Source organism: Chamaea fasciata, unplaced genomic scaffold (assembly GCF_029207755.1).
Source record: "Chamaea fasciata isolate MVZ Bird 193981 ecotype frontalis unplaced genomic scaffold, bChaFas1.0.hap1 SCAF_1, whole genome shotgun sequence".
NCBI classification, from domain to species: domain Eukaryota; kingdom Metazoa; phylum Chordata; class Aves; order Passeriformes; family Sylviidae; genus Chamaea; species Chamaea fasciata.
This window is the reverse complement of record NW_027094086.1, coordinates 20,514,149-20,801,034: the sequence shown is the minus strand read 5'-3', so window position 1 is coordinate 20,801,034 and position 286,886 is coordinate 20,514,149. Positions and strand designations below refer to the sequence as shown.

Here is a 286,886-nt window from a genome sequence, read left to right as displayed (position 1 = left end):
ATTACAGTGGAGACAGTGGTCAATAGGAGATGCAGCACATGAAGACTGTGCTGGGAGCTGCTTTGGCAGTTAACATTTAGCTTCAGTGAAACTAATGGTGGAAAGAAAATATGAATAAATAGTCTGGAAGGTTTTTCTTCTATTTCAGTTAGGAGGAAAGGGACACAGTTAACTGGTGGCTGAACATTTTATTGTGAATAACAGCAATTGCAACACTTGCATATGCCTACATATGTGTTGGTGAGCATATTTCTACAGACAGGGAGGCAGTTGACATGAAACAGCAGGCAGATTTGCAAATTCAGAATTACTTGCTGCTAACTGAATATACAGGTAGTTTCACTTGCCTTTTGCTGTCAACTGAGACTAATTATTGGGGCTTAAATGTTTAATGCTGCGTATCTACTTTTTCTATTTTTTAACAAAAGTGTCAAGCAAAAGGTTTAGGTATTGCAAAATGGGAAAGGAGAAGAAATATGGCCCTAAGTCATCTTTGAAACATTTTAATGAAAACTGTAATGCCACTAGACTCTGCAGGAGGGCAGTCAGTATATCATCACTTGCAGGAAACTTCAAAGTTTGAATTTGGGTTATGAGCACTGGGCAAAAGATAAACTGAACTAAATAAGCCAGGTAGAAACCTGCTAGCATTTGGCAGACCTCTTCACTCGTGATTACGTACTTATACTTGACCTTTTCCTGCCGTACAGTTTGTACAACCTACCTAGACCAGCTAAATTTGCCTGAAGTTTTCCCTGTCACCGTGCCTTCCAGCTGGCAGGAGAGCCCCTTGGCTACTCCTCTGGGCAGAATGCCTGCTGGGCACACTGCTGGGGCGGAGCCGGTGTCCATTGGGAAACGCCTTCTTGTGTCACCTGGCTTTTGGGACTACAGAGGCAGAGCACAAATTCATTGGTTCAGGATGTCCCATTTAGAAATGCTGTTCATGTTTAATGCACGAGTTACAGGCTTTTGCCTGAGGAATGTACAGAAGTTTATAGTATGTAAGGCGCTAGGGCAAGACTTCAGATAGGCTTCAGTCATAATGACAGGCGATTTATCCTGCTGTTCTGATAAGCTATGAGTTAAAACACACTGAAGTGCCAGTGCAGGCTAATAGCCCCTTCTCCTACATTGAAACACGTCACTGAGGGTAGAAGACGCTGTGCTTTGCATCTGTTTCCCAAGAGGAGGGAGAGAATAGCTGAGAGGTGTGGGGCTCTACCCACAAAGACCACCTCACAGGCTGTCAGCTGAATTTGGAGTGAGAATCAGATCCAGAAAACAGACACCTGGATTTAGGTGTCTAATCTCCCACACTAGGCAGTGGAGACTTAGTTATGGCAGTCAATGGAGATGGGAGTGTGATTCGTCTGGGGAAATGTAGGTATCCATCCTCTGTTAAGCTGAATCCCTCCTGGCAGTGGGAGGTGGGACGCTGAGCTGACACCTCTGAGTACACAGCTACAGCCTGGAAACCCATCCCTGGTAAGGATGCGCTGATGACAGGGATTCAATCTCTAGTTGCTGCATTGTTTCTGCAGTTTAATGAGAGGGGCGGGCTGGAGCCCCCGGCAAAGGCTGGAGCTGCAGAGCCCTCTGGAGAGTCGGAGCGTGTGTAGGCAAGCTTCATCCCCCCTCTGAGGGGTGGGTGAGCACATTAGACCTTATTTAGGTAGTCAAAATGGCACTCAAGGCTGTGCAATAAAGAAACAACATCTCTCTGCTAAAATTATTTTTACAACCTCTATTGTCGAGTTCAGACAAGTAGACTTAACCAAGCCTTCTTAGGATAAGAAACAGTATCTACCACTTATGTCTGAAGCTATGTTTTAGATTTTATTTTCCAGACAAAAGAGTAATTTTAAATTATGCAAATGAGCTGCCAAAGCAAGGCATTATGCAGATTTGTGAGGCAGGCAGCAGTGTGTTAACCCTTGGTGCTGCAGCTTGCTGCGGAGGGAGCGCTGCTGCAGCAGCTCTGCATTAATTCCTTCCAGCCCTTGTGCTCTTTAATTACAACACTCCTGTGGCGGGGCCTGAGGTGTGAGGCTCACCCCCTGCACACCCCCATTGCCAAGTGGATTTAGGTGGATGGAGGAGCTGTGCTTGCTGCATTGTTCACCTCACAGTCCTGCCCAGCACAAGCTGTACCCAAATCCAGCCTGGGCGTCTCAGAAAAGACAAGTGTTGTGACTGTCATCCGTGGTTTTATATGGGTTGTTTCCAGAATATTTGAAGTGACTGTCATGGGAGAAATATTAAATTGCTTTTCAAATGTCAGCACTGCAGTAACACTTTACAAACAATTGACACTGCCAGCTATAAGTCCTCTGGTTTGCTGGCCTGGCTGATGTACACAAGATGCACTAGCAGCCTTGATTTTCTGTAGAGGGAAGCTATTAAAAGAAGTCCGTGTTGTGCTAATTTGTGGATTCAATAGCTCATTATCCCAACCAACTATAACGGTGGTGGGCATAACTCTCAGTCAGGAACAGATGGGTTTTGATGGAAATCCAAGGTCTGATCTGCTCTGGAAGTTTGCCCTGATCACTGCAACTGATGCCAACAGCTGACATAGCCACATTGGTGCAAGCACTAGTGCTGAGCAAGAAATCCAATGTTTTATAGCAGTAAAGTGTGGCAAATGGCAAGAGCAGGCAAATCCCCAACATGCACAAGGATGTAAGTGCAACTGATCTCTAGTGGAGATGCCTGATGATGGGTTAAAATAGTGGGAGCCAAGCCTGGAGAAAGAAGGAGGGAGTTCACATCGGGCAGTTTTGGTAGGCCTGGGTTGGTGCCTCAGTCATGCCCATGTGGGATGCCAAGCCCTATGAATATTGGATTTATTCAGCATCAGGCAGGGATGGATCCTGGTGAGGGCAGGAAGGAGTCTGGCTGCAGTATGGGGGCACTTGAATCCACATTTCCTCCTGCACTCCAGTTCACAGAATTATTCAGTAGAATCTCACAATCGTAGCTGTTCATGGCTCTCTCTGAGAGAGCTTACAGAGCAGTGCAGGTTCCAAGGAAAACACCAAGAATATGTATTTCTGTAGTGAATTACTTCAGGAACAATGTCTCAGTGCTGTTGCAGGACAAGAGGTAATCTGGGTTTCTCTCTTGCACCCTCTTACACCCAGGCCCTTTAAGGTTTTCTCCACTCACCAAATTACTCCCTCACTTTCTTTCTAGTTAAAGGTGTAATTTCAAGGTGCCTGTCAGGAGCTGCCTGTCTCAGCCAGTACACGATACTGAATAAACACTTCAATAAGTTCAAACCTGGATGCTGTCAGCGAATTTACAAGCTTAAGACCTACAGCTGTTTTTAAACTGGATACACATGCGTGCACACAAAGGTTAGCTCAGTTTAGCTACTTTGGCTTTGCTTGTTCTTAAGAGCATTTTTGGCTCAAAAATGTGATGTCTCTCACGTATTTGGAAGGAGTTGTCCAAAGCACATGATCAACATCTGCTGGTTTTGATATGCCAGAGGAGCTATGTAAGAGATGCAGAGATCAGAGAATACACTGTTGCTGTGTATATTTGTTTTTAAATTTGGATTTTCTATTTTAAAATTAGAGTTTTTCTATTGCTTAGCAATTTAAGCAACGGGCTGATGGTCTGGTTAGTAAAAAAAAAAAAAAAGCATGAAACCCACCTACATTGGTTCGGGTTTTGTTAGTTTTGGAGGAAAAAATATAAGTATAAAAAGCTGAAAACTATATAAATCAGGCACTGCTGCTGTACTGCCAATGCCTGGTCAGCTTAAAATAGCTAAACTAGTTTAAATAGGCAGAAACATTGTTTTATGATGGCAAGCAACAAAATTGAGCACAAAGACCACGGAAGGAAGTTGCTAGGAAATCTCTACGGTGCTCTGGAAAAGTTTTGCAGCACAGGCAAAAGAGTTGAAAAAAAAAGAGTTGCCACCACCTGCTAGCCCAGGCATTTCTTAAAAACAGGTATGTAAAATTGTAGCACACATTGATTTCTATAAATGCAGCACCAGGAAATGCCTTACAGCTCATTTTAAGTCAGTGCAGCTTCAGAGGATTGTAAGCTGTTCCCAGAACCACCGCTGAAGACTCAACACTAAGGTCTTGCCCACAGTAACACCGAAGTCCTGACTTCTGCTTCCAGGCAAGGTCTGTCCAGACTGCACTCATCTTAATTAGGTTCTTAGCAAAGATCTTTGCTTCTGTGAGCTCTAACCTTGCCCATGCTGAGATTTTAATAAGGTAAACTGTAAGCTAGACTAGCCCTCTGCAGGCATGGCCAGATCTCTTCTCTTTTGCACTGACCCACAGGGTGGCTTTGCCAGCAGATTTCCTGCAGGCATGCTGCCACCTCAGCTGGGTTCTCTGCATGAGGATGCTCCAGAAAGTTGAGATGCATCAATCAAAAATGTTACAACTGCAGGTCCAGGGTGTCAGCATGCACATGTTAAAACCCCAATTTCTGTACCAAGTAGTTGTAATTATGATGATACCTTAATGATGGTATCTTAATCCTTTTAACACTTGATTTCTTTTGTATGGCTACTTCATAATTTAACCATTTAAGCCCATTTCTATGAGGTAATTGGTAGATAAAAGACTGGGGAATCAACAGGGACCACGTTTTTTTTTCATCATGAAGTCATCTGTCAGTGCAGCTCATGACTGGAATTAAGACAGGCAATGTCTATAAGGGGTTGTTAAGGATTGCTTGTCCACACACTCCCTTGGTAGCATTCTGCAAAAATGGGCAATGTGAGGTACAGTGGTGGAGGAATGGCTGCTGAGCACAATGAACAGAGCTGTGGAATTTCTAGTCTGTGAAATTTCCTTCGTGTGGAAAACCCCTGAAGGTGTGTCACCAGCAAACTCCTGCCTGCCACCACCTGTCCTTGTTATATCATTCATTCTGCACTCCTCCCTGCCCACCTGGCAAAATGGCCCATCATGCTACAAGCCATTAGCACTTAAAAGGTGGACAAGGGGATTTCCTGTTCCTTCAAAGATAAGCAGTAAATTAAGAGAAATAAGAAGTACATGTTAAACCTGAGGATACTCCTTTAAAGAAAGATTCCTTTTATAACAACAGGGTTCATTCCACAACAAAGAAGGCACTCCAGAGAAGATGTCATGCTGATATGCAATACTGATACGTGAAGTATGGCTCTTACAGGATTTTCCATTCTGGTCCATCTAGTCTGTTGACAAATAAAAAAGATCAAGATCTTCAGTTTAACTTAAAAAAACCAAACCTCTTGGGAAACACTTTTTTACACAGCATATAATTAATATATGGAATCAGCACTGGATATTCCAGACAGGTTTAGACTAGTTCTGCACTTGATGGTCCAACAGCCTTTTGATCTGCATCCTTGTGAGATGCTGTGGGTGGGAGGGCTCAAAACAGTGTGTAAAGGCAGAAACTCAGCTGTTAATTTAAAGAAAAGCCTTTAGTTTCTGGAGCAAGAAAACTATGTGAGAGCTATAGTAACATCTGGAGCTTTCTTGGTTCAAAGAAGGTGTTTCTGCATTTCAGAAAGCATTATGTGCATTGCACAGAAATCAATTCCAGTGATGTTACTGGAGCAAGGTCACATGCAAAGACTCAGATTCCACACTTGGTGACTCAGAAAGTAGCAGCCACATCACATGCTTTTACAGCAGTGATGTCCACACCTGAATGAGTTCCCTGCACCTTCCTTTATGGCAAGTGAGGAGAAAGGAGGACCCAACGGACTCAACTGGATAGCTGCTGATAGGAATAGCCATATCCTAGCATCACCCCTCTCCTTTGTCAGCTGCAGAGAAAATTTAGAGGGGAGTGGATGTGTTTGCTGTAGGTTTGGAGATGTTTGAAGAGGATGAAGCTCATCAAGGTGCCTGCTGACTGCAACTGGGGAGACATCTGCTCTCCCTGTACTGGAGGGAAAGGTGGAGCCACTCCAGATGTGGTGCTGGGAGATGCAGGTTCCACTTGGTGCTGGATGACTGAAGCAGGCACCTCTTGGAGCTGTCCATCCTGCCCCTTTGGCAGACACCTCTTGCAGCTGTCCATCCTGCCCCTTTGGCAGGCACAGTTGCCTTGAAGCAAGGATGTGCTCCTCCCATGAATCATCTCAGCTGCACAAGTCAGTGTGTCACTACATCTCTTGGTCTCTGTGCTCACCACAGCCATGGCCTACAAACTGGTGCAGAGCAGACAGGACCTGGGCAGGTCTTGCTCAGATGCAGGGCAGCTGAGCAGTGAGGAGGAACAGGAAAGGCAAGTTCAAAGGCAGGTGTGACACAAAGGAAAAAGGTGGCGTAGTAACACCAAGCCAGCAGGCAAAGCCCCGTGCTGGTGTCCACTGCACTCTTCCCATCAGGATATACTATGACAGGACCATGTCTCCCGCTGGATGAGAAAGGGTGTTCCCCAAAGTATCCACCACAGGCAGGACTGTTAGAGGCAGGATTCTGAAGCAAACCTAGGCCTTGCTCATCACCACAACATCCTTGTGCGCAGGTAATTGCCTCTTCCAAAGCAGCAGCCCTCACAGACCTAAGCCTGGGAGGTGCAAAGCATCTGGGCCATTTCAGAGATCAGTGCTTCTGAAATACAGTGTGATTGTTACGGTTCATCAAAGCACAGGCTTAACTTTAAACTCCTCAGTCATACAAGTAGTTACTGTCTGACCCTGTCTCACACCCTAACAGTGTTGCCAAAGGAGGAGGGAAAGAATTGAAATTTTACACCGTGGCATATGGAGTGATTCAGAATTCTTCTAAAATGCAGATGGTGAGAATGTTTTTGTCAGATCTTTGATCCCTTTCAAAAATAGAGCCCCCTGGATGTGGTTAGAGAGGGCTCATGCTGTGAGCTGGAGTTTTTGTAATCACTGCTGACTGGAACTGCCTGTCAGTCTGATTTGTGCATTTTTCCAGTCTGTTTTATAATACAATCAAATTGCTGTTCCCACATTGTAAGAGACACATCACAAATTTCTTGGGAGAGGACACCAAACTCCAAGGCTAATTCATTTTTCCTCTCAAAAAAGAATTTTTCCGTTTTTTCTTCTTACGCCATTTAATTTTATAATTACTCACAGAGGCTGAAAATCAATTCAACAAATCTTGGGTAATCTCCAGGTGTTCCCTAGGCTGGTTCCCCAGCAACCGGAAAAGAGGTAAAATATAGAATTTTTAAAAAATCACAAATTGAGGATCTTTTTATTTTATGATACTTAAGTGGTTAAACATCTCATAGATTGGCACATCAGGATATATTTCCAGGTAGATGTTCACATCCCTGTGAGTGGCCCTAAACCACTGCAGAAATAAGATAACAGAAGCCCTTCAATTTTAGCAACCAGCCTTATTTACCTCTGCTCTGAGGATACTGTAGATAAAACCTCTGAGACCCTAGGACAGACTTCCTGAAGAAAGTAAGGCTGGCACACCTCCTGTTTCACCATGCTTAGTGGCATCAGGTAGGAGGACCTGTAAGCTCACACCTCATTCTTCTGTGCCACTGCTGTTGCTGCACCTTGCCAAGGAGTTCCTCAGTGCAAACAAGAGCTGCTCATCCTCCTCTAAACAGGGAAGAATGAAAAGGAAGGCAAAATTAGGATTGGGGTTTTCTTGTCTCCACAAGAGCCCGTGCCTTGTTCCATCTGCATGGAGAAAAGCTGTTGCAGAAATGATGGGAAGCTGGTGATGAGACCTGGCTGCCAAAGGCAGACACTGCTCATAGCCTGGAGTGTACAGCTGGTGTTGATGGTAACTCATTTCTTATTAAAACTGACATTTTTTTTTCCTCTGAGCAGAACAGACAGGAGTGGAAATGTTTCACATAATCATTGATTTCACTGAAACTTTGACGGCATTATCAGGCACTTTTGATCCTTTTTGATTTTATATGAATCCCATAAAACATCCAGACACCAGGATGTAAATAAAATACTTCAATAAGCTTAGTTTTGATATTTCTATTATGTTCCAAATTTGGAATGAAAGGAGCTGTGAAATAATCAGCTCAGCCAAGAAAATGTGACATCTGACACAGCTCTAACCATTCTTGCTTAAGTCTCAAGGAGCCCTGTGATCACTGCTGATGGACAGGTCTCCTGCTGCACTCTGTGATGCTGCAAAACATCCAGCCGCCTGCCACAAAGGGAATTCTCATTCACATCCTCTTGGATGCTCAGGGTCACCTTCCAGGGCAGCAGCACCAATTGCCAGTACCATCTTTTGGGAGAGTACTTCCTGAAGCACACTGATGGTAATGTAGAAGTCTTCTCTTACTGCTCAAGTAACCTGGACACATCTCTGACAAGTGGGTAGGCCTTACCTTCATCCTTTAGAAGAGAAAACTAGAGGCACATGCAAATTGTTTTCTGTTGAAGAGAACATGGATGTTGAAGAAATTAGAGAGTTCTTGTTAAAAGTGAGCTCTCTCGGATTGCACTTGCACATTGATTTCTACCCCTGCAGCAAAACTGAGTTTCATTTATAGAGGACTCCTGGACAGAAGCAGATACCAGACTGTTGGAACTCTGGATGCCAAAAATATCAGGCTTTCTGCTTTGACAGGTGGTAACCCTCAGAGAGGTATTGCCTTTGAACTTGAGGCCGTTGGAACAGTTTCCAAAACTGAGTGATAGCACTGAAAGTATGTGTGTGTAATTGTATAGAAGTGTGTAATGTCACAGGGTGAAATATTTAAGGTTGAGGGTTTTAGGATATAGAATAGTAATATATACATATATATGGGACAATATGGAGGGATTCGGGTGTTGCCTGGATTATTCTTCTTTGCTTTTCCCTTCCTCCTTCTTCTCAGATTTGGGTGATCTTTTCTAATTGGTTAGTGAAAACTGCAGTGTGAACATTGTGTGATCTTTAATTGAGTTATAAATAAAAAAAACTTAGGTGTCGAGTTTTAATTGGTTTTGCTTATTGTTTAAAAGTCCTTAGAACAAAGCAGAAGTAGACATTTTCTTTTCTTGTTAGACAGAGCTCACACTGCCTGAGGCTGTACCATAGATGAGATGTAATGAACAACCAAGTCCAAACGAGATACCGCTGTGCCCAGCGTCTTCTGTCCAGACCTTGCTAGAGCTAACACCAGACTATTGACTAACAACACAGAATGCACTTTTTTTAGTAGCAAATAACATTTCTTTGTACTTGGATGGACAAGATACCTACAATGGAAGAACAAGACACAGTAGATACATCACACACTGAACTACAGAGGCATCAGTGGCTCTTGGTGCTTGTTCTCAGATGCGGGTTTGTACCCGAGGTGTTGTCCACAGCTGGCTAATAAAACCTCTCTTGTTCATCCACCTGAAAACTAGAAAACACAAATAATGACCATTTTCAGCTACTCCACAATTTACATTTCTTCTGGAAGCTCAGTTAGCTGAGCTATTTGTACTAAATGGGAACAGTAGGAATACATTAATGTTGTCTGAAAACAAAAGCTGAAGCAAGGGGATTTTCAGAGCAGCTTTAGGGTCTGAAAACTGCTGCAGTCCTTGTGGTTTTGCTACAGAAAAGTGGTTTGGAGTCCTAGAAATTACTCTGGTTGTGACAGAGAGAAAAAATTTCAATTTATCAGCAAGCTGCTCTCTTTATGCATTGCAGCAGATTTCAGATACTACCTTTGGGAAGGGGGACTGTCTTGATGGAGGGAGTGAGGAGCTCTCCCATAGCATAACCCTTCCAAATGTGCAGGATGACAAGCAGCTGCTGCAAGTCCAGGCAGTCTGCACTGCCCCACCAGCACAGGAGCAGTGGCAGGGGTGGCCCAGCCAGGCCAGGCCCTCATGTGAATTTGCACCACTGACATTCCACTGTTGGGCTCTTGCTCTCCACAGCATGGTGCTGCAGGATGTTTTGGTCAAGATCCTGTGCAGACATGAGACAATGCATCTTTAGCAATGATGCTGGGTAGCATGATGCCCTGAAGTATGCTGGGGAAAGATTTGTCACTGCTTTAATTACATTCAAACATGCGAGCTAGAGTGAACAATGCCATGGGCAGGTCAGGAATTGATTAACCAGTTTGCTGTGAATGGGAAGGGTAGCCCCTTCCTTTTCTTCCACCTGGCCTGTTTAGACCGGACATTGTTAGGAAGAAGGACGTTTATTCACTGAGGTGTAACAAAATATGGTCCTGCCTCTCAGATCCCCTCCAGTTTGTACCAGTGGGAGAGCAGGAGTGGGAGAGAGCCCAGGATAATGCAGGAACATTATTGAGTAGGAAGACATGTTAGGACATCACTGGGAGAACAAGGAAAAGACAACTCTTTTTAAAAAAGTTGACTAAGCATCAGTGTGTTTGAGCAGCAGCTTAAGTGCAAAATATTTGATGAATCATTTAAATATGAATTTAAGGAATTCAACTGCTCCATTATGAGTTTCAAGTGGAGAAAGAATTCCTTGAGGAAAGATAAAAAAGCAGCTATCGATATAACATGAATATTTTTTTCCTATAAAGGTTAAAGGGTGTGAAATCTGTTGGTAAAACCAAGAAAATGTCAAAGGATGTCTCATTTACATAAACAGTGTGTTGGCAATCCAGAAATCCCATCCCCAGGAATTAATTCCGCAGGTTTATGTGCTACTCCAAGGAGCAGGAGGCTGAGCTGGAGCCTGACGCCCTGGGTCTGCTCCAAGCCTGTCAGCAATACTTGGCTGGACACACAGGGGCACAGTTACATGGCTAATTACTTCCCTTCCATACGGAAATTAGAAGAGGAGAAAATTATCATTATTATCCATTTGAGCACACAGTTACCTGGGTGCAGTGTGTGGCTACAGTGCTCTGAATGCAATTGCACTCTCAGTTAAACAACACCTGGATTTCTGTGTGAGGGTTGGTCCAGACTCAGCTTCAAGTGATATTCTTACACACCACTTAAGAAGGTGACTAGGGTGTTAAGATATTCTGGCTGATACCTGTAAATTGGTGCTTCAGACACTGTCAAAACCTAGTAGGTCTGAAAATATGTTGACCATACTCTCAATTGATTTGTACTTGCTGAATTTGATGTGTTCTTGCTCAAAATAGGCCAAGAGAAACCTTGAAGGAATGGTTAACTCAGGCATTGTGTTTAGAAGGGCAAAGAAGACAGCAGTGAGTTCAGCTCTGGGAGTTAGATTTTTGGGGGTTTGGAGGTTTAGGGTTGGGGATTTTGTTTGGTGGGGCTTTGGGGGGTGTGTTTGGGGGGGTTTTTTAGGGGCTTTTTTGAGTTTCAGGTCATATGGAATATCTTCAAGTCCATCTCTGTGGACTGCCCAGGCAATTCAGTGGACTCTGTGGACTCAGTGGACTCTGGAGAGGTCCCTGGCTCTGCACTGTGAACAAGGGGAGGCAGTTACACCTGACAGTAAGCAATGAAGGACATCTTCCTGTTCCCGTTGCTCCGTTCCGCTTTTACATTTGAGGAGCTTCTTCTTAGCTTCATGGGTATCAGAAAGACCTTGATAGCCAGGGATGCTTAAGGAGCCAAAGAACCTGTACTGTGTTTGACTTGTCTATGTTGAGATGTTGTCTTTGAGGTCACTGTGGGAGTGGGCTCAAGATTATCTGTGAGACTGACAAGGGCTGGATCAGACATGGATGCTGTAGCACATGCACTCCTTCATCCTCCTCCTCCTCATACCAGGTCAGAGCTGACAGTGCAGACTCCCTAGGACTGCAGCAGATGTGAAACAGGAGGATTTCCTATTCCACTGATAAGAAAAGACCATTTCAAAACAGCACTTGAAAGTTAGGCTTATTAGTGGACTCAGTTCCTTAACAGCCCCAAATGTAGTCTTAGCCTGGTCTTAGCAGATGTCAAAATTCACCTTGGCTTCACTGGGCAGGGACCTGCTTAAGCTGCAGCTTTCATCATACCATAGTGGTGTTACCCTGCTGATTCTCCATGTCCCAGTAACACGCAGCATCCATGTGTCAGCAGGCCACCAGCAATTCCACATTGCATTTACAGCTCCAGCTGATTTGCAACGAAAGAGAAACACTAAGAGATCCTCTCTACCAGAGGGACTACTGGAACTACCCCACCAGCAGCTGCAGTAACACACTGTGTGGCAGAAGTCCCTCCATCCTGTAGGAAAAAAGAGCTGAGCTGATTCTTGAAATGATAGACAGCACATCTTCAAGGTGGAGTTGATCTGTACTATAAACAATTCTTATTCACCCATCTACCTTCTAGGAAGTGTTTGGTGCTCCTTTCAAGTGAGGTCAACTAGGCAGACCCACAGAAATGTGAGTGCCACTTCCCTGTGCCTGAGAATCACCTGCTCCACAGTGGTGACATTGGCCAAGTCACATGCACGAGGTTGGTTATTCCTCCAGCGTGGGCCCATAATTACCCATCCGTGCCCAGAAGGGCAGGCAAGCTCTCCCGCAGTTCACAGGAAATAATTACAGAGCAGCCAACCTTCCTGCTGTACAAAACTCTTCCTGATACATCCCAGAGGCACCAGCAGCATTACTCATAGTGGCTGACATTTCCCAGCCTGATTCTCATGCCCTGGCTCAGCCATCCATCCCACTCCCAGCAGAGGCTGGTCCAGCCCAGGACAGCACGTCAATGCATAGGAGCTCGGGAGGAAGTGGAGGACATGGCTCTGTCTGTGGGAAGCAGCCTATCAAGAAATGCTTGTTTAACACAAGGCAGATCTGCCTGCCTCAGGTCTGAGCTGTTTCTGTAAATCAAATAGCTTCTCATGAGTCAGGAGCCCAACTCTTTATTCCCAAGTCGCATATTTTCAGAAATTGCTGTAATTCAGGGATTTTTACTGTTAACGTTTCTTGGCTTTCATGTACCAGCCTGGGGTGGGATTTGACTCCTTAGAACTGTTAGGAGCATGGGTTTCTTTTTACTGCCAGCACCCAAAGGGAGTGAAAGCCTGGAAAGGGATATTGGGCAACTCATCCTCATTTGCCAAGAGAGGCAGATGAGTCTTTCTTCTCTGAATGCTTTTGAGGACCCCTTTCCTAAAAATGGCATCCACAAACTGTAAGCTCTCTGGAGGCACTACTAGAAATGATCATGTGTGGCTGAGAATGCTGAAATTAAATTTGTAATACTCAGCTGCTGTAATCTGCAAACAGATCTAAGTGGTAGAAAGAGGCAGCAACCACCTTCCAAAGCTCTTTCCAAGTACATACCATCAAGAGAGTCACTTGTCAGCCATAGCAGGTGCCCACTTCTGCTCAGCCCCCAGGAAGTCACACTGAGGATGATTGTCATGCAGATCTTTATAGAAATTTTGTAAAATATAAGATGAAAAATTATTATTGAGTTGTCTGATCTAGCTACCCATCCATCTCTTATAAGTGCAAAATGAACAATTTGCAGCAGAAGACCAAAAGTTTAGTGTGTGGGAGTAATGAAAAACAGCGATAGAAACATGAAAAAAGCCCTTTACCAACATTGCTTAGCTGCTGCAGTAATGAAAAACAAGGTTACAAATTACTTTCAGAGCTCTCTATTTCCACTGTTTTAAAAACTACAGCCCATTTTTCAGAGCATTACAAAAACATCCTGCCTGCAGATTGGCTTTTATGTTTTTTAAACACTGATTGCAAACATAAGTGCAGGTATGTGGTTAGTGTGAGGGAGCCCTCGGGGATGAGGAGCTCCACACAGGGGTGTTTTGGGAAGTCTCTGTAAACCAGTGTTGCCACCCCTGGAATAATTAATTCCACAGTGGGCACTCACTAGCACAGTGTTTCATCCTACTGCAGGATTTCCTGGGAGGTTTTGGGACACAGTGAGACAAGGCAAAGCACACATTGTTCCCAAGGCATGGCAATGAACTCCAAGAGCGCTGCTGGATGCTGTGCTTCTGCCTGTGATGGTGGCTGGGAAAGGGGACAATGGAGGAGAGCAGAGCTTGGCAAGGACGTGCTTGGTTGATTTGTGTCCATGCACACCTGCTTATCCTACACACAGTATGTGGTGATGCCCTCCAAGGTTATTTTGCCTGAGAGTCCCTCTGTTCAGTGTCCTGCTTGCAGACCATGCTGATGCTCTCCTAGTCTGGAGACAGTGTCCCTGGAGGACCATGCCTATGGGGAAAAGTTCACATCCCTTGGCATAAAAATGCATCCCAAAGGAGTCAGCAACGTACAGGCACCGCTGCCTGTAGACCCTCCTCACTCTCCTGTGGGGCACATAGCAAATCCTCACTCCCCCAGTTTCATGTGCCAGGAAGGTTTCACTTTAAAATATTTTTGAGCTGTTGCTTTCCCTGCAGAGGTTTTGTTTTGATACACACCCTTCTGTTCAGCATCTTTACTTTGTAATGGCGTTTGCAGTTCCTACTTGTGTATGAGAAGGAAGATTGGGCTCAATGCTCAGTTCAAGTGATCTGCTCCAGACATCTCTTCAGATTGGGCTTGGCAAACAAAATTCCCTCTGGAGAATAAAAGGCTCAGACTCACCAGGCAAGAGAGACCTCCGGAAGGACTCTTTCATGTAGAGAATAGGATAGAGAATAGAAGTGTGTCAGAGTTTTAAAGACAAAGTAGTGCCATCAGAGGGGTGTACAGGCTCCATACAGGAGGGACTTTTCACATGTTGTCAGCCTTTGAATTCAGCTTTTAAATAAAAGATTGGTCTTCAAACCAAAAAAAAAAGTGATGCCTTTTATGAGTAATAAAGCACAAAGCAATTTTTTTATGGATGAAGCTATCATTCAATATAAAATAAGCTGGCTGATTTGATTTATCGATAAGTCAAACTCATATTTCACTTTGGGAAAATAACACATCATCTGGCTTGCCACTGGGCAGATGCCTGAGAGACAAGGGTGTTGGTGCTGCTGAGGCTGGGATTAGTTTTTGTGTCACAGGCCAGTCTGAGGGAATATTTTTCATATCTTGGGCTCCAGCACTTGTCAGAGGTGATGGGATGGAAGCTGATGGGCAATATCATTGTTGGGAATTGTGGACAGCCACACTGAAGCAACATTGTGTATGAAACTGCATGTAAGTTGTGCTCCCCACGGCCCATGGCTCTGCTGCCCGGCCCCTGTGCCCGTATCCCTGCCATGTCCAGCCCCTGGCCTGTCCTGCTGCCATGGGCTCCCCTGGGCCATGGCTGGAGGCTTCAGCAGGGGCTGCCGTTGTGCATGGAACTATTTGTGGCTCCCATGGTGACAGAACCAGAACCCCGGTGTGCTGGGTCCGTGATGTCACAAGGGGGCTGCTGCAAGGCTTCAGTTACAGCTGCAGCCTTGCTTCACATGCACCATCGGATGAAGCTCTCCGGGCATTCAACACCCTTGCCCTGACACACTTACACCGTAACCATGTCAGCCCACTGCCACCTTTGGAAATGCACCATGCAGACCCTGAGGCACTTACAGAAGCAGATAAGGGTGTTGGACATGCACCTGCAGCTGCTCCGTGACAAGCTGTGCATAGCCCGCATGCAGCGGTGCAGCCCTCCCTGCTGCTGCCTGCGCCACACCCGGCACCTGGCAAGAAAGGCCCTCTGTGCAAGGCTGGATCTGGAGCGAAGGATGGACAGGCAAGAGAGAACTGCCTTCTTCCTGCAGACATTGGCAACTTCTAGGGTAGGATAAAGAGGATAAAGATAGCATTGACAATGCTATCAGGAGCAAAGGTTGAAACAGATAAGTAGGATGGGAGTGAAAAATCCATTTTGGAGAAACAAATTGAAAGGAATACGGAAGGCAAAGATTGTTCTCTTGTTTTAATTCCAGACTGAGAAGACTTGCCATGATGTTGAGCTCATCCTGTTGTCCAAGTCCTTTGGCTCTGATCGACATGAAGGGTTTTGACCCCAAGGATGTCACTGTAACGATGAAAGATGGGAGGGTGACCGTGTCAGGGGAGCGCAAGGAGGAGTACAACACCTGCAGGGGAAAGGCATGTAGCTACAGAAAATACACCAAGCAATTCAGCCTGCCACCATGCTGTAAGGATGAGGTGACCTACTCGGTGAAATCCGACAGCCTCACAAAGGTGAAACAACCCAACTGCTGCTCTTACATCTGCAAGTGCTGAGCTGCAGCGGGCCAGAGCCCAGCTGCAGCCATTCCTCTGCCTCACCCCTTCTCCCCACTGGGCTTAGATCTGTCCCAATAATTGTGTGTCAGCAGCTTCTTCCATTAAAGAACACAGCACTCTAAGCAAGTTTTGTGAGCCTCATTTTTAAGGGGTTTGGTGGGCAGAAAGGGGAGTGCCATCAGGAAAACACAAAGATACTTTTGGGCATACATGATTGTGGTCACTTGCTGGGTACTGAAGGCAGGGCCAGAGGTGGTGGATTCAGGGTACACAATCTCATGGATGTTAAAGGCTGGGAGGCACCACTTTTGATCAGTCACATTTCCCTAAGGATGCTTCTCTCAATCCAACCTCTTCTATTTGAGTTCTAGGGTATTTCTAGGAAGAAAATCTTGATGATAAACACCTTGGGGGGAGGAGCCTTCTCCTTAAAAAAAAAAATCAAGCTGTAGTCTTTGTTCCATTGGTTTGGTTCTTGCAGAGACTGCCTGCTGGGAAAAGCTGTGGATGAAGGACAGAGAGCTTTTCCTTAGAAGGGTTGGGATTAGGGTAGAACACTTGCCAGCTGAGAAGGGGATGACAGCACTTCCTGCTGAATCAATGGCTCCAAAATAATAAGAATATTTTTCATGTTGGGAGAGGGGGACAATTGTCAGTATAATTACTTGAAGGCAATTCTAACTTTGCTGCCCTGGTGTCAGCACTTGGGTATGCACTCCTATGGGAAGTAGCATTACCTCCCACTGCAGAAAGGTGTGTAACAGGACATACCTGGTGCCTGCATTCACTGGGGTCAGCATTTCCCCAGTGAGCACCACCTGGTTCAATGCTTCATGAGCCCCTGGGGCTGGAGGGAGGAAGGTTGCCAGCTCTTCATGTGGTGGACTCCCCTGCAGCTAACAGGGAACTCAATGTTTTAGGTTGTGCTGGCACAGAATCTGATGTTCCCTAACCTGCCAGGGAAGAAGGTGAGCACCTGTGGGCCGGTGTCACAGCTCAGCTGGCCTGTAGCTGGACAAATAAATCTGGCCATAACAGAAAATCCAACTCAGCTAAGCCTAGTTCATTTTAGAACAAGTCCCTGGGTAAGCAATGATAGGATATATTTGAAGTTACACAGGGGACCTTAGCCAACCCTGTTCAATCCTGAATGCAGACATATCACTGGCTAAGGAGCTGGGCAGTGTCAATACCCAGGCCAATGAACTGTCCCAGCCTGGAAAATTTGAACCCCCTGTATGAGAGGGTTCTGAACAATAAAACATGCTATTTGTTGATGACCCTTGGTGAATCTTGTTCCTGTCTTTGACCAATGACCCCATGTAACAGGCCAGTTCTGTGCAGGTGTTCTGCACACTTGAAACTCTTCAGAGTGCAGTGTTGTCCCTGCCATTAGCCTGACTGAGAAATGCAGTGGGTTGCTGTCACACATGGGGACCCTGGCCCCTAAAGGACCCTCACACCAACTCGGTCAACCTGTCCCAGTGCAGCCAAGGGGTCCCCAGTGCCAGAAGCACCCATTCACTGCTGCAGCAGGGAATATTACCCTGGAAACACTCATGCCTAAAGAAAAAAAGCCAGTTCTTTATGTACAGCCTGCAAACAGACGGCTTCACTTTCACAGTTTACTTTCATCTTATGAAGGTGGTGAATCACAGGGGATGGGTTACAGAGCAGTGAGTCCATGGCTGGGAGCACCACAGCTGGGGGAGGCCCTTGGCTCTACTGCCACCTGCTCCTGTCCTCTGGGTGGGAACTCCTTCAGTCAAACAAAAATATTACAAACAGATCAGGAGAGGGTCAGTTTAGCTTGGCTATTAACAGCTTGGTAATTTAACTTTGGTGCAAGAAATCAACTACTTCTGGGATATTTTCAACATCCAGCTACCACTTAAAATAATGCTTGTTAATAAATATTAAACTTTATGGGCTTAGTGTGTAGCTGGGTCAATACAGAACCATACAACCATGGAATAGTTTTGGTCTTAAGGGACTTTTTGAAGGTCACCTTGTCTAATGCCCCTACCATGACCAGGAACATCTTCCACAAGACCAGGTTGCTCAAACGCCCATCCAACCTGGCCTCTGGGCAACCTGTTACAATGTCTCACCACTGTCATTTAAAAAAAAAAATATTCCTTATGTCACATTTAAATCTAACCTTTTTCACTTTCAAACTGCTTCTCCAATCACTACAGGCCTCGGTATGAAGTGTCTCTCCATCTTTCTTGTAGATGTCCCTAATATACTGAAGGGGTGCCCATGCACAGGTAGTCTGATTCTGCTGGTGTTGGCCAAGGTTGTTTAGACCTAAGCCACACCTCACCTGTGAAGCTACAAGGGATCCTCCAGTGAGACCAGGAAGCAGGGATGGGGACTGTGCATGGACTGGGAAAGACCATCTTCCTACAAAGCAACCCACCAAATAATAAACCAAAACCCCTCCGTGATATGAATCTTGCACTTTGTAATGATTTCTACAGAAGCTGTCTAAGCGTGCAGAAGGGAAACATATTTCAACACCTCCCCTCTACCCATGACTTGCAGAATATATCAAGTCCCACAGCAATCACAGAGCTGGCTATGACTGCTCTTATCCTTATTGTTCATCCTTCAATACATGCTCTTCACACTCTGTTCCTAAATTAGGCTCCTAATGCTCCTAAAACCAAATTACACTCTTGAGCCCTTATTGACAGATATGACTTTCTGAGGAAAATTGTGAATTCATATTACATCCTGTGAATTGCTAGTCTAGCCTGGTAGGAGCATCTTTGAGACCTTCTCCCTCATAGAAGCAAATCACTGAAATAGTCACTTAATTAGTTACTGAAATAGACACTTAATAGTCACTTTTGTTAATACCTACATGCTGTTAACAATTTGGAAATTATCCCAAAATCCACAATAAACAAATACTCAGAGTTTTCAAGGAGAAAATACCTTTGGAAAGCCACCACTAACCCAGCAAGCCATAACATCATCTCACATAAAACAAATTCATTTACCACTAGGTGGCAGATACTATTTTTTAGAATTTACCACTGGGCAGCTCCTGTATTCAGAGCAAACACGCTGAGGGTGTTGTCACAGCTGAGGGTGGTGTCACAAAGCAATGAAGTTGGCACACATATAAAAATACCAGAGCTGGTATTTTTTTTCTTTTATGCTAATAGCAAGTGAAGAGGAGGGCAAGAGACAGAACTGTTTTGTGATCCTGGTGTGCAGGAGGTCTAGGACAGACCATCATCACATTAGGTTCCTTCACTGGATTATAATGACCTTTGATCCTGCAGCTCTCCCCCATGGAGTACAGGTCCTGGATAAGGCCACTTTCATTTGCTTCAGCAGGCTGTCTCTGCCACAGTTATCAGCCCAACAGAGGCTTCCAGTGGTTCATGTAGTCTTCAGTATGTTGTTGCAACAAATTATTTTTGGGGGGCCAGTTTTGACCCTCCTCATGCAGCAGATACTCTCTCTGAATTCCCTAGCATGAGGAAGATATCAGAGAGGGTGAATTGGCTCGGTAGTTCTAAATGTTAGTGCATTCTTGAACTCTCGTCTTATGGGGGCATTTATAAATAGCCAAGGAATTTGTAACAAGAGGTCATCTGGGGACACTAAATCCAGATCTCTCCTCGGTCATCAATTTCTAGGGGTTTTCCTGCAGCCAGGCAGTGCTCTGCTGTGCTCTACACAGGCTTAGGCTGTGTTGAACTGTTGTTTCTCTCCCTGTTATTGAAAACCTGGGGAGAGCAGTGCCTTCATTAGAAGGTGCAAAACGATCCCAGCTTTCCTGTCCCCTGTTGCCTCGGTGCCCCGCAGCCCCCGAGGGCACAGCCGTGCTCGGGCAGGGGCTGCTGCTCCCAGTGGGCAGTGCCTGCATTCCGGGGCTCTTCCTGCTAAGAACTAAGTTAAATGCCTGTCACAGGGGCCAGCTCCACTCCTCACACCTCCTGTACTCGTCCTCGGAGCAGCAGCATGGTGGAGCTTTTGGCATCACCCCAGCCATGTGGGGCTGGTGCAGCTGCCCTCCATTGCACTTCCACATGAGGTGAGAAGCTTCATCCATCCATTGTGTTTGTGCTTAAAGTTAAATTTAACCACTGTCCTTGCTAAGCTGTTTGGCACCTTAGTCTCTTAGGTAAACTTTCCGAGCCTGTTTTCCATCATCTCCCCTGGAGAAAGCCCTCAGAGTTTAGAAGAGAGAGCAAGAACCATGTCTTCAACTCTGCCTTTGTACCAAAGACTCCATAGATTTGTTGTCATTCTGATCTCTGCATTTGTCACCTCATCAATCCTGCACTGAATTTAGGTTGGGAGTAAGCTGATCCTTCCAGCGCACTCGGCATGACTATCATGAAGCTGCCACCTCCATGAGCATGGGACACTGGCCCTTGCTTCTCCTCTTTTACCCTGCCGGTCCTTTTCCTGGTCTCCGGAATGAAAAGTAACTTTTCCATCTCTATCTATCTTCTAATTCCCTTTGCCATCCCATTTGTGTCCCGCCAATTTCTGTAGGTTAAGCCTTTCTTTTGACAAGTGATGTCGGAATGATGATGTTTGCTTCTTCTCTTGAAACCCCACTCGATGTGAAAAAAGCTTTGCTCTCCTGGAGGTTATCCTTTCGATGGCCCTGATATGTGGTGTGAAGTCATCCCCATGCAATTGTCTTTCTCAATTTCCACATTAATTACAAATAATAGCAGGTCTCTCAGCTCTCTCGTTGCTTGCACTGGTCCCTATCTTGGGGTGTTACACAGAGTCTTTAAAGGTCTGCAAGTGACAATAATGCTATAATTAAAAATCTGAAAACTAAAAATCATTAGTTCCCACACCTCACTAGAACAGATTTTAACTTGTCAGAAAAATAAAATGAAGCCTCCTCTGTTTTGTTTCTTTGGGGTTTTTTGGGGGTTTTTTTTGTTGGTTTGTTTGTTGTTTGTTTGTTTGTTTGTTTTTTGCCATAGTTTCTTGCATCTCCACACGTGTGTGCAGAAAAGCCTGCAAAAGGGAGAGCTGCCAGGGCTCTGCCTCACAGTCACACAGGGACATGTGGCATTTTACAACATGTCAAAAGAGAAAACAAAATCCCCTCTTTGCTGCGGTCTGGCCCCCAAAGCCCTGGAGAGTCCTGGGTCTCAACAGAGAGAGCAGGGCCTGCAACAGGCACAGCACAGGACCCTGTCCCCTCACACCTCCCCGGGGCTGCCACCCAGGGGTCACCAGCCTGTGTCTGTGGGATGTAGGGTTGTGCTCCTGCAAGCACAGAACCAGGAACACCACCCAGAGCATCTGGCTGTGGCCCAGTAAGGATTTCAAGGAGAATGTGAGCAAAAGTCACATCAGTGGGAAGGGAGAAGGACCCAGGAGAGTTTGTCAGTGTGCTCCACAGCCCAGGGACAAGCGGCCTCACACCAGCCACAGCAAGGACACAGTGTTTTGGGCAGCCACTGGGACAGACTCCTCCAGAGCCCAGCAGGGAGGGAAGGCTCCATCCTCTGGCAGAGCAGAAGGGGGATGGGGGAGAGGAGAGGCTGAGGCCAGGCAAGGTGCACTGAATGTGGGAAAGAGATTTGTAGAGAATTTTCAAAGCTTGACAGAAGGTTCACACAGTATGCATCTGTATGTAAATTCTGAGATAAAATATGTTGATTTAGAAAGACTATGGAATAGGACATTCTTGAGAGAGAAATTGAACTAGAAACAAGTTTCAAAATGATGATTTTGTAAATAGACTACATATTTTGGAGAAATAAAAATATGAAAGATGTACTGTAGTAGGACCCACAAAGGGTATTTTTAGATGATTGGCTTAGAAGCACTAGTAATATTGTGTGGCAAAAGCTGATAGGCCAAAAAATGTTTATAATGTATTGTAATTAGGAAATAGTTTGGTTACTGAAGACACTCAAACCTGAGCACAGTCCACTGGAGCAACTCCAAGATGCTTCAGAGCCCATTGCCTCCTGCTCAGGCCAGTTGCAACAGTAATGCTAAGCTGTGACTACCACTGCTTTGTGTCTTGGCTTTTCCCTCTCTTCTGGTAATTGTTTAAATATGAGCAGAAGCTGCAGGACGCAGAAGAGATGACTGGGGTAGGAGATCTGAAGTTGAGAACAAATTGGGCATAAAGACCTCGTGCAGATGAATAATTAAAATCAATGAGCATCTTTTGGTAGAGAGGCAACAGAAGAAAAGGACTGAAACCAGCACTGCAGCAGACAGTAACAGCTGAATGTAGCAGTTAAAAGTCATGCAGCCTTGCTCAGGTTTTACTGACTGCAAATTCAGTAAGGCTCCGGGACATTGAAAAGAGATTAATAAATTTAAATTCCAGGCCCACTCATGCCATGTCTTGAGCCCTTTCTATTCCCACTAAATTCTCTGGACAACAACAGCACACAGCAGAACCCCACACACCAATACTGTGAACACTTACACAGTTAATGCCCTTGGAGAAACACAGAGATATTTACATGACCAGGAGGGAGTGCCACCACACAGAGCTAAGAGGAAAATCACCTTGGAGAAAATGTCAAAATCCCACCTTCTCTGACCAGGTACCCACCCATTCTTGGCTGCTTGGTGTGCCTGGAGAGCCAGGCACTTGGTTTGAAATCCCGGGCTGGCACCTGGAGAGATTTATGGATGGTAGTGCACCACTGTAATGTAATCCTCACCCCAATATTTAAAAATAGCCCAAGGGACTGACCTACATAAACTCCAAGCCATCCAGTCTGGACTGGGTGCCCAGTTAGCATGACATTTCAAATGTGGTGCAGCTGACTCCATGACAATATGGTAGGTTTCATCTAGGAGAGGTATGCAAAGTGTGCACAGGGAATGACACTTCATATTGGATTAAAGCACCAAAACGACCTGGAGGAAGGAAGCACTCACTGTTTACTCTTTAGAGCAGCTACTAAAGGAGCAGGAGCAGTTCTTGTACTTCAGTACTATTCAGCCATTTATATGTGCTTGCTTCTTCTGGAAAACAGAGGAAAAGCAAGCCCTGACATGGCAGAGGATTACTGCACACACGGAGGGAGAAGCAGTAAATAGGTCAGTAAACACCGGCCAGACAGTGGCCCTGGGGGCTGGGCATCCTGCTGGCTCCCAGCAGTGCCCTGCACAGCCTGCCTGGGCTCCCTGGAGGCAGGAGTCCTGTGCCTGCAGCTTGAGCCCTGTCTTCATGGGAGCTCCTGAAAACTGGCTCTTGTCCTCCTGGCTCCCAGGCAGGCACAGTGCAGGGATGCAAGTTTTATACCCTCAGTGCTGAGCTCCTTCAGCACTGGCCCACCCAAGGACGTTAGTGAGTAGAACAAGTTTCCTGCTCCTGGGTACCCACTTTGTGTGGCTGCAGGGTTGAACACCACACCAGGACCCCATTGCTCTCCCGGGGTGCCTGCAGGCTGCTGTGGAAGTGGGATCAACCAGCTCAATCCCACCACATGCACCCAGAGCCCTTGCAGAGAGGATCCAGTGAGGGTAAATGTGCTGGTTGTGTTTGGAGGGAATTTTCTAAAGCACAGGCAAGCTCTTAGAGAGGTGCTCCATCACCCTGGCAGCAAATGGAGAGGACTGAGCCAGAAGCCAATGCAGGTCTTGATGACAGCATGTGCTTCGAGGAACCACACCCCATGGGGTACCCTGGATGGGATGCAGTAAATGTTTTCCACACTTGTTTCATTTTACACAAACCCTTGAGCTGTATGAGAGAAAACACACACAGCTCACCAGGGCTGCATGCCCACTGCTGAGCCCCAGCTCTGTGCCCTCAGGGGCCATGTGCTGCCAGGGAGCAGGAAAGCTAATGCAGCAGAGCTTGGCTTCAGCCAGGAGATGGTAAGATCAAGATACAAGGTAAAATCTCTAAAAGAGACAATTTAAAAATAAACTCATGGAGGACTGTGCAGCTGGGGAGTGGAGGGATGCCTTGCCTGTTTGTGTCAGCTCTGCAGGCAGCACAACCAAAACTTGCCTACTAATAGCCTCTGTGACAGAAATCCATCAGACACAGCCTGTCCCCTGGGTGCTGGTGACCCCGAAGCAAAAGCTGCACCTTGTTTGCAGCCAGATCATTGTGGCCCCTGCTCCGTGCCAGGAGCACGCTGGGCCTCTGCTGTGCCATGTCCACAGCTACTGGAGACAGGAGTCACTCAGGATGAGGAGCAGTGATGCCTGTGGACAGTGCTGGGGCCTTTCTGGTTTTCTGCCCAATGTTTTACTGACAGAACAAGGATAAGGTTGGCCAATGGTGTCAGAATAAAAAATTCAGATAAGAATTCCTACAGACAAGATAAGCACAGGCTTGAGGATGTTGGAGTCATTGTGTGGGGAGATGCTGCACCCTTAGACTGTCTGAGAACCCCGTTCAGCACCTAATTGTTTTGGCAGAAAGCTTATATGTCTGAGATTCAGCACAGTATGGTACAGAGAGTGCTCAAGTCTGTACTTCATCTGAGCAAAAAAAAACATGGACAAAATATTAAAAGAGCAAAGAGTAGAGGGTCCAAACAACATCAGAAGGGATCAGAGTGAGGGACAAATTTAAAGTAAGAGCATTAAACTGCAAGTGAGGAGGAAAGCTGACTTTGGAGCAATGCAAACAGGAAAAGAGTGGTCATGGCTACACAAATAGCCTGCCCCCAGGATGGGGAGAGGCACAGGCTTTGGAATACAGCTGACACGCCAAAAGCTTTGGTGGCATTTCCCCCTCCTGATAGTGTGTCATGGCAGTACTGGATTCCCCTCAACACAAACTGGGGTAGAGCCCAAGATTTTGCTCAGCTCAGGGACAGTCAGCTGAGATGTAATGGTCTGAAGCACAGTGTGCTGTACAGATGGCCTGATGTGCCTGCTAGTCTGAAAGGCTCATTAGCTTCTACACAGCATCCTGGGGAAGTCTCAGCACAGGGTGTAGGAAGGAGCTCCCATACCTCCCCTGCCAATGACAGCAGTAGCTTGAATCCTAACACATTTTGTATTCTGTAAGGGAAATTTTGCCTTTCAAATCAGAAATAAATGCAATTAGCAGTTAAACACTCACATTCTTGCACAACAGGTATCTCCATACAAGAAAGCTTAATTGGTTCTTTGTAAATCACCTCAATACATCTTATAGTGCTCCAAGAAAGCCTCAGGTTTCTCCAGAACTTGAATTTTGGACCTTAAGCTCTTTTCTTCCAGCAATATTGGATCAGTCTTGGCCCATCCATGTTTTGGAGAGATGTAAATCTGAGGCTTGGGATGTGTGCAGGAGTATTTCCAAGAGAAACATTCTGCAGCACCTCCCCTTCTCATCCACTTTGTTTCACCTCAGGGAGACCCAGACTTTCCACTTAAATGCAGGTGTCTTTCTAGGCCTCAGCTTATTCCTTCTGACCTATTAACAGTTTTTTACCCATTGGCATCTTTGAATTCCAATTAGAGATGAAATTCAGTTTGCTTCCGGTGATTCATGTGGGAAGGCCCATGAGATCTAGCAGAAACAGCAGCTCATCACTTACGTTTATTATGCCGAAGCAGAGCATCACAAATCACAAGTAGGGAGATGAGCCGACCTCTAATAATCTGACATTTTTAGAATATTCCTTTTATTTTTTTACAGAAGGAAAGGTAGCTGAATGTGTTTGAAGAGCCAGAGGCTCTGTCCCTTGCTTAGCATTAGCATCAATCTCTCTGACATTATTTGTGCTAGTTTTCTCCCGGGTATAGAGGTTTAACATTTCAAATGGATGGATTTCATCCATGGATTTCAAACATTATCAAGGAGACTCAAAAGGTAAAGGCCAGATATTTCTATGTTTGCTTGCTGGAACAGTTTTTATTCCATCTCCTTGACTGTGATTATAGATGCACTTCTTGCTCCTTGAAAACAGTGTTAAATTCACAACTGCTCACAAAGCCATATAAAAGCAATTTATTGCACATCACCGAACACCCTCAAGAGGCCTGAGACAGCATTAACATTTTAAAGGAAGTGCTGCTATATCCTTTTGCACATACCCCACCTGTTCTTTTGTTCCTACATGATGTCCATGGAAAGTACATAAATGCTTGCCAAGATGTGTCCAGCCCCACACAAAGGAGCCCAAGCCAGCCAGAAGAGCCCGTGGGGATGCAGTGGGCCACTCCAACCTTCCCAGACATTTTAACTCCACGAAGTGCTGAGGATGGAGGGCACATGATCACAAATCCATCCATGCTGACCACATAAGCCTGGTTTCTTCTGACCAGATAACCTTTGACTCGTGCCACCTCCAGGTGGAATAGGGACACCAGGCTGGGGCAGGTGGCAATCAGAGGACCCAAGAGAACAAGTGACTCAGGCTGCCAAACAGACTCTCCAGCAGGTTTTAAGACGCATTTCAGCTGAAATAACAGTGATCATCACCAGTGTCACTGACTGGGCAAAGAAATAAAATTTCAAAATAAAGAAAAATAAAGAACAAAAGCAAACCACACAGGCTTGTGTTTCCCACCAGCCACAGTAATTCACTGTGTTTTCCACCTGCAAATGCCACAGTAATTCAAATTTAAAACACCAGGATAGTTGGGTTTTAAAATCAACAAAGCAGCAAACCAGTAGCAAAAGATTTTCATATGAGCTAGTATAGATAGTGCAGATTCAAAGTCACTTGGCACCAGAGAGAAGTAAGGGAATTGCTCAATTTTTGGCCACAGTTCTAAGGGGTTGTAAAGGTTACATAAGCAAATGGATTTGTTACTTTATCAACTGACATTCCTTTTGATCAAACTTTTTCTTTTTCTCTTCCTCTCTTTCTTGCTTGTTTATTTTAGGACATTCACCCCTGGTACAGAAGGGCAGCAGGTGCTGTTTGTGGACTACTCTTGGCACAGAGAAGCTGCAGTTTGGATCTTGGATGCAGGTACATTTACAGAAAAGAAGCATTCAAAAACATTTGCAGCACAAAATTATTTTCTGTTTAGTTTACAGGCCTAAAAGGGGAAAAAAAAAAAAAAAAAAAGTCTTTTTCCTGGGTCACCTCTGCACCTGGCTCCAATTCCTGCACTGCAGAGAGGCAGAGTGTGCAGCAGGCTGAAGGCAGCTGCCCATGTGGCAGCGACGTGCTCGCTTCACACTGAGGGCATCCAGGTGTCAGGGGGCACCAGGTTCACCACAGCTTCATCACCAACCCCACTGTTTGCTTAGAAGCACCACAGTTTGTGACACTCTGCTCCCAGCTCAGCTCTCCCAAGATTTGAAGATGTCTTGGACAGGGCTGAAATTCTTAGAGAAGGCTGTTTCAGCCTCTGCTGAGCACTGACCCCAGCCAGATAAAGTCATTTTCTCTCCAAAGCTCTGCTGCAGGTGCTGGCAGGGCTCTTTCTGCAGCAACATCTCAATATCACACACAGAGGAGGCTGCAGATTTGATCCTAGGCTACCTCCTGCCCCAAAAGGGCCACTTCTCTCAAGGAAGCCCACCAGGCAATCTCTGACAGTGGGCAAGCCTAGATCAATTCTTCTCCACAGCAGGAAAGGCAGAGCTGGGCAAGAAAAGCCCACGGCAGGGAATGGGCAAAGTCTTTCTGACTGCAGCCATGGGTAAGCATCTCTCCTGTGTTTGCCATTCAGGAGCATCTACACCGGATGCTCAGGAGGGTGTTGTGGCTGAGGAGCTGGGTTCACTCCCACCATCCAAAGCTGACCTTCCCAGGGATACAGCGTCAGGAGAGAGCAAGCTTGTCCTCCTCACTGCTGCTCCAGCAGCTCTGTCATTTACCTGGGCAATGCAATGCATGGGCTGGGGTTCAGGCAGGCACAGAGGAATGTCTCAGACTCTCTCCCTGGGCAGGATGTGACTGTTCCCCATGCTGTTCACTACTGACCTAGCCCAGCCAGCTCAGATCCCAAGTGCCTGACACTGGGGCCAGCGTGTCTCCACACCAGTTCCTGCTGAAAAATCATAGAGTGGTTTGGAGAAGAGGGACCTTTAAGTTCCTCTGGTCCCAGCCCTACTTCCAGGGGCAGTAATGCCACCCTAGATCAGGCTGCTCAGGGCCCCATCCTACAGGGCCTTGAGCACTTCCAGTAGTGGAGCATCCACAATGTCTCTGGGCAACCTGTGCTACTGCCTCACCATCTTCAGGCTCAGCATCAGGAGCTGCAAACAGCGGGTGGAATGACCTGGGCTGTACACTGGGAGAGGGGCAGCCCTTGCTCTGGGGTTGCTCCGGAGGTACCCACATCCCCACAGGTGGCACCACTTGCTGAACACCCTCCTGCTGTATTTGTGCTGGCTTAAATTTGTTCCAACAATGCAATGCCAGGGAAAACAGTGTCATTGCGTGAAGTTCTATGTTTCCGTCTTTTACTAGCGCAGACTTTACTAGAGAACTAACTTCCTGAAATCAGGTTTCCATATAGTTACCAGTGCTCTTTATACCTCTGGGGGTCAACCATAACTTAGAAACTTCCTTTGTTACAAACTTTCCTAAGGGCTGTTATTGTATTTATGATCCCCCTAAATGCCCTTGGAAACACCAGGAGAATGATAAGAATCAGGCTGGAGGCTTTTTGTCAGCTTTGACTAATGAAAAACCCATTTCATGAAACGTAGTGACCTTCTTTGCACAATGCTGTGTCCATGTCCCAGACACCAAGGTCTTGGGATGAGGGACTTCATAGTTTATGGCTTCATTTCCGAATCAGTATATTTAGATTATGAAAAGGGGGGTGGGGTTTTTATTTCTTTGGTTTGGTTGGTTGGCTAGTTTGTTTGTTTAAAAAAAAAATTCTTAGTGCAGCTACAGGGACTGAAAAATAAACCTCCCATATTTCTCAGTAAAGTAGTATTTTTTTGGCTTGCTACCGAGTTACCGAAGTGCTGCCATCAGCGTAGGAACCAGCTAGAATTTAATCAGATCAGTCCAATCTGCTGAGAACTGCAATTTGCCTTTCTAATGCCAAAATAAAAATTAATAGAAGCAGGTTTTCTCTGTTTTTCTCCTGAATTGCAAAACGGGCTGCCACATGGCAAGCAGAAGGGGAGGGCAGCCACCTCCATCCCGACTCAGTCTCTGGCGGGAGGAGCTCTGAGCTCCGGGGAGGCCCCTTCTGAGCAGGATGTGCCAAACGCTGCTCTGTCTCACCACAGCGGCTCCTGGGGGCTAACACAAGGCAGAGGCAGCTCCAGCAAGGATGGGGAGCAAAGCCTTGGCAGCACAGACTATCACCTGCTTTGCATGGATGTTGCGTGTTACAAAACCCCTCTCAACCCCTTTTTGCTTAACTTTAGGACGACCTGGAAGAAGGGAAAATAAATTACCTCAGGATGGGAATTAAGAAAAAATAATATAGAAGACATTGCCAAGATGAAACTCCCAGCTGCAGGTTCTGCAGGTCCTGTGGGTCTCAGCTCAAGGGAGGTTGCAGGTGATGTTACAGGAGCCACAGGCAACAGCTTTCCCAGCTCACTGACGGCAGAAAAGAAGCTTCGTCTGCTTTTGCTGGTCTCCACTTCCTTCTTGATAGGCATATTTGGCCCTTCTTCCCCATCATTCCCTGTGCCAAGGACATGCAATGTTCCTGTCAAAGGGTCTTAGATCCCTGCTGGAAGAGTTCATGCCCTTGATTTCATAACTCTGAAAGGGGAAAAAGGCAGAACAGCTACAATAAAAACAGCCACCAAACAACTTTTGCTCCCTACATGTCATTCCAGAGAGTGTGACAGGCAGGAGCAGGGATGGGATGGCACTGAACTGCTGCCCGGCACCGTGGTGCTGGCCTTGGCCTCTGCTGGACATGGACACAGCAGCTGAACCTTGGTGCTGCCAAGTTGGAGACACTGCAGCCCTCGCCCTGGCCTGGCCCTTGCGTGCTCTCTCTCCCCGGGGTCTGACTCAACAACAGGAATGTGTGGGGAATGCCAACACACTGCACTTGAGAATGGGAAGAAAACAGCCAAAGGAAAACATTACTTGGTCTTATTTTTTTGTGGGAAGCTCAAAAAAATGCCCTAATTAGAGACGGAAACTGAGCTACAACTCAATTTTTCATTTCTACTGTTTTTATGCTTTGCACAGTCCTAGGGTAGCATATTTTTGAACCCTGTGAGCCATACCTCCGAACTATCAGCATGCCTAGAGACACCCTACCCTACCCATACCCGGTGCTCCCTCAGGGACCCATTGCAATTCCCACCGCAGCCTCTCACTCTTCAGTCTTCCTCCAGTCCCTCTCTCTGGGGCAGCAAACCTCCCACACCACAAGCAGACCCCTGGCACCCCCAGCAGCTCCCTGTGACCTCCTCCTCCTGTAACTCCATTTGCTGCACTACAGTGGCCAGAACAGCTGTGGAGCTGGGGCTGGGGGCTGCTGTGTCCAGCCACCACCACCAGCACCCACCCCTCACAGCAGAGGTGTTGCTCAATGGAACACATTGTCACAGTGGTCCTTCTGCAACAGCCTTTCCCTGACTGCTGCCTCCTTCTAGGAGGCCTCCCCTGTTGCTCAATCCTTGGCAGTCCCTGTGACGTGCTCCCCCTGCTCAGGTAGGTTTATGAGGCCTCAGAAGACACATGATGTGTCCTACGCTGTCACGTAGGAAAGCTGTACCTTTCAGGAACCTCTCAGCAAGCAGTGGTGCAAGTGCTGGTTCAGAATAAAATATCAGGGATAAACAATTTTGGACACTCTTAGAAAAAAGAAGTGGGTACACATGCACACTGCTGTATGTTTTTCTCTGAAACACTGAAACACAAGGTAGTTCAGTCCTGGCTCTGGTACGCTGGGAGTACAAAAAGGGAGATCTTAAAGAAACTCCACCACTGATTAAATTTTCTTCTTTTGGCCTCAGGATCATGAGGGTTTTCCTAGATGTCCTTAGAAATTTGATGCAAAGGAAATAGTGTGGCATAGCTGAGTTTCCAAGCCTGGCCAGCCAGGAGGCAAACCAAAGCCAGAGAGCCAGGCAGCAGCTGGGTGAGCCCAGCTAGCTCCATGGTGGCACATCCTGGGCTGTCTTGGAGATATTTTGTCAGATGAGTGTTCAGTTTAATATGTCGACATGTGAGGCAGCAACGGCCCGGATCTGGACCACACTGGCACATGCTTTGGGGGCAGAGGTGCTGCTGTCTGAGGGACCCAGAAGGGTGCCAGAGCAAGGGGGACTTTCTGGAAGAGAAAGTCTTTTTGCACCAACTACCGCCCTAGCAAAAGCCACAGACTCTTCATCTTGCAGAGTTTCAGGTCACATCCAGGAAATTTGTGTGGTTAATTTTGTTGTATCCAACATACCCCTGGGACTCCCCCCATTCTACCTGAGCCCCAGAACCCCATTTCATATCTCATCTGGAAGTAAACAGAAAGCAGTTGATGCTGCAGAACTGCATTTTTTTCTGCAAGAGCAAGGTTTGTGCTGAGTATCGTATGGAGCTTGTTGCCATGGGAAATATCAGTGTTTGTCGAAACTTTAAAACCCAACCCGGCATATCAAAGCATCCCACTTCCACTTGTGCACCCACAAAGCTGGGGACAAATTATAATGGTGGCAAATTAACTGGAGAGGATAGGAAATTAAATTTTCCTAATACACATTAGAGAGAGAAAAAAGTAGGCAGCAGCGAGGTAAAAAGAAAGAACATCAGTGTGTAAATAAAATGTACCAGGAAAAAAACAGGCCAAAAGGCAAAAGGGTTAATTAACAGCAACAATTGATCTGACTTCGGTGACACTTAGAGCCTTGTGATGTCAAACCCAGCCCTGAAATTACACTGCAATCAGCACTCAGGGTTGCAAAGTGTTCCTGTTACACGGGCGTTAATTCCCCTCACCAGTGGCAAGGCCTCAGCTGCGGTTCCTGGTGCAGGTGGGTGCGGGGGCGGCCCCAAACCTCTGCTCTTCCTGCCCGGCGTTCCCCTCCTCCCCAAGCCCCACATCTGGGGTACCAACACCGTGTGTGTGCGGAGACTCAGAGGGGAGGGCATAGTGCAGAGGCTCACAATGGCGAGGGCAAACTGCAGCTCCCTTTTCCCAGTCAATCAACACCCAGCAGAGGCAAAAAGAAGGGAAATGAAAACCACCCTTTGGCCTTGAGCCCAAGTGAAGCTTGGCCCTCCTGACTCCCCTCCAACACAGCACAAGCAATCACAATCACCTCTGCCAAGTATATCCAGTATATTGCAAATAAGACAAGAACCAAACTTTCCAGAGAGTGACTACCAAAGCCTCAGAGCTCCAGACAGGAAGGTAAGAGTCCAGGAGAAAGACACCCAGAACCAGATAGAGTCATCCAAATACTAACACTGAGAGGTGTCTCCAGCCTGCAGACACAACAACTGCAGCCTGTCCCACCTGGCATGGAACTGAAGCAGCAGATATTGTAACATCTAAAACCTGCTTTGTAGCTGCCAGACCCTGCAAACCCTGCTGAGCCTCTGTGGAGTAAGGCAGTGCCTTCCTAAGAGCTCGAAGCCAACACAGATTGCATGCTGCAACTATGCAAGCAAAAGAAATGGTTTATTTACAGCCCCTGTGAGCCAATCAACATTAGCGACATGGAGAAATAAAGCAGATCAGTTCCTTACTGTGGGAGTAAGTAATAAAAAATAATTTTTATATAAGTGATTTAAGAAAACAACACCTTTCAGGTCAATTAAAAGTTTGCTTCAGTGCTGAAATGGCCTTCAGCACAGGCTGAAGTTCTTTCAGGAGGCAGGATCTGTGTTTTTTGGATGATGTGATGAACCCAAAACAGCACTGTCATACTGCTGAGGAATTCTCCTCCTCCCCAACAGCAGCACTGAAAAATTAAACCTGTTAATCCTTTGTTGCAAATCTTCTATTGATGGTGGTGGTAAAAGTCACTGAAATAGCCTCACAGGAACACATTTGTTTTTTCTTGCTACCTACTAACACCAAAAACAGTGTAAGTACATCAAATTGGGCTCCTCTTTTTGTTCCTTAAAGGCTGAGGCTAACAAAGGCAGCCAACTTTCTTAATTACAGCAAACAAAACTAACTTTCCCCAGTAAGGCATCACCTTGATTTCCCCTTAGAAATATGCTGATTTGGGTGGTTTCTTTAAAGATGCACTAGGTGAGCTGCTGCCTCTGAGCTCACATTACTCACTCACTGGACTGCTGCTGCCCATTCAAAGCCTGAAGTGGTGTGCAAATAGTACTGACCATATTTTCACCTTGTGTACACTCAGTGAAAAGACATTGTCACCTAAGCACTCAAGATCTGCCCTCCTTCTTCCCCAGATCCAGTGCTTTATGAAACTACAGCCTAAATAACCTCCTAAAGATGTTAATCTCATTAGGTGTGCAGGTGTCCCACAAACTGGGACGTGCTGAACATCAGCACCAAGCCATGTCTTGGATCAGAACTGTGAATACTGGATCAAGCCACCAGCACATAATCCATGTCTAAAGCGATAAAGAAAGCTCATCACCTTCTAGTGCCCCTGTCCTGTTTAAGCACCTGTTTGACCGTGCCGTGACATGGTTTTGTGACAGGCTTTTGGATTTTGACACAGTGCCAGAAGTAGGGATGATGTGAGCATTGGGCAGGGATTTGAGGACAAAGCTGTGTCAGCCACCTGGCTGACCCATGCTGAGGACTCCTCTGCACCAAAGCATGAGGTATTCGTGCAGTCCAACCCCTTTTCACAGGTACTGATCTTATTCTGCAAGACAGACTTTCAAGCCCTCAGATGCTCTTTGCCCCCCAGCAATGGGTCCTTCCCTCCGACCCGGCCCAGCTGTATTCCAGAGCACCTACAATTATCCAGAATTTAAATGTCAAAACGCTGGGGAATTTGTATATTATACACAAATATCTGCTCTGTGAGGAGGCCACGCCACGTTGCTTGCATGTGCCCTTGTGAATTATTAAAAAAATATGAATATTGCTTTAATGCTGATATCCAACTATGACAGACAAAAGATTCTCTAACAGTTTAAAGTCAGAAAGTGTATGTTTAATTACGACGCTGGGCAGCGTGCAGGATAGCTCTTAAACACACGCGCACCTACAGAAGATCACAGGGTCTTTTTATGTACAGAAGTATTGAATACTCAAAACACAAATGTATATTTATGATTTTAGTACATTCTATTCTTCGCTTCATACGGTAATTAGCTAAAAGCTATTAAGCATGCGTGGTTTGTTCTTTGAAATGGGTCGGTGGTCTTTTTTATGGGGCAGGGTCTCAAAATGATGAAGTAAGTGAGTTTTCTTCGCTTTGACTTTTTAATCTTTTAGTGTTGTGTGACAACTGAATCCTGTTTTCTCAGGAGTATTTGATTTATGAATTCATTGTCTTTCTTGAAGCCTATTGATTAGTCAGAATACACAAACATAAGTTGACAGGCTTCATGATTTATCAGTTCTTTAAATCCGGCTTTTGCTTATCAAAAGGGAAGTCTATCTGTCTTACTTCAGCAATATCTGGTTTAACTAAAATCTTTAATTCTTCAAAATTAATGTTTCACTTGGTGACAGCTCGGGCAGTGCTTGGCGGAGGTGAAGCTCTCGCTGCTTTCCGCTGCGGCAGCCGCCTGTCGGGCACGGGTACCTCCCGTCTGTGGGATCACCTAGGCGGGTTTGCTCACGCAGGAATGCCCTTGTCAGCCGTGCCAACACTGCACAATTATTGCCAAAGAGCTCTTTCCTTTGGTTTTTCTTCCCGTGACACCGCCGCATCCCTCCCTGTGGTACCGTGGCGTGAGTTGAGGAGCCGAGCTGGAGGGGCCGAACTGCAGGGAGGTTTCCGCCTCAGCGCCCGGTGCCTCCCGGCAGAGGAGGCGGAGGAAGAGGGAGGAGGAAGAGGGAGGAGGAAGAATCCCCTCCCGCCTCCTCCGCCACCGCTCCAGCGGAGAGCGGCGGCTGCGCGGCCGCGGCGGTGACTCACACGGACTCACAGGGACTCACAGGGACTCACTCACAGGGACTCACTCGGACTCACGCGGGGGCACCGGGCCGTGCTCGCCAGGAGCCCCTCGGCACACGCAGCCCACGCTTGTGCCGTGGCGGGGGAGAGCCGGGCTGCCCGAGCTCCCCTCCGATGGATGAGGGACAACCTGGCTGCCTGGCCGTCCCCTCGGAGGAGACTACGGAGCTGTCCCGCCTCGTTCCCTGCAGCGCCAATGAAACTCTCTGAAAATTCGGGTACGCCCTGCCAGCGCTTCCCCTCCCTCCTGGGAGGTTTGCCGCCTGGCGTCTGGGAATACGCTATGCCGCAAGAGAAGTTGGAGTCACCGTCCAGATCTAACTGCATCCAGAATATATTTCCTTTCTTTCTTTTACATTTTATAAATAGTCCAGCCTTCTTACAGCTTTTTTCCTGACCTGGTGACTCATCATCGAGTCATCATACTTGGTGCTTCACTTAAATAGGGCACTGAACACTGAAAAGTCCCTTGCTTAAATGGGGAAAAAAACCCCAAACCAAACCAACCAACCAAACAAAACTCAACAAACAAACACACCCCCCCCCAAAAAAAAAAAAAAAAAACACACAAAAAAATTAAAAGAAAAAAACCCAACCCAAAAAGATCCCCCCTAGCTACAGATTAACAACTGACCACTTTATACAGAAACACCTGAAATAATTCCTGTGGTCCCATGGCTGGGAGTTTCATGTGAAGATCAGTCAGTGCAAGGCAGAGCGATGTTATCTGGACTAGCCAGTCTGTGAGGGCTCCTCTCTGCCCGCCCTGCTGCCCTCTGGGCACTTCCAGAAGGTAACAATTTCTTTCTCTTCCTTAGGTCAATGGTTGGCATTTTTGACTCATGTACTGCATTGAGAATCTCACAAGGATGCTACAGATTTCCCTTTATTTCAAAAAATTGCATTACTCTTTTGCCAGCATGGTTTCCTAGCAAAAGGCCATGGAGGTGATCACAGCACCGTCCTGAGCAGCCGCCAGCTTTGCTGGCAACATGGGAAGCTCCATGGTCACCTCAGCTGCAGCCAGGTGAGAACCCAAAGACCCTAACACCTCCCAGGCTTCAGGAGGAGAAAAGCCCCCAGTTTTGGACTGCTGCCAATCCGGGCTGGGGGTTTGGTGAGTGCCAGTGCTGGAAGAGAAGGTGAGGCCGTGAGTCAGGGCCAGTGAGGGCTGCAGGCAGCAGCATCAATGCAAGGCTCAAGCTGCTCCAGTGCCCCCAGCAAAGGCTGCCGCGCAACAGGGCTGCTTCTGGCTTCCCATTCCCCAAGCTCTGGTCTGGGTGGAAGAAGCTGGTGAAGAACCAGGAGCAGAGTGGGGTGACAGGGTGAGTGTCACCTGCAGGCAGAAGGGATGTGGTACCAGTGGGAAATCTAATTCCCTGTGGTGGGATTTCCTGGTAAGGTGCCACACAGCCCAGGGTGGGGAGGAGCCCCTCTTCCTAGGACAGTATGCAGCCGCTTGCACATAGGAACAGGTTCTCTCATCTCCAGGAAGGCAGGAAGCCTGACATCTCAGAGCACGTGTGTGGCACTGTGAGGGCAGGTAATGGTGGGGATAAGAAAAGGAAATAAAACCACTTATGCTCAACCAAGAGCATTAGAGGCAATTACTCCCTCAACCTGCATAGCAACCAGACACCAGCAGCAGCACAACACACTAAGCTGCAAACAGTGGGATCCCTTTGGTTTTCCTAGTCCTCATTTCTGCATTTGCAGTCCCTACTGCCTCAGTCAGGGTTACCAGAGGAGTACTGATTACAGCTGATCAAGAGTTCTGTCTTCATTGAGCTGATTGCATAGCTTGTTTGAAGATGGCTGCTGTGCCCTCTTGTTATGCTGTGGCTCCTAAATGCTTTTTTATTTAGCAGCTGCTCCTCCGGTGTGCAGAAACTGGCAGTGTTACATGATGGCTGATGGGTGGTCAGGGGACTTGCTTTATTGTCTGCTGGATGGGAGTTTCATTAATGTTTTGATAACCCTTCATTTTGGGCCATTAAGGTACTCTCTGTATCCTGTATTCTCTTTAATTCCATTCAGGTTGCATGCAATACTCTCTCTTTTCGTTTAGGGGAGGTGAGAGTTGCTCTTTCCAAGTGGCTGCCATGCATTAAACATTAAAGGCTCTGTTTCCCAAGCAGTAGGGTTTAAACTGCCTGAGGTTGTTGCTCACAATAAGTACCTCATGCCAGTTTCCCGGTTCTCCCTAAGAAGATCCCAGCCTTCACCATTAAACAGTGACAACTGTGTGGAATTCAGCCCAGATGACAATAAAGATAATGTTGCGAAGGGTCTGGGTTTTTGGGTTTTTTGGGTTTTTTGTGTTTTGTTTTTTTTTTTTAAAGGTAGGCTTAACAAATGTCAGATCCTCTTGCATGTGTTGGAAGCAATCAGGAGGTGAGCTGGGCAGAGAGGAGACCATATGTCCTAGCTATTCAAAGCCATATAAGTTATGCTGAGGCTCTGGGGAATATTTAGCTGAGCAGGGTGTGCTTGTGACTCTCCACAGTTGTTAGTCCATGGGCAGTCCCCGCCATGGCTGTGACCATTTTTTGGAAAGTTGTTGCCATGCAAGTACCTTGACATCTACCAAAACCTTCTGAGTAGTTGAAATGAAGTCATGGTAACAACAGAATTATTTTTCCTCAAACAATTACAACTACTTTGACTTTCAGAGTATGCTAACAACAGAATTATTTTTCCTCAGACAACTACAACTACTTTGACTTTCAGAGTATACTACACAATCAAGTATGAAGTTTTGTGAAAACTGTGTTATGCTGAAAAAGCTTCTGAATTATTTAATGCATTTTATACGATGATTACCTGATTTTATATCACAGCACAGGAAGTGAGTTAGCAAGTTTATCTCCTGTCTTCTCATGAATATAACAAGACAGCTAAAGATGTATTTTGCTCTTGTTCTCTTACTGCCAAAGTATCACTTTTTCTTTTGGGCACAACAGAAAGCATTCCAGAACCCCATATTCCTACACATGGAAGCTCTGTGGGACGTGTTAAATTACATTGTAAGACCTAAACCCAATTGTTCTAGCTGAATATTACCCTCCCTGACCACATGTTCCAGGAGAAGCAAAGTTTCCTGCAGAAAATTTGTGATACAGAACTAGAAGCTTGAGCCCATAGTGCATTTATTCATTCATCATTTCTCGACCTGATTTTGTGCTCCAGCTTTTCTGACAGATTGTTTCCTTGGTTATCCAAGTTTGTTGCCAAAGCAGACAAATGAATCATCCATTTACAGTAAAAGTGGGGAACTGCCAAGGGAATACCTGATGTCGCTGCATGTGGCGTGCAAGTCTCAGGCCAGCTGATGATAAAGTCCTTCCTCTCAGCTCTTTGGGCACAGGCCACATCTGCACTGTGGCACCCAACCTGGCACAGAGGCTGAAGACACCCTGTGGCAGGATGACAGGACTGCTTTGTTAAGGGTGTCTTGAAATAGCACTGCTGAATGGTAAAGCTCAGGAAGAAAACCTCAGAAAGCTGCACTCACCAAGCAGGGTGGGTAGACAGGCTGCCCTGGTTCTTGTCTCAGCTGCGTCTGGGGGTCCAGATAAGCTGACCCAGCTCAGGACCCTTCTTCTTTTAAAATACATATTAGTTCACTCTTAGAGCATCTAAGCCTCCCACAAATACTCCTGCTGTAATGGAAATTATTCTTTTCCAAACCACAAGGAAAAATGCTTGCTTTTTCCAGCCTTCTCTACATCCTCTCTGGAGATTAAAATCCCTGAACACTTGCAGAGTGCTCAGGACATATGCAGGGTGCCCTGGCACCACAGTTCCCTACTGCTGATCCGTTTGGGTGGGATAACCCGACCTTAAGCCCCCTAATCTATCCTGTTGATGCCGGTTTTGTGGCCAGAATGAGCTGCCTGTGCTACACCCAGGGCAGGCAGGCACCCTCAACCTCCTTCTCCTTCTCTCCCCCAGTGCCAAGGGAGGCACACCCAACGTGGGGTTGTATTGCTTTGCTCTGGACACAGAGGCGAGCTCCCTCCTTTCCCAGGACAATTTGTTGTGACACACCTGCTGCTCTTTCCTGCTGCAAGCCGAGACATGGAATTTGCCTCACTCCAGCTCCTGTAATCGATGTCAGCACTGCAGCATCAACTTTTATGTGTGTGCATCACTTCAGAGTGCAGTGCTAAGCAGCAAGCTGGAGGGTTTATAGACACTTCCAAAATCTTCTACCTAGAATGTATGTTATCTCTTGGATCCCTTTGGATTAACTCCGCAGAGCCAGGTGTCTGCACAGCAAATGACAGCCGTGGCCACCCTGGCAAGCCCTGCCACAGCCAGCGCCAGCTGGTGTTGGCCACCAAGTACTAATTGTGGGGGTTGCTGAGAGTGTCTTGGTTTGCATTTCTGTTTGGCTTCATCATGGAAGCCAAAGCGGAGGAAAAAAATGAGGTGTGCCTTTGTTTTACATACAGGAAAAAGGAGGTTCTAATTATTTACAGCAATCTGTAGAAAACTCATAGAAATAATGCTTCCTACTTTGCAGCCAGATTTGATTGCACAATAAAGTTAGCATTGAAAAGGTGTCTAATAATGCCATTTCAACTACATTTTTCAGGTTAGCCTTGGATTAAACCCCAAAATAGCTGATGTAATTTCCAGCTGGCTTTCACAGTTGAGCTTTAGAAATGGCATGAGGTAAATTCACAACTATGACTCTGCCTTCAGCTGGAACCAGCCAGAAGTGCACTTCTTGCTGTTAAGTTCTGTATTTAGAGGGAAAATCTGTATTTTATTTAGCTCACAGCATGCCAGAAACAAGCTTCCCTCAGCAGCCTCCCAGCAGTGCAGCCAGCGGGTGGTCCCAGGGCATAGCCCGTGCATACCTCCAGAGTGGGTTGCTACGCAAAAAGCACCAGCAGCTGCTTTTACTTCGGAAAACACAGGCAGCAGAGATGGTCACAGCATGGAAAACCACTTTATTCCTCTGTTATTGCATGGCAGCATGAGAGTGTTTGCCTGGAAAGTCAGATTTAAGTTCAGCTCCATGCTGAGGTAGAGGGGTTTCAAAGCCCACCGTATGCACTGCAGAGAGGGACAGGGCCATCGCATGGGCAGGATGCAGGATGGGGAGATGGCACATTCTTTATGCTCTTCCTCTGCAGGGCTGCAGCACATTCAAGCACAGCTGCATTCAAGGATCAGCGTGCCAGGCAGAGCTAGTGAGGGTACCTCATTCCTAGCCCAGTGGCTATTTGCAGATGCGGAAAGGTCTCAGAGCTGTTACAGTATTTTATCTCATAGCCATGAAATGAGAAATACCTAGAAGCAAGATGGTGGAATGGAACTCACATCTTGCATTGCTGGGGAAGAAGCATCTCTTTTGCATCGGGCTATGATGGCATTTCCCACCTGGAACAAGAAGGGCAGTGACTCAGGTGCTCCCTACGTAGGGCCCTGTGTCACACAGGACAAGGTAAGGTGTGCCTCTGCCCCAAGCCCACAGCAGGGAAGGGCAGTGAGTCAGCATCCGTGTGATTGTGAAATCTGGGGATCCCTGAGGCAGGGGAGTTGGAGCAGGAGGCAGAAAAGCCCACAAGAGCAGCACCCATGGCCACCACTGGCACACAGGGGCAGTGGACAGTAGCCAGGCTGCCCAGCCACTGCCCTAAGATGGGAGAACTGCAATTCCCTGCTCTCCTCCTGGCAGGGGATTCCTGCAGCGACAGCTTTAATAGGGCAGGCAAACCCCCAGCTTGGACCCCACCTCCAGTCCACCTTGGTGCCAGCACCACATGCCCGCAGGCCCTGGGGAGGGCCACAGGGGACCTGGATCCCACACTTGGGGGTAGCAGCCACCACCTCTGCCCCACAGCCAGGCCATCAGGAACACGGCCGGGTTCCTTCCTGGGGAAGGCAGTGCAATCACCAACAAAAAGGAAATGCTTTTCATCAGCATCATAATGGCTCACATAGGCATGATTAGCTTTGGGTGCTGAAGAAAAGCGGAGGATGAAGAGCTGGGACAAAAAACCCAAAACCAAACCAAGACGGAGATGCAGAGTAGTAAGCACAGACTTGAAATTCCACTCCTGTGGGCTTAATAAATATTAAAAAATTAAGAGATAGTGTTCCATTGGTCAAGATAATTTTATTTTGAGGTTGTTTTCCTTGCAAAGGGATAAGTTCCACTATGAATTAAAAAAAAAAAAGAGGTCGATATTAAAGAAAATTGGTTTATTGTAAACAAAGTATAAAGTACAACATAAGAAATGTGCAAATCTTTAAAGTAGTCACAAAAAGCAGGTCTAATACACTATTTTCAAACCATTCACTTTCTGATATGTGTCCTCAACGTAATATGATAAAATACAAATAGTGAAAATTGATGCATTGTCACAAAAGCTGGTTTAAATTCTAGGCCGGTGTCTTTGCTGCCTTGTTTTCCTCTTTGAATCACAACTTTCTAATTTAATACAATACATAATATATCCATTTCAATTTTAGCATTAACCGCCTTTCAAAGAATAACACAATCAAGAAGCCTAAGATTCTTGGTTTTCTTCTTTAATTAACCAGAGTAGTCTACAGTTACCAAGTTTGTCTTCAAGGTGCCCCATTATCTGCTCATGACAAGTGCAGTGAAGTGGAAAGGAAACCATAAGCAACACAAAAGCAGAAGCATCATGCGATGCCCAGGTATAACCAGGTGTAACAATCACAAAGCTTGCCAAAGCAGCTGGGAAAACATTACAAAGCGAATAAGGATTCAGAAATGTTCCTGCCCTTTGACTGCCCATGCAGCACCCCTGCATGCCCATCCCAAGCCCCTCTGGACACAGCAGTGTAAAGCTGGGTGTGTTAACCACCCCATGCAGGAGGAGATGCCTAAAATCTCCAGGAGTCTGGCACCAAATCGTCGATTATGATGGGGCTGGAGAACGGTTAGGAGGAAAAGATTCCTACCAAGCAAAGGTGGCAGAAGTAGCAAAATTGATTCAGATTATCTTACGCAGGTGGGTTCTGGGCTTTCAAGCCTGTCCCTGTACATTGCTGCTGTCCTTGTCTGCGCCTACTGAAGACGGATAACTGACAGCTAGAATTAGAGTTGGTGTCAGGCATAAGCAACAAACCTTCAGAAACACTTGCATGGGACTGGATCTAGAGCATACACAAGTGATTTGCAAAATTCAAAACTGGCACAATGTGGCTGCTCTGCTCTAGAGCCTTCCCTTTCTTTCTCTCCTCACCAGTGCAAAAGACACCCGCTACTCCAGTCAGCCACTGGTTCGCCCAGCAACACCTGCAGTGACTGAGCGCAGGCTGCCTTTGCCTCTCTGTACTGCTGTCAGCAGCCAGTGTGGGAGAACCACAGACCAGGAGAAAAAGCCTTTTTTTCAGCCGGCCTCTCCCTGCAACAACAGTTAATTCCACTGTCTTCGGAGCAAGTCCTTTCACTGGGCGGTGGTGGATGCTGGCGGCACGGCAGCATCATTGAGCTTGCTCACCTCCATCTGCCAGTTGGGTAACTTCTTGGCCGACAAGTGGCGCCGCGCGTGCTTCGTGAGGTGGTCGCTGCGCATGAACCGCCGCTCGCACATCGGGCAGGCAAACTTCTTCTCCCCAGTGTGCGTCCTGCGGTGCCGAGACAGTTCATCAGACCGTGCAAACCTCCTCTCACAGCCCTTCCAACTGCAGCTGAACGGCTTTTCTCCTGGAAGGGAAGAAATTACAAAGGGAAAAAAAACCCCAGTGAGTACTGAGCAATAAACACCACTGCCTTAACTGGCAGGATTTGACTTAATTGGCAGGAAAGTTTCTATTAGGGCAGCTGAGTCAAAAATCTACGTAAGCATTATACACACAAAATGTGGAAAACTGTTTATTTATTAATATTTCAACATGCAGACTCATTATCCCCAAGCATAAGTAGTATGGGAAAGGGTTAAAAGTTAAAAATTCCCTGGAACCCAATTGTTTGAAATGCTCTTCACATCTCAAGACAGCTGATTTTAACACTCAGCTCCGTGTAAACTGCGGATAATGATGACTCAGCAGGCCCAAAACTCCCCTCTAAAGCGCAGCCTGCAATGATGTTTTATGTAACCGAGCTCTAGCAGTGCACTGTGGGCCTGTGTGAAAATACACGGAACTTTTTCTGCTACTGCAGTTAAGGGCTGAGGCTGGAGAAGTTACTTCAGAATAACCAAAGCAGGAATAGTTTGGAGTGGATTCTCACATCCTCTCATAAAACAATCTCCCAAGTTTTACCCACTTCGGGAAAAGGCTTTCCTGAGGAGAAGCCTAATAATGCATCTTTAACCCTGGAAAGCATGACTCCATGTTGGGCAAGGCCTTGCTTCCAGAGATGCATTACTGAACCCCTTCTGACACGAAACGAGTCCAGCACAAACAAACTGCTGAGTCAACTTCCCCTCAGGGAGACTTCCCGTCAGAGATTAGGCAGCATTATAATGCATGCTGGCAAAAAAAAGTATTTCATTGCTGGCCCACAATTTGTTCCATTAACAGATCCGGTAATCGCTACAGCTATAACAAGCTGTATATACAACCACAGTTTTCTGCATTAGATTTTAACATGCAGCAGCAGTAACCAACCTGTGTGTGTTCTGACATGAGCCTTCAAATGGGAGCTCTTGAAGTACGTTTTCCCACATCCTGGGTAGCCGCAAATGTGACTTCTTATTCTTGAAGAATCAGCCTGAGGAGTGGTTTTTGCTGTAGAAGGTACAAAGCCAGGAGCGGGGGCAATAGGAGAGAGTCTCGTGCCATTTGGACTAACAATGGGAGCCTTTGTGCCCTGCACAACTGGCTGGGGCACAACAAACATGAGAGCACCTTTGGGAACCTGGGTCCCCATGAAGACCATGGGCGGACAGAGAGCTGGCTGCTGGCTTGGCGCGGTGTTGGGCACCACAGCCGTCACAACGTTGTTGTTTGTGGGCAGTGGGACCATCTGGCAAATCACTGGCACAGGGGGGGCTCCGCTACCTTGGGCAGGAGACAGTGGCGCTGCCACCGCTGGCTGCTCTGCTGGTTCAGGGACAGGCTCCTCCTTGCTCACCAAGGGCTTTGTCAAGGGCACGGGACCAACAGCTGGTTCTGCAGTTCTTCCTTCTGCCACCGACAGTTCACTGGTCTCAGCACTGGCTCCACTCGGTGCCACGGCAGAGCACACAGGGCGCTCTTCTTTGGCGTTTTGTTTCCTATTTGCTTCCCTTGAAGCACTGTCCTGGTATTTGAGCACGCTGGCTGTTCTCACGGGGCAGGTTTTGTGATCACAGAGCTGGGCATCGGCCGTGTGGCGGATAACACTTGTCACTCGAGCTTTCAGAGGCCTGGCTGCCGCAGACCTCTCTGCTTCTCTCCGAGGTGTGGCCAGAGGAGGCTTGGCAGCCTCGGACAGCGCTTTGCCGAGCGGATGGATCACCTGTGACATCTCAAAGTCAGAAGGGCTGTAGGGAGGGGTCAGGCACTGTGCAGGAGAGAGAGAAACAGTAAGTGAGGGACGTTACCGGGACATTACCACACTGATTGTTGAAAACAAGTGAGCGCACACACAAATTGGAAAACTTACAAATGCTGGTATGGCATTAAAGTCTGCTGCTCCAGGTAGCAAAGCCTCGTCACTTTCTTCTGACATGTCAGAGGCAGGAGTTATGGGTCTCATTTCTCCATGTTTCTTGAAGTCTGATTTCCAGTTGCAACTCATAGAAATAAGGGCTTCTACAGCCTCATAATCACTTTTTTCAGGCGTATTGTTCCAGAAATACCTCGTATCTCTCTGTTTTTCAGTCATTGTCTCCATGTCTTACTTCTGTTTTGGTTCGAGAAAAAAAAAAGAAACTTTAAACCTGATGCTAAGCTTGAGTATTTTGCAGCTGCTTGTAAGAAGGCATTGCTAAAAGCAAACAGGGCAACCTGTGCAAGATAAAGACACTTGATGTACCTCTATTTTCCTGCCTTCCTTCTTATTTATGTAGTATTTTAATGAATTTGTTAGTGAGGAAATCTGGCCATCAGATGAAAATAATATAATTACTTGAGACAAAAGAACTACTCTGAATCTTAAGTATGTTAAAGTTATTCCACACTGCAAGAGCTGTGTCTGAGAACTTAAGAAAAATCTTCACACACCCCCCCCCCAAAAAAAAAGTAAATCAAAACTTCCTCCACCATCCCACCCTCCTATTTTTGCTTTGGACACTCTCAGCCCTCAGCACTGTGCTTATTTTGGCACTTGAGAAAGAACCGCATTGGGGCTGATTCATATTTTCTTCGAAAGGTATTAGCAACAAAAAACGTTCTAGAAAATACTCAAAGGGTCTCTCTCACACACACGTACATGCAAGAGGAATCACCTGCTTGGAGAACTGAGCTACACACACACATCCCTCTGTAGCCCGCCACACCTCCCTCTCTCTGTGCATTCCCTGCCCGGCCCTCACTCAGGGCTGTGGGCGGGGCTCAGGCGCGGGCCCCGCTCCCGGCTGTTGGGCGCGCGCCACCCTCACCTCAGCGCACCCCGCCGGCCGCCTCCGCGCGCGCCGCCCCCGCCCTCCCCTATTGGCTCCCCCGGAGCCGCGCCGGGCTCCCATTGGCCCGCTGCGAGCAGGGCGCGGCCCGGGGCGGGGCATCTGAACAAAGCGTGATCGGGCGCCGCCGCGCGCCGACCTTTCCCCCAGTTCCCCGCGCAGCGCCCCCGCCTCCGGCGCGCGGCGGCGGCCGGCTGTGAGGGCGGGCGGGGGGGAAGGAGCCCGGGCGGGAGGGAAGGAGCCCGGGCGGGAGGAGCCGTCACAGCGGGCGGGGGCCGGGCTGGGGTCAGCGCCGCCACACCCGACGCCTCCCGTCGCGGGGGAAGGGAAGCGAAGCGGCGATCCTGCGGGAAGCGGGTTACGGGGGCGGCGGCCGGCTCTTCCCGCGGCGCCGCTCCGCTTCCCTGCCGCCGCGCCGCCCACCCCGCGCGGCGCCGGGATCCCCCCGGCTTTCTCCTCCTCCCTCACCGCTGCCACCTGGTACATGCAGCTGCCGAGGCCAGTGCCCGCACCCGGTCGGGTACTCAGGCAAAGGAGGCTGCACGGCGCCGGACCGGCGCTGCCAACAGGTTCTCGGCGGCTTCTCTCCCTTCTTCCCTCCCTCCCGCGGCTTTCCTCGCCGGCTTGCCCCGCGGAGGGCTCTCCACGCGGGAGGCTCTCCTACAGCCCACTACAGCAACTCCAGTCCCCCACCGCGACTCAGCCCCTCAAGCCGCCGCCCCAGCCCGATCTCCTGTCCGCGGTCCCTTCTATCCTGGGTCGCCCCCGCACGTGCCCTGGGGTGCCCTGGGGATCCCCGTGCCGCACCACCCCCGGGGACTCCCTCGGTCCCAGCCGTCCCGACCCCCCGGGATGCCCGGGTCGCTCACCGGAGGAGCCGAGCCTGCCCCGAGGTGCCGCCGCCGCTCTCCCGGTTTTCCTCTTTTTGTTCGCCGCTCCCCACTCGGGCGGCGGCGCCCCCGGGCCCGCGCGCGGGGGGGTGGGCGGGGCCCCCGGCCGCCCGCCGGCCAATCGCCGGCAAAGGTGTGTGGGGCGGCGGCCAATGGGCGCCGGGCCGCCGCGCGTGATCGGCGGCCGCGCGGCGGCGTGGCCGGAGTGTCAGCGCGGCGTGTCCCCGCCGGCGGCTGAGTCAGGGCGGCCGCCCCCGCCCCCCCTGCCGTGCCCTTCCCTTCCCTCCCCGGCATCCGTGTGGGAGCGGCGGGGGCGGCCCGGCGCTTCCTCCTGCATGAGGTCACACGGCGGCGGGGGAGGGAGCAGCCTCCCCGGCGCGGCCCCCGCTCCCCGCCTGGCTGAGGTGAAGCGGGCCCGCGGGCGGGGGGGAGAGATAGAGAGCGGCGCGGTCGTTCCGATTTCCTCGGGCCTTTCTGGCCCATCCCCGTGGCTGGGCGCGCCCGGGGACCCGCTGCTGTGTCCTGGCAGCACCCTTGGGGTGGGGGAGGACGCTGCCACCCCAGTCTGTACCGGGGCGCCCGGTGCTGTCCGTGTCAGCCCAGGGCGCTGCTGTTGGCGGGAGATCGGAGGAGACCGCAGTCTGAGGAGACCGCAGACAGGTCGGCCCCGCGGGGCTCGGCCGTGTCTGCCCGCGGCTGCCTCGCCCGCCCCCCGGCTGCTGCCGCCCGGCCGGCTCGGGGACAGCTGCGGCTTAGCTGGGTCACTGCTGACCGCGCTACCCCGCCGGCTGCGCCGCGCCGGGAGGGCGAGAGCCGTGTGGTCCGTTCTGCTCCGTGGAGGGTTGAAGGCGGGCTCTTTTTCTCGTCAGAAAGTTATAATGAAAGCAGAAAGAGCGGCTGTGTGTGTCAGGACCTGAGGAGCCCGATTCAGGCCAGGCTGCAGCTGTGACTGGTGTTGGGCTCTAGAAATGCTATTGAGGCTTCGTTATAGTTCAGTCTCTTTCCTCCTACTTATTCAGCCTCACATAAGAGATTATCTCCCCTGCTCCTTCTCCTCATAAGTGGTCTAGTGTCATTTGGTCAGAGCATTTTCCTTTTTTTTTTTCCCCCCCACACCCTCTTTGCCTCAGTCTTCAACAGTAAGATCAGTTATCCTCAGGACTCCTGAGCTGGTAGACAGGGACACGGAGCAGAATGGATGCCCTGTAATTCAGGAGGAAACAGTCACCTGCTGTGCTGCTTAGATGCTTACAAGTCTATGGGACTGGATTGGACTCATCCTAAGGTGATGAGGGAGTGGGTGGAAGAGCTCACCAAGCCCCTCTTCATCATTTATCAGGCAGGTCCCACATGACTGGAAGCTGGCTAGTGTGACACCCATCCACAAGAAGGGCCAGAAGGTGGATCCAGAGAACTACAGGCCTGTCAGCCTGTCACCTCAGTGCCCAGCAAGGCTGTGAAACAGATCATCTTGAGTGCAATCATGTGATACATACAAGACAACCAAGGGATGAGTCCCAGCCAGGATGGTTTAGGAAAGCCAGGTCCTGCTTGACCAACCTGATCTCATTTTATGACCAGGTGATCTGCCTGGTAGATGACAGGAAGGTTGTAGATGTCATCTACCTGGACTTCAGGAAAGCTTTCGACTCCATCGTACTCCTGGAAAAGCTGGCAGCCCATGGCTTGGAGAGGCAAACTCTCCACTGAGTTGAAAACTGACTGGATGGCCAGGCCAGAGAGTGGTGGTGAATGGTGCTACATCCAATTTTATTCACCGATGATCTGGATGAGGGACCCAGTAAATTTGTAGACAACACCAAGCTGGGTGTGTCAGTCTGCTGTGAGGTAGGAATACTCTGCAGAGGGATCTGGACAGGCTGAATCAATGGCCCAAAGGCAGTGGTATGAGGTTCAGTAAGGAGAATTGCTGGGTCCTACATTTTGTCCACAAAACCCCAAGCAGCATTCCTTGCTGTGGGTAGAGTGTTTGGAAAGCTGCTCAGAAGAAAAGGACCTGGGGGTGCTAGTCAACAGCCACTGAACATGAGGCAGTGTGTGCCCAGGTGGCCAAGAAGGCCAATGGCATCCTGGCCTGGATCAACAATAGTGTGGCCAGCAGGACCAGGACAGCCACCCTCCTCAGGTACTCAGCACTGGTGAGGCCACACCTTGAGTGCTGTGCCCAGTTCAAGGCCCATCAATCCAAGAAGGATGGGCAGGTGCTGGACAGAGTCCAGAGGACAGCTGAGCTAAGGTAGGGTCTAGAGCACCAGTCTCGTGAGGAGCAGCTGAGGAAGCTTGTGGTGTTTAGCCCGGAGTGAAGGAATCTCGGGGGTGACCTTATTGCTCTCTATAACTTCCTTGGGAAAGGTTGTAGCTGGGTGGGGGTTAAGCTCTTTTCCCAGGCAACAAGCAACAGGATGAGAAGACAGCCTCAAGCAGTGACAGAGGATGTTCAAGGTTGAGTTAGGAGGAATTTCTTCACTTAAAGGGTGATTAGGCACTGAAATGGGCTGCCCGGGGAGGTGGTAGAGTCATCATCCCTGGGGGTGTTTAAGGAAGGACTGGAAGTGACACTCAGTACCATGGTCCAGTTGGCATTGTGGTGTTCAGTCAAAGGTTTCAGATGCCTTTTCAAACCTAATTGTTTTGTGATTATGTCATTCTTCTTGTCCTTCCCCTTTTCAATGGTGTAATGGTCCTATTCTTTCATTCTGCTTAATTCTTCCCCATGTCAGCCAATCCCAAGTTGCAGAAGGGTCTGGCAGCAGGTGATGTGTTCCTGTAACTAGTTGGAAAGCAAGGAAACAAGAAACACCTGTCCCAGAGAGTTTAGTTGTGCCTGAGAAAAAAAATCAAAACAAAACAACAATACAAAAACCAACGTGCAAGAAATGAGCAGTTTCTTCAGCCTGAAGATAGAAAAAGAATATAAATATAAATATTGCAAAGCGTGACCATAGATGTATGTAATTTAAAGTAATACTTAATCATTTCAAATACATGTATTGACAAAAGAGTGATAATTTTATTCCCAGGAAGACACTTTTTAAAAAATATTGCTTTAATTCCAGTATCTCAACTGATAGATTGTACAGGTGGAAACTCTGTTATTTATTTGGCTTCACAGTGGTACCCCAGACACATCTCATGGGATATGTTCTCCTACTCTGTCCGTTGCAGCAGGCTGCCAAGGTGGGATCCCTTTCTCTTTGCTCCTACAGCTGCCACAATTGGCACCTGTAGGAAAACATGCCACTAGAGAGAAATCTGCATCTCTCATCTGTTTCTGTTGTGCAGCCTGGGTATCTGCCTTAATTTCTGACAGATTTTATAAGATCCCTGCCGTGCCTGGAGGGAAATGGGTTGGCTTGACTGTCTTATCTAGAAGGAATTCCCAAAAGAGAATTCAATTCAGGATGATCCAAACTCCTTTCACTACTAGCAGCAAACAGTTGTTTAGAAATTACTCCATTGGATCCCACATCTCTGGGTGGAGAAACAGGAGAAAGTGTGTTTACTGTCTGTTTCACACTGAAATCAACAGGGAAAGAAATGTTGATAAAATGGTTGCTTGGCTCCCAGAACAGGCTGTCCTTTGCCAGAAGGTGCTACTGTCACACCAGGCGCAGCTGGGGAAAGAGCTCCTTGCTCACAAATGCATCTGCCCTGGCTGAAATAAAGGTTGTGGAACAAAACCTCAATAGTTCTTGGTGAAATTCTGTGTTTTCTGTTTATGGCAAGTTTTCTCATAGTTTTTGTGATTGTAAGTACTTTTATTTAAAACATTCTGAAATCTCATCTGAAACATACTGCCACTAAAACTAAATCTGTAAAAGTTGCACCAGCCTACATGATAAGTTCACTTACAAAACTAATAGTTTCTCTACATTCAGCAGAAAGTTGTCACTGTTTCACCCTTACTTGTATGTAATGCATATACAAATGTTTTACTGATACAGTAAGAACTTCAGTGTTAAAAATCCACCGTCTAACATGAACAGAAGATTTGTAACATGAAATACCGTCACCATTTTTAGTTTGCTTGCTATGGCAACATGCTGAAGATGTGTGCTGTTGGAAGAAGTTATGGTTGGAAGAAGTTATGGTGATTCTGCAGTAATTTTCTATAAGTGAAGTGCTCTTTAATGGGAATACAATTATTTTCATATAAAATGGAAAGGGGAAATTATCATAGTGATGTTTAAGCTTGCTCATGTGCCTTTTAGACTTGTCATAAGGGTGACTTTCAGGGGACACTGAGCAAAGCTGTTAATACTTTGGAGTTTTGGCCATCTCTCTTTTCATTTATATGATGTGAAGCAAGTTATGATCCAACACTGACAGGTACTTCTCGACTCTGCTGTGGCGTGACTATGAGAAAATAAAGGGCTGACTTGCAATGGCAGCTCATGCTTCAGGTGGCCTGTTGTGTTTTGTTCTCTTCCCACTCTTCTCTCTCCCGTCCTTGCTTTATGTCCTTGCCCATCCTCCTCTTGGCTTCCCTATAAGCCATTTCAGCTCTTTGTTGCTGTGTGTGCTGCAGGATCATCCTTGCTGCTCTTGGCATCCCTTCCAGCAGTGATTCTCCACAGGCCCTCTTGGCTTGCCTGTTCCAGCTGCCAATCTCATGTGCCCCGGCACACGCAGTGTGTCTTAATACCTCTTAATGCACCTTCCTTCCCATGATGTCTGTACTGCTTTTGCTCCATGAAAGCCTCTCCCTGTGGCCATTCCCAATAACCTGCACTCTCCAGAGCCTGCTCTACATCGCATAGGGCCATTCAGATCCTGCTGCCTACTCCACCATTTCTGGATCCTCCCTATTGTATTCCTCCTCCTCTGACACCTTCAGCCACTGTTGTTTCCAGCCCTGCCTCCCCAACTGTCCTCTTTCTTTGCTTCTTTAAACCAGCTTATTTCAACTTTAATTTCCAGAGCAGCCCTCTGCAGCCACACCTCTCTTCTGTCTGCTTGTCTGGTTACTCAGGAAGCCTTCTGCTCATTCTGCTGAGTGAGAGTCTCCTCTCACCCTTGGGCTTTGTTCCCACTATGTCAATGCTTGTCTGCTGCTGCCGCCATCCAGGTGCAGGGCCCTGCAGGTTTTGCCTTGTGCACTGACCAGATGCAGTCGAAATACACAGAAAGACTGAGGTTGGGCTGGTAGGTCAAAAATCTGTTACATTTCCCCTCGTGTAGGCCAGGTCTTCAGATGGCTTCCGGGTTTGGCAGGGAGTATGGGCTCTGTAAGAGACTGCCTGGTGGTGGGGGGGATTGGGATGCAGATGGGGTGAAGGACTTTGTGAGAGGGTGGAGAGGGGGTTTGCTGTGCCTGTCCTCCATGAGCAGCCTTGACTGTCATCTCAGTGGCATGTCCTGTAGCTGTGTTGGTAGCAGCTGGCCTTGGCTCAGGAAAGAGCAGTCCTCAGATGTGAGGAGACATATCTGTTCCTTGACTCCACAGTCCACAGGAGCTTTCTGTCCCCCCAGAGACCTCTGGTCCTTTCTAATTGCACAGCCAGGAGCCCTGCATGTGTGCTCAGCTGCTGTATCTTCTCTTCTCCCCCTGCCCTGTGCTCTGCCTTTGAGTTAGAGAGCAGAACTGTCAAAACCACCTCTCCCAAAAATAATCTCTTGCTTCAGAGGCTGGAAAATGTGACAGCTCATTTTCATATGCAGAGCGATGCAGTGGGTGTCGAAAGCAGCTGAGGCTGAGGGGGTGGCCAGGGAAAGGCAGCTCTGAAATGGCAGCTGGGGAACATGAGAGGAAGGACGGAAGGAAGGGAGCAAATAAAGAATGGGGAGGGGGTGGAAGGAGGGCCGGGGGCAGCAAGTCCAGGGCATGAGAGGGCTGTACTGTGTGGGGCTGTTCTTTTTTTCCCTGTCCTTCTACTGCTCCCATTCAGTTATTGAATTAGAAAAGTATCTCTGCTGCTACTGACAGCAATTTCCGAGCTTGATATATCAGATAACTGGGGAGAGGGAGCATACAGTCAGCAACAAGGCAGCTTGGTGCTTTTTTCATCTCCTTTTTCCTTCTTCTTCATGCCTCATTTTCCTCACGTATCCTTAAGAAAAATCTGCTTCATCCTGGTTCTGCAATTGCTTATTGGAGTACTGAATGAAAAATAGAACTTACTTGTCATTAAGATTTCAGTTTATGGGTTTTACTTTGCTTTACCAGTCTGACTGCCAGATGGAGCAAATCCTGCTTGCCTGACAGTACCATGTTCCACCCTGGCCCTATATGATACTCACCCTGGTTTCTGTGTACGTGCATTTTACAGAATATTGCTCGTGGCCCTTTGTCTCTGGAGCATTTGTGGCTGTGCCTGAGTCACTGAAGTTCCAGTCCTGCTGTGCCTGCTCAGTGGAAGGCTTCAGAGGCTGTTGGCAGTGTTGATGTTTGCACTGCTGCCATAGGAGACAGCCTCGTGGGGTCAGGGGAAACCTCAAACATCCTTAGTGAAGCCAAAGGGTAGGTGAGAGAAACTTCTTTTTGGCAAGTGAACTGTTTCCAGTGAAGCTGATCTTTTCTGGCAGCACTGGAAGCAACTAAAGGATCACTGTCAATTCACAAGTATTTTCCATTCAGTTTCCAAGAGAAGCTGGGGATGTGGTTTTTTGCCAACCAGGAGGAAATGGTTGTTGCTTTAGGAAGATGTTTAGGATTTTTACTGTTAAGCACATGTTGGTTATTTTATGTATTCCTATTACACTATATCTTAAGTTTAAATTTTTAAAAAAAACCCCATAAAAACAAACACACACACACAAAAAAAACCCACCCCACTTGTCCATCCTGCAGGTCATAGAATGATTTGAGTTGAAAGAGACCTTAAAGATCATCTGATTCCAACTTCCCCGCCATGGGCAGAGATACCTTCCACTAGACCAGGTTGCACAAAGCCCCATCCAGCCTGGCTGTGAACACTTTCAGGGATAGAGTACCTTATTTTTCTGATTGAAAAGCAAAATTGTCATGGGTTTGGGACAATAAGTTACAGAAGAGAATTGGGAACACAGCTGGTAATTTACTGGCCAGCTTCATAACTGGTGTAGGGGCTGAGGCTGTCAGGTGAAACTATAGTCTCCTGAATTTCACTCCTCTCTTAAGAAAAAAGCTTTATTATCTGTGGCTTATCTCGGCTTTGGCATGCAGGATTAAGAAGGTGTTTTAAGTTGTTCTTTTATCCTAAACTCTTTGATTTCTACCTACAAATAAGCAAGAGACATTTTCCACTTCTCATGACAGGATATCAAGGGGTATTTTTTACTTCTGATGAATACATGTTTCACATAAGATTAAAGGATAGATGGCTATTTTAGTCAGCACAGAAAGAACCCAGGTAAGTAAATGATCGTTTCAATACATACTAAAAATTGTGAGAGGTTTTGTACTCAGCTGTTTCAGTGGAGGATTAGGTTGTATGCCAACTAGAACTTTCCTTGGCTCCTGTGACTGTTTCTTCTGAGGACACTGTACAGGACAGTTGGTCCTGTACAGCTACAGCTCTGCTTCCATCTGTCTTTTTGGAAGGTCAACCAAAACAGGTGTCTGGTCAGCTCAAACCAGCCAAGTCACATACTCACTGAGTGTCTTGACCCAAGAAATCCTGGGAATCCAGAGGCAATCAGGAATTAATATTGGAATGATTTGTTGATTCCTTCAGTGCTTCCTGTTTCACTTCCCATGCTGTGACCATGTGTTTATTTTTGTTTAGTATCCTGTGTGGTCTTTCTTCACTTGTGCAATGCTGGTGGATTTATTGATACCTCCAGTAAAGTGCAACATTCCTGTGTCACATGGAGTTTGTCATTTCACAACAACATGGATACCTTTGGAGAGGTGTGGAAGAGTGTGGCAAAGTGACATTGCTTTTTTTGCAGACAGAGCTTGGAAAATCTCAGAAAACACAACAGAGAATGTTTTCTGCTTGAGATGATAACATACATGTCTGTGCATTCCACCACTTGGAAAGGTGTATTTAATATATTTCGAGTTTGCTCAGTGTCATGATTGCTTTAACTATTCAGTATAAAACTTAACTGATCAATTTGAATTTCTGCTAACAAAATCAGATACTTAGAAGCTGAACTGTCAGCCAATAAAATGAGAAGCAGCCAGCCTGTAAACATTGTAGAATGAGCTTGTGTAGCTAACAAAGCCACCTGTTCCTGCTATGATCAAATAAATGTTTTTTCCCAGTGGAAGTATTAGAAACCCATTTGTGTCCTTTTCCTGCCAAAACAGAATTTGCTTGTTACACTGTGACCTAAAGGCTGCTGCATTTTAAAAATTCCTCTGATGGGCTAAATCCTGGAGGTATGAAGGAGATGAGGTGGTGGTGATATGGGACATAGCAATATAGTATAAAAGTCAGCAGGGACACTTTGCCTTTCCTGCTGATACAGGTAACAGCATTTCCATACCTCCCACTGTAAGTATTTCCTGGTTTTGGCTGGTATAGAGTTAATTTTTTTCCAAGTAGCTAGTACAGTGCTGTGTTATGGATTCAGTTTGAAAATAACGTTGATAACATGCTGATGTTTTAGTTGTTGCTAAGTAGTGCTTCCCTTAAGTCCAGGGCTTTTCAGTTTCCCATGCTCTGCCTGTGCGGAGCTGCACGGCAGCCTGGAGGGAGCACAGCCAGGACAGCTGACCCAGACTGGCCAAGGGGATATTCCAGACCTGAGCATGACATAAATGGTATGGAATAAGGGGTGGAGAAGGTGCTGGCATTGGCTGCAATAGAGTTAATTTTCTTCACAGTGGCAGGTTTGGGCCTATGTTTGGGGTTTGTCCTGAAAACAGTCTTGATAACAGAGGAACGTTTTCATTGTCACTGAGCAGCACTAATACAGAGTCAAAACCTTTTCTGCTCCTCATCCTCCCAGTGAAGAGGCTGGAGGAGCACAAGGAGCTGGGATAGCTGACCCCAGTTGACCAGAGGGATATCCCACACCATATGGCATCATGCTCAGTGTATTAACCTGTGTGAAGAAGAAAGGGGAGGATGTTTGGAGTGATGGCGTTTGTCTTCTCAAGTCACCATTACATTTGATAGAGCCCTGTTTTCCTGAGGATGACTGAACAGCTGGCTGTCTTCGGGGAGGGGTGAATGAATTCCAAATTCCTTGGTTTGCTTTGCTTGTGTTCCTATTAGACTGTCTCTATCTCAGTCCTTGAGCTTTCTTACTTTTCTGATTTTTTTCCCATCCCACTGCCAGGGAATAAGCAAGTGGCTATGTGGTGCTTAACTGCTGGCAGGGTTTTAGCCATGACATGTATTTTGATAGAAGTCATAAGATCTAAGGTTCTTCTTTCCTTTAAATCTACCTTTATTTATTTTTGAACTATTGACTAATTTAATCTCCACGTGACAAATGAGATAGAGATGTCAATAGCTCCCACGGTGTTAATTTATTACTGTGATACCTGAACCCACCGCGTACCTCTTAGTTTATATTCAAACAAAGAATCTCTAGATAGGAAAATTGAAGTGAAAAAGGGCAGGTAGCATGTCCTTCATCTGATACAGACTAAACTGCATCCAGTTTGGCCCCCTGCAGCCAATACACTCCTGTATGTGTCAGCAGGCCTTGAGCTCTCCCATATCCTGCTGCTGTCTCTTGCCTAATTCCTGGCTCACATACCACACCCTTGGCATCATGGTGCAAAACACATCATTGACAAGCTGTTAAGCCACCCACTTGCTATTCGTAATTGATTTCCTTATTTTTCCTAAGATTTCACAGGAATTAAGGGCAAGGGGCACACTTGTGAGACCTGTGGAGATCAAGGCCTTGTGTTTCGTTTAAAGAGACATCATAAGAGCTACAGCTTTGCTGCTCACATAGTCTTTAAGCAGCAATGTAAGGATTAAGCAATTCTACTTTAAATCTTTAAAACAAGAGCCTTTGTGAAAGCCAGCTTTGGTGTTCTTCAGTGCAAGTATCTCCACCGTGAGCTCAGACTGGCATGTGGGGCTGCAAAGAGATAGATCTCTCTATTCTCCAAATGCACAGTGTGCAGGGATGTGTTGGTTTTGTCAGACTACAGGGAAGGAACCCCTGTCAGTGTGGGGTTGTCCTCATGACCAGAAAAACTTGCCCAAAGATTTTCATCAGTCTTTGCAAGATCCCAGGTGTACCTGGAGATTGTGCAGGTTATGCATTGTGCCTGCCTACCAAACCTTGTGTGGCAGCAGGCTGCCAGCATCCACCCGCTTCCTGAATTCTCCTCTCTGTGTCTCACTTTGCTCTTGCAGCTCAGTTTTGGGGACACACATTTAATTCTTGCAGCTCTGCATGGGACATACACACTTTGGTCTTGCAGCTCACTGTTGGAGAATCACCTCTGTCCCACAGCTCATCCTTGGTCCTACGGACATTCACTCTGTGGGAGCCACAGTATCCCAGTTTGGGCTGGTATAGAATTTATTTTCTTCCCAGGAGCCAGTACATTCCTATGTTTTCAATTTAGAATAAGAATAATGTTGATAACACACTGATGGTTTAGTTGTTGCTAGTGGAGCTTGCCAAAAATCAAGGGTTTTTCAGCTTTCTGTGTTCTGGTAGTGAGGAGCTGCACAAGAAGCAGTAGGGAGCACAGCCAGGAGAGCTGACCCGAACTGGCCAAAGGGATATTCCATACCATAGAACATCATGTTTGTACATAAACTGTGGGAAATTGTCTGGAAGTTGCCAGTCACTGCCTGGGTATGGGATGGGTATTGGACAGGCATGGCAAGCAGTTGCACGATGCATCACTTGTCTTTCTTGGGTTTATTTATAGCTCTTTGTGTTCCCTCCTTTTTCATTATATTAATATATATTTATTAATTACTATTATATTTTATTTTATTTCAATTATTAAACTGTTGTTGTATCAAATAATGGGTTTTACCTTTTTTTTCCTGTTATCTCTTCCTCATCCCAGGGGGTGGGGGTAGCAGTGAGCAAACAGCTACATGGTCTTTAGTTGCCAGCTGAGGTTAAACCTCAACAAACAGTAAGAAGAAGAGGGACAGTATAAGCCTTGTTTAAGGTGACGTGGAAAGTAGCATCCTGACCTAATGGAAGCTTTTCTAGAAGAGGGCACTGTCTTGTCTATGGTAGAGAGGATACATTTTTCTAGTTGGATCTGTGGTGCAGACTGAACCCATGTAGCTGGTTATGGTACCCACAACTCTGCAGGGCCTGTGAGTGATGTGTTGGCATTAAAGGGCTGCCAAGCAGCCTTCTAAAGACCTCATCAATCTGAGCCTGCCTATGACTGCTGTTGCCCTGGTCCAAAGTCTCCTCTCCACGAGGGGAAGAAGGGATGGTAGACAAGGTCAGTGTCTGAAAGGGTGTAGATATGTAGGCACGTGTCTGTTGCAAAACAGCCATGGAAGGCTCCTGAGCATGGGGAGAACAAAGGCATGGGAAGCCAAGGGCAGGTGGGCCCTGTGCTGACATGCTCCCCTTCATCTTCTCTGTAGGTGCAAATCATCTACTCCAAAGGATCCTCGTTGTCAGCAGGGAACTGCGCCAGTTTGCAGTGTTTGACCCTGGGCCCAAGGTTCTTTTTGGGTTTCAGCAGCAAAGAGTATATAGATGTACCCAGAGTCACTATGGGTGGAGTTCATTTAAGATTAGGTGCTTATAACACAAGCATCTGGTTTTATAGCTCTTTTTATGGTCAGTGAAGTGCTAATAAATATAAACCACCAGGTTCAAGCATGTTATATTTTTTCCTGCTGTGGAATGAATTACATTCTGGGCTCTGTTGACTCCTTTTCCCTGATGATAATGGAAGCCTGGGCAGCAACCAGTGGTTGACTCTACAAAGCAGGTGGGGTGAGGTGGATCCCACCACAAGTTCCCACAAGAACCATCATCTGGGCAGAGCAGAGGCTCATGGAGGTACAGTGAGAGAGGGTTCAGGCTGTTTGGTGGGTGTTGGTTTGCGGGTGTTCACACACGTCTGCAATTCCAACGTAGCACACACTACCTATTGCTGCCAAGAGACCTGGGAAAAAATTGAGGGGAGAGAAGAGACACTGTGATGAGGACTCAAATTTAGAGAAGGTGAAAAGGCTGAGACCCTTTGTGCAAGGGCACAAAGGAAGTGAAGAAGAAGGTATGGTGTAGCTATTGAGATGGGACACATAGATGGGGCACAGTTTCAGCCCCGATAGTGAACCAGGATCTCAGACAGTAGCTGCCTCAGGGAACAGCTTGGTTACCTTTATCCTGCACCAGAAGCCTGAAATTTCCCCCATTCCCCCTGGATGTGGTGCACAGCGTGGCAGCTGACTGTCACTGCCTCTCTGAGGGTTGCTCTGCTGAGGGGCAGAGGCTCTGTTCCTTCAGGTTTTTCAGGAACGTGCTTGTCCATAATGAATCTCTTCTTTGGCTACTGGCTCTGTATCTTTGGGTGAAGCTGAAGGACTGATGTCAAAGGCTTTGTGATCCCTTTGGTTTTCAGTTTCATTTTCACAAGTATGGAAAAATAATTTTAAAAGTCAGGAGACAGCCGGTGCGTAACTAGTTCCATTCTCCTGGGAGAGAATTGACATTAATTTCTCACTACTTCCAGGAATGTTTGGTTTTGTGAAATGTTTTTTCTTTTTTCTTTCAACATTTTTCTAGTATCTTCCTGTTTCAGAGTTAGCTTAAGGTGGATTTTGCAGGTAAGTTCTATTTCTACACGAAGAGGAATGGCTGAAAATGGACTGATGTGTTCATTTTCATCATGAACTTTCAGGAAGCCATTTCACAGGTGCTGTTGAAAAGTTACTGGTTTGCAGTAGTGGAAGGACAAAATGGTTCTTGCAAAATACCGTTTCATCTCCCTTTGTTTAGGGACTGAAAATGCAGATACTGGGCAGGAATGAAGAGGGTGTGATTCTACAGCTCTTGAAGCCAGTGCAGTGAACTGTTCAGAGCAAGGACTAAAGGGCAATGGGAAAGAGATGTCTACCAGAAGAAAGCTTGCATCTAGTTGTTAGTTTCAAGAAGCTAACAAGATGTTTTGTTAGTTTAAAGATGCCTTAGTTAGTTTTGGGAAGTTTCCAAGATGGTCCTGAAGACCATCTTCATATATTTGGTGGCACCAGATGTAAAAAACCCCACGGATGTCATAATGTCTGTGTGTGTATATGTGTTTGTTTTGCAGCTAGAACAGTTTTATCTATCAGAAAACTGTTACATCACACTCTGCACAGTCAGGGTCATGCACTTACCAGTAACCATCTTAAGACCCCCCCTCCAAAAAAAAAAGGGCATTTTCAGCATTAATGTAGGTGTGGGTGGAAGAGAAAGCAGCAAGCGAGGGTCAGGGGTTTCTTGTGTCTGCAAAAGGCTTTGTCAGATAAAGTGGGCCTCATTTTCCACGCTTATTCTGCTTGTGTGATCAGCCTTCAGCTGCACAAACCTGGATACACCAGTGGTGGATGCCATTCTCAGGGGTCCTGCTCACAATCAGTGAGCACTGTCTGGACCAGTGCTGGAACATGAGTACAGAAAAAAGGAGGAAGGTGGAAGACCTTTGGGTTCCTTTGTCCTCTGAAAGCTTTGATGTTAACCTCAAAACCAGGTCAGTCTCATGAGACGGTGAATGATCTAAATGTAATTTATCTGGAACATAATATCCATAACAATTCTCCAGGAAGCTTTTCCTGCTGTTTGGACTTCAGGATCCCAAGACCTCCTGCTTCTAGTGAAGTCCTGGGAACTCCTAAAGCTGGTGTGACACCTCCTTCTCCTCCACCCCAGTGTTTTGTGTCCTGTGTGAGCTGCATTGTCACATATTGTCAGCTTGTCACAGTTTGGGTCTGTTTCCTTAAGCTCAGTGAATTAAAGGCTCCATTTCATTTAAGAGCCACTGGAGGAGTTGCTGTCATAGAGAAATCAGTGCTGTACCATCCTGGTCAGCACACCTGTGGGTGACGCTGATGATACAGCAAAGATGTTTTTAGGTGCAGATCTACGAGTGACTCTGCATGCACAGATCCCTCTCCTCTCTTTGGGATGACTGTTATTAGCACAGTATATGACCAGCCTAAATGCAAGTGGTGTGTGGGTCTGTTTGGTTACCGAAGAGCTATTTGGCAGCTCTGGGTGAATGCCCTCGAATAATCCTGCCGGCACTGGGTGTTGGAGAGCTTGAGGCTTTAGAAACTTTTGGATCAAATTTACTCTTGTTAAATAAACAATGAATATTGATTAGATCATATGACAACCCAAAAGAGCACTCTTTCAAATACCGCAGTTCTCCAGAGTTCGTGTTTATGTATTTATATTCTCAGAATACCTTGAAATGGTTGCTTTGGTGCAAGACATGCTAGATCTTTTACTCATGAAGCTCTATATCCTTTTATATGCATGGACCTATGCACACAGATAGGAGGATTTTCAAGGCTGCTTAAAGGATTTGGATACCCACTTTGTTTGTTTTAATTGGAGACTTGAATCCCATAGGCAGATTTGAAAATCTTAGCCATAATTCTTTGCTTCTCTTAGTATATTGGGGTAAGACTTTTTCCATGTTAAAATAATTTCTAAGTGCTCTTTTCTTGCTGTCATGAAATAAAAATATATATAATATAAATGGAATTTTAAGAAGCAGTTGTTTTTCTAGGCATATTCGTTTATTTCACTCATTTGCTGTTTTGTTTACTGAGGAAGCTCTTAAATCACAGTCGGTTTATATTTTGTACTGAGCAGAGTAGCAAAGGGTTTGTCTGGACTAAGCCTACACGTCTATAAAGGCCTTTCATTATCCTTATTTGTACAGTTTAAACGTCCTGGAAAGGTTTTCTCATCTTAAATCTCCCAGCAGTGCAGTTAGGTATCCGGCCTCGAATGTAAGTCAGGAGAGCACCGTATGGCCCTGCCAAGTGCAACAGCCGCGCACGCAGGAGCGGGTCTGCAGCGGTGGGAACGGAGCGCGGGGTGAAATCTGTAAACACAGCGGAGTAGGTGAAAGGCTGCGGGTGCTCTGTTTACAGGCGTGCCGAGCGGGAAGCTCTCATGTTGCACAGGCAGTTCTGTCCGGGCAGGAAGAGGAAAGCACAGCCTGTCTCGGTGCTGCTTCCCAAGGCGGCTTGTTGCGCCACTCTCCATGTCTGGCAAGGTGCTGCCTGAAGCCCGGAGGAGCCGCAGCCGCGGGGTGCTCTATCCACGCCAGTGCCCTCACAGCTGCTCTGCTGCAGGTAAAGCCCCGGCCCGCACCTCGGGAGAGCCAGTGCCAGCGGTGGCAGCGGCCGTGGGCAGCGGACACCAGGCTCCCCGCACTGTCAGCGGGGCTACCCGGCGCGGTTCCAGGCTGCGCAGGGTGAGTGTTGCCTTCTGAGCTGCCTGGATGATGGAGATGAGCTGTGCACTGCAGGGTGCTGGAGCAAGCCCAAGTGTGGCGAAAACCAGCCCATCCCCAGACCTGACCTGGATCTCGTTGCCAGTCTTTTGGGTGGCACTCTGTTGGGTTTGACTTCTAGTTTAGGGCAACATTTTCCTGTTTCACTCCCACCAAGGAGAGGATTTCCTTGGGAGTAAAATGAAGAAATAAACAGAACTTGGGAATTTGCTTATTCTCAGAGTGAGCAAGGGACTGGCTGTCCTTTAGGAGCACACAAAAGAAGATGCAACTCAATAATTTTAGACCGATTTTTAAACATTACTTTGCCTTACCTGTACACCTTGAAATCCACGGACCTCAGATTTTGGGTTGCTTGTAAGTATGCTGCACCTGCTTGTTGCAGGTGTTTTGTTTAAAAAAATACTCACTTGTCCCCAGCAGTTTATCAAAGGTGCTTTTCCCCCATTTCCTCTCCAGCTCCAAGAATGAGAGCTGATGGTTAAGACACGGAGCCCTGGAAGGACCACACGCCTGGCAGCTGTCCCTGTGACCAAAAGAACTGAGAACTGCCATGGAGCACCAGCATCTTCTCCTGCACTCCTTTTTGTTTTTTTAATCGTAGCCTGGCACATGGCCCTGGAGACACTCAGGAGGGGCGCCTGTGGCTATCCCTGGTGTCTGTGGTCCCTGCCATGTGTGTAATCCCCTCTTCAGGGCTTGCTCTGTCAGGTTCAGGGTGTGCCCCCTTTGCACACTTGCAGACACATTCTGGTTTGACTCTGGTTGAACAGGAGTGGCCACAGAGCAGGTTGGAGGCGTCAGCCCCATCCCCAGGGCCCTGCTCCCTCGGTGCCTGCAGCAGGAGCAGCCCCATGTTCTGCCAGGGGCATGAGGATGGCCAGCAGCTCCTCTCTGCTCCGGGTGAGAGGGCTGAAAGCACCTACAGCACATGCAGGGAGTGACGGCTCGTGGCTGCGTCCATCATCCTTCGGTTACTCATCTACAACTCATGCCAGCTTGGGAGAGGCCTGAGAGATGTTGAGAAGCACACTGAGTGCCAGTAGCTGGGTGTGCAAGCTGCTCATCATGCCCTGGGTGGGGATAAGTTGCCTGCAGACAAGGAGCCATGAATGGACGCTGACCTTTGCCTGCACAGGGACCCAGCCGGGCAGTGGACGGTCACCCGGGGACTGCACAGGGCCTGATGAACAGCACAACCCAAGACCAAATATCATCACTGGACCAAGAGATATGTGCAAGGCATGTGAAGAGCAGGTGCATAGACTGCGAAAGTATAAAACCTTGGGGAATTCTTTCTTGGGGGTCCCTTCCCAGAGGCACCTGCTCAAGCTGTCCTTGCTGTACCACAATTAAAATACTTAAAGGAACCAGATGTTTGAAATTCTGCTATGGGAAAGCCAGGGTGGGGATGGCGACTGAATGAGTGGTGTGTGCATGGAGCAAAGTGGAGCACGTGTCAGTTCACTGGAGCTGCCCAGTTTGGGATGATGTGAGTGAGACTCCTAGAGTGGCTCCCAAATGGACAGAGAAGCTTCCTTAGGAGCGAGACAGGCATCCTACCAGGTCATCCTCCTCCTTTGCTGTTTTTCCATGGGCACAGGACAGCCTGAGAGCCATCCAAAAGGACCTTTTGGAGATCTATCGTGAAATCAAATGATCATTGGTTTTAAAACACCCAACAGAAGCTACAATCATTTAATGATAAGCTGTCTCTGCTGATCCAATCCTGCCGTTTATAGGCAGTATAGATACTCCGTGTGAATTACAGCCCAGATACCAAGCCAAACACTCTGTGTCCATCTGGAGCATTACAGTTCTCCTAGTGCTTTTTTTTCTGCACTAGTTTGCTCAACTGGGCAAGGGAACCGTGTGCAGAAACCATTTTTCTTTGGAAAAAAAATAGCAATCTACTCAATGCTGAAATAATGCCTTCTGACTAGCTCTCAGGGCCTTCAGCTGTTTTGAGTGTAGCTTATTCCACACCATGGTGCTTTATATGTCATGGTGCATGTCCTCAGCTTCACCTTTACATTGTGCACCTTTTCTGAAACCCTGCTTCTGAGACTTGCAATCATTCATTTGCAATTAAAAATGAAACAAATCACCTTAGATATCATTTATGTGTGAAGCTGGGAACTGTCTGGGTAAAGGAACAACTTTTGGTTTATTGAATATCCTGGGGACATGCTGCAGAAAGCCCAGCATGATGTGTGTGTAAAACATGCACAGTGTGTAAATAGAAGCTTACAAGACAACGTTTTAAAGTGAAATTGCTGCAGTATGAGACAAACCCCAGAAGCTTGAAGAGACTATGTCAGTCTAAGTTTGGGGGATTGTTGGCAGTCTCTGGAGAGGCAAAAGAAGGTCACAGAAAGAAAATGTGATCATATGGAAACAGGCAGGTGGAGCAAGCCCAGCTGCACCCTCTTCAAGCCCAGAGCAGCACATTGGGCAGACGGGCTCAGTCTGTGGCTCAGGGAGGCTGCACCAGCTCCTAGGAAACCCAGTGCTGCTGGGGGACAGGGGGCTGTAATGAACTGCAGAGAGCTGTGCTGTGACAGGGTATGACAGTGGCACGATATCCCTTCTCTCCCTGCTAGCCGTGTCACATCCAGAGTGGTCTCCTGCCCTGTCCCAGCAGGTGGAAGGCTCTGGCTGGCAGATGTGGAGGATGCCAGTGCGTTGGCAGCCAGGCACACTGCTTGGCTGCGGCTGCAGTGCTGGCCCTGGCATGGTATGCAGGCTGTCTGCATTCCTGCACCAGGGGCTTGCGGCCACCATCTCATCCCGAGTGCTTTAGTCCTGCGTGAGTGCCTGATAGGGCACTTGGCACGTGAGACAGAGGTCTCTCATCCGAAACTTCTCTAATTCCGGTGTACTCCAGGGTTTTGCACTGCAGCAGGACTCATCCTGCTCAAGATATATCCAACATAACCAGTCTGCTGGTTTAAAAGGTTTGATGCCAAAGAAACTCCCTGCTCTGAGCTAGAGGGGCTACCTCGTGGTTGCCAGAGACTGCTCGGGCCAGGAGCAGCTCTGTGTGCTGTGCCAAGCTAGTGCCTGGAGCCACAGCTCAATGTGCGTGCAGCCAGGTGAGAGACACCCTGAGAAAGTCATCCAGAGCACCAAGATGTGGAGCCAGATCTATGTGTGAGCTGTGGGCTGCAAGGCTGCTGTGTGCCTGCCATTTCATTGCCAGGGTGCAGGTGATTCCCCTTGTCTTGACTTACCAGCTTTAGGGTATGAGATGGCTGGACCCCACAGAAATCCCCAAGTAGGTGCTGTTCTCCAAGGCCTTAGGCTCAGGGGACAGCAGCTGCACGCCAGCCATGCAGGTAGAGCAGCAGTGGCCCATGGAGGTGGCTGTGGGTGGGTGCATGCCATAGGTGCAGTGGGGCTGGGGCTGTGGGCTGCCTGCTGCTGCTGGAGCAGGGCTCCAGCCCTTTGGCAGCACCAGTGATGGGAGAGCCCCTGCTCCAGGGAGATTGCAAAATGGATTTGGCAGAAGCAGGAGCACAGCATGCTAAATGTGCTAAGCTAAACCAGCTTTGCTTTGTGGATTGTTTTTCTTTTCTCATGAGCCACCAAACAAACACCACTTTGGGGCCTGAGCAGAAGCTGGGAATCCCTCTTCTTGTTTCTGCCTTTCCCCCACTTGTCCAGCCCCTTGCAGGATCTCACAGGGCCCTCACAGCCCCGCAGAAAAATGCATTGTGGCTCCGTGGGATTCGGCTCGATGGTCCCAAGGGATGAAGGGCTGGGACTGCCAGGGGAACAGCGGCTGAGCCGGTGGCTGCAGCCTGGCACGCAGGAGAATGAGTCCCTGTGGGGCTGCCCATGCAGTAGAGACTTCCTAAAGCCATCTAGAGGGTGTTTTAAGAGCAAATATTGCAAAGCACTGCCGGGCCTTCATCTAGCTAGCAGGGGAAAAAAAATTACTCTGGAAAGCTATTCTGGTCTCTCATGAGTCTCAAGTGGAAAATTTCAGCTGAACTGATTTCAGCTGGCGGGGTTAAGGGAGGCGAGGCCCAGCTGCTGCTGGCTCTGCAGCCCGGACAGACGGACGGACGGACGGCTCCGCAGGAGCCCGTGCCTACCACGCGGTCAGGGCTGGGTCTGGCAACGGCTCCAGTGGGGAGAAAGGCAACATGAGCCCAGAGCAGCGCAGGGGCTGGAATGCAGCCCTCGAACAGCGTAGCCGCAGCCGCCGCTGTCATCCCTCCCCGCCTGGGAATAAACAGTCCCAACTCCGCCGGGGCTGAGGGCTGCCTCCCCGCCCTGTCCCCGTCTCCCGGCAGCAGTCACTCCCCTGGGTGCCGCCCATGGAGGGGGCGCAGCGGCAGGGACGCTGGGTGCGCCGGCTGGCGGGGCCAATCCCGGTCCTGCCGGAATAACACGGGGCATCTCACCAGCCCTCCTGAGGGCACGGTCCTTGAGCACCGGCCTTGAATCCGTGCCAGGAGAGCTCGCCTCGGGCCAGGGATCGCGGCCTGGAGCCGGCGGGGGCGAGCGCCTCGCGGTCAAGCACAGCCGGAGAAGGCGGTGTCCTCGTCCTTCCCCTCAGCGCTGATATCCCAGCACCACGTACTCTAGGACCTACGGCGGGCTGGGAACGTGCTCTTCAGGTGTTCGTTGTTGGAAAATAGTAGTAACTTGTTGAAATCACAACTTTTAATGGAAACGTTCGTATATGTGTGGTAGACGGAGTCTCCAGGTCCTGGAGTGTCTCGCACCTTTCCCCTCTATCTGGTGCTAGCGTGAATACGTCAGTCCCCATCCTCACACGGAACAAGAAGGGTTTGGATCATCAGACAGCTCAAACGAATGGATTTTTCAGTCATCCCTACCCACAGCACCTGCCAGCACAGCACCAGCCGTGTGGGCCAGCAGCGCTCAGCCAGGGCGGTGGACCAGCTCAGACTGGAAAGGGGGTTTGTGATCCCGTGTCACCGGGTAATTCTGTGGGGAAGTGGGCCCGGGAGGTCTTAGGTTCAGCCATTAGGTCAGACCAGGCTACCCAGGGCTTCGTCCCGTTGGGGCCGGGAAAGCCTGCGGGAAAGGATCCCGACAGCCTGTCTGGGCAGCCCTTGGCACTGCCTTACGCATCCCGGCGGCTTCCCCCGTCCGCAGTTCCGGCGGCATTTAAGGAGCGCGTCGGAGCGTGACGTGGCGGCTCGGAGCGCGCGGCTGTGACTCCCCGGCGCGCCCAGCCCGGCGCCGCCGGGACACGGGACCGGCCGGGCACGGCCCCGGCTGGAGCGGGGCAGGGCTTCTCCCCGGCCGCCGCAGCGGCTCCGGGAGGGCGCTGGAGCTCCCTGCTGGCCGCAGCTCCGCGCCGCCGGGACCGGCCCCGCTGCCACAGCCCCAGCGGGGAGCGTTTCTTCTCCCTGAGAGAGGGGCTGGGACACTCCACCCCGGTGCCCCAAGGGCGCTGCTTCCGAACGGCGGTACTCGCACTGGGGCTCGCTGGGTATTGCTGGTACCAAAGGGGAGGTACTGGGAGGAGGGTGTCCACCGTGGAGCCCATCACTGCTGCCCAGAACATCCCTCGGCCACCCCCGGCTGCAGCATTCGACTGACAAGTGACCTGTAGCGCACAGCTCCGCTCTGCTTCATCACATTCACCCCGGGGATTTCCGTTGGAAAGGTGTAATAAACTTCCAGCACAGAGAGCTGAGTGGCTTAAAGGTACGAAGAAGGGAATTCAGAGACCGGGTAGCTGAGCAAAATATACAGTCAGGATCTAAATGCAAATTCTTGGGCCCGAATTCTCTCCCCTGTTTGACTGATTTGAAGGAGTTGCTTCGTATTGACATGGTACAGTAGGACAGGTGCTGTTACACGATGCACATCTGACAGACTGGGCTCTGCATTACTGCCCACTGCACCATTCAAGCATTTCAAGAAAACATTAAAATAAAGGATTATATTTAACAGAACTTATGGGAAGCAGCCAGTGGAAGACGGGGGGACTAGTCCGTGCTATCACATCCAAACTTAGCCTGACAAACACAATTAGCTTTGTCCTGTGAGCCAGGAGGGTAATCCTGTTAATGCTCCTAACTCAGCTCAAAGACTGTGCAGTTGCAAAAAGATGTAAACATAAAGGCAGAAATGCTTGCAAATAACACAAAGCTTGTTACTTTCAGCATAAGGACTGTAAGAGGAAGGGTCCCCACCCATCCCATTTCTGTGAAAGGATCTTAGAGAATAGGTCTGGAGTCCTGGCTTAGAGAGATCTTCACCTGCCTTCCCTTGGCAGCCCCTCTGCCAGTGCCACAGACACCCCCACTCCCCCTCAGCAGTGGGTCCAACAGATCATGCTTTTCCCTAAAACTCAGGGCAAGTACTTGGTGCACCTGACACTCATGTAGTAAAGCAGTAACTAGCATAAATTGGTGTAGTGAGTTACTTGCTATTACTTCAAATTCTAATAAATAAAGGGATGAAATAAGAGCTCAGAGAGCCAGCAAGTCTGCAGTCAGTGCAGTACTTCCAGCAAAAGGAAAAATTAGGTGTGTAACATCTGACACCCTCCTGCAGTACAGAGAGCAGTCACAGATATTTTCTCCTTCATTTACGATCAGGCCAGTTAAACCATCTTTGGTACATACCCTGTTCCTTCTCCTGGCAGCAGTCAGCTGGCACTGCCAGCACCCACTGAGCCCCTCCTAGGGGCAGCCACTGCCACCCTTCCTGGCATCCTGGCTGTTTCTTAGGGCTGCATTTGCCTTCCAGCTGTTGCCCAACACCTTGACAAAGCCATTAAGATCATTCCCCCTCCTCTCCTCAGAGAAGAGGAGACTCACAAGGTACAGTCCTGGTTCATCATGAAGAGCAATCTGAACCAAAACAAGGGCAGTTGCCTGGATGTCAAGGATTAAAAGCTGTTTTCTAGCTCAACTGGTTTGGTTTTTTTTTTGGAGGGGGATGGTTTTTTAAGTTGGGTGGATTTGGTTTTGTTAGTTTGGTTTTAGGTGTTTGGGGATATTTTTTTAATTAAAAAAAAGCCTAAGGGTTCAAACCTGAGACGTAGAAAACGCCACACACCCCTCCCCCCATCACCACCCTTCCCCCTCTAAAAAAGCAGAAACGAGTACATAGGAAGCAGCAAAATATCCAGTGGTGGATCCAGGGCACCCACTTTTATTCTGATCCAGTGTAAGCCAGTTGTGCAGCTGCTTGGGCACACAATGAAAAGTTGGAACCATTTTCTCCTCTTCCTAAGAAGTAACTGGCAACTCCAGTAGCACAGCCTTGTCTGGGCCCACAGCCCTGGATCTTCCTCAGGAAATGGAATGCAGGCTGCAGGGCTGTACCAGGGAAGCGTTCACGCCAAAGCAGGCAGGGCCGTTTGCCATGCACGACCATCACATCACACAGTGCAGCACCGTCCTGCTCCTGCCACAGCCTCAGCAAGCAAGAGGGGCTGCAGTTGTCTTAGTGAGCACACCAGGGCTACATCACTTCCAAGTACTCTAAAGAAATCATCCAGCTTTCAGATTTTGTAAAAATTCTGAACTGCAGTTACAACATAAACAGTAGCACATAGCAAATCAAACTGAAATACATACTGTGTTCAGAATCCAGGTTGGCTTTAATGGCACACTGTCTTCAAGTACAGCGAGTATTTCTGCTCTGACCACTGCTGCACTTATAGAGAAATTGTTTTCTACTTATCTGTAAGTTAACATAAAACAACTTTTGAAGACTGTATGACAGAATGCTGTTGGATTGTCTAACCTTAGGCAACCATAGCTGCATTTAGTCAAAAACCACACAGCAGCCTCTATCTTGTCTACAAAGACCTCAACAGGTAAACTGAAGAGCTTATCACTGCTCGACATGGGTCAGCTAGTAACTTCAGGTTAAAAAAAAAAAAAACAAAACAAACAGAAAACCAAAACCAAAACACAGGTTTTCCCCTATCATTTACTCCCTTTCCACATCCACATTTAATTACAGTAGTAAGTTTTTCTTAGACTGCCTCTCCAAAGCATAAGTCATTTTGTATCTCCTAACTGGCTTGTAAAACTGTTCTGACAAATCCAAACTGAGAATTTACTTTCAAGTAGAAGTTCATTAAGTTTCATAAAATCTTTGCTTTACAGAGTCAGAAAATAAAATTTCCTACCAGCTGGCACTCATGTAAAATACACTTGCAGCCAAAGGGTATACATTTTACCTCCAACTAAAGGGTTTTAAAAGTCCCTTTGTCTGCAGGATCCAGACCTCAGTGCATCATTCAAAACCCTAAAACCTCCTTTCTCCTCCTTCCCCCAGTTTTCAAGGAGGGAAAGTTAAACTGAGAAAGTAATAAGCAAAGGACGTTGAAGAAAGTGAGAGGCTGCAGTAACACAATAAAGAAATGCTCTGACCAGGTCAGGCAGTTCATTACTCAATGTACAAGTACTTGCAGCAGTCTGATTTACCTTTACGTTATGGATACAGCTAAATGAAGTCCAGTGCAAGAGAGCATTTGAGGTTTCTGTAGTCTTGTGCTGCCCTACCCTAGAGTCAGCACTATACAGAACTAACTGAAGTTGAAAGTTAAGACTTTTCAAATAAACACTATTAAAAAAAGAGCCAAAGGTTCTGTGACAACATGCAGATTTGGACTAACTCATGCTGCCTCAGGGCACTGCATGCACATGAGCTGGGACAACCTCTCCGTGCACACCCATGCCTAGTGCAGGTTAGCTGGTTGGTGTGAAGAACTGAATCTAAGGTCATGCTCTAAAAACACACCACAAATTGCCTTTTAGCCTTCCAGGAACTTACATGACTTTCACTTCATACAGATTGATCAATCTTAAAATTTTTACTGTTTAACACAAAGCTGAACCAATGGGCTTGAGAAAAGAAAGCTTCTCAAATCATCACATATACATCTATTTTCTAGCTACCTGCCTCCCAAAGTTAGCCTGAAAAACAGTAAAATCTACACAAAGTTTTATTGCAATCATACAAGGGATACATCACGGGTCAAATACAACAAATACTATGATGCAATTTTACATTTATTAAACTACAGTTCAAAGCACAAATTTACACATTCTAAATACACTAAAACATCTAATGAAGTCACACTGGTCTCCCACTGACATTTGATATATCTGGGCGAAAGACAATAACTTTACAAGACTTTTCTAACAGGAATCCTTAGTATAAAAACTGTGTACTTGTATGTAAACTGTTGAAGAACCCAAGTGATGGGTTTCCATCTCCACTAAGTCATCCATTTTGTTGCATATTTAACGCTCAGGGGTTGAATGAACTTGATTTTAAATTTGGACACCATTATCTAACCCTCCCACCCCCCAATGAATTGTAGCTGTAGCTTGTTTTGCCTGGTCCCCATTACTATTACTATTTTTTCAAGTTTTGAAGAGAATGAACTGAATTCAAGATTGTTCCATTTCTTCCACATTGGAATGTTGACCAGACAAACTACAGACTTGCAACTGCAGGTCTAAATGAAGCGTTAATGCCTGTTTAAGCTGCAGTGGAAAAGCGTTCTTCCGGGCTCAGCTGAATGCACGAAGGCACAAAGAAGAAGTTCTTCATCAATGTGTCTGAAGCAATTCCAGCATCTTGCATCTCATCCCTGCAGCAGAAAAGGTCAAGAGATGTAACAGCATGTTCTCAGGTTCAAAAACCAGCCTCCACACAGCATCTGAAGCCCATTGCCCCTGCATGGCTTGGCCCCTGGCTTAGCAGAAGGGAGCCCAGCTGTGCTAGTGCCTGGCACACACAGAAACCTGCCACTCTACAGGGGTGGGAGCACAAGGACCTGCCTGTCTCAGCACAGGAATGGGTTACCACACTCTCCATCACCACAAGAGCCTCACTGCCCTTCCTTCCTATGATGGTGCCAACACTGTACACAAGCTGCAGTTACTTGTGTGAGGAAAGCTCAACGGTTGATATTAAACAGCTTTTGTTAAGTCAGTAAAAGACTACAACTGCCACTGAACTCACAGGTGAGGTCAGTTAGGTATTCTGCTTTCTTTTGTCACCCCTAAAGCAAAGTAGGGATTTTATCATAGATCTCAGTTTAGTCTCAGCAGTCAGACAACAGACAAAAAAAAAATCCACAAACTAAAAAGGCACATTCTTGCACTCAGCATTTTCCTACATTTGCCATTGAATGTAATTTATAAGTGTACACTCCTGAAGGAAGCAAAAGCAACCTTGCCACTATCAAGATAGTTTTCTTACCAGTCACTGAAAGACATCATGTAGTAAATCAGTGGCCTCTGATAGTCGTTAAAGGTAGACTGTTCACCCAAGGTACCAGAACCCATATTGTCAAAGATCAGCCAATCTCCAACGCTCAACTCAGGAAGAAGACAGTTTTCCACAATTTGATCAAGCTCATCACAGGATGGACCCCAAAGGCTGCTTGCAAACAGAGGCTCATCTTCCTTGTATTTCTATATGGAAATGATTGAGGCAATTCAGACTTCAGTTTATTGAACCAGAAAATTTTCTAATATACAGAAGATTAATTTAACAAATAATATGCAATTATATATGTATGAAGTGTCCAATATATATTCATTAGACAAGGATAGTAAGGACTACCTCTGAAGACTATAGAAGGACTCACCTTGTGAACCTCTGGGATAGTATTCAGTTTCTCAGACAATTTACTTGCAAAAGAACCATAAACACCATCATTTATGTAATATGTAAATACTGGTTCATCATCATTCCTGGTTTGCTCCACTGGAAGTAAAAAAAGAAGTTGTCTTGCATGCATGTTTTGTCACAAGTAGTCCTTTTGCAATCTAACTTATCAGCTGCTTTCTCCTGACAAGGGGGCTCCATATATACCGGAATGGGAGAATTACAAGCAGAGTAATCTGTATGAGACCAGATTATAAATTCAGTTATAACATTAAGTGTGAGGCTTAATAAAATGAATACTTTAAGTAATAACCACTGCTAAGAATATGAATCCAGAGAAGCAGAGAAGTAGCTTGCTCTGTGATGTGATTTTTTAATGTTCTAATACAGAACCTTCTAACACACCATCTGTGATGCACGCAATATAGGTTTAACCTAGTAAGGATACAAGAAGTGCCACATAAAAGTAACAGTGAGATAGACAGGTAACATATGGTCAGAACCCAAAAGGCATATTAGAGTACAAGAATTAGGGGATGTATTAAATATATAAACAAACTAGTCTATCCCAACTAATAGTGGGCAGTTACCTGTACTGATTTGTAACACAGAACACAAATCCAACCCTTACCTCCAGAAGGAAGAAGTTTATCATACTCAACAGTCTTCTTTGCAATGACATTCACTGCCAGTGTAAATGCAGATGAAACATAATAGCATCCAGGCTCTGCAATCACATTAACACCAGATTCCTTAGGAAAGTAGACATCCAGCAATGGCCTGATGACATGATTAACCTAGGAAATTGAAGCCAGAGGTAAGACCAAAACTCAGCTCATGGATGTATCAGACACACACACTTCCAGTCTAGTCAGCACACCAAATGCTTATTCTGATCCTCCGTTCTCTGAGAAATGCCATTACCAGAAGTCCGCAATTTATAAAAAAAAACACGTAAGAAAACTGGTCATTCTGCTAAATACTGAAGATTGAGAACCATGAGTCTGAGTACTACACAGTCTCTCTTCACAGCTGAAATTCAAGCTGTGGTTCACTCAAGACTACACCAGTAATTTCAAAGCCTATCAGTGCAACAGATAATGTAGAATTACATTTGAACCCACAAGAACAGACAAAGGGCATTTCTGTGATCAGTCCTGAATAGTATCATATTAGAAACAGAGTTATTTAATATTAATGTTCATATCTTAAGACAGATATTTGAAGATTAACAGATATTTTAGACAAGTAACAGAACCATTAGAATTGAGACGAAAGCCCTGACTGCTGTTAGTAACTGCTCACTATATCACTTTCACTGTCCTGAATTCCTGGAGTCTGTGTTTAAGACAACGTAACAGTGTAAACTGAGTATCCTGTTTACATGCCACTTCATACTAAAGATGGCATTTAGGCCACATCAGAGGCCAACCAAATCAAGACTGCTAGCTTTCAATTCTAAAGCAAAATAGCAGAAGTTTTCATCCAGTAGCAACATGGTTTATGATCCAAAGCATGCTAAGACACCCTAGCCCTAACCATGCAAGAGTCACCAGCTGAACAACAGTCAAAAAAACCTTGAATTACTACTGGGTTCTATCTGAAGCTAGGGTTGCTTCAGATAATAGTTTAATCTCTAACACACTTAAATCAGCATTCACCCAGGATGAACAGGATTAAAAAGAACTAATGTTCACCTCCATGAACTGGTTACACTATCCATGATCAAGAATACAAACCCAACTAGTTGGATTTCGAGTTACAGTCTAACATGGAACTTAAGCTAGGTTTCAGCTATGAATTCAAGCTGCAGCATGAAGGTTAAACATTTCAATTTCTTCAGAAGTAAGAGTTTCAACTTCCAACACAGGGCATACCTCTTCCAGCTGAAGTTCTGATCCTGTGAAGCCTCCACCAATATCCAGCATGTTCATCTTAAAGCCAAATTCTTCCTAAAATGCATAGGCAGAAAGTAAGTACATGACTAACTGTAAATGCAAAAATATTTTGTTGCTCCTTACTATGGCTGTTCTCTCTGTATTTAGGCTTTTGAAATTATTTAGCTGAGTACATCTAATGATGGGGTGAGGGCATAGTATACTACAGCTCCATTCAATCTAGTAGCAAAGCACTGGGATGTCAATAGAGGTTACACAATTCTCTGCAAGTCCCACAGCAGTATCAACTCCCATCTTGTGGCTTTTGTTATATTCAGACAGTATTTGCTGAACAGGTGGTGCATTCTGACAAAAGAGTTTTAGGATTTCACAAATTTTGTGACAAGATCACTACAAAGAATTTGCACAAAGATCAGCAAGATCCTCAATTTTATTGCCCCCATGTGTTACCAGCCACAACTAAGACACTGCAGTGATAAGAGTAAAACATTTGCAGTCTCCTCTGTTTAGTTTACAAACTTCTCAGACCACAATAGATGTCAGCACACAATTGTTCAATTTCAATGTAACCTAAAAGCATCAGTTGTGTATTTACAGGACTGAGGTTTGAATATCAAAAATTCTTGCCCCAAAGTGGGAAACTAATTTAAACAGCATGCAAGCCTATTTAAATAGCCTGTCAGCGGGACAGCATTCATTACCATAATTAGGACAAAATTAGTTTTACCTCTACCACACATCACAAAGGAGTATTTAGTCCCTCACTAGAAGTGCCATCTCCAATGATTTATTGTGGAAATAATGTAGTTGTTGTGTTAGTTTGGAATAGAATGGATGCTCTACTGTAGCAATTCCATGTGTGTATAGATCTACTTACAGCCATGTCAAACACACACCGAGCATCAGATATAGCATGAATGTACGTTTGCAGATCCTTGCAAGAGCCTGAAACATGAAATCTGAAAGAAATAAAAACACAGTAAATACACTGAACCATGCAGCTTTCAGACCAAGCAAATTGTTTTACCATATTAAGCAGCAACAGAAGCAATTAATTCCCAAGCGTTTCAAAACAAGCTGAAATGATAATACAGCAACTGTGCAAAGAATAAGCTCAGACCACCACTGCCTTCCATTTCATTGGATTTGTACTTGAGAATGGTCTTCCTCTTAGTCCTAAGAATGTCCCACAATATTCTCATCTTTGAGGAAAAAAAGAAATTTACTGAATTTTTCAGTCCTCACTATCAAAGTGGCTATAAGTTGTTTTTCAGTAGGTGCCAAAGCTGGAGAGTACTGATGTATACCACAAGCTCCTGAATCCCCTCTTGCTCCTTGTTCAAAAGATTCAAGTACTGCCATATGCAGTTAGTCACTGAGTTGCTAAAACAAGTGCCAGCATTCCCATGGGATTCCTCAAGAGGAGTATGGTCTGCTGGCTCTAGACAAACCATACACACACGCCAGCCACAGTGTTCTCTACTCCAAGTCTACTCCTTAAAGGAATGCCATTTTAAGGCAAAGGTCACTTTTCAAACTTGCATGAATCCACGAGTGGATTTTAAAATTATTTAAATAAAAATAATGCACAAGAGCCATGTGATTTTTATAAGAGTTGGTCAAGACATTATAAGAAGAGGAATGTTTTTACAGTAGTATCTAATTTTTAAGACATTTGTAGTTTATGCTTTAATTTCCATGTCAAACAGATATACATCAAAACATTTGTGGTTTAAATCATCAAAATCTGACTTAGTATTTCTTTGTCTTGATGACCCATTTGTTTGGTTGCTTTCCTAAAACAATCATGAGCATGGGATAGATTTGTAGCTGAAGGCAGACAGAGCAGACTTGTGCATGCATTTTTCTCCCATATAGTAAAATATCCATCAAAGTTCCAATTAAAATACCACAGATAATTTGTATGAACTTGGAACTCTAGGATTCATTCCTGCCTCCTGCAAATCAAAAACTTATCTGAGTATTTTGTCTTGGTATGATCAAAGAGTGACATACAACCATAACTCTTACAAAATCTGACCCCATGTTCATCTAGTTCAAACTATCCAACCTATCCCATGCTGTACTAGCACTTCTGTTATTATGTCTATTGCTGGAAAAAACCAAATTGAGTTATCACAGAAGTTCAAGACTACAGTCAGAGAATAGGAGAGGCTTCCAAACTTAGTTTTCATGCCTATAGAAGGATTTATGATAGTTCATTTCATATTGTTTTGATGTCTGTAATAGTTACTTTGTTTCATACTAGTTTGTGCTTGCAAGCAAAAGCTCATGATTCTAAATTGAGGTGATTTTTTTTTAACCCTGTAAAATAGTGTCACCGGGGAAAAATTCTTTTCTATTTTACATCTGAAGTACATCAGCCAGCAGAGGACAATGAAGTTACTCACTTGACACCAACTATTTGGACTCCCAGCTCCTTAGCACATTCCATGAGGTGCCTACAGTTCTTCAGGGTGGTGCCAAACTTCATGTTCATCTCCTCACCAGCAGTAATGTCTTCTGTGGCAATGTGCAGTAAGAGCCTAAGAGAAGGGGAAGATGATTGGGGCAGTTGGTTTACATCATCAGCACATGTGAAGCCTGAAGACTGTCAGAAGTGTGTTGATTATGTTGTCAGTACTCCAGCTCCATCGATGGATGAATCAAGGCAACCTAATAATAACAATCCTGTACAGAGAAAAAACTAGCCATTAGGGGCTAAAACATGGAGCCAACAAGGACAAGGGATTTCGAAATGCAGCAATTAAGACTCTTGTAGCAGCAAGAGTCTGTTGAGTGCTGTAATAAAAAATAACGTTACCTTCTAATAAAGCGTAGTTCTTCATAAAATCAGTAAGACTAATATGATTTTTTCCCATCTCTGTCCTCCTCCTCAGCCCAGAGGTTCCCCTTTACTCAGACATGTATCAGATTTAGTTAAACTCAGCATCTGGAGGACACCAGGCTGAAAGCACACCCTGGCCATGTCACATAACCTCCCCTTTTGGCTGAGCACATGGACTCAGGCTGAGGGGGTAGAGTGGTCAGTCCATTCTCTGCCCCTCCTTCCAGGACACTGGAGAGCAGAAAGACAGCAAGTACCATCTCTTATGCAGTGGGACATCTTCCTCTCTGGTCAAAGCCTCATTTTGGGTAGGTCTGGCAAACTGCAGTGCCAATGCTGACCTTTTTCCCTGTTAAAGTAACACTTGAGGGGCAAAGGCATGGTCACATCCAAGCCTCTAGAGACATATCCCCAAACCTTCCAAATTCAAACTGCTGTCCACTGAGAAAGTCACACCTCTACAAGATCAATTAATTAGTCATGCAGTAAACTAAACAAGAGGTGGTGTCATGACATACAGGCAGACTGGACAGAGCACATTGCAGTTAACCAGGATGGGGAGTGTAAATGAGTGAAGAAACTCTGCACCCATAGTGAAACAGCTCTTTACAAGACAGGCAACAAACAGAACTCAGCCTAGCCACTACAGTTGGCTTAACATCTGCCATGATTTCTACAAGTACTTTCCAAATGTTTTACGGTGTGTTTAAAATGCATTTTGTGAAGAGCAAGATGTCCTAAGTTCTCTCACAGGCTGTCCTGCAATCCTTGTTAATTTATATCATTTAGTCTTAAGAAACTGACCAGCATCTCAATTTCCTGCTTCTCCACTAGCCCAGAAAATTCTGTTCAAAAAAATCTGTAGTCACACAGTATTTTGTGAAGCATTTTTATGTGCTTGCTGTAGCAAAAAAATTGATACAAGTCAAACTCTAAAATGTAACAGTAAAATTCAAATCCATACTATGATTTGTAACCTCATCTTAAAATTAGTCAAAACCCCTCCTTAAAGGCATCCAACATTAAATTTATTATTATTATTGTTATAGCAGCATTTTAAGTGAATCAAGATATTTTTTGAGCAAAACCCACTAAATCTGACTTCTAGAAATCTACCAGGGTTATTCCTCCTGGGTCTCAGCCAGTCAGAGCAGGGCTAGAGGGTGATGTGTATGTTTAGAGTTTGGTTTTACTTTTTTATTGTTAAGGAAGCATTGATATTTACAACACTTTTGCATCTACCCAAGTTCTAAGGACACCAAGAAGCTCAGCAGTTAAAACTTAACCTGGAAAAATCTTAAAGATATAATAAAGAAAAGCAATACCTAAGCACTCCTTCCTGACATTTCTCATCTTAAAAAAAAAACCCAAAAAAAACCCCAAAAAACCAAACAAAACAAACCCCAAACTAAAATCTGCAATAATCTGAGTTGGTAAGTCTTCCAAAGGCAGAAACATTAGTCATAAAAAGAGCCACTTCCCCCATTACTGATTTTAGTGTAAAGTTACACAAATTATGCTGAGAAAAGAAAAAAAATCTGACATCAATAAAAAATTGAGCATCGACACTGAGATGACCTGAGTAATTCTAATATGATGAGGAAAACAATTCTATCAGGTGAGAGAGTGATAATATATCTAAAAAATTTAGACATCAAATTGTGGTTCTTTTGTAGAAATTGAGTTTATTTCCCTTGATAAACAGGAACTTTTGCAAATATTAGACAACTGGATCCTTGAAAAGAAGTGATGAGTTTATATTGTTTTTCCCTAGCTCATGATACTCCTGCCTTCATCCTGCCTCCCTGATTTACAATTTCTCTGATCCAAGAAAAATCTGCATCCTGCTGTGGATGTTATCACAGACAAGATCCTCTTAAAGAGGTTGTTAGAATCATGGAAACAAATCAACAAAAACTAACAACTCTAAAGCCGCTAGTGAATAACTTGTAAAACACTTATGATTTAACAGTCAGCTTTAGCATTGTCATGGCATTCAAATCCACTAAGTATACCAGGGCCAGAAGTTTCAGAAAAGTTTATTTATTATACACCACATTTTTGCAGATTTCTCTCCAGTATGCAAGGCACAGACAGACTTCCATGAGGATGAAGTGTAATCACCAGCAACAGCAATATTAAATCTTGTAGTTGTGAACAAACAAAAAAACTCTCTCAAATAAGTATCACCCCCCCCCAAAAAAAAAAAATACTCAAACCAAAACGGAGCCACAGTTTTGGGGGAAGGCACAAAACTTTAATAATGACTGTTCAGAACCAAAGAATTTGTAAAGGATCTCAGGAATTCTGTTTCTCCAGTGACATTTATGGAAAGCTATACCATTAATCACTGCAAAGCACTGCAACATTCACTTAGGCTCTGACTTTGTATTTCTTAAAGGCATGGCCCAAAGATGAAGCATTCATATGTGAGGGATTTGATGTTAAATGACACGAGTGCCTATCGGTTCAAGAGACCATTATACAATGGCAGCAATAAAACTGCCATATTTAACAGCCATATTATCAACTTTGATCACTTTTCTACAGAAAGCAGCTGGGCTAACAGTGACTGAAAAGAGAACTGGAGTCAAATTTCTTACTCTTTTAATCATGTGGAAATACCTGTAGGTGTATTTAATAGACCTGCAGTGTGCCCAAACCCCAGATGGGATCCAATGCACGCAGGTAGTCACTGGTAGCTCAGCCCTGACTTCAGCCAGAGCCACTAATATCCAAACAGAACTTCCTGAAAGATAACACTGAAGCCAAAACAGAGCAGGAGGAAGATGCATTTGCAGATAATGAAATGCCAGACTACTGAACTTTAATCACTGAAACCTTTACATGAAGATTGCCCTAAAATAATCAATTTCTCCCAAACCAAGGGCCACTGTAGTAGGAAGCCAAGACTCAGTAGGAAAATATGTAAAAAAGCTACTTTCAAAGGAGACAGAAGAACAGATACAAGTGATTTGTACTAAAGAAGACATGTACTTCGATTGCAACTCAAACCACCCAAAATACAGGCAAATTAAGCTTCCCCCACATTAAAAGCAAAACCAGAACTTTGACACTTACTTGGCATTTGGATGGTTACGTGAAATTTTCTTCAGCTCAGTATCATTGTCACAAGTCATGATGTTTATCCCAGCTTTCGCTGCATACTTGATCTGAGAGGCTTGCTTGCAAGGATTTGTGTATATGATGTTTTCAGGAGAAATGCCCAGCTCTTGTACCAATGCCATTTCAGACTGAAAAACAGGAGCATACCAGAGTTTGACAAAGTGCATTGCACCATCTTTCTCAAATTTTTATTAGATATGCTCTACTACAACACTAAAGAGAAAACTATCTACTGCTTCTAGGGAAGAAGTACAGATTTTCAACAGCCAGTTATAAATGAGTTCACAGTTCAAATTTTATTTTAATCATGGCACTTAACACCAAAGAGATTAATTTAAACCAGCAGACATATGAAAGAAAATAAGGCATACAGGCAAGAAAAACTTACTTTACTGGAACATGCAAAACCAACACCAAGGGTCCCCAGAATTTCGAGTACACCTGGAGTAGAATTGCATTTTACAGGATAAAATGGCTTTATGGGTGCCATCACATTCTGCCATTGTATGTTATTCCTTACAAGCTTTCCAAGATCACCAACATAAAATGCCTTTTTTCCAGTCTGCAAAAAGGAAGAATAGGAAAATAAAGTGTCTGAAATTGTAGGTTTGCTGTCAAATCAAACAACCCAAAGTCTTAACGAATGATACACCTTTTTTTTTTTTACCCTGCTCTTAACTTTTAGATTTGACCTTGAACAATGTTTTTCTGTTCACCTAGCAATTTGAACTAGTTTAAAAAAAAAAAAATCAAAGGGAATACCTACCACTTCAGAGATATTATGAATGCTATTGACAATATTCTGAGATTCCTGAATAAAAGATTCTACTTAAATGCCAAATGCTGATTTTATCAAAAAAATACAGATTAAGTTACACATTTCTTTCAAGTTTTTATTTTCAGAAGTCCGCAGCTATTTATAGACAGAAAATCCACAGGGATGGAAGCTTCCACAGTCTCAATGTAATTTATGTCGTATTACACAAGGAATAAAATCTGATGCACTAACATTATTTTAACATCCAGCTAAGAGCTTGTTTTAGTGAAAATTTGTCTGATGGTATTTTAGTTCAGGAAGTCAAGTTTGAGACTGTTCTCCACAGCTTGTGAAGAATGAAGTTCAAAAGGAATTTTAAGAACAAGACTCCATATTAAAGGTGACAGATCAAGTACATAATCTTTAAGAAAATGCACAGACTTTTCTGGAACTGTTAAGTTCCCTCTGCACAGCTGTCACAACATAGTCTTTCTCAATATCAGGTCATGATGTGGGTGTAGTGGATTGAAATGCAAACAGATCATTTCAGATTTGTTTGTAATGTGCACTCAGCAAAACTACTGTAAGTGAATGACTGTAAATCAATTAAAGATCACCACAAAATAGATTATGGATCTGAATCGAGACTGTACATCAAATATTAATTCTAGTACTTGACTTCTGCAGATATGAAACTCTATATGTTGTGGCTTATTTTATACAAAGTCTTTATTTCTGTTTAAAAAACACAAATAGAAATTCCATCGGGTGGAAGCATACTGACCCCCTGTACGGGTCACCAGCAGGAATGGGATCTGGAGCTTTAGATCCATGGCACAGGCCTCTACCCCTTGAGCTAAAGGAGTAAATGAAAGCAGCAGGAGGCAGCTATCCTCTGTGAGCCAGCCAGTGGTTGGAGACATGACATGTTGCCAGTAGTTTACCTATTTATTTGCTAGACAGAAAAAGAATATTAGGAATCAGGATTTGGGAATCCTATACCTGAGTTCAGAAGGCCATGGAATTTAGCTATTTGCTGTACTACAGTTGACCACTTGCATATGAATATTAGTTCTGATAAACCAAGGGAAAAGTGAGCAACTCACAAGTATGGCATATGAAGAATACAGGATTTGCATAATAAAACTTTTTTTAAAGCTTGCTCTTTCTACAACTTTGTCTACAGAACAACAGTTACATCTTCCTGCCTCCTCCTAAGAAATTAGTGAAGCCTAATTTAAAAGATGACTATTGTACACACAGAATTATTTAAGTTTCTTTCCAGTTGGCTGCTAAACTTCAGTAGCTTTTACACCAGTTTGTCTTGAAAGATAGCACCTCCCAATGTGCTTGTACCAGAGTTTCCAATGGGGAGAAGGGTAACAGGAAGATGTATAAATATAAACCACGATGGCCCACAGAAAATTTAAACATGGCTTTAAACTGGCTCAGCATACACATTTGTCAGAACTCTGCCATATTTTCAGGGAAAGAACAACAACAAAAAGGCTCTAACTGAATGTATCCACTTGCACAATTTTAGGTGCTTGATCTAAACCCCACTGCTAATAAAAATCTCTTGAAACAGTGAGATGGGACTCAGGAAAGTAAGAGCTGATGCCCAAATTTCCCCTAGAGAATTCTGCCCAAAGCAAGAAAACAGCAAAGAAGCAGAATTAGAAGAGGAAATTACTTTATAGAGTGAGTGAGTCTTAGCTGACTGTTCCTCTGTTGCGGTTAGCTCATCAGTTCTAAAATACTTTGATCTAGTTTGAAGACTTAGGGAACTAAATCAGAAGATCTGCAAAGCAAACTTACGTGAGTATGTTCATAAATACAGTTGTCAATGACATCTGCAAGAGTTGCTCCTTCATCCAACAGACCAATGGAGTAATTTGCATCCTCGAGAAATCCTTTCATCTCAGCCGTATTCCACAAAGCCGACAGTCATAAACCAAGAAACACAAGGGATGGGCTTCCAAGCCTTATATCCGGGTCCTTAAATTATGCAACAAACTGTACAAAGATAACATGTGTCAATGGAAAAAGAGGCACAAAGCATACTATGGTACTATTTGAAAAACCAGCTTGCTACACCTGATGTCCTACAAACAGTAACACATCCTCTACAAAAACCAAAGATGTTTTTACTCTGCTCACCCTACACTTGCCAGAGATACGGATAGAACAATTCTACTGAAGCCAAGAATAAAACAGAAGCTGGGTACTTTAAATCTGATAGTAACTTCCAGAAACAACTGATGCAAGGCTCTTCTTGCAAATTCCAGACTGTATGCACACTGATCTCCACTGAGTTTATGCAAACTATGAAAATACTGCAAGTGCAGCGTAATTGTGCAAATGCCTCATCTCAGTTCTTATCAAGTACAGCATCTTAAGCAATGCTAGCATTCAAGTGTGGAACTGGAAGACTGCCTGTAATAGAACACCTCTGAATTTGTTACAGAAAACTTGTAGCTTATTGATTAAATGTTAGCATTGACATTTGTGTTAACATTCTAGTTTTTTGATGCTAATTTATAACCACTGCACTTACACATTGTATCTATTAGACATTTATTTTGTTGTTCTGTTCATAGCATTACCTACAACACTTAAAAACATTAATTTCAATAGAGATTAATAGAAAGCCACTAGGCTAGAAGTAATTTTAAAAGTGATTATCTTAGTATGTAGCATTGTAATTAAAATAAAGTTATAGTCTAACTTTATTTGCATCTTGCTTATCCTCAGATCTTCACTGCGAATTAGCTTAGTAGTTAGTAGTTTATACACAGTGTTTTCCAAAAGACAACCTGAATCAACACAGTCCAAACACTGACAACAGTTAAATATACAGTCTTAGAATGCAGATTGACTATTTAATCACAAGTAAAAATCAGCAGACAGCAGAAAATTACCAACAGCTGACTATATATCTTCATTTGCTTTACTTGACGGATAGAACAATGTGCAGTTTACATTCCATTAGAGTTGTGGGTCTTGTTTAAAAGCAGCCTATCAGCTTACATCAACCCACTGACCACATTTTTGTTTCAACTGTCACCTTTATGACTAACACAAGATTGATCAAAACCAGCTAGCTAACTCGATTCCTTCTCTAAATGAAGACCTAAGACTTTTTCTTATCTCCCAGAAGAAGTTGCATAGTACTTGTAAAATAAGTCATGGTTGTTTTCTAAAGCCACCTGCACTTAAATTTACAATAGCAGAATTATTTTTCTAATAAAAGTGTTTATAGAAACCACAAACATAACAAGTGAAAGCCAAAAATACTTCATTAGGACTATAAAAGTTAAGATAATTTTGGCCTCAAATCAAATCAGGCCCATGGTATTAACTCTGTCTCATGTTCCATCCAGCACCTCCTCCATACAGTAAAAAAATAATAAAAATACACAATTTGCAACACAGGTTTGGTTAATGTTGTCAACAACATGAACAAAGCTACTTTGCTGTAGTTTAATATTACCACAACTAAGCAGCAATTTCTCCTGCTTGTCATTATGCCAAATAATGGGAAAGGAGCCAGCAGGGTTTTTTATATGCTTTCTGCACAACTCAAACATGCCCCCTATGCTTGTTACAAGAGGAATTTACTGCCAGGTGAACTAACTCAGTAGCAGCTGGAATATTCAGTTCTGTTCAGAAGTTGAATGATAAAGACAAGCACACTGGGTAAGAAACACTTGTCTCACACATATATTAGTGAGTCCTATGATTATTTAAGGGAATCCTGAAGATCCAAAACAATCACAGAAGAGCAAGATGATTATCACACTGATGTAAAGATTTAATTAGTTATAAAAACAATGACTAGGTGGTAGACTGTAATAATCAGAAGTCTTTAGTCAGCCCATATCTCAGTATGAGACTAACAGCTAAACTCCTTAAAAAAATACCACCGCTGAACAAAAGAAGCTTGTGAACTACGTTTGCCTTAGAATCAGTCCAACAAACATGAACATCACAGTCATCTTCATAAAATATCCATTTTTTTGGATTGGTTTTCAGAGGCAGAGGATCAAAAAGGCTGAGTTATCTTCCCCTCCCCACAAACCCCCTCCCCCCAAAAGAAATGCTGGCATCAGTATTTCACTGAAATTCTTTTTAAGGAATTACTGTATATAAAAGGGTACTACTTAGCTAGATTTTAAAATTTTGGTTGAGATTTTTTTTTCATGCTACAAGCCACTTACTACACTCTAAAGCACGCAGACAGTCAAGAGTCCCTTCCACCCCAGATCTACCTTACTGGAAGGTCTCAGCACACCCACTGGAACCAGTCATAGCCCTGAACAGATTTTTAGACTCACCAGACACACAGAGCTAATGGCTTGTACTTTGTATTTCAAATGAAGCAGCTCAGTCTAACCAACTGCACACTTCTCTTTGAGTGTGAGTGTTCACCAGAGTTACCGTGGAGTAGATTTAAGCTAGCTGTTTAGAACTCTTAAAGGAAAAGCTTTTTTTCATAGTTAATGACTGTGGTGTCTATAGCTTTCAGACAGATGGCATAGAAGAATACTTTCCTCCAAAAGCTGCCCCTTTAATTTTGGAGAGACTCAGTTTAAGTAAAGCATGCGGGGAGGACTCCTTACCACAAACTCCCCAAAGAACACAGCAAAAAGAACAATTATCTAGTAAGTTAGTTTTGATGAAGATTATTTCCTAAACAAGACTTGTCTCCTGGTCATTCATCAAAAAGCACCTTATGGTCAAGAGGGAAGGACTAAAAGGAACATATGCTAGTACAGATTCAATGAAAAATTGCAACAAATCATAAACAACCTGATATAACCTCTCCCAGGCTGCTGAACAGTGATTGCTTTTTCTAAGCACACCCAGAACATGGAAGCTTTTCCATTTAACATGACCAATCTAGTAGGAAAAAAAGTGCTAACATTTGTTGAACTACTGTCTAATTTCCCCTTTTTTGAATAAATAACATCTCTTTAGTCTTGATAGGAGGAGTATTCTACAAAGAAAAAACAAATTCCTAGAAGCACTGCTACAGCACCACTACAAGACAGTGGCTAGAGAAACATTTCTTTAAGGGGTTAATACCTTACAGTAGGATTTGGGACTCTGCTGTCACTTTATTCTGTCCTGACTGGTTCCCTCCTGAGGGGGGAGGAGAATCAGTGATAAAATTTGCAGAAGGAAATCTAAAGGACAGTTTAGGACTTTTTTTTATGTCTGTAAGATGAGTCAGAAATCATTTGAGTACAGAGTTCACTCCTTGCTGTAAATGCTGGCTTGCTGCAAGTCATTATTTGACAGACTTGGTGTGGTAACACCACCCATTTTCGCACCTGAAATGTTAGTCTGCACAATGCTCCAGGACATATATTTTAAGTCAAACAAAAGCTGTCAAGTGGTATGAGACTTCTACATAGGCATGTAATTGCTTTCTTTGAAGTAAGCATTACATCCTCAGGCTCTTTAACACAATGACTTCCCAGATGAAGAACTCTTAGATACAAGTGTACATATTTAAACGCTGCAATTACTGCAGACATCTGGAATGAAAGAAAATGAAAATTCTCTGAACAGAGTCTAAACACTTGCTTGTCACATGTAAGCATCCATAACACGCACAATTTTCATTTTTTTCTTTACATTATTCAAATTATGTATTGTTTGGCCTAAGAAAAGAACTTCAAAACCTCCAAATGCCTATAGGTTTGGTTCTTTCATTAAAAACTTCCTCTGCAAAAAAAGTCTCTTCAAACCAAAGAGGCTCCAAATAATGTCTTTAGACCGCATCTTATCAAACAAAAGTATTCATGACTTAATAATTATGCTAATGCAAAAATCATAAAAGGCTAAAAACACATTTTCTCATCCCTTGCAATGCTAGTTCTTCAGGGGTAACAAATTAAAAAAAAAAAAAAAAAAACTAAAACATTTTGTCACTGACACTGGCAATTCAGTACAGAACAGGTATACTAGGAAAGTAGAAACATGAGTCCTCTGTTTCCAGTGCAGGAAATACCTATTTATAAAGGGAGTATCTTTTAAAAAAATATTCCAATACACCATTTCACCAACTTGCATCACTGTAATTCAGTTACCTCAATGCACCCACTAACCAGCTGATGGAAATGCTGAAACAGGTGTCTTTTTTTGTATTACTCAAGTAACCTCTCAGTACAAACCACTGAGGGTCATAAGTAGGGTACTTGTTCAGCTTAGGTCAGTTGCATCCTACTCTATTCTCACCAGCATTCCACAGTTAAGTGAGCAAGGCATGAAGAACTACTCTGAAGCAAGCAAAGGGGGTAGATACTGAAAAAACAATGCCCCATCCAACATCTTCTACAGGAACAAGAACCTCCTTCTGTGTTCTTGAAGTTTGAATACATGATTCAGACCCAATAAGCTCACAAAGCTTACAAAAGACTGATTATTCTAAGTGCACATACACTTCATGGTACCAGACCTGCACTTCTTTTACAACAGCACAAACTGTCACCTCCCTATCCTATGCTCTTACTTGCTCAGTCAGTGTTAGTATTTGGCTTCCCCACTGCTCCCTAAGATTCCCAACTCCCAGCCCTCCTGCTCTCCCCAGTTGGCACCAGTTCCATGTACACAAAGTCAAGAGAGCTTTCAAAGTTAGCCAGTCTAGACAACTACTGCCTCCATTTGGCATAGACCGGGCTTGTTAATTCATCAGACTTCCATTGCTAACTCCCATCATTTCTGATCAACCAGATATGGCAATGAATAGAAGAGATTTTAAAGGAGCAAGACTTCAGGCCACAGTTGCCAGACTGCTCAAGGAGTGAGAGCATGAAAAGCAGACAGAACTAAACCCCAAGTCTTCCCCTGGCCAGTGTAACACAAGGAAAAAGTGACATGGAGAAAACTGGGAAAAGGAAGCGAGTCTAATGGAAATATAAGTACATCTTCAGACAGAAGATTTTCATTTTAGTTCCACTGGAACATTAACACCTAACATTACAGCTCTATTTAAAAGCTCACTTGACCTTTTTCCCATTAAATCACTTTGCAAGTTGAACAAGACTCCAAGTACCAATTAGCTCTCTAAGTGACGTCTTAGCTTCATTTGAGGCAATGACCTGTGCTTCAGCACACCAAAACAGGTACAGATTTCCTGGCAAACACCACTGCTACCTACATCACCACTGCATTCAATACTGAATTACTTCTATTGTGTACAGGACATTATTGCTGCACACGTAATAGATCCAACCACAAAATAAACACACATTACCTGAACATTCAGCTGCAAATAAAGGAAGTCCAGTGGCATTTCCATTCTAGGGCAATCTATACCTTTAACTGTTTGTCACAGCACAGGAGTCTACCAGTTAGAGAAGGAATATCTCAAGGAAGGTGCCAGAACAGTCTTCACCTCAGGAGTAAGACCTTCTGTCACAGCCAAGATTCTCTTCAGAACAGTTTTAGAAATTAAGATACATGTATAGTACCTTAAGACTGTATACTTTACTCACTCCTTTCTAACAATTCTTATGCCTTTCCTATCTTTTTACTACTTACTTTATTCCTGTTCAAGTGCAAAATGTCATGAAAGAGTTCTAGTGACATACAAGAGTGAACCAAAACTTAAACTGAACAGGAGAAGCAATTTTGTCAGCTATTTTGCTTATAAAAACCACATCTATAACATAACAGTGATATTCAGAAAAGTCTCAGTGTTAACTGAATTCATTTGAATAGGGTATTCAACTACAAAGAACCAGATATATGCAGTTAATTCAGTAAGTTTCAAATGAAACAAAAAGAACATAACCTCTGGAGATAAAGCCAGAAGTCATGATAAACCAAGCTCATCCTGTGCCTCAGCAACTGTGGTATTTTCAAAGACCAAGTTTATCTACATTAAGTACCTTATTAGGAGGCATACAAACACAATTGGCATTTAGAATCTTTGTGGTCTTTAAGAAGTACCTGGCTCAGTAAGATGTACTTTACCATTTGCAAGTTCTACATTAAAAAGCATTCCATAATTTATAGGTACTAAGCCAAATAAAAATGCCTTCAGCAAAACAGGAAAAAAGTAATACTGTACAAATACTGTATAAAGTCAGCTTAAATGCATTTGTAATATCTGACTTAGGACTACTGTTAAAAACCACATAAAACCATTTTAAGTTAACAGAACATGATAGCCATACACATTTCAGAGTTTTCTTAAGATCAGCTAAGTGCATTCATTTGTTTTCCATTATCATGGTCTTGTTTTCCTTTAATAACTATTTCCCACTTCAAAATATAAAGGCATTTATAATTGGTACGTATTTTCCATGCAGCATTAAATTCCACATTCTACTGTAACCTCACTACAACTATTTGTGGAAGTGGATAGTAATTAGCAAATAATGGAGACAGGCATTTGGGAAGGCACACCCTTCATGATCAGCCTTAGTTACTGTTAACAGTAGCAAATTTTAACTATTTCAGTATAAACTACTCTAAGAAACTATACAGTACTCAGCAAGTCATGAGTTAATGTTAACAGTCATGCAGTCCAATTCATTACTCCAGAATTATCACTGAGAGACTGAAGGTACAGCATTTTATTTCAGGATTTCTGCAGCCAACAGCCCTAATTCAGAAAAGTAGCTTTATTTACCAAGTTTACAGCAGAACTTCATCAGATAACTGTATTGAGAAAGGCGTTAGGTAGGTGAGTGAAAATTTTTAGTGCCTCCCTACCATCCTGAAAGAAAGTCCTATGTAATTTTGATAATCTATATCCAGACAGTTATCTTGCTTATCAAAAACCCAATACAAGCTGTATTTTTGCAAGTGCTTATCCTCCTCCATACAGATGAAGAGAGACTTACATGGACAAGTTAGGAGATGGAACCCTACTATCATCAGCTAGGTTCCCAAGGTGGCTCAGCGTTGAAGTCGAACTGCTCTCTATAAAGCACTTCTCCTAAGCCCTCTGGATAGTTGTAAACTTGATCAGAGATTTTGCCCTGTAGGGAGAAAAACGCACACAAAAATAAATTTCATAGCCAGAACAGAATAAAAGCCCTATCATAAAACATGTAACAAATGCCTTTTTAGTAGTGCTTTTAAGGAGGCTTGCATCACCCCACCACGAAAGTTCATAATCACATCAAACACCCAGTTTTCAAGAGTTTATATAAACTCTGAGCCAGAACAAGTCAGATGTACAAAGAACTGCTGAAACACATGAAACTGCTTGTTTGTACTTATCTTTCACAGTCTGAATGGGAAGATTTTCAAAACTAATGGCAAAGAGCTCTACATTATCCTGCTGTAGGGTAGCATGCCTTAATACTGGACTACTCTCCCAGAAGTGTTTTTAACCCTGTAACCACTGCATTCTTCCCCTCCCCACTTCCCTTCTATTTTAGAATTCCCTTGCCACGTTCCTTCTCCCTGTGCTGTGAATGAATACAGCATGTGGGTGAAAAAGCTATGTGGGTGAAAAATAGTGCTTTATATAGTGAAACTGAACACCACACAGACAAATCCAGAAATGAGCAAGACAGTAAAAACAAAGAAACTTATGCTTGCCTTCAGGAATGAGGAAACATTTCAGCTGGCCCTTAAAGGCTATTATACACATCACCAAAGCAGCATTTTAAAATGTAAGGCTAGCTTACTCAAGGTAAAGCAATTGCACAAACCGGTACATAAAAGCAGTCAAGAAAGCATTTATTAGCCTGTTGAGAAGTTATTCCTCCTAAAAGCAACAGTAATTTTCATGGAATTAAATACACTACCAAATTGTTCACGTGTAAATCCAAAATACAACAAAGTTTCTACATGAAACATAGAACGTACCAATCTATTGTAAAAAAAAAACCTTTGCTACTTTCATTATTTAAGTAATACTATGTGGGCTGACTACAAAAGCCTGACTGTTGAGAATCACCCAACACAAAGGATCATCTTCACAGCCATGTTAGTTAAACTCCTGGAATGTACTTTCCCACTTATTATTGCTATTCGAAAACTAAACTAGTACACTCTATGAAGTACTGCATAACATACAGAGGTAGTGCAACTTGAGGGTAACTGTTTCACAGCAACTCTCACAGAGCAATGCTGCAGCTTTTCCACGTGAAGTAGCATTTACTAGCATGCAACATTAAAAACAAACCTCAGTGCTTCAAATTTGAGATATTACAGAATTTTGCCAGTTAGAATTAATGTGTATGTATTATATTTAACCTTATCCTTTTCTTTCACTAAAGCAAGAAGTCAGTAACATTTAGTTCTGCACACAACAGTTTTACAAAAGGAAGGTGTTGCCAACTTTTAAAATTAACTAGTAGTTACACTATTTCCTACTGCTGTTCTGATTATACTCAATAATTCATACAAATTTTCCAGTGACAGGAATCACGTTTACCTTCCTAGCCAAACCAGTCATTAAACACAAGTGCTTCTAGGGAAAGCACATGACCTTCAGTGCAAAACTTAAAATGCAATGCTTCAGCCAAATACCACCTGCAGTATCATGCCAATAAATATTCTCACATGTCCCAAGAAGGAAAGTTTACAGTGAAAGTTCCTGTGGAGCAGGAATGAAACCCAACAATTTTTTGCAGCAACAGTCAACATTGAGCTGTGCTGAGTTCTAACTGTCTTTAAGAACTTATTTTAAATGAGAATTATTTATCCAAAGGATCTACACAAACATACACAAAATAGTCTGACTGCTCTCTTTTGTGCAGCTTCGCTACTTCTAAACATTCAGAGGAAAATGGTACAATTTGAGTTTTTCCAATCACAGTCCTTTTACTCTACTTTAATCAGAAGAAAGAGGGATTTTGCTGTAGAGTGGCAGAGCTGGGCTACCAATTTAAGTAGAAGTGTATTAGATGTCCATAACCCATATGGGCAAACCCAGTTTTCAAAAAATTGTGTATGTTATCAACCACAATGAAGCATTCCTTGTTTACGGGTTTTAAAGTAGGTATTCTTTGCTAGGCAGCGAGCTTTGAGTTGTGGGAATAGTCAGCAAGGTAGCTCTGCCTTCTAATATTCAAGTGACATTTGTATGCATGGGGTTTTGTCTATCATCTGTTGGTATACTCTACTAGCAGGTTCCTGAAGTTTGACTACAGCTCAAGCAACAAGTCACAACTCACCTGAGGACCCAAATCACCCCACAGTTGTCCACAGCACATACTTTTGTCACCTGCATCCCTGCAGCAAGCCCTGTAAGTGCCCAGCAGGGCTGGGCTTTTTCCAGTTCACTGCCCCCCCCCCCCCCCCCACCTCCCCATGTATGATGCCAACAGGCCTACAAAACCAGGCATCAATTCATTTCCTTAAAAAAAAAATTCCACTGCATCTGTTTCTGAGAAGAGACCCTTTAGTGGCCTGAGCTAAAACATCCATTAACCAAACCCTAAAAATCTAGAATTACAATGACCTTGCATATTTACACCAAGTGACAGACTCAGAGGCACCAAAGTTACTCTGGTTCACAGAAAAACGTAGGTATTTTTGAGTTACAGTAAGCCTCTTCCAGATGAGGGAGAAGACACTGTGGCAAGGGGATCCCCGTGGGGGTGCAGGTCCTGAAGGAAGCACAGGTCCCTAAGGAGTCTTCCCATGAACCACACTCCTGCTCCTGTGCTACATCAACAGTATTTAGAGCTGAAATTTACCATTATACCCAAATTAGCACACTACATGATTAAGCCTTGCTTTCAGGAAGGGACAGTCTTAATTCTCTTCTAAAGCACTCTGTCTCCCCTTTAATTTGGAGAGATGGAATCATTTCCAGCAGCACTGCTGCAACCACACACCTGCACCAGCCTTCCAGGGAGCAGTGAGAGGCATAAGCTGCGGGTCCAGGGGCAGGCTGCAGCGCTGAAAGGCAGTAATCCTGCCTCCAGTAAAACTGCCCACAGGAGAAACATTCCCACAGCTGTTCACCACCAAACAACACCCTCCCCCTCCCAAAGACCCTCATTTTTCTGGGGTTTAACAGCCTTCCCCAGGAGCTGAATGCCCAGCGGGAGGGATGGGGGAGAGCAGGCCGGCTTGCTGCCTGCCGGGGGTCTTGGCCTGCAGGAGGCAAGAGAAGGGATCTCACCACAGCCAGAGGCACACGGGGAAGGGGCTGCCTTGTCACAGGCATCAGCCACAGCAGCATTGTTCACACGGTGACAGGAAGGAAAGAACTAGACTGGACCAGTCCAGACTGGAACAAACCCCTCCTACCATCACCATTATTCACAACCCCCACCTCCCCCCCCCCCAGCACCACTGCCTCCCACGTTTATCCAAGGAAGAACAGTGGGCAAGTGCAGTGTCTTCAGAGACAAAAATCTGGCAGCCAGAGAGGGCAGAAGAACTGGGGCAGGACTACCCCCCAACCCACTCGCACACAAGAGACCCAGTCATGTATCTGACTAGATGGTAGGCAGATCTACGGTGTTTTATCAGACTTCACACCACGTTTTCTTTCAGTATGGCTATAACCGACTGGGACTACACAATTGTATCCTGGTTAGTCACCGGAGACTGCTGCAGAGGTCTGAAACACAGTGCTTCTCCTGCCTACAGGCACAAGGGAGCTGTGCAGGATTTTGTACTGCAGAAGATGCACTTCAGAAAGGCTCAAAAGCTTTAAGCTCACTTTCTTCCCTCTTCACCACGACCAGGTAACCCCCAGCACACAGAGGCATCCTCATGACCTGCAGTGCTGTCTAGTACCCAGCCATAATAGCATCCTCTTCAGCCTCACGATTCTGCACTTGCACCCATACATTGGCCCACTTGCTCACCCATGCTTTCAGCTCTCATACCAGCAGGAACAGACACCTATACTGATCTCTCATCGCTGTAACTCTGCTGACCTCCTACCAAACAGGGAACGGCACTGCAGCCAACACACACTCCCGACATCCCAACATTCAGCTGCATGCATTTTACACACACGAATTCAGCTGGCAGCTAAGCAGGACTCAGACTCTCTTCTCCATACCTTCCAAAAGCCACTAGTACACCGGTGGCCAAATGGACCACAATACGTTGGCAAAGGCAGCCAAGCCAAGAAGGCTGAGCTCAACCAAGAGACCTCCAAAAGGTGCCTCCGGCGGCACCAAACCTGCTACGGCTACACTAAGGGTCTGACCAAGGGAGGGGTAAAGGGTGCGCTGCGAGATGACCAGGGAACTATTCCCGGGCAAAGGGAGGGTTCTGCTAACGGGAGGGAAGAGCTCCCTTCCACATTCCGGGTGACCCCACGGCCCTTCTGCGTGAAGGCAGTCCCGGAAGGCGTCACTTGTGCAATGCCCTTACAACTCCTGCGTTGCTCTGACAGCCGGCGCTGCCACCCTGCTCGTCGGCGTGGCCCTTGCTCACCATGCCGAGGGGGACAGGTGAGGAGGCCTCGTGCAGGCGCAGCTCAGGTGAGGGGAAAAGTGGAGCATGGCAGCGGGAGCCCGGATGGATAATCACGCTCACAGAAGCACAACATGGCCCCTGAGAAGCAGGCAAGGAGACGCCGCGGCCATGCCACCAGCACTTCTCCAGCCTCTGCCCCCGTCAGGCTGCCCAGCGCCGAAGCCTGTCGCACACGGTTGCCCCCGGGGGCTCGGGGAGCTTACAGCGTGTAGGTCACACGCGGAAAGTGACCCCGCAGCACCCGCACCGCAGCCTGTGCTCCCAGCCCAGGCAGCTGCCACAGGGCACTGAGCAGCCCCTCTCCCTGCGGGACCCAGGCGAGGACGCCCCTCGGCCCCCGCTCGCAGGCAGGGGCGCCCTGCGAGAGGCAGCAGCGCCCGGTGGGCGCCGGTCTCCAGCCGCGGGCACTGCCCCGGCTCTGAGGGGGAAGACACCGTACAGCCCCCCTCCGTAGGAATCCGCCATGTTAGGGCGGCCGCCGAGCCCCCGCTGCCCGCGGAGCCGGCATCCCCGCCGCCCTTCCGCGTCCCGGGGACTGCGGGAGAAGGGGACCGGCGGCACCGCCGCAGCGTTCACCCCCGTGCCCGGCCTCTGCTCCCGCCCCGTCACCGCTCGCACGCAGCCCCGTCCGCCATGTTAGCGCGGCGGCCGTTGACCCTCCGCCCGCCGCCGCCGACACCCTCCCGGGTGCGGGGGTCTCGCTGCCCGCCCGCTGTACCCCGCACTGCGGCCCCGCACCGCCCGGCGCGCCGGGAGACAGGGGGAGCTCCGGCCTTGACTCATTCCGCCGTTCTCCATCTGCCGCCGCCGGTGGCAGCCGGTCTCGCCCCACGCCGCCGGGCAGAGAAAGGGCAGAGAGAGGAATGGGCCCCATCCTCAAATCTCCCCGGCAGTCACCGCCACGGTACTGCCCGCCGGGTGCCCCTCCGCCCTTCCCGGCACCACGACCACCGCTCCCCGTCCCTCCCTGAACTGCTCCGAGCAGGGGGAAACCCCTATCGCTTCCGCCCGCCGCCGGTGACTACGGACGCTCCGGCCCGGTTCGGAGCTCGGGGTGGGCGTCGCCACTGCTTCCCTCTCGCCACTTCCCCCCCGGGCGGCCAGAGCCCCAGGACCCCCGCTCCGGTACTCACGTGAGATAACGGCCCGAAAGATTTGGTAAATCGTCTTCTCTTTTTAGGCGGAATTTTTAAAGAGGGATGTGGGAACCTACAGCAGAAATACAGGCGGCGGCAGCGGCGCCTTCCAGGGCCATAGGCTGCGGGGGCGGCCGGCGGGGAAAGCGCAGCGCAGCGCTGGGACCAGAGGGCACAGGCGGAGAGAGACAGAGCAGGAGAGGGCCGGGGGCTGCGGCAGCGGCGGGCGGAGGCGGGAGAGTGGCCGGTAAGCTGCGAGCGAGCGGAGACACGGGGCGAGAAGAAGTGGCTGTCGCCGGCTGCGCTTTTATATAGCGGGCGGGCGGGGCGGGACCAGAGCCAGCGTCACCGCACCGGGGGCGGGACCCGCCGCCTTCCCCCGCCGCGGCGGCCGGGGCGCGCTGAGCCCGGGCAGTGAGGCGGGTGTCCCCGGCGCGGCTGGGGTGTGTCCCCGGCGGGGCTGGGGTGTGTCCCCGGCGGGCCGCCCGCCCTGGCTCTCGCTGAGGGTGCTGCAGGAGCGATCAAGTCTTTGGTTAGTTCCTGACACAAGCCAGACCAGGGATACCGTCAGCATCCCTCCGGGATCCCGGGCAGGTGGTTACCATACGTGTCTTCACACGGTATCTGGGATCTGTGCTTCTGTCATTGCTTCCACTAACCCGGGATCTATTCTGTGTCACTACGGCTTTGAGCAGGTGGAAAAAGAACCCAGGGTTTAATGGTCAGCCAGAGGCCTTCTTCACCGAGTTAATAACAGCCTGACAGCTCGCCCTGATCCCCTGGGCATTGATAAGCTGCTCATAATGCTCACCAGAGGAAACTAATCACACTGCATAACTGGCAGCCTCAGTCTCCCAGCAATTTCGGGCCTTCAAGAATCCTGTGAGTAAATATATGACTGGAAGGCTTTAGCTGACCCATACAATTCACACAGAGTTTCACTGAAGCTCTGGGACATCTTCAGCACACCTCAAAGCCTTTTGTTCTTTCTTAACACCCTTATGAGGGAGCATTGCTCAGCTGCAAGTGGAAAAGAACCACTCGGAGATGAGATGCCTCAGTTAAAACTCACAGAACTGTTTCATGGTGGAGCTGCGGCTGTACCCTGATCTACCAGCCTGCCTCTGCCATGTCAATTTTACTAAACCACACAGTCCTGCTTTTTAAAAAATTCATTCCAGCAATCACAATTCTTTCCAGATACTAAAATATGTAATCATGCAGTTCACTGAAACCCACCAAAGGATATACTTGTTCTGGAAAGTACTTCTTCCTCTCAGGGCATGTTTATTTTCTTTTTAAAAGATATGTTAGTACAGTTTGCATTGTTTTTTCCAAAGCAAATTTAGGTTTGTTTAATTTTATAGCAGAGAGAATTTAGAAAAGGAGTGAATAGATACACACCTGTCATCTTTCCAGAAAAAGAATGGGACTGAGGTTCCACAGCACACAGAGATGGAGTTTGTTTACTCTTTTCATCTGTTAGCTCGTTCTCTTTTGCAAATAATTTTAGATGAGGAGGAAGTGAACTGAGAAATATATGCAGTCTCAGTGTCATGTCTCCTTTTTCGTGATATCAGCACGAGTAGGTTATGGATGAAGTTAGTAAAAGCAGATACATTGATTAGGAAGTCAGAAAACCTCTTACATACACTTGCAACAAACCCTGTATTGAAAACTAAAAATTCAAGTTTACAGTTTTTTCAGGTGTGTTCTGTGTTACACCCTTCATCAGTGACTTACCTGTATTTTGAGTCCCCATTCCAGAATCTAAGTGCAGGAGGAGGGATCAGATTATATTAAAAACAAAACAAAATCAAACCCAAAACAAACAAACAAAACCCAAACTAACAAAAAACAAACTAGCAAAAACAAACTAACAAACCAAACCAGAAAAAGCTATTGAGAGATCGGAAGAGAAATTTGGGCAGAGCTTGGTTATGGCACAGTAATTGTGAATCATTAACAGGCAAAGAAAGGAGGAAGGGATACAGAGGAGGACAAAGGTTATAGTGGTATATACAGAAGAGCAATCCAGAAAGCTGTATTCATTAGGAAAGTAGATTTTTCAAAACACATCTTTGGAAGGGATATAACCCAGGAAAAGGACTTGACTACTTTGGAGATTTTACCATGTATTTTATATATGTTCTTAGAGGTCTCCCGTTCGTAATACTTAAAGATTTCCCAGTGATACATGAGTGATCTCACTGGCACATGTTACTGCCAGATTCATCTTCCCAGGAGAACTTTTGTTTTGGTAGGTAGGGGATGTTTTTAATATTCTTATTGGGAGTGAGAAAACAGATGGACTGGTTAAGAGGAGTGCATAGTCACGTAGGACAGGAAAAAGAACTTCAGTTTGATATGCAATTAATTGGGAGATCTGTCAACTATTTTAAAAATGCATGGAGGGAGGGAGGATTTCCTGCTCATGAAGGAAGCAATGCTTGAAAACAGAAACATAAACTTCATCCTCTCACATCTACTGGAAAAAGAAGAGTGGCACACTATTAGAGAGAGTACAAGACCGAACTGCGTAGTCACTTTATACAAAATGAGAAAAAATGATGGATGAACGCTTTATACAGTGTTTCTGCTACCACAGGTGATATTAATGCAGAACTAGAAAACTGATGCCACAGCTCAATGTCTCTCTCTCTATATATGTATGTATATATATATAAATATTAGCAGTCCTGTTATATCTGGAGAGGAAAAATATAAAAAAAAGTTTACATAAAATTTCTTTCTGCCTCATTTCTCTGTACTCAGTTTTAATACTTGGATTCCTAACACTGTATGGCTCTATATCCACACTTCATAGATCAGTAGAGTAAAAATTTACATTTTTATATTTTCTGCTCCCAAGATAGAAAGTCAGCAAAGCACAAAATGCATCTCCAGCTCTGAGTTCCCTTTACTTCCAACTGTGAGGCACTTCTACCACATTTTGGGTTGGTGGGTTTTTTTGTTTGTTTGTTTGCCTCCACGCTTTCTTTTCAGTATAGTTCACAGTTGGATGTAGACAAAATCAGGTGTTATCCCTATGACGCAGAAAAACCGGAGCAGGAAAGACATCCTTCCTCACCTCATCTTTTGGAGTGCAAAAAATACTCACTAATGAGGCAACCCAGTGGCCAGGAGCTCCCGATTGGTTTGGACAGATGTCTGAGGGCTGCACAGTCAGACGACCTTCCCTTCTAATCCCAAGTATTTCCTTCTCTTGAGGATGTCGTCCTAAGGGCTCTCTTCTCCTCTGGTTCTCCCATTTCCTCTCCCTCTTGGATGCACCCTATATCGCCACTCATCAGCAGCAGGGTTGGATTCCACTCCTGCAGTGAGAGAATGAGATTATTTCCTCCTCCATCTCCTCTTCCTCTTCCCCCACTGCTGCCAACTTCTGCAGCAGTCAGTGTTTTTTCTTAAAGCCTCAGGTGCAGGAATTATGTGATTATGCAGGAATTTCATCTTCCATTGAGAATAAAATGTTCCTAGCTACTGCAAACTCAGTGCAACAGAAGACAAATATAAATAATGATCCACCTTCCACTGTAGGAAAAAGGTTGCTTCAATTTCCGAATACTTGGACTTGAGAGTATGTTCTTTGTTCTGTCTCCTTTTACATGTAGTGGCATTCAGTATAGTTGACACTGGGTATAGCTAAAAATCTTTAGCCATCCAGATGGAGCACTCAGCCCTTGGGGTGGGAGGAAAGAATCAGTCCAAAGGACATTTTTGAGCTGCTCAGAGCAGGAGGGCCTGTACAAAGGGAAGAGGCACGAGAAAAGAAAACAAAAGCTGTGCTAGCTCTGGATCCCTCATACCCAAAATGACATCGAAATACTAGGACTTCAGTAGTCCCTCTTTTTAGTAAAATAGCCTGCAGAAATAGGACCTTGTAGTAGTAGTATCAATTGATACTCTGATCTTCAGACCTTTTTTATTGCTGCATACTTTGGAGCTATCACTGTTGCAGTCAGTTGACAGAAATGCTGATAACCAGCTGGAGGATGATTCATAATTATTAAAAGCTCGGAGGTGATGGGAGGAAAGACATCTCTGCCTTAACTCACAGGGACAGTCACCTTTCACCTATATTTACTGACCATTCTTCTGGATCGAAACAACCGGGGGCAAAAATAAAGTTCTGCCTTTCTATCGGTTTCAGAAGAGTGTAATTTCTATGGGGAGTAGTTACAGAATAGATCTCATATTCACACCAAGTAGTTTACACAAAGTTAATGAAAACGTCAGCTCAAAGCACTACGCAAAGTATTCACAAGTAAGTAAAATTAAATTTGGGTTGTTTTACAAAGTCAAGGAAAAAGAGGGAAAGAGCAAGAGAAAAGTCAGTCTTGGTTTAGGAGTATTCAGTTATTTACCATAAACTGGTTGCAGTTCAATGCTAGAATGATGTCAGCTCCAAAATATTTAGACTGTACGGGCAGAAACTAAGAGAAAAGAACCAGCCAGCAACCAAGTGTCATACCACTGCTCAAGCACTCCCTCACCAGTGGGACTGGGAGAGAATCAGAAGGGTAAAAGCTGGAGAACTCCTGTGTTGAGATAAAGGCAGTTTACTAGGTAAAGCAAAAGCCACTCACACAAGCAAACCAAAACAAGAAAAGAATGAGTTACTGCTTCCCAGGGGCAGGTAGGTGTTCAGCCATGTCCAGGACAGCAAAGGCTCCATCAGACGTAATGGTTACTTGGGAAGACAAATGCAGTCACTCCAAATGTGCTCCCCTCCCTCTTTCTTCCCCCCACTTTTTTTACTGAGCATGATGTCATGTGGTCTGGTCTTTGGTCAGTTTGGATCACCTGTCCTGGCTGTGTCTGCTCTCAATCTCCCATGCACCCCCAGCCTCCCTGCCAGTGTGGCAGCATGAAAAGCAGAAAAGCCCTTGGCTCTATGTAAGCACAGCTCAGCAATAACAAAAATATCACTATATTTGCAGCCCTGTGTTCAGCAGAAATCCAAATCATAGCCCCATACCAGCCACAGTGAAGAAAACTAACTCTACCCTAGCCAAAACCAGCACAATCTAAGCTACTAAACAAGGACTAAACAAAGAGAATATTCAACTGTGAGCATTACTTGAGAGTCTAGCCACCTGCATGTCTACTCCACATTAACTGCTAAAGAAAACTCAACAGTTTTAAGTATTTGCAACATGATACGGACTTTCTACTGTAGGAAATATGCCCAAGTTGAGATCAGGTTAGAAATTACTTGGGTTCATTGTGTTATAGACATTGAGCTGTGTATTAATCACACCTGTTCCAGTTTCTGTTATCCAGGTGCAATGGACCATCACTAATACCTGAAAGGTCAGGGGGGACACCAAAGGTTATGCTTCTGTGGAATTTGTCATTTCTCATTGCAAATGTCTCTGGATTGGATAAGTGGCATGGAGTCTCCCTGTGTGGATAAACAGGCGGTGCTGGTTCCCAGAACAGTGAACCGGTCAGCAGCGATAAATCAACTTTAAAACACAACAGTCCAAAGACTAAAGCAGGATGAAGTGGTCTGTGTACCATGCAAGGAGGTTAAAAGTATGCATATCATGTGCTGTGACTGATGGTTACTGAATGGGGAGATTCTTTCTTATTAAGTTTTTTTTGAATGAATACTCTCTCTGTTGTCATTGGTTGCATTTGCAAGAAGCTTTTGTTCCCAGATACTTATTCTCAGCCATGTACTTCTTGTGTAAGTAGTCTTCCTCAAATGTGATCCTAGCTTTATGCAATGATTAAGAGTTTTTTCAGGCTGCTCGGCTTGCTAGTTGTTTTTGACAGTCACGTTTCAGCTTTCTGAATATGCACATGTTCATCTCATGACTTCTACTAACAGCATCCCCTGACAGCCTCCGGTTTTGCTGAGCTTCCCCAGGCTGCTAGAGCATTTTGTCAAGAGTGAAGACTCACAGTCTTCAAAAGAAAGATTTCCAGCTAACCCCTGGAGAAACACTTTCTACTTGTCAATGTCTTTCATCACCCTCCCAGCTCTGAGAGATGGCAATGATCTCCCCCTTGTTATCCAAGAGCAGCAAGAAGGGAAGTGGTCTCTTGAGATTGCACTCCAGCACCATCGGAGATGCCTCCAAACATGTGCCTGCATTTTCTCTCTCACTGTCAATGTTGTCTTACACATTTTGGAGTTGAGAGAACCACAAGTCAAGGCAGAAGCCTTTCCCACTAGCATGAAAGGAGCAGGACTCTTACACAAAACTCTAGCAAACTCCTTTGCTACTTTAAAAGCAAGTAACAACACATCTGAAAATCAACCCATTTAATATAAATCCCGTAAATGTTGTTTACTTTGCTTGTATGATTAGAGTTGTTATGTTAGCAGGAGGAAGATGCATCTGCATTTGAATTTTCTGTAACATATACATTTTTTCCTGAGAAATTGAAGGCTTTTTTAAAAAAAAGAATCCCTTTTTCTTCCACATAAAAACCCCAGAAAAACCACAGATGATCAGTTGGCAGTCGTGACCAGCATACAATAGTTACCCCTTTAACACAGTTCAGAGATACAGAAGGATCTGTCACATCTGTGTCACCTGCATACAGGAAGGAACAGGCTGTGGACATGTGCATTCGGTAGTCAGACCACTGCAGGAGTGATGCTGCTGGTACTCAGAGCTTTCAAACCAGTTGTTTGTCAACATGCTTTTGAGTCCCTTATTGTACCTAACTAAATTTGATCTCCATTTTGAGAAATTGTGTCCATGTACCTTCTACTCTTTCTCTTTAGGGCCTGGGCCTTGACGTTAAGATCTGTAGCTTGCAACTTGTCCCAGCCTCAGTCTTTCTGTGGTCCTCAAAAGGGGAAGGAAACCCCTTTTTTAATTTTGTTGCCGTTAAGATCCCTGATCTTGTTCAGGACTGGAGACATGGTTGGCTTAAGGATGTGAAATTATGTCTGGCTCAGACACATTGTTGGAGGTGAAACAGTAGCTACAGATATCATCTGCTCAGGGTACTGTGTCAGTGCTATCCCCGGCTTCGCTATTTCCAGCCAGATTTGCAGAAGCAACAGGAAAGTTAGCAAAGCAAGGCAAACAGGGCTGGGTTATTTTTGTTACACTCCGTTTCCTTGCAGCTGGTCAAAGTACTCAGTACCTTCCAAACCTAACCAGATAGAAATGCAAGTGAAAACTGAACTTAAAGTGAGCGCTGGACAAGCCTGGAGAAGTGTCTTGTGTTTGATGCCCTTTGTCCTGCCCTGTTTCATCAGCAAGAGTGAACAGCCTTTTGTGCACACTCAAACCATAAGATGCAAGTGTAAAGCCAGAAGATCTCACCTATTTTTCAACATCTCCCAAATCCTAGGGCAAGACCCCAAGGAGGATGTTATGCAGGACAATGGGGTCATGTCAGCCAGGAAGCCCCAGGACAGCAGCAGCTGTAGCCAGGGTCCCACTGAGTGGCTGCAAAGCAGGAAGACCAAAGGGCAAAAAGCTACTGAGCTGAGCCGAGCTGAGCTGAGCTGAGCTGGACCTTCAGCCCCGGGCAGTCCTCAGGGGTCCTGACTCTCTCCCTGCCATGGTGTTCTGCCATGTCTGTACCTGTGCTGTTTACCTCCCTGCAGAGGGCCCCCAGACCAGGGAACAGCAAACTGCCCAGCCCTGCAAGCTCAACCTCTGGAAGGAGCTGGGAGATGGTCTGATTTAAGGAGCTATTACTGGTACCAGTAAGCACACTGCAGTGGCCACTTCTTGCATACTTACTCTGCATCTGCTCATGAAAAATACCACCTAAACTAGACTCGGGCCATTACCTTTGCCTGGTGCTCTTGGACTCGGATTTGTTTCTTTTTATTAGATACAGTTTTCCAAAGGGGCACATATTTGCTGTTCCATCTTGAAATTAAAACAAACAAAAAAGACACAATTAACTTTCTTGTCACATATAATTTCCTTGCATGATTTAGAATTTGTTTCCTCTCTTGTCTCCTGATGGGAAATGTGGGGCAGGGACCCTACACAGCATCTTGGAAGCTGCTGTAGTTCCATGGCTGGTGCCATCAGCTCAGGTGCCACAGGAGCTGAAAGGAGAGATGGCTGCCCCCATGTCATCCATCATGGGGAAAAAATGCCCAGAGCAGTGTGTATTTAAGGCTACCATCTCCCAGATGGCCCTTTACTCAGAACATCCCAATATGTTGTTAGCTATAAAGCAGGGCTTTGGGCTTGGGTTTATTGTGAGAAACCAAAGGCATGCTTACCATTTTCTGTAATAGCCGCTGAGTTTAAATGAATGATTATAATAATAACTACTGAGTGTGTTTCTGAGGTTGTACTACACATAAACACAATCATAAGTGTAATCAATGTCAATGACTTCCATTTAATTCTCAGACAAAGTTTGCTTTTAAATACCACACCAGATTTGACACGGTCAATGATAAATGGAATGCAATTAGTTCTACTATTTGCTTTGATGATATGCTAAATTATTTCTTACAACAGACCATTTATTATCCAAAGCTAATGGTTACACTCTTGCATTTAACAAGTCTAATGTATCTTAAACTGTGGCAAACTGATAAGTTTCAAAATTAGATACCAAAGGCTAGAAATAAGTGATTCCATGAATGAGTTTCCTCTAATAAATCCTTGTCAATGTTCTAGTCATAAAATCCTAAATTGGAAGAGTTTTGTATATATTTCTCATAATTGCACAAATAAAAAAATAATTATGCTGCCTTTTAGTAATTTGCAGTTAGTTAATGGATATTTAATCTTAAGGAAAATGTTCAAGTTTAAATGTTCTTATGGCATTTTTAACATAATGCATCTTCTAATTGTTAACAAGACAATTATTATGTTTTTTTCCCTCCAGAAATTTATTATGACTTTACCACGATAATTGAAAAATTAACGAAGAGAGTGTAGTACTTCAGAAGACAAAAGCAATTTCCTAATTTTTCACTTTGTGTTGGTTTTGCATAGCCTGTTTTTGGTAGCAGGGGGACCACAGAGGCGGCTTCTGTGAGAAGCTGCTGGAAGCTTCCATCACCATGTCTGGCAGAGCCCACCCCTGATGGCTCTGAGGATGGACATACTGCTGGCCAAGGCTGGGCCATGATGGTAGTGCCTCTGTGATAACAGATTTAAGAAGAAATCAAAACAAATGAGTGGGGTGTAGTTCTAATTCCAGCCAGAGAGGAGGAGGAGATGAGAACATATGAGGAAAAACACATGGAGACACCAAGGTCAGTGGAGAAGGAGGGGCAGGAGGTGCTCCAGGCACTGGAGCTGAGATTCCTCTGTGTTGAGACCATGGTGAAGCAGTTGAGCCCCTGCAGCCCATGGATCCATGAGGGATGCAGAGATCCACCCACAGCCCATGGGGGAGGTGCCCATGCTGGAGCTGTGGATGCCTGGAGGAGGCTGTGGGAGACCCAAACAGAGACAGAGGGCCCTGCTTCCAGGCAGGAGCAGCCTATCCTTGGAGGACTGCACCCCGTGGAAGAGTGACCGAGGCTGTAGAAATTCTGGGAGGATTGTGTGCCTGTGAGAGAGACTCACGTTGCAGCAGTTTTGGGAGAGCTGCTGCTCATGAGAGTGTATCCATGTTGGAGAGGTTAATGGAGAACTGTCTCCTGTGGGAAGGCACCCCATGGACTCACAGGGGAACAACTTCTCTCCCTAAGGAGTGGAAGAAAGCCTCAGGTGATGAACTGACCAAAACCCCCATGCCCTGTCTCCCTGGACTGTCAGTGGGAAGAAGGGAGATGTTGAGGGAAGAAAAGGTGGTTTTAAGGGCAAGGATTTTACTTGTCATTATCCTCCTCTGATTCGGTTAGTAATAAACTCACTCTGTATCTCTATGCTGAGTCTGTTTTGCTCTTGGAGTGTTTTCTCCTGGTCTTTATCTCAACTCATGAACGCTCTGTTAAATTTTCCTCTCCTCTGCCCAGCTGCAATAGGTGAGGGTGAGTGAGCAGCTTTCTTGGGTGCCTGGCATTTGGCCAGTGTCAAACCATGACACACTTATATTCAAATTTCCTCCTATCATCAAAAGGCAGGTCTTGATTTATTTTATTCAAAGTTTCAAAATAATGTGGGCAGCAAATTCTGGTTGTTGTTGGAGAAAATTCTGTCATAACATGAGAGGTTACAGAAATAGGCAATTAATTCTTCCTTCTGTGGTTACCTTAATAACAGCAAGCCAGACCTACACCAGGTTGATCTGCCCCAGTCACCCTGCACATACTTGTCCGCCCCCTCCTAAACACCTCCTGCTCTCACCATTTTTCCTTCCTTCCACCCACACCTGGCTGCAGCCCCTCTGGGCACAAGCCTAAATCTTACACTCTTCTGCCATTTCCCTAATGTTCTTCTATTTATCTGATTTCTCAGAGATTTTTTTCTCACTCTAGTACCTTCTCCCATTTTCTGAGCTCCATGGCTTCTTGCTCCTTGTGTGCAGGGATTATTCTTCTCAACAGTTCAATCCCCCTGAAGATGATAGGAAGAGCTGACACTAGGGATGAAGTGAAACCTATAAAATATACCAGTGTTTCATGATGAACACTTAAAAACATCACAAAATCATACTGGTTTCAGTAAAACCTTAAAAATTAGCAACAATGGATTGCCTGCCTCTTCTGCCAAGGACTATGTAGAAATGAAAAGGGCATCTTAGCATTTTTCCTTAGGAGAAAAAGAATTCAAATAATCCTTCCAATTTTGCTGTCCATACAATATCTTCATAAATCTGTTCATTTTGAATAAAAACAGCTGTAACAGGGAGATTTGACTTGTGAAATTCCAGTTGCAGGACCACAGCTAATACACTGCTGTGTTTGGTAGCCTTTATTTTAAAGCATTGCCTTATTATTTTCTTTGTTAACTGTCTGGTCTCTAAATTCTGATCAGAAGTGTATTCCCATCATCCAGATGACATTCTGTCTTCTGCCAACATTTTTGCTAGAATAACATTTCCCTTGAGGATATCTGTCTAGATAAAAGAGACCTCCACAAATTCTGCGTGACTGGCCTAGGGAGGCCTGAAGCTGCAAGCTCTGCTTATCTCTGCCCCTACACTCCATAGTATGTATTCATCACTCCTGCACTTATCTTAGCAAGATTCATAAAGATTTTTGACAGATGATACATACCTTCTAAACTTTGGTTTTCCAACAGAAATATTAGAAAGTGGCAGAGAACTGCTTCTTTTTCAGTTTGAAGAAAGCTGCAGACACCAATAGCAGCAATCTATCATTGCAGCAAAGGCAGTCCATCATACTTGCTATACCTTCCACTCAGCTCTGGATACGGCTCGGTGATTTTAGCACTACAAAGTCTCTGCATTTCTCCAGGGTACCACTCATCTTTTTCTAGGGAGTCATGTTAAAATGACCCACCTGCAGAAGGTTTTGTTTTCAGCTTTTTCTTCCAAGTAAAAAAGAACTTATTTAGCAAACAGAGTCCTCTTCTTTTGGGGGACGGGCACTGGGTAAAACCCATTCTGCTCATCATTTTTTTCTGCAGCTGAGGGGCTGCCTTCACCATGATGAAGTATCAGCAGGAGCTCAGTGATCATCTGCTCTGTTTTGCTGAACAGCACTGGCTTGGACCAGCCTCAGCATACACTGTCTTCTCCCTGGCCAGTCCTTGGCAGGCTACTGCGGGCAAGGGGTGTTAGGAGATAAGGTGGGAACCTGGGGCTGTGGAGGAGGAGGGAGACAAGGATGGGATGAGGTGAGGGAGGATTTCTGCACAAATCATGGGAAGCAGACACGGTTACTGCTGCTGTCCATGGGGAAAACTGTCTCCTCCTACCACACCATAGATGAGCTTCTATGGGACAATGACACCACAAAGCCATGCAGTTTCTGTACCATTATCATTCACCAGAGCCCCATAGGAGAGATTTAAATCATGCGTTCACATGGCCATGCCTAATGACCCCATGAGTGAAATATAAAATAAAGGTAATAATAAATAGCTGCAGTGAAATCCCTCAGGACACTGATAAGAAAGGAGGCAGCTCTGCTTCCTGCAAGACAGGCGCTGATTTCCTCCGATGGCAGTACCAAGCTGTCACTGCGGCTGCTTGCTCTAGCACGAGATGCCAGCTGCATGATACCATTAGCATTCCTCATCAGCCACGGCTTATGTCTCTCTGTGCACAGTGCTGGAAAACCAGGTCATTCTCTTGGCTCATCCTCCTCTGATAACTCCTCTTTTCTTTCACTGCTGGGAAGCTGAGGATGGTGTAATTAGTTTTCACTAATGTTCAACTCTATGTGGAACTGCTTTTGTGCCAAGCCAAAAATGAAGTTTTCACATAGTTTGCATGCCCTAAGAGGAGGAAAACTGGAGACAAATTTGGGAGGCACCTATTTTCCTTGTGTTATAATGATTCAGCTGATATTTTTCAAAATACCACAGAGAATACAAATGACATGTTAAACTTCCAGTACTCACTGAACAGAGAATAAATGAGTGTGATTCCAATGAAAATACAAAGTTAAATACTTATCCATGCCAGATAACAACTGGTACTGCAAGGCTGTTATAACAAGCAGCCTGAAATCCTGCCCTTAAGTGGAAAAGCTGCCCAAAGTAGTATTTAACTGCTTGGGGTTTGCAGGCAGATCAGAGGCCTGATATTCCAAAGAAGCTGCAGGGGAAGATTAAAAATGAAAAATTCAACCCAAACCCCAGATAAGAAGTTCAGGTCCTCTTAATAATAATACGGTGGAAGTGATGACTTCTAAACCTGTGAGGAATAAATTTTGAAAGGCTTGTATAGGGCATGGTACAGAGAGATAAAGCAAAAAACTTTATTAAAGGGTAAGTGATTTTGGGCTGTGGGCATAAACACAAATGCCCATAAAGAATTATCTGGTTGGTACAGTGCAGCTTGTATATTGGTAGAGTAACTATATCATTAACTAAAGTTGCATTAATGTGCTTGACTGATGCTCTGAAACTGTCACTGTAATGGCAGTCACAGCACCAACTGAAGCAACTAAGCTGTGAGATGAGGAGCTACTAGTTACAGAGGCTCCTTGTCAGGAATATGCTTGAAATTTGATTTGTTGGCACACTATTTAAAATAACATTGTTTAAATAATAATACACCCCCATCCCCCAGTGTATAGTATCCACTGCAGTAATGACAAAATCAACCAAATTATAAACAGTATTTTAGGAGATAAAATATGAAGCAGAAAATGCATTAGCAGTCATTCATATCCTCTCATCACCAGGGGGGCTCTTTGGAAAGAAGCACACCAAGTTTCAAGCTACTACATTGTATTTTGGGAGGCTGGGAAAGATGAAAGTCACCCTTAAATTACAGTTGGATGTGATGACACTAGAAACATTAAAGTTTTAAATCTTAAATTTTAAATCTTTTGTTTTAAATCTTTTGCAATGATTTAAGAAGTCGTAAACATGGCATATAAGCTGTCCAGACCTCTGAAAACACAGATCTGTTCCTTCAGTTAGGTGAGAGTTACAGCTCACTGGGAGAAAAATATCAGCCAGGAAAATTTGCAAATAGATTTAGTGGAAATACTTGTGCTCCTAAAACAAGAGAAATATTTTTTTAAAAAATCATATTCAAGCATAGGTGATCCTAGTTGCCCAAATTCAGCAGAGTAATTTTACAGAAGCTTAAGATACATCAGCATTATTAAAACAGGATTTGGCCCAGAAGGCCACACATCCCTTAAACTTGTCATAACAACTCAAGATATAATAGAAGCCCAAGGTCAAACTATATTTCAGATATGTGGTGTTAGTTACAGATATATTTGTCTGATTTGTCAGCATCATCTCTTGCAAGCCATCAGGTTTCAAACAAATCCTGAAAAAATAGTTCATTTTGGTAAGTTCAGTGACCTATTACCTGTTTCCTGAAATGGTTAATTTCATAAAAGCTACTTCAACATTACCCACAATCAGTACCAATGTGATAATGATTATCATCTCAATCCTCTGTGTTGTGTGAAAACAGTACTTTGGTTCACAATAGGGTAATCACAATTTCATGCATATACAAGACCAATACTAAGGACTTAATGGCAACAATGAGGCACAAAGAATTGATTCAAAGAAACCCTGGACAGGAATCCTTCCCTGAATTTTTTTTTCAGATTTGAGCCTGGAATGCCAATTGTGCTTAAAACGTAATTTGCAGCAATGAGCATTTTACCATGACTGGTCTTTCCTTATGCATTGCAAAAATTGAGATAAAGGACCTTCTCTGACAGTGTTAGGCCCAGATTCTTGCAGTCTACACAGTTTGGTGATATTTAGACTATGGAAACATGGACAGTGTAAGTGATGGTCTTTTGTAACGCAGCTACTGAGCTGTTAGGAAGAAACCTAAACCTTGCAGTTGCCTCCTCCCATAAATCAAACAGTGCCTGTTTCATCACTAGAGATGCAGAGTTAAGTACCCTCCAGTTAGATCTTTCAGTAAAGAGAAACACTCTGCTTTAGAAATTAACTCTGCAAATGAAAAAGTACAAGCAGCCACCATTTTTTTCTGTTTTAATACATATATTCAGGGGAGTGGGAGGAGAGAAAAAGAGATTTCCAGGTTCACAATATATTAGAATAAATGCCCTTCTAAAAACATTGCATAAGATAGTGTAATAGTTCTGGTTTGATTCATTTATGACTTAGGATTTTCTTTACAGAGGGAGGGACGTCTCTTCCTACTGTCAGCCCTCGGCCAGCTGCTATGCCTGATACCTTGTGCTCATCCAGCAAACAGCAGCCCACATCCAGGCTCTAGCAGGCCATTGATCAGTTACTAACACTTTCAGCTGAGTAGACTTCCATGGCAGGATAAAGTGACAATAGCAGGGGAGGCACATTGTAAAAATCCTACCACCCGTAGTAACACGCACTGAAGGACAGCTTGAGTTTGCATATTAGCTTCTTTGTTTGTCCTTCTCCAACAGATGATACTTCTATTGCACAGTAGGTGAGCAACATTATTTGCTTTTTTGTGTTTAATTAAAAGCTAAGAAAAAAAGGCTAAGTCCTCTTCTATTCTTATTTCTTGCAGCCAGTGATCTCAAAATTTTCACCAAACAGTTGTGCTAATATTCTTGTAGTCACATACCAAGAAGTGGGAAAAGTAGAAAACACTAGAAACTTAGAATCACATAGCATTCTGAGCTGGGAGGGACTCAAGAAAATCATTAAATCCAACTCCTGCCAAAGGGCAGACTAAAAGGTAAACCATATATCTAAAAGCATTGTACAAAGTCTTCTTGCCCACTGGCAGGCCTGGGGCCATGACCACATCCCCAAGGACCTTGCTGCAGTACAGATCTCTGAGCATCCAGCCCAAAAACCGTGCAGAGACCTTTTGTTGACAGCACTGTCATGGAGAGCACAAACCTTAGCTGTGGTTGTGCAATTGTGTTGCAAAGGTAGAAGAGGAAAATAATTAGCTGTGCAGGAAAAGAAGGTCTGTGGGACTGAGTTTAGGCCTCAGGCGCTGAACAAGAGCCAACATGGTGGAGCTGCTCAAGAAGACTGCGTAGAAGCTGGTGGAGACACTACCATGGTAACGCCTGCGCTTGTTGGAACTGGTTCAGAAGGTTTGGCTCCAGCACCCGTGGCCCATTAATGTTTATGCAGTGTAATATATTATAAATGAAAATCAGTTCTGGGGGGGTCCTTTGTGCTTCTGGTGATGAGAAGATTCTTTTCACAGTTTCATCCCTCCTATCATGTTCAATAGGAAGAATGGTTTCTAGACCATTCAAGTCTCACAAAAATGTTGCTGAAAGAGTCTGCGATTGTCTTTAGGATCCTAAAAATGTAGTTGTAACAGCAAGATCTGTCTACCTTTGTGTGCTTTTTCATTAAAATAATATTTTATATGCAGATCAGCCTCTGACTTATTGCAGTTACACATCTAAAGCATCACAGCCCTGAATGTTATCCATGAGTTAGCCTTCTACCCAGTACCACAGTGCATACACATCACTAACCTCATAGATGTAGTCAAGCTGAGAAGGAAAATTCATGGTCCTTATTTTTAATAAAACAAAATTATGAGGTCACTTCTCCCTGCCTGAAGATGTATGAAAAATAAGAAAAACACCTGCTGAAAATATTCTGGAAAAGGTCAAAGCAACAAATGACCCAGTAAAGTGCCTGGCTCTTTGAGCAGCAACACCACTGAGCGAAGAATTTTCTTCTCTCTGTGCATCATAAATCCTGTCTTCAGTTCTTAAAGTGTTCACAAATAATCTTTCAAAGTGGAACATAAAAACAATTCTTGCATATCTGTGTTACAGGGATAAGGACTTCCTGCAGGAGCAAGCCTCACTTCTCCACCATCATTATATATTACTGAAAAAGAATTCTAAAATTACTGAAATTATTTTTAAATGCTACCCCAAAACACTTACATGGCATTTAAATACAGTCCTAAAACACACGTGGCTAGCACAAACTGTATTTGCATTTCTGTATTTGTGTGCTTTTAGGAGTGAAAAGGATTTAGACCAGCAGTTAAATGATCCTTTAAGGATGATGTAGTCCTTACCAGCCAACTGTTCACAAACTGCTACACACTTCTCCAGTGCAATTCAGGCCCCTTCATAGTTTCTCAAAGTCTCTTCAATGTTCAGTGATATGATAATCACGGGTAAGCAGGCATGGAAACGTCACTGACGCTGCTCGTCTTGCAGAAACCCTGTGCCACCTTTGACTAGGGTGTGTTATAGCACAGATGGTTTCAACCTTTCCTTTTATCTCTTCGACACCAGCATGACAGAGCAAACACTTCCAGGGCGTTGGGGAACGTGACATACAGAGCAGGACTGATGCTGTGTATGCTCTTGCAAGCCCCAAATGGCCAGGGAGCTGGAGCCACCTCTGCCCTCCTCTGGCCTCCTGTGCTGCACTAAAGCTTACTACAGCTTTCCATCTTAGCTGGGTTCAAAGAAAGGCCAAACTGAATCCCAAACCAAACAAATAAGCCCTAAGTGCCTCTACAAGCTTATCAGCATTGCTGAAGCTTTTCTTTAATTTCTTGTTTGCTTGTTTGTGTGAAGAAACCCGCAGTCATTTAACAGGCTTGGCATTGTGTGTAACTCCCTGCATCAGCAACTAGGTCAACCAGCAGGGTAAAGCACGGTACAAGTGAGAGGCTCCCTCAGCTCAGCCGATGCCTGCTGATTATATTTTGGGAATTAGCTAGGTAGAAGAGAATGTCCTCCCAGGCATGTGCTACCCTGAAATTTTAGTCCATTTGCACCAGTCATTTGAAACCTCTTCTTGGCCCTAGCTGAAAGGAAGGGCTAAACCCAGGGCAGCTAAAGCAAGACTAAAAACAGTGGAAAGTTCAGGGGGGTTGTCTTCTTCTTTGCTCTTTTCAGCACTTGTAACTACCCAGTAATTAGCCGCAGCACTCAACACTATATAGGGCTTGTGCTGTGTTCAGAGAGTATCAGCTTTCCCAAGTGATGCAGATAACTCTTGGGTAAGATAAAAGTGAGAGGATAAAGACACAGGATATTTTTACCTGGACTATTTTTATTTACCATATGAACATAATTCCTTGCAGTGCCTTAGGCAAAGACAAATAAAACTTAAAAGATGACAGCTACCCTTACGTCTAGGCAGGCAGAACTCCCCATCCTGCCAAAGCGTGGGTTTGCTTGCTTCATCTCTAGTGGAGCTGCCTCTGTTGTAGTGCCATCAGTTTGGAAACACTGCTGCAAGAACATATTTTTGGCCTTCACTCAGAAACTCCTGCCAGCCCTCCACAGAGCCTGGAAGACCTCTTACACTGTGAGCTTGCCTTTAAGGGAAAAGTCCTCACAGAACAAATGATTTCTACATCGCTCCTGTAGCTCAAATGTTCAGATAATCTGTAAATTAAAAAAAAAAAAAAAACAAACCCAAAACCAACCCCCCCCCCAAAAAAAAAACAAAACAACAAAAACCCACAAAAAAAACAACAAATAAATAAAATTGACAGAGTTTCACCTGGGACATACTATTGCTCTAAAAGCTAAAGAACTATACCAAGATTATCTCCAAACTCACCCACAGGACAAAATTTTCCTTGATTCAGAACACCAAAGCATTTGTAACTGCACAGCAAATGCAGACATGAAAAATGGAGGGACATTTCTGTCCTACCTTCTCCTTTTTTTATCACTTTAATCTTCCATATTATGCAGAATTTATGAAATTGCAGCCAAGTTATTTACCTACAACCTTCTCTGCCCAGCCATGTCTATGCACACAATGATAGCACCTCACTCTATTTCAGGAACAATAGAGTCAGAGGGGCTTAAAGGAGGCTTTGGGGGAGGTCAACAACAACCTTCTGGAGAGGCTGCTTGCACAAGGGTAGCAGTGGAGATGGCCAGGGGACATGGTTGTCCTGCCCAGATGGTATTGCTGTGCATTGCACCTGGCTCAGCACATCTGCCCTGCTTGTGGAGGTATAGTGGGAAAGGATCTGAGCTGTGGGGGAGTAAGCTGGCACCTTCACAACATGCTCTCTGTGTGCAGCAGAAGCAACCTGGAACATATTTTAAAAAGCCCTCCAAGTGCAGAGAAAGGGTAGGCACACAAAAAGTATGTGCAAAATAATACTGACCTTCAATTTCACATTCCAACTTCCTTAACAACAGCTTATTCCCAGAGTGGATCAGCCTGAAGATGGAAAAGTCTGCTTAAGCACAGAAACATGAGCAAGAGAAATGCATCAGGTAATGACAATACAGAAAATTTGTGGTGTGGATTTCTATTCTCTCTCCTGATGCAAGGAGGAATAGAGAGTTGAAGAAATCAAAATGTAACCCATTTAGGAGTGACGTGAAGTTAGGTTCTTCCTCATGAAGGACAGCTCAACTGTGGGACTCCCAACTGATATATATTACCAATGGCAAGAACTCTGTAGGAGTCGGTTGAGGGCATGAACACTAACACTGATGTTCAGAGTTGCAACACATTGAAATTTTGAAATCAGTCATGGTGTACCCCCATCCTCAGCTAAACATGATTAGGACATTTCTTGCCCCTTCCTCTGCTGAATGCTGTTAGGGAAAGGATATAATACAATGTGAGTCATGTGGCTAATCCAGCAAAACAGCTGGTGTGACATACACATGAATGTTGCATTAAAAACAGCATGACTTTGTAATAGTTAGAGGCCTTGGTGGCAGTGACTTTCTTTTTAAGGAGTATCTCACCCATTTGTGTATTCTCTGTCTTGTATAAATTCATTAACAACTTGAAAATGAAAATGACAAAAATGTAAAATCTAGCAAAATTAACAACCTAGTGACTGGATGGGAGGTGGAAGCTCCCAGGAGTCTATGTTTGCTGCCCTTAAAAACTCAGATACATGTGGTAGATTACAAGTATGTTATGGCCTTGGATATATGCTAGTGCTCAACCATAATTAGCCCTGCACACTTCCTTTCCACAAAGGAGCACTTTAAAGAAACCTATTTAAATATATGTAACTCTGTAAAAATAGCCTACTTTGAGTACTTAGAAGTAAAATTTAAAATATAATCACACTAGCAGAAATACCCAGCAGTCTGTGCACATCTCCAACTTGGCAAAGGACAAATCAAGTATTAGATCTCAAATACCCTGGGTTCCCTGCAAGCACCAGCACTTATCAGTTGTCACAGTCTGGGACTAATCCATCCGACTGGCTGTGTGCCATTAAGACCAATGGGATGTGCAAGCTACCAAGGCAAAAGGTCTCTCTGCAATTGTAGTGAGACAGAGGTGGTGTCGCAATGCTTGCACCAGAGAGTGGAAGAGTCTACAACATTACATTTCTGCCCAATTGCTGCATGCTCATTAAAAAAAAAAAATCATGGGCTGTGTAGAAAAACTCAAAGGTGGGGATTGTTAGTTGCGTCAGAAAGGAGCAAATATAAACAAAATGTAATCATAAGGGGTTTTTAAAAAATACTTATTTTATAGTTTTTGTAGCTGACATGCTGCAGATTGTACATTATTATCACTATTTTGGTGCAGAGCAATGAAGAACAGAAATGGCACCTACTCTTTCTGCTGGCCAGCCCTTGCTCAGCTGTGTATCCTTCACCCAGACAGGAGATCTACTTCACCACAGAGATATAAATGGAATCAGAAAATCACAGGATAATTTAGGTTAGAAGGGGTTTTAATGATCATCTAGTTCTAACCCTGTGCCATAGGCAGAGGCCTTTCACTCAACCAGGTTATTCAAAGCCCCATCCAGACTGGCCTTGAACAGTTTCAGGAAGAGGGCATTGACAACTTCTCTGGGCAACCTGCTCCTTCCTGCAGTGCTGCACTGCTGTGTGTGGGTCCCACAACTGCAGCATCTTATCTGGGCATGCATTATAGGCACATCTAGGCTTTCCCAATGCACTCTGTCCTCATGACCAGAGCATACAGTAGCTCCTACCAAGCTGCTGTACAAATATAATTCCAGGTATTAGCAGGTAATGACTTCTCAAAACCCAGTGATGCAACTAGAAGATCAGATCAGAATAAACTCCTGCTCATGGTAGCTTGGGGCAAAAGTTCCCAGGAGCTATTGTTATTAGAGAAGAGGGGTGACAGAAACTAAAGAGCTACCACCAAATCAGGGCTACCACATCACAGCAATCATAGTGGTCCCTCACTTGAAGGACAGCATTTCCCTGGAGGACTCATGGGAGGGTAGGAGCAGATCCGTGTGCAACTGTAATGGTTTCATCCTAAACCAACACAGCAATACGTGAGGAAGAATGGGCATATAGGGAAAACACACCGAGAAGAAGAAAAGTACATGAGAATGAAGAAGTCAAGACCAATTAACTTGCTCAAAGAACAAATGAAACAAGCAAAACACCCTTAAGGAAAGAAAAAAAGTAGTTATTATATCAATAATAGTTTTAAACCAAAGCAGTTGCTGAAGTTAGCATAGAGATCTTATCCAATTGCACAGGAAGGGAAGTGATCCACCAAGCACTTCTGTGAGCAGCGTGTGCTCTGCATTGCCAGAAGCACTGTCTGCCAAAATGTCTCTTTATATACGTATAATGTGAAGAAATAAGGTTTTCCACGAATTTTTGTCCTGCTAGATGACCTTCCCCTCTGTCATAGCCAGAGAAGGCCATTTCTTTCCCATTGGCAAATATGCCCTTCTTAAGTACATTTTTACCTGAAACACAGGTAAAATACAGCATTTAGACAGTTAATTTCAAATATAATGATCCCAAGTTGAAATGCACCATCTCTGTCTTTTTTGAAGCTCTCCTGTGCTCATTTTCATTACTGCAAAGTGCAGCCTTTCAGCCAGCCTTTGCATGGTAAGAACCAGCAGTTCTACTAGTAGAGGTGCATTCTCAAATACAAATCTAGATTTCTGCTATTGATGAGAAAAGACAGCTTGGAGAAGGCAGCAATTCCCACAGTGGGGCCATTCTAGGGGCCGGAAGCCTGGGTTAAATCATCACTCAAACACTGCTTGAATAGGAGCAAGTCAGACCCCTTCCCAATGCTTCATTCTCCTCATTCATAAAATTAACATATATGAGTGACATATATTTGAGATTCAAGAGTGAAAGTAGTGTTAAGGATATATCGTTGCAGTTGTTAAAATATACTATTATTCACCCTTCTACATGTCCTTTCTCACCTGCAATGTGTTCGGTATTATCCTACATGAAACTTGGAACTGCATCTACCAAATTTGGTTGTGTGCCATCCGAGTTATGCTTTAGGCAAGAAAAGGTGCCTCTGTATCTCACTGCTGTCTCAAATACCTGTATCAAGTGCCAACAGTTCTTCCAGCTATCCCTTTTGTTCTCAATGGATGCCTTATCTTAAGAAGGTGCTGTTTCATATTGTATTTGCCAAGTCTAGGGAATTCAGTGCAAGTTCATGTCTATCTTCATTATTTAATTGAAGCACTGTTGATCTCATTACTAATCCACCCAAGCAGAACAAATGTGATTCAAAGGAATTTGACATGGAAGAATCTAGTATGTCATTTAGCTCAAGTCCAGAAGAGCCTGTAAAAGAGAGAGAACTTAAACGTTTTTAGCTCCAGAATAAACAAAAGGCAAAAAGATGCAAGGGATGTGATGGAATTAACTGAAAAATGTTTATTGTGTTTCTGCATTCCAGGCGTCAGACAGAATAAAATGTCCTCCTTGTCTGAACTTTGGAATACAGTTGTAAAATAGACTCAAAAATACAATATCCAAAATGCCACTGCTGGTGATCACTTATCGTCATAAATAAGGGGTAAGTGCTACCGTAAACTTCAGTGCCTCCTGTGAGATCATTTCATTCTGGTAAAGAAATGGGGAATATACTCAAAGATCTAAATCTACCAGCAGGTAAATCACTGCCCTTCTAGCAAATTAAAAATAAACTGCCAGTGATAAGTGTCACAAGGTCCACGTGGTTGCCTTGGAGGTATGTGTGACAAAATGAGACTTCAGCTCCCAGGAACCTTGAGTGAGTTATTAGCTCTGCTGCACGTCTGTGAAGAGCCAGACATACCATAGTTTATAGACTGTGAAAAACAAGGACAGAAGATAAGCTGTTCTAACATTGCCCTCTATCAGAAATTTGAAGTAAAGACAAAATTTACATGATTTATTAATTCTGTATGTAGCAGATGTTATTGTTGTGGTTAGCAAAAGAAACATATAACATCATATAAACCATAAACATATACATAATTTTATTTATGTGATGACAAGATTCAGAGGAAGAGCTGCACGGATCAGCTGTGCAGCTCAGTGCTCCTGTACCTTCTGGGCCTCTTGCTCTCCCATCAGCTCTGTCCTTCAGGCGCTGGCACACTTACAACTACCAAGCAGATTAGGTTAAAGAACTGATTCAACTGCAAAATAACTGAGGGGATGGAAAAAGGTTGTTTTCCAGCCACATGAGTCCATTATGTGGTTGTAGATTGCTCATGCTGGGCAAAAGAGGAGGTAATGTGGGGCAGGATCAGCAGACTAGAACAGAGAAGGGAGATGATGACATTATAAGCTTTAAGATTGCCTTTGCAATCTGATATCAAGTAGTTAATTATCAAAATAAGCCCTAAATTATTTTCTAATACAATGCTGTGATGAGGAAAATATTTGGTCAGGATTATAACCAAAGGATTAAAATGATAGGAAACAGAGAACTTATGAGAATACTCAAATTGGTTTTTAAAAAATAAATTAAAAGGAAAATTATCTAAGACAGTTATACAGTAGTGATACAGGGATTTTGCTTTTCTTGTCAAAACTACTGTGGTGCTATAGTCTGTATTATTTCTTCTTTAGTCAGCAACTTCTGTGTTCCAATGTGTCACCTACAAAAGCACAAGGAACATACATCCTGCTAGGCTGAATGAGTGCTTCTAGAGTTAGGTGCCAAGTTATAACAGTTGGTACTTTATTGTCACTCATATCTTCTTAATCTGTCATAAAACTTAAGTTGCCAACCCATTATTGCTATTACTGATGTGATTATATATGGTTTCCATTTTTCAGAATAGCCATATAACTCATTTAAATACTACTCTATGATAATGAAATTACCTAAATGGAATTCTAATTCAGTATAGGTTTACAGTGGGGTTAAGGCATTTTACTCCAGTGAAGTGACACCTGGCATCACTCGTATCCCAAGATCTTACTCATGGCTTCTCCCACAGCTCCTAAAGCATCCAACTATTCTGCTGACAGATCCCTCTGGACTTTGAGATTTCTTCCACTGTACAGACTAGTAACTGTGCACGGCTTTTCTGTGCACCCTGTGAAGTGCTGCAGCCTGAGCCTGGCCAGCTGGGCTCTGCTGTAGACACAGGTGTACTGGACAAAGAGGGCACTGCCTGATTTTGGATTATTTGAGAATGGGACTAACACGAGATCTAGATGCAGCAGGATGTGGATGGAAGTGCTGTGCAGCCACAGGGTTGAACATGACCCCAGGTGTTGCACACTATACAGGGCTACAGCCTTCCCAGCCTCTTCTGATCAATGCAAACTTGGAGTTAGGAGTCACACAAGAAGCCCCCATCAACTTGTCCCTAAACCAGAGCTCTAAATGAGGGGCTCTGAAACACAGATCCATTACAATACTGGGCTTCCCAGTTTCCCCTTCCATAAATCAGGTGCTCTCCCAAGTAACAGTAGAGTATTTGAGAACTCCATCCTGTTTGGATTGAGGGAGGCAGTGGTCAATGCTGCCCATGTGGAGTGTGCAAGTGGGATCACAAGTGCTGTTCATAACTTCTCTCAGCTTGATTTGGAACAAGGCTGTGGACATGGATTTCAATTCTGTCGGAGTACAGCCTGCCCCACAGCTTTTCAGGCATCATGGTTTAAATACTTCTGCACCTGTCCTGAACATTGTACAGAATAATTAAATGCCTACATTGTATAGAATAATTAAACGCTCATATGCATAAATACATATAAATGGGGACTTGAATGTCAATTGTAGTAATTTCGGAATTTAAAAAACTTTGTAAAATTCAGATTTATTACCTGCCTCAAGTCCTTCAAATGAAGCTGAAAGTCAGAGATGAAGTTTGAAAACAGAGAAGCAGGTAAGGAAGTGACATTCTGTCTCCAGCACAAAGCTTACCTGAAGGAAAAAAAAAATTGTTACAGTTTGCAAACATCTTTTTTCAAAGATTTACATTTCAATCTTAAGGCTCGTGTCTCCCAGGCAACATCAGGAAAGATTAAACTGCAGTGTGGTTTGATGGGTATTTTTTATTAAAATACTTTCAAAAAGCACCTCCAGGAAAAATAAAGGTAAATAACAATAAAATATAATTTTTTCCCTCCACTTTCTTTGAATAATTTTGGGAAATCAATCGTACTTTTTATTTCATTCTCATATCCAAACTAATGAAAGCTGCAGGATGGGGTCTTATACTGCAGTTTACTCATGTTACACAGAACATTATGACCTTACCTAATTGCATTTATTTTTCAGATATTTGAATACTGCACAACATGATATTGGGAAATAATAAATAATACTGGAAAATAAGTACAGCAATATTATTTTTCCCTATCTTTTGATCTACAAATATTTTTCAGCTTTAAAATTCTAGCTTTCCATTTTTCGGGCTTTAGTCCTGCAAATTGTATAGAAACCTTTTTTTACCACCTTTAGTACCAGAATAAAAAAAATTAACCCACTGACATATTAATAATACTGTGAGCAAAATTATGATCATATTAAAAACTGATGATAATATTCCCATTGTCTTCAGCAAGTCAGTTTGTCAGCTTTCCTTGGTAAAATATTGGAGAAGCATGGTCTCAGAGGACACCAAAAAGCAAGGGAAATCTGTATCATCTCTGATCTCTGTTGTAGATGTCATCCACACGTCAAAGAACACACAGCTCTGCAATAATAATTGGAGAAAAACTAGCTACAAATCAAATAAATATGGAATGGGTGAATAATCAGAATTCAAATAAAATCTGTATTTCCCTCAAAAATGACCAGAGGTGTCAAGAGCCACCACATTAGAATGAACAGCTAAAATCTTTTCACCATGTTCATTCTGTTGCTGTGAGGGAATGTGGAATGTCAGTCTCGACTCACAGCTGAGAGGGCTTCTACAGGACAGAGTCCTTGGACGGCTTCTGGCAGCAGCCTGCAATTGGCTTTTTGGCTGAGGCTCCTGCACAGCTGCTGTGGATTCCCTCACTGGGGACTCCCTGTCGCTGCACACATGCTTGGGGTCAGATAAACCCTCTGGGACCCTCCTAACCCTGGGTAGGGTTACTTTCCTTACCAGGATTTTTAAACAGCAGCAGCTACTTTCATAACATGTCTCACGTGTTCTAATTTTCACTCTAGAGATCTAAAAGAGCAACCACTTCATACAGCTGGAAAAAGATCATGTCTAAAGGCAGCCCTGCTCCCATCACTTCTTACTAACTCCCGGGTAAACTTTCTCAATCCTTAGTAGTTTTATCTCAAATAACTCTGTGCAGCCCAGTGCACGATCAAGTCAATCTGTGTTTAGCCTGTGCATAATAAGAGCATTTAATAAAAATGAGTCATTGTGATATTCAAAGCTGAAAACAGGCCTACACAGAGACTTGACCCAAAGTACATTTTGACATTTATTTTTATTATAGAACGAAACTTCTATGCAATGATTTAAAGAGATAATTATTTTTCAAAAATTACAACAGAAAATAATTGAGGTCAAAAAGTTCCCTCTTCCCTGAATGAAATTTCAACAAATAGATTTCTCAAGAAATAAATTAAAAAAAAAAAAAAAAAAGAAGAAGAAGAAGAGTGTACTAGTTTTTTCCAGGCTTCAGCGTCTTCATAAAAATATCCCTATCTGGGCAGATGGAGTAATGGTACAGGGAAGTATTATTATAAAAATATTAGTGAACGTATCTGTTTAATCTACCATATATCCACTCCTATTGTAGCAGCTGTGGTTTTAAGTGCTACTATCTACAGATTTCTCCCTAACAGCACATATAATGATTGCACATCTGGCTTGGTTTCTCACCAATAGCTCACTTAATGACCATGTTGCAGCTCACTGTTACTGTGCATTTATTTCACGGGTGCTAATATCCTCGTTGTTTGATTTGTACTAATCACTTTTTCCTTTCTTTTGGTTTTCTAGTGAAGAGTTATAGATTGCCTACAGGCTTGCTTTGTACCTCATTGATATCAGTTAACCAAATGGCAAATAACATTATAAAACCAACCACATTAGGCAGTGGACTTTAAGTAGCAGATCATAGGCCCTTGTTCTCAGAATGCCCTCCTGCAGTTTTACAAGCTTGTCATTTTGCAGGTTAGAAATGCTTGCTGTTCTTCTCTTAAGTACTGCTTTTAGAGTATCATTTACTAACCACTCTGTTTATTTATAGAGGTTGATGCCAAGTTTCCGTCTGATAGCTTGGAGCTATGGATCACTCAAAAAAATCTTATCTTGTTTCAAAAATAACACAGATAATGTCTTGCATTTGCTGGTTAGTGTTTGCATATGGCATATATTGCCACATTTTGAGGAAATGGCTTGCAATAATAATGAGAAAATGTACCTATTGTGAGATTTTATAGAATTTTTCATTGAAAACTTAATAATCCACCCATTAAGAAATTGTTCTTGCTGCAATTGTTAATTTGGGATTTAAAAATAAGTTTGCCCACTTTTAAGGTAGGCAAGTTTCTGTTTTACCCATGTTAGTTTAGGGTAAGTCTTTTTATACTGATACGAGAAAAGCCTCTCTAACAAAACTGTACCAGTAGGAGCATGTTAGAGCATTTTAAATGCCTGTGAGCAGTTCGGCAATGGGAACATTTTCAGTAGCCTCTAGCGGTTGAAGGACAACATAAATGGCAGAAGGAAGACTGTCGCATCAGGGATTGTTTAAAAACATTCACACTTGGAACTTGACTAAGCAGAATTTGGAGCATCTACATCCATAAATACTTAATGGGGAGAAGAGCACAGGACTACAGGCCTGAAGCTGCTCCCAGAATCACAAAACTGTATCCTTTGCTGGGTTGGAACTCTGTGAAGTCACCTTTCTGAAATCTCTGGTCACATTTGTGCCTTCTCTCTGCTACAGCTCCCCACAAGCCACTCACAGCCATATAATGGCTCCAACTCTTGTCTATCTGGAAAAAAACCCAAAAACCCCAAACCAAAAATCCTGAAGAAAAATAGGAACAAACTATTTGGTTCCCTAAAACCAGCAAACCAAAATAGTTTGCCTTTTGTGTACAGTTTCTGCTTTCTTCAAATAATGCTGTGAATTACAATGACAAGCAGTTTCACATAGCTCAGCTAGCAATAGAGCAATTTACAATCTCCTCTTTTTCTCTGAGCATTTCTACTCTGAGCTAAAAAAAAAATGGGGTTAGGTACCAAAATGAAACAGCAAGAGTTTCTTCTCAAGTGCATATTTTTCCACTGTCACCTGCATGCAAGCCTCTTTTCTCAAACCCTCCACTGCAGACTGACAGCAGTAAAGCATTTCAGCACACGTTCCCGTAGCTGTGATCCCTGAAGCACACTGTTTTCCAACACCGTGTTTTCCAAGACCTGATCTTTTCCCCTGCAGTCGGCTCTGGTGACGCCACCCCTCGAGTATTGGGCTCGGTTGTGGGCCCCTCAGTTCAGAAGGACATTGAGGAGCTGGTGAAGGGCCCAGAGAAGGGCCCTGGAACTGTGAGGGGTCCGGAGCACAAGTGCTGCGCGGAGCAGCTGATGGAGCCGGGCGTGTTTAGCCCGGAGCGAAGGAGGCTGGACTGTGACCTGAGCGCTCTCTGCAACTCCCTGAGTGAGAGGGGGCTGTAGCCAGGAGGGGTCGGGCTCTTCTCCCAGGTAAACAAACAGTAGAATATGAGGACATGGCCTCAAACTGTGCCAAGGGAGGTTTAAGTTGGACAGCAGGAGGAATTTCTTCACTAGAGGAGTGATTAAACACTGGAGTGGATTGCCCATGCCCAGGGCGGCGGTGGAGTCACCATCCTCAGAGGTGCTTGAAGATTATCACAGAATCATTAGGCTGGAAGAGACCTCCAAGATAATCAAGTGCAACCCAACCCTAACCTCAACTCAACCATGGCGCCAAGTGCCACATCTAGTCTTTTCTTCAACACATCCAGAGATGGTGAATCCACCACCTGCCCGCTGGATGTGGCAGAGACAATCTGATTGACGTGCTGGTGTTCAACGTGGTGGACTCCATGATCCTAGAGGTCTTTTCCAGTCTAAATGTTTCCTTGATCCCGCGCTTCTTCAATCTGAGGAAAATCTACCGGCCGCAGCAAGAACAAACACATGCTTTCAAACCCGACCATCCTTCTCTGCCCTAAGGGCAGAATCGTACAAAGCCTTCTTGACACGGGGCCGCCCTGAGCCACATGTGGTTTTTCACACCAATTCCCTAATCAAGCCCAGATCAATCAGGAACGACCCGAGCCCTGAAGCAGCCGGTGCCCGCGGCAGCGGCCGCCCCGCCAGGGAGCGGGCGGGGCGGGCCTCGAACCCGCGGCCCCCGCGCACCCGGCAGTCACCGCGCCGCCGCGTCACAGCGCCGCCCCCCGCCCCTCGCACCGGGCGCTGCGGCGGCGTCAGCTGACCGCGGGTCACGTGACCCAGCGGCGGGTGAGCGGGCGGCGGCGCCGGGGATGGAGCAGTGACGGTAACGGCGGGGCCGGGCCCGAGAGCGGGCAGGGGAAGGGAAGGAGGGAAGGAAGGAAGGAAGGAACGAGGGACGAGTGTCTGGGCTACCCCGAGCGGCTGCCGCAGCGCCCCGGCCTCCCCGGGCGCCGGGCCGCGCAGGGCCTGGCATGAAGGGCAGCGCCGGCCGGGCCCGGCGGCACCGCGGCTCCCGGGGGCTGTGCCGGGCCTCGGGGCGCCGGGCCACCGCTCTGCCGCTGCGGGCGGTGTTTACCGCGGGGAGCGCGAATGGACGGCGCGGCCCGGGGAGCCCGGGCAGGCGGCTGCCGGGCTGTGGGCGCTGATATCTAATCCCTGTGATCCAGGTCAGCGGCTCCGTGGGGAGCGAGGGCAGCGCCCCCCGCTCCCGCTGCCGGCCCCAGGTCGCCTCCGCACAAGCGTGGGGATGCCCCGTGGCGCAATCTCCCCGGCTTCCTCGCTGTGGCCGCTTGTGTTTATGAAACGCGGGGGCCGAGCGCCAGAAGTGATTTCTGAAAGCGAGCCTGAAGAAGTGACACGCTGGGGACTTAGTGCTAAGTCGCATCAGTAAATTGAGGTTTCCTGTTGGGCTAAATAGAAGCAATTGTCCCCTGCTCCTTGCTCTCTTTTTTTTTTTTTTTTTGAAAAATGCAATGCCGTAGCTGAGATTCTGTTTTGACATCACTGTACGTTTTTCCGAGTACAACGCTGAGAACACCTGTTCATAAGTTTTATTTTAGATTGTAGTGTACTGCATGGAAGATTTTTCTTTGGAAATCCACCTTCCTAATAACATACGGATGAAGCAGTGTACATTATAAAAAGAGCCCTGGTCATAGAGGTACATGTGAACAAGCTAGCCATTTTTATTGCCTATTCTAGGCTTTATTTTGAACACTTGGTATTTCCTGCTGTATCCTATGGTTCTTTTCTTTAATTTGTTTGACTTATATTTTACAGTCAGTCTGTATGTAATTTTTGTCTTATCAGCATTTGTTTTTCAAACCATTCTGTAGCACTTCTCCTTTCTTCACTTCGTGTTTGGTATTCTGCGTTGTTCTGATTTCAAGCCCCCTCATAGAAAACACTTAAAAGTCTTCGACCAAGCTTTTTGTTCCCTTGTGTATTCGACAATACCTCCATTTTGCCTGAAATGGGAAATCGTCTTCCTTCCCATGATTATTGGAAATGGACCAGAGCTTCAGGAAAACCAACCACACAGACAAAAAATGGTGCAGGAGGAAGGGGTGTCCAGTGACTTAATAATTCCTGGGAGCTATTGCATTTAAATATATTAGGCATTTACTTACTTTAAAACACTGTCCTAGTCTGAAAAGTGATTGGAAGACAGATGTCAGAGTTGAAATTTGTTTGGTTTTTCTTATTTTTTCTCCGATGTTTTCAGAAAAAGTTGCCTGTTTTACAGACACTGGAAAATGTATATAGCTGTGAAAATGCAATTTGGGCCCTGTTTTGTTTGATTTATTTTCAGTTAGATTGTTTGCTTGTTACCTTTTTGTGAAATTACAGTCGAAAGTTGCTAATGTTGTAAACTTGGCCCACTTTAACATATAGGATGGTCAGTTTAAAAAGATTTTCCAATGGTGTAAATGCAATTTGAAAGATAGGAAAAAATGAATTTGGAGCCACCTGATACTCCTGGAACTGCAGTTTAGTAATATGGAAGGAGATGTTTTTCTTCAGGCGAAGCTTTGACTGTTGTAGTAATGGCAGATACTTTTTCTTCTTTCCTTTGCTTCCCTTCTGCTAGCGTCTTGCCTTTATCCTCCAGAATAAAGAAACATCAAGATAAAGGCACAAAAATGACAGAGTTTTGGCTGATTTCTGCTCCTGGGGAAAAAACCTGTCAACAGACATGGGAGAAGCTACATGCAGCAACTACAAAACATAACAATCTTTCCACTAATTCAAAGTTCAACATTCCGGACTTGAAGGTATGTAAACCCCATGTTGTGTCCTAAGAAGTGTGTTTGTTTTGCATCATCTTTGTTTCTCTTGGTTAAAACTTGCGAATGTGTTAGAGAGAACAGCTGACTTCTCTTCATGTTTGTGTGAATCTAAGAAATAATTCAGACAACGGTTATCTTTTTTCTGAACTTCTAAATTAGTTGTTCACTGTGTAAGTTTTCAAGATTCAGCAACCTATGTTCTTTCAGCAAATAAAGCAGTTTTTTTTCCGAGGGTGGTAGTCTTGATTTCATAGTGGTAGCAGTTACTTGGAGAAGAAAAATAGGAACCTGTGATCTGATCTGATTATTGAGAGTTTCCTTTGACTGTTTTGTTTTGCCTTTCTGAAAATGATTTAATTTTTTTTCCCTTCTCAATTGTCTTCTCCTTTTCTGTCTGAGATACAGTGAAAAGGCTCAAATTAAAATACAGGAGTTGATCAAACAGCTGCTCTGCCTTTTCTCTGTCCAGAAGTAACATTCTGCTATTAGAGCAGTGGTTTATCTCTGGCTGAGCATTCCAGTGTGACCTGCCAATATGTTGTGGAAAATGGAAAAAAAACGTGTTTGAACTATTTAGTGAGAAGCAAATAGTAACAAAATCTGAAAGTATTTAATCTTGGTTTAATACAATCATCAGGATATGGAAAAGTTATGAGCCAGTGCATTAATTAGAAAAGGTCTTTCCTGATGCCTAAATATTTCTTGAACAAGAATTTGGAGTTCAGTTTAATGTAGTGAAAGCTCATCAAAGCTCACGAAATTGAGGAGAAAAATGCCATCAGTCTTTGTCTACAGAGTGGATCAAATTCAGGTGGCATAATGCCTTTTTCCTGTCTCTGCTAAGGAATGAGCCCAGGGCACAGAGTGCTTCACTGTGCTTTTAAGGTCTTCCAGCTGCCATAACTTGTATTCACATTTGGACTGTCCTGAGTTAGAACAGGGACTAGAACAAATGTCTGTCTCTCCCAGGAGATCCTTGGTCATGAGTCAGGTTGGCTTTCAAACTGTAGGGTGCCTGCAGCATTTAGAGGAGCCCATCAGGGTTAGAAACAATTGGTTTTGCTTCTACTCTGCTTCCTAAAAGGGCAGAGGCTGAATATATACCTTATACACAGTGGGAAATAGTCTGGATTCTGTTGACACTGTTTAAGCAGTGAGATCCTTTAGTTCAAACAGTGAAACAGTGGTTTAGTCTCCACTGAACAACAGTCTTAGTGCTTAAGGGCTTGCTTGTCCTGAGGCTTCTAAGTGACTAGTTAAAATGAGCTTCCTTATTCTGCTTGTGGCCCACAAGAAGTTGGGGCATGGAAAGTCATTTGGTAATGAAGTTTCTTAAGTAATTCTGCTGCTTTCTGCATTTAGGCTAAACAGAAAAGGACTACTGTGAATTTGAGTGGTCAGATATATAGAAAGTAGATGCTAGGCTACAAATATGTTCAGAAACATCTTGTCTAGGCAGAAGATTCATTTATGCCCTGTAATATTTCAGCAAGAAATGTGTACTCTAGATACATGAAATTAGGGAAGAAGTTTTTTGGAGGAGAAGGAAAGAAAGACTGAAAGATATTTTACTACCCAAGGTGGAAAAAGTCCAGACTCTTGTTGGTCTAACTGGTGCAGTACTCTTGTCAAAGTTCTCAATGTCCAGATTGCCTCCAGTGCTGAGCTTGCTGATCAGTGAAATTTCACATTTGATCTAAAGTAGTGAATTAAATGCTGAAGCAACTGCCTTGTGAAAAACACAGCCAATTCATAATGTGGACATTGTTTTAACATGTTTTGGATGGCTGGGCTGCAGAACTGAAACTGAGCACCAGACTAGTGGGTTAGATCTGATCCTGTGGTGCTTTGAGGGGGGAGTGGTTATCTAACAAATGAAACACAGTGTGGCTTTGGTAAATCAAGATGAGTGAAGTCTTGGAGTCCAGCATTTTATGTAGTTCAGCAGAGCTACTTGTTGGGAGATGCAGCTTTTACTGTTAGCTGGTTTTATCTTTCTATGTTTGTCTACATCTGCTAATGCATTTTGGTCTTTGCTTCTAGGTTGGCACACTGGATGTTTTGGTTGGTTTGTCAGATGAGCTGGCTAAACTGGATGCGTTTGTGGAGAGGTAACAGTTTATTTTCACTGGGATGCAAAGTTTTAGAATAATGATGTGATGGTTTTCTGAGCCCTAATAATACACAGGTTATTTTCAGCATTTTTTGTATCACAGTGATCCTCTGCAGGCAGTCAGCAAGCTAAGATTTAAGAAGGCCAGGATGCTGGTTTTTACAGTATCTGTTCTTGAAAAAAGAAAAATAGTCTCAACTTCTTATGCCATAGCGGAACGTTACGCATTGATGAAGGATGGTTCTCTCTGTAGCAGTGCTGTGTGATGCTGGGTCCTGAAGAATTGTTAAGAATTGAGCCTGACAAGTGCGTGAAGTGGTGATGAAATGAAGTAAAAGCTTGTTCTTTTAGCAGGAATTTACACACTTGAAGAAAGTAACTATGTAATTTCCTAATCCATAGAAATGCTTAAACAGTGTTAATATTAAAATGCAAAACCTGTTCATTTTGAAGAAACTAATGGACTTTTGAAAGTGATCTTTAGCAAAATTTCACACAACCAGAACTCATGGAGCCATCTTTTGTTTCAAGGAGAGAAATCTTAAGTAGACATTTTTAAATAGAAAAGGAAACTGTTTGGCCTGGCACATGTCAATAATATTATACATGGCTTTTCAGTTAGGTAGGTAGGTCTTGATTGCATTGTCAAGGTTGCCTTGTGTTTAGCTTGGATTTCTGTTGACTTCTACCTTTCTGTCTATTTCTAGAAAGGGGTTAGGATTTTGGAAGTACAACAGACTTTAAAAAATATTTTGCGGTATAATGACATTACACTTGAGTCAGTACCAGTGTGAGGGAGCCAGTCTCACCTTATTGAGAATGGTGAGTAGCAAGAGTAGAGATTTTAAATAAAGTTATGAAATACTTCTGAGAAGTTGGTCTCCTTCAGATGCTGAGCCCAGCTTGGGCTCTTAGAAAGTTTGGATATAGAGCAGCCATCATCTTTATTTGATCCAGTCACTTTTGATCCAATCTCAGGCAATTTAAAATCAGTTTTATGAATGGTATTTCTCAAATGGCAGGTTTGGGGTTTTGAGGGTTTTTTAAAATATATCTTTCTCTTTAATTTTTCAGTGTTGTAAAGAAGGTGGCTCAGTATATGGCTGATGTTCTAGAAGACAGTAAAGATAAAGTTCAGGAGAATCTTCTGGCTAATGGAGGTAAAGTGTTAACCATGATGTCCTAATGTATCCTAAAACTGTAGAAGGGAAGGCAATGATCCTGAAACTTACTGAGGTGCAAGGGGCTGCACCTGGGTCAGAGTAGCTCTCAGTGTCAATACAGGTGGGGGTGAATGCATTGAGAACAGCCCTGCTGAGGAGGACTTGGGGGTGCCAGTGTGCATTTTATTTTAGTAAAGAGCTGCACTTTTCTCTGAACCAGTATTTTATTTTCAAAGCCATTTAATAGAATTTAGCAGCTTGTATTGATGCAAGAGAGGCTAATATAAATGGATAAAGGCTTGGAGTAGTGTCTTCCATAAAAAGCTTTGCAAAACTGTCACTTCAGGTGAGCCACATGATCATTGCTGTCTTTTGTGCCATCATAACCTTCCCTTCTCCCACCCATTTTTCACACAGAGCAAAAAACAGTTGCTCTCATCTGTAGTTCTCCAACCATCCTCAATTTGGTAGTAAATGTCATTTACAGTCTACAGAGGTGGAGAAACCATCATCTGAAGGCAGAGGTCATGGCTAATTTACTGCCTGTTTATTTTCAAATTTCTTAAGCAGCAGGGTCCACACATGGGAAGGTCCAGTCTGTTGCAGTTCTCTTCTGTTACAGCAGTTCTACATAGAATATAATACCTTAGTCTTTTTATTGTCTATCTTAACAAAGTTCCTTAAAATTTTAGTTGACTTGGTCACCTATATAACAAGGTTCCAGTGGGATATGGCCAAATACCCAATCAAGCAATCCTTGAAGAATATTTCAGAAATTATTGCAAAGGTAAGGTAAATTTGTTTTATAAAACTTCCCTATTTGAACTTGAGATACTAATGCACAGAACTTGCTATCAAAGGGATTTGTCTGTTTTAGTCAGCTAACAATAGTAGTGAACTTTGTAGCAGTTAGTAACCAAAGAAATACGTTAGGATGTGGCTAGGATTTGGAGAATGCTCCCTGAAGGCTATCATACTGTCTTTGCTGATTTTTGTTTCCTAGGATCGCTGAGCTAACAAATAAATAGTCAGGAAATGATGTTTACATTTCAGTTTTGCTGTACTAGCATGTTGTTTGTCTGATGTTATCAAACCTTGTGGGCTGTTAGCAGTGAACCAGGAAACTTACTTACATTCTGAAAGCCATGGCAGTCAGTTATGAGGGGAGAAATAAGCCTTCATTGTTAGATGTAACGAAAGCTCATTTGAGAGTTGTCATGCGTTTTCCTCATCTTTACTTTGGAAAAGTGTTTCATGCATGGGGGATTTAATTTGCATTATACTTGCTTGTGAGCCTATACAGGGTCCTCAGCAGTGACTGGCTGATTTAGACAGTGAGAGGGTTCTCTGTAGGCACCCCCTGCTTTAAGATCTTCCCAGCCTCTTCAGGATTTTTTTTTTCTCTTCCCTGTTTTCTGTAAGCTGCAGACTGGCTCTTGGAACTGCCCATGTTACTAACTAGAAATACATAACTTGGAAAAAAGAGGCTGTTCTGGGTACCTATACAGGTAGTCTTTAGGGGTGGATGTGTAGGGACTATAATGGGGTTGGGATGGGGGTAAGTGCTGGTAGACTTGTGTTTTGCTATAACTGCAGATTCATGAAACTACTTCATTAATTTTTTTGCAGAGATTACAAAATCTTAATATATGCTACAAAGCTGACAGAGAATGCAATTAGTACTTTCATTTTTGATATTTTCTTTGGGACTATCACTGTATCTTCAGTTTATTTCACAAATTACATTTAGTAAGTATTCCTGGAAAACATCTGCAGAGTGGCCTTTTGTTGAAGGATGACTGGCTGTCGTGCAGCTCTGAAGATGTGAACGTTAAAAGTGTGTCACAGATATAAAATAATAATCTTAATATCTGACACTGGCATGTAATATTTCAGAAGAAGGTACCAAAATGAAGCACCAAACTTTTTACAGCTATGATAGTACAGCACTTTTTTTTTTTTTTTTTTTTTCAGAAATTAAATTAGTTGAAAAAGAAACACAGGACATGAAGAGATATGGCCTTTATTGAAAATTATCAAAGATGCAGTGCATGTTAGTCTGTGTCCTGAAGTCTTCTGGATAAATAATCTGCTTCAACAAAATTGTACTCCAGAACCTGAACTTCAACTGTCTTTCATTCTTTATCTACTTTAGGGATCTCATTGACCTACTAGGTTGGATAGTAAATGCAGAGAAACAGGTCTGCTGGAGTTCAGCCTGAGTCATCCTGTTAAGGGTTTCCATTTCTCTTCGTGTTTAGCTGTGCCTGTATTCTATAGGACAGCTTCAGGACACCTGTATCATAAATCTGATTTCAAATAGTTTATAATGTATTTTCAACTGTGAGCCATAGATATGTGTCCATTAAGTAGAGAAGGAAGATGACTGAAGATGCTTTACGTTCTTATAGAAATGATCCCTAGGAGATCATATCACAGGAGTTTTGTCCCAAGGCAGAAAGAGTCCCGACAAAGATAAAATCTCCGTGTAATCACATGCCAAAGTGAAGATACAGGAAAATTGGTAGAGCCACATTAATTAAAATCTGTGAAGCCTCTTGATATGTTGATGTTAAATAATTTGAAAAGCTTGTCATATCATGAATTACTACTTTTCCTGTATGGTTTTATATCAGCTTCACTCACTCAGGCAGCAGATTCTGATGTCTGTCAAGATGACTAATGGCAATTGCAGTGGGGGGTTTGTCAGTTGAGGAGAAATTACAGCAGTGTTAGAAGCATTTAAAATAAAATGATATCTGCTGAAACTATCCATCAAAATTTTTCAGCTTTTAACTTTCAGAAGTTTTGTGAACCCCAGTGTCAATACAGAAGACTTTGGAGATGGCATCTGTGCTATGTGAGAGCTGTCACTTAACTGAGTCATTCTTTGAATTTGAAATTAGTCATCAGACTTATGCAAGGAGACAACCTCAATATTTTTAGTGCCCTAGTCCAACCTTTTCAGCAACCCAGGCATACACTGAAGTGCAACAGCTCAGTTGTATGACTACAAGGCACTCACGTATTGGCAATGACTACCTAAATGATTTAAATATCTGGCATTGCTCTGTGTAGAAGTAAGCTCACAATGTTAGACTGGCACTTCCCTTAGCAATTCCATGAGTCTGCCTTCTTTTGCAATGACCTTCATGAGTTATTCACCAATTCTACTCCCAAAAGGGGAGTTTGTATTGTTGCTTCATTTGGTAATTTTAGCAATTTATTTTCAAGAGCTCTGTTGTGGCATTGAGGTTTGTGGTTCTGTATTATCTAACATTCAGTTGGAAGCAACACAGTTTGTTTTTTACAGTAAACTTCAGTCAGTGCAGCAGTGACAGGGTTTTGTCTAAGCAGTCATATTCTAAAAGACTACTGACTCTAAATTGAGAGCAATTTGAGTATTGTCAGTTAGGAAATGCTGAATGGAACTGGTTTGTAAAGGCAGCATTTGGTATCAATGTTTTTTGGGTTTTGTCCTTAAGTAATGCATTGTTAAACTTGTTGAAATTCTTGGTCCTTGGAAAAAGCAGAGAGTTGTCAGTCTGGGGAAGAGCTGAAATGCACAAAGGTCTAATATCTTCTGATTAATTTTCCCCTTATGCTGTCTTCTAGATGTAAAAAAAAAAAAAAAAAAAAAAAAAAAAAGGTGCTAGTGTTACTTCTTGTAGTATTAAAATTTTCATGAAGGTGTATGCCTTGTGTGACAGCTGCTGAAATGTTCTACATGTTGCTTTGCTAAAGGTTGTATCAGTCAAAGAATTTAAATACCCTTAAGTACTCACCTGTTCAATTTTGTCATTTTCAGAGTGTTTTGTCTAAAGGATTTCTGTATCTGTAAAGGTGCAAGCTGTTAATGTGTTGCCACATGAAACTAACAGAATGTTCAGGTTTTTGATGACTTCCTGCTAGAGACCAGCCAACTTAGGTGTTACCATAAACAAGGTCACTGTTTAATTAAGTGACCTTGCTTTTAAGACAGATCTATTTTGTGGAAACAATACCATGTCTGGATCTCCAAGCTGAAGTGTTTTATGCAAACAAAAAGTTTTGTCAGTGGTCTAAGTCTATATAAAGGGAGAGTCCCTTGACTGTGTTCAGAAACTTGTCCCTGGGAATTTTTTCATGCTTGTAGTTCCATTTTACAGCGAGTAGGCAGTGAAGGAGGCAGTAAGGCAGCATTATAATGCCAGACCAACGCTGTGCTGTGTTCTTTCACTTACCCAGCTGTTACTGAGTGCTCTGATTTTAAAACACTACCTTGTATAGAGTACACACTGATATGAGTATGGTTAGCAGTTCAGGATGTACTGAAGTGCTTCATTTGTTTTGTCTTCTTCCACTTACTGCAAAGTTACCTAGCTGGGAGTTTATCATTTTTCATAATCATGCTAATTAAGCCATCCTTCTCAAATCCACCCTCCAGGATTACTTGAGCAGCAGTGGCAAGCTGGACATAAGTTCTGTTCTAGTTCTTTAGACACAATTCCTTTTCTTTTCATTTTTAAGGGAGTAAACCAGATTGACAATGATCTAAAAGCAAGAGCCTCGGCATACAACAATCTGAAAGGGAATCTTCAGAATTTGGAAAGAAAGAATGCGTAAGTTGTATTGTTTTCTGTTAATGTAGCACAGGAATGTTATCTAAGCATGAAAACCTAATAAAATGTGGAGAGATATGTGCTCTAAGCTTAATGTATTTTTGAGGCGTTTATCCATCTTGAAGAGCAGCTGTCATAAAAGAACATTTATTACCAGCTGTCTGGTTGGTGTTAACTTACTTGTGACTGAAAAGCAATTAGGAAATCACAAAAGCATGTACAAATAGCATAAATTGCTGGAACTTTTGAAAGGAGCTTGCTGTTAGTGGTGTGTAATGCTGCTCCTTAGGTGTCTTGTCTAAATAAAGAAGTCTTCCCTTCACTCCAACTTAACTGGTTTTCTTCCCTCAGAATTTACCAGCAGAGACAGCTGTTGTGTGCACACAGATAAATAAATTAAACAAGGTCTGCATGTTGTCTTGTCACGTACATGTGATGATTATCTGAAATATGGTTGAGGTACAGTAGTTCTGATGTGCAAATGTGGTTGATTGTTGTGCCTGAACCCTGCCATTACAGTGAATGGCAGAAGCCTGCTGGCTGATTCAGAACCATGGGGCATGCCAGTGACAGTACGTGACAAGCTGTTTTAGGATGAGACATAAGTTCTGTGCTAAGCCATGGCAGTTGGTCAGCTGAACGCTGTTAAACCTATGTTCATTCTTGGTCTTTTATGATATGGGGAAATACACTGCTTTAAGCTTTTATTGATGTTTTGTATGTAGATCTGTACTATGTTAGTTATAACTCTGAGGCTCCATGTACTAGAATCCACAGTTAATGGTTTTAATGGTTCTTGCAGTTTTAAATAGCTTTTAAAAAGACAAGTTGGCCATTTAAACGTGTGACGTATTTGGAATGTGGAAATGACGCACAGCAGTGGAGCTACTGATAAAAATGTCAGTGACTGTGGACAGTGAGATATAAAATGCATATATGGACATTTGGTTTGCTCTGCTAGTAGCAATTGTGTAGGTAAAATGTATTTTTGAGAATGCTGTATTATTAGGCACTGGAAACTGTTACCCAGACAAATTCAATTCTTAAACATGTAATTGTTCTGGCTGTCTTTGTTTCTCTGCAGGGGAAGCTTGCTAACCAGAAGTCTTGCTGATATTGTAAAGAAAGAGGACTTTGTCCTTGATTCAGAATATTTGGTCACGTTATTAGTGATTGTGCCGAAGTAAGTTTATTCATCCTAAGAACAGAATGCCATAAGAAATATAAACCAAATAATAGATCTCACAACCCTCTAATAGTGTAAGAATGACATCTGAATTTACTTGGGGCTTTCGTGGATGAGCAAACAGAACTGTTAAGATGCTCAGGAGAGATAAGTGAGCGTCTGTGCCTGTGTTCCTTGTTCACAAAAACTCCTCATAAGGACTGCTGAGTGCTCATGAATTTCTTGAAGAAACTGGAGATTAGTTTTATGTTTCTTATCCAGTGTTTGCTATGAGTAGTCATGTTCCAGATGGTGTCCTTACGAAAATAAGTTCTGAGTAAAAACATGACTCCTTTTACATTAGAAGGCTGAATCATTAAATTATCCTGGTTAGGACTACGCCAACTTTTACCACTTAGTGAGTGAACTCTTTACTGCTTTGCTCTGTATGTTTTTTAGATTGCCTGAACACTGATTTTTTTTCCTGACCTAAATCTCTGCCATTGGAACCCTGCTTACGTCCTGTTGAAGGCTTGCTGGGGGAACAGGCTGTTCTTATTTGAAATGTTTGAACAACAGAAATCTCATGTTTATGTGTGGCCAATGAAAGTGGTGAACCAGATGCCCTCAAAACTGTTGTAAAATGGGAAAACGGCCCTTGACTCTCTTTCTGGAGCTGCAAGCAAATAGAGCTTCTGATTTATGAAAAGCCCACAGGCTCTCTTTACCAGAGGAACGATTAGAGTCTGTCACATGTCAAACTCTGGTGAAGGAAAAGCAGTTTTGTGGTGACTTTAGCAGAAAGCAGATGGTTAGAATATCTTCACTGTTATTTTTCTTTGACTTGTTTTTGCTGTTGAAAGGATGGAACCTCTTCATGACCAGCTACAGAAAGGCAGGGTTTCCAAAATTCCCAGTCTTTCAGGCAAGTGCAGGACTCTAGAGCACCTGTTTATAATTGTGGAAGTAGTATTCCTCTGCTCAAAAGAGCAGAGTTGCATGAGGAGTTTCTGATTAACCTTGACAATTAATTTCATTTGGTCCCCTGGGATCTGTACTTAATGGTGATTTAATTTCATAATTCTTTGATTTAAAAAATGTTGCACTTGTAAACTGACATGAAGACTGAAAATATGTTTTTGCCATCACTGTAGTTTATTTATCAATACATATAAAAACAGCATGAGGAGAACTGAACATTTCTTCAGTCTTGCATATTTCTGACAACCTACACCAGAGATGGAAGATGTGATGATTAAATGTTTTTACCTTAAAAAAAAACTTAATCCATTAATCTCAGATTAAAAGTCTAACAATAACCTGTGTATTCTCTAGGTTAAATTACAATGACTGGGTTAAGCAGTATGAAACACTAGCAGAGATGGTTGTACCACGTTCCAGCAAGTAAGTTGTTAAATGCTAAATCACATATTTGCATGTGCTATGTTTCAGGAATGTTATTTATTTAGAAAGACTTCGAATTTTAAAGATTGGTCAAATACTTGTCAATATATCTAGCTTTATAGTTTTATCTGATCAAATAATTGAGGTAAGATTCAAATGAACTCTAGGGTTTACAAAGTTATCAAACTTAACTTATGTGAGAAGAGTACGAGAATTGAAAAGTTAATCTAGTTCTGGTCAGATATATTCAGCTTCTAGCTGGAGTGTGGTGGAGATAAGCAACAAATGCTGGCTGCTGCCCTGTGAGCTTTACGTCTCTATTCACAGGACTTGAAACAAATTTTATGAACTCTTTGAAAACTTTCAAAAGAATGGAGAATTGGAAGTGTAAATGGTTTTGTTGTGTACAAAAAAAGGTAGTTTGTCTCTTTGGGTCCCTGGCATCAAACTGGTGCTAGGTGCTGTGGTGGGCAAGATTAAACCACTTTAGCAACCTTGTAACCACATTGAAGATAAAGTCCACATGTAGCACAAAGCATCCCTTTGTGGATAATTTTACCTGACAGATTGAGGTTTTGATCAGGCAAATCTGATATTACTGGTTCTGTGCCAGTTAGAAAATCTGAACTTGCTCTGGATAGCTTCACATTTGGAAGACCAGCCAGTGGTTCTTATTTGATTATTGGGAAACCATGGCCTAGGGCTAGCTTAAGAAAAGGCAACGTGTTAAACTGTTGGATAATGCTTGTGTTGAGCCCAGTATGACACTAAGGAACAGTCTAAATCTGTTCAAGCTTTTTTTTCCTAAGGTAAACCCTCAAAATAAGCAGATTTTTTTTAAATCATAAAATGGTAAATCTAGGGAGTCATCTTTACAGCCTAAGAAACATTTTCTTTTGCCAACCTGTATCTTTTTAATTTGTGTAATTTCCTATTTTATATCCATTTCATTTTTCTTTAAAACACACGTTTCTAATAAATCTGTAGTCCAAACGTTTCAGTGTTAAACTAGCTTCAGTTGCTTTTTTTCAATAATTTTTAATTTTAACAAATATTTTATGAAGTGGTTTTGTGTAATGAAGTCTCTGAATGTGAACTGTAAACTGCCATCATTTATGAAGGGAGTAATTTAAGGCAGTCAGTTACACTCTGTATGAGGTGCTTAATTTGGGAACTAAAACCTGTATAATTATCCACATTTTTGTCTTGCCTTGTAGCAGTAAAGTACAACATGTGGTACGGTGTGACTGATCTGTGCTGATTTGAACCTGATTGATTCTGACACTTGGTTTGTTTTCTGTCTGTGCAGTGTACTCTTTGAAGACCAAGACAGCTACCTTTGTAATGTCACCTTGTTCAGGAAGGCAGTGGATGACTTCAAGCACAAAGCCAGAGAGTATAAGTAAGGGGTTTTTTGTGTGCATTCTGTCTCTCATGCTTTGAAGGATCTCTAGATAGGCATTTTTGATTTTATTCACTTCCAAATGCAGATTCATGGTCCGTGACTTCCAGTACAATGAAGAAGAGATGAAAGCCGATAAAGAGGAAATGAATAGACTGTCAACTGACAAGAAGAAGCAGTTCGTAAGTCTTAATGAACTGGTCATTATAGAAATGTGAGACATCTAAGAAACTTGTTATTACTACATAAAAATTTCATGAAGTTGTGATTCAGTGAAAGCATTTTAAGGATAACATGATGTAGCCAGCCTGCCACCCTGCTAATCTGCTCTGGGATAATTGAATTTCCTGCAGCACAAGGGCTCCTTACTGCACTGAACCAAGGGCTGGTATTGCCACTGATAATGTTTGAAGTTTGAAAATGGACAAGTATTTGAATTACATAATCAAATATTACTAAAATGATCTTTAATAGAGTTAGATCATGACAACTGAGATGGGGAACTGAAGAGACAATGGCAAGTCTCATTAAATCTCTCTTTACTTTGTATCAAAACACTCTTGAGCCATTATGTCTGTAGTGAACTCTGTCTTTAACTTGTCTTTTATTATCATGGTACAGATATTGAGTAGCTGCTCAAAGATGCATAATGGGCTGAGTCTTTTTCTGATGTTTGAATAGCATATTTTTTTTTCCCTTTTCTCTTTCACAGGGGCCTCTGGTTCGATGGCTGAAAGTTAATTTCAGTGAAGCTTTCATTGCATGGATTCATGTGAAAGCATTACGTGTTTTTGTTGAATCTGTTTTAAGGTAATGAAGCAGACTTGAATAGTGATTTTCTTCCTAGACTTGGTAAGAATTTACATCTAGCTTGCATTTACCAAACTGTAGCATGTGAATGCTGCTCTTCTGGGAAGGAGGAAGCAAAAAGTAGGGCAGTGAGAATAGCTGGTGGCAATAGCTCTTGTTGCCAGTTGTGAAATATTTGAGGTGGATAATTGTGTATCTTCTCCTTGGACAGTCTTCTTAGTATTATGTAGAAACTACATTGTCCACCAAGTGTCATAAGCAAAGTAAACTAACGGAGTGTTCAAAATTTAGTCTAAATGCTCAGGTAACGTTGAGAATGATGCTAAATACTCAAGGATTTAAAACTATTTTAAAAATTTTTTTGGTTCAGTTTTATTTTAAACTTGAAGTTCTCTTTTTTTATGCCTTCTGAATTGTAGACACAGAATAGTTTTGCAAAAATTAAAATGAGCAGAATTTCCTCTTCAGCAATAGGATTCTTTAACAAAATAAAATTCAGCTTTGAATTATGAAAGAAGGTTTATTTCAGCATTTCCACAATTTTCTACTTGACTTCCTCAGGTACGGTTTGCCAGTTAACTTCCAGGCAATGCTGCTTCAGCCTAATAAGAAAACAATGAAGAAACTGAGGGAAGTTCTGTATGACCTATACAAACATCTTGACAGCAGTGCAGCAGCTATCATTGATGTAAGTACTTTTTAACTGCTACTGGTATGTTTAAACAAAGCAAAAAGTCTGTTGGCATCATTAAAAAGCTATACCTGTCCATATTCTTCATTTTCTCACAGTACAGGGAATTTTGTCTCCTTAAAAAAAATGCTGCTTCTGTTTTACAATTTTGCAAGGCAGATGGTATTTGAAGTTGCAACCAATATATTTGAAGAGCTGTCTGGTTTAAAAGTCACATGTAATTTCTTCCTGCTACATTCTTTCCTACTACTGATGGAAAGATACAGACTGCAAGTTAGCATAGTAGTCCTCTGCTGAAGAAGGCTGAATCATTGTCAAAATGGAATCAGCCTTTCCATCTGTTGAGGTCTCATTTTCATGTGTAAAACTGGTTTGTTGGGAGGCTTATTCTACTAATTTGCTTTGTATTGAAAAGAAGTGATTTTCATAGTTAAAAGTTAACTAAAGGTACCATGAGTTTAGCTGAATTGAAAAAAGATTCTTAACATCATATTGAACGTAATGTATTTCCAGGCCTTTTTGTGGAAAGAGGATGTGATACAATTTAGATGAAAATTAAAGATGCTTTAAAGAACTTATGTAACTTCCTGGACCATTCAGCGCCCTATAACATTCTTCTCAGAAATTGACAGTGTTTAGATGTAGTAGTGATGATGTTTTTACTATAGCGATGGATGTGAATTATTGATACAGAACTACTTAGATTTTAAAAAAGCACTTTGTATTTACTTTTGAAAAATACTGTTTGTCATTTGTCAAAGTTCTAACTTTATCTGTTATTTAAACAGTCACTTGAACGTGAAAAATTTAAGCTTGAAGTCTTACCTGGCCTATTCGCTTCTAAAACACATGCATATTTAACCTGCTTCTTAGTAGGAGTCTGAATTGTAAGAGTATGACTGGTTTCTAAACTTTTATTTGCAGGCAACTATGGATATTCCAGGTTTAAACCTCAGCCAACAGGAGTACTACCCATATGTGTACTACAAGATCGATTGTAATTTGCTGGAATTCAAGTAAAAGTTCCCTAACATGACAATCTTCTCAGTGTTGGTGTAAACAAACAGAAGTGAGGTTGAAGTATAGTAATACTTTTAACATTCTACTAATCATATGCTTGCTTCTTATGTTAGGTGAATTGAACACACTGTGGTCCATCTCTAGACATTTTCTTTTTAAAGAACAGTGTAGGTAACCAGCTTTTAATCGACTATGTCTGTAAATGTATATTGAGAGAATTGAAGTATTTATAAAGAGAGTGATTTATTTAAGGAAAAGCTTATCCCTCTTTCATATGGTGGTCTGTGTTAATTCCATTTACTGTTGTTTATAAAAAAAACTTGTTTACAGAAGACTAGTGTAAATGTTCATGGCCATTTTGTTCATTTGATTTAGTAGATACAACTGTGTTAACGTTGTTGAACTGTGATGTAAAGTATGTAAAATTGGTATGAAATCGTGATTTCTGAATGGTTTAAAATTACAATTGATGCACTGTAAACACAGGGAAAATAAACATACCTGTGCAAATGTGTCACTTTCTTGTACCATGTAAAATTGCAGATACTTGTGTCTAAACTGAAGCAATGTGTTAAGTCTTTCATAGTGCTGCATCCTGCAGGCACTGGTACAGAAATGCAGCTGGCTTCAGCACAAGTACTGTCAAGAGATGCAGGAATTAATTTTGCTTTGTGCAGAAAGGCTCAAGTATGTTGTTTGGCCACCACACATATGTATGAATGTTTTTCATGTTGACATCTTTATGACTCTAAAGAAAAGATGTGAGACCATTATTGGGAAGATAATGGCAAGCTGAGATAATAACAAGCTGGGCTGAGCTGGGATTTTGGTAATTCTTAGGTTTTTTTCAGTCAGTTGAAGCTTGAGACTGTTTCGTGGATTTGAATACTGTGCTATTAGATGGTCACTTTTTTTTTTTTTTTTGTGACATCTGTTCTACCACACAGGGAACATGATGGCTTCCTTTTAATGTGGCTAGAGAGGAGTTGTTTATTTCAGTAGCAGCTCTTACAAGTATTCTACCTGTCTGAGTAGCTAAATATGCAAGTAAAGCTGCACTACTGTTTAAAACTGACTTTAATCAAGAGTGAGACTAGAGGAGTGCTGATTTGTCAAAATTAGTATTTGAGGTAACTAACCACTGTATTCTTATCTCATTTAGTCTCTAACTGAAAATACCAGTGCTGTGGCTTCAAGCAGTGTAGAGCTTTCAGCTGTGGGATCTCTAATCATAACCCAGCAGCACCTTTGAGGAAATGGCTAATTTTGTAAGCCTACATTGAGATCTCTCATTATTAAAAAGGAAGTCTAGCTTTTGAGTGCAAGAGTTGCATCTAGCTACTGATTTTGACGGGGTTTGATGTCTATGAAACTATTTGCTGTGTAAATTTATGTTTGCTTTTCTTCCTATTTTTATAGACAAAAATGGAAATAGTGAGATCAGGTGTCCTGTTGTGGTCACATTTCTGCTTCTCCCACTTCTCATTTCCTTACAGAAGTAACAGCTGTTTACTGTGTTGTCCAGGTTGTTAAAGTGTGCCCAAGTGGAAGTGGTTTTCCTTTTATCACCCAGCTCTGCCTCTTCCACTGGCTTTTGTTACTGCTGCACACAAAGGTTGTCATCTTGGTTCTGAGCCCACTGTAACACATACACTTCTTAAAGGTAAAGAGGGTTTTGTTGTCCTGCCTCTCTAATCACAGGAGGAATCAGGCTGAACTGTTGTCTCTGTTCTTCCCCTTAGTTCTCTTTTGATTTTGTTTTCAAAGCCATTCTACAAACAAGTGGGGGTAAGGGCTTAGGTTTCCAATAAGTACTGTATGAAATGCTTCGCTGTGTATTTGACCTTGTTCAAGATAGTTGTGTCAGCTCAATCAGCCTTAGATCCTTCTGAAATGAATGGAAGCAAAGGGCAGATGGACAACAGAATGACACCACCGTCCAAAGTGAGGGAAGCAGTCAATATGCTGAAGAACAGAGAGATGTAGAAATGCTGGAGAGGTGGGCTGACAGGAACTGCATGGGCTTCACCAAGAATTGCCAAGTCCTGTGCTGGGGGGCAGGTAACTCTTAATGCCCTAGTCTGGGCTGGGTGTGGACTAGCCAGGAAGCAACACTGCAGAGAAAGTGGGAGACTAGTTGTGCTTGTGGCCAGCCATCTCCTGGTATGGCTGTTAGCAGGAGGGTAGCCATCCTTCCCCAGTGTTCGGCACTTGTAAAGTCATCTCTGGGCTCTATAATGCAAGAAAATGGAGTACCACAATGGAGAAAGTCCAGTGGAAGCTACCCAAGCTTGTCAGGGGGGTGGATCATGTGACACTGTAACTGGGAGAATCATGTTCTCTCTATGCTGGGGAAGAGATCAGAAAAGCAAAGAGAAGATTTTACTGATATTTACAACTGCCTGAACAGAGAATACAAAGAAGATGGAACCTTCTGATGTGCCTGAGCACTTCTCAGAGGTACATGGCAATAAAGAGAGGCAAAGGATGCAAATTTGAATGTGAGAAATTCTCACTGGAGGCTGTGGTGGGTTGACCTTGGCTGGTGGCCAGTTACCCACCAGCTGCTCTCTCACTACTCCTGCTTGATGAGACGGGAGAAAACGAGGTGATAAATCTCCTGAGTTAAGATGTAGAGATTGCTTACCAGTTACTGTCACAGGCAGAACAGGCTAGGCTTGGGGAAGATGGGAAAGTTGGAGTTGCAGGAGTTTATTGCCAGTTCAAGAAGATTTGGTTTGTGAGAAGCAGACTAAAAGTGAAACACCTTATCCCCTTTTTTTTCCTGAGGCTCAGCATAACTCCTTTACACCTAGTCCTGTCCAGCATCTTACAGGGATGGGGAATAGAAGTTATGATCATATATTCATAATAATTTCTGTTTGCTTTACCTTCCTCCTCACACATTTCCCCTGCTCTAGCATGGTTCCTTCCACAGGCTGCAGTCCTTCAGAGTAAACCCAGTCAAACACAGATCCTCTGTGAGTCACATTTCCTTCAGAGCTTGTCCAGCTGGTCTGGTTTGGGTCCTCCAAAGGCTACAGTGTGGATATATGCTCAGGCACAGACCTCTAATTAGGCTGCAGGACAGTTCCTGCTCCACTGTGATCCCCTCTGTGGGCTACAGGGAAAAAATTACCTGCAATGCCTTTACTTTCAATGATGTATCTGGTTTGGCATTACCTGTGGCTGAGTAGACTCAAAATTGCTGTTTAAAAGAAGGGAAATTTGCTGAGTATTAAATATTAGTAACCAGTAGAATAGCTGGTGTCTGGATATCGTTGGGCCTTCCTTGTGGTGAAGAGGGATACTTTGGATACAGGAGCTGGGAGTCAGTGTTAGATTTGATTTATAGGGAAAAGCTAGAACAAAACCCACATCATTTTCCAGTTTATTGTATTTCTGTGGTTCTTCAAAGATTTCTGGCAAATGAAACAAGGTTAAAACTATAGAAATGGAAATTTTTCATTTTGTTTCCAAGAAGTATGCCAAATGATTAGGTTAGAGAGTAATTTGTGGAAGAAATTAAAAACATAGTATACTCTGGAATGTGAGCAGTATGGGAATTTTATTTTTCTTAAAATTAAGTCACAACAGATGATTTATGTCTTAATAGGAAAAGCAGACATAACTGGATTGTCACAATTTATATGTCTGTAATGAAAGTCTGAGAAGGGGAGACAGCTGCCGCACAGCAGAACTGTCTAAAATAGCAATTACTAGTCTTTTCATGAATTTAACAGATCTTGAAATGCTGATGGATGCCTTTGAAAGCTGACAAATACAACCTAGTAATGAAACTGAGAAAGCCATGCCTGCAGTGAGTTCCAGGATCTCCAGGACTGGGAAGAAGAATGAGCAGAGAACTAGGGAGAGGCAGAGGGAATGTGGTAGCCAGGAACTTGTAGAAGGGGCAGTTAAACAGACCTAGTAGTTCATTACTGAGCAGGAAGGGGAATGGGGGAGCATCACAATAGCTGAGGTCGGAGCACGAGAGGATTTCAGTGAACTTTAAGGAAAATGAGCCACCACAAACTTGTTAGAAGAAAACAAACTCTGTCTTGAAGAAGGGCAAGAAGAGGATCTGGGAACTACTGTCTGGGGCAGCCTGACCTTGATCTCTGGGGAGGATGAATGAGCAAACTGTGTCAAGGACAGGAAGGTGATGAAGGGTACTCAGCCTGGATTTGTGCCTTACTGACCTGATGGACTTCTGCAGTGAGATGATTGGATCAACGGATGAGATCAGAGCAGTAGAAGTTTGTTTATCTGCTTCAGTGAGGTCCTTGATGCTGTCACCTGTAGCATCATTGGCAAACTGATGGAGTACAGACTAGGTAAATGCATGGTGAGGTGGACTGAAAAGTAGGTGAATTTATGGGGCCAAGAGCTTGTAATCAGTGAGACAAAGTCCACGTAGAAGCCACTAGTTACTACTAGTATATCCCAGGGTTCAATACTGGGGTCAGTGTTTTTTAACATTTTTGTTAATTACCTGGATGATGGGATGGTGCACCTTCACCAAGTTTGCTGGTGACACAAAACTCAGAGGAGAGGTTCATAGGCCAAATGGTCCCTGTTCAGAGGCCCTCAATACACTATAGAAGTAGGAACATGGGAACTTGGTGAAGTTCAACAAAAGGGAAATGTCAAATCCCACATCTGGGGAAGAATACCAGATTGGTCACATACCAGTACAAACTGGTAGCCAACTGGCTGGGAAGCATTTTTGCAGAAAAAGGACACAGAACTCTGGAAAAGTTGAGCATGAGGCAGCAACGTGCCCTTGTAGTGGAGAAGGCCGACAGCACACCTGAGGAAGAGCCCTGCCAATGGGTTGAGAAGGGTGATTAGTCCCTTCACCTCAGCACTAAAGAGACACACCACAGCCTGGCAGTGGTTGAGATTGGCAGGGACTGTTGAAGACCATCATCTAGTTCTCCCTCCTCAGGCGAGGTCAGGAAGAACAGATTGCTCAGGACTGTGTCCAGTAAGGGGTTGAAAATCTCCACAGCCCTCTCTGTGCAATCTTCTTGGTGTTCAAACAACCAGGTAGTAAAATTGTGTTCTGTTTAGACAGGACAAGATGTGTCTCTGTTTGGGAACCACTGAGAAGTCAGGCTCCCTCTTTACACCCTCCCATCAGTATGAATAAACACTTATAAAAGGTGCTCTTGAAACTAATTATTTTCTTGAGCAGAGGGTAGTGATGGCCTCTGCAGTGTTCAAGCACTTGTTTTCTGGGGATTTTTTTGTTGTAAGGAATGTAGCTCTTGGGTATGGCAATGCACGGTGACCAGCAGATGTGGAATCTTTGTTTCAGTTTCTTTTTAATATATAACATTCTGAAATGCTTAGCATTTAAACCTCTATATTAATGCAGTTTTCATGAAGATATTGATTATTTTGAATGCTTTTTGAAAGATAAATGTATCTATGATCTGCTGAACTATTAGAAAGACATTGCAGGCAGTGTCTGATTTCTGAGCAGAAGTATTTAGAAAGAAACTTCTTCCCAGATATCTTTGTATTACAATTTTGGTTTTCTGCCAGAATTCCCACTGCAGAGGGGATGTTTGAATTGTGCTCCATCACTTATGTCAATAATTGCAGTGTTTGTCTTCCACCCGACCAGGACTGGATTCTTAGAGTGAAAGACTCTAATATTTGCCAGCAGCTTAGTATTTGTTTCCAGGCAGTTTGTAGTTTATCTTCTACTGACTTTAATATCTTTAAGAGCACAATTGGTGAGTTGAGTCAGAAGCAAATGGTATCACGCTTCACGTCATGGGGATAGGATCCTCGCCTGGGATCCTTTGATTTTGCTTACAAATGAGCTCTGTCACTCTCTGTACTGTGGCACTAATGGCAAGGATCATGGATGGACTAAAGCATGAATGTTTCCTCCTGCAGAGGTCTGGGGTTTGTGTTTCACCAAGAGGTTCACATTTTGTAGGCTCTGGGAAAATACAAGTGTAATATTTGTATTCCTGAAACTTCACTGAGTAGAATGTGGCTTTCCCAAGGTTCTTTGCAGTCTGTAATTAGGTTGTTGCAATCCTGTATCTCTCTGAGACACTGGGTAGGATCGTGCTGGTGGGACCTGAGAAGTTGTGGCTGTGTGGGCACTTTTGGACAGTCCTGCATTGGACAGATTCAACGAGAAAACTACAGGGGAAACTGTAGGAAACCTTAGGCAAAAGGAGATGGTGGAGAGCCAGCTTTGAACAGATGACAACAATTTCGTGCTAAAGAGTTACAAAGAGCAGTGTGAGTGTGCACACCATCGTAGTACTGATTGCTCGGTTTTGGCCTCACTATCACTCTTCTGAAAATGTAGTGGGTTTAGCTTTTGTCCTCTGTAGGCTCATCAAGGATCTCTCCTGCCTGACTCTGTCTGGGTGTGTGCTGTCGCGTTTCCTTGACGAATTGCTTTGGTTGCATCATCTGCAGAAATGAAATCTGTATTTTTCACCTCTAGAGAGCGACCTCGAGCTGCTCTCGAATACTGCCGGGGTGAGGCTCTCCTGAAGCCTTTGCTGAATGATTTGAGTTTGAACTGAAGTGTTTGGTCTTTGAATGGTTTCATGGTCTCATAGTACCATGGAAATTTTCAATATTGTCCATAATTACTATGTTTTGCTTCCCCATACTCCCTAAAGATTTATGTGGTGCCAAGCACATATCCAGCTTCTCACCGAAGAACCTGAAGCAATTGGCATGTCCCATTGGTGGAAGAGAATTCTGGTGGACTCAGAATTGCTATTTAAAATGGTGTATGTCTAATTTAAAATCCATTATGAGAGTTCAGTATTTTAAAAGTAGATTCTTTGTCTACACTGTTTACTAGTACTGCTTACTTGACTAAATATTAAATGAAGGAGTTTGAGGGATCATATGTATTTTCCATCAAAGCCAAAGTCTTCAGCTTCCAATGTTCTGTACCATCTCTTTTTGCAATGTTCAACCCTGTTCCACACCCATGGCAACAGGAGTGATCCTGCAGCTGAAGGCTGTAGAACTTTAATGCAGGCCTTTTAATCTTTTTCTTTTTAAAAACAGATCTGTGAATTTTTTGATGTGTGAAAATATTCCTGTAGTTTCTGAGCTACGAAGTTTTCTTTCCACAACAAACTTAGGGTTTTAGATCAAATATTGAAAATGTAGGGCTTCTAGTACAGCCTGGTGGGAGGTTGCCTTTTCCTTTCAGACTCTTCAGGAGGAATTTCTGGTCTCTGGGGACTCGTGGGAATCACGACACAGTTACTTGATCTTGCACATGTTTGTTTTGCCATTCTCTACCTTGTGTGAGCAATAGTGTCAGTCCAAAGCAGATCTGCCAGCTGGTCCAGCTGAACCCCACCTATTTTCCCATGTCCTGGTTACCTCCTTTGGCTAAGAGAGAACTGAAAAGCTGTTTTCAACCAAACTTCGCATGTAAACATGATGGAGAAAGCAAATGTAAGGAGCATCACTCTGGGTTACATGGGACGATGTCACTTGGTAAGGCCCTGCTTTCCCACAGCAGAGCACAGGAGCAGGGCCTCAGCCCTGCTTCCTTCCCAGTCCTGTTCTGCTTTCTCACATCACCTGGGTTACATTACTCTGTTGTAGGTCATTGCATGTTCCTTACTGAATCTCTTAGTTCTCTGTCCTTCTGCAACTCCAAATTTCCTGTTTTCCCCTTTTTCGCACTCCTTTACACTATTCTACTCCTCCCTTTCCTTGTTCCTCTTGTACTCATAAACTGCCACATTACCAGAGGCTGCAGTTTTGAATGTTTTCGTGTTGCTAAGTGATATTTTTCCTCTCTTCTCAACAGCCTTGTTTTCTTAGAAGTGTTTAGTACCTGCAGTCCTCACTTTATTGCCCTAAATTCAGATGCATTCTTGTCTTTATCTCCCATAGCTAAACAACAGCTTAACTTGCCACATTCACCCTTGTGAAAGCTTGTAGTTATTACTAAAACTGTTTTCTTGGACAATACTGTTTCAGATTTGGTTATATTTCATAATGTATTTGTTGACTGTGTTGTGTGTTGCTACAAGAGACTTGCAACCTGCTCATAAGGGCTTATCCAACCTGCACCAGGCTCTGGAGCATGTGACATGACATGTGCATCAATGCCCCAAAGTATTGTGAAGCAAAGGACAGGCTGATTATTTGGCCAATCTACTTATTATGCTCCACTGATTAAGGGTCTGGAAATATTAAACTACACATGGATTTTCAGCTATTAATGGTACAGCAAGTAATCAAGAATGAAAAGACACCGTTTTCACCAGCTGTTGGAGTCAAACTATCCATAAAAATTCCAGTTACCCCTTGTGAAACTGTGGATCAGAATTACCTATGTCAGTGTTCTTTCAAATTAATTCACGGTTAAATAGGTGTCAGAAAAAAACCATGAAAACAAGAATCATGAGCTTAGATGAATGCAATAGGAGATACACAGCATATGCAGCCTGAGAGTTCATCCCCAAGTGACAGGCCTGTACTGCTTCTGGGACTGTTGTGTGAGAGGTGTTAGTGCCACTATGGCACCACAGAGGCTCTGTTGGCCTGTCACTGATACCCTGGCCATTCAGATGGCTTTGAAGTGCTCAGCACCTTTAGAGACACTGTTCAAAGGCTAGATTTAAATTTTACTTTTTCAGACCGTGATGAGTAATCTGTGCACAGAGAGGAATGTCTGCGATGCAGAGCCCCAGCCTGTAGGAATTTCTTACTGTCATTTGCTCTAGACTAAAAAGTATTTTTGGCTTCTTTCTTCCCCCAACAGATAATTTTCCATTTAAAATAATGTTGAACCAGTGGGATGCAGTTATTCTGCCGCTGCTGTTACCTGCACACACCCTGGTGTGAAGTGGCAGGGTCTGCCTTAAGATGCCATGGTAGCATTTGCTGAGTGCATTTCCATGTTGAAAAGGATTAGTTCTGACACCATTGCTGTGCTGATGGATCCTGGCTCTACACCAGTGAAACTATTATTACAGCAGTGTTGTAAGAGTCCCTGTGCCCACACTTACAGAGAAACTGTAAAACATCAGATTTTAGTTCCTGGTAGCAACAAAAATCTGAAGTTCGTAATGATGAACAATTTTGTGCTAAATAGTAAATCAGTGACATTTTTAACTGGGATACATAACTTTGAAGAATAAAGCTTATTTCAATTTTATTTCAGCAGTATGAAATAGAAATAGCAAGTTTCTTCCTGAGTACCAAACAGGTGTAATATGAATTCTTCACTTAAACTGTCCAAAATGGTTAGTTTCTAAAAATGTGTTATACACCTGTAGTGGCTAAATTTTTCATAACAATTTAGTAAAATGCTTTTAAGTGCATATCTATGAGCATCTTTGTTACCAGCTAGAGATGCTTTTAATCCAATTTCGCTCTGATCTTCACCTGGGATTGTCATCTTGTGGAAATGCTGTGGTTTAGAAAAAACATTTTTACCCAGCTATGGCAGAGAGAGCTTTGGATGACTTTTGCAAAGGACTTTTTCCTCCTCTGAAGATAAGAGGTGGTTCAATGGCACTGTAGATGAATGATGATGGATGAAAGAACCATACCTTTGGGGTTTGTGTCTCTGAGGGAATAGCATTAAAAGCCATCTTGAAACACCAACACATCTCATGGGCTTGGGTGTGTTTTTCATGGATGCTAAGGAGGCATTTACTGCCACTATGTTCAACACTGTGTCTGCTGTGGCAGTCATTAGTAATACAAGTACCAGTTTCGAAACCAATACTCTGAGTGTTTTTGAGTGGGACCAAACTGTGGAAAACTGATAATTAAACCATTTAGGAAGAATTAGCCCAGCTGATACCAGAATGGATTATGGTACCTGCATCTTGGTATTTTTCTAAATAGTACTGTGGTTAGTGCTGTAAAGTAGTAGTTTCAAATTATTTTAGGATATTTTCTAATGGAAAATATATTAAGACAATAATTAGGTAAAAATAAACTTTACATTCTTTAAAAAAATGCCACTTCTAATTCTTAAAAATCAGTTTTAGATTTATTAAGTATTTCAGCTGGCCTTATTAAAAGGTATTACTTAAGACATATAGAGAAGGATTCTCTTTTGTTTCTGTGAAAAAAGCTGTTGCAATAAAAAGTACATTTTTCATTCAAGCACTTCAAAATTCAGAGCTACAAAACTTGGAGCTAAAATGAGCAGGTTACATACCATCCCCATTTCAATTAATGATCTCTTGCCACTTGTTTCTGTCAGACTTGGATTGCACTCAAAATGCTAAATCAAACCTGTAATTTTCCTGTTGTTCTGCTTTGCTGGAGGGCAGTTCAGGCTCCTAATTCTGGCCTTTGTATCTCTCATTGGGTCTCACACAGCTGACCCCAAGGAATAAGGGTCAAATCTGTAACAGTCAAACCAGAATAATAATACAAAATGCATTTTTGTTTAAAATAACTGTGGATACATTGTTCCTCTTGAACTATTTCCTAATTAAAATTAAAAAAAAAAAAAAAAAGAAAAATCAAACCCACAAAAGCTCCCTCCACAAAAGAACCCAAAACCCACAAACATACTAACAACCAAAAAAACCCAAACCAAACCAACAAACCCACAACAAAAGTTCCTCCACAGCAATGAAATTCAAGTTTCAGACGATGTGAATTTCATAACCTCTGGAAGTGGATCATCTGCCTTACAGAACTATTTTTTTTTTATGTAATTACTAACACCTTGTCTTATCTTAAGCAAATATCGGCAAAGGACAATATCTCAAAGCAATACATTTTCAAATAGTTTCAAGTTTCAGGATGTGAGCATTTCCTGCAAAAGAATGGGAGGAGCAGGGTTAGCAGACAGAAGGCAGCTTAACCAAAGTGTGAAATTCAGCTCTAGACAGCAAAAAATGGTGTTGTCTGCATGTAAGCTGGCTCTCTCTCAGCTCTCACCACAGACAACCTGAGGAGCAGTTTGTTAGTGCTGTGTGAGCAGAGGTGTCCAGTGCCATTTCAAACACCATAAGGCAGCTGAGATCTGCTGGTAGAAGCACAGAATTGTTTAGGTTGGAAAAGACCTTTAAAATCATCAAAGGTAGGATGATAGGTAAGACATGGGACCAGTGGGAGGCCCATATCCATCTGGATCCTACCTGTATCACTCAGTGCTTTCCTTTTCTGCCTGAATCCCCTCTGGCTGAGCAGCTGAACTTAGATCCCCATGGACTGCAGTGGACCACAGATAGGGTTACGTGTCTTCATCTCTAAGTGAATCCCAAGGGCTGCATTTCCACACTGTGATGTCTCTAACCTCCTCAAGTTGCAGTTCTTACCTGGAGCTCTCTGCAAATCACTGTTTCGCTGAGCTGCTTTCTTGTTTGCTTTTTAACCTTCCCTGAAGCTATTTAAATTTGTCGGGTTTTCCCCCATTCTTATGGTGAATTGCACACAGAACATGAGACAAAGGTGCTGTCAAGTGTGAACCCAGCCAAGCATTGAGTGTACTGGGATTGTATCAGTGTTCCAACTATGGTCAGACACAGCAGGTTCAGGGTCATGGCTTTGTCTCAACCATCAGGCGTGTGAAGATCAAACACTTGGTGCTCTCCCAGCTGCTGGTCTCTCCTCTGGGGCCAGCTGACTCAGGCTGCTCTGCTTGCATAGATGTAGCACACAGAACACAGCAGGGGCAGAGTGAAGCTGGATGAACACCTGGGCACTGAAAGGATGTCATGGATAGACCTAATGGACAAAGAGATAATACCCTCCAGCAGTGTTTTGGTCTGCAGCACCTTCTGAAAAGAGTAGCTGGGTGAATCAAAAATTCAGAGGATGTTCTCAGCCTGAATGAGCTCATGCCTCCTCAAAAGCAGCTTGGATACTTCTCAATCATAGATCTTCCTGATAGACCTCTTCGCTTTTATACTTATCCTAGCTTTTATACAGATGAGGCAACGAGCTAAAATTTCCGAATTTCCAGACATGTTCAGATTTGCAAATCTATCAAATCTCAATTTAATTTAAGCCCAAATATTCAAAGACACTTAAAAGTTATCTACTCACATTTAGACACAAAGAATGCCAGAGCAGAGAACCATGAAATTAATAATTTAATAGAATTCCTCAAATAAATAAGAATGCATTTACTTATTTACTATCATCACCAGGTGCTTCCGCAAGACTGAGGCAGTGTCTTACCACAGGAGAATAACTAACTTTCCTAAAAGAAGATAATCTTCATTTTCCTTTCCCGAATCAACAGATTTCCCATAGCAGTTTGTTTGACTATGGAGTTTAAAAGTGTAACAATTTTAAACTGAGGCAAATGAATCTGTCTTAAGCAGCTCTTGAGCTGGCACCATTTACAGACACCATCTACTGACTGTCACATCACAGCAAGTTGAGATCAGTGCTACCTTACGTTAATTCACAGATGAATCAACTCTTTAAGATAAAAATTAATGGAACTGATCTTAACAGAGCAAGAAAAATCTTAGCTGAAGAGGGAAACCTCCATCATAGGAAAAGGGCTTGGTCATTTGATGGAGAGGCAGCCCTTGCAACACAGCATTTCTGCTTCATTTGTAAATGAAAGGCCTCTGGCAAACTGAGCTCAACCAGGCAGGAGCAGCCTCCGGCCCTGCTCTGCTTCCGAGAGGAAAACACAGCCGTGTTGTCGTCATTCAGAGGAGTGGAAGGAAGAAATAAGTAATCTGCTGAGATGAGAATTGTAATGGAGATACATTTTGAAACTGATGTAAATCCTGTTTGGTGACGTGCTGGTGAGTCACGAGGGTGGGTGGAAGTGATTTTTGCATAATAACTGTATCATCTGCTTTCTGCAACAGCAAACACAAGCTCTGTGCAGCAGCCAATGAGTCATATGCTGTGTACCAACCTAAAAGGGGTGAAACCTCAAAATATTTACAGTTGCGTTTCACATTTCTGTGCTAAAAGGCATTGGGAGTGGGCACCGGTGGTGCACAGCTATTCTGGTTTCCCCTGGACTGACCACATCCAACACAGGAGTCAAAGCTTTGGAGGAATTTTAGGAAGACGCTGCTCTAGGCTCCACAGTGTTTAGACAGAATAAAAGAGGACAGGCATGAGCAGGAGGACAGGATCTTTCAGAATTAGCATTTATAGAGAATGAATTCAGAATAATTGTACTGAGGTAACAGTACAGGTAACAGGCTGAATTCAGAATAATTGTACTGAGGTAAATTTTCAGTGTCACTTTCAAATAAGCTCAGCAGCACTGGAGCTCGAAGGAAGGCACACATCCAAAATGTTGTGCTGAAGCTTAGAAATATTCACAAGTACTGATTGAATGATTTTTTTTCTCCTTTTTTTGAACATTTTATTTTTTAGATGACAAAATATGCTTTAAAATTTAGCATGATTGCTCTTAATAGGGCTCTTACATACTGATAACAAAAATGTAATTAAGACCTGCTGGTTTCCATCTCCTTTCCCCTGTTCTCTTGGCACTGTAGGGAACAGAAAAAAGCCTAGGAAAAGACGACAGCAAAATATTGTATTTGTTTATAGTTGACTTAGTAAACCCTGTATATGTAGAATTAGAAATTCCTCAACTTACGGAGGTTTCCTGATGTAGAACATAACTAATAGAGTGTCTGACTACTTCCTTTTTAATTGCATTTAGATTTTCCTGTGCTGTTACTTTAGACTGATAGAGTATCTAGTCTATATCAAAACAGATTTATTATCTATAATCAATTAAAATGTGGCAGTACCTGCTCAATTTTGTAATACCCACAGAGAGTAAGATGCATCCAAAGGAAAAAGTCAAAGATATTTTAATAAAGACTTGGGTATTAGGGCCATAAAATTTCAGGCTCACTCTGCCAGGAACAACTGAAGTGATAAATGTTTACCCAGTATGATACTTAGTTACGTAAAATACTGGTTTCATAACTAGGTTTTATGATTTACCTTCTTAATTAGGAACAAAGTGTAGTCTTGGAACAGAGTACAAGGTAAACAGATTTTATGTGGAGGAGCTCTGCGGAGACTTGGGTAAATGAGAATAAATCCATCACTGCTCTGTGCTGCAGCTCTGTTCTGAGTTTTCCAGGGACGTTGCAGTTGGTGCCAATGTCGGCTTCTGCAAGGCGGCAGCGATTGATTTGCCCCCTTGTGGGGACAAACTCAATGGCTTTCTGCTGGGGGGTACCACCCGGGTGTTTTGAGCTTCTCTCTGCATTATCCTGTCTTACTTACACTTAATATCCTTGCTGGATATTACACTTGATGTTCTTTATTCAGGAACCTTCATCAACAGATATTTAAACACTCTCAAATGAGGCCTGGTGCACTGCTGACAATTCTTTATCCCAGAAAATATTTTTATTTCACTAGCTGCCAGTTTATTTGAACAAGCCTGGGACACCCAAAGGGACTGGAGGAAGACTTTATATACCTTCTTTAAGAAAGAGATCTCAGCTGGGCTGTCACAGCCTAGCAATACTTTGTAGGATGTGTTTCCATGGGTGGTTGTTGCACCCTCCAAACAGTCTGGTGAAGAGAATGGCTGCTTAGGACAACCAGCAGCTCTTGATGTGACAAAGTAATACAGACAAAGCTTGACAAAGCCTCTTTATTATTAGCTTCTTCATACCTCCTTTTTTTCTCTTTTATTCCCTTTGAACTATTTGAACTCACAGGAAAGGAGGAGATATTTTCCATGAGGGCAAATACACCTAGCCATTAGCAAGCATGCTATCTCCTGAACATTTCACTTTCCTGAAAACCCGGTAAATCCACCATCATCCACTCTCTGCTTCTGTGCAGTGGTTGCAATCTACTTTCTATCCTTGACTGCAAATGGGGTAACTCTGCATTCCAAGAGCAGCAAAAGGCACTGCTGCTCAATTCACAAATGAAGCAAATATCCTCATGCAACTTTGGAATGTTTGAACTTCCAATGTGTCAGAAGTTAGAGGAGGCAAACTTAAGGATTTGGTTTCCCACATACTGATTTTGAAGATTTCTGTCCCCACAGCACACAAAAAAAGCATGATGCCCATTGTACAAAGATGCACATCTGCCCCAATTTTCAGTCATAAGGTATCAGTGAGATGCCAAGCAGTGAGGACACTTTGATGCCTGCTATGTATTGGTTTTTCACTACTTGCTGGAAAAATGAATATGATTATACTGATCCTAAATTTCCCACTTACGCAAAGCGTGCAGTTTGTTCACTGGGAAACATTCACCATTCACAAGGGAAGGAGACTGGGCCCTGACAAGTTCAGGTCAGCATTGAAGTCCAGCTATGGTACAAAGGCTGAGAAAGGTGAAAAGAAATGAACACAAAATTTCCTTGATTGTACTCCATCACAGGAAACTTCTATGCCACCAAGCTACAGATATTCATAACTAAGAATCTAATAAATCATTATTTTGAAATGGAATTGAAAGGTTCAGAAGTGTGAATTCAAGGCCTTGCGCTCTGACTCTGTGAAATTGGAATTTGAGGTACTGTTTCAGAGTAATTTTCAAACATGAAAAAGATGCAGTGGAAGAGTGAATTAATTTACTTCTCTATATTTATGAGCTGTTTGGAGACATCTTACTAAACCTTCTCATGTAGCTAATATTGAGTATCACCCACACATGTCCAGGAAGCTGTGAATACTAAACTGAAAACTTTCTTGGTTTGAATGACCATATCAGATAAATGAATGCTACTATTTCCTTGTTGAAAGAAATGCATAATTACTGCAGAACAATGTGGAAATTATATGGTATTAATTTAAAAACTTTTAAAGAGAATTATTTGAGAAATCAAGACAAGCAAATTACATTTTTCAAGTGTTCACAACCATAAAAGAGGAATGCTCGACCATTTACTCATTCAAACAGTGTGAAAGCTGCAGAGGCAATCTTGCTTCCAAGGCATATTGCAAGCTTGGAGTGATGATGTCAAATGTGTATAACACAGCTAAATAATTCTATTTCTCCTCAGATACACAGAATACATTACTAGAAAGAAAAAGTTCTAAATTCAAATTCTTCTCTCCCCTCTTGAGCTACAGGGGTCCTGGGTAGGTCAGTAAACTGATCTGCTGTCTACTTTCTGGGGTGAAGAGAACAGGTTTGTGAGAAAAGCTGGGGCTTGAAACCAGATTTAACACCATCTAATAAAAGAAGCAGAGATGCTGCACAAAAGAGAGGCAGGACATCTCCTAAACCTCTTCTTCTGCACCTAACACTGAAGTGGTCACTGGGGCACAAAAGGATTAATTGATCCAGTATCACCAAAGGGAATATTAATAATAAGTCCCACAACAATTATGTATGGATTTTATGTGGAAGAGTTTCTTTTCGTTATTTTAAACCTATTTTAGAGGGAAATACAAACTTAAATTCCCTTAGATCCCCTTCCCTTGTTCATCCCCTGTCCATCCTGTCCTTTTCTTCCTACTCCCATTATTTCAAGTAGCATATTTCGAAACCAGCATACACAGAACAGACATCACTGACAGCATGAGGTGGAAAAGCAACACTGCAGTGTGCACCAGGCAGCACAAAATCAGAGCATTTAAAACACAGTCCAAGCTCCACTAATAGGATCTGTGGGAAACCACCTTTTTTAGCAATTAATGAAGAGAGGTCAGATTTTAATGCCTTAATCATCTCCTGGTGTGAGGGAAGAAGCATGATAAATTAAATTTGATCCAAAAAATTGCATTTTTAATCCTTCTCCTGCTAGGTTATACCACCTCAGGTGCTGAAGTAGAGGAAGAAAAACAAATTGTAAAGTTCTTCCCCTCAAGAGCTCGACAGATTTTAATTCTTCACTTCCACATTGCCATCGACCTCTTCCCACCCTGCATCAATTGCTCTCCACCCAGCTTCACAGGCTGAATATCTCCCATTTGAAAACGCTACTGGAAGAGATGGTCAGGCCAAGGATTCATCTGATCCTGGGTATTTTCTGTTTCTGGGGGGAAATTTCTTTTTCTGTCCATTTTCTTTCCCAATGCAAATCTCAGTGCAAAACTAATATTATTGAATTCACACCCCTGTACTGTTACCTTGCTATATTAAAGATGCCATCGTCTGTTTCATGCCAGCCAACATGCACTTCCCTGCCACAGGCTGTGGTATTTTATAGCTACAGCAAATGCCCTCTACACAATGGCTGCACACCTCTGTGCCTCAGAGTTTGCTTTTTAGCTCGGAGGGAATCAGAATAGTGCAGATCTATCAATATTGTGCCCTGCATACTTGGCAGTGAGGAGTAATTTTCAATAATTCAGAATGAATTATGATAGAAGGGTAGCCACAATTGCATTTGGGTCTTTTAACAAAACAGCGCAGACCTCTTTTTTTTTTCTCCTTGAAAAAAAACCAAAAAACACACCAAAGAATAAAACTTCCTTTAGCTGTGGAAACCACCAAAGAATAAATCTTCCTTTAGCTGTGGAAAAAAATTTCCAGTTTCAAAAGTAGCTCTCAGTTCCGCTAGGAGCTGATGAAAATAGATCGTTTACTTACTAGAGCTAATGAACATTTTTTTTTTAGTCATAGAAAAAAAACTTATTTGAAAGTGTGTTTTTAATTCAAAATCAAAATGGCACCAGAAGCTTAAATATGAAATCTGTAATAGTTACATTATTATTTTTCTGCAGTAATTTTCTCAGTGTTCCACCAAAAGTGGAAATTTGAAAGGTGATGTGAAATACTAGTGCAAGGAAAATGAATATGGTTCAGTATACTGCTTTAAGACCCCACTCCACATTTATGGTCTAATTCCTGTCTAGTGGTGGTAGTAATAAGAGGAAAGAAAGAGAAGCCTTTTGTTGCTCTCTTGCCGTTGGTTTTTCAAGCATTTGAAAACTCTGTTAGGAAAAATAGGTGTCAGAAGGCAAAGTTCCTGCAAGTACAGCTAGAACTGAAATCAAAATGATGTAAAACCACAAATTCCAGCAGGCAGCAGCCTGCCAGAGCCCCTTAAACTTTTAAGTTAAAATGAAACAAAATACAAAGGCTCCCCCAAGGTTCTGCTCCAGTGTGTTCTTCATTTAGAGCTCTTGGTCTAGGAAGTTTTGCACAATTACAGTGTGACACTGAGGTGCTGCTCATGCTTTCATTTGAAAACAATTCAGGGATGTCTGGCAGTTTTTCCTGGGCCATGCCCTAAGCTCACCCAGGGCACACACAACTCTTGGGAAGGGGGGCCTGTGTTAGGCTTCTTTATTGGCTTCAGACACCATTATATCCCATTGCCCTGGGCACTACCTGCTGGGGAGCAGTTTGATTGAAATATAATCTCTTTTGAAACTCTCTTTTTATAAAAATAAATTTATACTTTACCAAAACATTACCATAGTGATGAAAAAGTAGCTCAGATCATTGCCCCTCTCACCCTGGGACCTTGGTAGCACAAGTACGGGGACAAGAGCTGTTGGCAGCACCCACATGGGTAAGAGAGACAAGCAGACCTCAGTCAGAAAGTAAGATTGCTGTGAGTCAGTATTTAGCTGGCAAGCTGCTTAGAAACACCTCAGTGGTCATCTGTTTCAGGAAGCACAATGAGTGATTTGGCAGCTTGGACAGCCATCTCCGATCTGAATCCATTCAGAGCAAGAACGTGGGACCTGCTGTTTGGGATGCAAAGCTAAGGCCTATGGGATCCTCATAAAGATCTTAAGCCAGCCTTAGGGACAAGAGTTTTTACTCCAGAGACTTTGTGTTCCTCCTTCCAGCTCCCATAACACTGGACAGCTTGATTTTAGATTTCAGTGGATGAATCCTTTTTAGCTGATGGCTGTACTGTGTAATGGCATGAAGTGTAGAACAGGACTCCTGTATTGCTGTGTGAGTACTCAGAGGGGAAAGAGGCATTCCTGCTACTCTACTGCAAAATTACTCCAGGAGAGAAACATTTACCTGGGATACAGTCTCCCCCTCAGGATAAGATCCCACAGTGCGTAGTGTTCACGGGGTTGGTTCCAACCCTGCAGGGACCTTGTGAAGCAGTTCTTGCAGTACAAAGTGCAACCACCATCAATACGACTCAGTGCAGAATCTGACTGTCACTTAGATTACCCAAGCATAAGCTTAAATTGTAGTCTGTTTTGCAGGAGTCTCACGTTCATGGTTGTTTCCCAAATTCAGGAGGAAAGAGTGGAAGTATCTCTGGAGTTGAGCACTCAGTATTGCACCTTCCGTTCCCAATAATACAGCAGCAAACCGCAATGCCAAAGTGGGAGCAAGGCTCTCCCGGCTAAAACAGGGAAGGGACAGACGGCTTAGTGAAACAGAACACAAGACCCAGTCGGGGAACACGAGCTGGGTGCAAGACCAGGCCGAGGGGCTGCTGTGCGGTGCTAGCTGTGGCACGCTGGCATGTACGCGCAAATCCTGTCCGTCCCGATCCTAACCCGGGGAGGAGAGAGCTGCTGCCCGCCCGCGGAGTGTGTCTGCCCCCGGCCGCGGGCAGCCGCAGGGGCTCGGCAGGGCAGAGCCAGCGCCGCGGCGGAGACATCAATGCCCGCTTCTGGGAGAGCCCCGCGGGTGGGGGAAGATCGGGGACGAGCCGGGAGGCGGTGGGATGGGAGAGCGGAGAGAAGCGGGAGAGGAGGGAAGAGGGTTGCGGGAGAAGGGGAGGGGACAGCCAGGAGTCGGGGTGGGGGGGGGGACAGAGGAGATAATAAAGCCGGCGAGGAGGGATAGAAGGGCGAGCGGAGCCGGGGAGAGCTGGACGAGCGGGGATGGGGGTGAGGGCGTGAGCGGGGCCGGCGGGGCGGCCGTGCCCGGAGGGGCGATGGTGCTCGGGCGGCGGCGGCGGCTCTGAGCGGGGCGTCGCCATGGGCTGCGGGGGCAGCCGGGCCGACGCTATCGAGCCCCGCTACTACGAGAGCTGGACGCGGGAGACCGAGTCCACCTGGCTGACCAACACGGACTCCGAGGGCCCGCCGCAGGAGGGCGGCAGCGCCGAGGGCCCCGGCCGGGAGCAGGGCGGCCCGCGCCCCGGTGAGTGCGGAGACGCGAGCGGGGACCGCGGGGAGGGGAACGGCTGCGACACACTCTGTGTGTGCACCTACACATGCTGTGTGTGCACCTACGCATACTGTGTGTGCACCTACACACCCTGTGTGTGCACCTATATACGCTGTGTGTGCACCTACAGATGCTATATGTGGACCTACACATACTGTGTGTGCGCTTACACACCGTGTGTGTGCACCTACACACGCTGTACATACACCTACACACGCTATGTGTGCACCTACACACACACGGTGTCTGTGCCCGGGCGTTGTGCGCCGATCCACCCGTTTTCCTGCTGTGAGGAGAGCGAATTCCGCCACTCCGGGCCCCCTAAGAAACGCAGGCGCCCGAGTCTCCGCTGGAGCCGCGGCGGCTCGGAGCGCTCGGTGCTCCCGCCCGGCCCGAGAGCGGCTCCCGGGACCGGGCAGCGCCAGGAGCGGCCCCGCCGAGCCCCGGGCTACCGGAGCTGGTTCGGGCTCTGGAGACCCGCTCACGGCGCTGCTCGGCTACGAGCGAGAGCCTACAGGCGCCGTCAACTGTGGATGTTATCAGAAAGGAAGAGAACTCGATCCTTGAGGCTCTTGCTGTGGAATACATGGCTTTTTCTTTTGCAAGACAAGTAACTTAGGAAAGAAATTGAAATCAGGGAAGAGGCAGCTTTCTTCCACACTATCTCTGATGCCTTCTGATATACATAGAAAGCTAACTGGAGGGTGGGCTGCACAAGAGCAGACCTGCAAGTTTGAATTTCCCAGTTCTTGTCAGTATGCTACATCCCTAGTTGTGCACCTGAGGGGTTACAGAAGTGGCAGATATGGGAGCAGAATTGAGGGGCTCTGATCTGTTGTGAAGTTTAAAAATGGTTTAAGAATTATTGTGTATTGCAGCAGTATCTAGAAATCTCTGCCTAGGTCCAGAAATTCATTGTGCTAGATATTGTACAAATGATTGCTGCCCAGAGTAGATTATAATTTCCATATAAAGCAGTAAATGCCTACAGGAAGGTTCAGATGAAAAGAAGTAGCTTTACAGACTTTTATAGGAAGCAACAAAGCACCAGGAAGAAATTATGAAAAAGCAGGAGTGAAAATTCACAAAGGTGGGGGTCACAGGCCAGCTGGAATAGGGACACCACAATTCTCTGCTGAGCAAAATATGATAGGGAGGGAGAAGTCACAAAGGGTCTATGTTGTAGTCCTAAAGACTAAAGAAAGACTCTGTAGTTGTCACATGGGAATTTATGGGAATTTGAATGTGAATGGGTCTACAAAATATAATATTAAAGAAGATTAGATGAGGAATTTAAGGACGTTCAAGATGATGCTGACCAGTAAGTTCAAATGACAGGTAACAGTGTTGTCTCCAGCAGTGAAAGCTAAACAGAGCGTTACCTTTTTACTCACACTCAGCGTTATCTTAGCCATGTTTACTTTGAGTTGGTGCCTAAACATCATAAACAGAAGCTAGACAGTCCAAGATCTGACTCTGAATAGGAGGTAATAAAGAGGTAGATCAGTAAGTATTCTTCCTAAAAACATGTGCTTTGTGTTTAGAGATGAGAATACCAGAGATAAGGAGAAAAGAACAACACTCGAGACCAGTAGAGACTGATGAGGGCATGAAGAGCTTTGCAAGAAAACCTTGCAGAAGAAATTAGAAGGAAGGCGATGGGGAAAGGACAGAGTAGGAGAAAAAACGATGAGTGGGACTTCAGTTAGGGCAAGATTAACTCTTCAAAAGAGCTGTGGTAGCAGCAGTTTAAGGAACCTGAGAAACACACACTGCTCCCAGTTAGTGCCTCAAAAGTCATAAAGTACTTCATGGAGAGCTGTTGTAGGGTAAGGTTTGAGGTAGGGAAGGAATAGGGATAAGGAGAGGTACTCCAGGGACTAGAAACAGCACTTTAAGCGGATTTACAGATGAAAGGGAGAGAAAGGCGCAATTCGAGGGGCAAATGAGGTCAAGTATGGGTTTAAGGCATGAAGAGGAAAACACGCCTTTATTGTGAGAACTGAAAACTACCTGAGAGTGAGAGACAAAAAGGAAGAGTAAGGGAGGGGACAAGAGCAGTATGGGAGAGATGGGGAAAATGGAGATGACACTGGTGTAAGTCAAGGTAGGAAGGCGCTGTAACTGGGACACAGAAAGGGAGGAGGCAGCCAGGGAAGGGGACACCAGCCAAACGAGGATGGGGAAAGAGGATGAAGTTCTTCTATGTCATTTTTCATTTGGAATAATTTTGTGAAATTCTGTGAAGAGAGAGACATAGAGATAGGATGAAAGAAATATTTTGGGAAAAGACAAAAGCAGTAAGAATTGATTGTAATTGTCAATGTCTCAGTTGTAGAAAAAAACAGAACTGGACATCAAAATGCAAAGAGGAGTAAATCACTCATGGATGAAAGAATGTCGTGCATATAAAATCTGAGAGTGTATCAATGAGGAAAGCGTTCAAAACTATAATCTATTAATCTTAGTAATCTCATACCACCACAAATTTCATCATATGCTTCTTTTTTTCTCAGCTGGTACATTTAGCTTTCTGTGCCTGCTATCATTGGAACTATACGTATTTCTGTAGCCAAATGTTTCTACCTTTACCAAAACATTTTGAAAGCTTAAATATTACTAAATTAATAGGGACGTATTGAGGGTTTTTGATTTTCTCATTTGCTTTTCTATTTTTCCAATTTCAGTTGATCCCTTCTTAGACTATTTGTTCATTTCCCTACTTGATTTTTTACATCCATTTTTATAAAGTGTATTGTAAACTCCCTATTTTTTACAGGAAGACACATAGGACAGTATTAGTTGCTATAAAATACCTAAAATAAAAGAGATGGTCTTAGATTCATGAGAAGTGACTTAGATCATGAGAAGTCACCAACAGACAAAAGTAAAGGTGGTTGTAACATACAGTAATGTATATTATGTAACTTAATAGTGTTGCAGTACAGGGCAACCAGATATGGATGAAGAGGGATAGGAAAGTAATAAATAACTTTCTGAAGCACTTCAGGTGCTGGATTTGAAAGGCATTTTCTGGAAGATAAGTGTACATACTGTTCATTGGTGAGTGGCTTCTGTGAGGGAGAAAAAAAGGAAAGAGTCGCAGTGAGCCCTTACAATAAAGCAATTTCTTGGGAGAACATCCTTTGCTATGTGAGCAAAGAACTTTTCACAGGACTGAGCTACTGCGTAGGTTATAGCTGGGGGAAATAATAGACCACATGTCTGCTTAGTAACCATTCCTTGATCCTTGCAACTCTTTGCACAAATTGCTTTCTCTTTAGAGGGTCTGATTCAGCTAAGTGGAAGTGTTAGCAAAGTAATGACTTTTGGAGGAAGTAATAATCTGTGGGTACAGATGAGTACCCAGGGCAGTCACCAGGGGTTACACGCAATCCATGGGGAAAAGGCTGAATTCACAAAAAGGCACACAAAAACTGACAAGTATTTTGGAACCTCTTTGCAAAACCTGTTATGTTATATTGGGATAACTTGCTGAGATGTATATGTACATGTACATGTACATGTATATGTATATGTATATGTATATGTATATGTATATGTATATGTATATGTATATGTATGTATATTTATATCCTAGAACTTTTAGATGTGTAATTTACTACCAGAAACTTGTGGAAATACTACTAGGACTGTAAAAGTACTCTATAAACACATTCAATATCAACTCTAACAAAAATGAATTTTGTTTGTTTTAAAGCAGGTTTAGAGCCATCTTATTTCTACTTCTTTTTATTTTCACTGAGTAAGTTAGCTGCTGTATTCAATTATCTTTTTCTTCATTATACCTAAAAGTGCCTCAGAGTGGATATGGCATGTTGTCTTATGGTCAGAGAGATTACAATCAATTTACCCTGTGGGCTGCAAGTGCCTTAGGACAGGATCTCTCCTTACTGCTTTCCCACAGCAACCAGCACAGTAAGACCCCAGTCTTTAATAGGGATTGTTACTGAAATGCAAATACAAGTAATTAGTTTTTAAATGATGTAGCAACCAAGTAAAAAATAATTATCTTGTATCAGAATGGAAAAGTTGAATACTGATTGCCTCGGGACTGACTTGTTCATTTCCTCAATTAGTAAAATATTTGTTGATTTTTAAATCATTACGTGACTCACAGTATCAGCTAAAAAAATTGCATTTTAATCCTTGAACTTTACACTTTTCCCTTAGTGAAGTCATTTTTTTTTTCCTGAAGCATATTAAAGAAAACATTATCCATATTTCACACAGACTCACCTGATGAACTGAGGAGGAAAACTTGCTCGTGGCATCAGCTAACCTAACTGCAGTAAGTGGTCTGCCAGGAATGAAACCTGCAATTTAGGATCAGTGGGGACGTTTGCAGAATAGATATGAAATGGGAGGGCAACTGAGCCCTTTGTAAAACAAATAGAGAAAATCAGAGGAATACAGGAGAAATTTTATCTCTCTCTAGCAATCTGGCTGGCTAACAGTCTACCTTGCATAACTGCCCTAAAATGCTTGTGTGTTTATGAATGATTCTTGACCTGCTCTCTGGGGCTAAATGCCTGGCTCATGCTGCTGCTCCACTCTTTTCTGGTCGCTGACAGCTCCGGGACCTTTTATGGACCAGGCTCGTCATTTATAGCTAGGCTTGGGTCAAGACTCAGTACGCAAAATGCGGCATTTCGGAGGTAACCTTCCCCAGAGAAGTTTTGGACAGCCGGTTCTCCATCGTTTGCGGCAGAGAGGAAGGACTGCGAGCAGCCGCACCGAGGGCCGGGCTGTGCGAGCACCAGTTGCCGTGACAACAGGGGCTGCTGCGGGCTCGGACCGCTGCCGTCATCCGCTCCCTCATCTACCAGGTGTGCGCAAAGTTAAGCGCTTAACGGAGATAAATAAGCAAGATCAGGTTGTAAATAAAGAACCCGGTGCAGCAGAGTGTTTTTCGGGAATTGGGCTGGGGAAAAAAAAATAAAGAAAAAAAAAAGAAAAAAAAAAGTAATTAACCATCTGTTTTAGGTCAGGAGGTAAAGAGGGATCAGTGCATTGCATGGGTATATCAAGATCTCTTTGTGCTCCTATCCCTTTATGTTCTTTAATTAATGGGTTGTTTCAAAATCTGGTATGTTTAATAAACCGTTGTAACAGTGATCCTGATGTGATATTTTCAGGAGATAGCGCCTTCTTACAGTTCAGAGTTTCAGTAGAAGTGAATAAATGCAGCTCTGATGGACTGTAGACATACTGCAGCAATTCCCTTTCCATGTTAGTCCAGACCTTGGGTATAATAACGTGTTGTGTTTGTGTGGCAATGTTTTATAGTGGGGAGCAGGGTACAGGGCTGGTTTCTGTGAGAAGCTGCAGGAAGCTTTCCCCACATCTCATGGAACCAGGCAGCTCCAAGATGGACTCACCACTGGCCAAGGCTTAGCTCAGCAGCAACAGTGGTGGCACCTTTGGGATAACATATTTAAGAAGTATGGGGGGAAGAGCCTGCAGAGGAGCAGCTGGAGAGAGGAGTGAGAATATGTGAGAGCAGTACCTTTGCCATTTCCCCTTCAACACATTGTTGTCAGTTGACCTGGGCCAGATATCAGGCACCTACCAAAGCATTCACTCCCCTCCACAGCTGAACAGAGGAGAGAAAATTTAATGAAGGATTCATGGGTTGAGATAAGGACTGGGAGAGAGAACACTCATTAAAAACTGTCACTGGCAAAACAGGCTCAACTTAGTGGTATGGAGAGAATTTACTAGACTAACAAAATCAGAGCAGCATAATGAGAAGTAAAATAAGCCCTTAAAAACACATTCTCTGCGCCCTTCCCTCCTTTCCAGCTCTGCCTCCTCCCCCAGTGGCTCAAGGAGGCAGGGAATGGGGGTTATTGTCAGTTCATCACCCAAGGCTTCTCCTGCTGCTCAGGGAGAGGAGTCCTTCCCCTGCTGCACCACGGGGTCCTTCCCACAGGAGACAGTTCTCCATGAACTTCTCCAATGTGAATCCATCTCATGAGCAACAGCTCTCTGTGAATTGCAGCAACATGAGTCCATCCCTTGGGCAACAGTCCTTCCAAAACTGCTGCAGTGTGGGCCACTCTTCCATGGGGTGCAGTCCTCCAAGGCAGGCTGCTCCAGCCTGGGAGCAGGGGAGCCCTCTCTCCACTGGCTCTTCCACAGGGTCACAGCCTCCTCCAGGCATCCACAGCTCCAGCGTGGGTCTCCTCCACAGCTGCAGGTGGATCTCTGCATCCCTTTGGACCTCCATGGGCTGCAGGGGCACAGCTGCCTCACCGTGGGCTGGCTGCACCGTGGGCTGTAGGGGAATCCCAGCTTCAGTGCCTGGAGCATCTCCTGTCCCTCCTTCTCTGCTGACCTTGGTGTGCAGAGTTGTTCCTCTCACATATTCCCACTCAGCTCTTCTCTGGCAGGCAAATCATCACTATACTACAACCTTTGTTTGAATTTTCTTCTTAGGTCCAAACTTATTATCACGGAAGTGATCACAAATTCTTATCACAGAGGTGTTATCACCATTTCTAATTGGCCCAGCCTTGGCCAGTCTCATGTCCATATTCAGAGCCATCAGGAACTGGTTCTGCTGGACATGGTGGAAGCTTCCAGCAGCTTCTCACAGAAGCCACCTCTGTGGCCCCCTTGCTACCAAAAACAGGTCATGCAAACCCAGTACATCATAAACTTGGGGTTTGCTCAGCATAGAAGCAGATCAAGGATGACAGTATTGGCCTAAACCAGTATTTATTGCACCACAAGAGAGCATTGAAATTGTTGGAAAAAATCAGACTCAGATGATAAATACAACTTTTTGTAATGACCATACTTTTCAGCCCAACCCTCGCTGTTAATTCTTCCATTCCAAATATTTTCACCTTTGCTGTCATTTGATAGTGTAATACTGGTTTCACGTTTCAGTTAAAAAATTGCATCAATACTTATTTGGCCCATCAGATCATGCTAAGCAATCTACCTCACCACCTCTGTAAGTGTTTTTTAAATTAATTGTTTTTTAATAAATATCCACTGCCATAAAAAGAGGATGCAGCCATAGATAGCAGAACTTAAGTAAAAGTGTCAAAAATAATTGAGAGATGAGAAATTTTCTTCTATTATGACCCTTCAGCTTGCTATTTTGTGAGATGTATCAGACTCAGTTGCTGGTAAAGCTTCAGTCTTGTTTGAGAGTAGATGGATGGTTCAGATACTGCATGAAGCCTCCTGGCCGGTTCTCATGTCCCAGGTGGGAGCAGCCACATCTCACCCCTGCGACAGGAGGGGAGGGCAGAGGCTGCACAGGTTTCTCCAGATGCGTCCTCCTTCCCCAGCACCCTCTTCATTTTACTGTCTGCCTCTGGGATTACCTCAAAACACTGCAAAAGTTATTACGTCAGCCAACCCAAACTGTCATAATCTTTCCACAAAACCTCTCAGGCTTTGATTAATATCCATTCAGTTAATGGCCAACAGTCCTGATAAACCCTTCCTACAGTCCAAAGCAGACCTGCTAGGGTTGATCGCCCACAGTTTACCTCGATATAATAATTTACCAACTGATAAAGTAAATTTACTACAAATGTCACGTACTTGAATTACATGAAAAGCTTTCCAGCTGTCACAGTACCAGAAAGCAGAAAGTCTGTTGAGCATCAATAGAGATGATTTGCAGGAGAGATGAATTGGAACCATCTCTCCAAATGATTTCCCTCTGGAAAAAAGCACTCTTTTTTTTTGCAGCTTTGAAATCTTTAAAGGCAAAAGTATTCTTAGTTAATGAGAGCCAGAGGTCTGTAATTAACTAAAGGAGGAGGTTTTACGCTGTCTCCTGCAGCAGGTGGTGGGGAGGAGGAATGGTGAGAGAGGGAGAGTATCTGAAAGCGTTTGAGCAGAAAACCTGAGTGGTGGTTTTGTCAATGGCAGACCCTGCCTGCAAGATGCTGAGAAGGAAATTGCTCTGCAAAATTAATCTTCTTGTGGAAAGAGCACTCTTTTCCCCACCCCAGTGTTTATATCCTGATTCAGGACAATTAAAAATTGTTTTTTCTTTTCCTTTTACACTTTCCAGACAGTTCTAATTCTGTATTTTCCAGTTCAAGAATGTAAAATTCACAGCAAATTGTTAAAAATTTAATTAGTTTTAAGCGAAGATTCCTGCCAATCTCAAAGCAGAAGTGCAATGTATTGCGTACAGGAAACAGAGTTCAGAGTGCAGTTTACCTCGTTGTTCATTGACTAAAATTTCCAAAATTTCCACATTAAGCACATATTTCAGTTATCCAGCACTGAAGTGACTGAAATATCTTTTTTCTTTAACTGTAACCGGTTCAAGAAATATATCTCTTCATAGAAACAGAATTTATATTGCTAGTTCCAGCTTTTTTCCCCTCAGATGCTCCTGCAGTCTAAAACAGATTGCAGTTAAAAGAAATCTAGGATTAAAAACTGGGTTTTACCTTAAATCGAATTGGTAATATTTAAGACTCAGAAACAGAATGATCAAAGCCAGCAGTCTATTGTGAGGCTTTCTCTTTGACCTGCACCAAGCAGCCCTCTTTTCTGGAGGATAGGACAGATCCCTCTGGCTCTGTGGCGAGTGAGTACATTTTTCAGCAGCTGTCTCATGAAACGAGTGGCTTGGTCCTTTGCTGTACTCAAAGAGATTATGAAATAAGGCAATTTTATTTTCTGATGAACACACCAGAAAATGAAATACCAGCCTGCTTCCCTAGACTGCCACAATGCCTTTTCTGTTCTGTTTAGGAAAAATACAGGTTAAAAGTAAGTCAAAGAGGTAGATGAAGGAGTGGTATTTTGCCAATTAGCATGGGCAACCCGACACTGTGAGGCAGGACTTTGCATTTTAAGTTTTTCCTGAGTCCACTGAACCCCTCTGCACTGCTGTTTGCTTAACTGAGCCTAACATTTTAAGCTGCTGATTAAAATGAAGCAATGTTGAGTCTCGTTTCTCCTGGGAGACGAGAGATTTAGGCTAGCTGGTTCAGACGCATGCTAGCTACTGAAGAGAAAAATAACCAGCCCATTCTTTATTGATTGACTGAAATATTTTGACTGAGGGGGTTTTTACCAATTTCCTAACGGTGCATATAGTTGTGTTTCTGTCTCTGTACATTTTGTCTGGATATTGCCCTCATGCTGCAATTTTCATTTTTGTGAAATGCTAGCATTTCCCAAGTGGGCTGACAGAATTGTTTCAAACGCGTACTAAAAGCATGAATATCTGACTTTTGCACAGTGCTGATGCCTGAGTGCTTTCTGAGTGTTTACACTGTGTGTGGAAAAGATGGAGAAAATGCAATAGATTTAGCTAGAAGATGGTTGCTGGCTGATGGCTTAAGTTTTAATGTAGTTACTGCCTTCATTTTAGGGTGTACACTAAATGGCAGTGATGACTTTTTCACATGCATGCAGATACCTTAAAGCCAAAACACTTTCTGATCATAGTCACACCATGAACCAGTTAAGCCAGCAGTAGCTTTCTGTATGTTCATGGACTGTAAGGCTGGGAATGCCACCTGGCTGTACTGCCCACTGGACTTTCCTGAGTTAATTCCCACAGGGAGCATACCTTTGGGACATGGAGGCTGAATTTGCAGCTTTCCAGTGGCTCACATTTTGCCTAAGACTTTGTAAATTATCCCAGTAGTCAATTACTATTTTTTTAAATAAATGTGCTATGTACTACTTGGAACGTTTAACTTCAATTCCAGCTGTTGAACCTTGGTAAGCAAAACTGAACAGTAATTTCACCTCATGTTTCATGTACCTTTAAATGCTTTTTATGAGGATTTATATTTAGTCTGCCTAAATATTTTTGAAGCTCCTCGATGTGATTAGTTGAAATGATGCATTTTGCTCATCTGAAAATTTCATGTGTGATTAGCTAGGTAATAAGAATGATGGTAATGCTTTCCATGCCTATGTTGGAAATTGATCTAAATCATAATGAGAGATGTTTTATGACCACATTCCAAAGGAGAAGGAAAGCCCAGGTAAAGGAGAGGGAAAGAGCATGTGAATACCTGCAGCTCTAAGCCACTGGTCAGAACAGGGTGGATACTGCCATGGGAAGGATGACTGGGAGAGGGCCAGCAGCCTGCTGCTTGTTTTTTGTCTCACACAGTGCTCTCCTGTAAGGAGAACTTCTTTCTTGGCATTTAAAGGATGGGTTTAGACAGGAACTGAGCCAAAAGACAGTACTTTTGGAAAACAGGCTGATTTGCCATAATTTGGACCCATGATATAGGGTATTGTCCATGGAGTGTTTAATTTTTAACGTATATTTTTCATGGGCCTCACTGAAACACAACCAGTATATTTGCATGTGGAAAAGAAAATACTCCCTTCTAAAATCCAGTACTATGAATAGCACTTCAGAGCTTTGCTATTTGTGTGTTAGTTTTTCAGTTTGGAGGAAGGAGTGATCTGTTTCTGGCACATCATGTTGCACTGGTTTGTTGCTTAATCCATTTTGCGTCATTATTTTCCCAGGCAAAAGATGTACTCAGCTGTCAAGGTCTTCCAAAATGTTGCTGATGTTTATTCCAAAATATAGTGAAAATTTGGTTCTTCTATCTTGTTCCAGTTACCAAAATTTATACCTTCATGAATTATATTCTGTTGTCTTTCTGATGTTGAGTCCTTGCCTAGTACCATGATTACAATTCTCTCAAGTTTACCTTTTGTATCTTTGCTTGATGGTCAGGCCAGTTCCCTTTAATTCATCTTCTGCAGTCTATTTGCTATGTAGAACCCTTTGTCTGGAGCTTTGAAATGATGACACATTTGTTAAAGAGTGTTGCAGCATGCTTTTCCTGTTCAGAAAAAATATAAATTTTATATTCACCTTTATTTACAGACATGGTTGCAACACTGTTAAATTTGTTTACCGGATAGTTATACTGTGATTCTGTATCACAATTTGACATTGAAATATACTAATATGCAAAGATTTAGCATCTGCATGTACTTGTGAAGTTAGGCCATGCAAGTGATATGAAGGTTTGCAAGCTTGAGACATTGTCTGTGCTTTAGGATGAGCTCATTTAAAATAAGCATCCCCCTGGTAAGTATGGAGGGAGGCACAGAGCTCTTGGCCAATGGTGTGCCTGGGCACGGCTCAGCCCTGCATGCCTGGAGACAGCTTTGGAGAGACCTCCAAAATGTGTGTAAAGTGCAAATGTGTTTGTTGTATTTTGCTTCACAGTCTAAAATTCATATCACATTAGAGTTCAGAGAAATCATTCTGGATTCTCTGAATGTCTGGGAAGCAAATTTATTGCATTATTTTACGGACAAAAAACATTGTTTCTGATAATATTTCCCTGCTGCAGCAAGTCATCCCTCTGTAAATCTGGATCCTTCATCCTAGCTCACAAACCCACCCTCTGCTATGCCTGAAAGTTTCGAAATTGTTTCTTTTTAGGTAAAAGAGCTATTGCATATTTCCTGAGCATCTGGCCTCATCCCTGAAGCTACTGCTGTAGAGGAAATGACTTAAACCTGACTTTTGTCACAGCCTCCACTCCATTCATTTTTTATAGGATCCTTGTTACATCTTATTTTTGCAGCAGAAGTGTGCACCAGCCCTCAGGCCTGCAGATGGGTGGCTCCCCCAAAAAGATGTAGCCTCAAATCAGGAAAACAGGTAGAGAAAAGAGATGTTTCAGTGCTTTCTGTACTTATTATCTGTAGCATTAAATGCAAGAAACTCAGTGATGATTGCAAACATATATTTCCTCTGGAAGCATCTGTATGTGGTGATAACACTTTTCATTTGTCTTCACTGTCAGCTTTCTCAGAGTCCATCTTTACAGTGCAGCATCATTTTAGGCAGGCGTTTTCTAAACCAGCATCTTATGCATTATGCATGAGATAACAGTCATGATAAATAAAAAGGGTGTTGCTGAACTAGAAAATTGGTTTGCTCATACTCAGTTTCAAAGATATAAATTTAGCACACTAAACAACAGGTACCTGCTCTAAACAAACGTATGCTTGTTATTCCATAACAGAACACGTGACAGCACAGGGTCTCATGGGTACTGGGTCAGATCTAGGGCATTTTTGTGTCAGAATTCATGTCCTGTTTTGGTCAAAACCTGTTGCTTTAAAATGAAGTGGGAGAATACTGTGGCAAACACATATGGAAAAATTTTATCCACAAATAGTTGATTCTTTTGGCTAAGATTAACTTTGACTCCTTACTACAAGGCTTCATACCCTGCCCAAACTTCTTGACAGCATTAGCTACTGCAGCATTGCTGATTTTCTCAGTCACAGAAATTTTCAGGTCATCTTGAACTTTATTAAGATTTACTCTTTTGATGAAGTCTGTGCAGGAGATCCAGGCAGACCTACCTATGTGTTGTTTGTGGTTTGAGAAGTTTCCTGTGGTCCTCATATTTAAGGGCTACAAAATTGAGCCCTTAGACCCTTAAATATGAGCCCTTAGATCTCTTTTCTGTCTCTCTGTGCCAGATGTCAATCCATGACACTAATTTGCTTTTTAGACCAGTTTTACGTTCACAAACTGAAAAACATTAGGTGGTTTCCCTCCTTTTCACATCATCTGTGTACAAAGGTGAGACATAACCCTTCATGTAAACTCTGGTTAGAAACAATTAAGAGTGAAAATTTCCTCTCCTCTTCATGAAATACTGTCATTAAGAATAATTTGAATTCTTAGGTGTAACCTGACTGTATGAAGAACAAGAGCAGCATGTATGCAATGTTTATACTTGGTTTAGTTATCATTAGTGTTGTCATTATAATAAAAGAAACCAGAAAAATTAAGAAATGCAGGTCTAATGTCTTAAATTTTCTTTCTGTATTTTACATTTTCACTGACTTCTCTGTGTTGAACACCCTATTTACTAAAATAATTATTTTCAAAGCTTTCTTAGACAGCTCCCTCCCAATGTAAATGGCAGGGGGGAGGTTTAGAGCTACAAGATTTAAGCATTTTGAATGGACATAAGCTTGCAAGTTTGTGAACAATTTTTCAGACTGCAATTTTAAATATCTGTCTGCTAAACTAGAAAATTGAGATGATGCTGTCTGACACTTTATGAAAATTCATTCAAAATTTAAAAATTATTGTGTTTGTTTTGTTTTGTTGGAGAGCACCCCAACCTAAGCTGCTTTCAGCCGCTTGTTCTGATTCCTGTGCTACCTCCCAAGTTGTGCCAGTCTGACTGCTTGCGTCATTGGGCGAAGAATAAAGTCTAGGATTGATTTCGGTTTAAAATAACCCTTTTTTACCTTGATGCTGCTGAAAAAAGCATTTGTCAAGCTCTAGCCGAAAGGATTTCTATTGTCCTTGTAAGAAAGGCACTTTTATTGTACTTGTGCAGTCCAGTGAGCAAAGAGGAAGGTGGTGGTAAATATTGCCATGAGAGGACAAGTTATTTTAGGCACACTTTGTGCTGGAAAGGTAGATGTGGATTTGTGAGCAATGGGGCTGCTGCAGGGGTGTTCTTCTTGTGGTCATTGAGAGAGAACTCGTGCATGTTCCTTACAAATAAACCTGATTACATGCAATGAAATACCTGTCACTTGTCCTCCATTCCTCCCCACAGAGGGAGCAGCCTGGCCGTCCCCCAAACCCCCACCAGCCATTCCTGAGGGAAGGTTCACCATCACAATCTCAGGCATTTAATGATCACCCAGAAACCCAGGTTTTGGGAACAGAGCCTTGAGAATATTGTAGCCTTGCCAGTTCATTTGAAAGTAAAATATGTGTATTTGACAGAGCATTGAGATGGAATCTGCTGTTTCCCCGGCCTAAAGAGGCCCACAGACTTTTGGCAGGGGTGCCATGAAAGAGAAGGTGAGAATGAAAACAACATTACTGAACCTGTTCATTTAAATGCCTACAGTGATTTAACAACACTCATGTAAATTGAAGCTCTACCATGAAAGACCAAGAAGATTATTTACCAAACCCCTGCTGTGAGGATGGCATAAATATCTCAACAGTTTGCTTTGAAACCACAATGAGGCAAGACCCTTAGTATTGCCACCCTGCTGGCTTGTAAATTCCAGATAGTACTCTTCATTTTTGTGTACTGTGGCAAATCCTAAATAGCAATGCCAAAATATTTGCTTTTTAAAAGCAACCATCTGTGTTCCTAATCCTTTTTTTAACGTCATCTCTGTTTTGCAATCATCATTTTGTGTTATGTATCTAGTCTATAAAATAGGTGTTGCTTTATGGATTGCCAACAATTTTTGTGCTCTTAACACCACTACTAATGTATTCTCACTGTAATTTCCTCTTGTTCGTACATTAAGAGCAAGTTGTTGAAGTCATTAAACTGTTGCCCACTGTCTAAATCATGTATTTGCTAATGAAAATGAATTCTAAAATAGTTTCTTAACTTCAGAATAGCAAAACTATTACAGGATAAAATAAAAAATCTTTTTTGTCTAGTATTGGTGACCACTAGGTCATCCATGTAAAAATATGGTGGTGATAGTGAAGGGCTCAAATACTGAGACCTGATTTATATTTGACAAGTCTTGCAAAAAAGGTCACACCCCTGCAATGCAGGATGCTGCAAGTATGCTCAGGCAGCAAACTAACAGAGAAAAAAAATGAACCATATATGCCATTTTCAAGATTGAGATTTTCCATCAGCCTCTGGAAATAGATTTATGTAAGAAAAAATTTTCTATGCAGGACCAAAAGATGCAACACAATCTGATAAATGAACGATTGTACTTAATAACAAAATAGCTTTTTAGCTGACAGCTGTTTCACCAGACAATTTAGTCAGAGGCCAGATGGCCAAAGAGAGACATGGTGGAAAGTAATTTCATAGGATGACTCCACAGAAGGAAAAACTCATAATTTGGATGTTTGAAATGTCAAAGACTCAATTAATGGAATTAGTATGTAATTTCTAGTGCAGTTTGCCCGTTGAAAGCTGTGCTGAAGCTTGTTCTCAGACCTCCACTGCAAGCTGAAGCAGTGGACTCCTGGCTGAGTGCTGGCTCACACGTGGCTCATTGTCTCTCCAACTCCCTTCCTGACAACTGGTTTTGTCTATTGTATCAGTCTGGGCCACTTACTGCTCTGCACCAGGTCATTCTTTGCCTCTCCTCTGGCCATGTGGAGTGATAGGAAGAGGTAAAACCTAAAACATAAGTAGGTGGGAAATTCTGGGAGATGCAAGAGAGGTGAGGTTTACTGTTGCCTACTGAAGTTGCATCTAAACTTAGACATGAGAACAACAACAGTTTTTATATATAGCAGAAAAGGCAGTTTCCAAAGATGGAAGTATTTTTTTTTAAAAAATAAATTAGAATATAATATTTTCCAGTTTCAGCTCAATTCTTTTCTATCAAAAACTAGATGACAGCATTATTAGTTACCACCACTGCAAGTTAAAATGTCTTTGGAATACTCTGCCTCCATCTTCTGACTACTCAGGGAAATGCAGTGACTAGTTTGTATTCGGACTTCTTAACTCACAGAATCGTAGAAGAGAGTTTAAAGACCTTTTATTTCACAAAAATTTATATATTTTCAAGACCAAGGCTTTGAATATTTGGGTGAAACTTTATTGAATTCCGTCATTGTCTTTGCTAGCTAATACTGACAAATGTTGCTTTCTACTGTCAAATCATCTTTTCTTACAGCTTTCTGAAAAATAATTCAGGACTTTGCTTCCTTTTTAATATCTTTAACACAGCACTTGAATTCCTACCTGATTAATACAGAAGGTTTTGATGACACAATGCCACTTCATACAGCGATGGTTTGTCATTGGTCTTCCACATACTTTTTTCTCACTTAGTGTCTGTGACTCCTTAATTTTTCTAGGTTTGATACCTGCATTACCAGTTAGTAAAGTTGCCTTCTTTGTTTCTCTTTTAACATAAAGCTCTTCATTAATAAGCTTTGACAAAAACTAAATTGAGAGCAACAGTCATGCATCTCACTTACTCCTTGTATTTGAATTTCAGACTCAGTGTTGCAACCAGATGTTGAGTGCTCTGCACTCACCATAAATGACAACTGATTTTTGTTAATGCAGTAAGACGGGAAAATTCATTTATGCTGTCCAGTATCATATTGTACAATGCATGTGTATCCACGCAGCTAGAGCAGAAAGCAAATTACTCATTTATTTGATTGCTGGCAAACAAAACAACATGAAATAAATATTTTCTAAATTTCTTAACTTCAAATGAAAAAAAATTCAAGGCAAGGCCATGTGCACAGGGCAACATTACCATCCATATTTGTTTCATCTGTCATGCTCACATCTAACCCCTTCAGTTCCCAGAAGTGGAACAGTTTTAAGGGGGCCTTCTCTGGGTCTTAAGTTCAACCCTCAGTCATGAAAGGAAGTGTGTGTGTGTGTGTGTGTGTGTGTGTGTGTGTGTGTGTGTGTGTAGAGAAGTCCATGGAGACCTGCAGGTGACAAAGATCTACTGATATGCTGCACCCATTGACTGTTTTTCCAAGTTTTCTGAGCCAATGTTTCACAGAGCAGTGAACCGTAGGAAAATGGCCAAATCATGTCAAATGTGAGGATGAAGATGGCACAGGGAGGTGGATGAGTATTACCAGGTGATACAAATCCTTTTCCAAACAGAACAAAACCCCACAGTTTATCACCTTTTTAGGCCGCAGAGTAACTTGAAATGTGTTATTTCCCATCTACATGAGATATTCATGGCAGACCATAAAAGAGAGGAGGAACAAGGACAGTAAGTAAGGGAAGCTGAAACTAGGGTTTCAGATGAGAGAAGTTCAGTTTTTTTCTCTGAGAAGTTAAGAAATCTAAATGGTGCAATATAACAGTTCACAGTTACAACAGTGATCCTCCACCTCTACTCTGCCCTAGTGACGCCACATGTGGAGCCCTGTGTTCAGTTCTGGTCTCCTCAGTTCAAGAAGGACAAAGAGCTACTGGAGAGGGTCCAGCAGAGGCCACAAAGAGTCTGGAGCATCCCTCTTATGAGGAGAGGTGAGGGAGCTGGGCCTGTTCAGTTCAGAGGAGACTGAGAGGGGATCTCATCAATGTATACAAATATCTCAAAGGTGGATGCCATGAGGATGGTACCAGATTCTTTTTGGTGGTGCCCAGAGACAGGAGGAGGGGAAAAGACCATGAACTAAAACACAAGGTTCACCACCACACAAGTAAGGACTTTTTATATTGACAGTGGCAAGACTGCTCTCACCGTGGTACTGTACCACACCTTGCATCACTGACACGATCACAAAATGTGGCAAAATAGAGGGATGCCAGAGCCAGCTGCAAATTGCTCCTCAGTATTAATTGCCCAATTCCATGTGTCCCTACTAGGTCTTCTGGAGGATGGGAAATTGGCTCACACAGGTGTATCTACAGCATCAGCCACAGCTGGAATGCTGAACACTGAGAAGAGGAACAACTGTGGCTCTCAGTGTGCAAACCCTGTAGTCCACAGCATGGGAACTACAACACAGAGACAGAATGGCTTCAGGACCACAGAGGTATGAGTATAATTATGTTCCCTTAATTGCCAGCATCAGCTTCAACCAGGTCTGAGTTACTTTTGTGACAGCCTTTCTCTTTGCAGTGAAACTGTATTTAATGTCTTGAGATAGGAAAAAGTGGTGCCAGGGTGCACTACAGCCATGGCATGGTTGAGCTGAGCCCCTCTGGCAATGCTTCATGCCTGAATGGCCATAGAATTGATGTTTTGTTTGTCAGCCAGAGTAACGCACACATTTGCTACAGTAAAAAAAGCTCCCATGCTAATTCCTTTCAGTCCACCTGTGGCATGCATCATGCAAACTATTTAGATTAATTATCTGAAAAGGAACATTAATTGCTTTCCCTTAATTGCTGTTCTGCTTAAAATATGTGCACTACATGAACCCTGGTTCATTCAAAGCTGGACATGAAGCTTGAAAAAGTCAATGGGTGTCTTTTCAATAACTTCAGTAGGCTTTGGATCAGATCCTTCCCCCTTTCCCCCCTCACTTATGTGTTGTGTTCCTTGTATACATTGTAAGAACAAGGCTTTGGGGCTGTACCGAAGACTAGCCTTTTCCTGTCACAGCTGCCTACCCACCTACCTGCCACCTACAGGTTTCCACTTGCTGCCCTGTTTGCATAGCAGCTGCTCAGCTGCTGCAGATTAAAGGAAGCCACAGCCTATGCCGGGTTTACTGCTTCCTTGGTTTCTCATATGATAAGGTGTTAGGTAAAAATTTGGGGAAGGGAGACTTCCTTGTTTGCTGGGTTATCTGCAGATGAAGCAGATAAAGTCCTTTACATGGTCCTTGGCATTCTGAGGAAATCTCAATTTCTACTTTGAGGAGTGCTTGCCATGCCGTTGTTGCTGCTTCCCCTGCTTTTTCAGGGGAGTCTCCTCTTACTACAATATAATCTAATTTCACAACTGGGGAGAGTGAGACTGTAAAAGTTTGGCAATCACAGAATGTGCAGTCATGGGTAAATGTTTGTATCCCTGTGGGAATCTGTCAAAGGTACACCACACTCTCTTCCGGGTGAGCATGAATTAAGCCTTGAGGTGTTCCCAGAGTGGAATCATAAACAACATCTTTTACATCTAGCTTTTCCCTCCGTGAATAGGATGCTCCCTGAATTTGCATTGCTAGTTCCACAACATTTGGCACAGCAGTAGTTAAAGGTGTAATATTGGCGTTCAGTCTCCTGCAGACAATGGTGAGTGGCTGCTGTCCCCTCAGTTTTTTCACCATTCTCCAGGGGATACAATTGGTTTTCTTATCTGTACAATGCTGGCTAGATTGGCAGCCCACTTAAGCATCATTTTTACCTTTTCTTCCAGTTTCTGCTTTATCTCCTTTTCTTTCTGTAACTGTTTGTGCAGCTGCTCATCTCCCAAAGATAGTAACAATTTAGTAGTTTTCCTGCCCTCTATTTCCTCTCTCAGATATTGTTTCACTCTGCTATGGTTTTTTCCTACCTAATTTCTCCAATAATTGTCTTTCCCTGTGCTCTGCTAAAGAAAGTATAATCTTAAAATTATCTTTTTCAATTATAAGCTTGTTTTTGGGTTTCCAATCTTTCTTTTATATCCCTCTCAAAAGCCATTGATGACTTTAATACTCATTTTTCTGATTTCAAAGCAGCATGTTCTATATATGATATATTGGAGGGAAGAGGGACTCTGATTCCCTTTTGCATGTAAGGTAAGTGAGCCTCCAATACCGCACAAATAATTGCTTTCTCTTCCCAGAATTTTTGGGCCCATTCCTTGCCTGCCTGGGAAAGAGCACATTCATGCTTCTGTAACTGCTTATCCATGGCAATCCTGCCAATGGATAGAAAAATCCTACACCAATTCTTCTATCAAGTAAAAAATCAGGGAAGAGAGACCCCCCTCCCCCCCCGCTTTCACTGTTTTCTGAGATGTCGTGGGCCTGGGGGCCTTCCCTTTCTCGCTCAGTATTATCTCAGCCTGTCTGAGATCCTGGGAGATCCTCACAGACAATATTTTAGAGTAACCAATTGGCACTCTGAGTCTGGTGAGGTGCCAGAGCCACAGTGTGGAGGCACAGTAAGACTGGTCACGAACACAACCCCTGATGCGAAACTGGCATTCATTGCATTCTAAGTCTGGGCAAAGTCAGTAAGACTCCACATCCACAAATAGTGCAATTTCTTGCCCGTTGGACAGAGTAAGATCCACAAATGGCTGTTGATAAATGCACTGATATCAGAATGCACAAGCAATGGTATTACTGTGAAATAAAATTTACCTGACAGGCGTCCCCAAGGGGAAGGAGAGAGTACAGCCTGTTCACCATGCCAGGACACAAAGGTAGAGCCTCCTCTGACCTCCCTCCCCTGTTAAGTCATATTTATATTGTTTTCTTTGAGGATGGGGGGGGGGGGGGGGGGGGGAATTCAGTTGACCTAATTTCACACTTAAATGGAGTTTGAGTGACTTTACATACACGTTAAGATTGTACAGTTCTTACTTTGTTAGCACATGTGGGGCATGAAAAGGAATATGTATTTTCAAGTTCAAGCTTTTGGTCACCATTTGGGTCATTCTTCGGGCTTAATTCCCATTAGCTTCATTGTTTTAAACAGAGAATGACTGCAACACCTCTGTGCAATTCCATCCTTTGTTTCTTGCCTCTCTCAGACATGAAACAAGCTCCCCGGTGTCCCTGCTCCCCAGGCACACACAGTTTGTTTCTGCTGAATTACTGCCAATGTAGGCACTCCTCCGCGCTGAGCTTTGTCTTTTGTCATTTTTCCACAGAAAGTGTCTCAGCACAGCATGTGACAGAACTGCTACATCCACCCCATAAGAAGTTGTCCCATCTTGGGAGTCACATCCTTAAACCAAGGGGTCTGAGCAAATGAAAAAGAGAATTTGGATTGAATATCACCTTGCATTTGCTAACACACAACATATCAGTACATGTCTGTTTATTTTATACCCCCATTGTATCATTATCTTTTGTATTGCTGTAGTACAAAGATATTCCCAGCTGACATAAAAGATACTGCTGTATCTTTTCATGAGATACTGCACCTCCAGGTGGACAGGGACACATTCCACAGGAATACGACATCTAGAGCCATGGGATTTCTGTAAATGAAAAGCCCAAATGCTTGTCATAGCCACTAGCCTAGAGAGAAATTTTAATTGGTGAAGTTGGAAACGGTCAAACAGAATAATTATTAATCCAGTTTGAAAAAGACTTGCTCACAATTGAGAATTACAGTGTATACCTGTCCTACTGTTTGAGAAAATTGTCTAGTTTTGTAATTGAATGGAATATTACTTCTGTATTGCACTTAATAGGAAGTATGGGCAAATTCCCACATGTTGACAATGTGAGTGTTGACTGTAATGGTAATACTCAGTGAAGTGTGGGCTCCTGCCCTGAGGCCCCATGACTTTGAAGATATCCTCCTGCATTTTCTAACTGAGATACATTCAGTATCTGTGTTGTTGCAGCTCAGTGCAAAGAAAATTTCTGATGATAACTAAAGTATTTACATTATTCTCCACATCTAATGCAGGTGCATAAGAAAGGAAGTTGTCTAAATTTCTTGTCGTCAAAAAAGAAATATGTATGCCTAGAGAGAAAGTGTAGTATCTAATTCAGGCTCCAGCTCTGATCTGCCATTCTTCATCTCTGTTTTTCCACTGTTTAGGGAACCATAAGATGAGCATACAATGTGAATACCTTAAGTTTTATTTACCTGAACATTCACATTGACTACAGTTTTTCTTTTATCTCGACATGCTATAGAATACAGTGCAATGCAGCACATGGTGCTCTTGGAAGACTTGGGTCATGCCATCGGCCTGTGGGCTAGCAGGGGATAAGTCTTGTCACCTCTCTGTTTCTTACTTTCTCCTGCATCCAGCTCCAAGGCAGACATCTGCCTTATCCCTTCATACTTGGTTATGACAGGGTACAGCTTATGCTGTTGAAAGGGAAAAGGTTTGACACTGACTATATCTGGGAAACTTTATTATCTTCTCATGACAGTAATGTCAAAACAATTTAGAACCAAAAGATGATGATGATGATGAAGACAGTAGTAAAGAAAGGAGTGCTAATACCAGTGAAGGTAACAAGTTGGTCGGGCATCTCTTCCGAAAAAAGGTGGTATCCAGATTATGTCCCTGACTGACAATAATCTGGTCTAATTCTCATTATAGTCTTTGGCAAGTACTTGCATGAACAATAGCACTGGGGGAGGAGATAGCAAAGGAGCAGGTGTATTCAGGCTGCAGAAATGTGAAATAATACACAGCAGCAAATTAACTCCAGGTGTTGCTCTGCGATATATATCTACCTTCCACTTATGTCAATGTCTGAACTTTATCAGACATTATTTTATCTTGTAAATAATGCCTAATTTACCTGGCATTGCTTACACTGACAAATAGTCTCATGGAACACTGGCAATGCAATAATCAAACCCACACAACTCAGCTGTGTGTCTCTATCAGTCCAGATCTGGGTACACTTTGTTACACCTATCCAGCTCCCTGTGCATTATAGTGCATTGCTAATGGCAACAAGCAGACAGTCTGGGAGATGGAAAAGTATCAATTTAAATTAGGGATGCACTCACATGACTCAGAGAGACTGACTTTTTTGAATATTGAAAATAAACTGATGAAGCTCTGAAAGGTATATATTGTGCTTGGGTCTTGTACACAGGTGGAAGTGTTACTTTAAAACTGTATTTTCACATCAGAAACATAAAATCAAGTACAGAAAATTCTGTCTCGGGCTAGTGATACATTACCCTCAGTGACATCAAAAGGAACCTCTAATTTTCACTTCTGGACTGAAACCAGATTTATTTACCCTGCTTTTATAGTACACACAGGCAGAGATCATAATTATAGTCGAGAAGGTTGATCCAAAGCCTACTGACATCCATTGCCTTTGTAGCAGATACAAAAGCTTGTGTCCACGCTGAATAAGGAAGTTGCTCTGCATTGCAGTGCTGTGTGAAGGATGCTGGAGGCGTTCTGTTTGTTAAGCAGAACTGGTTTTGTAAATTAGGGGTTAATTATCAATGACTCTTTCTGTTGTCATTGTAGAACTCACTGTACTGTTTAAAACTCTCACAGAGTAAATGGGACACACAGAAAATATCCACACAAGAAGTCGCCATTAATGTTACAAAAGGCATCAGACAAAGTGACAGAAGAAAAACAAAGAATTGTGCCAATTAATGAAGAAAATTGCAGGTGAGGATGGACTTAACAAAGCTTCACTGCACTTTAAATGTCAGTCACTGAAGACATGAAGATCTCTAGGTGTTCCAGGTTGAATGCACCAGGCAGCTGCCACTGAGTGCCTCCAAAACAGGTCTTGTGGAAACCAGCTGCAAGCACCGTAGGATCTTCAGACATCATTTGTCTTAAGCAGTGGCATTACACAGAAATTCATGACATTTGCTTTTTACTAACTTCCGTGTTATCCCTTGTGTATGTTCTGTTCTGCATTGCTATTAAGATGAGGCTGGATAATAAGGGGTACAGCTCATCCCAATTAAAAACAGGAAATGAACAAATGAATCTGCATTTTTAGTCACAAAGGGGTTTTGAGTGTGCACATTCAAACCCACAGAGTTAATTTAAAGCACTCACATGTTTTAAAATGTAAACCCAGACATCTCAGGAAAGTGAGACTAAAGCCTACTCTTTCACTAAATCTCTTTCTAGCTATATATCTTGGTTATATATAGTTAAGTCATAGAGTAGCATTTTTATATATTAAATTTTTGATTACTTAGTTTTAATTTATTGTTCGTATTGATGTAATTTCAGTCTTAAAAACAGTAATTTTCATATTGATCAGCCTTACTTGAAAGTCCTAGTCTTAACCGGTAAGTAGAGTTATGGCTACTTGGTTGTTTTATAAATGCCTCTTTGATTATTTTAAAGTCCAGTCTGACTTGGAAAGAAGTTACCATTAACATTACATGAAAACAACCACAATTTTTAAAGTCATATTCTAATGTCAGTTCAAAAAATTAACTTTCTCTGCTAAGATATAATTAATTCACTGTGCAGAACTTATATATTGTGAGCATCCTGTACCACAGTACTCCATGATTATAATGAATATATATGTAAAAGGAATATAAATGTTCTATATAATAAAGTCTAGGCATTAATTTAATATATTACCTCTTAATATGGAAGTAATAATATATATTCTCAGTGAATTTGCATGTTTATGAAGATAAAAGAGGTAAATTTATTTGCCTCCCTCCCCTATCAGGCATATATATATATATATATATATATATATATGTGTATATATGTGTATATATATATATATATGTATATATGTATATATACATGCATACATATATATATACATACATATATATATATATGTGTGTATATATATATATATATATATATGTATGTATATATATATGTATGCATGTATATATACATATATACATATATATATATATGGATGTGTATTAGTGTCCTTAAAGGGCCATTAAAAAACTACTCAAAACAGACAAACACATATGAATAAGATTGTGAACTGAACCCTAGTTTATTTTGTTTTAGGATCATTTTAATAGCTTGCTGCTTAGGTGTGCAAGTTACTTTCCTTGTTGTACAACAAGTCTGTGCAATAGGAATTGTTTATTAATTACTCCAACAAAAAGGCAAACTGGAATCCAGAGTTAGAGCCAAGATTTTGCATACCATAACATATTCTAAAAGGATTTTCTGGCAGAGAGAGTGCAGTACAAACTTATATGATACAAGAAAGTTACAGAAAGTGAATAATGATCCTGATGGATTTATCCTGAAGGGTAAACAGAAGGAAGGCAGAAGAGAAGGTTTCTTGTGTAAGAAGCTGTTCCAGAGATTGTGGCCTTGAGTGGATACCACATTAGAGTGAGTAGATGCAAGAACAAAGGAGTCCTGACAGTGAGATTATTTATTAGCTAAGAAATGATTTAGTGATGATGTGCTGACCAGTTGTGTCAGACGGCTTGGGTCACACCACAGAATTGGAAGCCCATGAGCTGCATGGCACATGAAGCAGCCCTGGCTCATGCCGGCAGCCACCAGGGAGGCAGCTCTTAAATCTTGTATTCCGAGCATGAGATGTGACAGGCTGGTTTGCAGGAGATGGCCTTGGTATACAATTATCTGAGCAGCAGCACAGACCTTGCTCATGCTGACCACATCCCCCATCAGGGTGGCAGCTGCCGAGTGGTGGATGCTGCCTGCCCTGGACTGCTCGTGGTAACCTTCCTGAGCTACTCCAAGATCCCCTAAACCTGTTTATATCCTGAAACTTAACCTTATAACATTCAAAGATTGGATCCAACTTCTGTGGTAAAAGCCATGTTTAGTAACAAGCTATTTTATGCACACTCCTAATGTAATACATTACTGTTCTTATTCATTAGGCAGTAACTGAAAAGAAATTACATTATGTCCTAGGTGGCTTCTTAGTGTTTGATGTGCAAACTTTCAATGACCTTAATAAAACTAAGAGCACGTTGTGGGAGATGTGGATCTTGCTTCTGTACACAGATTGGGATATACTTATGTTTGCTTTCCTTCTACTAGATAACCACCAGTAGAAACCAAATTGTTTCTAAAATAATGTACCACTCTGTATAATTAGGGTGACAGAATCTAGTCTATAGATTGTCACTTTGTCACTTTAGACAATTTAAAGTCCTCATAATGGATTCCCATGCTGGTTTCAGTGGAAGAAGCAAGCCCAAAGAATCATCTGGATGTTTTCACTCCAGGTGGCCTTCTTAGAAATAAGGAGTCTTATTTACAGGGTCTGTTCTTCGAGCATCATCTTTAAATATAAATGGCTCAAAGACATCAAATAAAATAACCATGTTAAAAGTCATGGACCTTCAGATAAAGGATCTGTGGGCATCTCTGTCTTACATGCCTGGATTTTTGAAATGTAATTTTCCCCAAAAAGACATTGCCACATAATTTGTTTGATGTCCCTTGGCTGCACATTAAGATTTCTACAGGTGCACTGAAACAACACACTTTCTGCTGGAATGATTTTCCAACAGATGGTGAATTCTTGTGATTTGTCTAAGTTCAAGTTTTAAACAGAAAGGAAATTTGTCATGTTTCCACAATTCCAACACAATATATATATAGGATTTTCCTATGTATCTTGATATATCTTCTTCCACTATGTGAGAAATGGAACCATTCAAAAGTAAGAGGATATTGTCTAGAGAAGAGAGAAGATTTACAGTTACCAATTCATCATGTGGTGAATTAATCTTCTCAAAGGCTCAGTACTGCTTTATCTTGCACTATTCCTTCATCTTCTCCCTTATGATTCCTTAATGTATTTCATCATTTCAGCATCACTGTAGGACATTGACCAGAAGACACACAATTTTACTGTGTGACTGAAATGATTTTGTACTGATATAAATAGGAAACTACAATTATTGTGGAAGCAATATATGAGTACTGTGTTAAACATGCATTCTTGTTAGTTAAATGACTGAGATTTCATAAAAACCAGGCCAGAGGTATTTTTGATCTTCCTAGTATGTTCATATACATAGATATTTATCTGTGCATGTCTCTGCATGAGTATATTGTAATGTCTTTAGTGTGTACTTCTGCAGTTCAGGCATATTTTTTGAGAATCTTTAATTTCTGTTTGTAATTCTGATACCCAAGTGTAAAATATTTTAATGTTTGAACTGAAATCTGTTTTACATGCCTTACAAAAAGAATGAGCTATATAATTTGTGCACAGAAATGGTATTTGAAAAAGCAGGCTTAGTCTTATTTACAAATACATCTAAATTCAAACTAGACTAATGGGAACATTTTTGTATTCTCTGCAAATTAATGAAGATTGACCTTAAATTTGAAAATGAAAATAAAGAAAATTTTTAAAGTGTCTGTTTATTACTCCATGTATTTCACATTCCTATGTTTGTGGTTGGCTTAGCTTTTAAAGCTGAGATCAAAGAGTGCAAAGGTATAATGAATGGTTCCCACATCTGCTATTCATGGAATCAGAATATTTCTGTATCTGATGTCCTCAGGTTGAGGCTCATGGACTGTTTGGTCATATGAAAGAAGGTAAAATACATATATTCCCCTAAAAAATCGGTATATTTGCCAAAGAGGGATTATGAGGTCAAAATATACTTGTAACTCTGTAATTAAAATCAGGGAGTTTATGGTTGCTGTCACGGCTAAAGTGGAAGACACTGGAAATCAGAGACACCTTCTCTAGTAAGATGCCATGAGGCAACTATGAGGCAACTATAATACAAAGCTAAAAAAAAAGCTGTTATTCCTGTCTGAACAGGATGGAACAGTAGCTGTAGTGCTGTTTGACCTCTTCATAGAAATAAACTCACAACTTTTACAGATGACACTTCTTATTTTTTCCAAAATTGCACAAAATCTTCATTATATTTTTCTTTACTACCAGAAAGGCTGTTGCTGAAATATCATCCCCATCCTAACTGTCTGTGCCCCAGGTGTTGCCTGGCAAGTAGCTTGTTCTCTTTGATTCCTGGCCAGGATGCTGACACAGCAACTGGTTTCTTTCCTGTGAAAAAGGAAGAATAGTATCAAAGGAATGGTTTTTAGATGTGCCAAAAATAAAAAGGATTTAGGGGAATAAGGAAGCCACAGTCCAGCAGTCAGCCCATGGAAACCCTACAAACAGGAAGCTTCAAAATCTGGGATCAGACAGTACCTTGCAAGTGGAGCCTTCATTGGTGCAAGAAACAACTTGGGGGGGAGAGGGGTTCAGGTCTTGTTGCAAGAAAAAAGCCTCCAAAGCTTAAATTTAATGGACCCTATTCTACTTGTGCCTCTGGGGAATATGTGCTGAGGTGGCATTTCTGAAAGTGATGCTTAGGAGGTGCTACATGAGCTAAAATAATGTGTACACAGCGTGTCCACAATACTCTTCATTTCATAGTGAGGCAAATGTTCTGAAGAACTAAATACACTGCAGTGTTTCAAAATGAAACCTTCGTTGTCCTCAGGCCAAGAATCCCTCATTGCACCAGTGCCTTCTCAGGTGCCTCCTTTCCAGATTGGCTCAGTGAAGCACGTGGAAAAGGTGCAAACAAGAATTAAGGTGTGCTCTAAGATGCAGGGATGCAAGATCTCATTTCTGTCCTGTTGCCACCCTCCAGTTTTCAGATCCTTCAGTCTGATTTTCAAGGGGGGTTTTTTTGTTGTTTTGGGGTTTTGTTTGTTGGTTTGGTTTTTTGTTTTTGTTTTTGTTTTCGGTTTTTTTTTTTTTTTTTTGTTTTGTTTTGTTTTGTTTTGTTTTTGTTTTTTTTTTCAGGTAGCCTGTGCATACTATCCATAGTTAAAAGCCATTCTTCTGCCCTTTGGCAAACTAATGGCAAAGCTGGGTCATTAATATAAGACAAAAAGTGAGCTGGTCCACCAGAAATTATATTTGTTGACACATGTCACTTAGTCAAGATAAGATCCAAGTTTATTTGCAACAGCTCCTTGCACAGAAAAACTCAGCAAACACTGAAGTCTAGGAAATACTGTAATGCTAATGGTAGAACTAGGATGTTCATAAGCAAGAAGGAAAAAGGGTGAATATAGCAGCTTTTCATTTCTTTCTGGAATATTGAATATCATTTAAGTCCTGAGTGCAAAAATTGGGATGCTGCTGTATATCTATCCATTCAAGACTATAAAACAAGCAGCTTTAGGTCGCTGTGGGTACCTGCTTAGGAAAAAATTGGATTGAGGGAGAAAGAGAGAGTGGTGTCACAGGGCAAGACTGAGCCATGCTGCCAGTTGTATTAATTAGCTTTGCTTGCACACTCTTGCATTATAATCAGTATTATTCAGCTTTAATTTAATTTCCATTAACCTCTGCAAAACACCCACATGTTTGGATACAGGGAAACATGTCTGGGGTATTACTGCATGGATAGAAAAAACAGTTTGCTCACAGTCAAAAAGCAGCTTAAGAAAAGGCAACAATAAAGCAGCAGCCTATTCTTCATCGGCTATGAAGAGCTGTCAAATACAAAAGGCATGAAATTATTCATGTTCATCTGTATCTCGTTTTACCAGGAAATTAAATATTGGGCTTGTCCATGCAAGGCAGGTAGAACTTTCCAGGTCACACTTAGTAAGTGGCTTAACGTTCAGTTTGCCTGACTCAAGGACTGATTTGAACCTAAAATGTTGGGTGTTGTGGCCTGTCCAAGTCCCTAAACCAGCCCTTCTGCAATGCAGTAGCATCTCCTTTGCCCTCAAATTAGTTGCTTTCTAGAAATTTTTTCCACTTTATTCAGGTATTAATGACATATTTTTGCAGCACGTTAGTAGACACATTATTATATTATTGAGAGCATAATTTTACTAATTCAGACATGGGCCTGGCAAAACTAAAGCTTATGATCACAACTTCCAAGCACAGGGGCAAAATTAATTCTCATTAACTCACTGAACATCCACAACTCCACCCAAGCACTTTCATCACCTCTGTGATGTAGGGAGTGCAATATTAATGTACATGTATAGTGTCCTATGCAGATGATATTCATTATTCATATTTCTGATTCAAAACTATCTTTCAGATGAACCAACATGTTTAAAATTATTGTGGAGGCCAACACTTTATACCCATTCCTGCTCTAGCTGGGATTTTGTATCTCATAAGGATTTTCTGTCCCTGGTGTGTGCCTGATTCCTTTCAACAATTTAGAGAAATAATTAACAAACACAACAGAATAACTTTCAGAATATTTACTGGTGTATATATATATATATATATATTTGCAGCATGAAATTGCTGTCATCATTGCTGCTCATCTGTCTGCATGCTGTCTTTTCTTAAATGTATTAATTACTTGCATCCATGGTGAGAAATAGTTTCTTATGCCTTCACCATACAGGTATTTTTAATTTCTGTCTAATAATCTCTTGCTGGTGTTTCATGTTACAAATGCACTTTTATCACAGGGTGAATTTATGCTGCCAAATCCCTTAGTTCCAATACCTGCTCCTGGATCTTAGTCCCAGACCATCTGTGCTGCACACATGGCACATGTGCATGTGCATCCCTGGTGAACACACAGGAACAAAACAACCAGTCCCCTCTGCAATAAAACTGTGCTGGTCCAGGACCTCCCCAGTTGCAAATTTATGATCTTTTCTTATTATCTCAGGATATCCTTATTTATGTCTACTCAGTTCTTTGGACTGTTTCTCTTCAAATTCATATGGGGTTTATCCCACATACTTGAACAGTCAGTGGCACTCAGATATATTTCTATGCTCTCAAGAACTTGTTGGAGATTTGCTTGAGCAAGTCCAGATGACCGCTTTTTTGACATGTGTGGTATAATAAAATAGATCTTGACAGTGCTCTTGGACTGGCTTTTGTACTCTTAGAAAAGTAATAGCACCTTCCACCTTTGCTGGGTATTTGGAATGTCTTTAAGATCAAAAGAAATAATGATTTCTGTCTTCACATGACAGACATGTTTAAGCTTTGCTTAGTTACACCAGTGCAATTTAGAATATTTTTTTTTATACTGTGATTTTCTTTCATATACCTAAAATAGTTTAAAACTTTGTGGGGATAGCTCTACAGGACATTTTTCTCCATCCATTAACTGACCATTTTGGTTGCATTTAGCAAAGGTAAGTTTTGATTCAAGAGACACTGATTTTCACTACTTCTAAGGCCATTGCAATACCACATTGTCTACGTTGTTAGCATAAAAGCTTTAAAGTGAGTATGGCGTGGACACTCTATACACTTTATATTGGCATTGTGATATAAAATGACTTAACTCTGGCCTCAAATCAGTGGATTTGTAGTTTTTCCTACAGTTGTGCTTATATAATTTTATACAACATAAAAATAACTTTTCTATAATTTTAGACAATATTTTATAAACTTTTTTTAATACAGAAAAAATTACTTTTCTGTGTTCAATAGTGAGCCTCTGGTTTCATTCATTCAACATGGATTATGCTGCTGCTGCTGTTCTCCTACAATAGTCCACAGTGTAGAAGAAACCACGTTACTTTACCACAAATTAGTATGAAAGTAGAAAGCTCTAGTAATGCAGGTTTGATTTTCTTCCCCTTTTATTGTGTTCAAATTCAGAAACAGGTTAAAACCAGCACTTCAACTGACACAGCTAGAGGTCCTGAATATAAAGCAACTTTAGATTCTTCCAAATTGGTAGAAATTTGAGAACTCATTCCTGGCATTCAACAGTTTCACTCACTCAGTTCTTGTAGAGCTCAAACAAAAGCTTAGCTGAATTATTCACTTTATTCCCAGGAGTGCAGAAACCTTGTATTTGCTAGTGGCTGAGGAAAAGTCACAATGCAATTGGCAGAGATGCAGAAACATATATATCATGCCAGAAAAGGCAGAGAGAGGAAAATGGAACAAGGGAAATATACAAATTGTGAAATTACGGGATGTCAGTCCATTGGATAAAATCATTGCAGTCCATTGGATAAAATTGTTGTTCTAGTTATATCTATGTAAATCAATGAATTTATCAAAAAATTTGATGCAACAGAACTTGTTAATAACTTCTATTAAAATTGTTAGTATCTGTTTTTAGAATAAATCACTGCACAGCACTTGTGCACTTGCTTAAACAGTTTCACCTGAGTTTTTCTAAGGAAGTTGAATTAATTTGGTGCAAAATATAATGAGGCATGTGTTCATATAATCCAAGTGCAAAGAGGAGAATAGAAAAAAAACTGCTGTCTTTGTCTGTTATTTAATTTCAGTCCCTTTGTTCCAGAGGAAATAACTGCTTGAGTGGTGAAGAATGAAGTTTCTAAGTACTTATGCTAGCTGTTGTGACATCTGATGCACAAAGAGGAGACAAGACAATTGAATTTATGAAGGATTTATGAATCCAAGGGCCGAACTAACAAATTCTAGTAACATTATTCCAATTGCATTTCCATCAGAAATTGAATTGGGTGAGTTAAACCGATTTTTTACTTGTCTCTCGATTTTGCTCTAGTGACATTTTGAAAGGGTCCCAGGAGGTGTATTACAATACCTTTGGTATGGAACTTCTTTTTCTTTCTGACCTCTGTAAACAGGGATGCCATCAATGGATGGTTGTGCTCCTCTTTACACGGATTGGTTGGCATATTCCCTTAAGTGTTGTCAGTATCCTTAGGTCTGGAGCAACTCCCAGCCATGATCAGCCTCTCCATCTTGCTGCTCAGCAGACCTATGGCCTCTGCTACTACACTGGGATAGTTTCACCTATCTTCACTTTTTCCCATGAAAGTATTGGTTCTACAGAATGATACCACTCTGAAATTAGACCAGACATAGAATGTAGTTCCAAATTTACCACTGAGTGCAACCATGAAAAACAATGTTCCAGGAGAATGTGTACTTCCAGCGTATCATGACCCAAATTGAACCCTTTGGATGGTTCTTCAACTGCCTGAAAGTTTGAGTAAAGGACCATCAGTGCATGAGGTGACAACTGGTGGCACAGAGTGACTCACTGTGGTCTTTCGTGACCACATGGCCCAGCACAGGTAGAAATGCAACCTATTGCAGCACAGAACTAAAATTAAAACCCTGAGTTGGACTTGGTTAAATACAACAATGAGCAGTTATCCCTTGCTAAGTCATTGTCCCCTGCTACTGGAAGGCTCTAAATTGTGTTCTGTTGCAGGACAAGCGCATCACATCATGCACAAGAATGTCTCCATGGAAAAAGACACAAACACCTCTATCATTCAAGGGCAGTTTGGGTCCTCTGAGGACAAAGACAACACTGATGATTGGCTGCTGTTGGCAAGGAAGGCCTGAGAAGTTTCCCATGAATCCTAAGTGTATCTTTGTCTCAGAAGGTCTTTAGGATCCAGGAGGTGGCATGAGTGCCTTTCACTTTCTTTTAGTAATAGGGAATTCTTTATGGATACTTTGCCATATTTCCTGAACAAGACCACAGGCCTTTATGACCCAGTGCTCTGAGAAGGGTGGGTTAGGGTGTCTGTGTCACTGAGAGGCATAAATCGCACCTGGTATCTCAGGCTTCCCTTTTTGCTTATATGCCACATTTTTGCATTGCTTTGCCATTTTGGATGCTTTGTAAGATTCTTAGCAATTGCCCACAGCTGAGATTTTAATTTCCATCCTTATCCAGCAAGTAAACTCTCACCCAGCATCCTGTACACTCTTCTCAGAGAAGCAAAGAGCCTCTGGCCTTCCTCCTCTGTTTCTCATCCCTATGCAGTGGAGAATCCTGCCCCTCTGTCCCTCCCCCACTGGTTCCTGGCCTTCCTTCTCTATCTGAAGTTTTAATTTCTGACTTTTGGCCTCCTCTTTCATCTTCAAGTTGACATATAACACTCAGGTACATGTCAGAAAGTCCAAGAAGGAAAATGAAAGCACAAACATGAAATTAGTACACTTTGTACAAAAATCATGTAAAATACATGAGAGTAGTGGTTAGCCCCTTGTCTGCCTCCTTGTGTCTCAAATTGTCTGCTGTCATAGTTGATGATATCTGTGAATTATTGAAACTCTGGCATGTCAGGTGGGAAGACAAATTTGAATGTTAACTAGATGTAGTATAAAAAAAAAAAGCATTTTTATGGTTAGACTCAATCCCTTTCTAATTAAGCTCCTATTTTTCTGTTTGTGACCAACTGAGATTACTACTGATACATATTAAATTTTTTCCTATCTCATTCATTATTGGCTTTGTCTATTTTAATTTTTTTGCCCAAAAATATATCACATTCCCCTTGTGCCATCCCTGCGGGTGTTCAAGGCCAGGTTGGATGAGGCTGTAGGCAATCTGGTCTATTTGAAGATGTCCTTCCCCATGGCAGGGAAATTGAAACAAGATGACCTTTAAGATCCACTTACAGGCCAAACCATTCTATAATTCCATAATTTTATTTTCTGCTATAATTTGTATTTGAGATGCGTTCATGCTCACACAGTTGTCTCCATAATCTGACTACAAATGCTTGGATGGAAAGACTTAGTTTCCAGACATTGACTGGTTATATGATGGTTGATCTTAAACATCAAGGATGAAAAAACATGGAAAGAGATTAGGAAAATGATATTAATTTGGAAGTCTTAAAAGTGGTCAGCACTATCTTCCAGGACATGGTATAACTAGTTCCAGAACCCTATTTTGCAAATCCTCATTTAAAACAGTAATGCTGACACAAGTCCTGGAGTGTAGCAGGTTTTATTAACGTGACAAATTAGTTCTTATGTGGTTATACTTACTATAAGATCTAAAGTGTGATTCATTTTTGCATTGTGCATTGATCTCAGGGAAAACTGTATGTCTCAGCTGAATATATACTTAGTATTCTGCATGATGCTTCCATTTATAATAGCTCAGGAGCACCTGCAAACAGGTTTAGGAAAAGCATTATTTCTGAGCATTAAAACCATTACTAAAATTAGTTTTTGTTATCATAAACAGCGACTTAAAAAAGATAGAAAATGTCTTGCTGTTCTGTTTGTACAGATAATGGATACAGTGATCATGACACTTTCTAATTAATTTTTTACACATTAACAATAACTTTATTCCACAGGATTTAAAAGAAATGCTATTAAAGAAATTGGGTAGCAATAATAATGAAAAATTTGTGCTTCTTATCTGAACTTCTTCCTTCACATTTTAGCAAATAGTGAATCTGCTACTCCAGAAATCCCACTGGGAGGAGGTTTTGAGAGGATGTACTTACAGGCAGATCTGGGTCTTTTTGTACAAGGTACTCTGTTATGCAGTTCATCAGAACCTGGGAAGTCACTGAAGCACTTATGATGAGGAGAGATGATGCATGAGGTGAGGCATGGGATGAGGCATGGGATGGATATAGTTACTGAAGTCCTGAAACACTGCTGTGGATGCTCACTAGTCTGTCTTTAACAGGCTGACATGAATCACCTTGTAGCAGCTGCCTCTGAACTTCCAAAGCTATTGTTTTCTTGTATCTCTAGCTTCCTCACGTTTCAATAAATATCTTGAACTACCAACTTAAAGAACAGCATTTGAAATGTGCATGAAGTCACCCCTGCTTTGATAATTGCACATTGTATTGAAAGGGACTGTTCAAGTCATGTTAATGGGTCAATGTTTTGGAGGCAGCAAAACCCAAACCTACAATATACCCCATTAAGCCAGGATTTTCTGCTTTACTGTCAGAATCACCTATATCTTGCCTATCCACTCAAACAGATCACTTGGTTGTATCAGTCTTTTCCATAGGAAATGGCTCATGCTCTGAAAAACAGATTTCTTTTCCCCAGCCTGTGTGATGTTGTCTAAGGTGATGTCTTGGTTTAGATAAACAGGTATCTGCCAGGAAAGGTTGGAGTCTCCCATGGAATGTAAGCCCCTCCCCCCCTTTTCCAAATTACTATACATTTGCAATTAAAAGGCTGTCAGGCAAAGATTTTGGGAATAGGTATAGCAGTTCTTTACTAGGGATATATATATATATATATATATATATATATATATATATATATATATATATATATATATATATATATATATATATATATATATAAATACAACTGCTGTTGTACAGAAGAATAAACAAGCAAAGAAACAAACAAAAATTCCTAGAAAACCCTGACAGAGTCAGAAATACAACCTGACACCCTGTTGGTCAGGGTGTTGGAAGCAGTCTAAAGTAAGTCCTCCTGGAGTGGCAGATGTGGTTTCGTTGGAGTAGAGATGGTCCTGTCAAAGAGAGGCTCCAGTAATGGTGAGATGAGTCTGGTCTTCCTCCAGGGATCCAGTGGAAAACTGTACACCTGGTGGCACTTGTGGCTCCATTTTATCTAGCTGAATATGGTTTGGCTCCTCCTCCCTGTGTGGAACATCTCACAATAGGACTATGTAATGTGTCACGTCATTGGTGAGCTTTAATGGTCCATTAGCAGAAGATATCCCCATGGGGGTAGTGGAACAGTGAAGAGAGATAAGCAACACTCCACCATCTGATAAGTAACACTGACCCATTTGGGCAAAGATAAGCAACACTGCTCCACCCGGTTTCAGTAGATGGAACAGAATAACATGTTTTTTTCAAGACAGGTGAGCACCACTTCAGCCACAGAAACAATGAGATAAGAGGAGGCTCTGTCAAGAAAAATGCTCACTGTTGCTGCTACTGTTACTGCCACCCACCAGAGGGGCTGCAGATATATCAGGAGTGAAAGCAGCTGCTAAAGGTCGACAAGGAATGAAATGTCCTTGGCTTTAAACTGTTTGGACAGTTTACTCCTTATAAGTGTACTTCCTGTTTAGTTTCCATTATGCTTAATATCTGAGGTTAGGTGAGGTAACCTGTTTGGAAAGAAATACTATTAACATAATCACTGTTTTATTAAAGCAATGCTGTGAAGGCACGGTATTGTCATTTACAGACAAATGAAAGATGAGATCTTTCTTGAGATCTTTCTTACATCAAAGAAATCAACATCTTCTTGTGTGTGGGTGCTACAACCCACACAGCTCTGATATTTTGAATAACTAAAGTCTAAATAACATACTTTGTTCAGGGAGGAACATGACACGGGCTCCATGTACCCAGTAATGCAGTTAATACATGGCAATGCATCAACATTCTGGCTTTCTTGATATGATTCTTCTCCAGTATTCATTGCTGTAGTGAGTTGAGGTGGGTGAGTTACAGTTTAAAGGCTTTACGGAAGAAAATGCTATAAACAAGGTTTAAGCTGATACAGCAGCATGAGGCTGCACAAGTACTTGGAAGGCACTAACTCATCAATGACTGGATTTTCTAAATCACTGGGAAATTACTGTAAGACATCTTTGTGTTCTTCCTCATGAGTTTATGCGCTCAATTACACAGTATAGTTTTGACTTTAGACCAACATTTGGTTCATGAACTATTACTTTAAACTAAAAAGTATAAATGATGTCAACAACACTGTTTTGTCTAGTTTTATTCATTTCCAAAATACATTTGAGAAAAAGACAAGAACTACACTGCCATTCTAAGTCTCACAACAGGATTTATTGGTGCCATCTACTGGTTATTTAGTCCTTTGAAATTCCAACAAATAATGAATAACGTGTTTTAAATGCAGAATAATAAGAACATTATGAGCCTTATAACTGAATCAGCATAAAGCTATGTAATTGGCAAATCTGTAACATTTAAATTACATTAGGTCAAACTTTGGTATAATGTTCCAACAGTGCAATTCAATGATGAAGCTTCTAGATGTGTCAAGAGGAGAAAGCTTGAGCCAGTGTACTCATGTGCAGACTCCAAGCATTAACACCACACATCCTCCTGGTGTGTCAGAGGAAGGCTTCTTCCTGACAACTACCACCACTTGAGATCCCTCCTCCATAAAGCATGAGCACGTGGGGCACTAACATGTTCACACAGCAGGTAAACATGGTCACCTTGCAGTTTGCCTTTGTTGGAGGGATGTCCCCACAAAAAATTGGATGGAGAAAATGGTGCTTTAGGTCATAACCCAGGTAAGTTGTGGATGTTTCTGCTGTGGGTGGGTTTAAGCAAACTGGATGGAGCATGGGCATGGAGGGGATGGGACGCAGCCTGTTCCACCACATCCATTGCAAAGATGGTGGGAGCAAGCAGAGCTTGGAAAGGACCTGCTGTGCATGACTGCTGAATCCCCTTCTGCTAAATTTGTTGAAAGACATCTGAAGATGACCTAGGATTTAAATAAGGCTTTAATTCACTTATTCCCTTTGCAGTAAAAATTGCTGAACTATAATTATTTGAGGCAGTGCCAGGGAAGATCAGCAAATCATATTGACTGGAATGTTAACAACATCTCCAGTACCAGGTAAGAAAAGTGTTTACACATCTGAGTAGCTGCATCCCTAATCAGCAACATAGCTGAGCATATGCTTAAAATACTTAATCATACTTAAAGGTGCTTTGCTAGATACCAATGAGAGTGCTCACTTTCCCCACTCTAGTTAGTCAAGAGGCAGAAACAAATATATTTAGATCATAGCTCTGAGAATTAACCTCTGGAATAGCTTGCTTAACAACTACGTTCTGAGCAAAGAAAATATATTAATAGAGTGATTGAAGAAAGAGTTCATGCTTCCTGTTCTCTGCCTTTTTCTGTCATCTAACAAAAACATGAGAGTCTTTAGGGAAGGAAAAGAATGTTACTTAATCATACCAGTTTTTCAGAGATTTATGTTAAAAAAAAAACACGTTCTGATGGAACAAACTAAGCCATGACTTTATATAATGCACTAATCAATGGAACTAGAAAGGAAAGAGAATTCATTAGAAATCTGATGTGATGAATGTGAATCTGCACTGAACATGTTTTGTCCTTGCAAGGTTTCAGTGTGTTTGATGGTATTCCCAGAGCTGAAAGCAACTCTGCAACTTCATCAAGGGCTGATCAAGAACTTCCCAAGGACTTCTGCAGAAGTGGAGTGGAGAAACTGTCCCTTGCATGCTTCTGGGGCTGTCACTGCCAGACCCGTAGAGTATGTGGCCTTCCAGAGCTCATGAAAAGAAAAGTGTAGTATTTCTAGAATAGGAAGAGCTCCTGAGAGAGACTGGGACAGAAGACAGATGGAAGATGAGAAATGGAGCAATGACAAAGGATAATGTAGATGGATATTATCATATAGTAAAATACATTAACTTCCACAACCTGCAAATAACATTTAATTTAACATAATTTACTTATTTGTACAGCAAATTTAATTCCAGCTATCAAGTGCTGAAGTGGCAGAGCCATGCGGGTATGCAGCAGGTAGGTATAATCTTCCTCATGATTCATAGAGGTGCTAAAATGGTTTGGTGTAAGGAAATCTGGAGGAGTTTCATGTTTCTTTAGGGTGACATAGGGAATGACACACAAAATATCTGCATGAGTAGAGAACTTCTAGATGTTTATTGTCTTCTGAGTAACTACATGCAGGTTCACGCTCTCCACAATCCATGGAGGGATTCTCTGGATGAATGTGCCAGACTGCACAGACTATCTAGGGGCTCATTAGAAGAGAGGCAGCGCTGCCTGAACATCATCAAACCATTCCTAAGTCTGGTTTGCATGTCTCGGCATCTGGTGTTTCCTGTTCCAGTCCTGGAGCATGGAGCAACTTGCATGGCTGAACAGCAGCCTGATGAGACCTTGGATGGCTCCATGCTGAGAATTTGGTCACCTCTGCCTAGTAACCTTTAACGTTTCTATAGCTAGCTCTCATTAGCTCAGGCCTGTGTTTGTGAACACCGCTGAGCACCACTGGCCAGTTCTTGTCTGGTAGGTGTGGTCCCAGCCAGCAGCAGGTGTGGGAGCAGTGGGAGGACAGTGCACACATCCTCGAGCCGCGTCTCTGGAAGACAGTGGTAGTCTGAGCACCAAAGTCACCACAATGCTCCTCCTTCACTTGAACAGTCATTTCCCTTTGTTCTCACCACAGCGTCCCTTTCCTCAGCAAATATTTCCGATTACTTCCCTTTCCTTCATTAAATTCACCCGCAGAACATCGACTTCCAATATCAATCTCTTCCTCAGCTCTAGCCTCATCTGCTGAGTGTCCGCACCCGTCATCTCCTAAGGATTCGGGCCTTTTGCAGGACGGTGGCAGCTCGGGTGGCAGTAAAAGGGACAATGAAGGTGGCAGCAAGGCTGTCAGCGAGAGTGACAGTGAACGTGGCAGCAAGGGTGTCAGTGAAGGGGGCAGTGAATTGTCAGCGAAGGTGTCAGCGCGGGGCCCGCCGCCCTCTTCCGCGGAGTCCTCCCGCCTGGCAGAGGCCTAAATTGCCTTCAGAATTTATACAGTGCGTTACAGGGATGTTTATGAAAACCGCAGTGCCGAGTCTGTTTGAAGGGATTTTTTTCACTCCACACTTTTTTCACTTCACACTTTTCGCGTTTGCGCCACGGTCCCGGAGCCCTTCCCAGCCGGGGCTCCCCCTGGCACTGGCACAACACGGATGTCCTCGGGCCGCGGCCGCACAGGCCGGGTCACTGCTCGTCACTGCTCCCCACAGCCCCGGCAGCCCCTGCCGGGCCCCGCCCGCCGCCACCGGCCCCGCCGGGGCGGGAAGGTGCGGCCGCCCCGCCCCGCCCTCCAGACGCCACATCCTGCAGGTGCCGCGGGGCGGCCATCGCGGAGGGGCCGCCACCGGTGAGCGCGGCGGGCAGCGGGTCGGGCCCCGTCCCGCCTCGTCCCGGGGAGCAGCGACTCCAACTCGGAGCGTTGCCGCGGGGTGGCGGCCGGGAGGCGGGTCCCGGGGAGGGGGCGGCGGGGGCGCGGCCCGGGCGTGGCGGGGATGCGGCGCCGGGGCCGCGCCCGGCGAGCCCCGGGTGCTGGGCCGACTGCACCGCCGGGCCCGCGGGCGCCGCTTCCCAGGGCGGGGCTGGGAACGGGGCGTTGGGAGCGGCGGCGGCTCCGGGGCCCGAGGGAGCGGGGGACGAACGCGCCGCTCCCGGAGCGCGGCCGCGCCGAGCCGCGGCCCCGGCAGCGCGTGTGGGGTCGGGGAGGGGCCGCGGGGGGCGCCCGGCCCGGCCGGAGGCGCCTTCTCGCCGGGAGGCCGAGCTCGGCCTTTCGACGGGTGGTCGCGCTCGGGTTGTTTCTGCTGTTCACTTCTCTGTGCCGTCTCTGCACGTACAGGCTCGAAGAAGGAGGGATTTTGTAAAGTCGCGCTCAGCTTAAATGGAGCAATAGCTGAAGTAGCTCTGAGAAGTCTGATTGTGTGCCTTACTGCCTTGCGCTGGAGCCAGCAGAAGAAGATGTGTGTTTTTATCCTTGTGCAACGCCGGTCTGTCTAACTACTGAACAGAGCAATGTGCTGAAGTTGGAGATCCTGGCAAAATGGGAGCCCTTGTGTTCTCTGCGACCTGCAGTTTACTTCTAGCTCTGGTGCAAGGGCACAGCTTATTCACATGTGAGCCAATTACTATTTCCAGATGTTCAGGAATGCCTTATAATATGACTTTTTTCCCAAACATCATGGGACACTATGATCAGGACACGGCTGCTCGCAAAATGGACGTAAGTTATCACCCTCCCCCCCCAATAGTATGTAACAAATTTGTCGTTAAGAAATTATTTGGGATATCTGTTGCACTGAATGACAAGGCTGATAATGTTTAGTGAATAGATGTTTCTTCAAACAGAGTGTTTCAGAGCTCCTTGGTTCTATAAGCACTATGTAAGGCAGCTGCCGACTTCCTCCCTCCACCCTGCCTTGGATCCTGTGTTAGAGTGGAAGAGGAATGGGTGTAGCACAGCAATGTGGCTATTCAGAGCATTTTGGCAGAGCTGATCACACATAGCTCAAGCACCTTTCTGTTACACAGAGCAATTGTTGAAATTCTCAGGGGAAGTAGTTTGTGATATCCTGGCCTGCCTGAACTCAGTGCAAAAATCATATTTAGAAGATGTTCTTTCCTTCTCTCTCACCGTACATCTACTAAGGAGAAGCACTTGAAATTACTCTTAGCCGTATTCTTCATTGTGGGTTTTGCGCTCTGTTGTCTTCTGACTGAATGCTGAAACTTCTGACTGAAAGAGCAACTTTACTTTTTTAAACTGAAAATAAGCACTTTTCTTACCTGAACTGACTGTGAGTGTGGCTCCCCTGAGAATATGCCACGTTGTGGAAAGGCTTTGCCCATAGGGATACCTGTAAAAGGCGAGAGCCTCTCTGGGTGAGAGGCTTGTAAAACAAGTTTTAAACCTGTTTTAATAATGGCTTTTCAGTGGTAGGAGGGGGAAAATCTTAACTCAGGTCTTGAAAAGCTCAGTGTCTTGTGCTATGCAGAGAGTGAAACAGAAGTGAGGTGAATATTAAGTTTCTGCTTTAAAAAAAATTACATGTGGTGTTGAAGGTACTGCTACTAAAATCTTATTTGCATACTCATTACTGAGCTTGGAGGAGGAGCTTGGTTCAGTTGCCAAAACATGTTTTTAGTGTTGCTTGTTATAATCACAATTCCCTGTTTGGCCGCCAGTTGCCAGCCTGGAATAGCACAGGCTTTGGTCTCACATTGTTTCTGTCAGCCCGGTGTACATGTATGGGAAGTTCTGGTATCAAATGTTCAGCCATCTGTATGCAAGCAACTGAATTTGGCTGCACATCTCTGACAAATTGAGGGCTTTTAAGTTGGAAGGCAGGCTCTAGGCTTCATTTGTGAACTGTACAGTGCTTCTCTAGTCTTCACTTTTCAGGAATGCTTCCTGCAGTGTCTGATGCTTTATTAGGTACACTGCTGCTTCTTGCTTGGTATGCGTTAACTGCAGCCGTTGAGCCAGCACTTGTCAGTATTTGTGCCTTCCAGTCATGCTGCTGTTAGGGCAGAGAGACCACAGAGCCATTTTTATTAGGTTACTATGACTGACTTTTTCTCAAATGTCAGTAACTTGTGCCTAGTGCATGTGTGGAGGGAATTCCTTGTGGAAAGGCTTACCTTACATATAGCTATCTACCTTCTTAAATAGCTATTTCATTAAAAATTGTGTGGTAGTGAGAAGTTTTGTTGTTTTCCCTCTTTTTCCATCCTGTCACCTTTATAACTTGACTAATACAGTGTTGGATCACTACTCAGCCAACTGGCTGGGTGGCTGTGGAGAACAACAGTGTCTGTTAGGATTTGATTTGCCTACCCTCTTTGATTTGCTTCCTAGTTTCCTGTCATTCCCACTGCCTGGCTTCTAATTTGGTATTCCTAAGTACTGCAGCGCTGTGCAGGTAATTCTGAACTGCCTCTTGTGTGGTGGTCTGTCTGTCTGTCTTTATTTGTGGTCCAGCAGTGATGATGGATTACTTGGTCAAAGGGAATTTTTAAGACAGCTGATTTACAGGTGAAAGGGTCTTTGCTCCCATTCTGTTTGAAGTTTGTGTTGAATCCACTGCTAGTGGTTAGGTTTGGAATTAACACAGTAAAAGAAAGAAAGAAGGCTGAGAGGGACCAGTGTGTACCAGTGTCACAGATTTTGATGCCATTCTTTATGTTATTCAGTAACAGCACCAGTTTGTCCGTGGTTGTTTGCAACAGAGAACCTTCTCCAGATTGTCAAAGGGTTCTGCTTTTCAAACGGCTCCGTGTTGCAGCAGGGGAGGAGGAATCACTCACTTCTGGAATAGTGTTTAATTCAGTTTGCAGCCATAACAAGATAGCAGGTTAGGAGGTGGAAGAGACTTCTGTTGTTTTAAGAGCTTAAATTTCTTTGTAATTTTCAGTCCAAACTTCGTTCATACCAAAGAAAGAATTTTGTTAGCATGTTCTCACTCTGTAGAAGTGCTTTCTTTTGATCCTCAGAAGGAATGCTTAAAGGCTTTCTTTTTTGATTCTGTCTTGCTCTTCCTCTGCCTGTCCTCAAAATTGGGCATGAGATTTACATCTTTGCATGTAAGGTCTCACAGGGTTTTGAGGTTGAGGCCTGCAGTGTTTTGCTCCCTATATCATATCTTTGAGTAAGATGCTTGATCATGCAATTCTAGGGCTCAAGGTAGAGGCTTCTTCCAGAAATCAAAAACATTTTGTGCAGAGAGAACCCTAATGTTAATCCAGTTTTATGTTTCTGTTCCCTCTAAGAATTTTTGGGGAGTGTGTACTCCCCAAAAGGACCATGATTTGTCAAGGGGACAAGTCTCACCTCAGGGTGAAGTTCACTCTCCAAAACAGTGGTAACTCCCAGTGCTCCACTCTGAAGGCTCTACAGATGTGTTCTGCTGCAACAGAGGGGACTGTTGTATAGCCAGAAGAGTTGTGCTGGGAATGTGTTAAATTGGTATTTCTGGACGGTGTCTTCGTAGTAGTCCTCCAGGAGAGGATGATGTGGAGCTACTGTCTCAGGCAGTGGTTGTCTTCCAGGAAAGCAGCTGATACATGGTCTTACAATATTGCCTCATGTATCAGCTGTTCATAATAATGTGCTATAAACCAAAACATTGAAGCACTAGGGCAGGCAGATGACTAACTCATGTTAGTCATGACATGGGCCTCTGTTACGGCTGTTCTGGCTAGTGAGGATAGTCCGTCTGGGAATTTGTTTTCTGCAATAAAAAATATGTAATTTTCAGTTGCTCCCTCCATTCACATATTTATTTATTTAGTGTAATTTTGAGCTTTTAACTTGACAGACTGAGTTTTGACTTCTTGAGTTTTACTTTATATTTGGATTAGTTTTGTTTACACAACAAATGGTGGCTTTAGGAAAGTAAAACCAAATGGTTTTGTGGTGTGAAGTTTTGTGTATGTTTGCTAAACAGCTGCATGACTGTGGAATCTGATTATTTGCAGATGCCTACCACCTCTGTATTTCAAAGCAGTTTATCAGTAACTGTTCTTGTTACTGCTGGTTCAGGTTGGGAGGTAGAAGATCTAGAGTTTAGCTGATGAGGAAAATAAGTGGACATAACAGAAGATCCGGTTCATTACAGCTGTACTTAAATAGGTGTAACTCCCTCTCGTGGTCATCCTCAAAAACAAGTCACTTCTAATGTAGTCCTGCTTTAACTATACTGGAATAGGTTGTCAACTGAAGGCACTGTTCCATCAAGGCAGCGAGTTATTGTGTTGTAACTTACTTCATATCTCTTAATCTGTTCTGCTTCAGTTCTGGAATGTGTCCACAGGAGACAAGCCCTTAAGACTTCCTGATGTGGGCAGGACCCACAGGTCTGTAGAAGTACAAAGGGAAAAGGCTTGCCAGTGAGTTTTTAGAGCAGACTATAGAAAACACTGGAAAATGTGGCACAGAGAACAATGAAGTACCTCAGAGACACTAAAACAAATGGTTCAGTAGTGAGTTTTCCATTCACTTCTAAGCTCATGGCCATGTGCCAGAATTTGTGTGTGCGTGTCTATGGAGACTTAAGTGCAGCTGGCTGCGGCAGTGGCAGAAGTTGTGTGAGAACTGGGGTCAGTTTAAACAGAGGCATTAAGAGGGAGTTAAAAAGTACCTTCAAAAGTTTAACACTGAAGTTGCATGAGTTAAAATTTGTAATGTAATGGCCTTATTTGCTTCCACTAAATCCAAAGTTTAATCGATACAGCGATATTTAAAAACACCTACAAACCTGGTGTCTGCAAGCTTACATTGGTACACGTGTGTGTGTATGCACACAGGAAGAAAAAAGCTGTCTACCACTGTAGGTTGGGAGTTCTGGGGAAATAAGTGCTGTTTTGTGAAAAGGTTATTACTGGGATAGGCTGCAAAGTAGCACAGGTGTCAATTTACTTAATCTCTAGAGACAGCTATCTTTGCTTCGTGCTTATACTCCACATGAGCAGTGCTTGGTGTAATACGTGAACCACTAGTACTTAAAACTTGAAACTTAAATCTCAGCATCATTTAGGAAAACAGTTAATATTCTCTATCTGCTTGGAGTTATGTTTTGTCCCTGGTGCTACCTCAGACCCTAAAGTGGAGAATGTGTGCAGAGGTGTAGACATTGACCCAATGGAACAAGCACAAAGGAGTCTCTAATTCATATTTTTGTTTGTAACATTTTTGTTGTCTCTTTACCATGATACTATGGAGGAAGGAAGGCTTTTGTAAAAAGTGGTAAATTTAGAACATCATATGTTACTGTGTACAAAATCAGGTAACTTTTTTAACTTCTCAGAATGAAGTGGTGGTCACAAAAGATTGTGGTGATAAAACAGCTAAATTGATGCTTGTTAAATGGAAGTTGGCAGATGCTAAAGTATTTTTTACAGATACTTCATATGGATCAAAGGAAATACAAGGCAGTACAACTAACTTCTCTGCTGGTTATGTCTCAAGAAATATGGAATAGTTGGACACGTGTAATTCTGTTTTGAGCATCACCTTGGAACTTGCAGAAAAGCATTGACTAAGGGTTTGAAAACATGGGAGTTATCTGTGTAGTTTTGTAAAATACCATAAGAATTTGGGATGTGTGTTCATTTTTTGTGCTGTCTTGCTCTCAGGTATTCCAAAGAAACACATTACCTGTAGTACTGAGGCCCTTCAAGTGTGATTGGCTTGTGCAGATTGACTGGAAGCAGACAGATGAATGCAATCCCAATACCCTGGCTCTAAGCATATCAGTCATCTGCAGAATCTGCTGCTGCTTTCTCTGAGCAGCAGGACTTGTCCACTTGATGATGTGAATCGCACTGCCTTGTTCTTTGTTCTGCAAGGATGTTGTCCAGAACGCATGGGGGTCCAAAGTAATTCATGCTTGACAATGAGATGGTAGCTGGGGTTCTTGGAGATGGTGTTGACAGTGTTATTCCAAGAACCTCCTCTTTATCCATCTTTAGAGTCTATGCCTACAGTATCATGTAATTTGGTGTTACAGGAGTGGATCACTAAGTGAAGTTGTTAGCACGCTTCTTACCTGTCTCCTGCCTGAGACGGAGTTTTACTCTGGTTTAGATTTTGGCCAGTCTCACTGTGCAGGAGGTCTGAAGCTGCCTATGGAAGGCTGTCTTGCAGATCTTTGTCAACAGCAGACTTCTGAGAAATACTGTGGTTTCTTGTTGTTTGTCTCCTGCAGATGTCTGTCCCTTCTGCAGTGCCCTGGTTAATGTTCAAGTGTAGCTGCAAGCTGTTGGTGGTTTCTTAGTCTTGCTGTGCAGCCTTGTCTCCAATTCCCTCCTCTCCACAGATCTGCAGATTGCAAATCTGCAATTACTGGCTAAATCAAGGCAGTGATGAACTTAGTTCTGTGGCTGTAGCCTACTCCTAGAGGACACCTGTGGATGAATGGAACAGCTTCCCTGAAACTATTTGTATAGAGAAGGAAAACAGGGACAGAGCTACTGAGTTCGTAACTACTTTGTCTTCACTGATAGGAGGCAATTAGGGCTTGGGAGCTGAGCTGTCTGCTGAGAACACATCATCCTTGGAGTTGGGGAAAGTCAGCAGTGGGTACGAAGCTTTGAGACACAGGTGCAATTTCCATATTGTCTTAGTGTTTTTATGGAAGTGGCTGCTGCCCAGTGGAAGCCTGTGAACTTTACCTGATCATTAGCAAAACCTAGCATTAGATTAGGTAGGATAAGTATGCTGAGGGTGATGTGGTGACCGTGATTTTGAAGGTTATCTTCACATATCTTTCTTTGAATAGTAGGCAAGTAGGACAAAGTTGTATGTTGCTGTGTGCTGGTGGTCCACGCTTTTTGCCCTCTGCTGTCCGTGAGCTTTCAAATGTGTGGGATCAACAGCTGGGTAACAACTCACACCCTGTGCATTGGCCCACGGCAGCTCTGGCAGCAGCAACTGGATTGTCTTGAAGGATTTGTTGAACCAGGGTACATTGGGTGACATCTTTGCCAGGCTCATGATGTTTTATATCATCTACAAATCTAGCCTAAGAATGGCAGAGGATCCTGATGTCTTTCTGAAGAGGATCCTGACGTCTTTCTTTCTGGTGGTGGGATGTGAGATGCTCTTTGTCCACAGTGCTGCCTGGGTCAGGAGGCTGGCCCTTGTTACATGCTGGTGGAGGTGGGATGCAGGCTTAGTTTTCCATTTGCAGGATGGATGTTGAGGGTGACAACTTGGCTACAAGATGTTACCTAGGCCTTCATTGATAAATACCATAAAAAGCAAACAGTCCAGAAAAGAACCACATTGGATGGGGAATGTGGTCAAATGTCCATGGTTTCTTTTCTAATTTGACAGTGCAATGATTAAAGCTGACAATTTCTAAAACTACTATTGTGTCATCTCTTTGGTTCTCTCTCTACTGCATTCCAGAGGACGGGGTGGGAGTAGATGCACCACAAAATTTGCTGCCTTTTTCTCTCTTAGTGCTGACTGTTGATTCACCAGCCCTAAGGCACAAACATGGTTCCTTTGTCACATGGTTGCCCTTTTGGGTCTTTCCTGTGTATTTGTGTGCATCTGTGATTGCTGTAGCATGTTGGTAATTTACCTGCCAGAGGAAAAGATGCATATATCTGCCCTCTTCTTCTGAGCTGTGTGGTGTAGATGAGTGGAGACTTACTTGATTTTTGCTTAGCTGTTTGGAGAGGTGTGCAGGGGGTGTGTAAGAGCTGTTTAAGTAGATACTGTAGATGGGGGAGAGAGGCCTGGATGATCAGCCTTTGTAGGACAGTAAAGATGTCCTCTTACCAAAGATACCTCTCCTCTAGACAAGAGCTTCCTGGGAGGAAAAAAAAAATCCACCTTTCCTGTACTTAAACTTCTGGTAGATCAAGTTATTTCAGAGAATAACCACATCCTTCCAAGTTTTCCTCATGCTGTATTCTCCAGAGGGCCTGCATAACCAGATTTTAGTCTCAGTAGCTACTGCCACAAAGCACTTAGTGGCCAAATTCTCCACACAGTTGTTCTGCATACAAAATTAAAAGCATTAATTTTCTGGAGAGGGAGTGTTCCCATCCAGCCTCATGGTGACCTAGCAATACTTGTTTGCTAGAATGCCATATCCCAGCTGCATGTTGTTTCACATGAGCTAATGCTCTTGCAAGGAAGGCACAAGGTGCACCATTTTAAGAATCCAGTTGAGTAGGGAATCCTGCTGGGGATTATACCTGGAGCTACAAACAGAACATTAATTGTTGAAGGTTAACATGGCCCACCAATCATAATGTGACAGGGAGAAAGAAAGGGTGGCCTTGAGTTTTTAGAGCAGGAGAAATAGGCAGGATAATGAGGGGAATGTCACCAAGATGAGCACTGTGGGCTAACAATAAGGAAGCAGTGTCTAATGCGGACTTTCAAAACTGGGGAGTGTCTCAAAGTATGGCCAACTGGAAACAGTGAAAACAGAAGGCAGAGGTAATGATTGCAGGTGCTGAGGTAGATGACTGCAGCAGCTTCATGGGCCTCAGCTTGGTCAGATGACTTGTGCATGACTGACTGACATCTCCTACATCATGACAAAGTTGGGGTTTTTTAAGACTACTAAAGTTTTCATTTAAGACTGCTTAAAAATGCAGTAGGCAAGAAAAAAATGGTGCAGGGTGACAACTCCAGTAACTTGGGTGGTGCTGTTGTGCTGAAGTGTGTCTCCACGCTGAAGTGTGTCTCCACACTCAGCGAGAGAGAAGCATGAATCTGGATGACTTTTGGAACCAGAGCAGTAATGAGTGCTGGAATTTCTTTGAAATGAGGGACTTTTAAAAAGATAACAGACTGACTGTCAACATTATTACAGGTAATCCTTTACATTGAATTCTACACAAAAAATTTAGCAATAAATCCAATTACTCCTATAATACATGGCAAATACACAGAGAATTTAAGATTTGATATTGTCTTGCTACCATAGTCCAGATGCAATGAAGCTCTGTCTAGGCTTCAGATGTCTATGGGCCTGCAGTGTATTTTCCTTCAGTTAAGTTATAGTTGTCTGTCTTTTATGCTCTGTCTAGTTTAGACAAAACCTAAACCATATACAATGTATAACTGAAAATCTTTGTAACTGAAAATCTGTAATACTTGGGAAAAAGCTCTCGTGTTTGTTAAGGACTGATAATTGCAGAGGCTGGAATATCTATAATTTAGGTCAAGCTATAATTTAGGTTAGAACAAAAAAATGCAGGGAATTTTGGTAATAAGCTATTTTGAAAAGTATTTGAAATAGTTGTATGTTAGTTTGCTTCAGATAGTGAGATGTAATATTCCTGTTTAAGTTGTTTATAACATTTGCTATAGTTAAAAAATATAGGTATATATGGGTTTTTATTTTGCATGTGAAAATACTTAAAGAGAAAATAAGGAATTAAGTTCTTTTACTGCAGAAAGAAATTCTGTTGCTAGATCCCTGCATGGGCTATTCACTTGAGTTGGACTTGGTCCTAGTGAGTCCCTTCCAACTCAGAAAATATCGTGATTCTGTATAGTTAGTACAAAACCATTCAGAGTGTATAAAAGTAAAAAAGCAGAATAGTCTGCTTTATCCTTCTGTGTCTGTGTCCATTTGTACTGTCAATGGCAACTTCAGTGCCTAACTGTGGTATTGGAGTATTTTTTTTGATTTTTTAAAAATCTTTTTTTAAAAAAGTGCGTGAGTGTCTTGCTGTCCTATTGACCTTTGAAAACATTCCCCCATGTGCCTAATCCTTATCCTGGTAGGATTTTTGGTCAATATTCCCATAACCTTTGAATAGCTCATGTGAAAGTTCAGACCAATATATGTATGCAAACGTATATTATGTGTGTGTGTATATATATATATTTATATGTATATGCATATTGCATGTGTTGGGCGAATGATAGTGAAGAGTTTGCAGACAGACTCCTTGTTGCGAATGCAAGAACGAATCGAACATTTCGCTGCTGAGTGATTCGGCTCCCTGAGAAGTTGCACAGCCCGGGTCTGAACTCTTGCCTGGATGGTTCAGCTGATGGCTGATGAAGCTCAGTCCCACCGAGTCCGCCCCCACGGGCACCCGGCTCCCTGCCGGCCAGTTCCTGGGGACTTCACAGCTCACGGGTTTTTAGGATCAGCTGCCATCCTTTACCCTCTAAGCGGTGATCTTGAGGCGCTGGCGGGCAGGCAGCTCCTGCCCGCCCGGCTTTGGGAGGAGCACTGCTGGGCACAGTCCAGCTTATCAGCCACTGCACGCTGGGCCGTCCCCAGGCTTTGTTCGCAGCCCTTTGACAGTCTGAGTGCATGTGTTGCCTTTGCTGTTCTGTTGAAGGACAAAAATAAGCTCATATCTTTGCAAACATCTTTCACTGCAGAACAGCATCGTTTGTCCCACTGGCTTGTTTACTACCCTTTTCTTTCTCTGCACCACCCCCACCCTCTACCAGCTCTTTGAACTTCAGATTTTCCTGGAGTAGGAAACTTAAACTATTGTCTTTTAAACTACAGGGGCAACCTACTTTGTACTATGACAAAATACTTCATTCTTATCTATATAGTTTTTAAATCGATTACATTTTAAAAATATTTGAAAAGTTTTTAGATTAAACATAACTTCATGTACTTATAGCTTATTGTGGAAGCTGCAGAAAGTAATAACTGTTTCTTAAAAAGCTTATTAAAATAGAAATCAAATTAATGTATGTTTGATAATTTTCCTTTTACTCTGTCAAATCAGGATGCACTAATAATGCATATTAAAAGTATTCACATTTATAATACGTATCTTACATACATTTATAGCTAAAATATAAATGGTGACTTTTAGTCCTGAAAATCTTTTGTTGTTTTACCCATGTAATTTTAACTGAATTGAGAAATACAGATTATAGCTGATACTTGCTGCTTTCAGCAGTAGTTTATTATTACCCACAGCTCAGTTAGAGACATGGTGTATGTGGGCTCTCAGATGAATTCATATCATGTTCCTTGCTGGTTTAAAGGATGATTGGAATTGCACTAATGTTTCTGGGAGTTTCCATGTTCCTGTTTTGCAGTTCTACTGTTAAGTAAGAGCTTTTAGCCGGCATGTAGCAACAAGACATTGACACTTAAACTGCCTCGGCCTCCTGCAAAATCCTTACATACCAAATTAAGTGTATTTAACTTGCCTTTGATCTAAATTCATCAATCTGACTTCTAATGGGAAAAAGCCAGTCTTTTCCCAACCTCGCTTTGAATCTGTTGAACTTGAAAATTTCATCCTTCATTTAGCTTCATGTGTTGGAATGTTTATTTATCAGGACTTAGTTAATTGTGCATGAACTAGAAGTCAGATTCTTGGCAGTTGATTCACTATGGCCATCAGCAAATTGCTGCCCTTGCCAGCCTGTCTAGGAATCACATGAAGGCATTAATCTCTCTGGGTGTGATGCTAATCTTGTTTGCATCCAGTCGAGAATAACTCCATTGTAACAACAGTGTAGGATTAAATCAACTGTGCCATACTCGCTCCACTGTTTTTAATTGAAAGAGATTATCATTGTAAAAGTGGCTAAAGATACTGTGAAGACTGTTAGTATAGCTCTGTGAGTATAAAGAGTAATTCCTGTCTCCTCTTCTGAGATCGTTTATGTGCACTGTGATTGACGGTGGCTGTATTTCGTAGCTATGGCATCTGAAAACTTACATGTTTATAATATATTTGGTTTAGAGTTTGAGGCTGTACTTCAGTTCTGTAGTGACTGGATAGTAGGTTTATTTGTATGGAACTGTAAATTATTAACAATAATTGCCCTGTGAGAAGCAAGGGGGTTGGTGATCCTTCGGAGTCCCTTCAAATTTGAGATATTCTATGACTCTAATTATTCATTATTAGGTAGATGTTATTTCCTGTAAGGCAGATACAGAATTACATGAATAGCAATGTGTATCTTTAATATAGGTAGGAATCTGAGGTACTCAGTGTAGTACAATTGTAGAAATACAAATTTAAACCTGCCTTTGCTTCAGTGACTGAAATACAATTACAAAAGCAACAAGGTTGTAATGTTGCTTCACAAGATCTGTTTCAAAGAGGTGACATGGCTTAACACTGAGACAGTTGGTGTCTATCATTATTTAACTTAACCTCAGCGTTAACTAGACTGATGGAGCTAAATGTTTCAACATGGTAGGTAGAACTCAGTGGTAGGTGAACAGGTTGTTACTGTCTTAGATATCTGACTCCAGTGGCTGAACAAAGGCTTGAGTCCTCTGTGTCTCTCAACAGTTCAAGGTATTTCCTGTCTCTTAAAATAAAGGTTTGCCATAGATGATTATTACAAAGACCTTAATATTTCAGTCCACTGTTTTCTATATTATGGAAGTATCTCTGTGACAGGAATCAGCAGAGTACAGGAGAGTATTTTCACTTACTTGTTTCGGCATATGCTGGTAGTTATCATACATCAGAACTCCAGAGACTGATCATCTCTGGTAATGCTTTTCTCTAGGATCAGACTGAGATGAGGTACAACAGAGCATGGAATAATGAACTTGTTTCTCTTGTGTGTTGGAATTGTAAGCCTGCTAAGCACAAAACAGAGAAGCATGGCGAACACAGGACCCAAATATAGTTCTAGGTTGCAATTTACTTTTTGGCACAGCACATTTAAGAACATGTTTGCACTTAAACATTTTTTCTGTGTTTTGCACCATTTGTTTTCACCTATCTCAGTTGTGTTACTGTTTGTAGAACCTTACCATAACTGGATTTCTGAGGTAGCTTGTCTTTGCCTCTGGAGAAAATATAACATAGACACACCTTGAAAGGAATTAAAGACTTAATAAGGTGTTCCTGTTTGTTCATGGAAAGTTTGTATCCCATGATCCTTGGTTCTTTACTGATAGTGCTTGAGGCAGTGCCCTTCTTGCTGTTACAGGCTACATCATCTCTAACTTTTCAGCTGCTATTAGTTTGTTGGCTTGGGGTTTTTTTGTGTTTGGTTTTTTTTTTTTTTTTTAAATTGTTACTGTATTCTAGCTTGCCTTATATTTACTGAGTTTTGTTTCCCATTGTCAAGAAGATGAGAATTTATATTTTAGGACTTATATTGTCTGTGTGAGGCTCCATTTCTCTTTTTTCAAGAGTCTGGTTTCACTCTGTTTTTTGCATTCTCATCACCCAGTGTGCAGATTTTCATCTCTTCTTCATATGACAGGGCAGTGGTTGCTAATGCTTGAAATGCCAAGTGCTTTAGTTTCCTGGAAGAGCAAATTTTGTGTGTTTGTGCCACATGCAGACCATGAACTTCCTGAATAGGGGAGGATTATGGTATAAGAATCTGAGTTTAATCCCAGACTTGGATGCCTAGGAGACCAGATTATGCATGCGTGCAATTTACCCAGCTGACCACTTGGGTGAAATGTGGCTTGTGGTTGGGACATCCATGGTTCACATAAAGTGCCCTTCAATCGTATTCTCAGTGAGCTTGTGGTCTTGGCTTTATTTTTTGCTTCCAGACTATGCAGCTGGAGGAGCAAATACGTTGGTTTTGGTAAGATTTTGCTTTTATGGTCCATAAGGAAATGCAGACGTACTATTTTCTATGAACAAACTTTTCCATTTTGGCTAGCTGGAAGTGAAGCCCATCTTTAAACATACCTCATTGTTAGCAGAGTTCCAGGCCCAATTCACTAATGCTTCTCGTGTTCTTAAATGTAAAAGTAGGCAGTTGCTGAAAATAAATCTGTATTTTACAAATCCCATTTGTGTGTGCTTGAGGCAAAATTTTACATTTTATAGAGTTTTTTTTGGATGAGAAAACTTATTGACTGTAAAATCCATTAGAGTTTTTTGAGGGACTCCATACTTCTGTTGAAAGCGATAATTCAGATGGTATATTATAAATACTTCAATTCCCGAAAACGTGGTCACAGGCTATATTTTTTAAGATACTCTGTTGATAATCCATTGGAGACTTTGTTTTCCAATGCCTGCCTAAAAAACAAGAAGAAAAGTAGGAATAAATAAATAGATAGATAGATGAATGTTTTTTTTCCCAATAAGAGGTATTGAATCCTGAGCTGATAGTTTCATGCTATACCAAATAAATTACTAGAGTGGTTCCCCTTAGTTACTTGTACTGGAACCTCTCATTAGAGACTAATTCATAAATGGACCAAGAAGAGGGATAGATACTAAATCTGCTGAGAAAACAAAATGGGATGGAAGAATTGCAGAGAGATTATGTGCTAGAAGCAATTGGACAATAAAATGGTAGGTGTGATTTAGGGTAGGAAAATGCAGAGTAATAAGTTTGGGGGAAAATAACCCCCAGAGTAATAAATATGGAGGGAAAGTAACACCCACAATATGTACAAGTGGGTGGGCACAGTATTTTATCAGTTACTATCACTCAGAAACTCTTTGTTGTCACTAGAAATGTGATATCAGTATTCAAATTTAGCCAAGGCAAATATAAAAGGAGCAGAAATCAAAATTTAAGGCATTACTATACTAATTTATAAATTTAATATAAAATGATAGCAGGAAGACAAAATGACATGAAAAAAATACAGGGCAATCTGTTACCTGTTGGTCAAAACACACATTAGGGTGCAAAGCCAGTAGTTACAATAAACAGGTAAAATGCAGTATTTTCTCGCCAATGTCTTCTTAAATTATGCAGGGCAACTTACTGCTGTAGTATTTTACAAAGTTTAAACTTAAATGATTGAAAAAGGGGTAAGATGTGTTTAGGAAGAAAGGTTTGTCACTGTCTTCTCAACACAGTGGTTGTGTTACAATCTGCAGCTTGTTTCCTAAACCCTTGAAAGTAGGAAACTGGAAGAGATGTCAGCTTGTCTTATTACAACCCCCTTGCTACCAACCAGGGTGGAATGAGGTGTCCAGCTGAGTGGTATGACTCAGGAGGTCAGCTTGTGTTCTCAGAACATCAAACTTCTTGCTCTTGTGCTCGTACTTTCAGTTGTCAGAAGGTAAATATTTTTAGCAAGTTGAAAGAAATAAAAGTAGTATTGCAAGAACAGTTGCTCTTGGCAGCCAAGTCCTTGGAATTCTACTCTGATTGCTTTGTAGTCTAAACATAGCATTCTTCCTAAAAACTTGCATTTTTCAATTTTTCTGTTAGGGTGGTTTTGCATTTAAATAAAATATGCTCTTTAAACGAGTGTTTAGACAGTGATGACATGCTTTAGCAAAACTCTTGCAAACATTTTATTTTTGCTTATCCTTTGTTATCTACCTCTAATACCCAGTATCATTATACATATTGTGATTCTTGTGTTATTTCAGCTTTTAAGTAGCTCATAAGACAGAAACTCTGTTGGAGGGGTAAAGGTTGGTTTTATGTCCTGACTTTCTTCAGCAGATGTTTTCTTTATGCTAATTTTCTGTATCAAAGGAGCAAGCTTAAAATATGTGACTTTATGAGCTATGTTGGAAAATGCTATTTAAAAACTGTTACATTGCATATCAGAATAGTTATAAAGTTTCTCTGTGAGTGAGCTTGATTTCATTGATATAAATACAGGGATTTTACTTTTCTAGAGATGATTGCTGAAGTGTGAAAATGTTTTTGGCTGGTAGTCCAAAACTTGCTCTAGAAAGTTAATGCTACTTTTTAATCAAGTGAGATGAACCATGGGTGACAGAAAGGAAGAATTCGCAACAACCAAGACAATTTCTGCAAGACTTAATGTCAGAAGTAAACTCTGTTTCTGTAACAATCCATTACGACTACACACGCTATTGTCTTTATCCTAAGTTGCAGGAAGAGCAGATCAAATATAAATGAACAACTGAGAAGAAAAGAAGCATCATAATTATGCAAAGGAAATTTAATACATTTAGGGTAAACTCCTGACTACTTTTTTCATTCATCTGAAGCTGTGTAGCCTTAAGGAAGTGATCCAATTTATGGAACTGAAACACAGTACACCAGAACTGCATTTCTCTCCTTGCCATGAAACACTCACATCTTGGGTTCCAGCAAAGGCAGCTCAAGAGGTGACATTTAGAGAGAGGATCAAACTTCTGTGTGCCTGTTGTAATGGCATGTGCAGATGCAGCACACAGCTGGAGTGCTCTGAAGGGTACTGCCAACGTTTCTTTGGTTTATCATAAAGTACTTTTATGTTATTCTTGCTTTGCCTTATCTTCCTTCCTTCCCACACATTCCTGTATTTATTACGAAGGTTCTTTAAGGACTTGTAGATATTCCTTTTTGTAAGGGAAAATTTATGTATCAATGCCTTTTCTTGTAAATAGCATGTTCAGTAGTAAGACTTGCTTCTTGGGTAAGGAGACATATATAGATATAGATATGGGATACTTAAAAGCTGAAAAAAGTAAGAATACTGTTCTGGACTAAGAATCTAATCCTTCCTTTTACAGCCATTGGTTGAAATGTTTGAGAGACATAGATATTGATGGCAAAGAATTAAATAAAATTCTTACTAAATAAAAATCTTACTAAAAGCTTGGCCTACTTTGAAAATTGCATGCACTGTCCCTGTTTAACATCACACAAAACATTTGCACACACTGTAGTATTTTGGCCAAAATAATTTGCCCTAACAATAAAGCTGAGAAAATGTAGAACAGAAAGGCTGTTTTTGTTGTTTTGTTTTGTTTTTTTTTACCTAAAAGTGTGTCTGATTGTGAATAAGCAATTGAATGCATTGAGCAGAAAAAGTAAAACTTCATTCTGTGAATTCTCTAGTAAGAACAGTCATCAGTTACTCACTGCCTGGTACTTGGTAATCCAGGCAAAGAAATTCTCAATCATGTTGAGAGAGATTTGAAATGAGATGTTTAAAAATGAGAAATAATAGTTGGACCTCATTAATAACACCCCCTCCCCCCCAAAAAAATGTCTTTTGTGTGAGAGAAAATGAGTACAACACACCACTTAGGACTGAAAATGTAATCTAACAGGAACTACAGGAGCAGACACACCTTGAAAAACTTCAGGGCATTTGTTTAGAAGCTGACTGATGTACAAAGAAACTCAATGTTTTACTTTAATTCTTGGGCATTCATAATGCCTTTCAGATTTTTAATGTTGTCAAATAGGAAAAACGAAGTTTGGATAGCCAAAGATTGTCCAAGATCCTGGGAAAAGGGTTGGAAGTGCTAACGGAGCCTCTTGCCACTCAGGCCACTGGGTTCTGCTTTTTCAGAACTGCTGAACAAACACTGTTTTCTAGGATCTTTCCTGCGTACGATTAAATGTGAGCCCTAGTGATGAAAGTTAGTTTTGAGGCTTTGAATTATCTTCTAAAAATTGCTAATCAAAGCCTTTTCCTTCCCTGTAGCCTTTTCTTATCCTTATGAATCTTCACTGTTCACCAGACGTCCACACATTTCTGTGCAGAGCCTTTGTCCCAGCCTGCCTGGATCAAATTCACGTGATTCACCCGTGTCGAAGCCTCTGTGAGAAAGTGTATGCTGACTGTAAGCAGTTGATGGACACTTTTGGAATTGCATGGCCTGAAGAGCTGGAATGTACCAGGTATTTTTCATATTGACAGGTGGTGGGAGTGGTATTTTCATGTTTGACCCAGACTGAGTTGAAAGTCTGAGGCAGAATGTTAAATATTACCCTGCTGTAACTTCCTTCCTCCTTTATTAAAATCTGTTATTCAAATGATCGCCTGCATTTTCTGCCTGTGACTTTTTTTGCCACAAAGTTCTGCTGCAGTTCTTTTCAATAATCAGATCCCTGCAAGAGGTGGCTTTTTAAATATACATTTCTAAAATTTTAAAATACTATATGTTACAGCATAGATTTTGCTTTGGTTTCTGATCTCTAAACAAGGGATGATCATGCTTACTTTATTAGGGTTTTAGAAGTAATTGCTCATAAGATAATGAAATATAGAATATTCTGTATTTGAACAGACACAGAACATTAAATAATAGAAACCTTATCTTGCTCCTAACTACTTAAATGTGCCAACCTACTCTTGTGTTGCTTTTCCACTACTGCCTGCCAGAAATCTCTTTTTTGAAATGTCACCTTTTCCTCAAAGATGTTCATATGTCTGTTTCAGATAGAGGACAGTTAATACTTCATTTGGGGAAAAGATGTCTACGTATTTAAAATGGAATCCACTGGAAGCACTCCAGTGCAATATTCTTGAGGTTATGACATCCAGCTGTGGATATTTATAAATTATTAAGGCCAGATTGTTTGTTTGTTTGTTTGTTTGTTAACACACATCAGGTCAAGAGGTATAGGAAAGGAACAGAGACTGGAAACTCATATAATTTTTCTAACCCACATGCAGTTGCTGGTCTGTGCTGGGGCTGAAGGAGAGCTGGGTCAGTAGTCCTGTGGATGACCTCTGGTAGAAATCAGTATTGGAGTCAGTATGACAAGTGGCATTGATGCCATTTCCCATAGTTCCGCAGAAAAATAGAAGTTATGGAGTTTTAAGACAAGAAGGCATTAACTTCTCCCATCTTCTGTGGGGTTCTGTGCAACAATAATGCCCCTCAGCCAGCAGATATCTTCAAGGAGTGTTTTGAAAAAGTAGGGCAATTACATGTGAATCCACTTATTCAATATACCTTTGAAATGACATTTTAAATCAAAATATGTTTTTTGCAGGATTTAGTGCAGCTTTAAATTATTTTATTACTGCTAGCATTTAGTGTAAATTAATCTTTCCTGTTCTTATGTGAAGTGACACCTCCCTGGTAGCCAATACTGAAAAGTCCATGTCCATGTTCTGAGAAGTCCAGGATGTTCTTAGAGCAGCAGAGATCCTGCTGGAGCCTGTGGAAAAGGAGCTGGCATGAGCATGGGCAGTATCTGGAATCCTGAGGTTCACACTTCTGTATTCTTACAGATGAGCATGAAGCTGGTTAAGACAATGAGTGAATGAAGTTCACCCTGTTTCCACATGTACTGCTCCAGCCTGTGGTTAATAAAAGAATTTGCCATAGAATCAGTTTTCTTAACAATTAGTCTGGATTTGGTTGGACAGTATGATAGTGCAGTAAAACAAAGAACTGAAGGAGTTTTTTAGCTGGAGCTGAGCTTGGATACTGAATTGAGAGAATCTTGTAATAATGTTTGACAAAGAATGTTGAGGTAACAGAATTGTACTTTAAAAGCTAGAATGCAAAGCTTGTTCCTTTTAAACTTGGGGTGCATGCGGCCATAAATCCCATTTTGAGTAAATGCTTTTCCTGCTTGAGTTATATAATCTTATTTGAAGATACATCCAGCACTGCTAATATGGTATATAAAAAGATTATATTTATCCATATAAAAAGATCACATCTTGTGTCCAGTTAAACCCTGGAGCAGTTGAGTTTTGAGCAGTTTTTAGATTAACATCACAGAGCTAGAAAATTGCTGAAATACTAATAATTTTTACAGTGCTTGCATTTTCTACCTAGATATTTTTTGGTTAGGTAGTTTCTTGTTGGCAATGAAATAGCAGTACAACACAAAAAATTATACTAATCATGTACTAGTTATTAATTATGATGTCAGTCTTCTTCCTTAATTGAAGCTTGCATTTTGACAAGATTTTTTGCTGTCAGTTTGTTATCAAAATTTAAAAAAAAAACAACTACTGTAAATGTTTATGTACATATGTAAAAGTTTAGTATAATTTAAAGTGTAGAATGATTGCAATTTGAGTAGTGTTTCATAAACTATAAAACAGCAGCTAGAGAGCAACAGTTAAGTGAATGCAATTGAAATTTTCTGAAATGAAGATAGTTGAAGTTTGGTTTTTATAATGCCATCTGATTTTTTTTCATATAATTTCACATTTACATCATCTATAAAATTTAACAGTGCTTAGGATCAGATTTTTCTCACATCTAAGAAGCAATTCTAGTTGAGAATGAGGGCTATTGAGATATATCCTCTTGTCTTTATTTGTTCAGACTGATCAATTGTGATGAGACTGCTCCTGCCACTGCTGCTGTAACCACAAATGTACATGGAACTCAGAAGACTCCAAGCCAGATCCGAAGGGATTATGGATTCTGGTGTCCCCGACACCTACACACTACCAATGGACAAGGCTACAAGTTTCTAGGAATTGATCAGTGTGCACCCCCATGTCCCAATATGTACTTCAAAAATTATGAATTGGATGTGGCAAAAAGCTTCATTGGAATAGTTTCAATCTTTTGTCTTTGTGCTACGCTTTTCACATTCCTAACTTTTCTGATTGATGTTAAAAGGTTTAGGTACCCAGAGAGACCAATCATATATTATTCTGTCTGTTACAGCATAGTCTCTCTAATGTACTTCATTGGATTTTTACTTGGGAACAGAACTGCCTGTAATGAGGCAGATGATAAGTTAGAAATTGGTGAAACAGTTGTTCTTGGCTCCCAAAACAAAGCCTGTACTGTCCTTTTCATGGTTTTGTACTTTTTCACTATGGCAGGAACTATATGGTGGGTGATCCTGACAATCACTTGGTTCCTTGCCGCGGGAAGGAAATGGAGCTGTGAAGCTATTGCACAAAAGGCCATGTGGTTCCATGCAGTTGCCTGGGGAATACCTGGTTTTCTCACCATTATGCTCCTCGCCATGAACAAAGTCGAAGGGGACAATATCAGTGGAGTTTGTTTTGTGGGTCTCTATGACCTGGATGCCTCTCTGTACTTTGTGCTTTTGCCCTTGTGCCTCTGTGTCTTTTTCGGTCTGTCTCTCCTTTTAGCTGGCATTATTTCTCTGAACCACGTGCGGCAGGTCATTCAGCATGATGGCAGGAACCAGGAGAAGCTCAAGAAGTTCATGATCCGAATTGGAGTTTTTAGTGGTTTGTACTTGGTGCCGCTTGTAGCACTTCTTGGATGTTACGTTTATGAACTGGTGAACCGGAAAATCTGGGAAACTACTTGGGTGTTTGACCACTGTGACCAGTACCATATTCCTTGCCCTTATCAGGCAAGTAATATTTTCCTTTATAAATAATACTGTAAAGTTAATTAGCAAAAACCGTTATGCATATCTGCCATGCCATGAGTAAATTATTTTCACATTAAGGAATCAGTTCAAAAACATGGATTGATTAGTTCCTCTTTAAGTCAAAAACAATGGAGTATTACTTTTGCTTTCAAAGTTTCAATCTAACTGGTAGCCTTCAGCAATTAAATTCCGACTTGCAGCTCTAACAGAATATATAGCTTTTTCATGATCTCTGAACCTCATGTTACAAATTGTGATGGAGGAGGGTCATTCTTCACAATATTCGTTTCTAAAAGTACTTGCTTAGTACTTTGGTGCCAAGCTCAGTATCAAAGTATATAAGTTGAATTTTCATCAATTTCAGTTGAAATTGAAATAGTGATTCTTGAAAATTTAGACTAAATTGGATTTTAAATGTTGCTTAAAGCCACAGATGTAGAACCACTTTTTTCTTTTTTTCCTTCAAACTGTAGAAGTGCAAACTGTTTGAAATTACAGAGCAAATTTCCCTTATATTTTTTCCACAAAAGCTGTTGTTTGCAGGCTGATTTTCAGAAATGCAAAGAATTCTTTATTCAAAGAATAACCAAAAAAAAAGGCAATTAAAGAAAAATACTTCAACTTAAAATTGTGGAGGTAGTTGTATTTGACATTTGCCTTTTAAAATCCAACTGACTTGGATAGACTTTTAAATCTGTGTATGTTCAGTGGATTAAATCTGCTGCAGTTGCAGGGAGTTTTATATACTTACAAGTATTATTTCTTTCAATAAATCAGTTTTGTAGTGCTTGAATATGATATGTTGGCATAATAACACAGACCATGTATTTTTAGCCTTTAATTAGCCCATTGGAAGGAAGAAATATAAACATTAAATATTACACAAAGATCTGCTCTGTGGGATCTGTCCCTATAATAGACAGTGTGTGCTAATTGTGGAATAGCTTAAAGTGGTGTGCTTGGCCTTGGCTTACCTGAGCTGGCTTGTAGACTTTTGTTATGTTTGTCAGATGAAAACCAAATAAAAACAAACTGAAGTAGCTAATGTTACCTGGCTAACAAAATAGTGACTTTCATAGATGGGTCTGGCAGATAAGACAAGTGGCATAAATTAAATTTGCAGCATGAGAGCCCTGATAATGATCTCTCACTGAGTTAAATGTTTCAGCTCTTATGATACAGCTCTGCAAATAGGTGGATTAATTTTGCAATAAACAGAAAGCTACTGTGTAGCTCCCTGCAGCTCCTTGAAGATGCTGTCTAATCAGATTAACTTGCAGCTAATGCTTCCAGTACCTGAAGGGAGCTTACAAGAAAGAGGGAGACTTTTTACAAGGGCGTGTAGTGACAGGACAAGGTGGAATAGCTTTGAACTGAAAAGAGACTAAGTTTAGATTAGATATTAGGAAGAAATTCTTTACTCTGAAGGTGAAGAGGCACTGAAACAGGTTTTTCAGATAAGTTATGGATACCTCATACCTGGAAGTGTTCAAGGCTAGGCTGGACAGGGCTTTGATCAACCTGGTCTAGTGGGAGGTGTCTCTGCCTATGGCACTTGGGTTGGAAATTGAGGATCTTTAAGGTCCCTTCCAACCCCAAAAACAATACCTTCTGACAGATCTCTTCTGTGTGTATGTTCAGCTGAACCACATCTGACTCGTCTGTACATGTCTGATGTCTGTTCACAGCACAAACTTCAACAAAGAGCAACAGTCATAAGGAGAAAGTCTCACATTTAAGAAATTTGTTTTCTTCATTGGAAAAAATAAATCAACAAGTATATTTTCTTCTTCACATTTATTAAATTTTGTTATCTTCTAGGCAAAGGCACTAGCAAGACCAGAAATATTTTTGTTTCTGATGAAATATTTGCTAACATTGATTGTTGGCATATCTCCAGTGTTCTGGGTGGGAAGTAAAAAGACCTGTTCGGAATGGGCCAATTTCTTCAACAGAAACCGCAAAAGAGAGTAAGAAATTTTTTTTTCTCTGTTTTTTTAAAGTGTGTACTTAAATTTGGCTTTCAGACATGTTTCTTTATATATAGCTCAGGTAATCAAAATGTTGTCCTCAGAGTGCTTGGGCATCAGCGGAATTCCATTGGAATGTGGGGAAAATTTAAATATACAGTGAACTTTTAGCAACAGTCTCTAGAATACAGAAGGTATTTTCCTTTGCTGATTTCTCTTTTGTAGAGCAAGAAGGTATGTTGCTGTGTTTAGCATTGGCTAATACATCTCTGGTTCACAATCAAAGGAGGAAAGATAATTTCAGCCAGCAGTTTAGTTCTTTTCATGTGTTGTGACCACTTCACACAGTGCTTAGTACTACATTTACTGTCATGCAATTTTTTTTTAAATTAAACAGAAGAATTTCATTTTATTACCTAATTTAAGCAAATATATATATATGAATTTAAACAGCTTATAAATTATGTCTCCATTTCTTGTAGCTGTAATTTTTTCCAATTCTTTTTTATGGCTTGATTATTTCTTTTCAGATTATCTGTTACTTATAAATCATATTATTGTTTTAGATTGTTTTGTTTCTTTGGATTTCACAAGGCAGTAGTCTCTAAGCTCTTTTTATTTTACACCTACATTCCTCAGTGGTGAATTTTTAGCTTCCTTTCCCTCTCCCCTCTTTTTCCATTTCCTGTATAATTTTTTCTTGTGTTTCAGATGTTAATTGCTTTTAGCTACAAGGATTTAAAAATAATGAAGTCATTTTTATAATGCTTGCCTTTTTTCATTTGAAGAAGGTTGACTCTATATAAAGTTAGTAATGCAGCTGCTTATGAGCTAATCCTTCTTTTCTCTCTAGTAGATCAGTAATTCACTGTAGTCACTGGACCTATTTGCAGAAGTAAGAAATGTAGAAATCTGCTTTATATATTTATATCCAAAGATATTACTTTGGAGGCATTATAATTTTTTTCTCCTCTATTCACATATATTTTTTTCCCTGTGTTCATTAACATCCAGTTGAGGTTGCTGTTCTTTCAAAGTTTTGTGTACTACTCTTCATTATATTATAGCTAAGGTTTTCTTCTTTGTTTAGTTATGTGCCTGCACTCTCTTTCAGTCCAATCAGTGAGAGTCGAAGAGTGCTGCAAGAATCATGTGAATTTTTCTTGAGGCACAATTCCAAAGTTAAACATAAAAAGAAGCACTACAAGTCAACTTCACACAGACTGAAAGTAATTTCAAAGTCAATGGGGACCAGTACAGGAGGCACAACAAATCATGGAACTTCTGCAGTAGCAATCACTAATCATGATTACTTAAGCCAAGAAACTGTGGCAGAAATTAAAACCTCTCCAGAGACATCTGAGAAAGAGATAGAGGCAGACGGAGCATCAGCCCGAAGGGTTGAGGAAGGTGAAAACAGCGGAGATCAAATGTTACCCAGTGCTAAACTAACCGTGGATCAGGTGGAAAGGAGAAACAAAGGAGAAAGCACGTGTCATATGGGTACTTTGGCTGAGAGTATGAAGAGAGTAGGTGAAGGAAGGTAAGGTTCCTGAACTCAATATTTTCTTTGTTTATACATATTACCATTATTTTTCTTAGTTTTCTGTTTCGTCTCTCTGAAGAATCAGGGTTTTCTCAGGATGCAGCTGACCTTCAGTAGCTGTCAAGAGAACTTGCAGACTGTGGCCATGTATGTTTAGCACGTGGGCTGTTTTGTATTTTTGTAGGATTTTTCTTTTCCTTTCAAGCATTGCGTGTTGGGATTTCAGCTTGTAGGATATTCTTGCCTTGTTGAACAGTGATCTTCAAGAAACCTGTGACTGCAGTGCAATTACTTTGAGAGGTGATGGATCTGAAGAAGAGCAGTGGTGACTGTAGTCACCAGTAGGAAAACACTAGTAAAAGTGTACAGAACTGTGCTGCATTTTGAAAAGAATACAGCTGAAGGCATATTATGATTTCACTACTCCTTTTTTTCCCCAGTGTAATGTAAATTAAACTGTGATTAAAATTTACTGTGTTTTATTTTTCTTTACTTGCAGAATAACTCCTAAAAATGATTTTAGTGAATCCCCTTCACTACAAAGGAGCTGTTCCCAAATACCTGATATCTCACAGTCACCTTCCATATCACTCCTTGTCTACTCAGCTTCAGACACCAGAAGGGAGTTGGATTCAGGAAACAGTTCTAATCCTTGAAAAACTGAAAATTTGTATGAACATTTGCATTGCATAAAACTGACATGAGTTCTTTGTTATACTGGAAATAATGGATATTCTGTGCCTTATTAAAAAACACACATATCCTGCTTTGCACTTAAAAAATGTATGTTTTGTTGTGGGGACAGCTAGCAATAATGTACTGTATTTAATCCTGTCCAGGACTAATGGAAAATAAAGTTCTGTAGAACATGGCAATAATGTAAGAAGAAGATGAGAGACAAATATTATTCCTTATATAAAGAACACTTTGTAATGAATTGCATTAAAATAATGCTTAGAAAGCACTGTTAACTCTCAAGGTATAAAATTCCATGTGCCTCTTTGATATTTTTCAAAACTTTAATTTTTTCTCTTTTTTTACTGTCTCTTAAACAACACTATCACTTATTTAAGTGATGCACAGATTTCTAAATACTCTCTAAATCATGCATCATGCTGTATTAATTATAGCACTGGTTTATGGTAGCTTGTACACTGAATATGAAAGGGAATCTGAAATTATAGGAGTTTATTTTGTACATAAAAATGAATTTTGTAAATAAGTGACTGCATAAGGTCAATCTTTAGAACTACTGTTTTGTATGTATTGTACAACCTTGGGAAAGTTCCCGTGCTTCCCTTAGGGTGTTGCTGAAGCCAACAGTCCCCTGGTGCTCAGCCAACACGACACAGTTCCGAGAAAAGCAGGTTGGACCTTTATTCGTAACATGCACTGATACTTGGGGTGTGACGGGTCCTGCTGCAGGGACGGTGCAGAAGGTGCAGCACTGTCTCAGAAAACTGCCTCTTGGAGCCTCTCCTGGCATGGTGCTCCAGGCCATGGTTCCCAAGGGAACGCCTCAGGCTCTGGGGCTCGGTGGGCACAGTCTGACATGCAGCCTTTGGGCTTTTGTCCTGAGTTGGTGTGACAGCTCGTCTCGTATGCGAGTAACTTTTTTTTTTTAATGCTGTTAGGAAATAACTTGCAGATAACTGCTGCAAATAACTGTTGAATTATTAATATGCAGGCTTCTTTAACAATCTATTTACTGAGAAGACAGCCTTAATACTTTTCCTCCGAAACCTAATTTTCTATTATGCTACAGCAATATATTTTCTCTAAATCAAAAAGGCCTTGATACATATAGCCTTTCTTACACTAGTGTTCTCAAGAGCAAGTACTGCTGATATGGATAACAATTTCATTGTCTGGCTTCATTTGAGTCAAGATTTTTTATTTTAAGATCCAATGGGATTTATTACTTGAGATAATTTGGAGACAGATTTTGTTGTTTTCTAAACCTAAATGTTCAGTGCATTTTGTAAGACTGTCCAGCATCTTGCATTTGACCACTAGTAAGAGTATTTCTCAATGTTATGGTATTATGCAGAGAATTTACTGTGAGTTGGGGCAGCATTCATGGTGATGCACTGAACAATGAAAATTGCATGGTACAAAGGACATGTAAATGCTGGAACAGCAGGAACTATGGTTCTGATAAACCAAAGTTATTTGTTTTTTCCATCATGCATTAAAAATGGAATTTCTTTACCTTTATATTACATTATCTACATTTTAGCATTTGTAATTTATTGCCTTCAATGGGATAGGCTCTTTCTTTCAGAATTTTCCCATTAAAAGTACGCAGAATTCTTTCTACTAGGTGGACAGTAAGAAAGATAAGAAAAACCTCCTGTGAAAAGACACGCTAAATACCATTCATTTTTCTAGTTCTGTTTGTAACCAGGTAACTTTATACACATGTTCAGTAGTTTTGTTATTACTGTATTTCTTAGTAATAAAATATGCTGTTGTATAATAAGAGCTTCTGAGTGGATATTTCTCAGTAGCTAGATGTGGCATGTTTGTCACTCTGCCTACTACTGTGGTATTTTTGCACCTAAAACACAAGTATTTCTTAGTAGGGCTGCATGAGTTAATAAGTGTTGCAATGTTTTTATTCCTCCTGTATGAGAAACTGAGACAGAACAATGCTGGGAATTGTTCACATGAACACAGACCTATGAAGGAGTGACGAACTTAAACTAGTTCTTTCATCTTCATGTTTACGGCATTTTTTCTTTCATGGCCTCTAAAGGCCTCCTTTAGATGATGTAGAATGTGTATTTCCAGACTGCCCGTGCTGCCACCTTCCTAAAATACTGATATTTAATTTTTTAATGTTATTCCCCCTTTTTAGGAAGTTCTGAAAAAAAATTTCTTTAGTGGTAACTGCTCTAAAAAAGATAAATGCAAAGTAATTTTGAAGTTATACCAACACTGTGGGCTTAAAAATAGATAAATTATCAAAGAAGTGTGAAATGTGAAGCAATAATCAAAACATTGGCAGTGAAATGCATCAGTGGTAGATTGAGACTGTGTAGCACTTAGTGTGTTCCAGGGCAGCTGTACCAGAAAAAACAAGAGTCTGAATTCCCAGGGTGATCTTTACAGCCAAAGAGGCTGTGACCTCTCTGGGTGCTTTAACAGCCAAGTGCCCGAGCAGTGAATGGAAAGTTAAAGTGCTGTTTGAATGCTCACATCAGGGATGAGAGGAAAGAAACTGAAAGAAAAGGGGCACAGAGATGAGTCAGGGCCTGGAAGACTGACTGCCTTATGGTGAGGGTCAGTGCAGAATCTCATTAACAGCTTCTCTAACAAAAGGTATTTATTTATTTGCTTTCCCCTTATCTGAATGAAGTTAAACCATTCATGTTAAAAGGGCTTTTCTGAACCTGTGAGAATAACTTCTTGGGACATCTCCATCAGCTGAAGTTGTTTAATGGAGGCTGGCAATCCTCTAGAAGATGTACTCTAAATACAGCTACTTGCATTGATACAGCCATTTTAGTCTTGTTAAGTGCCACTGATTGCAAGAAGCTAAAATAAAGGATACTGACAGCTTCTCCAAACCTGGAATTATGTGTGTGAAATAGTCTTCCTCTGAACAAAGGTGTCATAAATCACTTCAAATTATGCATTACACTGAATTTTCAGGTTGCATAGAAAATATTTTAAAGGACAAAATAAATTCAGCATATCAAATAATACTTGATTTGTGAAATAAACAGCACCTGAAATTACCAACGTGATACTTTTATGGTACATGTTGTTTATACTGTGTCTTACTGTTCTATTTTGCTAAATGTGTTTAGTGAAAACCAGGGTAGACTTTACCTAGAGTGTAAATCTATGCACATGCTTGAAAAAATAAGTCCAAGTTTGAAAATATAACAAAATAATGTTTGTAACATTTAAAAAGTGCTACTACCAGAGAAGAAAAAAAAAAACAAACAACAAAACTTGCAGTATTTAAAATCTGTTTAAATCCTTCTGGTTATTTTAAAGTAAAAACCCCAACAATTCAGCGATGGAACACCAACAAGCTAAAGTATCACACTATTTTCTTTGACTACTGTTCTGCTGATTTTCGGAGAACTGTAGCTCCTTTTTCCCTACAGGATACAGAATATATTTGGTTTAAAAGGTCAAATCCAGTTTAAATTCTGAAGAAAAATATGAAAAAAAATGCGAAGTTTAACTTCTTTAATAAAAATAAGCTTAGTATTAATAGTATTAATTATAATTAATTAGAATTAATAAGTTTAGTCTGCTAAACACTGAAAAATGTCATAGCTGAGGAGGATGAGGAATCCTGTTTTGCTGTGAAGTTTGACCACCCAGTCTCAACATGCTGTTTTAGAAGGTTGCACATCAAAGGAGAGATTCTGCATCCTTCCCTTCACACTGGCCACTTGTTGGATCAGTCTTTGAAGGTATCTGGCTGCTCTCTGCCTGCGTTCACTGGTAAAACTCACTGCCAGTATTAACCAGTGGTATTTGCAGTAATTGAGATGGCCGACACTAAAGGTATTTCAGAGTCTCGTGAGTATAAATGCTATTTCCTGCACATTACCTTTTTTTTGCACTTATCCTTTCATGACTTTACTCTTATTATACTTGCATTTTTAATGGACTAGAGTTTAATTCAAGCAACTTATACCATGTGTTCATGAGCTTTCTGGTTTTTAGACCTAGAAGTGGAGCGCCGAATGTATTTCTGATGTATGTCTATGAAATCCACTTTTATTAACTGGATTTTACTTCCTATTAAAAAGCACTTGAGATTAAAAGTATAATTAAAAGACTAAAAATATGCCAGGATGTTTATATCTGAGGTCTTTGTTAATGTTTATTCCCTGCATTTCAACTTTGATCACTGAAACAAAACGTGAAATAAAAGTTTGCTTTCTTTCAAGTTTTACTAGTCGAAATAAAGCAATGGCCAATGAGATCTTTAAACAAATAATGATCTACCTTCATTAAATGAGTCACAGGTGGTTTCTTAGCATAGACAGGAGCTGGAGAGGGGAGTAGTTCCTGCTGTTTGGAAGAAAGTACTTTTTGTGGAAGGGCAGTGCTAAACAGGTGCTTGATACTGGGCAGAGGTGATGTGGAGGGACACTGGCCTCCCTCCCAGAGAGCACACTCAGGTACAGCAGGATGGTCATGAGAGAACATCAGCAGTTTTAAGGGGAAAAGTATTTTAGGACTTGTTTTTGCCATACAAGGTGAAGAGAAAGAGCAAGAAGACATTTTATTGCCATTGAGTAGGTTTGTCAGAGGGGTGAGGGGGGGTCATTAGCCACCAAAGGGGTCTTAACAGGAAAAAGGATGTTCCATGTTGGTTGTGTATGAAGGACTAAGAGAATGTATGTCCCAGTTTATCTTCCTTACCTTACTACATGAAACTGGATCACAAGAAATTAATAGTAAATTAGTTATTAGTTGAAGACTTAAGCTATCTGGGAAACATTCCCTCCAGACCCAATTCTAGTTGTATCATACCTACTATCCAAGAGTGCAGGTAAGTCTTGAATGACCAAAGATGGAGGCTTTGAGGAAGCTGAAGCCGTTGAGCACTGGGTTTGAGTCACTGATGTTGCCCACTGGAAAGAGTCCTATCTGGGACTTGATCTCCTTCCAGATTCCTCCAGATCTGGCTGTGATCTGGGCTTCCAAGTAAAGAAGAAGTGGATGCACTACAGGGATAAATAATCTAGACACGTGAATCTGTGAAATGTGGAGATATGGCACTGACAGGTGTGACGTGCCAGTGGGTGGATGAGATGCAAATGTGTTGGGCTGGCTGAAGTAGGGGCTCACCATGAAAATTAATTTATTTTTCTTAATTTTTTTCTTGAAATTTTAGTAGGCAAGATTATCCTGAGAAGGACCACTAAAGATGCTCATAGTTGTGATGAGATTCTCTATGAAGAGAAATGGACAGTCACCAAACCAGCAGGAAAACCCAAGGAAGCACACACACACAAAAAAATTGACTTTACCTTTTAAATTATTCTTACTTAATATTACTTCAACAGCATTTTTAGGGCACACATCCTGAAAGTTCCTCTGCTTGACAATGGGAAATTATGAACTCATAAATAAGATCTTTAATTAACCAAGAGGTGCTGTAATTACAGCAAAGTGACAATGATAGAAGCAAGGAAACCACACTAAGTTATGCCTCACAAAAACGTAGTTAGACAAGCACCTGCTGTAAAAATATAACTTAAAGAAGGGCTCAAAACCGTATTTTTCTTCACAGGAACCTGGTGGGTCTTTTACTGTTCTGGCCAAACAGATTTTCATCTCCACATAAGCCAGGGATTCAGGTGCTTGATCCTTTCCAGTGCCATTGCACTAGTCAGCTGTCGATACAAGTCAAATAAGATTCCTATATTAGCACATAAAACAACTTTAATGCAAGAGTTTACCTGTTTGAGTATCCTCAGGGCTAAAGGATGACCCCACTGAACCACTTGTGGTGAACCTCACTGTGCCTGACCCAGCAGCCCCTGTCCGTGTGTTGCCCTTTCAGTGACAGTGGGTCATCTGTGAGCAGATGCTGGGGGTGCTGCCCAGAAGCTCCACAGCCCTGCTTCCCTCAAGCCATGGCACTTTGGCACTGAGGTCAGTGTGGGCGTGAAGAGCCAGGTCACAGGAATGCCACCAGCTTCCAGTTCCACCACTGCATCCAAGAAGCAGAGCTGCAGTGATCACGTGTGTTCTCATCTGTCATTGTTGTTTGGTTCTGCTCATCTGTCTCTCTTCTGATTTTTTTGCAACTGGGCCAAATAGTTTGTTTTTTTGACCAAATCTTGCCTCCACAGGCTTCTGTGCAATTTGTGTGTGCCTGTTATGGTGGCTATAGACCTCTGGTTTCTGTGAGTCACCCTGAAGGGCTACAGAGCCCTGCCTCAGCCCTGCACATAGTTTGCTTATCCTGAGGAACTCCTTTTCAAAGGGTTTACTGGACACAAATGAAATAAAACATTTCAAAGTTCAAGTCTATTCCTTTAATTTCAGGATTATCACTTATTCGAGGTACTACCTTCCAAAACTGGAAGGACAAACTTCTGGCAGTGCATTTGATGAATGGTGTAAAAAAATGCAGATTGTGCCCTTCATTTGAAGAAGCCTTCCTGTCTGAATGGAGCACTGTATTTCACATCCTAATAACCATTTATTAGCGCAGGATTTAAGGAAAGTTAGCTTTTCAGTTCTGTATAAGCCTTTCTATTCACTGAGGTTTCATGAGGTAGCCAAGTGATTTTTTTACCACTGACTAATTCCCAGCCACTCTAATGAGCAAATGTTCCTCCTGAGACTCAACTCTCCCCTTGCACGTGATGATTCACTGGACACCAAGTGAATTTAATTTTAAACTGGGCTGAAATAATTTTACCATTCTACAAGTCCTTGAACAACCCAATCTAAGTGGACCTGCTTCAGCCAGATGTGCTCCAGATGCCCCTGCAGACCCAAATGTTTCCGTGACTGCAGCTGGGATTGCGCCAGCTGCTTTTGGGAGCAGACTTGCAGAGGTACAGACCAGACCCCTTCAGGGTCTGGAATTTGCAACCAGCAGTCAATTGAAACAGTTTGGGCTTTTCATCACAAAGTTTCACTGTGGAAAGAAACATCTGGGTGTCCTGAGTTATCCTTTATCAGTGAAGCAGACAGTTCTCCCAAATAGTCTTATTAAAGTTTATCTCTCTCTGACTGTTTGTGAATAGTGTTTAGTTTAAAATATTCAGTGCCTCCATTATTATTGTAGAAACACAGCTATAAGCAAATGCAACTATAAATCAACTGATGGCTTGGACAGAAAAAAACCAGATCTGCCTGGAACCCCAGCAGGCAACGGAAGGAACTGTTTCCATAAGTTTTCGCTGGTATCTGACCTATGTCCTGATCGTCACTTGTCAGAGACAATGTTAAAGATTTATGTCCAAAGAAAACATAATTAATATGAGTAATAAAACATGGTGATTCTCTCTTGTTTTCTATTGTGTAAAATAAATATTTCCTATAGTAACATTAAGAACTGCCATGTGCTTATTCAGAAATAAAGAATTAACACTTATCTTCAGGATTTTTTTCCCCCACTCAAAAAATGCTGTCCTCATGTATGTGAACACAGGAGTTCTCTTCTGCAGACAAGCCTCTGAAGGGTGAGCACATGCCCCAGATTAGATTTTAAGATTCAAATGTTAATATGTGTGCCTGCAAAGCACTGCTGTGGCTATAATGCTTTTATCATTTTATGTAGAAGCTACTGGAAGATTTTTTTTTTAATAGGTGTATCTGTGCTAGTAAAGCAATAAAATAGAAGGAGAGATGTTTTGGATTTTTTAAAATATTACTCATGCTATGTGAATCATATATTTAAATTAATAGTTGTTAGAAGGAACTAAGTCCAAAATCTCCTTGATTTTTATGCAGTTCCAATGGCTTTTCTTGTGGAAGAAGTTGGAATCAATTTCTTAAATCTGTAATAAATTACCCGAGAGCTCTTGCTTTAGTTTTCTTCTACAGCAGTACAGACAGCTCTTTGTCTCCTTGATCAGACAGGCAGCCTGCAAAGAGCCATTTGAAAAATTCAACAGTTTTCCCTGATCTCAGCCTTTTAGACCAACTTACAACTCACCCTGGAATGTCAGTAATAAAGTGAACAAGATCTAAATTATGAAGTCCACAGTTAAAAGCACCAAGGACAGATTGACAAGGATGCTGAGCACTGCAAAGCTAACCTCGAGTGCTCTGCTGTTACCCAGGGGTGTAATAACATGCTCCCCAGAGTGACACAGAGATCAGGCTGCCAACCAAAGTCAAAATTCCCAGACATCCACAGAACAGGGAAATGTATAAAGCAGTAAGAGTTAAAGGCAGACGAAAAGTCCAGGTCTTGGCACTTACTTTACTGAGCCTCTTTTGTCTCAGGATCCTCAGCCTCGAATTTTCTGTAATATTTAGACATCTAAGTCTGGTGTTTCTGGTTCCCTGCAGTTATTTCACACTGTAAAGACTAAGGACTGAATAAAAATTGAATTGAATAACAAATATTTACTGGTTGAATTCAAACCAGTGTGCTAACAAACAGTATTCATAAACCGGAATAGTTTGGACAGGAAAGGCAGAGAGACCCAGTGACCCCATGGGCAGTCCCTTGAATTTAAATATGTTATAGCTGAGGTGAATGGAAACACATGTGAGTATGGGAACATCCTCCTCTCCAGCCTCATGTGTCTGGATTTTTGGAATGCTGAGAGGCTATGTGAGGGGGAGAGCAGCTCAAGCTGCAGCAGAGAGACTGCACTCATGGCATCAGCCTCATCTATGAGCATCTGCAGTGCAAGATGCATTGGCTGTGCCACGGTGACCTTGTGTGAGCCTGCCCGGGCTGTGCAGGAGCAGGCTGGCCATCTGAGAGATTTTAATGACATATAGTCGCGGATGTAACTACTCATAATATTTGCTGATATATTTCTGAAGCCACATATAAAAGATAAAGCCTATGTCATAAGGCAGGATGGATCAAATGAAGGAACCACTAATTGGTGTAGTATGGGTCGTGGTCAGAGGATGCTCAGGCAAGTTTATTACCACTCCTTTTAGCTGCAAAATAGTGAAGCCAAAGTAGATCAGTAGTTCTGATTCAATTTGAGTATCTCACCAGCATTTGGCAGTGGTTGGTGCCCTCATAAACATTTAAATATATCAGACGCCTACAGAACATAAGCCTAACAGATGGCAAGGCTTGCTTGGGCCGAAGAAGGCTAAGGAGGATGTTGACATTTCTGTTTTCCAGAAGGAAATGCACGCTGCAAGTCAAATGAGTGCTAGGAGCTGCACAATGGACTAATCAGAGCTCAAAGCAGATGTCCCACTGTTGTTTGCTAAGACTTTCTCTTACAGTTCTCCTCAGTTTGCTTCCTCTGGCAAAGCCATTTGGAATTTCAAAGCTTCTAAACCACAGCTAAATATATGGTGACCAATCCCAGGCGAGGAAATAACTGTGAATGTCCATGCAAATTTTTTTCTCTAAAATCCTGAGTGATTGCCTTAGGAAGGTGTGCAGTGCTGCTGCACTGTGCACTTCAGCTGTTGCACCTTGCCTGAGGAAATTAATTCTGTAATGCAGAAATCTGGCACCTTGTGAAGGGACACGCCTTAGCAACAGCCTGTGTTGATGCTGAGGATCCTCAGCCCTTGGTAAGGACACTTGTGTGAACATGCAGGTGACACAGAAATCAAACATTACCACCTTCACAGTCCTGCCATCAGTACAAGCCAGAGGCAGCAGGGTTTGCTGTCAGCACTGCACAGTTGCTCAATGAAGCCTCTGCCTGTATGTGTTTGTGGATGCTGACTGAGGTTGTCACCAAAGCAATTGTTACAATTAAGGATTTACATCATTCCATAAATTTTCCCAGCTGGTTTAGGGGAACAATTATTTACCAGCTGTTTTTTCAAGTTGGCAGGGTGTAACGCTGCCCTTCTTCACAAGGTAGGAGCCCTCACCTCAGCAATGTGGCTGACATCAGTCCCAGTTCTCAGGACAGTGTGTGATGGGGTTGATGGCAGCAGTGTGACTGACCTGCGGTGTAGATCTCACTTCACTGCTGCTGTTCCACCAGCACAAACATGGAAAGGCGAGAAAGGCAGAAGTGGCTTGAAGTGCAGAGCCACATGAAGGGGTTCAGTCAACACAAAAATGTGGTTCAATGCAGCCTATTTGAATGACTCAACTTCTTGTAGCATTTTTTCCTGCAGGAGAAATGTGTGGTTTTGTTAAATACTTCAGGAAAAAAAAAAAGTTGAAACTTATCTCCCCCTTCTGGAAACTCTACCTCTACATGTCCCATGAAGTTTGCAGTGTACAGAAGCTACCTCTCAAACATTTGTTTTTTCTATTTTGAATTCTTGAGGACATATCACATCCTTTATTTTACAGTGCTTTCATTTCTAGAGTGATGAAAAGCAAAGCATGATTTTAAATGAAATCAATATGAGATGGTTTACACTGGGTAACCAAGAATTTTCCTCCTGTTATTAAATTGACAATGTTCAGTCTGGCAATACCAGGTTTTTCGAAAAAGTCCAAAATCCCCTGTTGTTCAGAAGGATTTTGTGTCCTTACCTTGACTTCTGTTAAAACGAAATCTGTGACTGATGTCCAGCTGTTACTTTATCACAGTTTCCCCTCACGGTGCATCAGGATCCCGCTGTGGCGTTAGGCGGTTTCTTGCAGAGACAACTCCTTCATCGGAAAGGAGTCCTCGGCTGCCTAGCAAACACCTGAAGACTTGGAAGGGAGCTGCCTGGGGCTCCGGGAGAGCCGGGAGGGGCTCCGGGAGAGCCGGGAACGGCCTCGCCGCGCTGCCGCCGCCAGGCTCCGCCGGGGGCTCCGGCATGGCCCGGGGAAAGCTCGGCGGGGCCGGCCCGAGGGGCGGGCGGCCCCGGCGCCGTGCCAATGGCAGCGGGGGGATGGCTCTGCCTGGCCGCCTCGCTCGGTTACGGGATGGAAATTCCCGGCCTCCCCGGGGAGGGAGCTGGGGCTGTGCGCTCTGAAAGGCTCATTTATCCCCGCGCTGCCGCCCGAGCGGGGGACCCGGGCTCCTGCTGCCGCCGGCCCCGGCGCATCCCCGGCCCGCACGATGCCCCGCGCCCCGGCCGCCGCCGCCGCCCCGCTGCTGCTGCTGCTGGCGCTGCTGCTGGCGGCGGCCCCGCCGCGCGGCGGCTCCGAGAGCCCCAAGGGGAAGCAGAAGGCGCTCCGCCAGCGGGAGGTGGTGGACGTGGTGAGGGCGGCGGGGCTGGGGACCGGGAGCGGGGCGGGCGGAGGTGTTGGGGGAGCCGTGCGGGCGAGGGGGGGGGGGGGGGTGGCTGGAGGAGCCACGCAGCCGCTTTGTTTTCGCAAAGATATGAAAAAAAGCGATAGATCAGAGGCTTTCGAAAACTCTCGTGGCTGCTCCAGGCAGGGCAGCGCCGGTCCCGCGCGGCTGGGCATCTCTTGGTTCAGTTAATTGCGCCCTTGTTGTGCTGAATCAGGAAAATGCGGAGAAGGCGCTGGACGGGCGTTGACACAAACCGCAGGCTTTCGGCACCCCGGTGTGTGCTTTAGAGCTTTCCTCGTCGGGCCAGGGTCGGGGATGGCGGCTGGGGCCGTGAGAGCCCGCACTCCCCGCCGTTCCCGGTGCCGGGGAACTTCGCGGCGGGAGCCGAGGCAGCGCCGTGGGCTGGGTCCTGCTGCACGGGCAACGCCGAAATCTCACAACCCTTCCAACATAAGTAGTAAATGCTGTTTAGCTCCTTCCAACATAAGCAGTTAACTGCTGTTTAGCTCTTAAATTGCTAGTGGATCAATAGTAATGAGAAACTCTGTCTGCATGCTCTAAAAACTGTCTGCATGCTTACCGAGCGCATGAATGCATTATTTCCTTTGGCGGCAGAGACTGCACACCACTGTTTGCAATTCCATTGCTACTAGAAACCTGAATGCATTGGGACTATCCCATCTCAGGGATAGATGACAGGAGGGAAATTTTCCAGTCCTTGGAATGTAGAAAGCAGATGTGAAGGTATCTCTGTGAGCTGCTGGACTGCCGTTCACCTTCTATAGAAAATCAGTGGTATGGCTATTTTTCCCGTGATCTCTAGGGAGATCCCCTAAAGTGATGTGCTGGAAGCACCACTGCTAGCAAAGCTCCTTCCCTTTCACACTATTCATTGCCTTTTCACTTTTATTGTGGAAATTGAATTGCATTGAGAATAAGGAGTCTGTACACATGGATGAGCTAACATTTTCTGAGCAGTATTTTAGAGTCCCTCATTTCTTTGAAATTGCTCCGTGCTTTTTGTGTGCAACAGAGTGAGCAGCAAAGTGCGGGTAAATCAATGGCAGCTGACTCATGCACAGCCCAGCTGTACGGACTGCTTCAGCAGAAGCCCCGCCAGGGCAGAATGGAGGCAGGACCAAAGGGGGGGATCCTGCCTTTAGTGGATGTTTAAAATATGTTTTATGCATTCCCAGCTTAAGAAAGCATGAAAAAGCCTTGACTTGGCAAGACAGACAATTTTAGTTGGAGTGGAGCCCAAAGCCCAGGTGATTCTTGTGCTCCCATTTATTTTTTGAGAGGTGCCATGGCTGAGGTGCTCTCCCTGTCCGGCTGTGGGTGGCAGCTCCTTCTCTGAAGGCAGGCCAACCCCTCTTGGTGTCTCTGGGGATGGGGGGCAATAGGCCAGAGCCCTGGCCTGCCCCCAGCTCTTGCCTATTTCCACATCCAGGGTTTGTGTGGTGAGTAACCACATGCAAAAGCCAGAGCCAGACACTATTACAAATAGAGTGGGAAAGCAACAGCAAAACCAGATAACTGTTGCTGTGTGAAATAGAAGTATCCTTGCATTGTTCTCCCGGGTTGGTGTGTGCTTTGCCAAGCAGCCTTCTCTTCGGCTAACTTTTCTAAAACGCCATTTTCTTCATGAAAATATTCCAATATTTCCACTGCCTTTAGCCAGCAGGGTTTTCTTTGGTGAAGGTAGGAAGGGAAAGTTAGCAACCATTAGTCAAACCCTCATCTGACTTCTTGTTAGACCTCTCCATGTATAGACACACTGATTTTACTTTTGGTGTGGCTCCAGCTAAGGCTGTGATGGCTCTGCTGGTTTTTGCACCAGAGCCTGTGAAAAGGCACAGCCTCAGTGCAGAAAACTCACCAGTCTGACAAAGGAAAGAGGGCAGGGGCTGTAGTTTGCAGCTCCTGCAGTGCAGACAAGGGCATGGCTGGCATAAGGGAGAATAGCTGCAGCACTGTTTCTTCTTGAAACAGGTGGGGATTAGGTGTTTTAAACTAGATGAAGACAAATAAATGTGACAAATACAACTATCGGTGAGGATTTGGGAAGAAGACTGGAGGAAGCAGCCAGTCACCAGATGGGAAAGAGCACATGAAGTAAAAGCCATGGCCAGCCCCTGCAGGCTCCTGCTCAGCATTTCTGTGCTGGCTGTCACCAGTGCTCCTCCCACACCCCAGCACTCAGGCTGCTGGGGAAAGGAGCTCTGGGCTTCACAAACCTGCTCTCCAAGGTGGGCAATCCCAAGTTTCATAAAGTATGAAGGCAATCTGTGTTAACATGGCGTTTGGGAGAGCAACATTTGACCTTTCCTAATACTGGGATGTTAGGAAGGATGTTAGTGTGCCCTCCTCCCACATGTGCCTTCCCACTATTACAGACAGGGTTCCTGAGTTCCGCTTTATTCCAGGGTGCAGCTTCCCACATCCATATCACCATCCATTTGTGTGCATATTGGAGTCTGAATTGTGGTGCTTGATCATGATGTCGTTGTGTACCAGAAGAGCAGTGACAGAAGAAAAGTGGCATTAACCTTTGCTGCCTATGAAATGGAAAATTTTCTTTAAAAAAAAAAAAAGGAATTATAATAATGAAAACGTATGAGCATAGACAATTATACAAGTAATGGTGGGTTAGGAGAAAGCAACTATTAACATGTGACTTCTTTTTAAGGTTTTTCTATTGGAATGTTTTGACTCTTCTAAGGTTTTCCAACAGGTTTTAAACTTGGACTAGGTAAATTTTTAATTCTAGGACTTATCTTTTCATTAAAAAAATTGGCAGCTTATTTTACAACAAATTCTGCTGGCTTATCTTTGAAAATTTATTCTTTTTTTTTCTTCTATGGAGCCATTTTCTCGGAGATGCAGAAATAGCCCATTGTGGCACAGCAGGGGTTTGTGTTTTGTTGTCATTTGTGTTTGACTTGGCTAGCCTCAGAGTTAAGGGATAGAAGCAGCAAGATCTGTTCTGTCTTCCAGTACAATGGCATGTGCTTACAAGGCCCCAGTGGCGTTCCTGGACGGGATGGAAACCCAGGAGTCAATGGGATCCCTGGGACACCTGGGATCCCGGGACGGGATGGGCTGAAAGGGGAGAAGGGCGAGTGCATGCGCGAGAGCATTGAGGAGTCCTGGACGCCCAACTTCAAGCAGTGCTCGTGGAGCGCGCTTAATTACGGCATCGACCTCGGCAAGATCGCGGTAAGTCGGCTCTGCCCGGAGGGGCTGCCCCAACCACAGCGGGCCCTAGGTCTGCCTCTGTGAGCTGGCAGCACCCACCTCACAGATTTCCTGCTGGGGCCTTTTTCTGCATGCAAGGGTGAACTTCTCAAAGGCTTAGCTACTTAGGATTCCTCTCAGCTGTGCTTCAGCTATGTGCCTGTTTCATTTCTGGAATAGGATTTTGGAAGAATTTTGTAGCTGGTGTAAGAGTACATGTAGTAGACCAGATCTGTAACTGTAAGGCTGAAAGTCACAGTACTAAAAAGGTACCTCAAGCTTGCCCAAAACAGGGCAAGGTTTTTACCATTTTAATCCTAAGAACTGGTGAACATCTTTAATCTGTTAATTGTACCTGTCTTTATAACTCTTGCTTCAAAGTGGTTGTTCACTGAAACTCAGTTGCAGGATGCTACTGCAAAGGATCAGCATTGCTCAGCAGCAGACTTGCCAGTGTCACCCAGACTGACACAGTCTGTCCTCCACTACAGCTCCGGGTGTAAAACTTTTAGAAAAAAATCCCTGCTCAAACCCAGCTATGAAGCAAAGCAAAGAGTGATCATAGCAGTTTCACTGATGTGCTGTGGCTAGAGGGAGAATCAACTTTTTCAGTAGACTCCCTGACTGCCTTGCACTTGCAGAACTGTCCCTAGCTTTTTTTGTTTGATTGGTTTTTTGTCTCCCATGATATCCAGCATTTTGAAGACAGGTTAACAACCATCTAAAAACCTGAAAGTATTTATTTTTCAGTAGTGGAGCTTTTATTGGATATAAACTGCTCAGAAGTCTTGTGATAATCGTTAAGTCCAGGATTTCTGTTAGTAGAGACAGAAACTGTGCTGTCTTGTTATGCAGGGACTTGGGGGTTGGACTAGATGATCCTCAGAGGTTCCTTCTAATCCTTATGATTGTGTGATTCTGTGGCTTGAGTGCAGCTCTCAGAGAGCTTGTATCCCTTCACATAAATCCCAGAAGGTAACTAAGCTACCAACTTAACAGCAGGTGTTATCTAAATAAAGAATTTCCAGAATCTGTTTCTCCTTCACCATCTACAAGGCGTTGTTCTGATTTCCATCTTTGCACCACAAGTGATTTTCCAGGGTCTAATTATTTTCTTTTTCTCCTAGAGAATAAAGAGAATAGCTATACCATTTTGAAAGAAATATATCCCTAAATCTGTGTCCTAAATACAAATATATAGAAAACAAATCGGCTCAACCCCAGAGGTTTGTACCAAGGCACTTTCGTCTCCCGGCAGGAATGTACCTTTACCAAGATGCGCTCCAACAGCGCCCTCCGCGTGCTCTTCAGCGGCTCCCTTCGGCTCAAGTGCAGGAGCGCCTGCTGTCAGCGCTGGTACTTCACCTTCAACGGGGCGGAGTGTGCCGGCCCACTGCCTATCGAAGCCATAATATACTTAGATCAAGGAAGCCCAGAGCTGAATTCTACTATTAACATACACAGAACTTCTTCAGGTACGTATGCTGGGAGAGCAGAGGGGGCGTAGAAGGCAGTAGCAGCTACCAAAGGCAGAGACTGGCCAACTCACACTTGTTCCCCTTACTCTGCCACCTCAGAGTTGACTATTGATAAGCAACAGTATTACAATTATTTATTAAGTGGTACTTTCTTGCTGTGGTATTTTTCGGGGTATTTATATTCTGAGATTTAGAAATGGAAGAGATTTCTGTCCAGACAGGTCTACTGATCTCTGCCACAACATGAATACGGAGACATTCTGTGCTGTATTAGCCTATGGAGAAACAGGTTTACTGCCAAGTAGACAGTGTCATCCTGGCTTAAAATACTGATATTTGCCCATTATCTGTGCAAAAAATGAGACATTCTTCTTACAATTTCTACTCTGATTTCAGGTGGGGCACAAAAGTACCTCCAAAGTGAAATATCTGGGAGCAATTACTCATTTGCTTAGCAGAGGCAATTTAGTGAATTCATTCAACATAAAAGGATCTGACACTAAGAAAAGGGAATGTAAAGTCTGTGCCCTTTCTCCATTTTCCCCCCTGTGCTGCATGACTACATAAAATGTAAGGTCTAGAGCTATTATAGGATTTTTTCAGCATAGGGATAGAGCTGACTGGTCTTTATTACCCCACCTCCAACTAGTGGTGCTAGTGGGGCACCAGGAGTGGAACTTTATACAGAAGCAGTGACTTAGGAGTGGAAAAGCTTACAGGGTGGGAATCACCTTGACAGGGCTTAGCTGTAAACCAGAGATGGCTCTGCCCCCTCCGCCTCCCATCATTGCTAGAAAGACGTCTGGAAGGGTAGGAAGCCATATTCCAGCTCCCAGAGTGTATATTTGGGTATTTTAAAGCAGGAGGTATATGTCCCTTTTAGCCATCCTGTGGATTGTGATCTGCTTCAGGCACTGCAATGAGTGTCAAACAGCAGAATGGACAGAAGCACTGCACGGCTGTAACTGATGCTGCCACACATCTACATAAGAATCTTTATTTCTGAAATTGTTCTAATATTCTATAAACTGTTCACATTTAACTAAATAGCACAAGCTTGCAACAAACTGCTGTTCTTAAGTACTTGTGTCCACCTTCAGTTGTGAAATACAAAGGGATTGTGTCTGCTGAGGTAACCTGATTTTTGTCTCTAACCAGTGGAAGGTCTGTGCGAAGGGATCAATGCTGGCTTGGTGGATATTGCCATCTGGGTTGGGACCTGCTCAGATTATCCACGGGGAGATGCTTCTACTGGATGGAATTCAGTCTCCCGAATCATCATTGAAGAACTGCCAAAATAACTTCCCTCCCTTTTTATAATACATTTTTTAAATTTTTTTTTTTTAAATTTTGTACTATTTTTTTCAGAATTTATTCAATAGAGTTGGATGCAAGTACTGGACTGAAAGGCACCAAAGCCTTGCATCTGTAGCCTTTGTCCTGTTTTGCACACGGCAGAGGCTTTTTGTAATAATCATTTTAGAATACAAATATCAAAACCAAGTTAAATAATGTTTTAAATTTCTTTTTTGACGTAATACCACCACTGTTTTTAGAATTAACTGTAACTTTTTGTATCAAATAAATAAGACCTTTTACAAAAAAAAAAAAAAAAAACCAACAAAAACAACAGTTTATTTTATTGACCATTAATCTGTTTAATGTATTTTACACGGTGTTATGACACATGATTTTTTAAAAGGCTTTATGGGTAAAGTTCTAAGAAAGTAAAATCAGGTGTCGGCTTTAGCCTTCAGAAAACACACAAAATTCACTCCTGTAAACTTGACTGCAGAAAAGGATGCCTCGCTGTCACAGTCCTGTCTCTCAACAAACTCCTGGTGACTTAACTGTGACCTAGACAATGTGGTAAGTGCTGAATACCTCATTATGAATAACCGAGCAAAAGCAGACTATCTAAGACCTCCTTCCCTTTCTTGCTTTATAGACTAGATTTCAGTGTAACATCTATGACTGGTCTCCACTACAAAGATGCAGACACTAAATGATTTTAGTTACAACACTTCATTTCATTGCTTCAATAAAATAATTCTCCTTGATTTAGCCTTTTGGATATACAGATATACAGAATCACTTTGGTGTTGGTTAAAAGCTAGATATGTTAAACAGTTTAGAAGATACAGAAACAAGGCAGGTTGAAATGCCTAAGCTTTCAAAAAATGAACTGGTAAAGTGAAACAATGATGTCACAGCTGTTTGAGAAGTGACAACATCGATCATGCCAACAGACCATAATAAACTTAAGTGTTCTAGGTATTTTCTTCCAAATGTTGCAAGTGACATACTCAAATATTTTTAAAAATTGTACACCTTCTAAAGAGAAACAATAGTCGTGTTTGTATTACAAAATCAATTTTACATTAATGAAATAAAAAACTCACAAAAAGCATGTACAACATGCAAAAATCTCCACTCTTCCCGGAAATTAGAAGGAAAAGACCCCATGAAATCTGAGATAATGAATTTATTTCAGCTATTTAGGATTAAATCTCATCTTCTTTTCTGAACAGGCTGTAAGACTTCCCCCAGGCATCTCTTGGGCGGTAGCTCTTGCCTGTAGCTGTTGTTGCAGATACCAGGGGGGATACCTGCAGTGAGGGGAGTACTCGGGCTTGCCCAGCTGCAAGATGGCGTGTGAGATTTGCTGCAAGCCAGCAAGTTACACAGCCAGTATTTTGTCTGTGAAGAACTGTAATGTTTTCACTGGCTTGGACGACGGTTTTAAGGTATCTGAACACAAACAAGTTACTATGAGCTGAGCTGTGGTGTGAACTCACAGAACGCCAGTTAACATACAGTGAGTGATTGTGCCACGCTCGCAGCCTGTCTTTGCATTTATCCTAAAGCACGGGTAAGCTGCTCTGGGCCCAGAGCACACTAATCCAGGGTAGTACATGCACAGCTTTTTCTCTTTTATGATGTTTTCATATGTTTTCACAATATATTTTGGACCCTAGGTGGTGGAGTTAACTCAGTGTTCTATTAAATTCATTCTGCGTACCACAACATACACAAACCCCGGCAAGCACCCTCCAAAGGCAGAAGCTGCTGTTATGGATCTACATAATTTACTTGGTAAACTTCCAGCAAATTTATCTCCAGCTAAATACACACAGAACCTTCTGTAATAAAAACCAAAGCCAGCCATACAGGCCCCAGATGAGATTATTCTTTCTGATGAGATTATCAACTGTATCACTAGAAGGGATGGGATTGTGGAAGTGTAAATTATTAATAAAGTTAGTAATACACAAAACGTGGTATGTGGCAATAGCATCTACAAAAACAAGCAAGTGGATCGCTGAACATAGATTCAAAATGCTGAGTAGTTTCTGTAGCTTTCCAGATTTTAACTTAAAATTTAAACCAGGTCCCTAATCTGTTAATTTTTTATTAAAAATTGCTCTCTGCTTTAGGTTAGTCTGGTAAACAGGAAGCTTCTCTAAAGTGATTACTCTGCTCCCTATGTAACTGATGATTTCCCCCTGACTCTTGGATAGCCTCTGCTAACTTATTTCCTGGTTAAATGATACTTACTAGATACTTAATATCTTCTTACAGACAGCAGAAGGCAGATGTTAGGGTCAGTAATGTCTTTTCTTAAAGAAATAAAACCCCAAACCATCAAACCTAGAACTTTAAAAAGTACATATCCTTGATGGCAATTATTGGTGTGGAAAAACCCCATAATTATTATACAAATTTACTGAGATGTACTATAATTTACCAGTAAGTTAGCAATCAATATCTTAATCTTTTCCTTAAACCAAATCAGAAGACATTAATGGATTGTTCCCTTTTTTTTTTTTTTTGAAGAAAGTCCTGTTCACAGGATTTTTTTAGACTGGAAACTTTTTTTTTCAGAGAATATTATTGAAAGCAAGTGTGATCTTATTTGCTATATTATTTAAACACTGCATCACTATGGGATTACAAGAAAAAAAAAATCCTCATTTTTAAAATGTAAGCTCACTTTCAAATATACCTTTACTTAGTAATATTTGGTCAGAGGTATCACTAATGAACACAGGCTGGCACAGAGAGAGATGGAGAGAGAATGAAAGAGAGAGAAAACTAATTAAGTGGCCAGCAACGTATGCACTTTTAGCACGTCAGTCTGCTGCTAAAACCAAGTAAAAAACCACAGTGCAAGTCTGTCCTGGTATGAGACAAGAACTGAGTTTCATCAGACTTGCAATTATTCAAACACAAGAATGGACAGATGTTTTAAAAAAACAACTTCAATTTCCAAACTGCACCCCACTGAGGCAGCATTTTTGTGTTGGATAAGCAATGGAGTCTGGAGCATTCCATATCCTAAAATCTGACGAATAACACAGAGGAGGATTCAGGTGACATTCCTTGTTTTAATGAGACTCAGAGATTTAATTAAGTTTTGACAGGCCCCAGGGTTGCTTTCACATGAAGTTTTCCACTTGTGCAGGAGCAGAATTTCAGCAACTGTTATCTTGAGACTTGTTGAAACTGCTTAGTGGGTTATTCCAGACAGGCCAGGATGAATGGGATTGCTGTGCAGCTGCCTTCACCCAGTCACAGCACTATTATTTCACAGTTGCAGACATCTGCTTCAAGCAGACACAGCTGATTCAGAGAGGAAGGCAGCAATGCAGGAACATTCCACAGGAGAGATGTTGGCAGAGTTTATTGTCTCTACATTCTTTCCTCAAAATACCAGATCAATTCAAAGTGTCAAAGAAGACTGCTGAACTAAATTTCTCCCAGATCATAAATATAAAAAATAAAGGATAGATTATTCCTTCCTAGGAACACAAGTTCATACCTTTAATTATTTTCTTTTCTAAAACCAAGTAAAAAGCCAGACACATTTTCATAAACTACAAATGTAATACAGCAGGCAGGAGTCACTCTGATCACATTAGGTATAATTCCTTTGTAAAATCCATGAACACCTTCTTTCCTTCAAAGACAAAAAAAAAAAAAATTGTTTTAATTAATGTCTTTTAATAGAAAAAATCAGACATAAAACAAAGCCTAGCATTTTATTTCTCACTCTCTCATTGAGAGATGTACTTCAGGTTCAAAATTACAATTTCAGATAGTGGTTAAAGTGCATCAAGTATTAACTCATCATTTTTTCTCCTGAACATGTAATAGTGTTATGTAGAACAGTTATTTAGCCCAGGCTTTGAGTGTCTTTTTGTGGGTACTGTCTAAGTAGAAAACAATTTACTATCTTTCTTCATGCTACAAGGACTGGCTAAACAACTAAGAAAAGTCAGCATTCATTTTTTGAGAATTTAAGCATCCCCTCCAGAATTTTGATTCTAATGGCCAATAAATGAGAATCTAATCTGACCCAATTTGAATCAGTGTGTCATGCTAGGGCTGTTAAAAAGTTTCAGAGACACTAAATCTCAGCTTTTTAGGTGCAGGACTCACAGGCCTAGGACACCTGGAAGGATGAGTAAACAGATCCTGAGACATGCTTGGCTGTGGTTTACACTACCCTCCCTAAGTCACATTTGTTTCATCATGAGCACAGCAGTGGCTCCAGAATGGTTGTACTACACTCTACCAGAACTAATAAGCCTTCCTGTAGCCTGCAGCACTGAAGGGCACAGCACTGACACATCAGAGCTATTTTTGCTCTGAATGGTTTTAACAGCCTCTGTACAGAATGGTTATCAAATGGTTGTTCGGCCTCTGAACCACAGGTGCTCCTGGAACAACACAGCCTCAGTCACTTAATTCAGCTGGCCCAGGACTCTATTCCCATCTCTCCAGCAATATCCTGCAACCCAAAAGCTCTGCCCAAAGCAATGGATGCACATGCAGAGGTGGCCACCCTCAATAACCACGCAGGTCTGCCTGAAAACTCACCCCTGCGCTGTGGAGCTCAGGAAAGGTTTGTGAGAAGATATGAACAGATGTGAGGTCACAGGTCTCTAAAGGTCCTAGAGGAAGCTGGGACTAGACTGCAAATGCAGTCAGGCCCCAGGGTAACCCAGAGACATCAGTATAATCAGCTCTAGCTAGCTCACTTCACCTTGCCAGGAACTTGGATTAGTCACAACTCCCAGCAGCACAACGCTCCTGTCCTATGTGATAAGCTAAAGCAGTTCAAGAGAGACTTCATTTAGTGTCCCAAACTGGCCATGACAACGTTATTTATTTTTTAGCCTGTGAAATTTGCTGGAGAAGGGAGACAATAAACAACAGAAACAAATAAACCTGCAGGGGGGCGCTGACTCTCTATCTCCTCCCCTCTCCTTAGCTTACTGGTGTTGGTGGCATCTTGCACAATATGACTTTGTACAACTAACACTTTGTTTGCTCTGACCTGTACTGGTTCTGCAAGTCAGTAAAGGTAGCTCTGATTCTGTAAAACTCGGTTTCCAACATACAGGCTTTTAATTTTGCACACCTACCTCCATGTCCTGCGGATCACATCAAACACTCCAGAATATGTGTTATGCTGGTCTTGGAGACGAGCTCGCACAACTTGATAGGGATATGTTGCTACCACAGCGAATATTTTGGATACAGCTGCCATCATTATGTATTCCACAGTGTTCTAAAAGCAACAAAAATTTTCAGGCTTGCCTTAGGTATGGATTAAATTAGCCAGTTCCCAAAATCTTATTTGATTTTTAAATGTACGAACAAACAATATTCTAGACTTTTTCCCCTTATAATACAACAGATTAAAAGATGCCAGTGTTTACTACGTGCAGTGCTACAAGTAATTGACTGTAAACCGTGTTGTGCCTTCCCATTCCCATCAAGAGAAACACTTCCAAAACTAGCTACCTTTGCCCAAGTTGCACCCAAAGGGTTTTCCAGGGTTTAATACCACTCCCTCTGGTTCCACAAAGTAAGAAAAAAACCCTCATTCCTTCCTCTAAAATTCTCAAAACACTTGTCAAAATAAGAAGCTGGTTTTCAAAAACAGTAAAAACCAGTTGCTAGATCCTAAAAATTTTCTTCTATATATTCTGCATTTCAATTAATTTACCAATACTTTGTACATCTGGCTGCTGCATAACCCAACAAATGGAATCAACTTCTATTTACTGACATGCCACAATATAATTTTATTTTCATGCATCATACCAATTTTGTATCTGATACTCTGTTTCTATACTTGTTGTATCTCTCTTTCAAATCCTCATAGGCCATGAACTGAAGTGCTCCATGAGATGTTCCAAACAGACCAGGCACAAATCCCTAAAAAAAGGATAAAACAAGGTTAAGGGATAATGCACAAAACCTAAACAACTTGACAGAGCACAGCTCACACACCTACATTTGTCCTCCCTTAATGTACAGACTGTGCCTGCACAGCTGCTGCAGTCTGACCCAGGCATTCTTAAGAGCAGGCATCACACACTTACTAAATGCTACTTTTCTGACATACAGCCTAAAGTCACCTACTGAGTCACTGAGATAAAACAAGTGGCCCAGGGACTCCACTTCACAGAGCACAAGCTGGAAACACAGATTAGGATTGCAAGATCACAAACCAAGCTGTGGTCTTGCAAATCTGCTGCTCAGTGCCTGCTCCCTTTCCAGAGACTGGCACTGAGGGGTCTGGTTCCCACCTGAGCCTGGAAAACAATGACAGATGCTGGCAACTCAGAGAAGGGCCATCGGGAGCAGAGGTACAAAAAATTATTTTGATTGAGCCAGGGAAATAGATATGTATGTGTTTGCATTTGTGTCTCTACATAAATATGTGTATATGGTGTATATATAGATATAGATATAGAGATATATATTTCTATACTAAACATGTTTGTGTCTATATAGAATCATAGAATCATTTTGGTTGGAAAAGACCTTTAAAATTATCAAGTCCAACCATAAACCTGACACTGCCATGTCCACCACCACACCATGTCCCTGTAGGAGAAGAGAGTGAGCTGCTCCAGCACTGTCTTTCTTACACACACAAACACATGAAAATATACATCAACCTTGAGCTTCAAAAAAGTTGAAATGAAGGGAGAAAAGAGGTACTTTCTGAACTGTCTCCACAAGAAAGAGAAGGCAGGAGTTGCCCCAGAAGCAGGACAAGCTCCATAAAAATGAGCTGCCAGCTGCATGGGTTCTGAAATGCACTAATTCTCTTTTGGAAGAGTTTGTCACTTACATTAAAAAACACAAATAAATGGGGGGTTAATCATCTTGGCCAAAAAGGGATTGAAAGCTTGCTGCAAACTGTTGGGGGACAATTATAATGGAGTAAGTGATAAAAATGTGGTTAAAAGCACCCAAAGAAACAAAGTTAAAAAAAAAAAAAAAATTGAACAGTTTTATTTCCTATGATCCACTGAGGCAAGCAAAAGGAATTTAAAAATGTGCCCAGACGCCGAACTCTGTGTTAGATTAAAGAGAAGCCCAAAATGCTGAATAAAGACTTATCAGTATATGATTAAAAGCCTGGAGAAGGTTAAAAAGAAAAGGGATCCCTGAAGGAGTCCACTGAATTAGTATTAACAAGACAAAATAATAAAACTCCTAAATTGCAGAAACCCCCCCAACAACTAAAACTACACCAGGCACAAAAATTGCACAGATAATACACAAAATACCACTTCAGGGATCAGCTTTCCAAATAATACATATAGATTTCTAAAGTTTTTCAGTCATTCTGGAAATGATATTTTAGAATTTCTTTAATACATGAGGATAAATTTCTTCTCACAGTAAGAAATAACGGTCATGAACTCGCCATCAGTGACCACAAACTGGTGAAATACATAAAGTGCTAGTGAAAGTCCCAGAAAGAAAACTTCCCCAAATGAGAACAAGTGGAATTAAACCACATATCTGTATTTTGTCAGTTGTAAGCACAAAGGGAAGTTTGAAGCCAAAGGGCCCCAACAGAAGGAGAAGGACAACTTTGGTTTTCAGAAATCCTGGATCTGAGAAGAAAATAAACGTAATACAAAAACAGAAGGAGCAGAAAAAAATTATGAAAAATGTCAAAGAAAAGATTATCTGGGTCAGCAAAAAAAGGAACAATATGAAACTAATAGACAGTGATAGCAGGGAAAATTTTCACAAACATTTCCTGGTGATTAGACAGTAAAATCACTAAAAGACAGTAGAAGTAATTGTTCTACACTTGGAAAGAATTAGAATGATGTATTTATATCACAGAAGAATGAGGTAATACTTTCCCAGCCAACAAAAGAAGAACATTGAACAGTCTTTTATGAGGGCTAAACTCTTAAACTTGAGCCAGAAGATTTGGATAACTCGCACCGAAGAATCCTAACGCATCTACTGGTTGTACTTCATAAACAAATACCAGCATGCTTTAAGTCTTGTGCTGATGAGAAAAGCTTCTAAAGACTGAGGGACTTTTAATGTTGGGCCAACATTAAAAAATGCAAGAAGGGAGTGAGGCAACTGTCAGCCAATGTGCTTCAGTGAAATAGGAGCTGACCCAGGTTTCTACTGATCATAGAAAACAACATATTCTTATGGAAAAATGTTTCTAAGCAAAACTCATTTCTTCACAGCACTGAAATAACTTGGCTGAGAAAGTTTTTGAAACATATTTTATATTCTTATTCTTAGAATAATTAAATACAAAATCCTTTCTTGTCATAAAATTTGATAGAATTTAGTATTTATTTTGATCCATAATCTGACTGTAAAGATTTTATAATAACTTCACGTATTTCTTGTTATTTTTTACTTTAATATGTGAAATATATGCCTAGAATATTTTTGCCATGAAGACATGACAGGATGAGTAGCTCCTCAAAGAAGTCCTGCTTGAATTCTCTTTTAAAGGATTGGAACAATAGAATTAAATAAATATTTAGAAAATTAAATGGCATATAATTCTGAGCACAGACAGTGGGAATAAAGAAATATTTTAAAGCTGGCTTAAAACATTTCAAGTATTGAAAATCCATGACAAGAAGAATATGTCCTGTTGGTTAGTGTTTCAGTTGCCCATCACAATAAAAAGAAAACAAAAGCGAATGTACACACTGGAAAACCTGTGCTTCTTAGTAAAGAAGGGAACAAGATTCATTTGGTGATGTGGTACTCACATCACTGCCTGAAGTGTTTGACAGCGCTCAAGCCAGCACACAGCCTCTGCTGTATGTTTCAAAAGAATGCAGCAAATACTCCTCATAATCTTTCCAGCATTGCCTTCATTTGGGCTCTCAGTGTGTCAACGACCTGTAGTATCTGAATGCCCTGCTCTGACAACTTGTGCAGACAAGACACTGGAGTCACCATTATCATCTTGATTCCTTCATGGTGAAAAATGTTACCATCTTTTAAGTGAAAGCCACTTATGCTTATGTCTCTGTGTAGAACCCACAACTTCAGTTAAAATCAAGATGGCCAAATCTCTGTGGATTTTGCTGTGTACAAGTACAAATATATAGAAAGCTTACAAACTTCCTGTTTACAGGAGGAAAAATAACAGAAGCAAAAGCATTGCAAAATAAAGAGAGGTAAGTGTCTTAGCCCTTGAGGGACCAGAAAAAGTACTTTACCCTCAGAGCAGAGAATCTTGCCTACCAAAGGTGAAATGACAACACAGAAGTGTCCAAATAAATTTTACTTGGCAACGAGCACACATTACTGTTATGACTTTAGCTGTTGTCAGCATACTTCATTGTTATTCTCAGTCTTGATGAACCTGGATTTCATTTTAACCTCCTTAAATCTTCTACACTTCCTGTGTATTTTACTCTTGTTTATTAAGCATTGCTCTATTTCCAACTGCTGCTTCTATATCATCAATAAAAACAGAACAAAAATGCACACACAGAAATATGAAGGCCATGAAGGATGTTAGTTGCATTCCTCACTGATGTCTTAGTAGTCAGTCACTCTAGACTGTACATCTAACACCTTCTCAACAGCTCAGAGATATTTCATGTTTTCCCAAAAGCACCAATCCTACAGTCTAACAACTATTTTACCACGTTTGGTCACTCCTACCTTATGCTTGAAAAGAACAACACAGCACTCATAATGTGAAGACAGTTGCATGACATTCAACTTCACAGCAATTTTTAGAGCTCAGATCTCCAGCAGACCCATGGGTGTGTTTGAAGTACACAACCCCAAGTGGTTTTTAAATTCAGCCTGGTGTGCAGCAGAGCAGCTCTGCTCCCAGTCATCAGGGGGATAGAGGCCAAAAGACAAAGCCCAGTGGATGGAGGGTGCGGAAGATCCCTGACTGGATGATTCCTGGGATAATAAGTGAAGGAGACTCCTCCTGCCTTTTCAAAACTGTGCCAACTTCAAGAGGAACAGTTTACTGAGAAACCCAGATTCAGACAAACTATATTTGATAAACAATCAATACACAGCAGAGCTAATAAAGACAACTTTGATCCCTGCTAGAAAGATTGATGTAGCCTGACATTACCAGTTTGTAACTCAAAGAACTGAAAGGATTTGCTCAAATCACTAACAGCATCTGCGCAATTAAGTGCAATATTGAATTGCTTGGTCAGAAATACCATTCTTTAGAAGACAAATCTCAAACAGAAAGAAACTCCTTCCAGATTTTACTTCCAATTCTATCTATCCGAGAAAGTTGTTCCATTTGAGATCACTCCATTTACAATAAGGTGGTACTATCTGAGATCCCCTTATCTGCTACAAGGAATGCTATCTGAAATGAAGATTATGAGGAAAAAGAAGACAATTGTATGTACTACAACTCCGGTGACTCAGGCCAATTAACAAAGCTTCAACTGTACAATTTCAAATAGAGCAAGAAAAACAAAAACTCCCCCAGACACTGAAATGGAGGAAGGCTAAAGCATGTACAAGTCAAAGAGCCACCTGAAGAGGTGCCTCTTCCCCCAGTATAGATCAGGCTGAGAGAGTCCTGACGTCAAATGGAAGTTGCTCAGTGTGCATACTTATGTAGGTCACTCAGGACCTATTTAGGTCACCTTCTTTGGAGATTTAAGCAAGTAATTTGCTCTTTCAAAGGAAGTAGCTGCTTTAGTCCCACACTTGCAGATTAACACTACAAAGAAGTGTCTAGTGCCAAAGGCGACACATGCTACCCGCACGAATAATCTGAAAAGAAGGGTGGAAGGACATCTTAAAACCTAACAGATCCAAGAAATCAGAACTTATCTACATGGAACAGAGCAGACATCCAGGCAGGCAAATCAGAAATCCTGACAATTTCAATTTAGGAATAAGTAAGGTGCCTTGTTCCTGGTGTTAGAATTTGGCATTCATTGCCATGAAGCACACATGTCTTACAGAATAGGAAAGATCACATTTTTCACTGAAAATAAAAGAAGCTAATGTTCAGTAATCAGGACAATTTCTATTAGAAACTGGTCTTGTTCCCTATCCCTGGCATTGTTTAAGGCCAGGCAGGATGGGGCTCTGAGCAGCCTGGGCTAGTGGAAGGTGTCCCTAACATTGCAGGGGTGTTGGAACAAGAATATCTTTAAGATCCCTTCCAACTCAAGCCATTCTATGATTCTATGATTCTGCAGCAATACTTGCAGGAGAAGAGCCAGACTCAACTAAAATAGGCTTCTTCACAACTTCCAGGCACTGATGAATGCATCTTGATGTCATGACCTGAAGGGAGGAGGAGGCAAAAAGTCCAAATCTTGTTGCCATCTGTTTCCCTAAATTAAAGGGAACAAAAAACCCACACATACACAGACCGTATTTACAGGTCTGTAAATCTAATGTATCTAGAGCTGACAGATTACAGACATCTATAACCAGAGGGCAAATAAGCAGTTGTGAAACTAACCACTGCAGAAGAAAAAATTAGCAAGCACTTTAGTCATGTTATCTTCCAGAAGATGTTAGAAATACAGAGATAAAGGATAAAATGCAAGGAAGTACTAGCAGCAACATAGGTTACACTGTTGCTACCCTGCTTATACAAATTCTAATTATAGGAAGATTCAAAAAATTACAAAGCAGTTTATAAACAGTATAAGGGGCTTTTCTTCTGACTAAGCCTTTTTGCTGCAATTCTTCAGTGGGAAAGACTCACAGAATGAAAGTGAGCTATTAAATTTTTTTTTGGTAGAACATTTGGTAAATATTCAGAAGTCTCACCATGCTACTGGATGGTGCCAGGCAATCCTGATATTTTTCTTAAATGTGATTACCTTATATAAGCCACGTATGCCCTCTGTCTTGTATATCTTTATAAGAGCATCAAACATTCCTCTGTACTGCCGCTTGGATGGATCCATGCCAGCGTTATATTGTAGCACAAGTCGAGTCTTGGTTACCCATATTGGGTTTGTAATGCAGAGAGTCATGGCTCCTGAGAACAGACATAAGTTACACTCATTGTTATGCCAACTCTACAGATTCTCCCAGTTTGTTCAGTCCAATATAACACAGGCTTCTACAATGACAAAACTACTTTTCCTACCAGAGCACTCATATTGTTTAAAACAGGTGAAGTTTATGTGCTCCATTGCTCCCTCTCTCTCCCTTCAAAGCTCACAGTCAAGACCAATTCAGTCCTGCTGGGGGTACTTTTGCAAGGCACATGCATTTTTGCATATTCCTAGTACAGCCCCTTTTATGCTTCACCTTTCCACAGTTAGCTGTATAATCTGAAGTAGACAAGAAACGTAATTTCTTGATGTACCACTGATTATCCGAGTTATTCTTCAGAATACAATAATTCAAAATTTAATGGACACCTCAGTGATGAGAAATTTGCTTAATAATATTGACAGATTAATAGCAACAACCTGTTACAGCTTTATATGTTATTGAAAATGCCATTATAGCAGAATCCATTACTATATTTCATGTCAAACAATATGTCTTATATTGCAACATTAATGCCTCAAAATCCTAATAAAAAGTCTTCCAAACTGCCTGTACAGCACGTAATGACAGGAGAAGGGGGAATGATTCAAACTGAAAGAGAGTAGGTTTAGATTAGATATGAGGCAGAAATTCTTTACTGTGACGGTGGTGAGGCACTGGAACAGGTTGCCCAGAGAAGTTGTGGATGCCCCATCTCTGGAAGTGTTCAAGTCCAGGCTGCATGAGGCTTTGAGCAACTTGATCTAGTGGGAAGTGTCCCAGCCAATGACAGGGGGTTGGAACTAGATTTTTTTTCAAGTCCCTTCCAACCCAAACCATTCCATGATCCAATAGGTCGCCTCCTTTCCAGGTCCAAGTGTTAAACATGTAACAAGTTAACAGTCTGATAGCAGCAGATTTCTATAGTTACATTTTGGGGCCCAATACAGTACTAAATATGGAAAGTAGACAGAATGAAAACAAGGACAAAACACGTTTTGACAACCGTTAATTCTGTGCAAAGCTAAAGGACCACAGTGACCCATCTATTTGTGCTAGACATCTCTGTTTATTTACAGACAACAAACTATTGCATTTGGGCTGGAACACTTACACTTGCCCCCTGTAAGAAAAAGCTGCACTGACAGAGAAAGGTAGGTAACAGCATATGGAAAGGTTACAAGTGAACATTAATCTTTGCATTTAACCTCACCTGCTTCTGCAGCTGACACTAGGTGTTCGCTTGCACTGAGACTTTCCATCTTCCCTTCCTTCTTGTAAGCTTTGATGGCATTGTAACTGGAAAATGTACAACATAATTTAGTAAAGGTGAAAACAGACCTACATCACAAAAAACCCAAGTCCAGAATGACATATCTGACCTAAGATCATGGCAGTACATAGCCTTTGAAGAAAAGGTATCGAAACTACCTTTGTTTAATTGATCAATTGATCTCTGAGCAGTTAGCTATTCAAAGTGAGCTATGGTAGTATATATTTAAATTGTATAATTAAACTGTAAGTATCAATGGGACTGCATCTTGAAAATTATCAGATATCAAGAATTAACTTCTAAAAGAAGTTTATTGGGAGCCACAGTGCTAAGTATCTACCCTCTAGCTTGGAAACACACTGAGCTTTTTTCTCTTGATCCAGTTTGCAATCTTTGTGAATTAAGAAATTGTCAACAGAAGATGAAGTGTCAACAGCAATCTACAGTTAAGCTTAAGGACTGAAGTACAACAGTAACAGAGTCTATACAACTGATAAGTGAGCTTTGCATAGGCATGCTAGCTAACTAATTCCTAAAATGTTTAAATTAATAGGGATAAGCAGCAAATCAGGTCACAGTAACAGAGTTAATAAAGTAGAATATTAAAAAACAGGCTTTAAAAGCAGAGGCCATCAACTGACAAAAAATGATGAAAAACCCGTCACTATAATGATTAAAAACAATCAAACACTTAGTTTTAGTAAAAATCCTCATGTTCTTTAACTTTTACGAAATCAATTTAGATTCTTGCTTTTCATGAGGTTTTAAGAACAGTGTATTGGCACTTTTAGAGAATTCCTTACGAGTAGTATCACCACCTCTTGAATTCCTTAGTATTTTCGCAGCAACAGGTCTCTGACTCAACCTGCTTAAACTCTAAAACAGCAAACCATAATAAACATTAGCACACCTGGACTAGCTAAGAGAATGACAAGTTTGTAAGTCAGCACATTTTTATACCTCATAAAGAAGATGCAATGTATATCTGAACACTACATTGTGCAGGGTGTGACACATTTTACGGTTCTACTTACAAGAAAAAGTAAAGTCCCCAGGAAGCCCCTGCTCCCACCATGTTTGGAGTTACCCCTTGGTACAGGCCTCGTAGTCCTTCATGCTTCCAGACTGTGGTCATACAGTGGAGAATCCCATTGTACTTTGGCCTCAGCTCCAATCCATCGCTTACTACAAAAGAAAGAAATTCTAATGGAAAACATTTCAGGAAGCATAAAGTTCAGCTGAGTCCAAGCCAACACAGAAGTCCACAGCCTCTAAAGCAAGCAACAAATAAAAAAACATGAAACCTAACTGATCAACTGTATTACAAGAGTATTATTTCACAAGCATGCAAGAGTTGGGGTTTACAGCTTTAAAAGCCTAGAGTTCAAGAACTTAGGAAAAAAAAAACGGGGAAAAAAGAAACAAAAAAACCACAGATAACTCCGTAGCTCAGTAAGAGGAAAGTTCCTAATAATCTGACAAAGCTAAGTAAATTCACTTTTGTGCATTTTTGATGAGCAGCATGTTTGAAGTTTTCTGTCTCTTTTTTTAGCACTCCAGCAATTTTGCATCTTATTTCAAGTGATACGGATGACAAGTTGTTTAGACAAGTCCCAAGTAACAATCCTTAAATTCAAATTTTCTCTATAAAATGGTCTATAAAGCAATGGGTCATGTCTTACTGATTCCCAAGTCAGTTTTTACCAGAATACTCAAAGGTTTCTTCTCCCACCTAATAACCTAACACCTGGTTGTCCAAATATTCAGAAAACGTCACATCAAAAATACAGAAAACACACAAGTTTTTGACTGACAGATCATGCAGAACATGGATGTCCACAAAACTTGGAGTGGTAACTACTATTACACCTACCATAACAGCAAGGGAGTAAGTTGCTTGATGATGACATAATGCGGTACAATCCATAGTGAGATGACAAGAGGTAACAGACACAAGCCAAAACACAGGGAATTCTGACCAGAACTTTTTATCCAGAGGCGTGGTCAAATACTTGAACAAGTTGCCTGAAGAGCATCTTTGGAGCTACTCAAAACTCTAGTACAGAAGACTGAACAAACTGATCTAAGCGGAGCTTATCTGAGTAGGGGGCGAACTCCTTAGCTCCTTTCTGACTGAAATTCTCTATTATGCCAACCCAGCAGCAGCTTTCATTCTTAATACAGACGTATGGCTAGACTGCAACTGTACTGAAAATTGATCTCAAAGTTTTACAAGAAGTGTAGTTTTTGTGTCCCCATCAAAATTAATCCTGGTAAACTGGCATTTTCTGTTCAGTGCCACATTTATTATTCATTCCCCTTGAACTTGGGGTCTGGTATTGCACATTGTGACAGACTTGAGCATTAAAGACAAAATGCTTTTGCTGAGCACAGTGCAACAAGGCCACAACACCCTGACAACCTCTCAAAACTAGAACACAAACACCTCTTTTCTCCTTCCTGAATAAGTGTTGCTAGACCTTTCCCAAAGACATTTATGAAACTTTTCACCATGCAGACACTAGATCAAGTTTATAAACATATTAAAAAACATGGGAAATCAGAGACATGAATGCAAGTCTTTCTGTCAATGATGCTGCCAAGAATCTTGGCAGATTCAACATTCATTTTTGATATCAGCTCCTGCTCCCTGGTTGAAGACAAAATATAGGAATTGTTATTTTCAACCCAAAGGAGCATGTGAAAGTACATGACCTCCAAAAGCCACCTAATCCAAACCTGCACTCAAACCAGCTCTAATTAGATCTGGTTACTTAGGGACACGACAGTTGACTCTTGAACGTTTCCATGGCTGAAGAGATTACATCCTCTCTGGGTAACCTTTTCCAGTATTTGACCATTCTCACAGTAAAATACCTGGAATTTTCCATGTTCACACTTGTGCCTGTTCTTTTTCAGCCTACAAACTACCTCCAAGAATCTGGCTTTACCTTCTCTGTGTCTTCCAATAACATTGTCACAGACTGCAATTTGAGCTCCCCTCAGCCCTTCTTTTCTGAGGCCAAACTGACCCTGTTCTGTCAGCCTGTTCTATGCCATGTGCTCCAGCCCCTTCACCAGTCTGGTGGCCTCCACTGGAATCACACCAGCGTGTAATTGTCTTCTCGTCCTGGAGAGCCCCAAAGTAGACACAGTATTTCCAATGTAGTCTTACACATAGAAAATAGAGAGAAAAGAGCCCTTCTGCTGGCTATGCTTTTCCTAATGCAGCCCAGGATGTGCCCAACTAGGGCATGCAGTGTTTTAAATTTTGTGAAACGCCTCTGTGATAGTTTGGTGTTGAGATCTTAAAACATCCATGTATCTATTTAAGAAAACAATCCAAAAATACAGTAAAATGTATCAAGCTCTCTGAAAGAGAATATGATAAATGGTGGACAAGTTTCTCAAATTAGCAGAAAAGTCAAGAGAAGTCACCACGTTTCCCTGTGGAAAAACTGTTTGAGTTTTCCGCAAAACAATACCACTATTGTTAACAACCAAGGTTAATCCGAAACTACCGCTACGCTTTGAGTGTTGAAAACATAGGCATAAAGGTGAACTTTGAACGTGGGCTTGGGACAATCCACCTGTTAAAAGCAGGCAAGTCCGCCGGTGTCCTCTGGCACTGATGGTCAGGGAAGGTGGGGGGGAGAGGCTGCCCAGCTCTCTAATCTACCTGGAAGCAGCTCGAGGCACACCGCACATTCTACAGTCCCTACAAGTGACAAGAAGCTTTGGGATAGCAGGGAAGAGAACCGGAGACAGTCCCTTTCGGCTTACGGCCAGTTTATTCCAAGCCGTGGGGCTGCACCCGCGCACGGCACCGGCAGAACAGCGCGGGCTTCGGCAGAACAGCGCGGGCTTGGGCAGAACAGCGCGGGCTTGGGCAGAACAGCGCGGGCTTCGGGCAGAAAGCCCGGCAGGTCCCGGGCCGGGCTCGGCGAGCTCGGGCACGGCGGCGCGTCTTTAGCGCAGCACGGCGGGGGGACGGCCGGTCCGGCCTCACCTGCGAAGCGGATCTTGACGAGGTCCAGCGGGTGCAGCGCCAGGGTGGACAGGACGCCGCCGCTCATTCCCGCCGCCAGGTTCTCCAGCCGCACGTGCCGCAGCACGGAGCGCGCCGGCCGCTCCCGCGCCGCCGGCTCGCGCGCCGCGCACGCGGGGCCCGCGGTGCCCATCGCCGGCCGCGCGCGCGCAGGGGCGGAGCCGCGGCGGGGCTCGCGCCCTCGCGCGAGAACGGCCCGCGCGGCGCGTCCGGTCACGTGAGCGCGCGGGGCCCGGGGTTCTGGCGGCGCCATGCGCGTGAAGGTGCTGAGCCGCAACCCCGATGACTACGTGCGGGAGACCAAGCTGGACCTGCAGCGCGGTGAGCGGGGCTCCGGGATCGGCCCCGGCACGGCACGGCCCGGCACGCCCGGAAGGGATGAGGCCGGCGGCGCAGGAGGGAGGGAGGCCGGAAGGCGTTCGGGTGCCTGTCGTACGCGCCCCGCTCCGCTCCGGTCCCCTCCCCTCCGCCGCCGCGCTGGTGCCCGCTGTCAGCGAGAATCGGAGAGCTCGGGCGGTGGGCTTTGGGCTTTCCTCCTTCAGAGCGCCGGGAGTTTTCCCCGCGGCTGCCCGTCCCACGCGGGGATTTGCCTGCGGTTCCCTCTGCGGAGAGCTGCCCGTGCCGCGCCGCGGGGCCGGCGGCTGCCGGAAGCTGCATCCCGGGCTGGCAGAGCCTGGGCTGGAAGCGGCGTCAGGGCAGGAGTGCGGGGCTGGGGGTTCAATCACTGTTCTGGTACCCCGAGATGGCGCTTAGTATTTCTTAGGTTACCCTTTGCAGTTTTTTTGCACTAACGCTGTTTCATTCCTGGTGCGTCGAGTTCTGCTTCTTGTACATTCCTTATTAAAACTGCCGAAAATTGTGTTGATTTTACACACAGCATAATAGAGTTCTGTAGGTTGGAAAGGACCTCTAAAGATTATCTAGTCCAGCCCCCCACACCCTGCCTTATGGTGAACGGGGTCGTGTGCAGCTAGATCAGCTGCTCAGAACCTTGATGGGGCACGTGCCATCTCATTGAAAAAACGTATTACTACTGCCTAGTCTAAATTTACCCTCTTTATGTTTAAAACTGTTACTCACTGTTGTATCATAACAGAATGTCTAAAAAGTCTGTCCCCGTCTTTCTCATAGCCCCCTTTTAACTACTGGAAGGCCACAATGAGGTCTACCCAGAACCTTCTCTTCTCCAGGCTGAGCAACCCCAGCTTTCATAGCCTTTCCTCATGGGAGAGGTAGTTCCATCCCCCCGATCATCTCTGCTCTGGACCTGCTCCGGCATGGATTTCTAATGTGTGTTCTTTCTGTTGGCAGTTCCAAGGAACTATGACCCTGCATTACACCCATTTGAGGTTGCCCGAGAGTACACAAGAGCTCTGAATGCCACAAAACTAGAACGTGTGTTTGCAAAACCCTTTCTTAGTTCACTTGATGGCCACAGAGATGGAGTTAACTGCATGGCCAAACACCCGAAAAGTTTGTCTACGGTGCTGTCTGGAGCTTGCGATGGAGAGGTAAGCTTACAAACCACAACAAAGAAAGTACCTTTCTTTCTTACTTTCTTTTTTCTTTTTTGTGTTTTGTTGGATTGTTTGGTTGGTTATGTCACACCTTACTTTTCTGTCTTCTTTCAGCATCTTACCTTCATCCTCACTTGGAATGTGAAACTTTTTGCTGCTCTATAACTCTGCCACTGTACAGAGGAGACAAATTGTAGTGAAAGGTTCATGGGTTGAGATAAGGACAGGGAGGGATCACGGGATCACTCACCTGTTACCACCAGGGACTAAACAGACTGAACTTGGGGTTATTAATTGAATTTATTATTAACAAACTCAGAACAGAATAATGAGAAGTAAAATAAGACCTTAAAAATACCTTCCCTGCCCCCCTCCCTCCTTACCAGGCTCTCTCTCCTCCTCCCCAGAAGCACAGGGAAATGGGGGGAGAGGGTTACAGTCAGGTCGTTACAAGTTGTTCCTGCCTCTGCTCAGGGAGAGGAGGTGCTCTGCTGCTCCACTGTGGGTCCCAACCGTGGGAGATAGTTCTCCATGAACTTTTCCTGTGTGAGTCCTTCCCACAGGCTGCAGCTTTTCATGAATTGCTGCTGTGTGGGTGACTGTTCCACATTGTGCAGTCCTTCAAGAACAGGCTGCCCCATTGTGGATCCCCTACAGGGTCACGTGTCCTAGGAAACCTGCCCCAGTGTGGGCTCCTCTCTCCATGGGTCCAGAGGTCTCTGCCAGGAGCCTGCTCCGGTGTGGGCTTGCCATGGATCACAGCCTTCTTTGGGTGCATCTGGCCTCAGTGTTCTCCACGGGTGCAGGTGGATCTCTGCTCTCCCATTAACCTCCTCCATCGGCACCAGGGGCACTGCTGCCTCACCGTGGTCTTCACTATGGGCTGCCAGGGGAACCTCAGCTCTTCCCCCTCCTTCTTCCCTTGCCTTGGTGTCTGCAGAGTTACTGCTCTCATATGTTCTTGCTCATCTCTTCTCTGAGTGCAGTTACATCTACCCACTAACTTTTATTCCTTGTTAAATGTTGTTACCACCATTTCTTATTAGCTTGGCCTTGGCCAGTGGTGGCTCTGTGTGGGAGCTGGCTGACTTTGGCTCTGCCAGACGTGAAGGAATTTTTCAGCTGCTTCTCACAGAAGTCATCCCTGTGGACTCCCACTACCAAAACCTGGCCACACAAACCCAGTACAAGCTGTGGTTGCTTTTTTGCTGCCCACATGACCCCCCCACTCCTCCCCCTAAAGAAGTTAAACTGTCAGATTAGCTAAGGTGAAGGGGCACACAACCAAAAATTTATTGTAATAACAATTTTTCATACTGCCTAAAAAAGGCTAACCCTATATATATATCTATTTGATTGTTTTACATAACTATAATAAATAGCAGTCAAGGATACTTTAATTGAAACTAGTTGCAGGAAAAAATACCTGTCTTTTCTGAATTCCCTATCTTTTCTCATTTACTCCTTACATTGTTTATTTGATAATACTTGAATACTTTCAATGTGTCTTCTGGGGAGTTGGTTGCTTTTTGCTCTTTATAGGAAGTGCATCTGTCATACAGTAAGTATAAGGGAGGTTAACCTTTTCAGAGAGAAGTGGAACAAATTTCTATGAAAATGTAGTCAGATTTCTTATCCACTGATAGAGTAAGTAAAATACTGGGTACTATAAATACAGAAAAGTATAAAAATTGACTTCCATTTCTTTGTTGTTTTTTGTTTTTAAATGAGCCCAAAAGATTTGAAGCAGAAACCTCTGTGAGAAGTGGACATCTGTAGAAAATGTAGTACAGCAACTGGACTGAAAAAATTCTGTTGGTTCCAAATTTCTTTGTGCTTTTGTCTTTGAAAAGGGGTATTATTTTGCTAAATTTGTAACTGCTGCTGTTTTTTAGCAAGCATTCTAGTTCAAAAATAGGGGAGTGTAAAATGCACAAAGTATACAGCTTAGGTCAGGGAAGAGGGTAAGAATGAAAGAGCCTCAATTTAAAAATTATTTTTCAAGAAAGGAATAATTAAATAGTTTTCAACATGATAAAATCTGATCAGTGTCCAAGCCAACTCTGCCATTTCATTACGACATATGTGATCTCTTGTGTTTGAATTGTGAACTGCAGCTGTGGGCTCTAGGAAGTTTACAGTATATTTGCTCTTTTGTTTTGGTCAGGTTAAAATTTGGAACTTGACCAAACGACAGTGCATCCGCACTATACAAGCCCATGAAGGTTTTGTTCGAGGCATGTGTGCCCGTTTCTGTGGTACATCATTCTTCACTGTAAGTATTATGTGTCTCCTTAGCAGTGCAGCAGCACAGAGTACCTGTTCACCATCTGTTTTCCACTGAGAAACTTGCTCTCTGCCACAGAATATTTAAATATTGCATGAATTCGCCTATTAAATGTGTCGGTGAACCCAACAGTTCTATTTACCATGAAATTTTTTCTGATGATGTGATATGGATGTCATTCAAGACCATCAAAGGGATAAATACCACAAAATAGCCAACAGGTGGTCATGTAATTAAAACTCGAGTAAAATAGTTTTCGTTACAGTAGTAAATGGATTATATTCATTGAAAGATGTAAAAGCATGTAAAAAAGGAACCATTTGCATATACTATGATTAAAAAGAATCTGATTAAGTTAAGATCATTCCCCTGCGAATAAAGCTTTATTAATTCATAAAAACCACTACAGATTCAGTTGCATGTAAACTTCTTGGAAACAGTATGTTTTCCTGTTGGCATTAGAACAGTTCTAAGATACCACAACAAGAAGAACTGTTTTTGAAAACTGAAGTGTCCTGAGGTTGTGCTTTGTTTGAACTAGTCACAGAAGAGCCATTTTCACAACAGTGTATTTATTTATTTTTTCTAAATTATATACCAGGTCACAGGGACAGTGGTTAGGATGCAGGAAAAGTCACAGTAAAAAAATCCTGAGTGACTCCAAGTTAATTTCTCCCTTTTTGACAATCCATCTGCCTGGAAACTGAGAGGAAGAGAAGAAACAGTAGTAGCACAGTCAGGGAGGGGAAGATAAACTTGTAAAGCTAACGTTTTTAGGCCTGTTTGCCTGATCCAGGTCACTGCACAGCCATGCAAAAGCTTGTGCTGGCATTAGTGCAAGAGGTAGGACAAAATTTGGAACAGGCAGCCAGAGCAACTGAGGTGGAAAGTGCCTTTTAACTGATTACAGGCTCATCAAAGTGACTTCCAGAGGATGATTTGCAGTTCAGGGTGCCAGTTGATTAAAAATCACAAAATGTAGCCTTAAAAAATGGCCATCATTCCAGCTCATCTTTTTCCTATTCAACTATCTATTTTGGAAGCTGGAAAAGCTTTGTGGATCAAGATAGACAACTGAAGGAAAGGTGGTGATGGGAAACAAATGACAAGCTGGGAATCAGTCGCCTGCTCTCAGAAACCGACAGATCCCCTGACAATCTCTGAGCAGCAGGCACTGTGGAGCCAGCCCCCACCTCCTCTTTCTGCTCCCAGTACTGCAGCTTTTATTGCAGAGCATTGTTCTGTTCATTGTGGTATGGTATGTTGTCCATTGGCCAGTTCAGGACACCTGCCATGCCTGTGTCCCTTCCCTGTCTGTTGCCCACCCCAAGCCTGTTTGCTGGTGGTGAGGCAGGGAGGATGGAGACAGAGTGGGAGCAGGGAGAGGTGCCTCGGCACTGAGCAAGCACAGTCAAGGCTTGGGTGCTGTACCAGCACTGTTTCAGCCACAAATCAAAAACATTGTGCCAGGAGGCTGCTATGAAGAATGTGCACTCCAGCCAGACCATGTACATGTTTTAACACATGTTTTAACAACATATTATGACCAGGAGAGCTAATCTGCAGCTTAGAGGTGTAAAATGAAACACTTAACAGGCAGGAGGTAGCGTTTGTGTGTATCAGAGTGTTTATTTTTGTTTAAGGATGCCTGTATTTAGTTCTAAAGCACATCTAGCAATATAAAAGGGAATATATTTACATAAAACTGTACATGGTTTCTCCAATATTTCCAGGTTGGTGATGACAAAACTGTGAAGCAGTGGAAAATGGAGAGCCCAGAATATGGAGAAGAAGAGGAACCTATTCATACAATTCTTGGAAAGGTAGTAAATCTGAGTTTTGATTTTCCCACAGCATTTCTTTTGAATTAAGTTTGAATCATTTCTTATCTAGCTTTTGAAGAAGAGACAAATAGTTTGATATCACCGGTTATCATAATGGGTTGTAATTTGATGGCATCAAATTTTATAATGGCACTTTTAAATTGTCTTCATGTTTTTATTGCACTTACTTTACATGTAACCAGAAAGGACTCCATAAATGCTACCAGAGACTGCTTAGCTCTGCCTATAATATCTCTTTCCTGCAAACTGGTCACATTTCTCTGTTGTCACTTCAGACGTGTTGTCAGTGCGTAGTCTGCATTAAATAACTTATTTTTCATGCCAATACCTCACACCCATTCAATACAAAATACCAAATTTATATCTTTCCTATTAACAAAAGCAGTCTAAAAATATATATTTTGGCACTTTGAATTTATGATAAGCTTATGTTAGGAGAAACATTAAATGCTTTTTTCAAATAGATTGAAACTCTTTAGTTACTGCAATGTCTGTGGAATCCATTCAAGTCCCCACTGAAAATACAGGTGCACTCTTAAAATTTTCATTTGCTTTAAAATAGGCCAGGATTTTGTAATTATGCCTTCAGTGCCAATTCCATTGTAAATTAACAAGAAATGCATACATGCACCTTAAATTAAAAAGAAAGCTTGCCTACTGGAAGGGATACATCCCATCAGGCTTAGCACTGGTGAGTTAATTTTCAGTAATAAAAATGAGAAAAACCATGTAAGACTCCATATGCAATGGTTTGTTGATTTTTTTCCTAACAGAACGTACTTGAGTATTTATGCATACAATTGGGTTTTAAATTTTTTTTTCTTTTTTTTTTCTTTTCTTTTCCCTTTAAAGACAGTGTATACAGGAATTGATCACCACTGGAAGGAACCTGTTTTTGCTACCTGTGGCCATCAAGTGGACATTTGGGATGAACAAAGGACAAGCCCCAAGTGTTCTCTGACTTGGGGTTTTGATAGCATAAGCAGTGTAAAATTTAATCCCATTGAGGTAATGTTTGGGTTTTATTTTGGAAATCAGTATTTTTCTTGAGCAGTATGAGATCTAAACTCTGTTTACATAATCTTGAATTTTTTTCTTCCAAGTTCAGATTTTATGTTGTAATGGTATATGTAGGGGGATGTATACATAGATTTTGATGGTTATATTATTTTGGAATGTAGTACCATATAATTTTATTTTCTTTTGTCTCTGTTAGTGTGGGCAAGGAGAAACAAAAGCAGGGCAATCTCCATTCTGCCCACAAAATTCATACCTGGTACCACAGTCATACAGTGTAGCAGTTAAGTGGCTGTGGAGCTGCCAGTTCATCTGTTCCAGTATTCTGCTACCTGTGACTGAGACTTCTCACACTCTTCATGGCAAAACTGTTGCCTTTGGTCTTTTACATCACTTCCTATTACGCCCCTTGACTGGGCTATGCTCATAGAAAAAGTGTTAATGAGGAATTGCCTGTTTTAAAGCAGAAGGCACTACATGGATTCTGAATCTTAGAGGGACACCTATTTAAAATGTTTGTGTTGGGTAATTAGCTGCACAGAAAAATGATGAATGTATTTCCTTGACTTAAAAAGAAACTCATGACCAGCTTTGTGAAATAGCTTAGGTATCTGATGTAAGCTGTTAACCACACTCCAGAAGTATTTCAAAGATCATTCACACTGGTTTGGGGTTTTTTTTTTTTCAGACTTACCTTTTGGGAAGCTGTGCTTCTGACAGAAATATTGTGCTATATGATATGAGAAAATCAACTCCATTAAAGAAGGTAATACTTTTCTTTTTAAGAATAATTACTGATTAATCATACTGAATATGTTAATAGCCTGTAAGTGTTGGTGACAGTAGAGAACAGGAAGCTCTGAATTCTGCGTTTGCTGAGTTTTCCTTGTCTGAGTCTTCTGAGTTTGAATTAATGTTGGAATTTAAGCAGTGCAGAGTTAGAAGGGCCTTTTTCTGCATTCAGACAAGCTGTCATGCTCACTCTGTTGTAATTCTTGATCAAGTGTCTGACCTGACAGCAATTTCACAATAAGAACTTTATGTTCCTGCATTGCATTCTGTCTATGTATGTGTGATTTGGGTTTTGTTTTTCTCTTCCTTGCCAGAAGGAAACAAGGTAACTTCACCACTGGAGAGCCTTGCTCTGTGTATGAAAAGATGTTTCTCCTTGGAGGGGAAATAAACCCTTCTGTATGCACCTACCTTAAACCTTCAGAAATCCTTTGCAGTGTAATCAAAATAGTATTTGTATGTGGAACATACCAGTGATGTGAAGATTCCCTTTTAACAGAATGTTTGTGCTTATTTAGATAAGGAGCCAGTAATTCATACACACGGATCAAACCTCAAAACCCCAATCAAGTTCAGTAGTTCTGAGCCCCAGAACTATCTTAACAATATTCTTCTTGAAATATAATATTCTGGCTTGTGAATATGCACTCAGTGTTCTCCTGTGTTACACACTGTCTGCAGTGTCATTGATCTGATACATGCCAGAACATTAAAATGGTATTTAGTTATAAAAAGGAATGTTGTGGGTGTAACTATTTCTTTCTCTCCCTGTGCCCCAACAATTTTTAGTGAAGTTTCACTTGGTCCGCTGAGGCAGTGCTTATAAAATCTTGTCAGTGATGCCAGCTGAAGACCTGAATGTTGAAATGAACACAGCCAGTGCTGTAGAGCTGCAGTTACAAGGTCAATGGGTGCAGTTTGATCCTGTGTGAACTAAGTTTGAATCCAACAGAATTTTACATACATATATATGCTAAATATATGACTGTACATATGTGTGTATATAGAATTACTATAGACTGTGTGCACATGTTTGTGTGTTTCTCCTGTAAGCAGTGTGCTGAGGTGCATTTTCTGCTGTAGGAATAAAATGCTGGTTAGTATTTCCTTGCTTCCGTGGGTACAGTATGGGCTTTCCTCCTGGGATAGGGATAGTTCTGCCGTGGAGAGGACCTGAAATGTCTGTTTCTGCATTGAGAGCTAAGAGCTCTGGAACTCCTAAGAGAAAGGTTTTGCTTATTAGAGGTACCTTACTTAATGTATGGGCACTAGTTTCTGGCACTGCTGCGTTCCTGGGGTTTGATCAGCAAAGCAGTTGGAACTCAGTGGGAGTCCCTTCATTAATGGAAATAGGAGTACAGCTTCTCAGATCATGAAGCAGTACCTCTGTTGCCCATTTGTCCTGAGTGTGGGTTTCAAAGCCTTAAGTTTTAAAAAGGGAGGGATGAGATATTGAGATGCTACATAGGTTCAAAATAAGAACTAGTTTAAAAAAAGCTGAGAAAGATGAATGAAAGCAATTCTGTTGAAAGACAAGAGGTAAATGGTTTTGTAGGAGTTGGTAGACTTTAAAAATAAAACTCATTCTTGTGCAGCCGGTGGGATCAGGAAAGCTTAGGGTTTTTTATTTTAAAGGTAGACTTTAGCATTTAAACAGCTGACAAGGAACTGTGTTTTCCTTGCTTATTATACTCTTTAGGTGTTCATCTCAACCAAATACCCTTTAGGTGGTAAGGAAAGACAGGTTAATTATTTTGGCAATGTTTCTGTGTTAAAGTAATCTCAGCATTTCCAGGCTGACATTCTTTGTAAGCAACTGTTTGCAGTTAAAATAATTAAACCCAGAGAACCAAGTCTTCAGGGACTTCACAGTTTTGACTTGTCTTAATAAGGACTTAAACTTACCCATTTTATAAGAAGCTGTACAATAGATTAAAAATAGCGGTAAAAATGGCTCTGGTATGGGTTTAGATAGTTCTGAAATGCCAACATTAATGTTAAATGCAACTTAAATCTCTTCCAGCTCAGGTTGCCTTACACAGTTGGTCCTGAACCTAATGCTAGAACTATAGGCACAATCTCATTTCTTAGAGGCACTATTTTAATTCCAAAAGCCACTGCTGAAATGAACTGAAGGCTTTTTAATTTCAGTGAAAAAATAGAGATTTGGAGCATGACAGAACTTGACTCCTTTTGAAAGAGCTGGATTTTTTGGCAATACTGAAATTATTTTGTAACATGATTTAAAGTACTTACTGTACATATGGTGGGTTAACGTGTGCTCATTTTGCAGTGGCTGATAACCTTATACAGGAAGGAATAAAGAAAAGTCCTTGGTTATTAACTTTACAGTTTTGTGCAAGATTTATAACTAGAACAATACTGAAATCTGAACAAATTCTAGTTGTCACATTCGTGTAAACAGGACATTTCAGTGTCCACCTTTAAATTAGAGATCATTTTAGAGATCTGATGATTACATTGAGTTCTGGTTGCATGCAGTTCCTGAAAATAAGCGATGTTCTGCAGCACAGACTTTATCTGAACAGGATGGTGTCACCTGGGGAATGAGAATTTAGGGAGAATGAGAATTACAAGAATAGGCACACATTCATTGCAATCTTTTGGAGGGGTGTTCAGTAAAGTCATCACTATTAACTTATTTTGAGACTGTGTTCATTAAGGGCAATGTACAAAATTGTATAACTATATTCTGAAATATATGTGTAAATTTATGGTGCTTGGTGTAGTAAGCCAAGAACAAAAATGGGGTTTGAGTACCATAGCGTTAAACACCCAAATTTCAGGATTTTTAAGTAGGATTATTGCTGGCCTGGAGCATTGTAGAAAATCCTGTTTAAAGTTGTTCAGTTTGTTAATAAGTTGCACTGTAATTACACATCCAGTTTGTGTCAGGCATGCTGTATAGTTCTTATTTTCAAATAAATGGTTGGAAGTTCCTCTCAGATGCAGCAGGAGCCAAAGATGCTGTGTCTGGTGTGTCAGCTGACTTCCTGCCTTGCCTTGCCCCACAGGGGCCCAGCTGTCCTCCAAGGTGGGAGCATCCCACATACAGCTTGCTAATGCCTCTTGTCTTGTCTGAAGTTAGCAAAGTAGAAGGGTTTTATTAGTCTCTTATCAGCTGCCTTTGTCCCACATCAGGGCCAACTGGCCTCTTTGTTGGCCATATGCTTACGAGCAGCGAGCAAATCTTACAAATGTGTGAGGAATGATTCACTGCTGATACAGTGATAGTGCTGAGTAGGTGACAACACAGTAACTTCTGTGTACATTGCTTGGCACATCCTCAAGAAATGGCAGCTGGCCAGGAGAATTTGTGAACTGCAATTTTAGACATAAACTAATAAAGGGGTAATAACTGGGAGAACATAAAAATGTTTCAATTGCTTTGCAAATGCTGGTTCACAGCTTCAGTTGATGACTATATCCCTTGAAATAATCATTTAACTAGGTGTGTCTATAGATTACTTAACTAAAGGTTCCTGTTAATAGGACAGAGAAATGAAATTTTTCGGAAGTTCCAGATTTACTTGTTGACCATTAGCAGGTTGCCATGTTAAATAACTACTTAGAAGAATTTGATTCTAAGGTGATTTACAGAGGAAGATTTAATTATCGTGTAGCCCAAAGCAGTAGGTATGTCATGAGGGATGGGAGGTTCTTGGGTTTCACTTCTAACCCTGAGGAAGAGGAGCTGAGGAAACATTCTGTCATGTACTATCCTCTGCCACAATTCTGTATCTACACAGTGCTTGTCTTCAGGGGTATGTAAGAAACTTTGAACTATAGTGAGTATTTTACTGCCTATAACAAGGTAGCAATGTGTAAATATATTTCAGGTTATCTTGAACATGAGGACAAATACACTGTGTTGGAACCCTATGGAAGCTTTCATTTTTACTGCAGCAAATGAAGATTACAAGTAAGTATAACATTGCTTTTTGATAATTCTGGATGGGTTATATTTTTCATCTGTATCTTGGTGATTTATGATCATGCTAAAATAAATTTTTAAAAGACTATTCAAACTCTAAATTTGAATTGCATAATAACCTAGAGAATTATAGGCATACTGATTTTAAGAAATATGAATTCTCTGTAGACTGCCTCTTTCTGTGTGTCTCAGTACTTAGGGGGTAAAAAGCAGTGTAACGTAAAAGAAATGCAGCTGAAGCAATGCAAGTGTAACTTGAAATGGGCCGTGGAAAATAAGTACTATTGGTCCAGTCTGAGGCAATATAAGTGTTTATTTTCTTGCTAGCTCTTGTGAAGCTTGATACATTGTACTGATCAGCTATTTTGATGAGAGCATTTCTTAAAAAAAATAAACCAATCTTTTGTGAGACGGTTCTGGAGACTGCAGTACTTATCCTTTCAATGTCTTGGAGCAGTTTTTTACTTTTGAACAATACTATTCATGTGAGCAGCTAATCTGATATTGAAAAAGCTGTCTCTTCAAAACTAGGCCATTGCAAATATGCTCCATATCCTTTTTTCCAGGAAGTTGGTGATCTAATAATAGATTCTGTTTCTTCCAGAACACAGGAATTTTATCACTTATCTTAAGGCTGTTTTTCTAAGGAAATGGAATCTGTCTCAGACCTTGAATGTGGTGCTATATTCAATATGCTGTTTTTCTTGTGTTTGTTATGGTATGGTAAAACTATTAGGCTGCCTAACCTGTTTATTTAGAAGTTTGAGGGTTTTGTCTGTGAATTTGCTTTTTGGCTGGTTTGGGGTGTCTTTAATTTTTTTTTTCTTCCTCTTGCTAAACTAAAAACTATAGCTGTTGCTGTCAAAGACAACTGTCTTCTTTCAGTCTGAAGCATTTAGTATGCAAAGGCAAATGCACACATCAACAATGCATATGCAAGTATTTCGGAGTATTATATCGAGTAGCAGTTTTGAATAAGATGCTGCATACTTTGTCTTGGGGAATTTAGAAGGAAAAAGCAATAATCATAATTATAGTATTCAGTAGGATATATTTAATTTCAGTTATGCATTCATTTGCAGAAAGGAAGGTGAGAAACCTGGTGAATTAATTTTTTTAACATTATAGTTCTACTAAATAGTGTATCTTAAGCAGGTTTCAATAAATGCATTGTTTGTAAAGCACATATGCTTATTTGATGATCTACACAGTAATGATAATTATGCCCAGCTTCTTTATTCAGAGGGAGTAGAGGTAGGCCTTATCTGAACTTTGAAGTCCTTAAGAGCAAACCAGCTGTGGTCCAGCAGCTGGGTGTTTACTTTTAGCATAATGCTTTTCAATAGATAATGTGCTCTGCTGAACTAGCATCTCCATGTGTAAGGACCAAGCTTTCTCTCCACTAGGAAGAGTTGCTACACCAAGCTTTCCTTGTACTTGTCTGGCCTAAGATAATTAGGCAGTAGCAAAATGTGCCAACCAAATGGAGCTTTAGAGCAGACTCAGAATTACTAGGAGTTCACAGGATGGGAATGTTCAGAAACCTTTCAGAACTGATAGTCTTGCTGTAAGGATTGAGAGATGCTTCTACAAGTTCAGGGTGCATGCGTGCATCGGAAGATGGAGTAAAGGAGGCCAGTGTGATGCCTGGAGTCTGACCCATGGACAGATGATGAAGGGAGTAGTGGAACCTATCTGTCCTTTGATAGGGAGCGAGAAACCTGATCCAGTAACTAAATCCTCTGATTAACAAACTTCTTTCAAACCCTAAACAATGTCATTTTCTTTCCTTTCACATGCTATGAGCTGTTTTAAGAAGTTCCTTTGGCCATATGGCTCTATCCATAACTGTGGTTTATGTAAAATGTACTGTTTACTTAGGACTTGTCATGATATTAAGCGACTGATGTATTTATTTTAAAGCCTATATACCTTTGATATGCGCTATCTTGAATCACCTGTGATGGTGCATATGGATCACGTGTCTGCTGTTCTTGATGTGGATTATTCACCCACTGGGAAAGAATTTGTGTCTGCCAGCTTTGATAAGTCCATCCGCATATTTCCTGTAGACAAAGGTCACAGCAGGTAAGTAGTTTTACACCTTTCTGTCTTGCTGTCATTCATTCCAGTGACTTTCTCCCAAATCCTCAAAATTACTAATTCGTTCATTACCATCTTCATTGGGACATTTGCTTCCTGTGAGTGTAGAAATCTTGCTCTGTTGATAGCTTGAGGCTGACAGGCTGTGTAGTTGACTTAATTCTGGAGTATGGATCAAGAGTAGAACTACTTAACAAATAGCAGTACTTCCACAATGTGGAATTAAAATTAGAGTGGATTTTCATGCTTGTGTCATTTGTATTTTACCATGGTGAATCCCATTTGATTTCCCTGGCTGTGTATCTTTCATGTTTTTAGGTTGCTTTATACTGTTTCTGTCACCACTTAAGTTTGCAGTGTATTTCAGCATTGTAGCATTTGGTTTCCTAGGGATTGTCTTCATCCTATGTGGGTGATTGCTGAAGACATTATGTAAAATAGATTGCTGTATGAATTCCTGAGGATCAGTTTGGGACCCTTCTGTGATCTGTTTCAGTGCACTTACTACCTTTTGTTCATATTTTGTTAACTGGGTTTTGACTTGTAATACAGTGCTTTGAATACAATTTACGTGGATTTTCTTTTTCATCTAAGGTTTCATAAGACAGTATATTAAATATTTTGCTAGAGTTCAGATTGAATCTACTGTCTCCATTATTTTTTGTTTTTCTTTCAGTTTGATGAAAACTGAAGCAAGTTATCTGATCTTTCTGGTATCATTTGATCTTCATAAACCTGCCTTCATTATTCTTTCCTGTCAGTTCTTCCTCCTTTTTCTTTATTCTTAACTTTATTTTACTTCTACTTGATTTCCTCTCTCCAGCCTTGTCCCCCCAGAAGGTTGTTTCTAAGTCAAGTTCTAGATGGTTTGAGGGTGAAAATGTTGAAATACTGGTTGGTGAAGGAGTAGAGTATGTTTTTATAATTGATTGATGAAATTATGCATGCTATGTAACTATTTGTGCTCCTGTGCTGCATTAAAGAGTGTGAGGGGATATTTACATTCCCTCTATATCTAGTCTACAGATACTTTTCATATTCTTTTTGTCTTGCAATAAATAATACTTTAAATATAATCAGGTAGTGCAGTTTCTTTTTTTTTTTTTTTTTCTAACTTGCATTATTAAACAATATGGTTAGCAGCTTCTTTGTATGAATTAATGTTTACAGAAGTGGTGATGTGCGAAGTTAACGCACATCACTGAGAAGTTTGCAGACCCCATAATACAACAGTAAAAGGCTTTATTTCACCTTTTAGCAGAGTGTTGCCAAGGTCTGTGGAAGGGGGTTTTTTCTTTTCCGCACTTTTTCCGCTTTTGTGTTGTAGCCATAAATACAGTGAGGAGAAGCCTTACAAATGAAAAATTTTGCCTCATGTAAGCTGATTCGAGTGTTCTGGTACACTTAAAATTCTTTAGAAACTGGGTTTCTTTAGAATTGCACAGTGCATATTAATCTTACAGAATGGAGAAAAGTCTCTAAATAGAAGGTCTGATCCTACTTGGAAAACTGAGAGGACAGTTAGGAATATCTGTAAATAAGGATCCTAATGCTATTCTGGTTTTTACTTCTGGTGTCCTGCCAGTCTGAAAAGCTCCTAACTTCAATTGCTTTCTATTTTATTTTAAAGTGAAAATTTAAATAATGAAATTGTTTGGCGGTAAGAAATAAGATTTATTATGAAGTTGATTAAATTTAGGAAATGCTTCGTAAACAGAACTGTATTTCTGTGTGAACTTTTAAATGACAGATCCAGGTTTTTTGGCCATGTTTTCTGTTTTTCCTGTCCCTGAAAAATGATATTTAATACTTTGTGCTGTCAGCCACAGGATAGGCAAAGGCTGCACATTCAAAGTATGGAAAGGAAAAGGACTTAGTTCCCCAGTGGTGGGTGAAGAAAAGCTTTGTTACTGAGTCACATAGTAGAAGGAAAGTAAACATGCAAATTCTTGTGAAAGTGCAGATGTGCACACATGCCATTAAACAGTGAAAAGCTGATGTGAGTATTAATGTTTCTGATGGTAGTTGTTCTTGTAGAGTATTGCTTGCTGGTTAATTAAAAGAGGTGGTTAAGCTTATTAAAACTTATTTATTCTGATGTATTGATTACTTTTCTTTTTCTCACAACCACTTCAGCTCAATCCCAGTGTAGTTTCTCCACAACACTTGAGTAGATGTTGTTTTCCTGTTTCTTTCATTGTTACTTGGGTTTTCCTTGCAAAAATAACTGTGTGGAAGAAAGAGAATAAGCTGTAGTGCGTGACTGATGCATTAAAGAAGTGGCTATTGGTAGACAATAAATAGGCCTTACTATTTCCTTCTTTTCAGAATGCTAATAAATAGCTAAACTTCCCAAAAAAGTGTATTTAATCCTTTATTTTTGTAGCAGAAATAAAATAATAAATTTGCTTGATACATACTTAATGAAAATTAGACAAGATTTTAACTTAAATATTGGTTTAAATGTAGCATGCAGAAACATTTTTCAACAGCACTTGATGAGCAGGAGTCTGATCAGCAGAAATTAAAAAAGAAGTGGAGTCCATTTTTGGGTAAAGGAGGGAAATAACTATGAAGAGTAGCAAATCCATTGCCATATCATAAATGGACAGCTGGGAAGTCTTTCTTTGCTGTTTGGTGTTGAATTCTTTGGCACCTACTCTGCATTCCCATTCTGTAATACACTCAATGTAAAATCATACTAATCAAAATTATTTCAGGAACAGTATGCATTTCATACTGTATACCCTTAGCGTGTTTTGCAAAAAGAATTACTATTTAACTCTTTACTATAATTTCTGTGAAAGCACTTATTTAAAAAGCATCTTATCCTAGGTGGTCCTTGATCAGTCTATCACACTTGCTTTGTATCTCTATCTGTAGAAAGATAAGATCAGCACAGTGTTCTAAAAGGTCAGATTCTTTAAAAAACAACAGCAAAAAAATGTAAAAAAAATTGCCTTGAACAGAATGCTTTCTGCTGTTTGAAAGGTAATGGTGGGAAAAGTGATAGATCATTTAAAAATGTTTCTCTTTGCTCTAGGGAGGTTTATCATACCAAACGAATGCAGCACGTCATCACTGTAAAATGGACTTCAGATAACAAATACATTCTGTGTGGCTCAGATGAGATGAATATTCGCCTGTGGAAAGCTAATGCTTCTGAAAAACTGGGAGTGGTAAGAGTTGAATTTTGCTTTTTGTTATCACAAAGTGTTTGGGGGTTTTTGTTGTTATTACAACCAGTTAGCCTCTTCAACTTTAAAAAACTCATTTATGAAGGGAAGCTGTAAAATTATAGTTTGACATTTGTGTTTAATTTGCAGATTGACATGTACGGTATAGCTCATTGCATTTAGTGCAGCTTACAATAATAATAATTACAAAATGACATGCCTCATTATTATTACACAAGATGATTTTGTTTGGTCTTGTTTAATGTTAATAATAATCATCAGTTCTGTCTAAACCAGATTTGAATTTTTTACCTGTGTGCTGAAGGTTAGAATTTATCCTTTACCACTGGGAAAAAAAGTAATAAATTCTGTTTAGCCATACTTGAGTAATTCTGTTGAAGTTTAGAGTTACTACTTTTAAAGATTTTGACTGGCATGTGATTAGTTCATGTTCATTCATGCAGTTCATTTCTTAAAAAAAAGTATTAAAAAAATCATGCTGTGATAAGCATCTGTACTGTAAAGTAGACTATTTGCAGTGATGCATAGTTTGACACTAATATTATCATTAACCTCTATAACTCTCAGATGCCAAATGGGCAAACTAGGGTGGTATCTGAAGTCCACTTAATTCAAGATAAGTCTGTTTGGTCAAGGTGTTTCTAGTGTGAACAGTCACCAACCTCACTAGATAAGTCTTTTCAGTTTTGCTTGTTCAGATGTTTATGTACAGACAAAGCCCAAATGTTCCCTTTCAGTTAACAATTCCATAGATTCATCTGCACAGTTGAGTCAAAGTATTGAGTAACTTTGGAGAATGGATTTGGCACTTTTTCTGCTGGGAGCAATCCCTTTATGTAGCTTTGTGTTGTTATGGTGTTTTGGAGGTGCTTACATTGCCTTTTCTGAGCGCATTGGCAGAGCTGTCAGATAACGTCTGGGGGAATTTTTGCTTGGTCTTGTGAAAGGTTGTGGGGAGAGGAGAGGGAGGCTGTGATTCAGGGAAGAATGTGGTACAGCTGAGATGCTGGATCTGTTGCATACTAATGTCTAGGACTGCTTGTGGTTACCTGAAGTTCCATCAACTTGAAGTATCTGTAGGAGGGAAGTGAAGCAGAGCTGGGAGAGGTGGCAGGTGAAGGACATAGAGGAGTTCTTAGGGCTGCGCTGGAAACAGGATAATTCCTGGACTGCTGTGCACTCTGAAGCAGTAAATATGGAGTAGTACTGTTAAAATAACATGTATATCTTTAGCCATGGCCCACCATAGATATTGGGAAGTCCTGTTAGTATTCTCAGTTTTGCTATAGAGCAGTAGATTAAAAAAACCCTTCAGCTTTGTTGTCTCTGCAGTAATTGTGATTACAAATGACTATTTAGGTTGACTTTTTTTTTAAGGATACCTATATTTTTTCTTTATTTTGTCTTTTTTTTCATTTTTTTTTCTCTCTGCTCTTCTGCATTGATTATGGGGATTTTCCCATGTGATGCTTTGGTCAAACACTTAAATATCAGTTCCATTCTTGTTAATTTTGGGGGTTCCACAAAGCTCATTAGAGACTTTATTTTTAATGCTCATGTTGAGTTTGTTTAGATAGTGCAGTGTTGGATAGAAATAGTATCTGTTTTCCTTCTGTTGTATCCATATACTCATGGCAACACTCTTTTCACCTGATTCTATGATAGTAGCTGAAACTTTCTCCATTTACTCACTATATTTTTAGCGAGAGATCATGATGTTTCTCTCTAAGATGCTGTTCTGTAAGAGAATTGTCTGGTATTTTTGACGTTTGTCTTTACTCTGAGCCCTTTGTGCAAAGGACAAGTGGGTAAAAAGAATGTCACAACATTTTCATGTTCAAGGGTTCCTCATATTTTTGATGTGAACAAAAAGTTGACTGTATTGACTACATGGCATTGGCTCCTTTTCCTATGAAAGGGTAAGGATAATTGACTCTGGGAAGTAAGAGGCAAACACAGCTACTCCTGCATTGCAGAAATATTGCATACCAAAAGGACAACTTAGTTATTGTTTAAATGTTCAGAATGTAGACTGGTAAATGACATTCTGCTGTTTTCTGTAGTATTTGCGTCAGTGAAAGCTGGCCATGGATGGGCCTAAAAAAAGGCACAAAACAGCCTTTGTTGTTTTCCTTTGTGAGTAGCGTTGTTGCTTGATGTGCCCCTTGGAGGCTGTGCCCCCCGATATGGTTCTGCTATTGTGGGATCGTTCCAATGAAGCTTTTGTACCATGTGTAAGGGTGTGTATTCCCGTCACAGCACTTGGGCTGTCAGCTCCCTAGAGAACCAAATCAGTAACTATCTATGACACAGGTTAAATGACATGTGGGTTATTATTTGATTTTTTTCCCCTCTGTTTTTTGAGTTATTCTCGGGTGGATTTTTTTTGGTTGGGTTTTTTTTTTTTTTAACCATCAGAAGTGAAAATCCTCCCCATAATTTGTCATCTTATCCTAAAAAACACCTCACAACATCAAAAGTCATCTTAAGAAAGCAAAGCTATTTTAAAATACAGGAAGAACTTAAAAGGGACATAGCGTCTTATGGAGAAAAAATTGCACTCACTTCACAGAACAGAGATGAACTTGTGAAGAATTACATTATAATGAGAACGTTTCACATCCCCGTATCTTATGTGGGAATGTGTTCAAGCATGGTGTTGTTGAAGCCGTGAATTTAGCAAGACAGAATTTGAAGCTGTCTGAAGTGGCTATAGTTGTTGAATTTTTTTTTAGAAGTATTATGAAGTTTTATTTTTCAGATGTTTAGAGAGCAATTGTAGATAATAGGACTCAGGAGTCCTCATGGCTTATCATACTCTTGGATATGCCTTGGGAATGTTTCTTGGATTCAGGCAACTGTATGAATCTCCATTTGATCCAGCCTGGTAGTTCCTGTGATTCTTAACAATGCAACGGTTAATGGCTATTTAGCAGGTTCCAATGATTTTTTTAGTATCTGCTTCTTTTTTAGAGTATTGGTGTTCTTATCTTCACAGGCATATGCTTGCTTATTTTATAAATGTCCAGTTTTTCCACAGTCTGTGGCTATTTTTTGGATGTTTTGAATATTCAAAGCTGAACATTCAGTAATTCTGTCAGAAGTGTCAAAATACGTCTTAAATGCTTAGTTGCTTGGTCTGCTATTTTTCTTTGCTGAGAAGATTTGATTGAATGACTCATCCAAAGGTCACTGTATTTCTGATATAATGCTAAAATCTTGCAATACATTGTATTTTAAGATGGATATTTTTGTGCTGGGGGTGGGTAGAAATCAACATCCTGAAAGAGAGAGTAAAAAAGTAATCAAACTTTTTTTTCTTTGGTGAGTACTTAGGGGGTTTTTTTTGCCTTGCTGAGTTCAAAGGAAGTTACAGTGAATATATAGTACTCATGTTGTGGCTGGTGAACATTTATCCAGTTGGAAAGTTGTACTTTCTGAACTGTAGCTACCCAGGCAGTCATCAGTTCTGACATGCATGTTTCTTTTGGGTTTTAATGTATTTGGCATTGCACTCATTATTCAAAATCAGTGAAACATGAAAGAAAGAAGCAATGTCTCTGGAGGAGCCAGAGGCAGCTTGTGTCTCTCCTCCACTGACAATTAAGTCTGCACAGGTTTTACATAGGGGTAACAAAATCCAAGTATCTGGGATGGAGCTACTGCAGAGGTTGCTTCCAAATAATTTTCTACATTTAGCTTTTAATAAATTTTCATTAATTGATAAAATATGTATTATTAAATAGGATGTAACAAGTGTTATTTTTAAAGCAGTGAACATCTATCTCTGCATGCCCAGAAGCAAAAGACTTAACTTCTCAGTTAAGACTTGAGAAACTCTAGTCTGTTCAAATACGTAAAATATGGCTTGTTAAGTATGTTTGATGCTTTTTTACCTATGCTTTTGGAGAAGTTTGGGATTTATGAAAAAGTAAATGATTTTGAGTTTTGAGGAGGAAAACAGAGCCTGGTCTGAGTGGAAAGGCTGAAAAAGCAGCAATGATAGAGTAGATTTCAGTTAATAGTGTACAATTAATGTAGTTGATAGAAAGAAAGGGATAGACTAGACTTTTCTGAATTGTACTGAAAGTAATGAACTATCAGTAAAACTTGTAAAAGCTGTATCTTCAGTCTACTGCCTCATTAAAAAAGGAACTATACCTGCACTTCTTAAGAGTGTGAATTCTTAGTAACATTACTTCTGTGAGTAACAGCTGCAAAATTTTGTCTCTGTTACTTCTATGAATTAGAACAGAGCCCTGGGTTAGGATGCTTAGAATTTTAGTGAAAATACTGATGAATGAGTGAACAGTAGTGGAGCATAGGTTTACTGTTTTCCTAAAAAATGCAGAAATACCAGATTTTGAGTATGGGCTAGTAGAGATAGGAGAAAATGCCGTTAGAAATCTTGGTTTTGATCTAGCAAAGTGCATTAGCAGGAGCACATCAAAACTGTCTTAAGCAATTGTTTATCCTTTCAGTCTGTTTCTAGTATGTGGTTCCATTTTCTGAGATAATGCTGATAACAAGCAGTACCAGATACTGTGGGTTGTGGCATTCTTTTCTTAGTAATTTTCAGCTTGTGATTCAGTGCACCTGTAACTTCAGCCCTGTAGCTATGATGTTATGCTCTTAACATCTACATTGCCTTACATTAACTTTATGGTTTTTTGCTTTTGTCATCCATTTAGATGTAAAGAGATCAAAATTTGTGGCCCAGGAAAGAATGAATAATGAACTTTATAGCAATAAATTTAGAAAGGTGTTTTCAGCAGAGCAATAGAAAAATAAAGACAAACTATGATGTAGAAAACTGCTGGGATATATCTGGTTTCTAAAAATATATTTCATCTGTGCTCTTGCCTGCCCTGACCTAGAAGGGCAACCTGAAGAGGACAGATAAACATTCATTTCATATTCTCATTCTGAATTACAGAAGTCTTAATAGTGTGGAGTTTTAAATACATCCCTCTTGAAGAGAATTCTTTTTAAGGGTGGTTTTAGCTTCTAATCAGGGCTCTGCAAAAATGCTTACTTTCCTTCTGCTTAGATGGAAAAATAAGCAGTCTGTGTCATCAGGAGGGAGGAGAAGAGGCATTAGCAGTTTACTCGAGGAGGCATTTTCCTATTGCTGACAACTTGGTTGCATTTAAAGAGTTCTCTTTCCCCTTTTTTCACGCTAAGTATTGGCTCTGAAGTCCTCCTGTGGTAGTGACACAAATCAGCTGTGTTTCTGCCACATAATCTTCATTTTCCTCATCTAGGAAAGAAATTGCACATTCATTATTTGAACATACGAAAAAACAGTCATATGTCACCTATAAGCATGTCTTCCCCTCGTGATGTCACATAAATCCTAATTTATTGCATCTATTAAATTGGAGAGTGTTCTAGTCCCTGTCAATGGGATCTCTAATCCTGCAAATCATGGTGTGCGTCTTCTCCAGCCCAAAACAGAATGGGAAGTAACACTGTTCTCTTGAGCTGTTCACACTGACCTTTGTAAAGGGACTGGCAAGAGAGAGCTGGAATTCAGTGCATTATTGCAGTGTGCTTTCTCAGCTATCTGCTATCTCTCATAAAGGAAACTTGTCATTACTGCAAGTTTCTTTTACCATCGTGTGGATGAGGGTGCACTTAACAGAGCCAGGTGTATTGCCCGTTGGCATCTGGTAGCTGAGTGGAAAGTCACCAGCTGTGTGCCTTTCTCTATACCACATTACCCATAAAAATGGAGTCAGGCTCCACCACCTCCTAATCTATAGTAATTTTTCAAATAAGATGTCCTGGATGTATCTTTCATTTACAGATTCACCTCTTGTCTGTAGAATTATCAAGGTTATACTAAATCGGCAGCAATTTGCTCTTCTAAAATTAAAGGAAAATCATTCCATTTAATTAAAATAAAGCTCTTTAATTTGGATTATGTTGGCAGTTTTCTGCAAAGTGGGAACACCTGGGATTTACTGAGAGTGAACCAGCTATTCACAGGCTGGCTCACAAGAAGGAATTTCAGTAAAAGGAGGAGGGTAGCTTTAGTGGGCTTAGACTGTAAAATTTACTCAATTTCAATGTCAGAGGCCACAATGAATGTAAGTAAAGCAGAAGGATTTGGATTTTATGAACAAGAGGATGTGGAGAAACAGCTTAAGAGCATCACGTATCTCTGATGTCTCAATGAGAATTTTTTGAGCCATGAGCAACTGTGTCTGGTACTTGGTTTCTTTGTTGTCCAAAATCAGAAGCTCCTTTGTGGTAATTTTTTATCAATACTTGTTTTCAAATAATTTATGGTGTTCTGGACCAAAATCATTTGAGTGTGATATTTATTTATTCAGAATCCATGAAAGATTCTACCAGAAGTCACACACAAAAGTGATCTCCAGAGTGGAGAATAAATAGCCAATTGCTCATTTCAAGGGGGGGAAAACCCATGTCTCATTATATTGTAAGTGGAATTTCCAACTGTGTGTGTAATAAAGTTGTTGGTTTTGTTAATGCTTTTTTGTTAGCATCAGTTTCTCTCTTTTCTGGAAAGTGAGAAGTTAGTTACACTGAGTCATTTACAAAGCTGAATAAATAGAAGTTGCCTGAACTATTGTTTTACTTTTAATATTTTAGGTGGAGATAGTAGTGTGACATAAATGTGGGTGCCACAAAAGACTGGTGCCGTGGCTTAATTGAAAATATGAAGGGTTTTTAAGATGTCTGAAATATTGGAATTACGGAGTTTGGGCAGGAGGGTAGGAAAAAGAGGATATCATCATCCCATATTTAATATTAACCGATTTTATGTTTATATGAAAACTCACTAGACTGAAATGCCGCTGAAATTCCCAAAGATCCAAGCAAATCCAAAACACATAGAGATTGCTATTCCTCATGAAGCAATGCATGCTTTAAGCAAAACCACAGGAAACACATTTTTTTTTCCTTTTGATAAATAAACATTAGGACCAAATGAAAAAAGCCTAATTGAAAAAAAAATCTTCTGTAGATTGGCTGTCAGGAGAAGGTGTTTCTTACCTTCAGCGTTGTTAGTGGGGGCTTAGACAAAATTGTAATAATGAATTAAAAATTAGTCTTTTGTGGAAATACCAGCTCACCTCTATTTCATGTGTTTGTGATATCAAGGCTTTTTTGGCTGCTTGCTGAAAGTTAGAACTCCCTGTGTGCCATATAGTCAAGCTAATACTTGAAATCTGATCTGTGCTTTGTGCTTCCCAAGGGTGCAGGATGCTGGGTAAGATTTAGGCCACGTGAAGAGCTGTCTGTAAAGCTGTTCATGAAGAAGTTCCTCTATAGCATTTAAAATTACACTGGCTAGTGATTAAAATACCTAAAAATCTTTATCGTACAGGGAAAGTTGATCATCATCAGAGGTTAGGAGAGGCTAATCTAAGAGTGTTTACTGTCAGCTATTTATGTTCTCATTTGTCGCTCTAGAGCACATTAAAATCTGATTCTTGGGAATTAAATTTGGTTACTTCACTCAGCTTTAAAATGATAACGTTTTGTGTTTGAGCATTGGGATATTGTTGGAGTTTTAGGTATTTTAATACTTACCTACCCTTATTCTGAAGAAATTTGCGAGAAGGAAGCCATTTGAATGAAAAGTTAAAATTCTGTTTTGTAGAGGAGGTTGACAGTTAAATCCCTGTTCTTTTATAACATACTTGTCTGTGTTATTTTCCCTGTAGCTTGCACCCCGAGAGAAGGCAGCCATGAATTACAATCAGAAGCTGAAGGAGAAGTTCCAGTTTCACCCCCAGATCCGGCGCATAGCTCAGCACCGACATCTGCCCAAGAGCATTTACTGCCAAATCAAGGAGCAGCGGATCATGAGAGAGGCTCGGCGGCGCAAGTACGTGTTCCTCTTCTGGCTTTACTTCCTCCTAATGAAATGCATCACTGCAGTGCTGCTGTGGCAGCTGTGTATGGGAGTGGTAGAGCTCCTTTGAATGTCTGAATGAGTGATCATGAGCTACAGGATTGGTTATAAGGAAAACGCAGATGAGTTGCCAGTGTCAGTGAGGACTGGCTGCTTCCCAGAAGTACAGTGAAGACATGGCAACATATACCATGTTGGAAAGAGCTACAGTTAGGCATGAAATGATTTCCCATAGCAATGGAAATAGGATGGGCTGTTGTGGTGTGTGTGGAAGGTTTTTTGGTTTTTGTTTGGGTTTTTGTGGTTTTGGTGCTTTTGATAATGCCACAGTTCAGGATGAATGTTTTATGCCACCTGGATCATTGCCGTATTGGAATTTCTAAGAGTAGGAGATGGCATAGTTTGCTGTAGCCATTGAACTAACAGTAAAGTGGTGGGTCTTAGTCATCTTTATTAGCTAAAAAACTCCACAAACTTGAGCAACTGATCCTGTTGACATGAAAACCAAGCTGAGCTCCCAAGGAAAGGCTCATTGGAAGCCTTTCTAAATTAGCCAGCTTTAAAGTTGCTTTCAAAAGGGATGGTCCTTCTTCCCAAAGGAGGATGTGGCTTTTGGTTATTAGAAACAGAGCAGTTCTTAAGGGTTTTGGTTTTCTGTTTAAGATAACTCCATTAATAGCTTGAGGAGGAAGACAGCATTTCTTAAACTTTTGTGCTGACTACTGAGTTTCATTTTTCTGTTTTGTTTCTAGGGAACAGAATCGTCGTAAGCACAGCAAGCCGGGATCTGTGCCACTTGTGCCAGAGAGGAAGAAGCATATTGTGGCAGTAGTAAAATAATTGTTTTCACATGTACAAAATGTGACAATGAAAGAAAAATGTCACTATTAAAAGAATACACTGTACAAAATTTGATGGACTTTGGTAAGAGAGCGTATGGTTCCAGAAACATGACTTCCTAGTTTGTGCATCCTCTGGCTGCTCAAGTCATCATCTGCTTTGAGTAGTTATGAGAATTTCCCCTGTAATCTTTTTTTTGCCATTGGTCTGATGTTCCTAGCCCAACACTGCATATTGCAGTGGAGTTTGACCCTTTTGATACAAGCAGATAGCTTGGTGGAGAATGTCTGTAATTCTGATTCTATTCCTTGGTACTGTTACTACAAAAAAAGGATGAAATATGTTAATATTTGTCAAAACAAAAAACCCTGCTCCATACAGAGTTACGAAAGTTATTGTCCTTACGCTGTCTTTTTAAAAAAATTTTATTTAAACAAATTTAATAAAGTGACCTTAAGCAATGGACTAAATTTTGATTATTCCAAGGGATTATTCCAAATGTCTGTATTGTACTTCTTACACTACAATATATTATTTTTCTTTTATCCAAAAAGAAATTCAACAGGATTTTCAGACATCTGTAAACATATTTATAATTTTGCTCTGTCTTCTTAACTATTGTCATATAACTTGACCAAACTTCAGACTGTTAAGTTGCTAAAACTGATAATTACTTAGCTGAATAATTTTTTGTCTTTAAAACTTGCAAAATCTGGATGAAAAATGACATAAATTTTGTAAACCACAGAAACTCCTTTGGATGAGATTTATTACAAGCTTTCTATTTTATGCTTATAGAAGAAAAATGGAAGTTTCATACTTCACAA

The 286,886-nt window shown here is 42.2% G+C and overlaps 8 protein-coding genes across 17 annotated transcripts; 5 read left to right on the top strand and 3 right to left on the bottom strand.

The window, feature by feature from the left end:
• Positions 1–41,173: 41,173 nt before the first annotated feature.
• KLF10 (KLF transcription factor 10) lies at positions 41,174–46,498 on the bottom strand. The gene is made up of 4 exons (XM_066177712.1): positions 46,377–46,498; positions 44,550–44,789; positions 43,571–44,447; positions 41,174–42,665 (listed from the first exon to the last, which is right to left on the bottom strand). The coding sequence occupies exons 2-4, from the start codon at positions 44,778–44,780 to the stop codon at positions 42,406–42,408; spliced, it is 1,368 nt and encodes a 455-aa protein (XP_066033809.1). The 5' UTR covers positions 44,781–44,789; positions 46,377–46,498; the 3' UTR covers positions 41,174–42,405.
• A 22,847-nt stretch (positions 46,499–69,345) lies between these two features.
• AZIN1 (antizyme inhibitor 1) lies at positions 69,346–95,862 on the bottom strand. Of its 2 annotated transcripts, XM_066177689.1 has the most exons (12): positions 95,584–95,862; positions 89,890–90,027; positions 82,847–83,044; positions 80,660–80,833; positions 80,227–80,399; positions 76,709–76,843; positions 75,175–75,256; positions 74,277–74,351; positions 73,031–73,196; positions 72,380–72,498; positions 71,989–72,203; positions 69,346–71,374 (listed from the first exon to the last, which is right to left on the bottom strand). In XM_066177689.1, exons 3-12 carry the CDS (start codon positions 82,946–82,948, stop codon positions 71,263–71,265), a joined length of 1,353 nt encoding a protein of 450 aa, XP_066033786.1. In that variant the 5' UTR covers positions 82,949–83,044; positions 89,890–90,027; positions 95,584–95,862; the 3' UTR covers positions 69,346–71,262. The 2 variants fall into 2 exon arrangements, with proteins under 2 accessions (XP_066033786.1, XP_066033795.1); XM_066177698.1 differs by lacking the exons at positions 82,847–83,044; positions 89,890–90,027; positions 95,584–95,862 and adding an exon at positions 81,813–81,913.
• Positions 95,863–124,670: 28,808 nt separating this feature from the next.
• ATP6V1C1 (ATPase H+ transporting V1 subunit C1) lies at positions 124,671–141,617 on the top strand. 2 transcript variants are annotated; one of them, XM_066177666.1, is made up of 13 exons: positions 124,671–124,765; positions 126,533–126,716; positions 128,775–128,842; positions 129,919–130,004; positions 130,700–130,794; positions 134,517–134,608; positions 135,693–135,791; positions 137,109–137,177; positions 138,487–138,579; positions 138,668–138,761; positions 139,292–139,389; positions 139,951–140,077; positions 141,005–141,617. In XM_066177666.1, exons 2-13 carry the CDS (start codon positions 126,585–126,587, stop codon positions 141,098–141,100), a joined length of 1,149 nt encoding a protein of 382 aa, XP_066033763.1. In that variant the 5' UTR covers positions 124,671–124,765; positions 126,533–126,584; the 3' UTR covers positions 141,101–141,617. The 2 variants fall into 2 exon arrangements, with proteins under 2 accessions (XP_066033763.1, XP_066033772.1); XM_066177675.1 differs by lacking the exon at positions 124,671–124,765 and adding an exon at positions 125,520–125,602.
• A 19,231-nt stretch (positions 141,618–160,848) lies between these two features.
• BAALC (BAALC binder of MAP3K1 and KLF4) lies at positions 160,849–194,603 on the top strand. Of its 7 annotated transcripts, none has more exons than XM_066177636.1 (6): positions 165,376–165,422; positions 165,706–165,960; positions 178,453–178,622; positions 183,740–183,859; positions 192,422–192,619; positions 193,339–194,603. In XM_066177636.1, exons 2-4 carry the CDS (start codon positions 165,774–165,776, stop codon positions 183,842–183,844), a joined length of 462 nt encoding a protein of 153 aa, XP_066033733.1. In that variant the 5' UTR covers positions 165,376–165,422; positions 165,706–165,773; the 3' UTR covers positions 183,845–183,859; positions 192,422–192,619; positions 193,339–194,603. The 7 variants fall into 7 exon arrangements, with proteins under 7 accessions (XP_066033743.1, XP_066033733.1, XP_066033699.1 ...); XM_066177602.1 differs by having other exon boundaries at positions 183,710–183,859; XM_066177646.1 differs by lacking the exons at positions 165,376–165,422; positions 165,706–165,960 and adding an exon at positions 160,849–161,083.
• A 6,182-nt stretch (positions 194,604–200,785) lies between these two features.
• Positions 200,786–230,630, top strand: FZD6 (frizzled class receptor 6). Of its 2 annotated transcripts, none has more exons than XM_066177568.1 (7): positions 200,786–200,820; positions 201,307–201,687; positions 218,279–218,475; positions 220,872–221,889; positions 223,732–223,880; positions 224,995–225,423; positions 225,926–230,630. In XM_066177568.1, exons 2-7 carry the CDS (start codon positions 201,508–201,510, stop codon positions 226,080–226,082), a joined length of 2,130 nt encoding a protein of 709 aa, XP_066033665.1. In that variant the 5' UTR covers positions 200,786–200,820; positions 201,307–201,507; the 3' UTR covers positions 226,083–230,630. The 2 variants fall into 2 exon arrangements, with proteins under 2 accessions (XP_066033665.1, XP_066033660.1); XM_066177563.1 differs by having other exon boundaries at positions 224,971–225,423.
• Positions 230,631–236,922: 6,292 nt separating this feature from the next.
• Positions 236,923–243,639, top strand: CTHRC1 (collagen triple helix repeat containing 1). The gene is given in 5 exon segments (XM_066177591.1): positions 236,923–236,938; positions 236,941–237,233; positions 240,267–240,488; positions 241,765–241,981; positions 243,143–243,639. Coding segments are annotated over 5 exon segments (891 nt in total). The 3' UTR covers positions 243,286–243,639.
• SLC25A32 (solute carrier family 25 member 32) lies at positions 243,627–260,749 on the bottom strand. Its single transcript, XM_066177579.1, has 7 exons — positions 260,578–260,749; positions 257,603–257,753; positions 256,509–256,594; positions 255,136–255,296; positions 249,101–249,214; positions 248,416–248,561; positions 243,627–246,944 (listed from the first exon to the last, which is right to left on the bottom strand). Exons 1-7 carry the CDS (start codon positions 260,747–260,749, stop codon positions 246,809–246,811), a joined length of 966 nt encoding a protein of 321 aa, XP_066033676.1. The 3' UTR covers positions 243,627–246,808.
• An 84-nt stretch (positions 260,750–260,833) lies between these two features.
• Positions 260,834–286,529, top strand: DCAF13 (DDB1 and CUL4 associated factor 13). The gene is made up of 11 exons (XM_066177562.1): positions 260,834–260,937; positions 261,928–262,127; positions 264,301–264,408; positions 266,154–266,243; positions 267,117–267,272; positions 267,970–268,047; positions 271,934–272,016; positions 273,952–274,116; positions 277,175–277,310; positions 285,029–285,192; positions 285,972–286,529. Exons 1-11 carry the CDS (start codon positions 260,868–260,870, stop codon positions 286,057–286,059), a joined length of 1,338 nt encoding a protein of 445 aa, XP_066033659.1. The 5' UTR covers positions 260,834–260,867; the 3' UTR covers positions 286,060–286,529.
• Positions 286,530–286,886: the final 357 nt, after the last annotated feature.

What these genes read in the sequence shown, in the direction of transcription:
- KLF10 (XM_066177712.1), bottom strand. Translation starts at nt 44,780, where the DNA reads ATGGAGACAATGACTGAAAAACAGAGAGATACGAGGTATTTCTGGAAC. An exon ending in TTAATGCCATACCAGCATTT is followed by an intron (nt 44,448 to 44,549) that starts GTAAGTTTTCCA and finishes TCTCCTGCACAG; the next exon opens with TGCCTGACCCCTCCCTACAG. An exon ending in TCATGTCAGAACACACACAG is followed by an intron (nt 42,666 to 43,570) that starts GTTGGTTACTGC and finishes CTTCCCTTCCAG; the next exon opens with GAGAAAAGCCGTTCAGCTGC.
- AZIN1 (XM_066177689.1), bottom strand. Translation starts at nt 82,948, where the DNA reads ATGAAAGGATTTCTCGAGGATGCAAATTACTCCATTGGTCTGTTGGAT. An exon ending in GTTTTGCATGTTCCAGTAAA is followed by an intron (nt 80,400 to 80,659) that starts GTAAGTTTTTCT and finishes CCTGTTTTTCAG; the next exon opens with TCTGAAATGGCATTGGTACA. An exon ending in GGTGTGTGTTTGACATGGCT is followed by an intron (nt 74,352 to 75,174) that starts GTAAGTAGATCT and finishes TATGCATTTTAG; the next exon opens with GAAGAATTTGGCTTTAAGAT.
- ATP6V1C1 (XM_066177666.1), top strand. Translation starts at nt 126,585, where the DNA reads ATGACAGAGTTTTGGCTGATTTCTGCTCCTGGGGAAAAAACCTGTCAA. An exon ending in TTATTAGTGATTGTGCCGAA is followed by an intron (nt 135,792 to 137,108) that starts GTAAGTTTATTC and finishes TGTATTCTCTAG; the next exon opens with GTTAAATTACAATGACTGGG. An exon ending in CACAAAGCCAGAGAGTATAA is followed by an intron (nt 138,580 to 138,667) that starts GTAAGGGGTTTT and finishes TTCCAAATGCAG; the next exon opens with ATTCATGGTCCGTGACTTCC.
- BAALC (XM_066177602.1), top strand. Translation starts at nt 165,774, where the DNA reads ATGCGGCATTTCGGAGGTAACCTTCCCCAGAGAAGTTTTGGACAGCCG. An exon ending in TCCGCTCCCTCATCTACCAG is followed by an intron (nt 165,961 to 178,452) that starts GTGTGCGCAAAG and finishes TGTCCCTACTAG; the next exon opens with GTCTTCTGGAGGATGGGAAA. An exon ending in ATGGCTTCAGGACCACAGAG is followed by an intron (nt 178,623 to 183,709) that starts GTATGAGTATAA and finishes TTGTCATTGTAG; the next exon opens with AACTCACTGTACTGTTTAAA.
- FZD6 (XM_066177563.1), top strand. Translation starts at nt 201,508, where the DNA reads ATGGGAGCCCTTGTGTTCTCTGCGACCTGCAGTTTACTTCTAGCTCTG. An exon ending in CGGCTGCTCGCAAAATGGAC is followed by an intron (nt 201,688 to 218,278) that starts GTAAGTTATCAC and finishes CCTTCCCTGTAG; the next exon opens with CCTTTTCTTATCCTTATGAA. An exon ending in AACAGAAACCGCAAAAGAGA is followed by an intron (nt 223,881 to 224,970) that starts GTAAGAAATTTT and finishes TTCTTTGTTTAG; the next exon opens with TTATGTGCCTGCACTCTCTT.
- SLC25A32 (XM_066177579.1), bottom strand. Translation starts at nt 260,749, where the DNA reads ATGGGCACCGCGGGCCCCGCGTGCGCGGCGCGCGAGCCGGCGGCGCGG. An exon ending in AGTGTCAGCTGCAGAAGCAG is followed by an intron (nt 255,297 to 256,508) that starts GTGAGGTTAAAT and finishes GTCTGTTCTCAG; the next exon opens with GAGCCATGACTCTCTGCATT. An exon ending in GCATACGTGGCTTATATAAG is followed by an intron (nt 249,215 to 255,135) that starts GTAATCACATTT and finishes TCCTTTTTTTAG; the next exon opens with GGATTTGTGCCTGGTCTGTT.
- DCAF13 (XM_066177562.1), top strand. Translation starts at nt 260,868, where the DNA reads ATGCGCGTGAAGGTGCTGAGCCGCAACCCCGATGACTACGTGCGGGAG. An exon ending in TAAAATTTAATCCCATTGAG is followed by an intron (nt 267,273 to 267,969) that starts GTAATGTTTGGG and finishes TTTTTTTTTCAG; the next exon opens with ACTTACCTTTTGGGAAGCTG. An exon ending in CTTCTGAAAAACTGGGAGTG is followed by an intron (nt 277,311 to 285,028) that starts GTAAGAGTTGAA and finishes TTTTCCCTGTAG; the next exon opens with CTTGCACCCCGAGAGAAGGC.